Here is a 211,852-nt window from a genome sequence, read left to right on the forward strand (position 1 = left end):
TGTCGAGGGCCCCGGGTCATCATACTTCGCTCTCCGTTTTCTCCCCCTTGGTCTAGCCACAGCTGAGCTAGTGCACTCAGATAAAGGCTTCTCCCACGTGTGGTTGGGATGCTTTCAGCAGCAGAGCGACAGGGAGGTAGGTTGCAGACCATGGGAGGAGGGACCATGGCTGAGAGCAGGGTAGTGTTAGACGCATCTCTTCCCCAGGGAGAGCTACATCCACGTGTTTAAATATTTCAGGGCTACGCATCATGCGCTAAACCATGAAACAGACATGTTCTCTCCTTGTTCATTGGCAAGTACACCCTGCAGCATCCTGGAAGGCTAGGTCTGGGTTCACAGTCTTGGGCTCTCCTGAGTTCTTTGCATGAACAGTCAACATAGACGGAATGTTGGCCTGAGCCCCTGTTCTGAGACCTTCAGTGTCCCCAGTATGTACCCCCTCGAAGGGTTCATCAGCTCATGACCAAACTCTATCTAGGTATCCCTAGGGCCACACACACCAGCAGGACAATCTATCCTCGGTAGGACAGAGTTGGAGACAAATCCTGCCAGGGCCATCTGCCCAGGGAATTTCAGGTCCTGGCCCCCAAAGCGTGGTCTAGCAGCGGGGCACAGGCTCTTACAGCCATATGGACTTCTCATGTGTGGGGAGGACAGAGGCAGAGGAAGGCAGAGTAGGGTCCAGGGCAGGAGGGTCATCCCCATGGAGACCAGACATCAACAAGCTCACCCGAGGACCACACCACTTGCTAGCAACCCCCTTCTCCAAAGTCCTGGGGCCCATGAGTTCCCTCTCTCAATCTCCTTGGACACTGTCTTAGGAAGAGAAGCAGAGGACAGAGGCAGTGTGCCATAACGAAGTCTGAACAAACACCTCCTTTCAGGCCCATGGAAGCTTTTGGATGTAACCACACTTTAGACCAATAGGACTGAAGTCAAATTCTCCCCCTAACACACTGGGGCCTACACAAGAGAGAGCAGGTGGGTATCTCTACCTCTGTGATGAACTTGGTGATGAACAAGATTGTTGAGTGATACACAGAGGGGTTCTAGCCCAGCAGGGGCAGGCTGCATGCGCAGGGACAGTCAGGGGCTGGCTCAGCGATGATGAGACCCCTGAGCACCCACACAGGGCGAGGGTGGGATTCACACCATATTTCAGGTCCTGCCTGAGGCTCTGGTCCCCAGGCTGGCTGGCCCCTGGAAGCACTGGCCCACATTGCCCCCTTGTGGACACTCATGTGGCAGACCCTTTCCCAGGCCCTCAGAAGGCTGAGGGTACAGCCTGGGCATCCTGGGTCCCGGAGCGCCCTCTTGTGAAGGAGGGAGGAGGGCAGCCTAGGTTACCAGTCAGCCCAGCACCCAGGCAAGTCTCCTTGGCCCTGCTGGGGCCCTTTCCTTGGTGTCAGACGTCCCTGAGCTCTGGCCAGGAAACAAGCTGCCCTGAGGTACCCTGTGCCCACCAGGAACTAAATATGAATACCACCAAATTTGCATTTTGATCACTAAGTCAAGAAATTGTTGTAGGTGCTGGGTCAGGCGTTGTTCCCCCAGGTGAGCTAATGGTGGGCCATTGGTGAGTCATTTGGCACTGTGGCAGTGTGGCCAGAGGTCTCTTGGAGGGAGGGCCTTCCAGGAACCTGGACTCACCCTGAGGGTCCGGTGCAGCCTGCTCCTCAGGGGCTCTGGCTCTCCCCGATGCTGAGTCTCTACTACCAAGCGTCCCTGCACTCAGCCCCACGCCCACTGGGGGAGAGGGTGCAAGGCCAGAGAGGGCCACATGGATAGAAGGGGCCTTGGGGACCGAAGTGGTCATCAGGACAGAAGCAAAGGGCTGCCTCCAGCTCAAACCACCAGCAGTTTAGGCTGTGTGGGGTGGGCTGGGACTGCATTGGCTGAGCACAACCTCTCCCACTTTTGGCCTCAGGTCCTAGAATAGTCCAGAATTTTCTCTCCTTTGCCTGCCTCTCAGGAGCAAATATGACGGTGGCTACAAACTACTCAAATACACCATTTGGGCCATATTCATGTGTTCCCATACTGTCCTGGTTCCCAAGAGTCTACAGGGCATATGCTTTAGTTCCACTGGCAGGATAAGGAGAGGAGGGTCCTCTTAGATCCCACTGCATTAGAACTGGGGGCAGGCCAGCCAGGAGTTAGACTGAGCAGTGGCCCCTATGTGCACATGGCAGTCTGAGGGCTTTGGGGAAGACCCGTGCCCCTCAGGAGCCCAACTGAGTATCCACATTGGAAGCTCAATCTGTCCCAGACCCATTCATGCCCTCTCCTGCTTGCCCCACTCCTGTGGGTGCAGCCTCCTCGAGGTTCTTGACCAGGCCTAGCACTCAGCCCTGAGACTGTGCCCTTTCTGTTCCCTTCACCTAGAAGGTTTTTGCCCAGGCACCTGCATGGCTTTCTCCTCCCTTCTGGTGTCCAGTCACAGGTCACCTGTCTTTTTTGAGGACTCTGAATGAAAGCCAGGGGGAGTCGGGGTTGGAGCTGGGATCCCGTTGGGGTCAGAGAGGCACCTGGAGGACGGGACATGGAAGGGTGGGTAAGGTGGGGGCTCTCACTCCCCCTCTTGCCCCTGACTGAGCCTCCCACACTGAACTTGCCCCTGATGGCAGTCTCCCTGCTGAGCTGGACCTCAGAGAGCCTCATGTGGGGCTGAGGAGAGGTGGTCAGGGGCTGGAAGGAGGCATGGACACTGGGCCTGGGAGGCAATGTTGGGCAGCTCAAGACCTCTCTTCCGGGAGCTGAGCCAACACAGTCTGTTCTGTGACCTCCTCACTAGCGACCGCGAGCCCCGCTTCCTGGGTGCACCCAGGGGCACATCCTCTGTACGTGGCCCTGATCCCAGGGTGAAGCCCACCCCACAGTCTGCTACCACCTTCTGATGAGCAAAGCCTCACTCATTGGGGCAAAACAGTACAAAACAAATCAGCAGACAAAGCCAGGATCACTGATGCCCGAGGTCCCTCTAGTGTTGGATGAGAGACTGGAATGTGCACTTCACAGTTGAGAACCAGGCTCGAGGGCACTTGAGTAACCTGCCCCAAGCTGTACATATAAGAATAGAATAAGGACTCATCCCACCTCCAGCAGCTGTGGGGCCAGTGCTGTTTCTTTTTCTCCACCACTGCCTCAGCCAAACATAAGGTGTCATCCATAGCCATGGCCTCGGGGATTGTGGATTTACACTGTGTAGGACAAGTGCACCTCATCTTCTAGTCCCCACAACACCCCTAACTAGTAGGGAGGGCACTGGCTCTGATCTTCCCTCTACAGAGGAGGAAGTGTGAGCTGGCTTTGCTCATACACTTGTCTGATTTACAAGCCTGTGCGTGTTTTCCCTGGGGCCAGCCCAAGCTTGGCTATGGATTACTTAAAGGGGAAAACCAGACCGAGGCCTGGGCGGAAGGGGGGAGCACACACATGCAGGGCAGGGGTGCAGCCGCTGCGAGGGAGGGAACCTTTGAAAGATCACGGATGTGCCTGGGTGTCATTGTGGGGGAAAGATCAGACTGAAAAAGAAAATAGCGAGGAGTCAGAAAAACCCTTGGGGTTGGTCTGGGACGTTGGGGGAAGGAAAGGAATGGAGAAGCGAGGGTAGGACAGGGCAGCTCCCTCCTGTCTTAGAGAGGGGCATGCAGGGGCCACCGCCATGCAGTTGGGTGGGTAGGGCATCTCCCTGAGCTCAGGGAGACGTCGCCCCGTTCCTGTTGTTTTACGTGGCTAAGTTGGCTTGCAGCCCAGGGATTTTGACCCACGCACAGGTCCTGTACTTGAAGTCGCCAGTGACCCATTCTTTCCCTCCCATCAGTAGCTGCATGAGAGTTGTCTCACTCTCCCTCCTCCTCTCAGCTGACTCCCTTAAAACTCCCCTCACGCGGGGAGAGGGAGGCGGGGGGAGGGGGGGAGGGGGGGCGGGGCCGGGAGGGGGGAGGGAATTGGGCCGCTGGGACAAGCCGGCCACCCCGGGAGGCCAGGCCCCAAAGGCTGGGGCCGGGAGAGAGGGCGGGTACTTGCTCTCGGTGCGGGGCGGAACCGTTCTGTCGGTGGGGCGGGGCCAGCTCTGGCAGGGGGCGTGGCCCTGCTGGCTGTCGGCGGGGGGGCGGGGACGTTCAGTGGGCGGGGGAGAGGGGCTGTGCTGTCGGCGGGGGGCGGGGCCTGCTGTGGGCCGGGAGACTGGGACGTGCTGCGGGCCGCGGGCAGGGCGGGCTAGCGGCCGGTCGGGGCCGACCTTTCCGTGGGTCAGGGGCCACGCTGGCCGCCATGGGCGTGGCCGCGCCGATGGCGGGGCGGGGCCTGCTGTTGGCAGGGGGCGGGGCCGGGCTGTGGGCGGGTCTGGGCCGGCCTTTCCGTGGGTCAGGGGTCACGCCGGTCGCCGCGTGCGGGGCCAGGCTGTGGGCGGTCTGGGGCGGCTTCTCGGTGGGTCAGGGGCCAAGCGGGTCGCTGTGGGCGGGGCCGGGCCGTCGGTGGGGGGGGCGCGCGGCCTGGCTGTGGGCCGTGGGCGGGGCCGGGGTCACGGCGGTGGGCGGGACGCTCCGGGAAAAGTTCCGGGAAGGTGAGCCAGTCCAGACCCGGCGCGGAAGTTGGTGTCGTCCGCTCGCCCTCCGGTAGCGGCCCGCGGCCATGTCCTCGGGGGGCGCTGGGTCCGGCGGGCGGGAGGGGGCCCCGCGCGCGGCTGCGACGCTCTGTGGCCTGTACCACGAGGCCGGGCAGCGGCTGAGGCGCCTGCAGGACGAGCTGGCGGCGCGGGATGCCCTCATAGAGCGCCTCCGCGCCCGCCTGGCCGCGCTCGAGGGGGACGCGGCGCCGTCGCTCGTGGACGCGCTACTGGAGCAGGTGGCGCGCTTCCGGGAGCAGCTCCGGCAGCGGGAGGGCGGCGCCGCGGAGGCCGCGCTGCGCCAGGTGCGGCCCTGTGGGCGAGCCGCGCTTCCTCAGACCGCAGCGGGTGTGGGCGCGTGTGGGTTTCGAGGAGGGCGAGCCCGTGTCAGGGCTGCGGGCTTGCGTCCCGGTGGGTTGTGACACGTTTGAGAGCGTGCGCTCCAGGGTTGGGTGAGGGGAGTGGGTGGCGGCGGGCTCTGAGGAGTGTGTGCACGTGCACCGTTAACCTTAGAAACAAAACTGCCCGTTACTGTTCCAGAAAGGGTAGGCTTCTTTGGAACAGCAGAGAACTGCCACCCAGGACCAGCACGTTAAGGCAAAAGCCTTCGCTAGGGCACGGAACGCCGAGGACGCTGTCTTGGGGGGGGGGGGGGGGGGCGGGGGCTGTTGTAAACAGAAAGCCCATTGGAGGAAACTGGGAGCTGGAAGTGTGGTGGCTTCTCATTGGCTGGGCTGCTCCCGGAGCCGGAGGAAACCTTCCTCCCTCTTGGGATCGCGAAGCAGTTGGGCCTCGCCAGGCCCCTCTTCCGGTGGGATCTGCAGTGGAGGAGGCGTGGTTCTCACTAAAGTTTCCTTTTGTTGATTCTCACAGTTTGGGTCTGACAGGCGTGTGCCACGTTGCGTGTGAGGGTTGTGCGTGCTTGTTGGCTGTGGCCCGTGCTGGGTTCCGAGGGAGGAGCGTTCTGGTCAGTTCTGAGGTGTGTGTGCGTGAGTTGGCTTCCGGACGGTGTGCTCCCGTGTTGTGTGGGGAGGTGTGTGTCGGTTGGTTCTGAGGGGCGCGTGCGCCTGTTGGGTCTGAAGGTTGTTCTGTAGGAGGGGTGTTTTTTCCGCTTGGTTGTGAGGATTGTCCGTGTGTTGTGTTCTGAGGGGTGTGCTCCATGTGTGTCCATTTATATCTGAAGGTTGTGTTCGGTTTAAGGGTTGTGTGTGTGCAGCCGTGGTGGGCACGAGGGTTGTAGGTCTGTGTTGGTTCTGAGGTGTGTAAGCCCCATGTGGGTTTTGAGGAGGGCGCGTGCCTGTTTTGGTCTGAAGGTTGTGCGTTCGTGTCCACTCTGAGGGTTTGTGAGGGTGTTAGATTCTGGGGAGTGTATCCTGTGTTGGGTCAAAGGGTGTCTGCCTGTGTTGGGACCTGAGGGGTGTGTGCTCACGTTGAGGTTGCGGGGCCTTGTTGGTCTGAAGGTGTGTGTGTTCCGATGTCGGGTGTGCGGCCTGTGATGCTTGTATTCGGTTGTGCGGGGGGGGGGGGGGCGGGGGGAGTGGGCCTGGATTTTGCCGGCGCGGTGTTTGTGCGTGTGTGTGTGTTAGGTTCTGAGTTGTGTGCTCCTGTGCTGGGTACGGAGCGGCGTGTGCCCGTCTGAGTCTGAGGGTTGTGAGTCCATGTTGGTTTCGAGGGGTGTCTGTGCTCCTGTGTGGGGCCTGAGGGGGCACCTGTGTTGGTTCTGAGGGGTTCGTGCCTATCTTGGGCTCTTGGGGGGGGTGCTCCCATATTGGGTCTTGAGGGTATGTGCCGAGCTGCGTCTGGGGGTTGGGTGTCTGTTGTTCTGAGCGGTGGGTCCGTGTTGGGTCTGAGGGTTGAGTTCCACTTGGTTCTAAAGGGCTGGCTGTCCTCGTTGGTTCTGATAGCTGGGTCTCTCCGTGGTGGATCTGAGGGATATGGGTTTGTGTTGATTCTGAGAGGTATGAGGACGTGTTAGGTTCCGAGGGGGGTGCTCCCAAGTTGGGTGAGAATGTTGGTGCCCTGTGTTGGTCTGAGGTGTGTGCTCCCATGTCGGTTGTGAGGGGTGTGCCTCTGTTAGGTCTAAGGGTTGTGTGTCCTTGGCTCTACAAGTGTGTGTCTGTGTTAATTTGAGAGGTGATGTGCCTGTTTTAGGTTCTTAGAGGTGTGCCTTGGGATTGGGTTCTGAGGGGTCTGCTCTTGTGCGCCTATTATGGGTTGTGAGGGGTGTATGTGCCCATGTTGGTTCTGGGGTATGTGTGCCTGCGTAAGTCCTAAGGCATTGTGTTTATGTTGGGTTCTGAGGGGCTTGTGCACCTGAGTCGCTTCGCAGTGGTGTGTGTGTCTATTTTAGGTTTGAGGTGTTTACATTTGTGTCAGTTCCGAGGTGTGTGTGTGTACACATGTTGGCTTCAGAGTGTTGTGCTCCCGTGTTTGTTGTGAGGAGTGTGTGTGCTCATCTGGATTAGAGGGTTGTGTGTTCTGAGGAGCGTGTATTGCTGTGTTGTGCCCATATTGGGTCCACTGGTTGTATGTCCATGATGTTTCTGAGGGGTGTGTGCCAGTGTTGTGTTCTGAGGGTTGTGTGGCCATGTTGGTTTCTGAGAGGTGTTCTGTCTGTGTTGGGTTTGAGATGTGCATGTTCAGTGTTGGTTCTGAAGGGTGTGCTCCCATATTGGGTGAGGGTGTGTGTCCCTGTTGATTTTGAGGTGTGTTTTTGCTCCTGTGTTTGGTCTAAAGGGTGTGTGTCCCTGTTTTGGGTTCTGAGATGTTTGTCCATGTGGGGTTTGAGGTGTGTGTGAGCCCATGTAGTTTCTGGAGTATGTGTGCACTCATGTTGGGTTCTGAGGGATTTTTGTGCCAGGTCACATGTGTATCGAGGGGTGTGAGTAGGTGTTCATTTTGAAGGGGTTGTGTGTTCCTGTTTTGAGTTGAAGGTATGTGCTTATGTGCTCTGTGTTAAGTTCTGAGTGGTGTGTGTGCCTGCGTTGGGTCTGAGGGTTGTGTGTCCGTGTTGGTTCTGAGGGTGTTTTCTGTTTGTGTTGTGCTGAGGGGTGTGTGTTCTTGTTGGTTATGAAGTTTTGTGGGTGTATCAGATATTGAGGAAGGGCTCCCATGTTGTCTGAGGAAAGTTTGTGTGCATGTGGTGGATTCTGGGAGGTATGTGTGCCCGTTTGGGTTCTGAAGTGTCTGTGTGCTCTTGTTAGGTGGAAGGGGTGGATGTGTGTCCATGTTGGCTGGGAGGGGGTATGTGTCTGTGTTGGGCCTGAGGTTATCTGCCTATTTGGAGTTCCGATGGGTGTGTATTTGTGTTCATACCCCCTTGTTGGGTATGAGGGTTGTGTGAAACTGTACTGTGTTCTGACGGGTGTTTGCCTGTGTTGGGTCTGAGGGATGTGCACCCATGTTGTGTTCTGAGGGGTATGTTTGCCTGTGTTAAGCTTTAGGGTTGTGTGTGCATGTTGGTTTTAAGGGTGTGTGCCTGTGTTGAGTTTTGAGGGTTGTGCGTCCTACTGGTTCTGAGGGCTGTGTATCTTGTTGCTTTTAGGCATGTGTCCTTGTTGTGTTATGAGGAGTGTGTGCCCATGTTGAGTGTCATAGGTGTGTATCCATTTTGGATTCTGAGAGGTGTGTGTGTCCTTGTTGACTATGGATGTGTGTGCCCATATTGGGTCTAAGGTATCTGTGTGCCCCATGGAGAGTCGGTGTCTGCTCCCACGGTGGTTCTGTAGGGTATGCGTGCCTGTAGGTGGGTTCTGAGGATGTGTGCACAATTGGGTGTTTTGCCTGTTTTGGGTGTGAGGCTTGTATGCCTGTGTTGGGTTCTAAAGGGCATGTGGGCTTATCTGAGGGTTGTGTGTTTTTGTTTATTCTGAGGGCTTTGTCCTTGTTGACATCTGAGGGTTGTGTTCCCTCATTGGGTTCTCAGTGGTGTGGGTCCCTTTTGGATCTGACGGGTATTTGTCTGTTTTGGTTCTGAGAGTGTGAGTGCCTCCATGTTGGATCCTAGGGGCATGTGACTCCATGTTGGGTTGATGAGTGTATACCTTTGTCGTGTCTGAGGTTTGTGTGTGCATGTGGGGGTGAGGGGAATGTGCCCATGTTGTGTCTGTGGGTGTGTGCACCTGTTTTGGGTTCTGTGGGTTGTGTATGCCTGTGTTGGTGTGCGGGTTGTGTCTGAGTTCATTCTGAGGGGTGTGTGTTTGTTTTGGTTCTAAGGGTTGTCTGTGTGTGTTGAGTTCTGAGGGGTGTACTCCCATGGGCATGAGGTGTGTGTGGCTGAGCTGTTTTCTGAGGGGTATATGCATCAGTGTGGGATTCTGAGGGGGTTGTGTACCCATGTCAGGTCTGAGGGGGTGTGTGCACCACTATTGAGTTGTGAGAGGTGTGTGTGCGCATGTTGGTTCTGAAGAGTATGTGTGTTCTCATGTTGGGCCTAAGTGTTGTGTGCAGCCATCTTGGGTTCTGAGGGATGTGTGTGCCTGTGTTAGGTCTAAGGGTTGTGTGTTCACGTGTCTTTGTTGGGTCCGTGGGGTATGTGTGCATATGTTAGGCTAAAGGGTTGTGTTTCTGTGTTAGTTCTGTGGGTGTGTGTGTGTCCGTGTTGGGTTTGAAGGGTGTGTGCCCCTTTTGGGTTGTGAGCAGTGTGTGTTCGGGTTGGGTTCTGAGTGTCTCCTCCAGGAGTGGGTATGAGGGCTGTGTGTCGTGTTGGGTTCTGAGGGGTGTTGTGCCCATATTGAATATGAGGGTGTGTATTGGGGTTTGTTTGGAGACTTGTGTGCATGTGTTATGTTCTGAGGACTGTATTCCATACTGTGTTGAGAAGTGTGTGCCCATTTACATGTTAGGGTTGTGTTAGGTTTAAGGTTTGTGTGTCTGTGTTGGTTCTGAGGGGTGTGTGTTCCCATGTTGGGTTCTGAGGAGTGTGTGGCCTGTTTAGGTGAAAGGGTCGTATGTCCATATTGGTTCTGAGGGCTGTGTGTACCCATGTGTTTCATGTTCGTTCTGGGGGGTGTGAACATATCTTAAATTCTGAGGAGTGTGCGCCCATGTTGTGTTCTAAGGGGTGTGAGCCTAGGTTGGGCTCTGAGGAGTGTGTGTGACTATTTGGGTCTGAGGGTTGTGTATTCATGTTAGTGATAAGGGATGTTCCTGTGTTGTGTCTGAGGGTTGTGTGTTAGATTCTGAGGAATGTGCCCTATGTTGGGTCTGCGGGTTGTGTCCATGTTGGTTCAGAGGGCTGTGTGTGACCCTGTTGGTTCTGAGGAGTGCCTGCGCTCCCATGTTGGGTTCTGTGGAGTGCGGGGCCCGTGTTAGGCCTAAGCGTTTTATGTCTGTGTTGATTTTGAGGCTTGTGTGTCCATGTGGGTCTGAGGATTGCTTTCCATTTGGTTGTGAAGAGGTCTTTCCTTGTTGGTTCTGATTGCTGTGTGTGCCCATGTTGGGTCTGAGGCTGTGTGTTCCTGTTGCTTCTGAGAGATGGCAGCATCTGTTAGGTTCTGAGGGGTGTTCTCGTGCTGGGTGCTGAGGGGAGTGTGCCAGTGTTTGGTCTGAAGGATGTGTCTGTGGTGGTTTTGAAGGCTTTGTGTGCTTACGTTATGGATCTGAGGGTGTGAGCCTGTGTTGCTTCTGAGGTGTGTCTCTTACTGTCTGTTTTGAGTTGTGTGTGCTTGTTTTAGCATCTGAGGTGTGAGCTCCCATGTTAGGTGTGACGGGTGTGTGTGCCCCTTTTGGGTTTCTGGGGCCGTGTGCATTCATTTTGTGTTCAAGGGGGTGTGTTCTGTTTTGGGAGAGGGGTGTGTGCTCCGTTTGGGTTCTGAAAGGTTTGCCTGTTTGGGCTCTAAGGATGTGTTCCTGTTTTGGGTTCTGAGACGGGGTGTGTGTTGTGTTCTGAGGGGTCTGTACCTGTGTTAGGGCTGAGGGCTGTGTGTGCCAGTGTTGAATCTGATGAACGTGTTTGTTTTGGGTTCAGAGGAGTCTGCTCTCATGTTGAAAACCTGAGACGTGTGTGTGACCCTGTGGGTTATGGGGGGTTTGTGTGCGTGTTGGATTCTGCGGGACTTTGGGTTCTGATGTCTTTGTTAGGTTCTAAGGTGTGTGTGTGCCACTTTTAGGTTTGAGAAGTGTGCACCTATGTTGGGCTTCAGGGATATGTGTGTGTGCACATGGAAGGTTCTAATATGTCTATGTTTGCGTTTAATTGTGTGTGTAGACACTAGATTCTGGGTGTGTGTGTGTGTGTGTGTGTGTGTGTGTAGTACGTGGGTATAGACTCCTGGTGTGTATGTGTTCACATTGGGTTCTGGGCCATGTGAACCCCTGTTATGTTCTGGGGTGACTTAGCCCCGGTTGTAAATGAATCTTTCAGTAGCAATAGCTCCCTGACGCTGGGACCCATGACAATGGCAGTGCCTGCTAGAGTGTCAAGTAACGCACTTAAGTCTTACTTTCCCTCCTCCTCATCCTTGTCATTGATGTTATGTCTGTCGTTTTGAAATACCATAAGCACTCAGACCAGGAGCAAGAGTAACCGTATTTTTCTAGAACAGCTGTTTGGAAGTGCCTCCACACGTTTGGATGAACTCTAGTGTTCCATTTGGGCCATAGCTATCATCTGGGTTGTCCCAGGAAAGAAACTAGGTCTACAAAGGGATTACACTGCAGAAGACAATTTTCACTTCTTAGCTTTGTCCTGCAGCCAGATTGTAGACTGAAAAAGAGACTTTCCCTCACCGTCACCCCCCTTTTACTATAAAAGTAATTTTGAATATCTGAAAAATAGAGGAAAGGACAGAGAATAAACTAACAGCCACTGTAATCCCACAATGTGGGGGATAACCAGTGTTAATTTCTTGGCATGCCTCCTTCCTGTTTTTCCTTTACACACTGGGTGCGGTTGAGTTCCTGCTGTCTGTACATTTTACTTCATATCACATTGCCAGTATTTTCTCATCTGCTTTGTTTTAAATGCCTCTGGAAGCCAGATGTCTCCCTCACTCCAGCTCTCTCCCTCTTCTGGGGAGAGTGGTTCATAACTCATCAGGGCAGAAGAAAAATTTAGAAGTCACCTGGTCTGCACCGCTGATCTTAGTGTCATGGACACCAGGAGCCATAGATGAGTGCTGAGTGGGGACCCGAGCACATCATATCTGCCACCTACTCGCACACACCTGCGAGTAGCAGTACTCTCCCTGTAGTCTGGCGGCCACTGGTGTTCAGCCTACAGGTTCAGCACTGGCATGCTGTGGCCCCACAGCCTCTAAGCAGGTCCCAGACAGAACCAGATCTAAAGTCCTACATCTGTATGGTCCTTTACCCCAACATGTAGGTTTTGTTTTAGGATTTTTAACTATTTAAGGAGCATTTTAACAATCTGGTATCTTATGTGATTACATGTTTGTTGCTTACTCCTGTGTCTGTCTGGGTCTGTCACAGAACCTGTGGAGGAATAGAGAGATTTCCCACTGTGCAGAGTGAAAACAATGAGAAGACTTGATCAATAGGTTGGTCTCGTCAGTGGCCATGTCAGCCAGCCTGTTAGGAGCAGGGAGCCTGGGTTGGGAGACCGGGAGTTTCCAGAGAGGATGCTGAGGCTGTATCCTCAGCCGTGTAGGGACTGCCAGGTGACTGAGCTGTAGCTAGCATGTGATAGGGCCAGACCATTCTTGGGAATTGTGGTTCTTTTTGCCGCCACAGTAAGACTCAAGAACGTATCTCATTTGTAACACAAGGCCTGTACGGGTAACTTTACAAGCTCCTCTAGTTAAGACTTTCTGGGATAATGGTGCTAATTCACTATGTGGCCCATAACTGCTCAACCCCATCTTATCACCACCCAGGGTACTAGGTGGACCCTGCCTAGTCCTGACATACCAGCTTTCTCTCCCTTCCAGCTTTTCTTTCCCTGTTCTGCCATGCTTTCTATTGAGTGGAACGGCAAACATCCTTTACAATAAACTATATTAGGTGTGTGTGTGTGTGTGTGTGTGTGTGTGTGTGTGTGTGTGTGTGTGTGTTGTTTGTGTTTTTGTTTTTAACCATCCGTCTATCTTCATACCTTTTTTGATCTTGTAAAACTAAAACTCTTTAGCCATTAAGAAAAAATTTCCCATCTTCCTGCCCCCTAACCTCCAACCTTAGGAAGTATTCTACTCTCTGTCTTTATGATTTGATTAGGGACCTCATAGAAATGGAATCATACAGTATTTGTCCTTTTGTGATGGGCTTATTTCACTTAGTATAATGTCCTGTAGGTTTATTCATGTTGTATCATGTGCCAGAATTTCCTTCTTTTTAAGGCCGAAAAATATTCCATTGTATGTATATACCACATTTTGCTTATCCATTCATCTGTTGATAGACACTTTGGTTGCTTCCATATTTCAGCTATTATGAGTAACACTGCCTCTATGAATACATGTGTACAAATCTATCTTTGAGACCCTGCTTTTGATTCTTTGGGGTATGTACCCAGAAGTGGAATTACTGGATCATATGGTAATTGTGTGTAACTTTTTGAGGACCACAAAAAGTTTGGTCCTTTTTGAGACCAAAAAACTTTTTGAGAACCACCATACTGTTTTCCACAGTGCACAGAGTTGCAATTTCTCTACATCCTCACTAATATTAATTATTTTCTTTCTTTCTTTTTTTAACAGTAGCCATTCTAATGGGTATGTGGTGATTTAATACAAAATGATGACAGTTTTGATTTGCAATTTCCTAATGATTAGTGATGTTGAGCATCATTTCACATGCTTATTGGTCATTTGTATATCTTCTTTGAAGAAATGTCAAGTCGTTTGCCAAGTTTTGAATTGGTTACTTGGTTGTTGCGGAGTTTTAGGAATACTCTATTGGCATACCTCATTTTATTGAACTTCTCAGATACTGTTTTTTACAAATTGAAAGTTTGTGATGGGGTGCCTGGCTGGCTCAGTTGGTGGAGTGTGTGCCTCTTGATCTCAGGGTTGTGGGATCAGGCCCTGTGTTGGGTGTAGAGTTTTTGTTTTTTAATAAAATCTTTAAAAAAAAAAATGTTTGTGACAACCCTGCACCAAGTAACTCTTTTGGCACATTTTTCCAACAGCATTTGCTCACTTCATGTCTATGTGTCATAGTTTGGTAATTCTCACAATATTTCAAGTTTTTCATTGTTATCATGTTTGTTATGGTGATATGTGATCAATGATCTTTGATGTTACTATTGTAATTTTTCGGGGCACCAGGAACTATGCCCATATAAGACAGCAAACTTAATACATGTGTGTGTTCTGATTGCACCACTGACTATCCATTCCCCCCATCTATCTCCCTCTCCTCAGGCCTCCCCACTCCCTGAGATACAGCAGTACTGAAATTAGGCCAACTAACAACCAACCCTACAGTGGCCTCTGAGGGTTCAAGTGAAAGGAAAGGTCACGCATCTCTCACTTGAAATCAAAAGCTAGACATGATGAAGCTGAGTGAGGGAGGGATGTCTAAAGCCAAGATAGGCCGAAAGGTAGGCCTCTTGTTCCAAACAGCCAAGTTGCAAATGCCAAGGAAAAGTTCCTAAAGGAAATGAGTGCTACTGCAGTGAGCACATGAATGATAAGAAAGGGCCTAACTGCCGGTAGGGAGAAAATTCCAGTGGTCTGGAAGGAAGATCAAAACAGCTGCAATACTCTTAAACCAAAGCCTCTTCCAGAGCAAGGCCCTGACTCTCTTCAATTCCGTGAGGGCTGGGGGAGGAGAGGAAGCTGCAGAAGAAAAATCTGAAGCTTGCAGAGGTTGGTTCATGAGATTTAAGAAAGACGCCGTCTCCATAACACCAAAGTGCCAAGTGAGGCAGCAAGTGCTGATGGAGAAGCTGCAACAAGTTCTCCGGAAGGTCTAGCTAGGATAATTCATGAAGGAGGCCACACTAAACAATGGATTCTCAGTGTAGACGAAAACAGCCTCATTTGGGGAGAAGACTGGGACTGTCATCGCTAGAGAGGAGAAGTCAGTGCCTGACTTCAAAGTTTCAAGGGACAAGCAGATTCCCTTGTTAGGGGCTAATGTAGCTGGTGACTTGAAGTTGGAGCCAGTGCTCATTTACCTTTGGGAAAATCCTAGGGCCCTGAAGAACTGTGCTGAATCTACTCTGCCTGCGCTCTACAGATGGAACAACAAAGCCTGGATGACAGCATATCTGTTTACGACATGGTTTACCAAATATCTTAAGCCGACTGTTCAGACCTACAGTTCAGAAAAAAAGATTCCTCTCAAAGTAATACTGCTCATTGACATTGTACCCAGTCACCCAAGAGCTCTGGTGATGTATAGCAAGGTTAATGTTTTCATGCCTGCTAACAGACCATCCATTCTGCAGCCCGTGGTGCAAGGAATAATCTTGACTTTGAAGTCTTAATTTAAGAAATAAATTTCATAAGGTTGTAGATGTCATAAATAGTGATTCCTCTGATGGATCTGGGCAAATTGAAAACCTGGAAATGACTCATCATTCTAGATGCCATTAAGAATATTCATGGTTCATGGAAGAGGTCATGATATCAATATTAACAGGAGTTTTGAAAAAGTGGGTTCCAGCGCTCATGGAAGACTTTGAGGGGTTCAAGACTCAATGGACGAAGTCATTGCAAATGTGGTGGAAATGGCAAGAGAACTAAAATCAAGAGTGGAACCTCAAGATGGGACTGAATTGTTAAGATCTCATGATAAAACTTGAATAGATGAGGAGGTGCTTCTTTGGGGGAGCACAGAAAGTGGTTTCTTGAGATGGAATCTACTGGTGAAGATGCTATGAAGATTGTTGAAATGACAACAAGGATTTAGAATATTGCATAAACTTAGTTGACAGAGAGTGGCAGTGTTTGAGAGGACTGACTCCAATTTTGAAAGTTCTGTGGGTAGAATGCTATCAAACACCATCACGTGCTACAGAGAAATTCTTTTGTTTCCTGTGCTCTGGTGTCCTATCTAAGAAAACATTGCCAAATTCAATATTGTGAAGTTTTGGCCTATGTTTCTTACAAGAGTTTTATAGTTTTAGGTCTTAAGTCTGATCCATTTTGGATTAGTTTTTGTATATGGTGTGAGGTAGGGGTCCAATTTTATGCTGCATGTGGATGTCCTGTTTTCCCAGTACCATTTGTTGAAAAAATTATCCTTTCCCAGTCTTAGCACCCTTGTCAACAACCATTTGGCCATATATGCAAGGATTTATTTCTGGGCTCCCTATTCTGTTTCCTTTGTGTAAATGTCTGTTTTTTATGCCAGTACCACACTGTCTTGGTTACTGTAGCTTTGTAGTCAGTTTTGAATTCGGATAGTATGAGTCCTGCTTTGTTCCTTTTTTCTTCTTCTAAGATTGTGTTGAGTATTTGGAGTCCCTTGAGATTCTATATGAATTTTAGGATGAATTTTTCTATTTCTCCAAAAACAAAAATCATCTGGATTTTGATAGCAATTGCATTGAATCTATAGATCACTTTGGGTAATGTTAACCTTAAGAATAAAACTCAAGTTATTTACTAGCAAAACCATATTCGGGTTAGTAGAGAATTGCAATTCATGCAAGGTACAGCAAAACCATAAGCAAGTCCAGAGAACAAAGGAGAAGAGTGCTTTTTTATAGAGGAAAGGGGGAGCTGGGAGGGCTGTCATAAACAAACAGTCCATTGGAGTAAACGGAGTTTGAGGTGTAGTGACTTCTCATTGGTTGAGTTGTGACAGTCTTTCATGGGCTGGGCTGTTGCTGGTGGAGGAGAGAACCTTTTTTCCTTCTGCTGGGATAGTGAAATACAGTTGACACTTGAACAATATGGGGGTTATGGGTGCCGTCCTCCTGTGCAGTTGAAAATCCAAGTATAACTCCTGACTCCCCAGAAAGCCTAACTACTGATAGCCTACTGTTGACTGAAAGCCTTACCAATGACATAAACAGTTGATTAACACTTACTTTGTGTTGTATGTATTATATGCTGTATGCTTTTTCTTTAAATCTTTAAGGAGGCTCCATACCTAACATGGGGCTTGGATTTACAACCCCAAGATTGAGAGCTTCATGCTCTCCTGACTGAGTCAGCGGGTGTCCTTACATGCTGTATTCTTCAAGTAAACTAGCAAAAAGAAAATGTTAAGAAAATTAAGAACATTCCTGTCCAGATGCAAGATACATCTTTTCCTGTTGGTTCTGTAGTTGACAAGTGGCAGGGCATGAGGGCCCTGATTCCATTTTAGTGAGGTTTCCCTTAATACTTTTCACATTAGTATTGACATTTTAACACTATTAAGTCTTCCAGTGTGTGAACATGGGGTGTGTTTCCATTTATTTCTGTCCTAATTTCTTTTCTTTAAAAAAAATTTTTTTTTTATGTTTATTTTGGAGAGAGAGACAGAGTGTGAGTGGGGAGGGGTAGAGAGAGAGGGAGACACAGAATCTGAAGCAGGCTCCAGGCACTGAGCTGTCAGCACAGAGCCTGACGTGGGGCTCGAACTCACGAACTGTGGGATCATGACCTGAGCCGAAGTTGGCCACTTAACGGACAGAGCCACTCAGGCGCCCCTGTCCTAATTTCAGTAATGTTTTGTAGTTTTCACTGTACAAGTCTTCCATCTCCTTGAGTAAATGACTTCCTAAGTCTTTTATTCTTTTTGATGTTGTTGTAAATGGGATTGCTTTGGTAATTTCTCTTTCAAATTCTTCATTGTTAGTGTGTAGAAATACTCCTGTGTTTTATTTGTTGACTTTGTCTCCTGGTATTTGCTGAATTCATTTAGTCTAAGTTATTTTGCATGTGTGTGTAATATTTAGTTTTCTACATATAAGATTATATCATATGCAAGCATCATTTTACTTCCTATTTGGATGCCTTTTCTTTTTCTTTTTTTCCTACTTGTTCTGGCTAGAATGTCTAGTACTATTTTGCATAGTAGTGGTGAAAGTGGGCACTATTGACTTGTTCCTGATCTTAGAGGAAAAGCTTTCAGTCTTTCACTATTGAGTATGATACTTGCTGTGGGTGTTTCAAATAGGGCTTTTATTGCGTGGAGGTAGTTTTTGCCTCAGTTGATATGAGTATGTGTCTCCCCCCTTCACTGTTAGTATAGTCTATTACATTGATCAATTTTGTTTTCCTTATTTTCTTAATGAAATATGTTTGTGAACTTAAGCACAGTAGTATAATTGTGTAACAAATCCAGTGAAAAACTGTCTGATTGGAAAGGTTTAATAATAACATTTTGTTCACTCTAAGGGATTGATGTTGACTCATAGATAGAAAACAAACATCAAACACGTACATTGTGCTTCTTGCCACCTAAAAGGCTTAATTCTCAGGTCATTATTATTAGATATTTATCAACAATTGTCTAATTATCTTGAGGTATAGTATAAATGAGAATAAATGATAGGTATGTCAAGAACACGATCAATTTGCAACATGCAGAAAATAGAACTAAAGTGCAAACAGAAATAATTCAGAGCCTATCAATACATAACTAAAATGCTTAATAATTGCCCAGTTCGTCCACATTGGCCTCCGATCCTTCTACACTGCTGTCCAGAAGATAGATATGCTGCACCTCTTATTTCAAAAAGCCATGGGTAACCTTAGTCATGAGCATCACCTTTTCACTGTCTTTAAGAAAATGATGAAGCTTGCTAAAGTTGCCTTGTAGGGAGTTCACAAGGGATTTATAGAAGTACTCTGGGCTATAATTCTTTCTCATTATTGGGCACCAATGAGAAGCAAGTGTTAAACACTGAAAAACAGTACATTTTATTTTTATTTTTATTTTTTTTTTAAATTTTTTTTTTTTCAACGTTTTTTAATTTATTTTTGGGACAGAGAGAGACAGAGCATGAACGGGGGAGGGGCAGAGAGAGAGGGAGACACAGAATCGGAAACAGGCTCCAGGCTCCGAGCCATCGGCCCAGAGCCTGACGCGGGGCTCGAACTCACGGACCGCGAGATCGTGACCTGGCTGAAGTCGGACGCTTAACCGACTGCGCCACCCAGGCGCCCCGAAAAACAGTACATTTTAAATCTTGTTCTGCTGCTTCCTAGCTATGTTAGTTTGGGCAAGTCACTTAATGTTCTGGTTTTCTCATCAGTAAAACTAAAATAAAAATACCTAGCTCATAGGACAATTTATGTATTTATTCATTAGTCATTAGACAGTTGTTGAATGCCTACTGTATGCCAGATGTTTTGACTGGCCCTGGGAATGCAGAAAGGATCAAGAAAGGCAGATTCCTATTGTTATGAAACTTATATACTAGTTGAGAAAACAGATACCATAGAAATAATAGCCTTTGTGGAAAATACACAAAATGGGTGTATAGTACATTGTTTTATGTTATGAGGAGCACATGATCTAACATATATAAAGAGCATAGCATAATCTGCACACAGGTGGTACTCAGAAGATGTGAATGTCATCTACCATTGCCAGTTAGGTGTTTATTGAGCATCTTCTGCATAGGAGTGGAATGTGTATGAGCAGGCACTATGGGTTGTTTTTCCATTTTTCCCAGTATTGATTATATTTACATTCATTTTACAAGCATGTGTATGTGTCAGGGTTGTACAAGGCTCTGGATCAGTGTTAATCCAGTATAATTAGAGTGAAGAGTGTAGAGAATAATACAGGAAGTGGCTGTAAAGTTAAATTGGAGCAGACTGAGACTGCCTTTACTACCTTATAAAGGTGTTAATTAATTGCATTCTTTTACACACTAGGCTAGGGAAATGCAAAGATGATTGAGGTTGAAGCTTGCACTTCAAATTGTGGAATCACATAAATGTGATTCACATTATGTGCACATAAATGATCACTTTTTTTTCTTCCTTACTAATTTGGATGCTTTTTCTCTATTTTTCTTGCCTGATTGTTACTGCTAGGACTTCCAGTACTGTGTTGAATAAAAGTAGTGAGAGTGGGCATCTTTGTTTTGTTCCTGATCTCAGAGGAAAAACTCTGTTTTTCACCCATTGATATGATGTTAGCTGTGGGTTTTTCATATATGGTCTTTACTATGTTGAGGTGTGTTCTCTTTACACCTACTTTGTTGAGTTTTTAATGAATGGATGTTGTATTTTGTCAAATGCTTTTTCGGCATCTATCAATATGATCTTATGTTTTTTATCCTTTCTTTTGTTAATGTGATGTATCATGTTGATTGATTTGAGAATATTGAACCACCCTTGGATCCCTGGAGTAAATCCCATTTGATGATGGTGAAAGATTTTTTTAATGTATTGTTGCATTCAGTTTGGTAATATTTTGTTAAGTTTTGCATCTATGTTCATCAGAGATACTGGCCTGTAGTTTAAAAAAAATTTTTTTTTAATGTTTATTTTTGAGACAGAGAGAGACAGAGCATGAACGGGGGAGGGTCAGAGAGAGGGAGACACAGAATCCGAAGCAGGCTTCAGGCTCTGAGCTATCAGCACAGAGCCTGACGTGGGGCTTGAACCCACAGACCGTGAGATCATGACCTGAGCCAAGGTCGGATGCTCAACCCACTGAGCCACCCAGGCGCCCCCTGGCCTCTAGTTGTATTTTGTAGTGTCTTTATCTGGTTTTGGTATCTGGGTAATGCTGGACTCATAGAATGAATTTGGAAGCTTTCCTTCCTCTTCTATTTTTTGGAACAGTTTGAGAAGGATAGGTACTAACTCTTCTTTAAATGTTTGGTAGAATTCACCTATGAAGCCATCTGATCCTGGACTTTAGTTTGTTGGGAGTTTTTTGATTACTGATTCAATTTCATTGCTAGTAATTGGCCTGTTCAAATTTTCTATTTCTTCTTTATTTAGCTTTGGTATGTTATATATTCTTAGGAATATATCCATTCCTTCAAGTTTGTCCAATTTGTTGGCATATAATTTTTCAGAATACTTAATCCTTTGTATTTCTGTGGTGTCAGTTATTTCTCCCCTATCGTTTCTGATTTTATTTAAATTCTCTCTTTTCCTCTCTTTTTGAGGAGTCTGGCTAAAGATTTATCAATCTTGTTGATCTTTTCAAAGAACCAGCTTCTGGTTTCATTGATCTGTTTTATTGGTTTTAGTCTCTATTTCATTTATTTCTGCCCTAATCTTTATTATTTCTGGAAAGTTGAGATTTTTTTCCCCCCTGAACTTCAGGGTTCTTTCCCTGTGTTGTCCCCTGAGAGGCTTTTATTGATGGGGACAACCTGCCATCAGACCAGATATCTGCTCCCAGTCTGTTAGGGTTGCAGTGTCCCTGAACCACAGGGCTCTCTTTTTGTGCTGCCCTGCATGAAGTTTTTGTTTGTGGGTAGGGCCAGCAGTCAGATCAGATGTCTGCCCCAGCCTACTGTTCAGGGGCTGCAGTTGACCTGGTGTCTGTGGTTATCTTCCCTTCTCCCAGGGCAGGAGTCACTTTGGAGTAGTGTTGGCCACTGTCAGGGCTGCTTGCTCAATGAGACATCAGATGCCTTGGAGGGACTCTTGCTGAGCGAGGCAGTTAAGATGGGGTGGATCCACAGGAGAATGTGGGGGCAAGAGCATGGCCGTAGTGTTAGCAAGCTAGGTAGCAAGTGTTCATCCTGGCTCCCACAGGTGTCTGGGTATCTAGGTTGGCAGGGAGGGGAAGAGAAATGGTGGCCACTAGCTCTTTTCTTCTTGGACAAGTCTCCTAACGATCCCTGCTCGCCCTTCCAGTGCGTGCTCAGATTAGTAAATAAATCCTTCCCATATACCCCAGGCACTTTTCAAACCACTGCTTCTAGGTGGAATTGTTTGTTATGCTGTCTCTCTAAGGGCAGGGACTCAGTGTTCTTAGTGATAATCCCCACTGATTGCCCCTTCTGTTTTTGGTTAGTCCTGCAGGTTAGTTTGGTTACCAAATGGGTTCTGCCCTTCTATCATTTTTTTCTGGACAATTAATTGTGGAGAGTTTGGTTTGTTTCCTGCGTTAATTACCCTGATGTATAAATAATCACTTCCTGAAGCAAGTTGTGAAATGGATGGAGGAATGTGTAGTGGGAAAATACTGAACTCAGAGTTAAGTATAGAGGTAAGCCAACTTAAGTTTCCAATACAATGACTAATACCAATACACTGGTGTTATAGCGTCAACTGCGTTTTTTCCCCTTTAGATATAATTGACATATAACATTGTTAGTTTCATGTGTACAGCATAATGATTTGATATTTGTATATACTGAGAAGTGATCACTACAATAAAACTAGTTAACATCCATTCACCAGTATTTGTATGTTTAACCATCTTTACATTCCAGTAAAAATATTCCACTTGTGGTGTATAATGCTTTTAGTTTGCTGCCTACTTCAGTTTGCTAGTGTTTTGTTAAGGATTTTTGCATTTGTTCATTGTTCACAAGGGATATTGGTCTCTAGTGTTCCTGTAGTGTCTCTGTCTGGCTTTGGTATCTGGATAATGCTGGCCTCATAGGACGAATTGGGAAGTATTCCCTCATTTTTTTGAAAAAACTTAAGAAGAATTGGTATTCTTTAAATGTTTGGTGGAATTCACCTGTGAAGCTATCAGTTCCAGGGCTTTTCTTTGTTGGGAGGTTTTTTTTTTTTTTTTTTTTAATGTTTATTTATTTTTGAGAGGAAGAGAGGGAGAGAACAAGCTGGGGAGGGTCAGAGAGAGAGGGATACAGAGGATCCAAAGCAGGCTCCAAGCTGACAGCAAAGAGCCCAATGCAGGGCTTGAACTCACCAACCATGAGAGCATGACCTGAGCCAAAGTCTCGACCCTTAACCAACTGAGCCACACAGTTGCCCCGGGGAGATTTTTTTTATTATTGATTCAATCTCCTTACTACTTAGAAGTCTATTCAGTTTTTCTATTTCTCCATGATTTAGCCTTGGTAAGTTTTGTGTTTCTAGGAATTTGTTCCTTTCATCTAGGTTATCCAGTTTGTCAGTGACAGTTGTTTATACTACTCTGTTACAATGGTAACGTCTCCACTTTTCATTTCTGATTTTGTTAATTTGTCTTCTTTTTTCCTTAGTCTGCCTAGCAAGAGGTTTGTCAATTTTGTTGACCTTTAAAAAAAAATCAAGTACTGGCTTTATTGATTTTTCTCTGTTCTTTTCTGTTCTCTATTTCATTTTTATCTATTCTGTCTTTATGGTTTTTGTCCTTCTGCTAGCTTTGGGTGTAGTTTGTTCTTGTTTTTCTAGTTTCTTAAGTTATAAAATTAAAGGTTGTTGACAGGAAATCTTTCTTGTTTGTAAAGGCAAATGTTTATAGCTTGTTTTATAAGTTTATAGCTTGTTAAGATTTTCCCTTTAACACTGCTTTCACTGGATCCCGTAAGTTTTGGTGTATTTTGTTTTCATTTTAATTTTCTCTTAAGTATTTTCTAATTTTCTTGTGATTTCTTCTTTGATTAATTGGTTTAAGAATGTGTTGCTTAATTTCCACAGTTTGGTGTATTTTCCAGATTTACTTCTGTTGTTGATTTCTAATTTCATCCTTTAATGGTTGGAGAAGACACTTTATATGATATCTGTATTTTAAAATCTACTGAGACTTGGGGTGCCTGGGTGGCTCAGTCTGTTAAGTGTCTGACTCTTGATTTTGGCTCAGATCATGATCTCACACTTTGTGAGTTCGAGCCCCGCGTCAGGCTCCATGTGACCGTATGAGCCTGCTTAGGATTCTCTGTCTTCCTTGCTCTCTGCCCCTCCCCCGCTCACACTCTCTGTCGCGTGCTCTCTCTCTCCCCTGAAATAAATAAACTTAAAAAAATCTACTGAGACTTAATATGTGGTCTAACATATCCTGGAAAATGTCAAAAATCAGTTGTATGCAGTTGTTGCTGGGTGGGCGTTTACACATCTGTTACTGTGGTTTAAGGCCTTTTTCTTACTTATCTTTAGTCTGGTTGTTTAACCACTACTGAGAGTCGAATATTGATGTCTCTATTATTGTAGAACTATTTCTGTCTTCAGTTCTGTCAGTTTTTGCTTCATATAGCCTGTTGTTAGATGCACAAATGCTTATAATTGTTCTATCTTCTTGCTATATTAAACCTTTTGTTAATGTATAATGTTTTTCCTTGTCTTTTGTAACCTTTTTTGAATTAAAGTATTTTGTCTGATGGGCGCCTGGGTAGCTCCTTCGGTTAAGTGCTGACTTCGGCTCAGGTCATGATCTCACAGTTCATGAGTTCGAGCCCCGCGTGCTCTGTGCTATCAGCACAGAGCCTGAAGCCTGCTTTGGATTCTGTGTCTCCCTGTCTCTCTGCCCCTCCCCTGCTCATGCTCTGTCTCTCACAAATAAACAAACATAAAAGTATTTTGTTTGATACTGGTATAGGCACCCCTACCTCTCCTTTGGTTACTATTTCCATGAATATGTTTTTCCATCCTTTTTATTTTCAATCTATTTATGTCTTTGGATCTCAAGTGAGTCTTTTGTAGAAAACTAATAGTTGGATCTTGTGTTTTATCCATTAATATTTAAGCTAATTACTGATAAGGATGAACTAATAAGGATGAACAACTTCTGTTATTTTGCTACTTGTTTTCTAGATGGCTTAAAGCATTTTTCCCTCATTTTCTGCATTACTGTATTTTGTTTATTCAAATTTTTGTAGTGAAATTTTTTTTATTCAATATTTTTTTAATTCAAATTTTTGTAGTGAAACATTTAAACTCCTTTCCCATTTTCTCTTGTGTATATTCTACAGCTTTTGTGTGAGTGTGTGTGTGTGTGTGTGTGTGGTTACCATGGGAATTATGTTTAACATTCTAAAGTCATACTACTTTAAGTTGAATGTTAACTTCAGTAATACAAATTCTGCTCCTTTATGGTTCTGTCCCCACCCCTTTCAGTTGCTGATGTCACAAAATTACATCTTTTAAAAAAAAATTTTTTTTTAATGTTTATTCACTTTTGCGAGAGAGAGAGTGAACAGGGGAGGAGCAGAGAGAGAGGGATACAGAATCAGAAGTAGGCTCCAGGCTCTGAGTTGTCAGCACAGAGCCCGACGTGGGACTCAAACTCACAAGCCGCGAGATCATGACCTGAGCTGAAGTTGGATGCTTAACTGAGCCACCCAGGCGCCCCACAAAATTACATCCCCACAAAATTACATCCTTATACATCATGTGCCCCCAAACATAAACTACTCTTTTAAATTCATTAGTTTCTTGGGGCACCTGGGTGGCTCCGTCGGTTAAGCGGCCGACTTCAGCTCCGGTCATGATCTCGCGGTCCGTGAGTTCGAGTCCCGTGTTGGGCTCTGTGCTGACAGCTCAGAGCCTGGAGCCTGCTTCCGATTCTGTGTCTCCCTCTCGCTGACCCTCCCCTGTTCATGCTCTGTCTCTCTCTGTCTCAAAAACAAATAAAAAACGTTAATAAAAAAAAAATAAAAAAAAAATAAATTCATTAGTTTCTTAAATTATGTAGAAAACGTGTGGAGTTGTAAACTAAAGTTACAATAATACTTTTAGACTAGTAACTTTACTTATTTAAAAAAAATTTTTTTAATGTTTATTCATTTTTGAGACAGAGACAGAGCATGAATGGGGGAAGGTCAGAGAGAGAGGGAGACACAGAATCTGAAACAGACTCCAGGCTCTGAGCTGTCAGCACAGAGCCCGACACGGGGCTTGAACTCACGGACTGCGAGATCACGACCTGAGCCGAAGTTGGACGCCCAAACGACTGAGCCACCCAGGCACCCCTAGACTAGTAACTTTTAAAAAGGACATTAGTCTCTTAAATTGTGTAGAAAAGTGGAATTACAAACTATTACTGCAATAATACTAGATTTTGTAGTTGCCTATGTATCTACATTTTTATTTTTTCATACAGGTTTGAGTTACTGTCTAGCGTCCTTTAATTTCACCCTGAAGGACTCCCTTGAGCATTTTGCTGGGCAAGTCTAGTAACGAATGCCCTCAGCTTTTGTTTATCTGGGAATGTTGTAGTTTAACCCTCACTCGTTTTTAAGTGCGGTTTTGCTGGGTATAGGATTCTTGGTTGACAGTTTTTCTTTTTTTTAAAAAGGGAACTTTATTTTATATAGCTATTTAGAAAAAAAATTTTTTTAATGTTTATTTTTGAGAGAGAGCATGAGTGGGAGAGGGACAGAGAGAGAGAGAGGGAGACACAGAATTGGAAGGAGGCTCCAGGCTCTGACCTGTCACAGCTGAACTGTGAGATCATGACCTGAGCCAAGTTGGACACTTAACTGACTGAGCCACCCAGGTGCCCCAAATAGTTTTTCCCTTTTAGCATTTGAATATATAGGCTCACTGCTTTTTGGTCTTCAAAGTGACTGATGAATAATCTAATGATTTTCTTACTGAGTATGTGATGAGTTGCCTCTCTCTTGTGGCTTTCAAGATTCTTTATCTTTGGCTTCAGAAGTCTGATTATAATGTGTTTTGGTGTAAGTCTTTTTGAGTTCATCATACTTTGAGTTTACTGAGCTACATGGATGTTTATATTCATGTCTTTCATCAGATTTGGAAGTTTTCAGGCATTATTTCTTCAAATATTCTTTCTGTCTCTTTCTCTCTCTCCTCCTTTCAAGACGCCCACAGTGTATGTGCTGGTCTGCTTGATGGTGTCTCACAGGTCCCACAGGCTGTTCACTTCAATCTTTTTTTCTTTCTTTCTGTCAGCCTTGGTAATTTCCATTGTCTTATCTTCAGCTTTGCTGATACATCTGCCTGTTCAAATCTGCCTTTGAAACTCTCTAGCGAGTTTTTCATTTCAGTTATTGTACTTTTCAGCTTCAGAATTTCATTTTGGTTTCTTAAGGTTTTTAAAATCTAATCATATTTCCATTTTGTTCATACAGTGCTTTCTTGACTTTTTCCGTATCTTTTCTTTCTCTGACATTTTTAAGATGGTTGTTTTAAAGTCTTTGTTTAGAAGATCTGCCATCAGATCTTTAAAAGGGATGTCTGTTGATTTATTTTTTTTCAGATGGGCCATATTTTCTTTGTATGCCTTGTGATGTTTTTCTATGCCTTGTATTTTGTTAGGAACTGGGCATTTGGATCTAATAATGTTTTATGTCTGGAAATTAGATTCTCCCTCTTCCTCAAGGTTTTGTGTTTTTTTTTTCCTTTGATTCTTGTAGGTTGCCTCTGTGCCAGGGATCAGCCTGAGGGGTAACTTCAGGTTTGCTCGGGTCTCTTCTGAGCCTGTGCTGTTCCCTGGTCGAATGTGGGCACTTTCAGGGTGCCTGGATGGCTCAGTCGATTGAGTGTCCGACTTTGGCTCAGGTCATGCTCTCACGGTTTGTAGGTTCGAGCCCTGCATTGGCTATGTGCTGACAGCTGGGAGCCTGGAGTCTGCTTTGGATTCTGTGTCTCCCAATCTCCCCAGCCCTCCCTCACTCGCTGTCTCTCCCAAAAATAAACATTAAAAAAAATTTTAATGTAGGCACTTTCTAATTTTCTCTTTATATGTAGTTGCCTTTGAAAGTGTCTTTATTTTGTGTTTGTGCATGTGTGTATGTATTTTTATGTATGTATGTAAATAGGCAGCCATGAAAGTCCTTGTCTTTGGTGTCTGGTTCCCTAAGCGGGGGCGGGGGTGGGGGACAGAAAAATGCAGAGTGGGGGGAGAGCTGTATCCCTTTAAATCGCCCTCAAGTCACTTCAGATGGAGGGGAGGGTCTTTGCAACAGTGGGGGAGGTGCAGCAACCATGGCTGCCTTTCTGTGTTTGTACCTCTCTGATAGGAAGGAGCAAGCTATCAGAGCACACATTTCCAATGTTTACAGGACAGGGTGTTTTTGCCTACCCTGGCTCCTGCAAGACTACTGCAAGCCGCTCCAGAAACACTTGCAGGTGGCTGGGTGTAGGGGATGGGCTAAGAGCTGAAATTGGTTGAAATTAACCTCAGTTGACTGCCCAAGTCTTCCTCCAGAAGTTGGAATCCTTCAATAGACTCCAGGTTTCCAAAACAGTTACAGTCGATGGGTCCTGCCAGCACAGCCATTTTTTGGTGGGGAGGTAGGTTCCCGGTGCTTCCTGCTTCACCATCTTCTCAGAACCCTGCAGGTGACGTTAGGTTTTGTCCTTATCTTTTTGCCTTGCTCCCCCACTACACTCTTCCAGAGGGGAAGAACCCTGTTGCTCTCTTATCACTGCTTCTCAGGATACATGCTTGACACTTGTGGTAAAGCCTCAGTTAACTGGCCTTTCCTGAAATTCCTGTTTGCCTTTGCTCTCACTGAGGGATGCCCAGGAAAGAGAGGGAGGCAGAGACTGTACTGGGTTGGACAGTGTCCCCTCCCCAATTCATTTCTATCTGGAACCTGTGAATGGGGCCTTCTTTGGAAAAAGGGTCTTTGCAAGATGTCATAAATGAAAAAGGATGGCAAACTGGATTCCGGTGGATTGGTGATTGGTTGTCCGTGTAAGTTGGCCATGTGTAGATGGAGACAGAGATTGGAGTGATGCATCTACAAGCCCAGAACCACTGGCAGCCACCAGAAGCTGGAAGAGACAAGGAAGGATTCTTCTTGCCCTGGAAGGAGCATGGCCCTGCTGATACCTGGATTTTGGACTTTGAGCATCCAGGATTGTGAGAGAGTGAATTTCTGTTCTAGGTTGTCTAGTTTGTGGACTTTGTTAGGGGAGCCTGGGCAGACGAATACAGGGACGAGGGCCAGGAGGCCATGCCTCTTAAGGTTAACTCACAAGACTATGGAATTCTTCACACTTTTGTGTCCTGTGTATGGAGCCATGGAACTGTGGGTCCCAGCAAAAGGCTCTCTTGGGGGACATCAGCCCGCTTGCTGACTCATGTGCATCATGTGTGTGTGAAGCTGGGCTTCTGTGACAAGCCTGGCTTTCTGACAACTGTGGTCCATGAGAACAGTCATAGATTCAACAAAGGCACTTGGTCGGATCAGCCAGGACGTCTCTCTCCAATTTCAGAACGAGTGACATGTGCCGAAGTCCTGGGGTCCCTCCAGCATGTGAGGACACGTCAGGCCACTCTTTGGGGGGTTCCCGACATGTTTTGCACCCCCCCTCTGCCCAGTGGATTTGCTTTTGTTTCTCTAGCTCTGGAAGGTTCCCAGCTGTGAGGGAAGATGCCAGCCCCGAGTAGGGTACTGTTGTCACCCACAAGCCTCCATGTGAGCTAGGTAATGTCTTTTTAGTATATATTTTGTAATTATTTTTGAGAGACAGAGAGTAAGTGGGGGAAGGGCGGAGAGAGAGGGAGATACAGAATCCAAAAGCAGGTTCCAGGAGTGCCATCAGCACAGAGTCCGACGTGGGGCTTGAACTCATGGACCAGGATCACCACCTGAGCCGAAGTTGGACGCTCAACTGACTGAGCCACCCAGGCGCCCCAAGCTAGGTTATTTCTAAACTGATGTTTGAAAGCTGGTTTTTAAGACAGTAATAAGGCTGGTGCGTCCTTCAGAACTAACTGTAGTTGGCCCCGGGTCTGGTTGTTACATGGCTGTTTTGTGGCGGGTTGAGAACAGGGCCCAGGTCCTGATCCTTGTGTCGTCCAGTCTTGTTCCCAGACATTTACTGGCATCCACATGGGGCTGGGCCCGGAGCCTGGGGCTGGAGTGTGGAGCCAGAGCCCCCTGAGCTGGAGGACATGCTGCCGTGCTGTCTATAGACATGCACGTGTCCACGCTGTCTCCCGCTGACCAGTGAGGAAGGACCCTGGGAACGCAGGTCTTGCCTGAGGTGTTCCGGCCCCAAGAGGACGCAGGGAGGCTGTACTGCCTGGAGGCACCAAGGCTGCAGTGGCTTCTTCACCTGGTCACTCCAGTGGCTGCCAACCCTGTGAGCCTCGGTTTACCCATCTGTAGAATGGGAAAGATGGGAGAAGCTGTCTTGTAGGATGTACGGAGATTGCACAGTTGGCACCAAGGCTGTGGCGAGCAGTAGCAGCTCTTGCTGTCACTGTGGTTACTTGTTAAATTCATGACTCCCGGGCACTAGCCCTTATCGGTATGTTCACAGGATTCCTGTCTGTATTCATATTACACATATTCGTAGATATGTTGATCTCTGTATCATGCATAGATATGTATTTACCCTGAATAAACTTCAGTATTAGATACAGAGCAGGATAGAGACATTTATTTCTCTGTCATGCTGATTTGAATAACTTTGAAATTAAAAAAAAATTTTTTTTAATGTTTATTTTTGAGAGAGAGAGCAAGGTAGGGGGCAGAGAGAGAGGGAGACAGAGGACCCATGGCAGGCTCCTCGCTGAGAATAGAGACCCCGATGTGGGGCTTGAACTCACAAACCACGAGATTATGACCTGAGCTGAAGTCAGATGCTCAATCACCCAGGTGTCCCAGAATAACTGAAATTTCAGGGTAGACCTCTATAGGCACTGTGTACTCCATATACAAGTTTGAGCCACTGTTGAGGGTAACAAGGTCTAAGATCAGGGAGAATGGCAAAAAAAAAAAAAAAAGGTCACTGCGCCTGCAAAGCTCAGTCAGTTGAGCGGCCAACTCTTGATTTCCACTCAGGTCATGATCTCTCAGTTTGTGACTTTGACCCCATGTCAGGCTCTGCACAGACAGGGTGGAGCCTGCTTGGGATTCTCTCTCTCTCCCTTTCTGCCCCTCCCCGCTCTCCGCTCTCCGTCTCTCTGTCAAAAATAAACATTAAATAGAAAAGTCACTGCCCTCAGGCACTTCCCTTCCAACAGTAGCAACAAAGCAACACCGAAGCTGTGATGTAGGTAGAGGGAAACCAAAGCCGGGCAAGGGGTGAGCAGTGGCCGGCCAGGAGTCTGGACACTTCAGAGGGAGAGGTGGTCATGAGACGCTCTTGCTGTACCGTCTAAACAGTAAGAACATGGGACAAGGCCCCTGCTCAGCTTGAAATGCCTTTAAAAAGTGGTCAATTTTTAAAATAAATTCCAGGCTAATAAACAGGCCTAGTTTTGTGTTTTTAGGCTCAGTGTCACAGGAATGATCAGCACTGGGAACCTGAGCTCACGCTGGGATTTGGCCTTCTTTTCCCTGTTTATAGGATTTTATGTTAAGGAGGCCATATGGTTGGTTCTCAGCTGTGTAAATACCCATTGTGGTGTATCAGGTAGTGGCCACATCCAGGCCAAGCCACTTGGCACACAGCTGGCAGCCCCCAGCTCGTGGATACAGCCCCTCCAGGTCCCACTGCTCCAGCCTGGTGCTGAATGGTCGTGTGCTGGGAGGAGGTAGCAATGCCGACTGGCCAACTTTCAGGGAAAGGCCTCTTCCTCCTTCAGTCCAGAAAGGCCTGGACTCCACTCACGGGTGAGGTCATAAAGTGGAAAAATGAAAGGAATGGCCTCACCAGGCTGGATGCCATCCACGGAGGGGGAGGGAATGTGGGCACTGGACACCTGTGGTGACAATCCGTTTTGGGTTCATCACCAGTGTGGTTTCTTATACTCTGTCACACCCATTGTCCTCATCCTGTCACCTCTTCTGCACTGAGTATCGGACATGTCGCACTTGCTAGGGTCTGACCTCCTCACTTCATCTCTTCCAGCCTCTCTTTTCGGGCCTGTCTTGGATTATGGGTCTAGAACAGTCTCTTCCTCTAGGTCTTTGTTAAGAGAGCCGAATTGACCATCCTACCAGGAATTCTTCTTTCTTCTCTTGCTGTCAACTTCTAGAGTGAAGTTCAAAGAAAGTGGGAAAGCAAGGACCCTTAACTCCCTGAGAGGGCGAGAATTCCAGAATGTTTTCTGGGTCACCTGGTTAGAGTGATGGAGGCACATGCTGCACTTCTCCTGCGGAGGCCACCCCAGGTGCACAGGGTGTTGGGTGGAGGAGCCCTTGCCTCATGGGCTCAGGCATGGGCCCAGGAACAGGGTGGGGCCCTGTGTCGGGCTGTGTTCCCCAGTTTCACCAGGTACTTCTTAATCCAGTCTTGAAACGGTCCCAGCTGTATGACTTCTGGGCATGTTTCCTGTGCATGTATTTGCACCAGAGGGTAAGGAAGTGGCCCATGTCCATCAATTGGAAGTGTGTCCTGCAAATCTGGAATCTACTGTGGAATGAGGTGTTCCTTAGGAGGGAGACAGCGGTGAAAAGTGTGCTGGTGTAGGACCCATTTGTGTATGAAGACTGGTGTGGTAGATGCCTAAACACATTCTGGAAAGACCTGTGCCCACATGGTGGATAGGAGCTGCCTCTGGAAAGTGACGCTTGGGGTGGAGGGGTTGGTGGCAAAAGAGGAATTAGGTTTCGTGGAGTTTGTTACAACCATGCATATTTTTTGTTTTTGTTTCAAGCACGTAAGAGAATAATACTTCAGGGGTCCTTTAGTAATGTGGCCCAGCATTTTGTTCTGCTGTGCTGAGAAGGTTCCAGGGTCCCCGTGTGTCTCCCCCTCACACTCATGTTGGCGGGGGGGCGGTGAGGGTGAGGGATGGGTGGTGGGGGTGAGCTCGCTCCTCCGCGGGAGGCCAGTCCTTCCTGCCCACACCCTCCCGGGGAAGCCCAGACCTGACCTGCGTCTCCCAAGGCTGGTGCTCCATCTCTGGGTCACATTCGCACACCCAGTGTCACCTCAAAGATTTGCAGGCGCTGCAGTTCTTTGAGACAGGAAGGTACAAAATTAAGGCCAGGTATAGAGCAGACTGTAATTTTAAGGACTTTCTTTTAAAGAAGTAATCAGCGGTGGGTGGATTAGGTCCCATAGCTGGGAGCCTAGAACAAGAGGAATTTAATCATCTGCCCTTCTGCCCTGGAAGCCCGAGGAAGGTGTTGGCAGGGCCAAATTCCCTTGGAGGCTCCAGAGTGGGTGTGTCTTTGCCTCTTTCAGCTTCTGGTGGCTCCTGTAGCCCTTGGTGCCCCTTGGCCTGTAGACGCAGCTCTCCGGTCTCTCATCACACCACCTCCTTCCTTGTGTCTGTGTCCATATTTCCTTCTTTGTATAGGGACAGCAGTCACTGGATCGGGGTCTGTTCTAATCCTCTTAACCAGTCACATCTGTGAGGGCCCTGCTTCTAAGTCAAGTCGCATTCCAAGTACCAGGAGTGAGGACGTACCTTCTAGGCACTGACCCGCTGCAGCTTCTGTCCGTCCCATAAAGGAGTCTTTGCAGTTGCCACACTTCGTCATTTGCTGATGTACCATCTAAAATTACGAACTTGTTTGTGAAAATAAAAATAGAATTATTGGGGCGCCTGGGTGGCTCAGTCGGTTGAGCGTCCGACTTCGGCTCAGGTCATGATCTCGTGGCCCGTGGGTTCCAGCCCCACGTTGGGCTCTGTGCTGACAGCTCGGAGCCTGGAGCCTGTTTCGGATTCTGTGTCTCCCTCTTTCTCTCTCCTCCCCAGCTCATGCTGTCTCTCTTCTCAAAAAAAGTAAATAAACGTAAAAATAAATAAATAAAAATAGAATTATTAAAAGTAAACATTAAAATTTTTTTTCTATTTTTTTAATGTTTACTTTTAAGAGAGAGAGAGTGTGTGTGTGTGTGTGAGCAGGGGAGGGACAGAGAGAGGAGACACAGAATCTGAAGCAGGCTCCAGGCTCCAAGCTGTCAGCACAGAGCCCGACGCGGGGCTCAAACCCACGAGCTGTGAGATCATGACCTGAGCCAAAGTTGGGTGCTTAACTGACTGAGCCACCCAGGCGTCCCTGAAAACAGAATTGTAGATGAAGTTTCAGAAAGAACATTATAGGCCGAGAACTCCAGTTTAATTATAGTTCAAAAGCCGGCCTCTGAATGAGTTTGTTCATCATCTAGTGATGGGGTGTCTGTGCCGAACTTTTCTCTTGTTTTATGAACATTTGTTTTTTTACCTTCTTTTAATAAACTGTGCTTTTAAATCTTCCACTTAGGAAATTGAAAGACTTTCTGAGCAGTTAGAAGAAAAAGAGCAGGAGAAGCAGCAGCTGATGAGCCAGCCGGAGCATGAGCGAGAGAAGGAAGTTGCCCTGCTGCGGCAGAGCGTGGCAGAGAAGGAACGAGCCCGGGCTGCCAGCGACATTCTGTGCCGCTCCTTGGCCGATGAGACCCATCAGCTGCGGAGGACTCTGGCCGCCACTGCCCACATGTGCCAGCATCTGGCCAAGTGTCTGGATGAACGACAGCGCACACAGGGGGACTCGAGGGAGAAAAGTCCTGAGGTAAGCCATGCACGTGGGTAAGCAAATTACAGTGAAGACCACATCGGGGCAGGAGGCGTCGCGTAGAGACCGCAGGATCCCTCAGTAACCGCGGGGATTGGGGAGCCCAGAGCCCACCAGTAAGGAGACTCCTCTTGGTTGTGACAAAGCCTGTCTCTTCAGGGCTTTCTTCTAGAAAGATGGAACGTGCAAAATGTGATAGGAAAGCAGGGCAGCCTGCTTCACCAGCCCAGCCTCTTGGCCTCTGTAGCCGCGGTTAGCTGAGGACAAGAGGGTGGAGCCGCGGCTGGTAGGCGGATGAGGAAGCTCCCCCACAGGCCCCATGCGCAGGCCCGCAGGGCCGTGGGTGCTGGCCTTCCGTGTGCTCCATGCACCTGCACAGAGCGGCACCGACCCAGCCGTGGACCTCGGCACAGCTGGCTGTGGGCTTGCTGAGCGGGGTCCTTTCCGGGCAGTTCTCTTAGGCTGCGACCAGGTTCACTGAGGAATGCGCTGCGATGTTCTGAGGGGGATGGGCTGACCGGCCCCTTAGCGGCGGCTTTGCCACAGCTCGCATGGGGAACCACCTGTTCTCAGGTGGATTCCACTAAAAGGGAACCTCGGAAGGAACCACGCGTACTTGAGAAGCCAAAAGAAAGTGCTATTTGGGAGGAGGCGGGTGCTCTTCTCCAACGTTGAGTCACTGGGTCGTTTCCTTGCGGGGATTTGAAAGTAGCTACACACGATGGTGGCCGGGGGCTGGAGGCTCTTACAGTCACTAAATCAGCATCATTTCTCAGCCTGGGACTTGGCTGAGTCACCCGGGGCTTCCCAGTGGCTGCGCCGTGAGGATACATACTTCCTTTGTCTTTCAAGGGGAATTCTCAAAAATGATGTCACCAACATACAGCCCTCTGTTCTATTAAATGCACTGCATTTCTCGGATTCAGACTTCTCAAACGAGACTTTTCGGTTAGGGCTGCCTACCATTGTTAGGGGCGGTTTGGGATGTGGCTTCTAGGCATGAGCATGGTGTGGGTCAGACCCTGTGTACAAAGCCACCAAGGTTGACCCTGATGGTCTGCAGACATGATGGGTTCCCAGCCAGGCCTGCCCCCTGTGGCCCAGGGCCGGCGTGTCCTTTGCCACACAATGGGACTGAGCCCCCTGTTCCCCCGAGCCATGACAGAGCATGTCAGGCAGCGGGAGCCCCGGTGGGTGGTGGGCCCGGGTCAGGGCAGAGCACACCCTTCCCCCACCACCTCCGGGAAGCAGGGAGTCCTTTCGTGTCTCCACTTCGCGTCTCTACCTGATGAACGACCGCCAGCTGGTGCCTTGCTGGATGTGATGATGTCTGCGACCTTGGTCCGCGGGTCTAGCTTCCTCCCCTCTTGTTGCACTTTTTATGTTCAGCGACACAGTGCCCTCCCACTCTCCCTTTGTCATGCAGCCAGAGCGTACAGGCGGGGACACCTGTGTCCGGGATGTTATCGAGAAGTTACAGGAAGAAAATCGACTGTTGAGACAGAAGGTGACCCATGTGAGTATCTGTCATATTTCATTCAAGAAGAATTTGCCCTTGTGAACTGCAGGTGTAGGGGGGTCCTGTCCTCCATGGTGCTCAGGGGTTGTGTCCCACCTCAGGCCACTTTGGCTGACACCCACCATGCCGAGACCTGACCTTTTTGTCTGAAAGTGCACAGAATGTGCCCCGTCCTGCTCTGTCCCCTCAGGCTAACTGGTAGGTCGAGAAAGGAGGTGCAAGAATTACTATCGAGTATGGCTTTTAAGGAGGGAAAACCGCACCGAGTCCACTTGTGTTTAACAGTTGCTGGCGGACGTCACCGCCGTGCCTCAGACGTGTCTGCTGCTCTCCGTGTCCCCTCTGGATAGAAGAGCAAAGTGAGGTGACCTCCATTTAAGGGGAAGAACTCATTAGCTAACTGTTGCTAACAAAGCGCTTCATGGTCCGAGAAAGACAAATGCCAAGTGATTTCTGTCCTGTGTGGAATCTAAGACAGCAAGCAGAGGAACACAGAAGTGGGGGGAGGAAGAAGAGAGGACAAGAAACCATAGGGGACTCTGACGATAGAGAACGAACAGGGTTAATGGAGGGGGGCGGGACGGGCTAGATGGGGACGGCGACAAAGCACTGGGGGTGTCTGCAAGTGGCACTGAGTTCTGCTCCTGAAACCAGTATTACGCTGGATGTTAACTGGAATTTAATAAACATTTGAAGAAAAAGTTTAAACTTAAAAACACAAAGCGTGGCGTAGCGTGGGGCCGCCTTCACCGCGTGTCTCGGCCACATCCCCTCAGGTAGAAGACCTTAACGCCAAGTGGCAGCGCTACGATGCCAGCAGGGACGAGTATGTGAGGGGGCTCCACGCGCAGCTTCAGGGGCTACAGGCCCCCCGTGAGCCCGAGAGACCCTCCCCTCCTGAGCTGATGAGGAAGGAGATCTCCAGGCTCAACAGGCAGCTGGAGGAGAAGATAAATGACTGTGTGGAAGCGAAGGAGGAGCTGACGGCTGTGAGGAGGGCCCGCGATGCGGCACTGGAGCGGGTGCAGATGCTGGAGCAGCAGGTGTGGCCCTGGGTGGGGGAGGGTGGGGGAGGTGTGTGTGTGGCGGGGGAGCCAGGTGGGCACCTTCTCCGTCCGGAGCAGCAGAAATGGCGCCGCGTGCTGACCGCCGCGTGTCTTGCCTCCTTTCAGATTCTTGCTTACAAGGATGATTTCACCTCGGAAAGGGCCGATCGAGAGCGTGCTCAGGGGAGGATTCAAGAGCTGGAGGAGCAGGTGGCCGCCTTGCGGCACCAGGCGTCCCGGAGGCAGGTAGAGTACGAGGCCTCTTGAGGCCTGGCATTTCTCTCATTTTTCTTTCCGCGAATTTCAAGCATCGGCCTGAGACCCTGATTGCCCTGCTTAGGTCAGAGCTGCCTTGCCCAGCCCCTGGGGCATGGGGGTGGAAGAGCTCCTAGTCACACTGTGTGACAGTCCACAGGGCCTGTCCTGCCTTCCATGCTCGTGGTCATGCACCCGGTGAGCACGTCCTGGGCCCCAGGCTTCCTGCTAGGAGCTTCCTTCATACGTGTCCCCTCCTCGCGATGAGGCACAGGTACTTGGTTACTCCATTCCCAGGTGTCTAGTAACGTCCCTGGGCCCACGGCCCGTGTGCATGGAGATGGGCCTTGCAGGCCAGTAGGCCTCCACCCCAACTAGGGAGGCCTGGCGTGAGTCAGAATTGGTAAGTTTCTCGGTGCAGGACCCATGGCGCCCACATGCCTCTTCCCCTCTGCCCTGGACCCTCTCCGTGCTCTGCGGAGACCCTGGGAGAGTTTGGTTTCTTTAGCCCCTCAGCCAGTACCTACTGGGCCCCTCCAAGAACGTTTGGACTGGACGGTAGTGGCACCTCTGGGGATTGACGTACCAGGCTGAGCAGGGATGCTGAGCTGACCTCGGGGCTGCCCCATCTGGTTGGGTGTTGCCTGTACTATGCTGCTGGGGTTCGTCGGTGGCTTCTGCTCCCACCCTGCATGAGGTGCAGGGAGTCACGGGGGATACCCTCTCTTTCACCCTCTTGGACTCGGTCCAGAGCACCAGGCCTGGACAGAGGCAGCTGTTCCTACTGGCGGGTGAAGTGGGTGGGGACCGTGCCCGCGGCCTGTTTCCCCCCGAGGCCACAGGCTAACAAGGAGGTGCGGGAGGACCTCATCGTCCCCAGCGGCCTTAGCAGCTCCCATCACAGATTCTGGGTTCTCCTGAGGCCCTGGGACTCTAGGCTCTGGCTGAGGATGCTCCACCATGGGCCCAGGCAGGGGCGGTCTTCTGTGATCGGGTTTCACCTGTGGGTTTCTGGCTGCCTCGAACTTGAGGAAGCACGTGCTCTTGGATTGAAAGGTCATTAAAGGTGTGGTTCTAGGCAGCCTGTCAGTGACTCTGGGCCAACAGGGATGATCAGGACCCACTTCAAGTCTGTTGGGGGACAGGGCGTTTGCATTACGTGGCCTCTGCATCCTTTTCAGCTGCAGCCTGTGGCCCCTCGAATGTGGGGGAGCACTTGCCGTTGCTGAGGAGCCAGGGCAGGAGTGCAGAAGGGGCGGGCAATAAGCCCCAGGCCCACAGAGGAAAGCCCAAGTTCAGATGTGAAGTTTCAGAAGCACCAGGCTGAGGAGCATGCAGGCCACGGTGCTTCGTGACTGATGTCTGGAGGGCGTGCGCCGGGACGAGCTAGGAGGGACCCCCACCCTGGCTCCACCTCTGTCTCTCCACAGAGGGGTATGGGGCTGATGGGCAGGGAGCGGGCCCCATCTGAACTTGTGCAGGAGCGTCTGCGACTGGGCCCCACCGTGTTTGGGCTCTGGGCTACTCCAGGAGGTGGGGAGGGGCTGCAAGTCCCATTCAGGGACAGGAGAAATTTCTCGAGTGCTAGAACCCGACACCTGGCTTTGTGGCCTGCAGTGCGGCCCATGTGAACGGATACTTGCCTTCTTTCCAGGACTGCCGAGAGCGGGGCTCCTGCCGGACGCACACGGGGAGCAAAACCCCCAAGTACTTAGAGACCAGTGTCTTGGAGCTTGTGGCACCCAGTGGCCGGAGGGCCGGGACTGGATCTCAGGGGCCGGACTTCTCCGCAGAGGGCAGGTGTCCTGGAGCAACGACCCGGAGAGGGCAGGGGGAGCTTCAGTGCCCTCACTGCCTGCAGCACTTCGATGACGAGCAAGGCGAGGAGCTCTTCAGGCACGTGGCTGAGTGCTGCCAGTGAGGCCCTGAGGCTGGAGCTACCTGTGACCCTGTGGCTTCTGAGGGGGCTCGGCCCTGGGCGGGGGCGAGATCCCCTGAGACCCAGGACCCAGCACAGATTAAGGGGGTTTCTGATCCTTCACCTTGGTCATCCTTGGGTGGTGGAACACACCAAGTTGGAGGGAACTTCTCGTGGGGCGCCTGCCTCTGGGAGGGCCTGGCTTGGCTTCTGGTATGGAGTGCGCCCCTCCCTGCCCCCCGCCGGCCGGCTGTCCGGTCAAGACCAGGAGCAGGGGGCGCACGAACGCTCACAGGCAACATGACAGCCCCAGTCAGCCTGCGCCTGGGCCGCTGCAGCTCGCTGGGAAGAGGTGGCTGCCTGCAGGGACCACGTGTGTGGGCCCCCGGTTCTGTTGAGTCGGGACCAGGTTTGTAGACTGAGCCCTGTGGCAACACATTGCACACGAGGACTATTCTCGGCCACCGCAGAGACACGTGTCCTCACAGAAATGCACTGCAATAGCATTTGCCACCTATCTCAAAGTCAAAAGACATTTTACATTTACTTATTTTTATAATAAATACACTTGCTATGGTGACTGCTCTTGAGAATGTGTCCCGGGGGCTGCAGTATTTTCAGTCAGACTGGCTGAGGAGGCGGAGAAGCGCTCCTGTGTTTGCCACCTGCCTGTCAGGGACCACGTGACCTGGTGCCAGCCCCGCTTTGCCTTCGGTCTGTTTCCACCCCAGCCCAGGATGTGTAGCCAAGGGCTGGGAATGCGGTGAGAGGGTGCAGGTACCTGCTGAGAGCACATGAGAGCCACACAGAGCAAGGTGTGATCAGTGACCCCAAAGAGAAGGCGGGAGGGGAGGCTGAGGTGCCGTGCCAAGTGCTTGCCAGGGTTCATTCCCTGAACCCTCATAGCAATCCCAGGAGGTAAGTGTTATGATCATCCTCAACACAAACAAGGAAAAGGAGGCACAGAAGGGTTAAGTCACTTGCCCAAAGTCACACAGTGCCTGAGGGACAAAGCTGGCATCTGCACCCATGTTCTCAATAGCACAGTCTGTACTTCTTCCTGGAATTCATCCTTCCATCTGGCTAAGTCCTCAAGTCAGAGTTCAGGTGTCACTTCCTCTGGGGCCCCGCTGGAAGAGACCCAGCCTATGTGGCATGGGGTGGGTAGACTGTAGCAGAAAGCCTCAATCTCCCTGACCTCAGGAACTGGAAGAGCTCGTGGACACCTGAATACTGGAAACAGAGGATGGGGACACCCCAGAGAGAAGGGAGCCACACAAGGGGAAACCCTCAAATCCTTGGCTGACCCCCCCAATTTTCCATGCATTGAGCAAGAACCCAAGGATTCTGGGGTGAGAACAGCAGATGGAAAGCAGAAAGAGCTGAGCAGACATTCTAGTGGCTGAATATTACAGGGGGACAGTTTTGAATTTGGGTCCCTCAAGCTTCAAAGGTAAATACTTTGGGTTTTCCTCTGAAACCCTGTAAGGGCCCTGCATTAGGAGTAAAGTTGACATCCTAGGACAAAATGGAAATAGCCTTTGCTCTAAAAAGGCGTAAGAGTTTCAGGTAATCAACCAGTAAATCAGCTGTCACCTGGAATGAGATACAGGCAACAGAGTCTAGGACATTATACTGTATTAATCACAAGGACAATATGCAATAGAAAATACTAGACCGGGTGTCTAGCTGGCTCAGTTGGTAGAGCATACGACTGTTGATTTTGGAGCTGTTTGAGCCCCACATTAGGTGTAGAGATTACTTAAAATCTTAAGAAAGAAAATACTAGGCAAAGGAAAAATAAAGGCAGAATGAAGGTATTTTTCAGACAAATACAAGGTAACAAAATTTATATCCAATTGACTGCACCACAAGAAATCTGTACTACAGAAATTATTCCAGATAAAAATATAGAAAGGAATGAAGAACCTGGGCACGGACAGATAGGAATTACTTTTTTTTTTTTTTTTTTTCAACGTTTATTTATTTTTGGGACAGAGAGAGACAGAGCATGAACGGGGGAGGGGCAGAGAGGGAGGGAGACACAGAATCGGAAACAGGCTCCAGGCTCTGAGCCATCAGCCCAGAGCCTGACGCGGGGCTCGAACTCACGGACCGTGAGATCGTGACCTGGCTGAAGTCGGACGCTTAACCGACTGCGCCACCCAGGCGCCCCAGGAATTACTTTTTAAACAACGATGTTTGGAGGCCTTTAAAACATGCAAGCATATGACCAAAAGAGCTTCCTAGGTGGGGGAGAGTATTTAATGAACTTATTACACAGAAGTTTTTGCATTGATGTAAGGTGGACTGTAATGCAATAAGAAAGCATAATCTCTAGAGTAACCACTAACACAGTAATAAAAATATTTAAAAAGTGAACAGAGCAGAAAATGTTACTAATCCAAGACAAGCTAGGAGAACTAAAGGAATAAGGAAGAGATGAGACAACACAGATGGCAAGATGGCAGACTCAAACCCAACTGTATCAATAATTACATTATAAATGGATCACTGAAAGAATGATTGTCACACTGCATGAGAATGACAAGGTCTCACCTACATGCCCATTAGCAAAGATGTACTTCATTAAAAAAAAAAAATTATTGTTTATTTATTTCTGAGACAGAGCATGAGTGAGGGAGGGGCAGAGAGAGAGGGAGACACAGAATCCGAAGCAGGCTCCAGGCTCTGAGCTGTCCGCACAGAGCCCGACGTGGGGCTCGAACTCAAAAACCATGATATCATGACCTGAGCCAAAGTCAGTCTCTCAACCAACTGAGCCACCCGGGCGCCCCAGCAAAGACGTACTTTAAATATAAGAACACAGGGTGAAGATAGAAAATACACACCATGCCTACACTAACCAAGAAAATGAGAGTGGTTACATGATTATCAGATGGAATTTAAGACAAAAAGTGTTAGCAGAAGTAGAACACTGTATAATGACAAACGGCTAAATTTATCAGGAATATATAACATTCCTAAATTTGTATACAGTTAATAACATAGCTTCAACATATATAAACAAAAGGAGGGCTGGATAAATGCACAATCATAGCTGGAGATTTTAACACACCTCTAAATAACCTCTAAATATCAGCAAGGATACACAAGGTTTAACCAAAATAATTAACAAACTTGGTGTCATTTACTTATGTGGAACATTAGGCCCAACAAAAGCCAACTAGAATTCTTTTCAGGTGTACGTGGAACACTTACCAACAGAGACGAATTTGTGGGGCATAAATCAAGTCACAATATATTCCAAACAATTGAATCATTGAATTTATGTTCTCTGACCATGGTGAGGTTAAACTACAACTCAGTAACAGATAAATATCAAATTCCCAACACACTTCTAAGTGATCTGTGGACAAAGGAAAAGACACAATGGAAATTAGAAAATACTCTGAAATGAGTGAAAATGGGGTTAAAATTCAGCAATCTACGTGCCCCTCTCAAGAGCTAAGAGAAGAGCTGCAAATTAAACCCAAAGAAAAGGGAAGGAAAGAATATGAGAGCAGAGATCAATGAAACAGAAAACAGAAAAACCAACAAAATGAAGAGTTCTTTTAAATGCCAATAACATGGATAAACCACTAACATGACTAATGCAGAAAAAACAAATTGCTGATAATCAGGAATGAACAGAGGGACATCAGTATAGATCTCTAAAAGGAGTACTATGAACGCTCTATGCTAATAAATCCGACAACTTCGATGAGACAGATAAACTCCTTGAAAAACACAATTTAATGCAACTGATACAAGAAGAAACAAAACCTGAGTAGCTGTTCTGTAGGTATTAAGTAAATTGAATCTATAATTAAAAGCATTTTCACGCAAAAAAGGGGGGTGCGTGCCTGGGTGGCTCAGTTGGTTGAGCATCCAACTTTTGATTTTGGCTCAGGTCATGTTGCCAGGGTCGTGGGATGGAGCCCCATGTCAGGGCTGCTCAGCATGGAGCCTGCTTGAGATTCTCTCTCCCTCTGCCTCTCTCCCTAGCTTGCGTGAACCCAATCTCTCTCTCTCCAAAGAAAAAAATTTTTTAAATGAAAAAAGAAAAAAGAAGATATTTTCACAAAGAAAATTACAGGCCCAGATAACTTGACTGGTGAATTCTCCCAGACATCTGAGAAAGATATACCAATCTTACATACATTCAGCAAACAGAAGGAATGTTCTCCAACTCATTTTTATGACCCCCAAACCTAAGCAAAGCAAGAAATTACAAGACAAATCTCTCTCACGAACATAGAGGCAAAAGTCCTAAAAAAATTAATAAATTGAATTCAATATAAAAAGGATAATAAATCATAGCCAAGTAGAATTTTAATTACGGATACAAGATTGGTTATTCAAAAAAGCATTAAATGTTATTCACAGAATAACAGAAAAAAACACATGATCTCAATAGAAGCCGAAAAAGTATATGACAAAATTTAATACCCACTCATGATAAAAAAAAAAACACTCAGCAAACTAGAAAAAGAAGGCATTTCCTCAATCTGAAAAAGGTGTTATGTCCAAAAACTTACAGCTAACATTATATTTGATGATATAATATTAAATGCTGTCCCTGCTGAGGTTTGTATCAAGACAAGGTTGTTCACTCTTAACCACTGTAATTCAACATTGTACAGGAGGTTCTACCCAGCGCAGTAATAAAGAACAAAAAAGTTGGGGGAAGAGTAAATAAAACCGTCCCTATTTGCAGATGACAGATTGTATGTATATATGATATATATACATAAAGGAGTACATACACACACACACACACACACACACACACACACACACAAAATTCTAGGTGTTCTTAAAGTTTAGAATTTATGTCAATTATTTGACAACCTCAAGATATAAAGTTCGATATATGAAAAATCTACCATACTCCTGTATGTTTACAACAAGTAGAAAAGCAAACTTAATGTTTATTTTTGGGAGAGAACATGCAAGTGGGGAAGGGGCAGAGAGAGAGGGAGACACAGAATCTGAAGGAGGCTCCAGGCTCTGAGCTGTCGGCACAGAGCCCGGTGTGGGGCTCAAACCTACGAACTGTGACATCATGACCTGAGCCAAAGTCACACACTGAACCAACTGAGCCACCCAGGCACCCCAAGAAAGGCAAATTTAAAACTCCCCAAAAGATACAGTGACCAACAAGATGTTAAGTCCTAACTAACCCCCAGAACCTGTGAATGTGACCTCACTGGGAAATAGGGTCTTTGCACATGTAATATGAGATGATGTGCTGGATGAGGGTGGGCCCTAAACCCAATGACTCCTGTCTTTGTAGGGACAGAAGAGACGTGCGACACTGGCTGGCTCAGTTAGTGGAGTGTGTGGCTCTTGATCTTAGGGTTGTGAGTTTGAGTCCCATGTTGGGTGTAGAGATTATTTGAAAAAAAAATTTTAATGTTTATTCATTTTTGAGAGAGAGAACGAGAGAGAGAGAGAGACACCAAGTGCGAGTGGGGGAGGAGCAGAGAGAGAGGGGGACACAAAATCGGAAGCAGGTTCCAGGCTGTCAGCACAGAGCCCGACATGGGGCTCGAACTCACGAACCATGAGATCATGACCTGAGCCAAAGTCAGGCACTTAACCAACTGAGCAATCCAGGTGCCCTGAAATTGCTTAAAATCTTAAAGAGACGAACACAGAGATGCAGGGAGGAGGCCACGTGAAGACAGACAGAGACTGGGGGTGATGCCTCTGTAAGCCAAGGATTGCCAGTGACCACCAGGAGCTAGGAGGGAGGCATGGAACAGGCGGTTCTTCCAACCTCTGGAAGGAACCAATCCTGCCGATACCCACATTTTGGGTTTATATCCTCCAGGACTGTGAGAGGAGAAGTTTCTGTTATAAGCCACCCAGTTTGTGGCACTGCATTATGGGAGCCCCAGGAAACTAAAGCATAACTCCATTTGTGATGACATCAAAAACAAAGTGCTTAGGAAAAATTCATCAGAAGTGTGCAAAATCTCTACAATAAAAGCTACAAAATACCGCCGAACTCAAGAACACATAAACGCAGACTGGGAACTCCATGGTCTCAGGATGTCACTTCATCCCAAACTGACCTACAGACTCAACAGCCTCATCCGTAATTCCAGCAAACTTGTGACAGGTTCATTTTGAATTAGTATTTTGTCATGGTTGTTCCTCATTTTTCCAGGATTCCAGTTACATGTATGTTGGAATGCTTGACACTGTCCCACCGGCTACTGTTTTCCATTCTCTTTTGTGCTTCTTTCTGGTAGTTTGTGTTCCCTAGGCATCAAGTTCATGGGTATTTTTTCCGAAGTTTCTGATCTGTTAACTCTACCCAGAGTATTTTTCATTGCAGATATTTTATTTTTTCTTTAGAACTTCACTTAGACTTTCATTTAGTGTGGGATATTTTTGTATTCCTTTAGGTTGGACTTTGTTGCGGCTGGCAGTTAAGATACTTGGGATCAGTTTGAGCCTTCCGAGGCTTGCCTTTAGCTTTAGCTTTTACTCTAGGGCTAATTTAACCCCACTGCTAAGATCATAGCCTTCTGACCCTACACCGATGTCTATATCCGAGTATTTCAAGGTCTCTGCACCCTGGCTGGTAGAAACACTATTGCAGCCAAATGTACTGCTTTCTGGTGATTTTCCCTTGGGTTCCTGGAAGTTTAAGCCACACCTGCAAGATCAGTAGATTGCAGGGGACTCTGAAGCCGCCGCCCCCTCCCCCCGCCCCAGCCCAGAGCTCCTTAGATGCAGCCCCTCCTGTTCAGAACCCTGCCCCACAAATTCCAGCCGCCTGGGCCTCCCCACATGCCAGTCTTGGCTTACTCTACTCAGCAGGCCTGCTGGGGTGTGGCCATGGGCCTGCCCAGGGCTAGTCCTGGAAGCCGCCTCCAGGCAGGAAGCGGGCACTCAGGGGGCTTACCCTGTTTTGTCCCCTCGGCTCAGGAAACATTGCCATGTGCTTCTAGTCCAACATCCAAAACCGTGGTTTAAACTTCCTCGGTTTTATGATCGTGTGGCACGGGGACAGTTTCCATGGCATTTGTTCCTTCCTGGGTGTGCCACTGGCACACGTTTATGACTCTTCCTCTTGTCCTATGCTGTCTTCTCTGTGGCAGACAATCTGGAGGGCTCCCAGGGACACACAGTTTCAGGAGTAAGTTCATAACAGTCCAGAACCGCTTGAATTTTCTCTGTGCGGTTCGTTCCCATTCCTCCCCCCACTCCCCGCCCCGCCCCGCCCCGCCCCAGTTACTCTTCCGGTTTAGTAGTGGATCCAAGACAGACAGTGATTGGCTGTCATTGTGAAGACAAAGAACCAGGACTCGAGTTACTTCAATCGTCATTGCATGTGTGACCGAGAGGTTTTATTTGTGTTTAAAACCGCGACACAGTGTGACCTGTGAGGTAAGTTCTATCTTCTTTAAAAAAATATATTAGTGAAATGAAGAAATGTTAATCCTTTTTGGTACCATAATGCTCATTTTGATAATATTTTTTTTTAATGGCCTGACTATGTAGACAAAGTTCAACGAAAGGGCATTTTCACTGTTTCTTTTCTGGCTACTGTTATTTTATTTCATCTCGTGATCATTTATTGTGTAAAGGAGAGGACACTCCAATGCGATCTGACCCTCGGGCCGAGGCCCCTGTGAAGACAGTAGCACTGGGGCCAGATGTCTCGCAGGCACACCTTGGGCCTTGGTTTCCCCACCAGTAAATGCAATGCCTGGGCAGGACGACGCAGCCTTGCACTGGGGGGCACAGTATCCAGTGTCTTGGCCTGGGCCTGCCTCCACCTGTGTGGGAGGGGCTGAACTTAAGGAAGCCCTGCCAGCCTCGACCCTCCACCTTTTCCTACCCCTGGACTGTCCTGGGCCTCCCAGGCCCGAAATCCATCCTCAGTGTTCTGTTCCTGAGAACTGGGAATGGTAAAGAGACACCCCCCCCAACCCCCACTCAGGGAAAGACCCAAAGGAGCGAAAGGGTTGGGCCTTGTGTGGAACGTGGGAAGGGCAATCTCCCGATTTCAAGCAGAAAGGCCGGCTGGAATAAGGCCTAGGTGGCTGGCCCGTGTGTGGGGGGGGGCAGGGGTGTGGCAGGGGGGCAGGTGGGGCCAACTTAGGTGGAGACATGGGTGTGTGTGGACACTGTGTTGGGGTGCCCAGGGGTCCCCCTCACCACTCCTGGCCCTGACAAGGCCCTGCTCATGTCACAGGTAGGACCCTTTGGCCACTGTGGCCCCCAGGACAGGTGAAAGCTGTGGCCCACAGGTGGGACTGCTTCCAACTCATGAGAAGGATGGGGTGGGGCACGGGCAGGGTCTCAGGGATGGGCCTGGGCGGGCAGGTTCCCCAGATGGCAGGGTCCAGGTTTGCAGGCTCCCCGGGACCCTCCCCAGCATTTGCCCAGCCAGCCCGGCTACCCTCACGCTCACCGGGAAGGGACGAGGCCTGGGCCTGGAAGTCCTGGAGGCACATCAGGGCCTTTTGAGGACATGGCTCCTGTGGTCACCACCCAGCCTGCTCCTCGATCTGCTGGGTCATCCCAGGAGCAGAGATATGCTGTCCTTCCTCCCACCTAGAAAAACAAAAGCAGAACAAGCCAGCCAGCTTTTTGTCCCCCTGCTCGTCTTGCTGCCACCCCGTCTCCTAGTCCCAGGACCTGCTCTTCCCACCCTGTCTTCCCGCAAACCAGCTCCCACGGGGTTGTGGTGGGAGCCCAGGGCCAGTTCTTGGACCTCACCTCGGCCACAGCAGCCCTGCCGAGCCATGCTCCCGCCACCTGTGATACTGGATCTGCGGACAGCCCCCCGCCCGACCTGTCCACACTTGTTCCTGGGGGGGCCTTCTGCTCACGAGCAGCGATCCCCAGCGCCAGACATCTCACCTGGGCTTCTGATGAGCACCCCAGACTTGACCCCGTCCCGCCCAGGGCTCAGAGCAGAGCCTCAGGAGTCCCTCTTGCCTCTGCTCTGTCCCACCTGCAGGCCGTCAGTCCAGAAGTCCTGTGGATGGAGCCGTCAGAGTATCTCCAGAGGCTGCCTCCCCCTCCCCATCTCCACACAGAAATGGGGCCCTCATTGCCCCCCCTTCATTCAGGGACGGGCCACACACGCAGGTTTACCAAGAGTGGGGAGCAGTGGGGCTCCGGGGTGCTCCGGGAAGTGGGTGGGAACAGGATGGCGGTTCCACCGGAGACTCCCACAAACTGCCTGCAGAGATCTCAGGAGAAAGGAACCAAGGCAGAATTCCCCTTTCCATCCGAAATCCTGCTCATGTTGTTCCTTATGTATACCCAATTTAACGCTTGTGATGTTTCAGTTTACTCCCTGAAAGCCGGATGGGCACGTGCCCATTAGGCCGTGTGCAGTCCCAGCCCACCGGTCCCCCCCCACCAACCCTGCTGTGCCTCCCCTGCCCCGCAGACTAGAATGCGGTGTCCCCTCTTCAGCCTGCACCCCACTGCTGCTTCTTGGTGCCCCCACTGCTCTCACAGCAGACCCTCAGAGTTACCCGGCTGGGCTCTGTCCTGGGCACACGGAAGGGCCCAGATACACCACTGCAGGGAGGACGGGGGGGTGGGGAGGTCCACCCGCTTGCCCCACACCCTGCCCCCACCCCCGCCGCCCTCTGGGCCCCAGCAGAAAGCAACCAGACGAGGTCTTCTGCTGTACTAATGTATTCCATCTTTCAAAAAGAAAGACATGATTTTAATATTACTTAACAATATGTTAAAAAAGTAGCCAGGCAGGCCTCCGTGTTAATACAGTCGTACACTCTCTAACAGACTTGATGGTGTGAGTACTGGGTGGGGTTTTGTTTTTGAACTTTCTCATTCTGCAAGGGATCTTACACAAGCTGGCTACAAGTCAGGGGGATCAGACACAAACAGCGCAACGTGTACACTCTTAAACAGTAGATTGTGGAGGAGAACGGAAGAGCGCCTGCCCGCCCAGCCCGCCTCGGGTGGGATGCAGGGCACACGAGAGCTGAGTGACGGCAGCGCCCCGGCGGGGACAGATGACAGGACAGGGCGAGATGCAGAGGCAACGAGCCACGTGGATGACGGAACGCGTCTCTGGCCACGGCCCAGGCTCCGAGGCCGCGTGGTGGGAAACTGGCGGGAGCCACTGTTCCAATCCGACAGCACAGCGCTGCGCTCGAAGCCTCGCTCACAGACTACACGCACACGAGCTACCGACGCGGGCCGAGCAGCGAGTTCTCGGTCTGGGGGTGGTCTCGGGTGCGGTGGCCCACCCGGCACAGCCCTGGGCAAGCACAGCAGCTCCGAGGCCTGGCCCACCTCCTGCGCGTCCCTCTCCAGGCGGTCCTCATTCAGTGGGCGGCAAAAGTGGCCTTTTTCAAGCTAAAATTGGACCAGTTGATGGACAGTCTTTGTCGGGTCTGTCTAGCCGAATCCAAACAGAATCTGTGGGGACAAAGAGCCAAACGGTCACGGAAGGAAACGGCCCACGTTCTCGCTGTGGTTGGCAAAGCCTAGTGTCCTCCGGAGAAGGGGGAGTGTGGGGAGAAGGGTCAGAGTAGGGAAGGGCCCTCAGGAGGGAGTCGCCCACTTCAGGACACTGGCCAGCGCCCTCAGTGTCCTCCGGTTTCCCGTGTCCTTCTTCTCCAGCTTGTCCCCCAGGGAAGCTGCTGCCCAAGGAAAGTTTCTGATGAGCCTGAGTCAGTGAAGGTGGCTCTGCCAACGGCCACGACCCTGCCTCTGTCACCTGCTAAGTCACAGAGATCCCCCCCCCCGTCCTCACTTATCCACGAACACACGGGGAAGCGAGATGTGGGAGGAATGGGACTTTTCATGGCCAGACTCGGCCCCACTGCTGCCTGCACTGCCCACCCAGCACTCAGGGCCGCAGCGGGCGCAGAGGAGCGCCTGCGGCCTCAGGCGCCAGCCTCCGGCCCCGGGCTCCAGCTCTTGGTCACACGCTGCATGCCAAACAGGGCTTGGAAAAGACCACACTTTGCCACCTGCTTCCCAGGCGACAGTGGCCGATTCTGTATTAAATGAAGAACATTTTCTTTCAAAAGCCTTTACTTGGCATAATTTCTGAAGTTTTCACCTTTCCAGCTCTCATCTGGGTAGCAGAAATTTGAATTAAGCCTGAAAATGGTTACTGCTGTCTCACCACTGAAGTGGAAGTGTGTTGGTTTACACAGTGGTTAAACCGACCAACCTCAATTTCTTGTGCAGCTCGCCCGGCAGTCCGTGTCCAGGTAGAAGGGTCGTACCCCCCACCCCGCCCTGAACCTCACTTCTCTTTCCCCGGCCAAGCCGGTCAAACCCCGAGTCCAGCAATGTTACCTTCTGCACCTTCTGGAAGCTCTCCCTTCTGCTTCTACTATCTCCCTTCTCCCGCAGCCGCTCTCAGCGGCTCTCCCTGGCACATGTGTGCCCCACACGTCTCCATGAGCAGTGACTTGGACGCTTACAAGGGTCACGCACGGCCCCGCTGCAAGCCACTCCACAAAGAGCTCCAACCCAACGGAAGCAAGGCCTCTGACGGGCTCTCAGGGCACAGGACACACAGCCCAAGCTGCTCCTTGGGGCCCCCAGGCCCAGAGTCCCCTGGCTCTGCCAAGCCCTCTCCACACACCCGGCTCCCCTGCACCTTATGCTCTGGTACCACCTCCTCATCGGGCCTCCGTGCTGTCAGCAGTGGACTGTGTCACACGTACAGAACACGTGTGCACAGGTAACCATGACACGAAAGCCTGGGTGACCACACCCCCAGCCCAGGTGGAGAAGCCCAACACCACCAGCCCGACAGCACCTTGCTATCCTCTCCCAGGAGGCAGCCCTGCCACAGGTGAAAATCAGCCCCAGGTCTCATGGTTCCTCAGCAGTATTTCGTGTGCTGATTCATGGACTTCCAGAAACAGAACCATACTGTCTATTATTTTTTTCTTACTGCTTTCTTTCAACATTATGTTGTGCAATTCCTCCACGAAGCCACACTTTGTTATTTTCAAGGCCGTAAGAGCAGACCACGGGGAACAGACAAGTGGACGCCATGCTCACATGGTTCGGCCTGGGCTGAGCACATGCACACCCATGTGGGGCAGGCAGTGGGGCTCCGTGAAACGTACCACTTCCACTCTACCCGATTCCGCCAAACCCTTTCCCACAGTCGCTGGAGCCCCTCTGCGCTCCCAGAAGCGGTGGGCAGAGCTGCTGCTCCTCTGCGCCCAGCTCCCGCTCAGGCTAAAGACCTCGCCGGTTTACTGGTCACTTTTCTGTACCGCCGATCATTTTGTTTGCCCGTTTGTCAACATGTTTGTCTTTTTCTGTTTTATGATGTTTCTTTTTTATATTTTGATACTAATCCTTTGTGATGTGCTACAAATACTATTTCTTCACTTTCTTAAAAAAAAACTGTTGATTTTAATGTTGTTTAATTTATCAATATTTTGTCTTATGGTTCTTTTTTTTTTTTTTGAGGTTTTTTTTTTTTTTTTTTTTTTTTTTAAGCATTTATTTTTGAGAGACAGAGACAGAGCATGAGCAGGGACGGGGCAGAGAGAGAGGGAGACACAGAATCTGAAGCAGGCTCCAGGCTCCAAGTTGTCAGCACAGAGCCTGACGCAGGGCTCGAACTCACAGACCGCGAGATCATGACCTGAGCCGAAGTCGGACGCTCAACTGACCGAGTGCCACCCAGGCGCCCCTATGGTTGTTGTTTCTAAGAAATCTTTCCCTACTCTGAGGTCAAAAAGATATTCACCTATATTCCAAATTAAAAGGCTTGCTTTTGACATTTAGAATCTCAACTCATCTAAAGCTGACCTTTGAGTATGGTGTGAGCTAAGTATTCAAATTTAAATGTCACAGCCCCATTTATGAACACACCTTCATTTGTTATAAACCAAAGCTCTGTGTTTGTATAGCCTATTTCTGGGCTCCACGACATTCTACACGAATATCATGATGTTTTAATAATCATGACTTTCTAAGTCTTTAAAAAATGGGCAAGAAAATGAGCATCATTATCAATCCTTTATAAGTTTTTTTGTTTTGTTTTTGTTTCTTATAAATGTAATACACATAAGGAAGAATAAATGAAACAGACGTGCACTATAAAGAAAAATTATAAGGCAAACACTGTGAATCACGAGAATCAAGCCCTGGGACGCTGCCAGTACCCAGGCAACCCTACCCAGCACCTGCTTCAGCCACAGCTGAGCCCCGCCCTGCTCCAAGTAATCACTATTCTGGCTTTTTATGTCAATAATTTCCTTGCTTTTCTTTATAGTCTTAACATCTATGTGTAGTATTCCCGAACAATATACTCTCCCCTCAATTCAGACAGAACATCTCCAGGAAACCCCCAATGTTCCTGTGTCCCTTTGTTGTCTGTCATCTCCTTGGCTCCCTGGCCCTAGGCAAACGGCGATCTGTTGTCTGTCACTACAGATGAACCTTATTTTCTGGAATCTCATGTAGATGGAACTTCACAGGATGCACTCCTGTGCACTAAGTACACTGCTTCTCAGATCCATCTATGGTGTTTCATCAGGAGGATGCTTCTCATTGCTGAGTGGCGTCCACCAGATGGACAGAGCATGGTTTATTCTGTTCATCTGCTGTGGATATCTGGGTTGTCGCCCGTTTCTGGCTATTACAAATAAAACTTCTAGAAACATTCATGTGTACGTCTTTGTGTGGATACACTCTTGTTTCTCTTGGGCAGACAGCCAGGAGTGGAGCTGCTGGACTGACTGGTGGGTATATTAAAAAGATGTACTTCAGTTGTGTCTAAATTGAACTTTATATAAACAGGGTATTATATACATTCTCGTGTTGTGCCTTTTGTTGACTATTCAGTTTGTAAGATCCATGTTGCAGACTGCTCTAGTTCACTCCTTTTCGCTGCTGTATAGCATTTCATTGTGTGACTGCAAGCACAATATATCCATCCTAACATGTTTTAAAAACGCTAAATTTTGTAAAATTCTTCTTGGGTTTTAAAATCTACAGATAAATTTTGGGAAACACGACAGCTTTATGATACGGACTTTTCCTGTCAATGAATATAGGATCTGGGTCTTCAGTGTTCTTCAGTCACGTTTCAAAGTCTTCTATGCATAAGTCCTGTGCAACTTTTGTTAGGTTTATTCATGGACATTGCACAGATTCTGGTGCTATTATAGATGCTGTCTTTATTTAAATTACATTTTCAAATTATGGATGCTGTAGAGAAATGTAACTTCTGTACACTGATCCTTACTAAATTCTTCTGTAATCCCCTTTGTAGACCCTTAGATCATCTGTAAAATGGAATTTTATTTCCTCCTTTCCACTCCTTAAGCCTTTCTTTTCTTCTCTTATTCTGCTGTCTAGGAATTATAATTTAAGGTTGAACAGAAGTGGAAACAGAGCACCTCTGTTTTGCACGTGCTTCCATGTTTCCCATTTCAGAAAACGTTCCATGTGAATTTCTTTTCTCTCTCTTCTTTTGGTAAATCTTTTCAGGTTAAGGATATTTCCTTCTATTGCTAGTTTATCCTTCTTCTCCTTCTTCTTCTCCTTCTCCTTCTCCTTCTTCCTCTTCCTCCTCCTCCTCTTCTTCTTCTCCTCCTCCTCCTCCTCCTCCTCTTTAATTAACAGAGTGCTAAGATTTTATCAAGTGTTTTTTTCTGAACCTATGGAATGATCATATGGTTCTTCGTTAATATATCAGTTTAGCAAATCGCATTTGTGGATTTCCTAATATTAAATACTCCTTGAATTCATCCCTGGGGTACATCTGTTTGGTCATATATTGCTTCCTAAAACACTGTTGGATTTGAACTTTTTCTTGATGTGAACTTTTTCTTGATGATTTTACATCTAATATTCATGACTGAAAGAGATCTGTAATTTTTCATGTTTTCTGTATTGCTTTTTAGCAGATTTTGGTATAAAATTCTTCCTTCTCTCAGAAAATGAGGTGGGGAATCCTGTTCCATTCTCTGGTAGAATCAGTATAAGCTTGGATAATCTGTTTGAGGTTTTGGGAGAATTCTCTGCAAAACCGTCAGAATATAGTTTTCTCACTGGGAAGACTTATAACTGCTTTGATTTCTTTGATGGTTACTGGATCATTCAAGCTATTTATTGGGTTGATTTCGTACCTAAGTTTTAAAATTAATCATGTAGTTGTTCCCAGTGTCCTCTTGTATCTTAATTACCGCAGCACCTGTAGTTATTAATTATGCCATCCTTCCCATTTACATGTTCATGAAATTAAAGAAACCCTCTTTATTATGGAAGATTTAGACCCACACAAAATCGAGTGCAGTGAAATGGACACAGCCATGGTCCAACTTTGATAATCACTGACATCCTGGTTCCTTTCCATCTAATTACTATATTCTTTTGTGTCTTTTTTTGTTTTTCCCATTTTTCTTGACCAGTCTCTCAAAGGTTCATTTATGTAGTTAATATTTGTAGAGTCAAATTTTGGCTTTGTTGATCTTCTCTGTATTTGTTTTTTATTTCACTATTTTTCTTTTATGTATTGTCTCCTTTTACTTTCTTTGGATTTGGTTGTTCTTTCCCTAATTTCTCAAATGAAATCCCTAACTCATTATTTTCAGTTTTAAAAACTCACTTGGCAGCATTCAAGGCTTCACTGAAAGAGCAAACTTTTTCCACATCCTACAGGTTTTCATATGCGTTTTCCCTATCTCTTAGTTCCGTGTATTTAAAATGTCTTACTGTGGTTTCTTATTTATTAACCCATGAGTTATTTACATGTATATACTTTCAGATTTCCAAGTATTAAGGGACTTAAAATTTTACTTGTTGCACATTTCCTACTCAAACATGTTACGGGCAGAGAACACAAATTATGCATGTTCATTCTCTGAAACTTCTGAGCCCTGCTTCCCATGGCCCCGCAAGTGTTCTGCTTCTGTGAACGTTCCCTGTGTGCGTAAGAACACAGACCCCGGTTCCTGGACACAGTTTCATCTGTACTCATTAGACTCAGCTTGCTGGCCAAGCTCTGCTGATCCCCCACATCCATGTGGGTGCTTGCACTGCTCAAGCGAGCAGCCACAGAGAGAAAGAGTCTGAGATGTCCTACAAGAAGAGTGGATTTGATTCTCCGTGCAGCCCAAAACAATTTTCCTTTTTGTATCTTGAAACTATTTCATTAAGTACTTAGTTTAAAATTTCTATGTCTTCCTCACACACTGAACCTTTTATTACTGTACAGCAACCTTCATCTGTCCCTTACATTAAAACATTCTGTCTGATAATAACATAACTATACAGGGGCGCCTGGGTGGTTCAGTCAGTTAGGCATCTGACTTCAGCTCAGGTCATGATCTCATAGCTCGTGGGTTCGAGCCCCACGTCGGGCCCTGTGCTGACAGTCAGAGCCTGGAGCCTGCTTCGGATTCTGTGTCTCCCTCTCTCTCTCTGTCTCTCGAAACTGAATAAACATTAAATTTAAACATAAAATAAATAAATAAATAACATAACTGTACAGTAGCTTCCTTTTCCCTCTTTATTTCCACCTTTCTATTCATCGTTTTAGGTATGTTCAGTATGTTCTTGTAAATGGAACGTGTATGTGTGTGTGCGTGCACGTGTGTAAGTATGTATATATGTATTTAAAATTATTAACACAATCTGACAAACTTTTTATCTATAATGGTTGCTGGTAAAACTGAACTTGTGTCTCTCGTGTTTTTAAAATTTGTTTACTGTACCTTCTTTACATTTGTTTTTTCTGAGTTTTGATTTTTTTTCCCCTTCTATAGATTAGCAATTTATACAGCCTATTTCTAGTCTTTTAAGGACTGCTTGTGAAACTGTATCACCTTCACCTTAGAGTCTGAATATTAAATCCTTAGCTGTTGGGGCACCTGGGGGGCTCAGTTGGTGAGCGTCCGACTTTGGCTCAGGTCACGATCTCACGGTTCCTGAGTTCGAGCCCCGCCTTGGGTTCTGTGCCGACAGCTCAGAGCCTGGAGCCTGCTTCGGATTCTGTGTCTCCCTCTCTCTCTGCCCCTCCCCCACTCACACTCTGTCTCTCTCTCACAAATAAACATTAAAAAAAATTGAAATACTTAACTGCTAAATACCTGAATGATAAAAGAACCTGACGATACTCAGCTCTACTTCACACTAACTCACAAGCTACTGTTCAATACGGTGGTTCTTTCAGACGTAATGTCAACTGGCTATTAGTACTATCTTGTTACAAAGAAAGCATTTTATTTACCGACATTTATCAGGCTGTTTCTCTCTCCTTTCTGCAAATCAGACTTTCTAAGATCAATCTTTTTTCTTGAAGTGTAATCTTAGATTTTTTTTTTTTTAATGCTTTTATTTATTTTTGAAGCGGAGGGAGAGAGAGAGAGAGGGAGAGAGAGAGAGAGCGAGCGAGCGAGCATGAGCGGGGGAGGAGCAGAGAGAGAGGCAGGAACAGAATTCGAAGCAGGCTGCAGGCTCCAGGCTCTAAGCTGTCAGCACAGAGCTCGACGCGGGGCTCGAATCCACAAATTGTGAGATCATGACCTGAGCCGAAGCCGGATGCTCAACCGACTGAGCCAACCAGGCGCCCCAGATGTTTTTTTTATGCAGATGTTTTTGTAGCAAGTTCCTGTAGTTTTTCTTTTATGTTAAAGAATAGGTTTGTGGGAAACATAGTTATAGACTGACAATTTTCTCCCAGCACTGAAAATATCACTCCATGGTCTTTGGGTTTTACATTTGCTATGTTGAGGAATGGATTTTTATTTGTTTATCCTAATGGTATATGTTGTACTGTTGAATTTGTAGATTTGGATTTCTCATTAGCTCTTCAGAGTCTCCAGGCACCATTTCTCTTTATATAGTCCCCATCTTCTCCAAAGGCGGGGGGGAGGGGGGGGGGGTCCAGTTAAATATATATGTTAGACTCAGTCTCTCTCCTCCATGTCTCTTAACCTCTTTTCTATTTTCTATTTTCCTTGAATTGCGGTGCATTCAGGGGGTATGTCTGAGATATTTCTTCAAATTCACGAATTCCCTCTTCAGCAGTGTCTAAGCTGTTTATTGTATATCTATTAAGATCTTGATTTTAATAATTATATTTTTCATTTCTAGATGTTTGTTTTCCCCAGGTCTTGGGTGTTTGATAATCTCTGTTTATAAGCACATGCATGATTTCAAAAATATATGAGGCCTACAGACCTACCTTGGGAAAATTTCCCTCCAAAGTTCTGCTTTTATCCAAGAAAAGTCCCTATTCCATCCCTTGCTCCCCAGAATTTAGCTTCAGGGCAAACTCTCTTACTAATGCAAGTGATTTACCTATAGGTCATTTTGGACTTTGTACAAACACATCTGTACCACTTGAGAATGACAATCCCATTTCTTCCTTGATTCTTATCCTTTTTTTCCTTCTTACGTCTTCGCAAACAGAAGTTGTGATGATGGGCATCCTTCTCTTCTTTTTTCTTTTTTAATCTCAAGGGGCAGTTTTTAATGTTTCACTGTAAGTATGGCATTTGTTGTACTTTATGGATACCTTTTATTATGTTAAGGATGTGCCTGGGTAGTCCTACTTAAGAGTTTTTGTAATGAACACATGTCCAACTTTAGCAGATGCTTTATTCCGTCTGCTGAGATACATACACACACATACATAAATTACATAATAAATATAATTTCCAGAAATATTTAGACTTCTTTTCTATCCTATCCTATCCTGAACAATTAGCATTCAGAGCAAACACACTGCTCCGTGTGTGTGTGTGTGTGTGTGTGTGTGTGTGTGTGTGTGGTTACCTGAAACAAAGAAGTTAAAGTACTAACAAAGAAGGAACAAGGAGCTTTAAAATAAAATTTGCTTGCCAAAATTCACAAAGAAGATAAAATACTATCGAACACAGTACTAATAAAGTCTGATGCTCGTCAGGAAAACAGAAAATATCTAAAATGTTACTTTTCTCCTTAAAAGCAGGCCATACAGAATGTTTCAGTGTCAGCACACATGAGGGTCACCAGGGATGCTTGTGATCATACAGACGTCAGGTCCCTCCCCAGCGCCTGACCCTGCAGGTGTGGGGAGAGGCCTGCGTGCCCCACTGGTGCAGCTGGTCTAGAGCACGTCGAGAACCACTGTCCTAAACCAGTCTTCACACAGAAGGGAGGGGAGAAGCGCCTGGGTGCAAGCGGGAGTGAGGAGGCCAGTGTGTGTGCTGGGGCTATGGAGGGACATGTGTGGCAGGCCGTCACAGGGCTGCAATGCTACTGAGGAGCCAGGCTCCTTGGCCAGATGACAGAACTTGTGCCCCACACAACTGGCAACGCCATGGGAGGGTCGTGTATGGCAGCCGTAAACCCACATTACTTCAGACACAGGCCCCAACATTTACCTTTTGAAATACTCCACTTCCCTCTCTGTCTCGTCCATGTCCACGCTGTCTAGGTCGATATCTTTAGGCAGAAAGACATCATCTGTTAAACGAAAGAAACAAGGCAAGTCAGATTACAAGAGAAGAAACCACGTGGCTTTACTCTACTTAATTTTAACAGCTTCGCAAACTGAAAATGTTCTCCAAGATGAGATTTTACAAACAGCTAAAAGAGGGCAGCTGTGTCCCATGTGCTTGTGGACATCCAGGTCCAACCTGGACATCGGGGAACTCACGTGGTTGCTGAGCAAAGCAGCTGTCGCTTCAGGTCCCACCAGAAGAGGCCCATCTGCTGACACCCAATCCCCAAGGGACGGGTCTTTAATTGACACATCTCCATGATGGGAGAGCCCTTCGGAAGACTCTTGGAAACCCAAGTGCTTGTGAGCCCAGAGGCTGCCCTAAGTCCCTACTGGGGGCAGGAGTGCACTAGTGAATAGAGAAGCTGCCCAGAGGGCAGCATGAAGGGGAGGAAAACGCTGTCCCTCACAGTTAGAGGGCACAATTGTACCCCGGTCCCAGACATCAACCTCTACAGGAAGATGGCTCTCCCAGACACTTGGTTTACATATGCAACATCCCACAAACATCATCAAAAACTTTTCAGGCTGGGGGCGCCTGGGTGGCGCAGTCGGTTAAGCGTCCGACTTCAGCCAGGTCACGATCTCGCGGTCCGTGAGTCCGAGCCCCGCGTCAGGCTCTGGGCTGATGGCTCGGAGCCTGGAGCCTGTTTCCGATTCTGTGTCTCCCTCTCTCTCTGCCCCTCCCCCGTTCATGCTCTGTCTCTCTCTGTCCCAAAAATAAATAAAAAATGTTGAAAAAAAAAAAATTAAAAAAAAAAAAAAAACAAAACAAAACTTTTCAGGCTGTTCCAATAAAAAAGCAAGGCTGCTTTTTCACTTTGCAGTTAAATCACCCAATTTGAAAACAGGATAGCAGGGAGGCTAATGATTTGGGATTATTCCATCTCCTGGAATCTCAGCCAGTTTGAGGGTTTCAACTTCTCGCTTCTGCTCTGCCCACCCCATCTGGTACCTGTGGGATGCCGGGCACTTCCTGGGCCCTGTCTGGGCCTCGCGCGGGACCATCAGTGCAGGCACAACAGCCAGCCCCATCAAAGAAGGGTGCAGAGTGTCTGCTTCCCTGCAGACTTGGGCATGGGGCAACTTTTTTTTTTTTAATTTTTTTTTTTTTTTTTCAACATTTTTTATTTTTTATTTTTGGGACAGAGAGAGACAGAGCATGAACGGGGGAGGGGCAGAGAGAGAGGGAGACACAGAATCGGAAACAGGCTCCAGGCTCCGAGCCATCAGCCCAGAGCCCGACGCGGGGCTCGAACTCACGGACCGTGAGATCGTGACCTGGCTGAAGTCGGACGCTTAACCGACTGCGCCACCCAGGCGCCCCGACTTTTTATAATCTTTAACAGACAGACACACCCTTCCCCCCATCACTGGGGCACTTCTACGGTAGCACAAGACATGGTTCCCCTGCGTCAGCAGCTAGTGCCACTGACGACCTCTGCCACCAGGCAGAGCGCCCTCACATCCGTGAGCTCACAGAAACGGCAGGGAAGAGCTTCCCTGCCGGGACCTGCGTGACCACAGCCCCTCCTGCACAGACAGCCCCCTGGCCCTGCCGGACCCAGGCCCTCCTACTCTCAGCCTTCCTCCTCCGCAACTCCCCCAATCCCTCCTTCCACCGGGATACCGACACCACCAAACCTCCACCCCTGCCCCAGACGGCTTTCCTGAGTTCCACGCTTATAAAGCTACCTCCCGCAAACACACGCCTTCGGGCGTCTGACCCCCAATACAGGCAACAGTGGGTCCCCGTACTCTGCTGCAAGCCTGCTCCTTTCCTGACAGGGGGCCTCCCATCCCCCCTTGCCCATACGGCACACTCTCCAGGTGCTGGGCAAGCGCTCTGTGAAAAGTCAGGGACTCCCCCATCTCCATCCACTGCCACTGCTTCAGTGCTGGCCTTCAGTAGCCGGCACGGTCATCCTCACAACACGCCCAGTCACAGCTGCCTGGCTTCCACGGCCCAGTCCATCCCTCCCCCAGCCACAAAGACTACTCTGACCAGGGCTCCGTCTGGACATCGGGAAGACCTCGCTCGTCTGGCTGCCGACTCAACTCGCTGATGCCCTGTTCAAGGCAACACCGACGTATGAGGAAGAGCAAGATGGGGCAGGAGTGTTTTTTTGTTTGTTAGTTTGTTTGTTTTGTTAAAGTAGGCTTCATGCCCAGTGCAGAGCCCAATAGGGGCTTGAACTCAGGACCCCGGAGGTCAAGACCTGAGCTGAGACCAAGAGTAGGAAGCTCAATCAACTGGGCCACCCAGGAGCCCCAGGGGTGTTTACAGATACAATGAAAGTGAAGTCTAAGGTAGGAACAATCTCTAATCAGTAGTCATTCCATTAACAGTTCTAGAAGAGGAATGACCACAAAAGCAGACAGAGCAGGTACATCTGCTAGGAAAGCTGCCTTAATAAAGCAATTTCTTTTTTTCCTTTAAAAAAAAAATGTTTATTTCATTTGAGAAAAATGTTTATTTCATTTGAGTGCAGCGCTCTCGCAAGCAGGGGGAGGGGCAGAGAGAGAGGAGAGAGAGAGAGAGAGAGAGAGAGAGAGAGAGAGAGAGAGAGACAGACTCTCAAGCTCCGGTTAATAGCACAGAGCCCGATGAGGGGCTTGATCTCCCAAACCATGAGATGGTGACCTGAGTCGAAATCAAGAGCTGAATGGTTAACCAACTGTGCCACCCAGGTATCCCAATAAAGCAAATTCCTTATATTCTTTTTTTCTGATTAGAACTAATAATCAGTATTGCACATCTTGGTATAAGGGAAAAAAGAGAACCATGACCAGCTTCAGTACCACAAAGGCATTTTTTACAACAAAGCTATATAATCAGAGTGGAAAGTATGACCCAAGTATTTCATATCCAGCCAGGCTGTCTGTTCATCATTAAGAGTGCAGGAAATGTTCTGCTTTGCCAAAGCTCAGAGAATTCTGTGCCCCTGACCCTTACCTGGGGACACGCGCCCAAGAGCAAGCTCCACCCAACCAGAAGAGGGCTGGGAAAACCTCAGAGGAGGACCAGCACAAGCACAGGACGTAATCAGCTGTGGACCTATGAGTACTGTGTGTCTGACACAGCGGAAATAATGCGGCTGAAACACGGGAAGAGAAGGGACTGCAAAATGGAAAGAATGGGATCGGCTCACAGACTGTTGCCCCAGCAATAAGTGGGTGTCAGAGCACTTCCCGTGGAGCCAGCAGTGGAAGGAAAGCAAGGACGGGGCACTAGACGTGCAAGTGTGGAGGAATGCACTCAGACAAGACTGCCAAGTGTCGTGAAAACCAATGATTTTTTACAAATAAAAGCTAAGGAAACACATCACATAGAAAAAGAAACAGTAAGTATAAAATACACAGAGTAATTATAAACTGTAATCAGAGCTGACACAAAGCACACAGTAATAACACATGGGAATGGGCTCAAACTCACCTGTAGATAAGAGTTTCCATTTGGCTCACAAAGCAAGACTCAGATTTGTGCTACCTAAAATCAGAGAATGAGCTAACACTAAGTGACTCAGAAAGGGGTTACCACAGAGGGGCCCCGCCAGGCGAATGGAGACAAAAAAAGGGCAACGATCACCATCTTAAATAAAGTAGAATCCAAGCCGAAAGCACAAAAACACAACAGAAGGATATTTTTCAGTACTAAAAACCACAATTCACTAAGAAGACATTACAGTTAGCTGTTATGGTCACATAATTATATATATAGTTATATAACATATATAGTTATTTATAGTGCACCAAATAACACCAACACCACCTTTATAAGGCAAAACTGCAAGAAATACAACATAGAAACTCATTAATAATAAATAAGAAAAGACAGGTCAAGAGCACAAAAAACAAGTATGGGATGCAGAAGACCTAACCCTTACTATAACTCATCGATACATGATGGGAGATACATATTCAATTTTCCCCATGATAACAGAAAAAATACACTTTTATCTGAAGTATATATGGAACAGTCACAAAAAAATACCCGTAAATTCCACAAAACAAAAATATTACAAACAACAAACTCTGATCACAATGCAGAAAACCTAGAAATTATTAAACATACAAAAACAATTCACCCACCCAGAAACCTAAAAGTCACCTATTACACTACTAGTGAATGAGGGATAAAAACAAAGAAATTACTGAATTTCTTAAAAACAAAAAACCAAAATGGAAACATTATCAGACTATGAAATATATTTAAAGGAATGATCAGAGAAAAATCTGAAGCACTTAATACTTTGATCAAGAAAAATGGTGGAATGAAAACAAATGAACTCAATTCCCAAATCAAAAAGTTGGGAAATAATCAAGAAAATAAAGGAAAGCACAGGAAGAAAATAAAGATAAAAAGCAGAAATTCATGAGGTATTAGAACAACAGTAAACCTATTTAATAAATCAAGAGGCTGGTTAAAAAAAAAAAAAAAAAAAGATAACAAAATAGACAAACTATTTTTTTTTTTATAAATAGGCTCCACACCCAACATGGGACTTGAACTCAACGACCCTGACTGAGATCAAGAGTCACATGCTCTACCAACTGAGCCAGCCAGGCGTCCCCAAAATAGACAAACTATTAACTAATGAATGAAACAGAATGGGAGAAAACATAAATAATGATGAGGAAAATAGCCATTGAAAATAAATTTTTAAAAATAAGGTACTTTGCACACATCTACGTAAATAAGTTGGAAAACCTAGCTGGAAAAATAATTTACTATGTGAATACAGTTTACTAAAATTAACCTCATTAGAAACAGCAATGCCAAATAAACTAATTTCCATTTCTATCTTTCTCAGAAAAGAGACAAAATTATCAAGGACCTAGCCCATAAAAAAGCACCAGGCCCAAAGGGCTGCATAGGAGTTTTTCTCTCAGAACTTGAAAGCTTTGATAGTCTCAATGCAGGGTGAATTGTTCTAGAACACTGAAAATGAAAAACAAACAAGAAACCCTAATTTTTTACATTTCTTTATGAAATATGATACTAGTAGCCAAAGCTAATACAGGAAGCAGGGGAAAAAAAAAAAAAGTTACAGACCTGTATCTCTTATCAATATTGGTATGAAAATGCTAACTAAAATCATAGCAAACAGAACCCAAAACTAAAGAATACAATACACTACAAGCAAATGGGCTTCATTCCAGGAATCCAAGCCTGCTTCAACATTAGGAAACCTAATAATATAATAGGTATAAGAAGAAAAATCATATTTATGTCCACAGATTCCAGAAAATCTTTCACCAAATTCAACACCCATTCCTGATTAAAAAAACCACTCCATAAAAGTAGGACTCATTGCATTATTTTCTCAAAATGATAAGATATATAAACCTTACCCTAAAGCCAGAATCTGACTTAATGTGGAAACACCAGACATTTCTGTTAAGATTGAGAATGATACAATCAAACCCTGGGAGGGTAAGACTTGGGAAAGTTGGAATAAAGCTTTCTCTATTTGTATATATACGATAGAACAGTTGGAGAACCCTAGAGAATCAACAATAACACTCAAACAATAAAATGATTCAGTAAGACAGAAGATATAAAGTTAATATACAAAAATCAATAGCTTTTGTGTACACAAACAACCACTCAGAGCAGCACTATCCAACAGAAATATGATGTGAGCCACAAATAAAATCTAAGATTTTCTGGTAGCCACAATAACAAAATTTAAAATAGGTAAAATTAATTTTAGTAACATACATTTCGTTCAATTAAAATATAGCCAAAAGACGATCATTTCCACCTGTCATCAGTACAGAAATTACATTGTTGTATTTTGTATTTATATTCATTCTTTTCATACAAGGCTTTCAAGATCCACTGTATGTTTGCACTACAACACCCTCCACTTGGAACAGCCACATTCCCCGTGCTCAGTGGTGACATGTGACTAGTGGCTAATGCACATAAAGCGCACAGCGAGAAGACATCACGGTGAGGAGTCCCACAATGACATTGCAAACGAGGAAGATCGAATATGTAGTGAGCAAGAAACTCAATAAGAAATGTGGACAATCTACGAGAGAAATTTCAGAACATTCCTAAAAGCCACAAAAGTGGACTTGAACGAGTGGAGAAACACTCCTACATCTGGAAAGGGCAGTCAATTCAGAGAGGCATCAATTCTCCCCTAAACTAATGAATAAATTTAATGCAACTCCAATAAAGATACCAACGAAGCTTTTTTTATGGCCCCAGCACGCGGACACTGAAGTCCACATGGAAGCACAGAGAGGAATAAACAGCCAGGACAATGCTGGAAAACACCTGTGAGGAGAGGCCTCACTGAAACACACAGGGCTCCCCAAATAACTAACTCAGTGTGGCAACAGCACACGACAAAGCAAAGTGGAAAAGAACAGAAATTCCAGAGTAGAAATTTAGTGTGGAGCAAAGGAGATGTCCTGAATCACTGGGGCAGGATGAATTTTTTTTTTTTTTTTTTAACTTAAAAAAAAAAAAAAAATTTAATGTTTATTTTTGAGAGACAGAGAGTGAGAGGGGGAGGGGCAGAGAGAGAGGGAGACACAGAATCCGAAGCAGCCTCCAGGCTCCGAGCTGTCAGCACAGAGCCCGACGTGGGGCTCGAACCCACAAACCGTGAGATCATGACCTGAGCCAAAGTCGGATGTTTAACCGCCTGAGCCACCAGGCACCCCAGGACGAATTTTTAATGCCTGATGCTGGGCCAGCAGGCTAACCATTTAAAGAAAGAGCATATACTGGACCCAAGCCTCACAGGATACACAAGAACAAACTCCAATGTACCAGGCACTACATGAAAAAGGCGGAACCACACAAATGCTACAAGACACAGGCACACTCCTCTTCCACCTTTGTGCTAGAGGGACGCTTTCTGACTGTTATTTAAAATCCAGAGGCAACAGGAGATCAACGAACTGACTACATAAAAGTGACAGAGAACACTTCCGCAAGGCTGAAGACAACCTGTGAACTGGGAGCACGTACATATCTGCAGTATGTAACACGTTAAAAGGCTAGTATCTCTAATGTGAAAAACTCTTAAACGTGGAAACAAGAAGACGGAAAACCTAATTATAAAGTGAGAAAAAAATATAAGAATAGAAAATTCACAAAAAAGAGACAAACCGCTCTTAAAAACATGACCTCACCGTAATTAGAGAAAAATGGAAATGCAAACCACACTGAGGACCCTCTCAATGCTCCGTCTTCAGGAGTTAAGGCCTATATAATTAGGTCACGGTATTGTACTAGTGTTAATTTCTTAATTTTGATAACTGTGTTGTGGTTTTGTGAGAGAGTATCCTTGTTTCGAGGAAATACACAGTGAAGTATTTAAAGGTAAAAGGGCTTCATGTTTGAAATTTCTCTCCTTTGCTTCACAAAAACAGAAGAGGGAAAAAGACAGACAAAGCCAATGTGGTAACACACTGATTTTGGGGAATCAGAGTATAGGGGAATTCTGTCCGTCTATAATTATTTCAAACTAACAAAAGCAAACAATGGCCACTGTCTCTCACTGCAGTGACAAAGCCACAAGAAGCACAAGCCAGGAGGGACAAGGTAGCACCCTGGACAGGGGGCACCAGCCACACTCCCCCCCCCCCCCCCCCCCCCCGCCCCATATTTACCGATTGAGCTGCTGACTCTGTCTCCTTTCTTCTTCCGGTTCTTCTTGCTCTTGCCCTTGGGCTGAGGAGAGTCTGCGGGCACCAGCTTGCTGTCCTGAGGGTGCTCGCTGGGGGAGGCAGGCTCCTGGGGGGCCAGATTCAACCTTTCTTCCTTGACGTGGTTCAGCTGCTTTTTGTTATTGTTGTTACTGTTGACTTTCCTCTCCTCTCTTTTCTGCTCTGCCAGGGAAGCGAGGTCCAGGACTTTTGCCTTCGACTCAGTCTGGGGCCGGGGTCTGGGCTGGCTCTCGGAGGCCTTGGGGGGCTCGGCCGGCCTTCTCGCCGGCTCGCTGCTGGCCTTACTGGTCTGCTTGAGCTTTTGCTTGCCACTCCCCTCCTTGTGCTGATGCATGATGTCAAGGAGAAAAGACAGCGGCTCCTGCTGCTTCCCGCTGACCTCCTTCGGGAGGAGGAGCTTGGAGTCTCTGGCGTCCATGGGGTCGGCGGCATCGCCGTCGGCCCCCGGCCCCGGCCCCGGCTCTGAGTGGTCCCCGTGTCTGGAAGGGGAGTGGGGTGAGGTCTCTGGTTCTTCCATTTGCTCTAGTGAGCCATTGTGCATGTTTTCAGAGTTAGGTACAGACTCTGCTGCTGCCTGGAAGTTTCTAGCAAGGATGTCCAACTTGGGACAGTCTTTGCTTGGCCTCTCCTTCTTCTTCTTTTTCACAGCCCTCAGCTTCTGAAGCTCCTGAAGCCGCTGAAACTCCTCCTCCTCCTCCTGCCGCCGCTGCTCCTCCCGGAGGTGCAGGTGCTCCCGGGCCCGGGCCTCTGCTTCCAGGCGCGCCTTCTCTTCCAGCTGCCGTGGGGAAAGAGGCAACTTAAGACAACAGCAAGTGTTCTAAACATGAAGACGCACAGAAAACAATTAACTTTAAAACGAATTTATATAATAAGAACATAAACTCCGAAAGGGGATATATAATAAGCCCAAAGCTTAAAACACACTCACCCCAAATTACTTTACTCTCTGGAATCATGAGATTTAATCTTTCTACCCAGGTATATACACTCATTACTTTACTGGAGGCGGTGGTGGTGGCGGGGGCCACTTAGCAAACAATTCCTTACGGCCTCTGAGCTTGTGGCTGGGCACTTCTATGAAACAGGTCAAGGCAGCTGCGGTGCCCCTGCCCTGTGCCGGCCTCCCGCTGGAGCGTGACGTCTGGATGAGAACCAGCCGCGCACACCGATCACCTGGCGGTTTAACGGCCGTGCCCCTGCCACCACAGCTGGGCAAGTGCGCCTCTGCGGGCGAGGCCGGTGGATCCACATGTCAGAAGTGCGCGCTGCCCTGAAAAACCTGCGACTCCTTTTTCCCACCCTAGCAGATCAACAAAGGCCTCAACATATTTTCACCAGGGTCACAGAGCCAATGGCATGCTAATATATTCCACGTCACACGGCAAACAGACGTTGGCTATTTCTGCCCTCCAGCGTGGCGTCACGTTAATATTCATGCCTGGCGAAGACCGTGCTTCACTGGCGAGACACAGTCCAGGAGCCTCGCCACAAACTCTTCCTTCTGCTCTGACAACAAACAGAAGCCGTGAAGAGCGAGAGGCGGGGCTCTCTGCATCCCTGGGCTCCAGGAACAAACTTTGGCAAACACATCTGCATTTAGAAGTCCTTCCGGGTTTACATGATTTTTCACAACATCTCAGTAGGCAATATTTTTAAGAGACAATTTACTTGTAATTGTGAAAAACTTAAACATAAAATCATGTTAAAAATTTGATGACAGATTTTTAAAAAAAACTTAATTGGACAATTCAGGTAAAACTTATTTAAAATCCTGGTTCCACCTGTTAAAAGAGAAGCCTTGGAGATGGCAAGCAGCCACAGGCAGCTCCCCGAGTGGCCCCTGTGGGTGCTACTTTGGACAGGTATCCCAGCGTCTAGGAGCAGGGCGCCCCCCCCACAGCAGGTCGGGGGGTAAATCGGCCACAAGACAGAATCTATAGGGAACTCAAAACCAGGTACACGGTGCCTTCAACAACCAGCCCGTCAGCCAGACGCAAAGCAGATCTGCGAGCCGCTCTGGAAGACGGGGTGCTGGGTACAGAGCACACGGGATGAGTGGGCCCTGGTGGAACACTCCTGGTGGGGAATATGTCTCACTGCCCCGCCCTAGTGGGGCTCGGCAGACCCCGGGCTCCTCGGGTGCAGAGCAGGCTTCTCCTCAGAGCTTGCCCTCAACTCCACCTCGCCTGGGGCCGTGGAGCCCAACAGGGCTCCTGCTGGGTGGCCCACTTTGACACACTTGGGGAATGTTTCTACTCTGTCTCTGTGGGACCTCGCAGGTGCCTCGCCTCTTCCCGAAGCCGCCACCCCTCCTGCTGTCAGAGCCTGCGCCCTTCCAGGTTCCCTCTGCACAGCCCGGATCCATCTGCCACGGTCTGCCTCTGTAGGAGGCCGGAACCAGGATGGCCTTGGCATGGCCCTGGCCCCAGGGCGCTGAGGCACACAGAAGGGCAGACGCGGCCCGTGCCCTCACTTGCAGCACTAAGAGGAAGTGCTAGCGGACAGTCTCTGCACGTTGTGTCCTCCGCTGGCCCAACCCGTCTAGTCACGGCAGACACTTGCTTTCGCGACAGCCCATGCACACGCCCTGCAGTGAGGTGCCCAGGGCTGCCCGCGACGGCCCTTCATCCCACTCTTCCACCCGGGGCTCCGATGCCACGTGCCTGCCCTCTTCCGGGATGGCTCTGCCTGATCGTCCTCTGCCAGCTGGGGGACGAGGAGCGAGGGGACGGGAGGAGCCCTCGGACTAGGCCCCAAGGATGTCGCTGTGCCAAGAGCCCTGTCCCAGCCGCATGTCGAAGTAACTTCTTTCCCCGCAGTCCCCCAAAGCCCACCGCAAACTCCCTTTGACTCCCAGCCAGGGGCTCCTTCCTCAACCTCCCTGGGAAGGAAGGCTCTTCCACGGACAGAGGTCGTGGGTCTGCTGCGGCGCCCCCGCTGGGCATAGGGACCCAAAGGCCTGCTTTAGATCCACTGACAAACCTGTGACTTTAAAAAGGGGAAGCTGTGTCCTGAAAATACAACACAGGGCTTCTGCCCGGCTCCTGCCACAGACACAGAGACGGTCCGGGGCCCTCGTGGCAGCATGGTGGGCATGGGGCCCCGAGGCCCGCCCGCCGCCCCCGGCAGCACCTTGTGGCGCGCTCACCTTTCTCTGCTTGTGCCTGGCTCGCTTGGCGGCTCGGGTGCTGCTCACTGGCTTGGGCTCAGAGCTGTTTATGAACCGCAGAAGGTCCTCCACCCTGCGATGGTCAACCACACCCTCCCTCTCAGAGAGCTGGTCCGCTTTCTTAGGCTGTTCCTCTTTCCTCTTGGTCAGCCGCAAACGAAGCTTCTCCCTCATTTCTGCATAATTCCTACTTGTTGGTGCAGCCGGAGGCTAAGGCAATTAAATGAGAACATAACTCAATTAAGCTTCATGTTTTCATGACTCTGAATACTGCCAATTCCAGCACATATCCCTAAAAGTAAACTTTTCCTTATTTGTCAGGTAATGAGCGTTCATTGTGAAAAATAAGATAAACAAATGGTGGCAAAAAGGAAAACCTACCACAGTTACCCCAAGACCAGTTCTAGCACAGACCCTGTCAACCTTCACATGTTCATGAAAAATACGGTAATGGAGGACCAACTATGTACACAACCAGGTATTTTTAAACTGAAAAAGGAAAAAGAACCCACATGTACGGGTTAATGTGCTTCTTACAGAATACAGTGATTATCTTTTCAAGTCAATAGTGTTTATACAATCTCTTCATCCATTTGTAGTTTCTTGTGTAGCATCAAAAGGAAAAAAGAAAACTGCCCTCAATCCCACTGCCAAAATTTCTTCCTGACACTAAACACACGTGTGCCCACTGAGCAAATGCAGACAGAACAAAAGTGGAAAAAGAGCAAAATACCAGTCGCTGCTTTTCCTCCCAGCCCCCCCAAGGCACCACGGCTGACGTCTGCTTGTACAGACAGACCCTTCTGGAAGGAGGTGTACGTGTGTATGTGCATCAACATCCCCTGTATCCCGGCAACAGGAATCCCACGTGCACACTGCGCACAGCGAGCGCCCCCACCACACGGCTGTGCACAGCCCAGACCCAACGGTTCCACGGCCAGCTGCTCAGTAGGCCCCTAGCCCATCGGTTGTTTTAAAACTCACAAACAAATGCAAACATGCAGTAATCCTTAGAGCTACATCTCTGGGCAGGTATCCTCGTCACCTCCTTAGGGTGAGGACAACCTACAGGGTGAGCCACGACTCCGGACCATCCCTCGGTTCTCCTCACACTGCACCTGGGGCTCTACACACAGTGTGGCCGTGACGCGCCACTGCCCCAGGATGTGCCGGCCCCCCAGGAACTCGCCCCCGGGGACACTTACCCCGCCGTGCCCGAAGAACTCACAGTAGCAGCAGTCACAGTACTTGCCCTCCTTCTGGTTGGTGGAGGTCGAGGTGCTAGAGCTGTGCTCGGAGCAGCTGTCCTCGTCAGCACTCTCGTCCCCGTCGTCTTGCTGCGGGTCATACACGCCGTTCTCACAGCGGTGCCCCTCGCAGTCGGGGTCACTGTGAAACCACACATAGGCGGTTACCAGCCGCCAGCTGTATGGGGAGCAGGGTGCTGCCCCGACACCAGGGGCCACACAGGAAAGGTGGTGTGGGCAGGCACATAATCTTGGAGGGCACACTCAGTCTCTTTCTGCACTGTCCCTCCTGCCGCCGCGTCATGGGGCGGAGGGTGGAGGTTGTGTGGGGATGGCTTCACACAGGCAAATTCAAACACAACACAAATCATCTTTTTATTTTTTTTAAGTAGGCTCCCTGCCCAGCGCAGAGCCCAACTTGGGGCTTGAACTCACCACCCTGAGATCAAGACCCAAACTGAGATCAAGAGTCAGACGCTCAATTGACTGAGCCACCTAGGTGCTCCCCAAATCATCTTTTTTTTTTTTTTTTTTAAACTGTTGTTTGGGGCGCCTGGGTGGGTCAGTCGGTTGCGCATCTGACTTCGGCTCAGGTCATGATCTCGCAGTCTGTGAGTTCGAGCCCCACATCAGGCTCTGTGCTGACATCTCAGAGCCTGGAACCTGCTTCGGATTCTGTGTCTCCCTCTCCTTCTGCTCCCCCTCCCCCCGCCCCCTTCTCTCAAAAAATAAACATTAAAACTGGGGCGCCTGGGTGGCGCAGTCGGTTAAGTGGCCGACTTCAACCAGGTCACGATCTCGCGTCTGTGAGTTCGAGCCCCGCGTCGGGCTCTGTGCTGACAGCTCGGAGCCTGGAGCCTGTTTCCGATTCTGTGTCTCCCTCTCTCTCTGCCCCTCCCCCGTTCATGCTTTGTGTCTCTCTGTCCCAAAAATAAATAAAAAAAAACATTGAAAAAAAAAAATTTTGAAAAAAAAAAAATAAATAAACATTAAAACAAATTTTTTTTTTTTTTTTTAAAGCTGTTGTATCATTCTTCACTGAATGTATAACAACTTAAAAAGCACCCAGGTCCCCCCGACCCCTCTCCCCCGTGAAGCAGCTGGTGGCTGGATGGTGGTCTGCACACCGATCCCTGGTGGCCCCAGCTCTGAGGACTACAGATGCGACCAGTGTCCTCCCCTCGTCCCACGGCCTCTGCTGGGCACGCCCCTGTCCATCTTTCCCTGGCCATTCAGCCGCACGTGCCCAGGAACAGATCGCCGGGGCGGGCCCCAGGCTCACCTGCAGACGCTGGGGGGGGCGCTGAGGGAGCCGTCTGTGGTGGGGGGCGGGGGGGCTCCGGGGGCAGGACAGAAGCTCTTGCGCGTGTCCACAAACCCGGGGGACGTGGCCGCGGTGCTGGGGAAGGACGGGGCTGCGAGACTTGCGAGGTGAGGCGAGGAGGTGGGGGCGAGGGCGGCAGGGGCGAGGGCGGGGAGCGGCGCCAGGCCCGTGGGGCTGTTCCTCGGGGCGGCCGGCACCGCGTGTCTGTGGTCCTCCTTGCTGACGCCGTGGAACACCTCGCCTGCGTGTGGAGATGCAGAAGGGTCATGGAGGACGCTGCACTAGGTCAGTTTCTGTTCGCTAAACCTTTTCTCAACCTTTTCGTGTGGAGATATTCGAAGCTCTATAGAGACTGTGAAGGCACAGTTACGAAGACGACCCACATACCCCTCACCTGGATTCACCACACTGAACATGTTGTCACACGTGTGGGTGTTGAGCCACACACTTTTTTGGCTTGACACGTGGAGCCTGCGTGCACCCTAAACACGTCAGCACAAACCCTGGAGGACAGGACACTTCGCTGTGTGACCACATCAAAGATACGCCGTCCATGTGACATTCTCATCCCGTCCCCCATGTCCCCCACCCAGCCTTTGTAGCTTTCCCCCAACCCAGCCCCTTGTCAACTTTTCTCCTCCTGCAACACTGCATTTTCTGAGTTGAGGACAGCTGCCCACCAGCATGGGCTTACGGTGTCACGTCAGAGCTAGCAGACATGCTCCAGGCATGACGGATCCTTCCTGCGTGATCGCACAAGAGGCCCCTAGCATCAGTCCGTGCCCTGACGGGGAGGTCACCTCTGACCAGTGTGCAGGGGTGGTCTGCCGGATTCCTCCAGCGAGGGGCACTTGACATTCCCTTCGTGATCTGCCAGTCACCTGTGGCTGCTGCTCCCGGACGGTGGGGATACTGCATTCTCCAGGCGAATACCCGCTGTTTGTCATGACCACCGAGGGTGCTCACCTGGACTGACAGTCACCCTGAAGGCCGCACGGCGGCATTCTCTGTCATGTCTATCATGGAGCAGCGGTGAGTGTCTGTCAAAGAGCTGCCTCGCCCTCCTCCCTTCTCTGAACACCCGATGACTCCTGACTGTACGTGCTATAATCTATCCTATTATTCTTTCTGATGCCAGCGAGGGCCCTGGGAGCCAGCTCCTACGTGCCTCTGACCTCTGCTTCCAGCTCCCCTCTGCTTGTGCTCACACCACAGCGTGGAGCCATCTGAGCAGCACGGGGGCTGGGCCGCAGCCCGGCCCGCAGCCCCATCAACGCCCTCTCCACCAGGCTTCTGCTTTTAAAGGACAAATTCCTTCTCATGCTCAGAAAGCAGTGACCCCTTCCTCTCTCACAACTACAGGAACAGAAGAGAAAGGCAAGACAGCGTGGCAAGGCCCCGGAGGAAGTTGGTGGGGCAGCAACACGCGAATCAGACTCGCAGGGAAGTGCCCTCTGCTTGCCAGCACTTTCCAGGGCTACCACCACACCTGGGCCTCTGGCCATGCCAAGGAAAAGGCAATTACAGAGGCGCTGGGCAGGCCTTACCTAGGGAGGGAGGCCTCTTGGATGACACTTTGAACTGGCTGTTGCTTGACTGCACGGTGGTGGCCGTGCAGGATACGGAGGAGGTGGCGGACGACGTGGCCATCACGACTTTGTTCGCCTCCAGGAAGGCGTCTTGGAAATTGTATAAGCACTTCTGTTTGGCGGCACTTTTTTTCTCCTTGCTCTCCGACATGGTGGGCGCCTCGTCGCTGGGCGGAGGCGGGAGGGCTTCGGGTCTGGGTTCGGACAGCGCTGGCCCTAGCATGTCACCCCCTTCAGAGAAGAATGCGAGAATTAAGGCTCCTGAGGAACACATAACCAACACCTACGGGACGTCTGCCAACAGAACTCCTAGCACTGGGGCCGCTACAGAGGCTGGGGTCACACGGGGTGATGCTAGACAACGAGTTTTCATCTAGGAAAAAACGTATTGAGCACCTACTATGTGCCAATTCCTGTGCTAGGTGCTTTCCCAAAGCGGTTTTACTTAATGTCTTAAAGCTACGTTCTGAGCTTGGTGCTAGCATTCCCATCCTAAAGATAGAGAAACTGAGGCTCAGAGAGGCTAAGCAACTTGCCCAAGGTCACACAGCTAGAAATCCTTTCCAAGCACGGATGTCAAGTCTAGCGTGCTTTTCTGAGCACATGCGGGGGGCTGGGCGTGGGGCCACCAAGGGCTCTAACCACGTGAAGACAGAGCTAAGGGTGCAGCCAGCCCCTCTTCGGGTGCACCTTTCCCTACAACTGGAGTAACAGCTGCGGCTCAGCAGCTGAGCGCTGGGAGGAGGGAGCTGAGAGGGGACAGGCCCCATGTAGGGTCAATATCAATACAGAAACAGAGAAAAGGAACGTTAAGTCACGGCATTCAAGTCGACGGTGGTGCTGCTGCAAGACCCCTGCGTGCTGGGTTGAGGGCTAGTTGTGATCACTGCTCGAGAACCAGAGGCCAAACACTGAAGCCTGGAGACGAGACGCTGGGCAGCGCCGGGGTGGCAGAAACCCCGCTGGTGCGCAGGGCCCTGGCTGGCGGCAGATGTGGGCGGCTGCAGCGGGACGGGGCCGAGGGGCCTCCCACTAGCGACAAAGGCGGGGCCCGACTAGCCTAGGGCTTCTACTGGGGGACCGAGGCAACAGACGGCGATCCACCCAGCTCAGGTCATTTTAAACCTTTAAGAAAGTTTTAACAAGTTCCTTACCAGAAATTGTATCTGGCAAGAAAGTGCCAGGATTCCAGTTCTTATCATTCATCACTTCTGATCCCCAAAGACTTATAAATTTAGAACTATTCCACTCTGGAGTATTCCCAAAACAGCTTGGATAAATATGGTCTTGAAGAGATGCATTGAATACCTGATGCTTATTTGTGTGATTCTGAACAGGTGCTGGCGGTAAAGCCTACAAAAAAAAATGTTCTAATCACATATCAAAATTAATATTCTGTTTTTACCTACGTAGTTAAACTACAAGCAGACAAACCATGACTGAAAACCCTGTGGGGACGCGCTCGCTGTGGGCAGGCGTCCCGGGCTGAACGCTTCTCGTGGAGCGCTTACTTGGTTGGCTGTCACGCCGTGCACGATCGGTCACATGTGAACCAGGCGTAGGTTTTAAAAGCAACTGGTGTCTCCGGGAATCTACCAAATAGACCTGAGACCACTCAGCAACGTACAGCACTCCTCCCTCGGCACCGTCTCCGTGGGGCTCGCTTGCGTACGAGCTGCTCCTGGGGCTCAGCCTCATCTGGCATTTCCAGGATCACTGCTAAAAAGCCAACTTTGGAATCACTAATGAAAAACGGTGAAAGTCTTAAACTACTGGCTCACACCTGGGCGAAGTGCAGGCACGTCTGAGGAACTATGGATTTCACGTGAGCCCGGAAGCACGCCCAGGCCCTGCCGGGGCACAGAGGGCGGGTGGCTGGCTGCACACTCCCCTGGCTCCCCACCCCCACCCCCCTCCTCCTGCACAGAGGCAGCCCCTGCGTCTCCCACCCAGCCTCCTTCCAGTCCTTTCCCTCCCGGCAGCCACAGTGAGCTTTTGAGAGCGAGGCACTCCCTTGCTGGGGACATACCAATGTCTTCCCGCTGCTCTTAAGAGAAAATGGCAAGTCTGTAACATGGCCTGGCCTGGCCTGGCCCTCCTGTTTACCAAGCCCCTGACACACAGGCCTTCCCTTGGCCCTCAAATCCAATCTCCTCCTTGACCCTGAGCTTTGCCTGTGCTGCACCCAGGTTCTAGAACATCCTAACCTCAGCCCACAACCTCGCTGACTTCCATTCATCCTTTAGGCCTCAGCCTAAACATCCCTTCCTCCAAGAACTCATCACTACCTTTGCCCTCACCACCCAGCACCCAAGACCAAGGTGGGCCTTCCCAGGCAACACACCTAAAATCCAGTTTTCCCACTTAGAGCTTACTATGGCTAGGACTCAAGACTTCCTTGTGGTCTGCTGGTTTAACTTCTGCCCTCCTTCAGGCGGGTCCTGGCCCTGCTGCCCCCTCACCTTGCTGGTGCCAGCACACAGCTTTCCCTCCCCAGGAGGTTGGACAAAGCCCTCAGGGCCTGACTAGGGCAGAGCTTAGGAGGGAATGGGGACAGCACAGGGACAGTCCACATCCACAGACAACTGCCCCACAGCAAGACAGGCTGCAGGAGCCAAAGCAGACACGTGTCTGCATGGCCTCTGCCCGGAAGGGGAGAGGGCACCGCAGGAAGCAGTCAGTCAGGGTTCAAGAGATGAGGAGGCAGTGGCGGTAGAGACGGAGAGGAGGGGTTCTGGGGCCATCAGGACATTCGCTGCAGCTACCGGTTCCCAGGAGGTGTGGTCAGTGACACAGCTGGTCGGAAACACCAGTCCTGTTTTCAGTCCTTGGGCTGCACAGCCTGATGGGTCTGGACGCCAGCTCTCCCTTTCACTAGCTGTGTGACCTCAGGCAAATTACTCAATCTTTTTGTGCTTTAGTTTTCTCATCTGTAATTTGGAAATACCTACCTCCGAGGGTTGTGGTAAGAATTAAACTGGACAGTGGGTGTCGCTGTGCAGCACACAGATGGCTGAGGTGGACGGTCACCACTTTGTGAGACTGGTCCTTAGACACAGAGCAACCCCGCCCTGCCCCCGGCCAGGCCGCCCATCCTGGGTACCAAGAGGAAGTGGGCATCACGCTGCTCAGGTGGCTCAGCACACTCGTTGGCCTGGAACAGGCTCAGGGAGGTGGAGGTGCGGGGTGGGGAAGGAGTGGACCCTCGGGCTGTCGAACGGGAAGAAACAGGTCTGGATGCCCAGGACCAAGGCAGGAGCCTAATCTAGCTGTTCTGTCAGGGGAGCCCCATGGGCAAAGAGTGAGGAGACCAAGAAAGCCGTACTTCTACAGACCCCAGTTTTCACAAAGTCGTGATAAACTAAGAGCTGCTTTGCTGAGGAGGAATCGATGGGAAGGAAGTTTCTCAGTTTCGAAGACCTTCTGCTAAGGGGCAGAGAGCCCGACAGGTGGAAGCCAGCTGGCTCCGCAGGCGGCACGGCTGCTTTGAGAAGGCCTGGCGGGCAGCTCTGCACAGCCACAGCACGTCCGGGCCCCGAAGCTCCTCGCTACTTTCCGAGACCCTCCTGACCCACGGCTGAGAGCAGACAGACTTCCCCTCGAGGGAGCCTGGCTGAGAGCCTCGCTGCTGCCCGCCTGTGTCCAGAGAGCTCATGCTCACCCTTCCAAACCCTAGCCAGCCTCACCTCCTCTGCAAAACCACCCCACGGGCTCAGTCAGCAGCCCTCCCCTCTCCAGGGTGACCTTCCTACTCTGCATGTACAATCCCTGGTAAGGTGTGCCATGGCATTCCGAGGTTTGGATTTGATTCTGTCTTTGTCTTTAGCCTCGGAGATCCTGAAAAACAGGGGCCATGGCTCACCTGTTTCTGTTTTGCTAGCATGTAGCACAGGGCCTGGCACATACCGGATGTTCAATAAAGGCTGAACAGAGTTTAATTTAGAAGGAACGGGAACACAACTATAAAGCTGAAATAACTGAAAACTTCAATTCAATTCAATTCACACACTTCTTCAGAAGCCCATTTCCTCAGAGCAGGAAGTCCAGTTGTAGAGACCAAGGGAGCAGGTGGTCCCCACAAACAAGCTGCGTTTATGGGAATGCTCTCCCACAAGACAGCTAAGCCTCAACAGATGTGGGTTTCCTTTAGGACAAAAACCGGCTTCTGTCAACTAGACCGACTGTGGGGCCAAGTACAACTGCCCGCTCAAGTACACCAGTGATTTAAGCATAAAATTAGTCTCTCAACATGTGGATAATGCTGTTGAATTACAACACTGATTTATTTCGCTCTTTGTACAAATCCACACGGCTTCAATTAACAGAAGTTTTCAACTGTTCTCCACTTTGACACAAAAGTGATTTACAGGAAAGTAACATTTTTTCTTTTAATTGAGAGCTCTGACAAACACACATGACAGACGCCTTCTAAACACCTTCCGGGTTTCTGCGGGAGCCAGGAGACCCAGCCGTACTGCACACCAACCCACCTCCAACCCAGATTCCGTCAACATGGCTGCTGAGCACAACTAGCCAACAGCGCAAAAGACCGAGTCTGTGCACCCACGCGTGAGAGCAGCTGCCAACACTAAGCACTCAAGCAGAAAGGGATTCCAGTTACACCCCAGTGAGCGGGAAGCGGGATGAGTGACTATTGCTTCTTCTTACTATGGTTCTTCAACATTCCTGCCAGAGACAGTAAAGAGGCCAAATCACCACCTTTGTTTCGGTCTTGCTATTTCTCAGGCCAGAAGAATTGAATACAGCCTCTGAAACAAAATACAGATAAAAAATCACAGGGGCGCCTGGGTGGCTCAGTCGGTTGGGTGTCCGACTTCGGCTCGGGTCACGATCTCACTGTTTGTGGGTTCAGGCCCCGCGTCGGGCTCTGTGCTGACGGCTCAGAGCCTGGAGCCCGCTTCCGATTCTCTGTCTCCCTCTCTCTCTGCCCCTCCCCTGCTCATGCTCTGTCTCTCAATAATAAATAAATGTAAAAAAATTTTTTTTTAAGAATCACTGCAGGACCCCCAAGGGCAATCTGTTTCTGTCCCTGTGTGCCATATAGCTTTTTTCTTCCTCAAATTCCAACCTGACCTCAGACCTGCTCCATGTCTGGTTTCATCACTTTTGCAGTGGTTGTGCTCAAGTAACCCAGTGAGGGAGGGGACACATGTACAGGGCCCAGAGCCACATGGGAGCCACCTTGCCAGGCTCCACTCATACTGAACTCACTGAGGGCCAGGATATGGTGACCATTTCTGACCATTCCTCACACTCCCAGTGAGACTTCAAGACCTCGCTCTATCTCCATTGCTAGGCCCTTTCCTAGCACAATGTCTGTTTCAGAACTCCGTTTCCAGATGGAAACTATGCAACCTTTAGAGCCGGAAGCCTTGGGCTTCTTCTGAGCCCAGCTCTGCGGTCATGGCCCTCTGCTCCTGGGCCATGGAGGCCAGCAGGCCGGGCCTGCTCTGTGAAGGAGCAGGGGGCGCAGCCTGCCAGCTCACAGACATTCTTCTCTGAGAGGCTGTGTGGTCCCCCTCTGCTCGCACTGTGTCCAGTAAGGGGGACATGACACTCTAGCTCCCAGAAAAATGGCACCAAACACCTCTGTAACAAGGTGCTGAGCCACAGAGAAATCAAGGGGACTCTTTCACAGAGTGAAAACGTGTGGGGACGGGATGGCTTCCTTGAGGGCACATGCACCGTCGTCACGGTGACGGGAGACAGGTCTGTGGTCCCGCGGGAGGCAGGAGAGCTGGAGACTGCCAGGAGGAGTTCAAGGGTCCCAGGGGTCTTCCCCTACTTAGGGCCTTGCTGTTCTCACTGAGTAAGTTGAACAAAACGTGACCCCATAAAAAAAAAAATCACTATACATATAGGAAACAACACATCCACAGGAGCAACCAAACACCCAGATTTAGATCCTCAAGGTTTCATTCAAACACAGAACTATGTGTAAAATGCTTAAAGAAAGAAAAGATGAAAGAAAACATGATCAAGGAACAAGAGAACATAAAAAGTTGCTAACGTATTTTAAAAATAAATTAACGAGGGGCGCCTGGGTGGCTCAGTCGGTTGAGTGTCTGACTTCGGCTCAGGTCATGATCTCGCAGCTCGTGAGTTCGAGCCCCACATCGGGCTCTGTGCTGACAGCTTGGAGCCTGGAGCCTGCTTCAGATTCTGTGTCTCCCTCGCTCTCTGCCCCTTCCCCACTCACATTCTGTCTCTGTCTCTCTCAAAAATAAATAAACATTAAAAAAAATTTTTTTTAATAAATAAACTAATGAAAGCTTACAAATCAGAACCACAGATGGAATTAATACATCAAACTGAAGCGGCAGGTTAGACACACCAGAGAGTCACATAACTGGAAGGCGGATGCAAAAGGGGTTCTTGGGACAGACTGGGGCAGACGCACAAAGCAGGCGGCAGGCCAGGGGCAAGACGAGGGACATAGAAGATGAAAGGGTTGGGCATCATCAGACAGGGATTTAAAATGACTAATGTGGTGAAGGCTTGAGTGGAAAAAGCACACAACATGCGAGAACAAACAGGTAACGTGAGCAGTGAGAAGGAAACTGCAGAAGAATAGAACAAGCTAGGCACAAAGACAGTGCAAGAGAGACGAAGAACGCTTCTGATGAAGTGATCATCAGTGGACGGGACGCGGCCAAGTAAAGAGTCAGTGACCTTCCAGATCTGTCAATAGAAACTTCTCAAACTGAAATGCAAAAAGAAACAAGAATCAAAAAAAACCCAAACCAAAAAAACCACCTCCACCACTGACCAAAACCAGAGCAACACATCCAAGAAGTGTGTGACAATTTCAAAAGATGTAACCAACAGGAACTAGAATACCAGAAGACACAAGAAATGCCTGAAGGAATAATGGCTGAGAACATTCCAAGAGTAATAAGAGACAATGAACCACAGATCCCGGATGCTCAGAGAACACCGAACAGAAAAAACACCCCCCCAAATCTACACCTAGGCATTTTATATTATCAAACTGAAGGAAACCAAAGACAAAAAGAAAACCTTGAAAGCAGCCTGGGGAAAGGGGGGGGAGGAGTGGGGAAAGGAAGGCAAGAGGAGGGGAAGGGAGAAGAGAGGGGGGGGGGGATCCCTGCACCTCTAAGAATAAGGAAGAGAATTAAAGAGGACATCTCATCAGAAACCATGCAAGGTGAAAGTCGAGTGAAATCTGCTCAAAGTGTTGAAAGAAAAAACCCCGCCAACCTAGAATTCTGATTCCAACGAAATTATCCTTGAAAAGGGAAGGAGACATAAAGACCTCCTCAGACAAACAAAAACTGAGGGAACTCATCGCCAGCAGACCTGCCCTACAAGGAACTTATAAGGTTTTCTTCAGGCAGCAGGAAAATGATATAGGTCAGAAACCTGGATCTGCATAAAGAAAGGAAGGGAATGGGGAAGAAATAAATCTAAGTGAGATAAACTTATTTTGCATTATTCATTGATCTAAAAGATAACTTTGCTTAAGCAGTAGCAGTAACAATGCACTGGGTGATTAATAAACAGGTAAGTGAAAACAATACAGCACTGTCACAAGGGATGGGAGGGAAGGGCTGGGAACACTCTATGAAAAGGTACCTATATTAACACGAAGCAGAGCAGTTCTTTGAAGGAGGACTTAGATTAGGTAAAATGTATATTCTAATACAACTGCCAATTTTTTTAAAACAGTATCACCGGTATGCTAAAGAGAAGAGCTAAACTAGAATCAAAAAATTAAAAGTGGAGAAGGCAAAAAAGAAGCCTCTGGTAATGAACAGAGAATCGGAAAATGGTTACTCTTAACCCAAAACATCAAAAATCACTTTAAATGTGGCTAGTCTAAATATACCAATGAAATGACAGAAACTGTATTCAGAGTATATTAAAAAACAAGACCCATCTACGTGTGTCTGCAAGAAACCTACTGGAAGTATAAAGGCCGCTTTAAGTTAAACGTAAAGAAATGGAGAAAGAGACACCCTGCTGATGTAAATGAAACACTGGAGGAGCTGTGTTAATTTCAGACAGGTCAGCCCTCAGAGCAGGGAAGATTCTCAGGGATAAAGTAGGGCAGTACATAATGATACAGAAGGGCTAATCCCCTCAGAACACGTAACCATCCTGAACATGTGAGCACCTAACAACACAGCGCCCGGCTACGCAAGACAAAAACCGATAGGACTGCAGGAGGAAGGGGAGAACCCGCCCGCAGTCGGGAGGCTCTGACACCCACCCCTCTGTCAGGAGCGGGCAGATCCAGCAGCAGGTCAGGAAGGACATCGCTGGCCTCAACAGCACCATCAGTCAACGGCACCTAACCACCTAACGGATGTCTGTAGCCGACTTCATCCACCAACTGCAGAATATGCAAATTCTCAAGGCCACGCTCACCGAGACAGCCCACATTCTGGGCCACAAAGCACACTTCAACAAATTCGAGAGAGTAAAAGTCATACGATGTCTGCTCTCAGACCACAAGGGAATTAAAGCAGAAATCAGTAACAAAAAGAAGGCTGCAAAATCCGCAAATATTTGCAAATGAAACTCCCTGTCATATAGTTTTAATTTTTGTCTAGAATTTCATTACTGCCTTTTCCTCCTGCAACTACATTTAACTTTGAAATGACTTCGATCTCAGCATATAAGATACATGTATCACTGGTACAAAGACATTTGAAAACCAGAAACAATCATCAAGTTTTCCTAAGTTCAAACAAATAAACTTTCTACACTACTCATCCCAAGCGTTTTAGGTACTAAATATTTACCCACAATGGCCACAGTATGAATTAAAAGAATTACAACTATAATGACACGAAGGCTTAATGGTGACGGATGCCACTTTACCAGAGTAAAGATCCCTAAAGGCCCCACGAACACAAACAGGGAAGCAGAAGAGCTCCATGAGCACAGCCGCCCTCCTCCACGTTCAGTGCCCACCTCTGTCTCCCAATGACACGGGGACATCCTCTGAACACGCTTGCTCTGATGTAACTGAACAAGGGTGTGAATTCTCTAGAAGGGGCTTCTACCAACTCCTATGGGGTTGTGAACACGTTATGCATTAGCTACACGTGTATTCACAGTATTCGCTGAAGTCAAACTAACTCAAGTAATACAAACTAATTTTGGAAGACCTTGTAAGTGACAACGCTAGCTTGTTAGAGAAACAAACGTCTTTTTATCAGCTACAATTGAAGTATTTTGCCAAATGCATCTCATTTTTCTAAATAAAAATGGCATCCAGTTAATGTATTTTACATGCATCACTGAACAGTCTTGACATTCATAGCACAGTGACTGAAATGAAGCTTAACAGCTCGTCCTCTGTATTTGCCCTTCTACCTATGAATCCTTCATCACGTCTATCTACCAGAAGGCAATCTACTAGATTAAAACTGAAAAGGTATTAGATAAATAGATTTTATATACAGATGATGCTCCCCCAAAATATTTTTCTTCTCTTTTACCATTTCAGGGACTACTTATAATGCTCTGAGAAAAGGCCAAAAGTTAGGGGGAAAAATATCCGTTTTTAACTGGAGTGTCCCAGCAGCCTCTGGGGAATAATCAGCTTCACTGCACTCTATTTCTAGGGGTGGTTCCTAGGGACTAGACAGCAGTTCTATCCAGGGAAAAACAGAGTGGATAGCTTCCCCACCTCATATATTCAACCAGAGAGAAAGAGGCTATGTAGGCCAGGCGACTGTGAAAACTGGCTGGCTTTGAATATACACCTGAAAATGCTATTTCAAATCATTTTACTAATAAAGCCATCACTCAATGTCAAACTGAGGGATATCCAATCGAACAAAATTTAAGCATAAACCTGGGTAGTTACCAATTACTTATCACAACAAAACGTAACAAACTGATTCTACTTTACTCTGAATCAGTGGTTGTCACTCTCCTACCCGTGCCCCTCCCCAGAAAACAAAGCCCACTGGTGGGCTACACACACCCCACGTCACGGCAGACACCCTTGCAGGGAGAAAATGTGTGTGCGGTTTGAAAAAGCCCCTTCCATCCTGCGTTCTCCTCCCTTCTCCCAGTTAAGAATCACGGTTTTAAATCATAAGTCTGTAGTTTGGGGAAAATTTTATTTTTGATTAAAACTAATCTTGAACCAGAATAACTGATAGAAAAGGAAACCAAAAATCAGAATTTAGAAGAGTCAATAAAGCTAAGTTCAAAATAGCTAAGGAGGAAAAGCTATCTAAGGTACAAAGCATGAAACCAACCTAAGAATTTCTCTGCAAAGCCTAAGCTACTCAAATAGAAGCGTGGTGTTCTCTGAGAAGAAATACATGAAAATCGAACTTCTTCTAGATGCCCACTCTTTCTCTGAACAAGCTTGCAGCACAGCCAGTTTCTGGGATGCCCTTTCCCGTGTGCCCGCCAGCCACCCCTCAACAACCACCTGACGCTGGGACTTCTTCCTGTAGTGCGCTCAGGATTCCTCCTTAAGTGTGTGTATTTCGACAGTCCTTAATTTTTTGCATATAGAGAGCATAATCATTTCAGATACTGGAGAGCCCCGCTAGGGTCAGAAGACTCATGCATACTCAGTATTTTACCCATACAATGTTAGGAAAAAGAGCCAGGGCCCGGGGCGCCATAAGTAAAGAACCGAACTATGTCTTGGTGAGAAGAGCTATCTGTGCAGGCACCCAAGGATAACTCGTTATGCCAACATCACCTGGGAAACTCTTTACATTCTAGTTAATTCTGAAGGAATACATCACGACTTTTGTGATTGTTCCTACAACCGTGAACATTCAAAATTCTGAGAGCTTAAGAGATTACGATAAAAGGAGACATCTGCAGACCTCCCATCAGGAGTAGACATGGTCCTATACAAGTTGACAATTTATGACTTTTGTTTGTTAAACTATGCACTTCTTGCAAAGACCTTAGTGACAGGGGAGCTTCAGGCCCTCTCTGCCTTGACTTACCTTACTGTGTGTGAAGGGGGGCGCTGTATACAAGGTGGGGTGGATGAGAGGGCGGGGCAGGTGTGGGACTGCGTGCAAAGGCACGTGTCCGTGGATGTGGGGGTAAAGATGCAGAGCAGGGTGTGTGGGCTTCTCTGGGCTCATGAACTGATGGCCAGGAGGAAGGGCGCCAGCTGTCATTGCTGATGCTGTCAGTCCAGAGGCTTCTTGTTTACAAACATGACATTCACAAGTGTTTGGAGTTTGTTCAGCCTGGAAGGAAAGAAAAAAAAAAAAAAAGTACCCAGTTATTTAGCGAAACAAAGAAGGGACAAATTAAAAAGTCACATTCTGCTGAGCAGCTACACAGCCAAAACAAAGCTGGCAGGGCTCATCTGATACCTCAAGTCACCCAGGGCCCTCCTTGTAAAGTACAGAGGGGACCCCATGAGCCCAGGATGCAGGAAACCTGAGGAGAGAAGAGAGGCACACCTCACTCCCCAGCCGGGCGTCTGCTGAGGTGGCACCCGCACCGGTGTGCTCCCGTGCCTGTCCGCGAAGGGACAAGGGGACTGGCAAGGGTGGCAGAGTACAGATGGGGGCTGGGGCCGGGGACGACAGAGCACTGGTACTGGGCTCCACGGGGCTCGCACTGCTAAGGCGTGGTTACATGGAGATTCTGTGAAGGTACCAGAGACAGGACTCAGCTGAGGGAAGAGAGGCAGTCGGTGGCTTCTCTCCCTCGAAACAAGGTAAAACTGAACACAATTGTCAAAGCAACCATCTGAGGATCTGAAAGTCAACCAAAGGGAAAAAGCAAATTGAGAAGCATTTATTCATGCCAATCTACTAGAATGTCAGGTAAGAGCAGTGGGAGCCTAGCCCTCTTGCCTGGGGCACTTCCCGTTGCCAACAGCCCTTAAAAATAAACTAAAAAAAAACCCAAAAAACAAAAACAAAGAATCAACAGCAGAATTAAAATGGAATACTAAAATTTTTGTCTGATACAAAAGAGGAACAGAGGAACAAAACATATGAGACCTAGAGAAACAGACAGCAAATGGCAGCTGTTCACAGCACCAATCATGACATGAACCATAAACAAAGCACTCCAGACCAAAGGCAGGATCGATGGACAAGATGCAAATACAAGACCCAACTAAAAGATTCAAAGACAAATCCTACATTCTAAGACATGAAAAAATACATAATGTGCACACACAGTAATTCTAAGACAGCTGGAATGACTCTTCATGTCACATGAAATGGTCTTTAAGAGAAGAAATGCTAGTGGAGAATCATCTCATAATGACAAAAGAGTCAATATACCAGGAAGATGTAACAATAATACATGTATACACCTTCAACAACACTGTCCCAAATGCATGAATCAAAATCTGGCAGATTTGAGAAGGGAACAGACGATCCCGCAGTTATACTTGAAGACTTCGGTACATCTATCAGCAATTTTTAGAACAAGACAGAAAACCAGTAAGGATACAAAAGACTTGAATAATGGTATCAGTTTGACCAAACTTTCATTTGTAGGACACTCCACAAGAGCGGAACACAAATTATTTTCAAGTGTACATGGGGCACCATCTAGGAGAGACCACATGTTAAGCCATAAAACAGGTCTCAATAAGTTTTCAAGTTCTAAAATCAGTAATCTAAGCTTAGACTTCACAAGTTAGAAAGGGAAAAACAAACCGAACCCAAAGACTGCAGCAGAAGTAATGAAGATCAGAATACAAATAAATGAAATTAAGACAAAAACAGAGAAAATTAAAACCTAAAATTGGTTATTTACAAAAATTGATAGACCTCTAGCAAACAAAATTTGTAAGAAAACAAAATTACCAAAACCAGGGATTAACATCACTCCAGACCCTGTAGAATTAAAAGAATTTATAAGTGAATACCAGAAACAACCTTATGCCATCAAATTAGGTGAAATGGATGAATTCCTAAAAAGACACAAATTTTTTAAATTAACTCAAGAGGAAATAGAAAATCTGAGTAAACCTGTTAATAAACAAAACCCGAATGAGTAATTGTAAGTCTTCCCAGAAAAAAAAAAGTCCAGGCCCAGGGGATTTCACTGGTAAATTCTATCACATATTTAAGAAATCTGAATTTTAGACAAATTGCTTCAGAAACTGTAGGCAGAATAAACACTTCCCAACTAATTCCTTAAGGCTAATATTATCAAAGTCAGACAAAGATGTCACAAGGAGAGATGACCATAAAATAGTATCTTTCATTAACATGGATGTAAAAGATTAGGAAACCAATCCAGCAACAAACAAAAAAATTATATACCACACCAAGTGGGATTTATCCTAGGAATACAAGGTTGGTTTAATATCCAAAAATCACTTGATGCAATACACCACAGTAACAGAATGAAGGATGAAAACCACAGGAACATCTCAATAGATGCAGAAAAGGCATCTGGAAAACCAGATACATGTCCATGATAAAACTCTCAGGAAACTAGGAGTTGACAGGATTCATGTCCTCCACTTGGTAAGGTCATCCCTAGACACTGTGCAGGTAGCATCACACTAGTAACAGACTGAGTACTTCCCTCCAGGCCTGGGACCAAGGCAAAGACATACGCTTGCAACGCTTCCCCGCAGAGCTGGACTGGAGGTGCTAGCTAGCTCAGGAAGGCGAGAGTAAGACATTAAAAGCATCCAGATTGAGGAAAAAGTAAAACTGTCTTTATTCACAAACAACATAATCTTGCATGTAGAAAATCCAAAGGGATCTACCAAAAAAAAAAAAAAGGAAAAACAACAAAAGAATGAGTTTAAGCACAGAATATAAGATCAATATATAAAAATCAACTGTATTTCTACATATTGCCAACAATCAATTGAAAACTGAAATTAGAAAATACCATTTACTGCAGAATCAAAACCATCTAATACTTAAGAATAAATTTAGGAAGTTCAAGACCTACTTACTAGAAATTTTAACTGCTGAAAGAAATTAACAATGATTTAAACAAATGGAAAGGTATAGTGCATTCACAGACTGACAGATTCCAATTTTGTTAGGACTATATTTTCCCCAAATTGATCTGTATTATCCCACAGATAAAAGACTAGGCCCAGAGGATTCTGCCCAGGTGAATTCTACCAAATATTCAAGAATTCAACTCAATCTCTATCAAAATCCAGGCAAACTTTTTTGTAGAACAAGCTGATTCTAAAACTTACATGGAAACATAAAGGATTCTGAACAGCCTAAACAGTTTTCAATAAGGCCTCACCAAGCTGGAGAGCAGATCCTACCTTATTTCCAAACTTACTATAAAGCATAGGTCAAATACACTATGGGAAAGGACCCAGAGGTCAAATAAACACAGAATACAGAGTGCAGACAATAAACACTTGTATTTATAGTCAAATGATTTTCAGCAAATGGCCACTGCAATTCAACAGGAAAAGAGACGGTCTTTTCAACAAATGGTGCTGGGACAATCTGGATATCCACATGCGCAAAAAGATGAATTTAAACCCTACTCTCACACCATAAGTAAAAACTGGGTCAAATGAACCAGACCGGAGTAAGAGCTAAAATTACAAATGGTCTAGAGGAAAACAGAGTTTTGTATTAGGCAAAGTTTTCTTGGATGGGACATCAAAAGTATGATTCATAAAAGAAAGAGTTGATGAATTAGAATTCAGCAAAATTAAAAACTTTTGATTTTCAAAAAATACCATTAAAAACTAACAGACATGCCACAGACCAAGAGAAAATGTTTTCAGATCACGTAATTATAAAGGAGGGACAACACATAAAGAACTCTTCTAATTCCTATAACTCAATAAGCTGGAAAAGGAAACAAATGGCCCATCGATCTATATAAAAGAATGCTCAGCTTTACCCATAAACAATAAAATGGAGACTGAAACTTGAAGGGATTACCAATTCTTATCAAACTGGCAGCACCCCAAAACTGTATGATAGCAGCCTCTTCGGGGGGGCAGGGCAGCCATCACACTCTGACCCAGAAAAGCCACTGCTGGTGACCAATCCTGGGGACAGACCTACTTATGTATGAAAGATGCGTAAGGACGCTCCCTGAACAGTATATAGGGGAAAAAGAGGGAAGCAAACACAGGTGCCCAGCAGCAGGGGACTAAAAAGAAAAACAAAACCATGGTACATCCACCTGCTGGAACACAGAGGGCAGCAGAAGAGAACAAAGTGCACTCTGTACAGGGCGAGTTGGTCAGGGAACTGCCTGTGCACATAAGCCTTTGCATTTGAAAGGGGAAGAAGAAACATTAGTATTTGCATAAACAAACACTGGGAAGACACACGACAACGAGTAAGACTGGTTATCTACTGGGACTAAAACTGGGGGTGGGTAGGTGCTGGCCAGGGCAGATGGTGAAGGACAAGGGGGCAGGACTTCTCAATGTAACACCTTTTCACCATGTCACCGTCCTTGCCTGAACCATGGATCTACACTGCCTATTAAGTTAATTAACTAAGCATCTTGACTTTTACCTGGTCTTCCTTTCACTTAAAAACTACGTGATAACCTACTTATAAAACTGAGTCTCTAAGAAAAGACAGTTGTCTCATGAGGTATTACCTTCAGTTAAGAAACCAGATATCCACCAGAAAGAAAACCTCCCTTACAAAATCAACCATTTCTGAAATTTTAACATTCCACTATTTTACTTATTAAAAAAAGTCTCAGTGGGTGGTTCAGTCAGTTAAGCATCCAACTTTGGCACAGGTCATGATCTCACGGGCCATGGGTTCGTGAGTTCGAGCCCCATGTCAGGCTCTCTGCTGTTAACACTGAGCCCGCTTGGGATCTGCTGCCTCCCTGCCCCTCCCCCACTCACGTGCACGCGTGTGCACGCGTGCGCTCTCTCTCAACAATAAACATTTAAAAAACAAAAACACAAACTCTCCCCTTGCTTCTTTACAGAAAAAACCCTCTATGACACCCAAATATCTGGAGCTACTCTGGAGAGCTACAAAATCAAGACCGTCGATTAGACTCAAGCAAGAGGAACAAGATCAAAATGGGGCTCAGGAGTCATGTTTGTTTATTTTTAAAAGCATGCTCTGATCCTCTCCAGTGCTCATCTTCAGAAGTTATTCAAAACAACACAATTTTGCATTCAATAATTCTCATGTCTAGGATATACACACAGAGAAAGATACCCTTGGCAAAACACAAAGTTCAGAAAGATAAAATCGTACCTGCTGAGTTGGGTAAGATGGGGGTGGACTGTCCACTTTACTTTCCTCTTTCCTGGGGCTCCCGTTGCCTAGAGCTACGTCTTGCTTTGGGGCTCCTGGCGGCTCCCCACTGCTTTCGCCGTCTGCCTCTTCGTCGTCAGCCTCTGAAGAGCTACTACTGGTACTGCTTACCTGAGGGGACTTGAAAAACCACCTTTATCATTTATGCTTTTCAAAACGCAAGAATATAAAAAAATAAGATGCCAGATCACCATTTTATGCCACTTATTGTCACCAGGAAGAAGCTGTACCCATACCTCATCTTTCAGAGCCATGTTTTCCCCGCCACCATTCAATTCGCTGTGGATTCCATTCATGTTGGCCACCACCTCAGTATCGTCGTAGTTACTCAATGGATAAATATCAGCAAACTTAGCTGACAATGGTGCAACGTCTTCGTCATCACTACAACTGAGACAGGCAGAGATGGTCACCACGAGGCCATTTACCCGGAGGGACAGTGAGTGAACCACCCACAAGGCACAGACGTCTCCTTCACGGACACTATTCTTGTTCACAAGAGTGTTACACTGAGCGCCACACACTTCCTACTATCTCTCAGTCACCTGAACACAAGGAGAAAAATGCCTGAACAATTACCATTGGTACTATTTAGAAGAATGGAAAACAAAACTCCAAAAGTAGAAAAATGTTGGAAAAAGCATAAAAATGTGATCAGATTAATCACTGCATTCCCACTCAACTTGAAGTGCCTTGGTCTACAGCTGCTCTCTGCCATTTCCAAGCAGACACAATTTTTTACTAAAATTAAAGGACTACAAAGGACTGCCAAAATTTCAGACGTAGCCAGGTGAACAAAACTTTAAGGCACTTAGCTGACAAAATACTGAAAGTTTTTCACTATAAGGCCAGCTCTGGACAAGTCAGTCATGATCTTAAGTAAATATCAGCTTTAGCAAGACATCTACACAATGGGCAAATGAAATACTTACTAAAAATTATAAGCAAATTTCAAGACTGTAGCCAACGAAGGCCACTTCAAACATACGCTTTTCTGGTGTGTGGAAAGAGTGGGCACGGAGCTCCCACTGCAGTGCAAATTGTTCAAGGTGTGATGTGACCACACGTGGTCACCCCATAGTCTATGTGAGCATGCCTCTGAGTCCATCTTCTGCCTCAGCATACAACAACCTCCAGAAGGAAAAGTCCTAAGAACTAGCGACCTTTTAGCTTCAGAAGAGCGTCCAGAATTGCTCAACTCAAATGTCTTTCCCATTTTTAGAAAGAGAGTCAACATACTACAGCACACTCACCAAGGGAAGCACACAGCACCCACCGGGTGCGGGCTGTGCAGGCTTCCTGAGGGCCTGTGGTGCCTGAGGTGACGGGACATTTTGCCTTGGTCGACACTCAGCCGCTCCTGAGATGTTATAACCACCATGACCCACAGATGAGGAAACCGAGGTTCAGAGATGAAGTGATTAAATCGTCTGCTCGACGTAATGAAGGCGGGCTGCACTGGCCCTAGAGCCCACCAAAACTGGAGGGCACTGCTGAACAGAGACTAAAACTGCATGACTCTATTTAAGCGCCTTCGCGATGACACCAAGAAAGAGACAACACGTACCAAAGGCAACGCTGGAGGGCTTCAGGTCACGGTAAATCGTATTTGGCAGACATTAGCCCCAGGCTGCTGAAGGACCAGAGGCCCGGAGAGGCCACGGACCATCCCAGCCTGAGGAGAAAGGTGCCCACAGCCCACTTCCTCCACCACGCGACAAGGCACAGGAGCTCACACCTGACGCTGGCAGCTGTGACATGTGAGCAGGGATGGGCTCTTCTGACACACATTTTTATTAGGCTGTATGTGTTTCCTGCCGATACGTTTTTTAGAGGCTGGTAAACAGCTGGCTGGGAAACTCTCGACCCTCCTTCACAGACTCCCAGAGAGCACAGGGTGTCCAGGACTAGAAAGCAGTTTGAGCTCAACAGAGTCATGGCATTCAGACCAATCCCTTTAGCATTATTTTGTGTTTGAGACCAGATGCATATTGAGGACTGGAAGACTCCAAAGGAAAGCCTCGGGGTCATCGTGAGAAATCCACATGGAGGCAGTGAGAAATCTGAGAAGCGCTGAACAGCCCGCAGTTGGGGCAACAATCTCTACTACTGGGTACCGGGGCTGATGGCCGTCACCTGCACAGGGCTCCTGACACCCCTACGCTCTACGATAAGCGAAATACAAACCTAAGTGTACCTAAATAAAATAAAAACACGCATCCATGTGCAACCCGTCCAGAAGTCAGGGTGGAAAGCCTCAACACATGACAGGGTCACAACTCCGAACAAACGTGGGACCACTCACCTACAGTGTGAATTGGCGATAGTGGCACAGCCACCTCGCTCATACAAAATGTACTTCTAGATAATGTGGGAACACGGAAAACAGAACCTTTCAATCGCTTGCTAAAGTGATCATCTGGGTTTTTAGCAAGACATGGAATAAGCACGAATGCTGAACGGACAATGAGGCGGAATGAGCTTCGGGCTGATCACCCTCAAATAAAATGAGGAAACGTGAAGCCAGAACTGAAGAGACACTTCCCTGCATACCAACATGGTTTTTCTTTACTGGCATTTATTAATTTACCATATTTTTTTTTCAGGTAATGAAATAGTGTCAAAGTTTGGGTTTACTGATTTCATATTTTAAAAGTTGCTTAAAAAATGAAGGATCCTTTTTCTGGAAAAGCACTATAATGATATCCATACTTCTGCAGACAATACTGTCCATACTTCTCATTATTGGGTTACGTAAATTTCTGAAATCTTATTACAAAGTCACAACTTACAAAGTTGGTGCAGAGCCATTGTCTGTGAGGATGAGTCTGGGATGTTGCTGAATTGTAATGGGAGAGCTGGAACCTGACCCTGAGCTTGCTGAGGACACGCTAGGTGGGCGCATCTCAGAGAGATAGTCGGGAGCAGAATCCACTTGGAGGGGCAGCTGGTGACTGTGGATGTCGCCAGTGACGGGGGGGTCCATGACACCACAAGTGAGGATGTGTGAGAGGCTGCAGTCATCACAAGCACATCTGAGTGGGAATGAAGGACAGTTACCCAGAGAGCCAGGAGAGAAGGTCAGACCACACTCTGTCAGGGTCAGCGCCTCTGCTGAGGCCGTGGGTCCCACAGGCCCTCTGTGCCCACACGACAGCACAGGCTCACCTTCTCCTGTAGTTGCAGTTGGGGCAGTCGGGCATGCTCAGCCGGGAGGACAACATGTGCCTCATGGCGTCCGTGAAGTTGTTCTCACCAGCAACTGCTTTCTTGTTGGTTAGCTGGAGGGAATCATCAAATGAGAGGTTAACTCTGCAAGACATATTCCCCAATCAGGTGGTCTGAGTTTTCAGTAATCATGGTAATATGTACCACGCCCATCTAGAAGCCAGCGGCCACAGCTTCCCAGAATAGGAAAGGGCCACGAAGGGGTGGGGGGAAAGGGGCAGACCTGAAATGTGCAGCAGCCCTTGGCTAGAGCTGCACAAAGGTCAGGGAGCAGGAACACCCCCCGCTGGTGCCTCACCAGCAGACACCAGCCTTGACCCCAAATGGCTGTGTGCTCGGGACTCACTAGGGACCAGGAGCTCAGAACTAAACCGTGGCCCCCAAGGAGCTCAGACCCTGAAAGAGGAAACCATGAGGTGGGAGGTGCTCCAGCCCAGATCTGTGCAGGAGGCCACGGAAATGGAAACAGAAAAGCAGCTCAGCAGGGCCAGTGTGTGTGGGGCGGGGGGTGATTCACAGGGGAGGCGGTTCGCTAGTACCTTCATCAGAGGCCAAAAAAAAAAAAAAAAAAAAAAAAAAAAAAAGCCTCTGGGTCAGAGGCAGAGCACTGAACTAAGCATCCAATGAAACACCTCTAGAAGGCCTACTGACACTAGGCTGAGCAGGAAAGGGGTCTTGGCAGACTGGGAGGAGAGCACCGTGCCCAACAGTGTAGCCTGGAGGCACACAGGCCTGCACACACAGAGCTGTAGCACGAGTGGCACTTGTGACACGTGATGGCAGCTGGCAGGTGGGAGCAAGGCCAGTTGGGGAGGATGCCCACTGCAGGGACAAGGACCAGCAACTGAAGGGGGTGGAGCCAGGAGTTACGTGGAAAGTGGCACCCAAACTTCCAATCAACTAGGCAAGCATCTGGATTTCAGAGAAGCCTGTGGACCAGCTCTGGCAACGGAAGGGGTGAGGCTGGAAGGGCCATTTGATAGGACAGAATCCATACAGGAAGGGTAGGGGGGGCCAGGGGCAGGAGAGCACGCTGAGCATGGTGCCCTCTACCTGTGGGGCCCAGAGGAGACCACAGGGGTGAGGACAGGGGGCACCAATGTCTGGAGAGGGCCAAGGGAGAAAAGCTGGCTGGAGAAAAGCAGCAGACGCCAGCATGTGGACGAAAATCAAGGGGCGCAAGCTTCCAAAGTCGAGTGCCCTGAGGCCATCATGACAAGTCACCGCCCGCCCCCCCCCCCGCCCCCCCCGCAAGCCTCAGTGGGTGCAGAGGGGCAGGGAAGAGCCTGTGGGGAAGCAGGGAGGCAGGGAGCGAGCAGCACTGTCAGCAGCCACACTGAACGTATGGCCCAGGTGTGTGGGAGGCTGGGAAACAGCCTGAGGGGGGTGGGCCCAGTCCCACTCTGTGACCCCACCACCTGCCTAGAGAGCACAGGGCTAGAGGGGGTCACTTGATAAACGGGTTTTTCCTTGAGGAATACAGAGGATGCAGAAACAGATAAGGAAAATTAGTTTATCTAGGATTCACAACACTGTCTCAGGAGCAGGCAGGGCGGTGTGGCCTTGAAATGGTGGGGTTTCCCGAGCTGCATTCCTGCTCTGGCGTGCAGCCTCCCCACAGCCTTACCTGCTCCTCAATGAATCGCCTTTGTTTGAAAAGCTCCCAGTCCTCTGTCAGCATGCGCGGTTTGGTTTTCATGGTCATCTAGTAAGGAGATGCAAACAAAAAACCTCAGTACCAGCAAGAGTCACCCAGGCGTCTGCGAGGGGAGATCTCAGATCTGGTGCAAGTGACAAACCACCTACAGAGGCTCCACCTCTTTCACGTGCTCTTCTTACGTGGGAAACATGGAGGAACTCACGTTAAAAAAAGAAATTAAGATGTCAGAGCTGAATCTGTCACCGCAGTAGTGAACATTCATCCTTTACCGAAAGCCTCTTATGTGCCCTGCCTGAACCAGAGATCCAGGAATGGAGATGACCCAGCCTGCCCGTGACGAGCCCGCGGACAGGACACCGGTGTCACAAAGGGGCGAATTTGGTACAACTGCACTCACACGAGGCCCCTGGAGGAGTCAAGTCCATAGAACAGAAGGTAGACGGGGGCACCAGGGGCTGGGAGGGGTGGGGGGAAGGGAGGGCTGTTGTGCAGTGGGACAGGGTGTCCTTCAGGGAAGGTGGAGACGTTCTACAGGCAGAGGCTGGGGACGCTCACAACCATGGGGATGTACTTACTGCCACTGAACTGGACACTTCACAGTGGTTAAAACTGTAGATTTTATGTTACGTGTATTTTACCACAATTAGAAAAGAAGCCCAACTGAGGGGGACAGGGAATAAAGAATGGGCTCAAAGGTACAGTTTTAGTGGGCGGGGGGAGGCTATGAAACAATGAAGTCTTGATGTTTATCTAAATGTATTCTTCTAATTGTTAAAAACTTAAGAATAACCTCTAAAAACATAGATGTGGGATTTGTATCTTCCAAATTATCCGAAGAAAGAAAAGGAGGCGGGGGGGACATATTTAATCCCACAGACAAGAAAATACTACCAATAAACCCTCCAAAACAAAACAAAAGTAATTTCAAAAAATAAATTCATGCTTTTGGAAGAAACATTTTTAATCATTTAAACCATAAGAAAAGAAATCAAAGTTGAAAGTACAGTCCACAGAAATAACTGACAATGAAAGCCCCACAAATCTGATTATGTAAGATGTGCCCAACATGTAGAAGAAAATGTACCGGTTTAGATGCATTTCTGAGAGAACGAAACAGAACAAAAGACTGAAAAGTATGTGTTCAACCTAACAAGCCAAAGGAACAAAATAAAAATGAGAAACAAACCCATAAGGCAGGAAGAAATTAAAGGTAAAAGCACAAATTATCAGGAAAATGAAGAAGCAAATGTGATCAATAAACACGGGAACACTGTTCTCCAAATTCCCTCCCAGGCCGACCAAGGGAAGAAAAGGCCCCACAGGAGAAGTGGGCCTGAGAAAGGGCAGACACAGGCAGGGGGGGCAGAAGGTAGACATTCACATCCAAAGAAAAGCTGTGAGCAGGTGGCTCACAGGCTGTTCCGCTGTGCCTGCACAGTGCTTTTTAAAAAGCTGAGTCAACATTAGAAAGCTCTTGAGATTCCACCTAAGGGCCAGACTTCTCTGGACGTCTTCGCAGCTCTGAGGCACCTGCCCTTTGCCGCCCTCCTGGCCGAGGGTGTGGTGTTTCCTTTGGTGCAGATGGTGCTCTCCATGCCAAGTGTGCCAGGGAGGCAGGCCGGGGGGGGCGGGGGGGGGCGTGGGCAGCAGCTCTCCCACAGCCTCCCCTCTGAGCACAAGCTTGTAATCCCTTGTCTAAACGATGCAGACAACTTCCTAGGCGAACATCAATTTGTGGAGCTGACTCATGAAGCAAAACCCCCAGAACAGACAACAAAGTAAAATGTAAACTGAAAAGGCAGCATGAGGTCTAGAATCCTCGCTCCTCCTCCCTGCAAAACAAATCATGCCCCAGGTTTTAGGGTGCATTCCCTCAAATCCTTTATGGAAAAAAAAATTTTTTTAACTGGATGCTGCTAAAAACATCATGGAAAGTTTCTCAATTCATTCTACGAGACTAGCATAACCTTTATGCAAAACAGAGAAGGCCTCAAAGACAAAGAGTCAATGATACCTCAGAATACAGACACCAAAATCCTAGTATCAGCTACTTAAATCTAGCTATGGGTTAACAGAGAATACACCATAATCTAGTAAGACGTTAATTCCAGGGATGCAAACATGTCTCAAAATTAGGAAACCTAATCTCTCACTTCATATAGAAAAATACATAAAAGAAAAAACCATACAATCAAATTCAGTATCTATTTCTGCTTTTTACAAAAATCGTAACTTTAATAAGCTAGAAAAGGGAGCCTTCCTTAATTTGCCAAGAACTATCATCAGTAAGCGAGGCAAGCACGTGACCTAACGGGAAGCCAGAGCAGAGCACAGTGCCAACAGCAGTAGCCGACAGCAGTAGGCATTCGTGCTGTGCCGAAGGCTTTAACCGAAGCCAAACAAACCAGTTCAAGTGCCAGAGAGGGTAAGACAAAACATTATTGTAGGGGTCACGGTCTCCTAGAAAATTCGAGGCAGCCAACTCAGAAACTCCTGGAGAGTAAGGGCATTGGGTGGAGTGCCAACAGCGTGACAGTGCGGCCCCAACACCCGAAGCCCCCAGGTATAAACTTGGTAGGAAACGGTAAAATCATAACACAGAATACAAAAACAAACAAACAAACAAACAAACAAAAAAAAAAAACCTAAAAAGAGAATATATACCATCTTCTTGAATGGGAAGATTCAATATCGGTGCCAGTCCTCCCTTTACGTGACATACGTCTGCTGTTTTTAGGAAAAATCTTTTTCTCACAAGTAGCTATCACTATGGCACATTTAAAGACGATTTTAAAGGAGCTACACATTAGGAAAGGTAGTAATTTCTGTATTTTAGTACAGAACTCGGCACACACTCAATAGAACTACTCTTTTGACCCTCTCCTCACATCCTCTGTGATTAACTTTTCCGAACATTTGGGTACCTGCAGGCTTATGTATGTGTCAAATAACAAATAAAGGATAAGTTTTAAAAAGCAAGCAAAAACAAGTGATTTAAAGCTGTCAGCCGTCGGGGCGCCTGGGTGGCGCAGTCGGTTAAGCGTCCGACTTCAGCCAGGTCACGATCTCGCGGTCCGTGAGTTCGAGCCCCGCGTCAGGCTCTGGGCTGATGGCTCGGAGCCTGGAGCCTGTTTCTGATTCTGTGTCTCCCTCTCTCTCTGCCCCTCCCCCGTTCATGCTCTGTCTCTCTCTGTCCCAAAAATAAATAAAAAACGTTTAAAAAATAAATAAATAAATAAAAAATAAAGCTGTCAGCCGTCTCCCATGTCCATGCTTACTTGTGAATACTCAATTATTTTACAGATGTTTTGAAACCTTGAAATTACTACATAATTCCTAAACTACTACTCGATTAGAAGTGACTGATGTCCATTCCAAGGGTTCTAGAAAGACTGGTACCTTCCAGATGCTAAAATTACTCAGTTTCCCTAATTTGTATTAATGGCATCATGGTTTCTTGATAGGTCAGTGAAAATAAATTTTTGGTTGCTTTAGTAAAGAGGATGTCTTTTCTTTGTGGGGAAAAAAAGGGAAAATACCTTTTTTTCCTTTTTCTTATTGTGGTAAAATACACATAACATAAAATTTGCCATCTTAACCATTTTTAAGTGTACAGTTCAGTGGTATTAAGTACATTCACATCATCGTACAAACATCCCTACCATCCATTCCCAGAACTTTCTCATCCTCCTCAAATGACACTCTGTCCCCATTAGTAATAACTCCCCGTTCTCCCCTCCCCCCCCCCCACTTCCCCGGCTCTGGTCCCCATGAATTAACACTTTCTGTCTCTAAGAATCTGACTATGGTAGAGACCTCATATAAGTGGAGTTCTACTATATTTATTCTTTTGTGTCTGCTGTATTTCACTTGGAGTCCTATTTTCATTCATATTTTTGGTCTTCCATTTAGGTCCTTGATCTACCGAGTTAATTTTTGCATATGGTGTGAGGTAAGGTTCCAATGTCATTCTTCTGCGTATGGGTAAGTTTTGAAATCACAAAGTGTGAGTCCTCCAGTTTTGTTGTTCTTTTTCAAGATTGTTCTGGATACTCTGGGTCTCCTGAGATTGCATATGAATTTTAAGATGGGTTTTTCCTTTTTCTTAATGTTTATTTTTGTGAGGGAGGGATGCAGAGAGAGGGGGGGACAGAGAATCCCAACCAGGCTCTGTACTGACAGCTGCGAGCCCAATGTGGGGCTCAAACTCATGAACCGCAAGATCATGACCTGAGCTGAAAGACAGACACTCAACTGACTAAGCCACCTAGGTGCCACAAGATGTATTTTTCTATTTCTACAAAAACAACTTTACGATTTTGACAGGGATAGCATGGAGTGTGTAGACCACTTTAGCTAATACAGACATTTTAACATTATTAAGTCTTCCAATGAACATGGCATGTACTTCCCTTTATGTCTTTAATTTCTTTCAGAAAGTTTAACGGTTTTCACTGTATAAACCTTCCACCTTCTTGAGTGAATTAATTTATAAGTATTTTACTCATTTTGATAGTGTTGTAAATGGGATTTTTTATAATTTCCTTTGCAGATTATTTGTTGTTAACGTACAGAAATATAACTTTTTGTGCACTGACTTTGTTCTTGATGCTTTGCTGAATTCATTTATTAGTTCTAGTATTTTTTTTTTTTTACAGTCTTTAGGATTTTCTACACATAAGATCATATCATCCACAGAGATAATTTACCTTCTCCCATCCCAATTTGGATGCCTTTTATTTTTCTTGCCTAATTGCTCTGACCGGAACTTCTAGTATCATGTTGAATAGAAGCAGAGAAACCAAGCAACCTTGCCTTATTCCTCATCTTAGAGGAAATGCTTTCAGTCTTTCACCACTGAGTATGATGGTTCCCGTGGATTTTCACACATGGCTTTCTTATGTGGAGGTAGTTCCCTTCTGCTCCTAGTTTGTTGAGTGTTTTATCATGAAAGAGGGTTAAATACTGTCAAATGATTTTTGTGCATCAACTGAGACTATCATTTTTTTTTTTTTTTTTACCCCCTCCACTCTGTTGATGTAGTCTATTACACTGATTAATTTTCACATATTGACCCTCCTTCCATTCCAAGAATAAATTCCACTTGGTCATGGTGTAAAGTTCTTTCAATATATTTATGAATTCTGTTTGCTTCTGTTTTGTTGAGAATTTTGCTCCAATGTTCTTAAGGGATGCTGGCCTGTAGTTTTGTTGTTTTTACGGTGTCTGTGGGGCTTTAGTATCAGGGTAATGCTAGCCTCACAGGATGAGTTGGCGAGCTTCTCTCCTCTTCAATTTTTTGGAAGGACTGATGTTAATTCTTCTTTAAATATTTGACAGAATTCACCTGCGAAGCCGACAGGTCCTGGGCTTTGCTCTGCTGGGAGATTTTTGATTAGTGATTCAGTCTCCATACCAGCTGTAGCTCTATTCAGACTTCCTGTGTCCCTGTGACTTAGTCTCAGCAGGTTCTGTGTTTCCAGGAATTTGTCCGTTTCATCTAAAGGGATCTGATTTGTTGGTGTTCTGTTCTGATACTGTTCACAGTACTCTTTTACCATTCTTATTTCTGTAGAATCAGTAATAATGTTCCCACTTCGTTTCTGATTTTAGTAATTGAGTCTTCTCTCTTTTTTTCCTAGTCTATATAGCTAAAGATTTGACAACTTTGATGATCTTAAAGAACAAACGTCTGGTTTCACTGTTTCTTCTACTCTGTATTTTATCTGCTGTAATCTTTATTGTTTCTCTCCTTCTGCCAGCTTTGGGTTTAGTTTGTCTTTTTTCCCTAGATCCTTAAGTTGCCAAGTTAGGTTGCTGATTTGAGATCTTTCCCACTTTTTACTGTAAGCATTTAGAGCTGTAAGAACATGTACTTTTATTTATTTATTTTTTTAATGTTTATTTATTTTTGAGAGAGAGAGAGAGAGAGAGACAGAGAGAGAGAGAGAGAGACAGCGCAAGTGAGAGCAGGGGAGGGGCAGAGAGAGAGGAAGAGAGAATCCCAAGCACGCTCTGTGCTGTCAACATAGAACCTGACACGGGACTCGAACTTATGAACTGCAATACTTAACCAACTGAGTCACCCAGGTGCCCTAGAACATGACTTTTAAAGAAATAAATTTAATTTCAGGTTTACTTTTTAAAGTAAGACTGTACTCTCCTTCCTAGAGAAAATAACCATATTGCTGTTTTTACATATACTCCATTTTCATCAGAATAGCAGTGATAATACTATACATTACATTCCTAAATAGACATTTAATTTCAGGGACAGATCCATTAAGAAAATTCCTATTCCCAAAGGTTTTCTCCATTTCTGCAAAGTCTCAGTCTTTCCTTTTTTCTAAGAGTTGTCCTGAGGCATTTATGTGTTTAGTCACAGTTTAACTGGAGAAATGAAGGAAGAATTTCTAAAACCAGAACTGCATTTATATTCATCCTACCTATAACATGAAAAGAGAAAGCATCCACGGGGTCTGCAGTAGGGCAGATCCAAATCCCAGAGTCTCAAAAGTAAAACAGAGCTCTGTCAGTGCTCCCTTATCACTCCTTATACCCTGTTATCTTGGAAAGGGCGGTTTTGAATTCCTCCTCCTCTATCCACCCTCCTGCAGTTTTAGAAAGGCGGGCAGGCAGGCTGGGGTGCCCTCTGGAAGTCCCACACTCTGTCCTAAGAGGCTCCTGCTAACCAGTTGCACCTGCCCTCAGGCCCCATCTCCAAGAGGAGGGCCCTGCCTTCTTGGTCCTCCTCCGTCCCTGTCAGCACCTGCCAAGTACAATCAACTATGTTCTGTCTGCGCTCTTTTTCTAGATGGTGAGAGACCGAGAATGGGCTCTGAATGGCAGAGCTTTCAGGAAGTGGTTCCTGAAATTACAAGGCTCAGGAGCTCCCAAGGGCCTCACAGACTCTTGAGGGGACACTGAGCCAGGTGGCAGCCCATGCAGGTGACGGTGGGTGTAGCCAGGCCAACAGTGACCTGATTAACAGCTGCTGCCACCCTCAGGCACAACTGAATGAAGACCACTGTGGCACCGCAGTATCTCTGCTCCCTCTGGAAAGTCAGTGGCCAGAATCCCCCAACCTGCACCTACCTCCCCATTCCCTGTCACCGCACCTGCACCTCCCCGTCCCTGGTCACCCTGGCACACGTGCCTGGCCCACAACATCTCCTGGCAGCACACACTCACCTGCTCATCGACATAGGCGTCGATCCTCTGCTGGCACTCCAGCCACTCCTCAGCCACCCTGCGCAACTCCTCCTCGGAGCGCTGGTACCGTTGCAGCAGGGTGCTGTATGTGTCCTCGTTGCACGTGTCGTGTGTTGTGGTCCCCAGCCTAGGGAGAGAGGCATCTCAGCAAAGGAAAGGGGTCCAAAGGCTCCAGGCCAGAGACGGGAGTTTTGCTTCCGTCACCTCCTCTCCCGATGTGCCAAGTGGGACACCGCTAAGCACTGCACCAGGCTGCTGTGAGGCACCCAGAACAGAATCTGGAATCAAGGAGAAGCTCAAAGAAGAGCTCAAAAAAAACAAAAAAACAAAAAAACAAAAAAAAACAAACCACCAAACAACACTCTTCTAAAAGACCAAGATTCTGAGGCTGTTCTGGGCTCTGCACAGTGACTGGGTGGGCCCGGGGCCTGAGAACACAGCCCTCTGGCTGGCTGTTCATCAGTCCCAGAGCAGCCGCTTTCTCTCCCATTCCTGCTTCCACAGCCTTGCTCATCACAGACAGATTCCCATGCTTCACGCAAAGCCCATCTTCTATGTAATGTCATCCTGCCTCTCTTGTACCACTTGGAAAACGGGGATGTTAAGGGAGACCGGTATCTGCCCGGCACACATTTTTCTTCCCCCTTCTACAGAAGTGAGAACTGCTCTCCTCCTATACCATGATACAGGTTCCATTTTGAGCCAATGGAGAGCAAAGCAGTCAGGGGTCCCGGGACATCTTTGGTGGGGTAATCGGAGCACAATGTGTAGGCACAGGGCTTACATTCAAGCAGAGCTGGACTGGAATCCAGAGAGAAAACGAAGAATGTCCTCACGGCACATGGCATCAGTGGCTGAACACACGGGTCACTATCTAAATATTCACTTTGTAAATGCATAATAACACCATGGAAAGATACTCACGGTAACCTCGATTACAAATACCATGCATGTGAAAAAATAAGTGATAAGGAGAACGAAATGAAGTCACTTTTGGTAAGTTTATTCACAAACCTAATTAAACATTTCCCGAACAATTAATATTATATATTTAAAATAAAATCCAGTTGGGCGATCGCTGCTAATACCCATAACAACAAATAAGCAGACAGTGAGGCTCCTGGTCTTGCCACAGGGAAGGAAACAGGTCTGATGAAGCTTCTGGATCCAGCACCAGCTCTCCGGCAGCACAGACAGAAAGCCTGTGCGGTGCCCTGTGAGCACGCAGGCTGCAGGGTCCACACTCTGGGCATCTCTGAAGGGTCAAGGGCTCAGGTTCTTCAACAGATAAATTACAAGGGACAGGATGGGTGGGGTGGGGACCGGGAGGTTAAAGAATTACCAAAGACATGGGGAAAAGAAGGGGTGGGGAATTGTTAGTTAACCATGATGGAGTCTCCGGGGTGATGAAAAAGTTCTGGAAATAGATACTGGTGATGGTTGCCCAATACTGTGAATGTAATTAATCCAAATGAATTGTCCACTTAAATGTGGCTAAAATGGCAAGTCTTATGTTGTACATACTTTACCACAATTTTTAATAGCTGACGATGTAATATACCAACAGCCATTGAACTGTGTACTTTAAATGAGTGAATTGTATGGCATGTAAATTGTATCTCAGCAAAGCTGTTCAAAAAAAAAAAAAAAAGGAGAGAAATAACTTTCTTGAACTTAGTTGGTTCCTTTACATGAGGTCAGCCTCGCTTAAATAATTCGTGTTTGAAAAAAACCAAAATACAAAAGATACATCAAACAAAAAACTAGGCAAGACGATGGCAACACACACCTGAGTAATATGAGAAGAAAAAAAAGAAAGAGCAGGACTACCACGGCAGCCAGTTCAGCAGCAGCTCAGGGAGAGGACCCTGTGTCTGGACGGGCCACACAGAGGTACTGACTTCCTGGGGGCTGTGCTCACGGGTGGCCATGAGATGCTCACCTGCCAACAATTCATTTAGCTATACATTTGCTTTGTGTAATTTTCTCTATGTTTTACTTTATAATAAAGTGAAGCTCAAACCTGAATTATTCTTGGGTCTGAAAAGGGAGTCTGCCAGGGAGCACAGAAGAGCTTTGGGCATCACCAGTCCTCCTGGGGAATGCTCTCTTGCCTCCTCCCCAGCTCGGTCCCCATCTCTATTTCCCTGGCTCCCACCCTGCTCGCATGAGCAATACTTCAGCCTGACCCCAGAATTAACGTTCAAGACTAAAACACTGCCAGTCTCTGGAGTCTTACCATCATGTGCAATGAGTGAGTAAGAAATCTGGAACTAAGGCACAGTTTCGGAACACGTTTCAGGTACTGCTCACTCAGCCCCAGTTTGATGATAAGCCCATCAAACTGACTGGCTCACCAGAACAAGAAAGTACAAGGCCCTGGAATCTTGCTGTAAGAACCCTCCCCCTTCCCAAAACTCATGTCTTTTCATAAAAAGTGCTTTTGGTGGATCTCAATGTCGTGACTAGGGACAAAACCATGTTTTGCATTTCAAACTCACAATTTTGAATATTTTCCCCTCTTTCTTCTGTGTGGGGGGGGGGGTCAAAGTTAGGACACTCAGGGATCCATGTCCCCACCACGGAATGTGCCAGATGCTTGCAGAGTGGACACAGAGGGAAAGGGTGGGCGGAGAAGAGGCTGTGGGGAAAGGGAAGGGGATGTCGGCAGGGGTCAGGAGCCAAGCAGAGCATAGGCCACACCCACACAACACTTTGTTCTGATCTCTCTGCCTCCATTACCTTTATCCAACTGCTTTTAGAGTTCTTCTTTCTCTAGAGGTGACTGTTAAGTGAGAACAGTTATGATCCCTCAGATAGAATTTAGGAATATGGGAAATGAAAACTAGGTTGATACATGGGTTTCAAGAGAAGAAAAAAGTGCTATGTAAGTCAACTACGATAATTTATTTACTTAAAAAATAATTTCCCTTTGGGGCTCTTGGGAGGCTTAGTCGGTTAAGCCTCCGACTTTGGCTCAGGTCATGATCTCGTGAATCGTGGGTCCAAGCTGTGCTGACAACTCAGAGCCTGGAACCTGCTTTAGATTCTGTCTCCATCTCTCTCTGCCCCTTCCCCGCTCACACACTGTCTCTCTCTGTCTCTGTCTCTCTCAAATATAAACAAACATTAAAAAAAAAATTCCCTTCTTTGTCAATCTGGTCCAAATAAATTTCAGCATGGACATTTAAATAAAGGTGACCGTGGTCCATGCTGTTATTAAGCGTCTAGAGTGTAGGAGTCTGGTCACATGTGGTTAAGTCCATAGAACAAAATCACCACGCTGCAGAACCCAGGAAGCATGCACCTGGCTAGGCAGCACACAGGGAATGCAGACCCAAAGAGGCTCCTCCCAACTGAGCACAGCCACGTGGGAACACACACACACACCCCCAGCCGCATCAACCAGGGCAAATGCCCTGCATACTGCACTTGGCACACCCATCCTGGCACACATGAGGAAGCCCCACGGATACTCTACACCAGTAAGAAGAACCCAAGCCCTGAACAAAGGCACGGAGGGAGCATCTGAGAGACCCAAATCCCTGCCCTCAGCGCCCAGGAGCCCCTTGGCATTGTCGGGTCCATGCTGGAGCCCTCCTCTCCCCTCCCACACCCTCTCCCCATTCCCCCTGCACACCTGAGTGCCGCAGTACAGACTACGTCACAGCCACCGGGCCAAGCCTGAGTCTTGTCAAAGTAAAATCCTATGTCCTTGTCCTTATTTACAAGGAATTTGTGGTATTAAATCTTTTTTTGCCCCAAGTTTTTATTCAAATTCTAGTTAGTTAACATATACGGTAAAATTGGTTACAGTGTAGAATTTAGTGATCCATCACTTTGCGGTGCTAAATCTTAGAGGCATTGTTGCGGAGTTTGTTATTCTAAAGTTTAATTGTATTGCTCTCAGGGTTTTGAGTTTCTGTCCAAACTGTATTTTTCCCTAAACCCTGCGACTTTTTGGGCAAGAACCTGCACACTGCAGTGGTGTTCAGATGTACACATGCTACACCACAGGGAAAAGGCCCATGCTGTCACCTCACAGAGACACATGCAGATTAAGACCAGATACCTGATCTGTGACACCAGTGCCGGCAAGTTGCTCTGGAGAAGTGGCTCCGAAAAGACCAGGTTTTCAAACAGATGTTTATTATGCAGCTCCCACGTCACCTGGAACTTTTTCAAGTGTTCGTTTTCCTAGTTAAAATAAATAAATAAATAAACAAACGAAGATGTACTGTGCTGATGAAGACTAAAAACTTCCCAGAAGAATCCGCCCCCGCCATCCTCTACACAGGCCCGAACATCCTGTGGACGAGGGGTCGCTGCTCCCTGCGCACCCAGAGCACAACCTGATGCGGGTATCTGGCCACACGCACACGGGACCCCCATCTCTCCTCCCTTCTAAACCCTTCACACAGAGAAAGGGGGTAAGACACACACAGCTGAAGAAACAACAGAGGGAGAGAGAAACACATGCGTATATTTGATGGTCATTCCGTACAACTGTGCTTCCAAAACGCACTGCAAGTCCTACTCTTCACACAATTTAAATGCACACAAACCCTCTGATATGACAGGAGAATCCTTTTCTTGCCTGTCTTGAGAAATCTCCCATTCTGATATTGGCAATATCCCAAATAATTGCCCCACCAGTGATATGCCGTGAAAAGTCAGGTCTTTCCTTTCCCTAACAAACGCAGCCAAACTCATCAGTTACTTGAGACATCTTTTAAACATTCAGGAGTGTCCTGGCCATCACGGACGGTGACATCCGTTTGCCCTCAACGCAAGGTGACCAGGAGAGACAGCGGCACCTTCCCTAAACGCGGCATTCACTTCTACCGGATCTTGCTACAAGCAAACGCCTGTGTGGGAAGCGATGCTTCCACCAGGAAGCTACAGGTGCGCACTACCTGCGTCTCACGTCCACAGGGAGATGCTCCTTCCCTAAGCAACCGCCAACTCTGGGCACTGCTCAGCAAGATGCAGCCAACAGTCCATGAGACAAAGTACTCACAGTGAGCACCTTCAGTGGTCTGTTCCACAAGTTAGCCAAAGTGAATCAAAGTGATCACACCTGCAGATGTGAGTAAACGTCCACCCAAGAACACTCCATGTCTTGCCCCCTGATAACGGGCTGGCACGGGGGCTGAGAGACTGAATTAAAACCATCGTCTCCTGTTCCTGAGCACAAACACCAGTGAGACCGTGCTCAGCGCACAACAGTGGCACCACCACACTGCAGATGTGTGTCCGCTCCGCCACCTCCAGTGCTCTCCTCATACCCTACAGAGAGAGAGAGCTGGTTAAGGAACCCGTGATGCTTGCAGAGAACCTCAAACCCCCAGTGTCGTCCATGTTTCCAGAGCTTGCTCTCACTCCCGTAGGCGTGCTTTTTCAACACCTGTATTCAATACAGGAACACTGGCCCAGGAACCAATAAACTCAGCCCCATTTCTGGAATGAGAAACCATTACCCCAAAAATGTACTAAGGACGTGGCCACAGAGGACATGTCGAACATGCCACGTGTCACGGACCTCAGCAGAGACTACTCTGTGCAGGTGCTGTGCCAGGTACAGGAACACAAAGACCAGAACCGTAGGTCCCTGCTCCCCAGGAGTCACCAGGGGACAGAGTAGTAGGCAGTGATCCGATTCACAATTCGTCTCTACAACAGAGAACATGTAGGAGCTAAGGCAGCAGCCAGAGCAGTCCCTCGGCCAGCTGAGGGGGGCTCCGGGAAAGACGTGCACTCACAGCTACAGAGGGGGCGGGTGGAGGGGGGAGCAGCGCCTGTGTGTGAGTGTGGCCGGGACTCGGTGCTGCCTGAGCCAGAGGCGCCGAGAACAAGCTCGCCAATGACTCAGGCTTGGGCTTTTATATCCAGGCTAGTTTTACTTTTCACATTCAACTGCAAGAAGGTTTTGGGATTTGGAAGAAGAAAGAGAAGATATTTAGAATCAAGTTCTGTAACAGACCTTGAGAAATACCAGGATAGTCAAGATTCTTCTGTCCTTGTGGACAGAAATTCAGATTTCATGATTACTGCAGTCTAGCAAGGCATTTCTTAGACAGTGGCAAGCATAACTTTAGTCCTAATTTTATTTTAATATTTAAAATAAACTTTTTCCATCGGGCTCTGTGCTAACAGCTCAGAGCCTGGACCCTGCTTCAGATTCTGTCTCCCTCTCTCTCTCTGCTCCTCCCCCACTCATGCTCTCTCTCTCAAAAATAAACAAACATTTAAAAAAAATTTTTAGGGGCGCCTGGGTGGCGCAGTCGGTTAAGCGTCCGACTTCAGCCAGGTCACGATCTCGCGGTCCGTGAGTTCGAGCCCCGCGTCAGGCTCTGGGCTGATGGCTCGGAGCCTGGAGCCTGTTTCTGATTCTGTGTCTCCCTCTCTCTCTGCCCCTCCCCCGTTCATGCTCTGTCTCTCTCTGTCCCAAAAATAAATAAAAAACGTTGAAAAAAAAAAAAAAAATTAAAAAAAAAAAAAATTTTTAATAATAAATAAAATAAAAATAAAAGTAAAAATAAAATAAAATAAAATAAAATAAAATAAAATAAAATAAAATAAAATACATTTTGTTAAATGTGACCCTATCGGGATACCTGGGCGGCTCAGTCATTTGAGCATCTGACTCTTGATTTCAGCTCAGGTCACAATTCCAGAGTCATGAGATCAAGCCCCTTGTTGGGCTCTGCACTGAGTGTGTAACCTGCTTAGGATTCTCTCTCTCTGTTCCTCCCTCAGCCCCTCTGCCCCACTCATGCACTCTCTCTCTCTAAAAATAAAATAAAGTAAAATTTAATTTAATTTAATTAAAAAAAATAAACTATGACCCCATCATCCTGATTCTTCAGGGCAGTGTGGAATAAACCCACAAGTACATTTCCCATGAAAGTCATGTTTTTTAAAAATTCTTTCTTTTAAAAAAAAATTTTTTTTCAACGTTTTTTATTTATTTTTGGGACAGAGAGAGACAGAGCATGAACGGGGGAGGGGCAGAGAGAGAGGGAGACACAGAATCGGAAACAGGCTCCAGGCTCCGAGCCATCAGCCCAGAGCCCGACGCGGGGCTCGAACTCACGGACCGCGAGATCGTGACCTGGCTGAAGTCGGACGCTTAACCGACTGCGCCACCCAGGCACCCCAAAAATTCTTTCTATGTCTAGATGTATGCCATGGGTTCTGCAGAATCAGAAAAACAGGAGATGTTTCCAAGAGAAGCCAGCCGAGTTAGCAGAGAACTTAGCAGGCAGGGTTTGCGCAGCAAGCCAATTTGCTGCTTTAAGGAAAATAATTGACCGGATTTGTGACCAATCAAAAATCAGAACTTTGGAAAAAAATCAAGCTTTCAAGCAAAAATCAGAACTTTGGAAAATTGCCACTGGCCTTGAAGCTTCTCCATTCTGATAAGGATCAGTGGTGACAGTAACAAAGGTCACTTTTTATACTGAATATCATCAGGAAGATGTGCACTAAATTATTCAGTGAACCAGTATTTTCCAAATAACCAATGCATGATGCTAGAAACCCATGCATGGGCACATCCACTCAAAGTGTGGGCTACAATAATGGTTCTGATGTTAACAATACAGTCAGCTCAAGGGTTTCAGAGTCTACACTGCAACTAACCATTAACAGGCTCTGGGGGCATCTGCGTGGCTCAGTCAGTTAAACGTCTGACTTCGGCTCTGGTCACAATCTTGAGGTTTGTGAGTTTGAGCCCGAGGTGGGTTCACTGCTGGCAGTGTGGAGCCTGCTTCAGATCCTCTGTCCCCCTCTCTATCCCGCTCTCGCTTGTGCACGTGCTCTCGCTCTCTCTCTCTCTCTCTCTCTCCCAAAGATAAACATTTAAGAAGCACTAAGGCACTGTTGTACTCTCCAAGAAAAATGGCTGAAAAGGCTACTAAAATACTCCTCCGTTTTCCAAATACACATCTGCGTGAGGCAGGATTTTCATCAATAACGTCAGCCAAAGTAACCTATGACAACAGCATGAGCAGAGAAGCAACTAGAAGAATCCATGTGTCCTCTGTTTGAGCCATGAACTATGGAGATTTGCAAAAATGTAAATGACGCCCCTCTTCTTACTAAATATGCTTCAGAAAATAGTTCTTTTTGGGGCGCCTGGGTGGCTGAGTCAGTTAAGTGTCCGACTTCGGCTCAGGTAGTGATCTCGCGGTTCGTGAGTTCCAGCCCCACGTCAGGCTCTGTGTTGACAGCTTGGAGCCTGAAGCCTGCTTCGGATTCTGTGTCTCCCTTTCTCTCTGCCCCTCTTCCATTCATGCTCTGTCTCTCTCAAAAATAGACATTAAAAAGAAAGGAAGGAAGGAAGGAAGGAAGGAAGGAAGGAAGGAAGGAAGGAAGGAAGGAAATAGTTTTTATTTTAAAATATGTGCTATTTATGTTATGTAATGGGGCTCATCTCAAAAGTGATTTAATAGTTTTAAATTTGTTTTAATTTCAATACAGCAAATATTAACAGATAAAATATACAAAGACAGAAAAGCCCTTTGGAGTCCTCAGTTTTTAAGTTTAAAGGGCCCCAAGTCCAAAAATGTTGAGAACTGCTGCCTTCAGGCACTAACTTTAACTCAATCTTAACTCAGCTGTGTCAATTTCTTATCCTGCAAAGATCACCAGCTGGGCCTGGAAGGATATTGTTACAACTGTGTGACCCTTGTTGGATCCTGATTTGAGCGCTCCAACCATAAAAGAGGCTCTGGAGGTAATTGAGAATTTTTATATAGACTGGGTGTGAGTCAGTGATAAGAAGTCATAGTCAGCTTTTGTGACACGACAAGGTTACTGTGGTTACCTGGGATGACGCCAAGCCCTCTACGTGCACGTTGCTTGATTTACTGACATGACAGCCTCCATCACCGTCAAGTGACCTGTGGGCTTGGGAGTTGCGATACCCCACCGACAGCACTTGTTGAGACCACAAGCCGAGGAGGCAGTTGGTTCACAGTTACACACTTTTGGGGAGGCTGTACTTCACCTCTGCCCACCCCAAGATCACAACGGGCATACGCCCTTGCCATCCCTCCAGTCTGAGGGCCTCTCCTTCGCTCTCACAGGGAGGTGGTGGCCATTTGCAGGCCCAGCACTGCGCGCCGATGCCACCCGGGGTTGGACCTAGGCTGTACATCCTGTCTTCCAGGATTATAAATCCTTGGAGTGAATGGTGGCTTTGGGGCACACAAGTTACTCAGAATTCCAGCTGCCGGTGTGTTTTTCACCCCTAAGGCTTCTTGCCTCTCATGCCACCTCAGCAATGTGTTGTAAAAGCTCGTATCTTGTTTTAGTTTCTGTCATCCAGTAATTCAGTTGTTTCCCTTGAAGGAAGGAAGCGTTCAAGGTATCTCGTCTGCTGTACCACCGGAAACCAAAGAGAGTATCTCCATGTGCAACCAAAGTGACATAAATCACCGACCAAACTACATTTTGTTCTTTGCGCTTACGAATTTTTTTCCAAACCACAAGAAAATATTTCTACGTAAATTTCTAGGAATTTGCTCCAAGAAGCAGGGTCCAAATCAATCTGTTTGGTTCCAGAGCCATATTCCGCTCTAACTGCCTGAGGAGGGCCTGGACTTAAAGCACCAGCTGGGGCACTGCGGTAGCACTCTTCACTGCTATGCACGAAGTTCACACAGCCAGGAGACGCTCTTAACTTCGGCTGTCCCCTCTCACAGCAGACTCAGGAAGGTCTCAAGGTTGTGGTCACAGAGGAGACGGCACTAGATGTGAACTTCTGACTTACTTTCAGTAAGTCGAGGCAGAAGAGGAAGAGTTGCATGAGACACGCCAGGAAGGAGTGAGGTGTCAGAGGCGAGCCTGGCCCCGCTCGGGGCGCTGGCATCCAGTTGCAGAATCGCATCTTGAAGCAGAGACTCTGCCCCTCCCACTCAGCAGTCCTTTTCTCACAACACAAGCTCTCCTCGAAGATGCAGGGAGTCACTTACAGGAATGGCAAGGTCTACCACAGGAATGCTTGAGGAAGTCCGTGAACCCCCTGAAATTACTTGCGTGCCTGTAAATTTCTCTAGCAGGGAGCTCTATCAACTTTAGAGTCACGTAAAGACCATTACATTTAAAACTTTAGGGATTACTGATTACTGTATTTGTTTCAAAATGTAGTTTTACCCATGAGAAAGTACTCAAAACTAGCCCAATGAAGTATCATTTAAATTTTCTTCTTATGTTTATTATTTTGAGAGAGAGAGAGAGAGCGTGAGCAGGGGAGGGACAGAGAGAGAGGGAGACACAGAATCCGAGACAGGCTCCAGGCTCTGAGCTGTCAGCACAGAGCCTGACGCGGAGCTGGAACTCACGAACCCAGGCGCCCCTGAAGTATCATTTAATAATAAAATTTAGGTGATGAGCAACAGCTCCACAGACTACCAGCAAATTGCTATTTCTGTAACAGTCCAGAAAGCATGAATGGCTGGTCTCTTGGGTACCATGGTCTCCTTCCAACTGGCAGCTGCACTGACTGCCAGGGCTGACCGAAGGCACTCGTCTCCAGCTTAGCTGGTTTCCAGTAACTGTACTTCCACTCTGTGCCTCTTTCTACCCACCTGTGCTAACTTACCTTTGTGAAGTGGTCAGAAAGGACACTCCTTTGTTAGCACTACCAGACAGGTATGTGGGGTGGGCGGGGGGAGGTGTTCTCACTTGTTTCTGTGAACCCATCCTTAACCCAGGGTTGGACTGTGCAATCAATGACCGAAAGCCACAGGGCTGTCAGGAAGTGCCCTCTACAGGACTCATGCTCTGCGTGCGCACACTGACAGCAGAGCTAACAACTCAAGACAGAAGCCATCTCTCTTTCTTTTCCCTGTTAATGCACACACCCTGGTCCTAACCTCATATGGTCCCCATCACTCCCTCCCTAGGCCTCAAGGCCTCCAAAGAGCATTCCTATGATGTGTCGCCCGGATATCAATTCACACAACACTTTTATCCCACGGCAAAGTCCAGAGAGAAGAGAAAAGGGAGAGGAATCAGGTTCTCTCCTACATGCCTGAACACCGCCAAGCAGGAGCCCGTGACGGCGCGCGCGATCAACACACAAGCCTCACAGCTTCACACGACCACAGTCCTTCTCCACAGCTCTCCCCAGCAGAACCAGAGAAAGGCAGCTTTCCCTCTTACCAGCGTGCCAAGGAAGGTGCTGATTGTGCGTGCCGCCTGGCAGAGGGCACCGTACTCTTCGAGAAGGAGGGAGATGAACTGGTGTGCCTGTGGAGGGCCCTGCAGGGCAGACGGAGCTTTCACTTTGGATGCAGCCGACAGCTGCCGGAGGAGCCGGACCTTCATCTCCAGCACGTACTCTCTGGCCTGTTGTTCCAACCGCTGGTACAGCTGGTAAGGGTCCCTCTCACAGAGCCTGCGCAGAGAAGAGAGAGTCACCACTCACCCGTATCCCATCCACACAAGGCCCTCCTTGGAACTGTTCTACGAGCAACGTCCCGGAGCCTTTGCACAGGCACCCGCCCGACGACAGCAACAGCAGCCATCTTCTCAACCACCTGTGAGAGGGGCCATCACCCCACTCAACAGAGAGGAACCCAGGCACAGAAAGCATCGAGAACTCCAAAGTCACCAGCTGATGGACCAAAAAAACCCCAGTATTTACTCAGAGCTTACCCTGCACTAGCACTGGCTCGCACATGTACTGACTCAGCTGATCACTGAGTTCATCCCTCAGCCAAACACAGAAGTCCACACGGGCTGGGTAAAAGGCTGGAACTCACAGAACCAGCAGGTGGCAGTGCTTACACACGGGCACCGCAGCAGCTGTCTTGGGACGGATGTGCTTTCTCAACCGCAAGACTATCTAAAAACACAGGAGGCTGAAGACAATTAATTTTCAATGCCCGTATGTTAGGTGAAAAGCAACGATCCCAGCAGAAGTGATACCTGGCTTGGAGGACTAATGCAGACTATTCTGTCCTTTCTATGAATTCAGTATACAATCCAAATGGGCTTATTATTTTTATAATCAGAGGACACTGTCGAAACAATACATCCCTTTTTAAGTTATCCCACCAAAAAACCCAAAGAAGCGTATAAAATTAAGTCTCTAAAATGAGGAGCAGGGAAAAAATTAGTAAGGGCCTTTCCATTGGGCCACAATAGCAGTTAACATTTTTAAGAACTTCTTTCCTAACTTGTAGATAATCTACTTGGAAAGTGGCCGTTCCTCTTAAGTATGAGCTTCTGAGGAGCCTGCACACAGAAACCCAGGATCACTGGGGTGACGACAGTATCTGTCTGTGACCCGCCACCAGGAGGAAGCACTCTGAGGCCAGTGCTTCATTAGACACGAGTTATAAAACATATTAGGCCATAGTTCCTGGACTTTACAGAATGGATCCTTTCACCTTCTGGGCACCACGTTTGGTCAAAAGGGAAGAATGTAGTAAGTTGCCATCTATTTCAGTTTTAAATTAGCGCACCACCTGAGTTGCAAAGACAAGAACCAGGTGAAACCCAGCAATGAAACATGGGAAGCCTTATACACAATGTGGCTAGAGAAACAATAAAAACTGATGGGACTCCCACTGAGGCCAGTATGTTTCAGATAGACAGTTTCTTAATTTCCAGTACAACAACTGTCCTGTGAAACGGAATGCATCTCGTGTGTTACATGGACACTACAGAAGACTCAAATGACAGAGGAACAATCAAACTTATAGGGAGACTGGATGCCTCTTAGCATGGAGAACTGTACATCTGTTTTACTTTAGGTCTCTGTCCCTCTCTGTATTCTATAAATTTAATGGAATGGCCATGGGGTACTTCTGCAAGTAGATTTTTTAAAAACCGTATGACCAAGAGGCAGGAACACGCTGAAGATGCGGGCGGCTCATCCATACATACAGTCAACGAGCACTGGCGCGCCGGTGTGAAGGTTATTCTAACCGTCAAACCGCAGCAGTGAGGAAGCCAAGTAAAGAAACTCTCCGCCCACGTGGCGCTTATGGCACGTGCATATATATGATGGAATTCTAGGTAATGGCAGTAACGTAGTAAGAAAGAAGGCAAGGGGAGGAATAGTGATGGCAGGGAGGCGCCTCAGATGTCAGGGTGGCCTCTTTGAGGTTACTCTGAAAAGTAATGTGAACAACTGAAGGGAGGAAAAACAACCCCGAGGAAGCAAGAACAATGCAGACAGAAGAGCAAATGCAAAGGTCCTGGAGCAGGAGCGAGTGTGGCCAGCAGAGGAATGACGGGAGCCGGCACAGGCGGAATGCAGTGATTAACAGTACGAGAGTGGCGCAGAGCGGGACCACGCAGGACGCTGGGGGCCACGGAAAGGAGGAAAGGATCATCGTCACCAGCTGTACAGGCATCACACACATCCCTCTCCTGATGTGTGTCGGCACATGAACAACAAAAACAGCAGCGTTCCTGGATGCAAGGACTAGGGGAAATACGGTTATCCGACACATTCACTTCTAGACGGGGGCGTGAGATTTCCACATAACAGGGGGCGTGAGATTTCCACATAACAGGATTATTTCACTCTCAGAGCAACACTGTTTCCCAAACCTTCACAATTCACAGTATTACCTTTGTAATTTCCATGGTAACATCTCTCACCACACTGTACCTGCTGGGTATTCTCCTTCAACTGCCTCGTTTGACTTTAGCCACTTCCTAAGCATTCACAGCGTATGAAGTCATGGGCCTGAGGTGCACGTTACGTGCCTTCCTCATACTCACTTGGCACCCTAACTTCTAAAACAGGCACATACCACCCAGAACCGCCTCCTGGAACACAGGCCAAGCGCTAAACACACTGGCCGGATTCAACCACTAGTCAGTAGAACCCATGGCCAATCACTATTCCAGTCTCCACAGATAAACCGTACTCTACAGCAAACAAGGGTTTCTAAGACCCCCAAAGGTGTTGCATTCAAGATGTGAGAAAAAGAAAACAAAAGGAGAATCGATGCATGAAATCCAGCTCAAATTTATTCCTTTAATTCGGAACATGTCAAAAGAAGAGGAGAAAGATGCCACAAGCTGTAAGGAAGAATAAAAAGTATGGCCACCTCGAGTTCTGTAGTGTCAGCGGGCACAAAGTGCTGCTGAACAACAGACGCCATGTGGTGGGCCACTCTTGCCTGAGAATCACCCACACGTCCAGGCCTGGCTACAGCAGGCCCCCTACTCACGCTTACACGCGTTCTCAAGCTGCCTGGCCTCACGGAAGCTTCTTCTCACCTTGACAGTGGGGTAACTGCCTGTCCTGTCCCTCCTTGGGTTAACTACATGCAAGGGTGCCTCCTGAAGAAGTGCTTAGATCACCCCCGGCACAGAAAGTACTCAAAAAGCAGTGTTACGGTCTGTCTCAGCGCTAAGAAATGAAAGAAACATGTCAACTCATTTTTTTTTTTTTTTTTATTACACAGACAAGAGGTATTTCATCAGAATTAGAATTGGAAACTTTACCCAGCAGGTGTGCTTTCTGGCAGTCTGTCTGCTGAAGACTGGCAGTGCCCCCGGGGCCAAGCACGCACCCCGAGCTCACTAGGTCCTGAAAGGAGACCCCCCCCGCACCCCCCCCCCCCCGCACCCCCAAGCAGAGAGGAGGCTTCCCCCCGCAACAGGTGACGGAGGGACATGACACAGGGGGCAACGTGTACCTATCCACGAGCTCCTTCACCCCCTCCTTGTCCGGCACGAGACTCTGGTCTTGGTCGTCGGCCAGCGGAGTCCCTGCCTGGCGGTAAATGCAGCGGACCATGTAGCGCACTTCTGACCAGTAGTTCTGCAGCTGCTGGGGCTCCCGGTCTGTGTCTGCCGAAATCTCTCTGTTAGAGGGCACAAGAGCAAGGAGGTCAGGGTTAGCGCAGGGTCGGTGTCGCCCTTCACCCTCCAGACAGCCCAAGGGGGCGGGGGGGCACCCCGACTGCCGTGGCCCCAGGTGCCCACAGCTGCCGGTCCCCGGACCCCGGACCGCTGTCCCGGGGCCCCTCCTCGCACGACGCAAGCTAACGCACCTGGCATCCCACACAGGGAACGCAGAGGCTCCCCGGGCAGCTCTCGCTGTCACTCGCCAGGAAGCCCCCGCTACCCACCCACCCCCGTCCCGCCCTCCGCGCGGGGCGGGCCGCTGTGGCTGCGGTCCCGAGCCCCCCAAGTCCCCGGCTTCTCTTCCCCTCCGCCCCGCAGCAGCCGCAGTGCCGGCCTGCCCAGCATCCTGGGGCAGGGGGGCGGCTCTCGCGCTCCTCGCCTCGCCCCCCTCCCACCCCACCCCCCCACCCCGGGGGGGGGGGGGGCACCCGTACCTGCGCTCGCTGCAGGCCTCGCAAGCACACGCGGCGTCCGAGGGGGCGGCGCCCAGCCCGGCCGAGGGCAGCGTCTGTGCGCCGAGGGCCAGCCTCCCGCCGCCCGCCTCCGGCTGCGAGCCGCTGAGAGGGGAGTGAAGAAGAAAGTCTTGGCCCTGCTTGAAAAAGAGAACAGAACACACTACGTTCAAACGTTCACGGCACAAATTTGTGATCAACGCGTCAGAAAAAGGCCTTGTAGAAACAGATTTAAACCTAGACGCTGACGAGATCCCCAACGGCCTCGCCCGGGCAACTTTTCCTGACCCCCAAGACCTTTGCAACCGACTGTTTCGCCTTCCGACAGCGCCACCTGATGCCGGGAAGGCCGTCCGAAAACGTCGCTCAGTCTCCAGAGAAGCGCAGCTCCGGCCCCGCACGCGCGCCGGGCCGGCCCCCACCCGTGGGACGGCGCTCAGGGCGCAGCCGGGGGCCCCAGCTGGGAGCCCGCCGGAAGTAGCCGGAAGTGGCTGCGCCGCGTGTTCTGAGGGACGGGGGGCTGGACAAGCGCACGTTCTGGGCAGAGGCGGCGGGACGAAGCGGGCTCCGGCCTCCGTGACTGGACGCCCAACAGCCACTCCAGGGGGCAGAAATGCGACCTTTCCCCCCTCCCCGGGCCCTCTCCGGTCTCGGGACGTGACCCCAACACCCACCCAGCTGGCACCCCGTCCCTCGATGACGGGACCTGAGAAGGACTCTGGTACGATGTGGGAAGTGGGCTCCTGTCTGAGAGCGGATGACCCCTGCCCCCCCCCACCCCCCCCCCCCCCGCCCCAGGAAGAAAGGGCACCAACAGGGCAGCCGGCCCCACGGCCATCGCCCGCACGGCTGAGGAGAAGGGCAGAGCCGCGGGAGGGGCGCTGAAGGGAGTGCGCACGCGCGAACACCGGGCCGCAAGCCCTCCCTCGCGGGCTGTGGCGTCTGCGGGCAGACCCGTGGGGAGGAGCGCAGAACGCCGGGCCTATCGTGCGGCCCCTGGAGTCCGGGCACCCGGCGGGGCGGGCGCAGCGGGAGCCAGGGGCGGGCCAGCACTGAGGGCGGGGGCAAGCGGGACTGCGGGGTGTCTCACAGAGTCCGCGGCACGCAGTCCCGTGCCAAGTCCCAACCGTGGCCTAGGGGGGCGGCTGTCACCAAGGAGGACCACGGACAGCCCGGCAAAGGGCAGAGGACCCGAAAATGAGGCCATTCTAATACCACAGCGACGGGAAAGGCCTGAAAAGGCTCCACAGGTCCGCAGGCGGTGCTGGCGGAAGCAGGCTGCCCCCCAAGGACAGCAGGTCCGTGCCCCTCGCGGAGGAGGTCTCCTCGCTCCTCCACCCCCCATCGAACCCAACAGCAAGGCTGCCCGCCGTGCGACTCCAAGCCTCGGCGGATGCACGACCCGGGCCCAACCAGGCCACGCCCCGTCACCTGTGCCCGCCGACCGTGGCGGCTCCGCCCGTGCCCGCGGCTCCTCTGCAAGTAGCAGCCAGGGTGGTGGCTGCAGCAAGAGAGACCCTGTCACCTCCCTGCACAGAACTTCCATAGCAGCTACGAACAGACTCTAACTATCTCAACACAGTCCTCGAGCCTTCCCAGGGCACACTGTTGCCCTCCTGCCACCGTACTTGTTCTCGGCCTGGAGCGCTAACCCCCTAGCCCTGTGAATGGCCTGGCAGACGGACAGAGTTCTAGCAGGCACACCTCAGCAGAGAAACGGGGGAGCCAGGGGTCAACCTTTGGCCTCTGGGCCCCAAATGCACCCTTGCCTCCGGGGTCTGTGTGGGAGCAGCCCCGGCAAACACGCCTCCCCGGCTGCTGGCGCCGAGCGGAGCCTTGCCGGCAGGGGGCGTCGGAGGGACACTGCGGAGGCAGGGGCTCTTCCCGCCGGCCCCTCGGAGAAGCGAGGTGGACTGAGCCCACCTGACGCGCCCTGCAGCTCCTCAGCAGCTGCTCCGCTACCCGGAGAGCCTCTTCCCAGGGGGTCCTGCCTGGCGTCGTCTCCCTAAGCTGCGTGGTAGTGGCTGCCCCCTAGATGTGCCACTGCTGGATTCTTTTGCGTTCCCTTCCCAGATGTGGCTAGTTGATCTGTTACACTTGGCTCTCCACGCAAAAGTGCCCCTGTTCAAACTACTGGTGTGGGTGCCCATCTCCTGACCTTGATCACCCTGTTAATCTCTTATATCACAAACTGCTCTTTGAAATCCTGGTGTCTCCCTTGTTTTCCTGTTGTTGTCGCTGTGTTGTTTTTCACCTGTCTTCATCACTGGAAGCTCAGTTCCACAAGAGTGGGACCCTTTCCGTCCTGCTCACTGCTGTGCACTAGCACCTGACACACAGGACAGACTCCGAACAGCAGCCAAGAACCTGAAAAGTAACATTTCCTGGTGACAAGGGATGAAATGAGGCCTTTTAAGATAGCACATGCCCCTACAGTAAATCCTTAAATGTGCCACCTTGTAGTGCTCATCTTACACAGATTTAACTTCTGTCCAAATCCAACACAGTTTAAGAGAATACAACAAAATCCAGCACTCAACAAGGTAAAATGCACAATGCCCAGCATCCAGTAACAAAACCAAGAAGAAAGAAAATATGACTCACAACCATGAGGGAAACCAATCAAGAGAAACAGAACCCAAAATAACAAAAATGATGCAACCAAGAGACAAGAATCTCAAACTGGTGATTATAAACTCTGTAAGTTGCAGAAAGTAGAGGAAAACAGAAAACACAAGAGCAGCAAGTGAAAATGTAAAACATAAGCAAATGGAACTTCTAGAAATGAAAACATAAGCTGTCTTGCAGCAGAGTATCAATAAATCTGAAGTAATAATCCAAAATGAGGTACAGCAACAAGACTGAAAAAAAACAAACAAACGAAGCATTTCTAAAACAAAAGTCAAGATGTCTAACATGCAGGTAATGGCATCCCAGAATAAAAGGCTGTATGAAGAAATAGCTGAAAATTTCCCACATTTGAGGAGACCATAAACTGGCATATCTTAAAAGCTCATCTAATCCCAAGCACAATTAACAGAAAGCAAACCACACCAAGGCACATCAGAGTGAAACTGCCAAAAAGCAACAATGGGGTGCAAATCGGAGAAGCAGGCAGAGGAAAACATCCCTTCTGCACACAGGAGCAAAGACAAGAATGGCAACATGCTTCCGACAGAAATAGGGAAGCCAGCAAAGAAATGACCGACAACCTAGAATTCTTAGCAAAAACAACTTTTTAAAATGAAGGCGAAGGAAAAGTTTTCAAACAAACAGCAGTTCCCCGGCACTACAGGAAATGTTAAAGGCAGAAGAGCGCAGGTGAATGGTGTGAAGAACACCAAGCTTATAAAGGGGAGTAGAGGGAAAGGACAAGGACTTTTCTCGTTTATTAAGTCTTTTAAAAAGATAATTAACTATTTAAAGCTAAAGTAATAAAAATGTACGGTAAACGCTAGATTTGTATGAGAAAAGCAGATGACTATACAAACACTGGTGGAGCTCAGAGTACAACTTTTTAAGGCTCTTAACACTACATGTTAAGCATATAATATTCTTTGAAAGTAGAGGTTGAAAAGTTGAAGATACATATTGTGAATTCTGGAACCACTAAAAGTAATGAAACATAGCAAAACCAAAAGGCAACCAACACAACAGGAGAAGATATTTGCAAACAAAGTATCAGATAACAGGGTTAGTGTCGAAAATCTATAAAGAACTTATCAAACTCAACACCCAAAACCAAATAATCCAGTGAAGAAATGGGCAGATGACATGAATAGACACTTCTCCAAAGAAGACATCCAGAGAGCCAACCGACACATGAAAAAATGCTCAACATCACTCATCATCAGGGAAATACAAATCAAAACCACGATGAGAAACCACCTCACACCTGTCAGAATGGCTAACATTAACAACTCAGGCAACAACAGATGTTGGCGAGGATGCAGAGAAAGAAGTTCTCTTTTGCACTGTTGGCGGGAATGCAAGCTGGTGCAGCCACTCTGGAAAACAGTATGGAGGTTCCTCAAAAAACTAAAACTAGAACTACCCTACGACCCAGCAATTGCTCTACTAGGCATTTATCCAAAGGACACAGGTGTGCTGTTTCAAAGGGGCACATGCACCCCAATGTTTATAGCAGCACCATCAACAATAGCCAAAGTATGGAAAGAGCCCAAATGTCCATCGATGGATGAATGGATAAAGAAGATGTGGTATGTATGTGCGTGTGTGTGCGCGCGCACGCACACACACACACACACACACACACACACACACTGGAGTATTACTCAGCAATCAAAAAGAATGAAATCTTGCCATATGCAACTATGTGGATGGAACTGGAGGGTATTATGCTAAGCGAAATTAGTGAGAGAAAAAAAAATATGACTTCCCTCATATGAGGGAGGATTTTAACATACAAAACAGATGAACATAAAAGAAGGGAAGCAAAAATAATATAAAAACAGGGAGGGGGACAAACCATAAGAGACTCTTAAATATGGAGAACAAACAGAGGGTTACTGGAGGGGTTCTGGGAAGGGGGATGGGCTATACGGGGTAAGGGACATTAAGCAATCTACTCCTGAAATCAATGTTGCACTATATGCTAACTAACTTGAATGTGAACTAAAACAATAAACTAAATTAAAAAATTTTTAAGAAGAAAAAAAATGAAACAAAGTAATAGGTAATAAGCCAAGAGGAGGTAAAATAGAATCATAAAAAGTATTCAACTAATCGAAAAGAAAAGAAGGAACAGGAAGGAAAGAGTAGCAAACAACAGACAGGAAAAAATAGAAAAAAAAAAAAATGGTAGAGTTATATCCAAACATATCAATAATGACATGAAATAGAAATAGGTAAATTTTCCAACTGTTAGAAGATAGATTGGATTAAAAAACAAGATCCACTACGCTTTCTACAGCAGATTATAAAGACAAATTGGTTAAAAACTAAGGTTGGGAAACATACTGAATGCAAATACTAACCAAAAAAGGCTGGGTGGCTCCATGAGCCACCATACTAAAGCTGGCTTTAGTATGAGGAATGTTAGCAGCAATGAATGAAGGGTATGATGATGATGAAGACAAAATTAATAATAATAATAACAACATGACTGATTTAACAAGAAGCAGTAACAGTGGTAAATAAGCATGCCAATAACAGAGCTCAAAATACATGGAGCAGGAATTAAAAGGAGAAATGCGTAGGGACACCTGGGTGGCTCTGTTGGTTAAGTTCCAGACTTCAGCTCAGGTCATGATTTCACAGCTCGTGGGTTCGAGCCCCATGTCGGGCTCTGTGCTGACAGCTCAGACAGAGCCTGGAACCTGCTTCAGATTCTGTGTCTGTCTCTCTCTCTGCCCCTCCCCAGCTCATGCTCTGTCTCTCTCTGCCTCAAAAATAAATAAAAACATTTTTAAAAATTAAAAAAAAAGAACAAAGAACAAAGCCAGAGAACCTCTACATAATTTCATGACTTACTCTAAAAAGCTTAAGGAACCAAGACTTTTAAGGTACTAACAAAAGGATGAGTAATATATGTAAAGTGGAAGACAGAGTCCAGAAGTAGACCCATACATTCAGTACCAACTGATTTTTTACAATGATGCCAAGCTAATTTAACAAGTTAAAATAGTATTTTCAGCAAATAGTTCTGGAACAAATGGATATCGACATGAAAAAAGGATGAACCTCAACCTTACTTTACAAAAGATACAAAATTTCACTCAAAATAGATCACAGATCAGGGCGCCTGGGTGGCTCAGTCGGTTAAGCGTCCAACTTTCGCTCAGGTCATAATCTCACGATGTTGGGTTTGAGCCCCACATCGGGCTCTGTGCTGACAGCTCAAAGCGTGGAGCCTGTTTCAGATTCTGTGTCTCCCTCTCTCTCTCTGCCCCTCCCCCCACTCATGCACATGCTAGCTCGCGTTCTCTCGCTCTCTGTCAAAAATAAATAAACATTAAAAAAAATAAACATTGTAAAAAATTTACAAAAGATACAAAATTTCACTCAAAATGGATCACAGATCGGGGCGCCGGGGTGGCTCAGTAGGTCAAGCGTCTGACTTCGGCTCAGGTCATGATCTCACGGTTCTTGGGTTCAAGCCCCACATCGGGCTCTGGGCTGACAGCCTGAAGCCTGCTTCAGATTCTGTGTCTCCCTCTCTCTCTGCCCCTCCCCTGCTCATGCTCGCTCTCTCTCTCTCTCTCTCTCTCTCTCTCAAAAATAAGTAAACATTTAAAATAAAAAAAAGGAGGGGAGGGTGGGTGATGGGTATCGAGGAGGGCACCTTTTGGGATGAGCACTGGGTATTGTATGGAAACCAATATGACAACAAACTTCATATATTGAAAAAAAATTTTTTTTAAAATTAAATTAAATTAAATTAAATTAAATTAAATTAAATTAAATTAAAAAAAGGATCACAGATCAAATATATGGGCTCAAAACAGAAGTCATTTAGAAAAAACCACAGGGCAAAAAAATCTTTATAACCATAGGTAGCAAAGATTACTTACATAGAACACAAAAAACCCAAATCACTTAAAAACTGATAAACTGGGGGCTCCTGGCTCAGTCAGTTAAGCATCCAACTCTTGATTTCAGCTCAGGTCATGATCTCAAGGTCGTGGGATGAAGCCCCATGTTGGGCTCCATGCTGAGTGTATAGCCTACTTGGGATTCTCTCTCTGCCCCTCCCTCGCTTGGATGTGCGCACGCCCATGTGTGTTCTCTCTCTCTCTCTCTCTCTCTCTCTCTCTCAAAATAAATTATTTTTAAAACATTGATAAACTGGACTTAATAGAAATTTAAAATTTTGCTTTTCAAAGAATAGTGTTATACAATGAGAAGGCAAGCCACACACTGGGAGGAAATATTTGAAAAATGTACCTGACGAGAAAGGCTTGTATTCAGAATATACTATAGAGATCTGTGACAGTTCAATAATAATAAGAAATAACCTAATTAAAAACAGGCAAAAGATTTGAAGAGCCACATCACCAAAGGGATACAGATGGAAAATAAGTACAAGAAAAGATGTTCATCAGGTCATTAAGAAAATACCAGTTAAAACCCTGAGATGCACTATAAAAGCCACTAGAATGGCCACAATTAAGGACTGTGAATGTATCCAGCCTTGGTGAGGACACAGATTAACAGGAACTCTCATACGTGGCTGGAAAACAGTACAAGCACTTTGAAAAATTCCAAGACAGATCCTTAAAATGTTAACTACACCTAGCAATTTCACTCCTAGGTATTTAACAAGGAGAAATGAACTATGTCCACACAAAGACTTGTACTCAAATGTTACCAGTGGCTGTACCGTTAATAGCAAACCCAAAAAACATAAATGTCCTTTTACTGGTGAATGGATAAGGAATACTACTCAGAAATAAAAAAGAATTAACTATGGATACATAAAACAACGGAGAGGAGTTTCAAAATCATTACATTAAGCAAGAAAAGCCAACGACCACCACCTGGACGATGTATCTGTGAGGCTCAGTTCTGTCGGCCCAATCTGACAGCTCTGAGTGGTAGTGACAACCTGTATCGGCAACCACTCTCATGATGTTCACCATGAAGGAACTTGATATGTCTGTATTAGGAACCAAGACCCAACAGGGCAAACATTCAAGATACAAACAAATATTAGCAAACTCTTGAATGGCCGGTTTAAATTGAGACTATATGCCTTGGTAAGACCCGCAGGCACATAACTGCAAGAGAATCAGGCTCCTTAGTATAAAATGCAAGACTTATGTTTTAATGACATATTTGAGAACACGGACACAATTGCTAATGTCCAGAATCAAAAGGAAGGCTTTAAAATAATCAACCTTCGGGGTACCTGGGTGACTCAGTCAGTTGAGTATCCAGCTCTTGATTTCGGTTCACATCATAATCTCACAGTTCACAGGTTCAAGGCATGTATCAGGCTCCCATGCTGACAGTGTAGAGCCTGCTTCGGATATTCTCTTCCTCCCTCCCTCTCTCTCTCTCCCCCTCCCCTGCTCGCTCATGCACTCTCTCCCAATAAACAAAAATAAAATAAAATAAACTTGTAAACAAAAAAACCAATATTAATCTGCCAGGTAGTCTTCCTTGTGGCAGGATGCCTGAGCGTGACACAGACCTCTTCAAAGAAAACAATTTTGGGGGCACCTGGGTGGCTCAGTCCACTGAGTGTCCAACTTCAGCTCAAATCATGATCTCATGGTTTGTGGGTTTGAGCACCGCATCAGGCTCTGTGCTGACAGTTCAGAGCCTGGAACCTGCTTCAGATTCTCTGTCTCCCTCGCTCTCTGCCCCTACCCCACTCATGCACGCGCGTACGCTCTCTCTCTCTCTCTCTCAAAAATAAACAGTAAAAAAATTTTAATAAAAAATTTTTAAAAATAAAGAGACAGATGAATGATTAACTGAAACCAAATTGCTAAATTCAACACAGGCCTGGTTCTGACTACTAAGGAGCAGACTGTTTTGAGTTAGGCCTATATCCTCGCAGGTCTCTTTCTACAAAACACCTTGACCACCCCACCTCTCTGCCTGTCTGAATTTCTCCTGCACAGAGCAGGCCATACATTCCTGGGTCTCTGCTTGGCCTCAGCGAAGAATGTTAAACATTAAGATAACCTCTGTTCCTTCCTCAGTAGCCTTGACAAGCAGTGCACCCAGGCCCACCAGGCCACAGAAGTCAGGAACAAGGCCCTCCCATACACAGCAGGCCCTCCAAAGATCTGAACATGTCCTCCCCCATTATCAGAATACAAACAAAATACTGTGAACTCTACTGTGCAGGAAGAGTATTTATAAATGTTCTGAGGTCCTAAAACATTACCTTTGGATATAAATTAAAGATAAGCTTGTTCCTTTCATTCAAAAACTATCCCTAGGGTCTATTATTCTGTGCTCAGCTTGTGCAGACACCCTGACTTTGGGGGGGGGGGGGGGCGGGCGCAGGCAGGGAGACAGGAGCCAGGACAAAGTGGCTGGGGTGGATGCATGCACGTGTCCAGTGGAAGGAACAGTGCATCTCAGGGCGGGGGGGGGGGGGGGGGGGGGGGGCAGTGTTGAGCCAAGTGGACACCCCGAAGGCCCAGCTTCTGCTGAGCCTATGCAGCCACCCTGACCCTTCCCAAGCAGCCCTGCCACCCTGTTCTCCTTGTCCAACACAGGGGGTGCTGCTGAGGGGGGCAATGTCTGCGCCTTCAACAGGGACTCAGGCCACAACCTGGACACCCTGACAGTTCACTGTTCTCATTTCTCAGGAAGACCATGTAAAAACCTTACCCACTCCCCAGTTTCTTCCCATCCTATGAAATCCAGTCTCCCTCTCAAAAAAAATGTTATAAAAAAGATTTCTGACAGTAATTTTCTCAACTTCCACGTTCCCCACCCCACCTTACTTGCACCCCTATGCAGCCTTGCCTGAGAATCCCACCTCAACAGAAAGATGAGTCTTCTAGAAAGAGATCCCAGGTCTCCCATCCTAGTGGGACCTCAGGGGTACCACCATTTCTCGGCCTTACTCTTTCCCACCCCCAAACAATTTCAAAGTCTGCCTATCCAATGCTAAGTGTGGGCAAGAATATGGTAACTGGAACTCAAAACACTACTGGCAGGGATAGAAACTGGAATGATCACTTGGGAAACTGCTATTATCTTATAAATGTAATAAACATTTGAATTACCTACAACCCAGCAATGCTACTGCATAAACAAACACCATGATAAGTAATTTTACGTGTCAACTCGACTAGGCTAAGAGGTAACAGACAGCTAGTAAAACATTATTTTCGGGTATGTTTGTGAGGGTGTCTCTGGAAGAGATGAGCATTTGAATTGGTAGGCTGAATAAAAACGATCCCCTCACCAGTGAGGGTGGGTATCATCTGTTCTACTGAGGGTCACAGGACAAAAGGGGAAGGGCCAACTGACTCCCCGCTTCAGCTGAGACACCCCCGCCTCCTGCCCTCGGATGTCAGCAGTCCTGGTTCTCTGGCTTTCCAACTCAGACCAAGACTCACACCACTGTCCCCTGGTTCTCAGGCCTTTGGACTCAGACTGAATGACACCAGCAGCTTTCCTGGGTCTCCAGCCTGCAGGTAACAGATTGTGGGACTTATGGGCCCCCATAACCACATGAGCCAATCCCTATAATAAATCTCCTTCTCTCTCCTTCCTTTCTTCCTTACCCTCTCTTCCTCCTTCCTTTTCTCTTTCCCTATCTCTCTCTCTCTCTCTCCCCCTCTCTCAATCCCTCTCTTTCCTGTTGGTTCTCTTTCTCTGGAGAATCCTAACCAACACACACTCTTAACAAAACCCTTACAAATGAGTAACTGGAGACAGGTATACAAATGCCCTGGCAGCATTTTTAACAATCACTGATAATTGTGTAAAAAAAAAAAAAAAAAAAAAAAAAAAAAAAAAAAAGCAAAACTGTGTATCTTTCAACAAATTATTGATGAATAATTATACACAGTAACATATTGAATTGTATGTGAATCACAGATGAATTACATTTGTGAATAAGTGCAGCTACCCAGACAGCATGAGGAATCTTATAAACAAAGACACAGAGGCAACATAAACATACACCATTTTCATAAAGATCAGAAATAAGCAAAATTAAATTATTAGAGATACACGTATAGGCAATATAACTGTTAAAGGAATTTTTAAATAAGGGAATGATAAATATAAAATTCAAGGATGGTGGCTACCTCAGAAGGGGAGGAGGGAAGATGGGGAAGGCAAAACCCAGAAAGGTGCTTAAGTATCTGGAACGGCCTGGTTCAATGCTGACTGGTGCTCATTTTACTACCCTTCATAACATGCTTATTATACGCATATTCATACATAGCTGTCTCAACTATTATAACAAAAAATGAAATTTAATTGGGGGGGGGGGTGCCTCTCCCTGACTACCAGCTCTTTCCTTCCAGATTTAAATGCTCTCAGCCCCTCCTCCAGCTCCCCTTTCTCTCTGGATCTGCTCTCCCTGCCTTCACAGTCAAGCATCTTCAAAATCAGCACCTGAAGTTGACTTTCTCAGCTTCCTCACCAATACTTTTATTCTTCACACAGCTCAGTCTGGCTTCTACTCCCACACTTCCACTGACATGAATCTAGCAAAGGTCAGATACAATCTCTTTGTTGTCACATTCAACACTTGAGATCTTTTCTTGGTTAACTTTTTAAAATGTCTGTTAGGAGGGCAGTTGCAGACAGTCCTCCATGGGTCTCTCCTGGTCTTGATGGATCTACCAGGGCTGTAAACCTCTGCCTATTCTCTCCTGTCCCTCCCCGCTGGGCCATTTCTCAGCATTTATGAAGCAGATAACCTTGAGACAAAGTGCAGGAGTGCTTACTGCCCACTATAAAAATGACAGATCCGGGGGCGCCCGCGCTGGGCTCTGTGCTGACGGCTCAGAGCCTGGAGCCTGCTTCAGATTCTGTGTCTCCCTCTCTCTCTGCCCCTTCTCTGCTCATGCTCTGTCTTTCTCTGTCTCAAAAATAAATGAAAACATTTAAAAAAAAAAAAAAAATGACAGATCCCCAAACTCAGTGCTCCTTCACCCTGACCAACATAAACTCACTGTACCCACAACATGTACGTAGGCCTCTCCACTTCACAGACATGGGATTTGGGGAAGGGAAGAGAACAAGGGGGGTGGACATGGTCATGCTCGTGATGGCTGCTGCACTGTGAGCAATAAAGTCTGCAGTCTCTGACCCAGGAGTCTCGTGTCCCCTCTAACAGCCATGAAAGACTAAAAAAGTAGCTTATCACCTTCAAGTAGGGCAAAAAATCAAATCTCAGGCCCAACCACCACTGACCACACACATCATCCTTCAAATGACTACCTTCACTGGGCGCCTGGGTGGCTCAGCGGATGAAGCATCAACTTTTTAAAATTTTTTTTTTCAACGTTTTTTATTTATTTTTGGGACAGAGAGAGACAGAGCATGAACGGGGGAGGGACAGAGAGAGAGGGAGACACAGAATCGGAAACAGGCTCCAGGCTCCAGGCTCCGAGCCATCAGCCCAGAGCCTGACGCGGGGCTCGAACTCACGGACCGCGAGATCGTGACCTGGCTGAAGTCGGACGCTTAACCGACTGCGCCACCCAGGCGCCCCAAGCATCAACTTTTTATTTTAGCTCAGGTCATGATCTCGTGGTTCCTGAAGCTCCACTTCCTGAGATCGAGCCCTGTGCTGACAGTAGAGAGCCTGCTTGGGATTCTCTCTCTCCCTCTCTGCCTCTCCCCTGCTCATGCACACTGTGCTCTGTCTCTCAAAATAAATAAATAAATAAATAAATAAATAAATAAATAAATAAATAAACAAACAAACAAACAAACATTAAAACGACTGTCTTCACTCAGTTCTGCTTATCACACTTGCTTGTTTTTCTTTTTCTCTGATGTCTACTTTACATCTCTGTCTCAAATATCAGGTGTTCTCTAGAAGTGCCTCCTTGGGGCGCCTGGGTGGCGCAGTCGGTTAAGCGTCCGACTTCAGCCAGGTCACGATCTCGCGGTCCGTGAGTTCGAGCCCCGCGTCAGGCTCTGGGCTGATGGCTCGGAGCCTGGAGCCTGTTTCCGATTCTGTGTCTCCCTCTCTCTCTGCCCCTCCCCCGTTCATGCTCTGTCTCTCTCTGTCCCAAAAATAAATAAAAAACGTTGAAAAAAAAAAAATTAAAATGATATTAGTTAAAAAAAAAAAAAAAAAAAAAAAGAAGTGCCTCCTTAATATTCCACTTCTCACTCGGCCCACGATCCTGGGTGTTGTGCCAGTAACCAAGGTTGAGAAGGTGAGTAAAAGGCATCTGTGTGGAGTCTTTTAATGAGTGTTGCAGGACTACCCGGCAATACAGAAAACATCTGAGACAAACAGACTGTAATTTGAAATTGCAACTCTCGGGAACAACAACAACAACAACAACAACAACACAACAAAAGATTGGGATTCCAGTTGAAAAAAGTAAGATCAAAGACCTGAGTCATAAAATAGGGGTCTTGCAATGTCCATTCAATTAGCAACTTAAAAAGTCAATTACATCTCTACTGACAAAGTTAGATGAGGAAGAACGTAGAAGGCCTCATTTAAAACAGAACAAGCAGGGGTGCCTTGGTGGCTCAATCAGTTAAGCATCTGCCTTCGACTCAGGTCATGATCTCACGGTTCATGGGTTCCAGCCCTGCATAGAGCTCTCTGCTCTCTCAACTCACTTCAGATCCTCTGTCCCCCTCTCTCTCTGCCCCTCTCCCACTTGCGTGCACGTGCTCTCTCTCAAAAATAAATAAATAAAAACTTAAAAACAATAAAATAGAATAGAATAAGCCAAAGTCAAATACCTAGGGGTAAACCTTTTTTTTTTTTTTTAAGGAACAATGGTATAACACAGAAAAATATAAAACACTTAGGAAAAATAAATAGGAAAAATAATCAATGGGATTATTAGATTATTGAGAATATTAGAAAGAAGTTAATTTTCCTACTACTGACTTTTATAAACACAGTGCAATCCCAGTCAAATCCTAAGAGAGTTTTTTTTGTGTGTGTGGAAGTTGACAAGATAATTTTCAATTATACAGAAATGCAAGTAACAAAGAATAAGACATTTTTGAAGAATACAAGGTAAGAGGACTTTCTGAAAATGAGATTTATTACAAAACTACAGTAATTAAGACAGCATGCTATTGGCACAAGGACAAACAAAGCAATGGAACAACACAGAGCCCAGAAATACATCCACACATACATGGACGCTTCAGTTACAACAAAGTGGGGGCAGGGAGCAGGAGGGGGCAACAGTTGTTTCAATAAATGCTGCTAGTAAACTGAATTTCCACACAGAAGTAAACCTAACTCGACCTTTACCTCACACCGTTTAAAAATTTAATTTCAATCCCAGGAGGGTTGCAGGTCTGAACGTGAGAGGTGAAACAGTAACAGCACAGGACTGTGCTGTTCACTGCAGCAGCCCCTAGTCATGCGTGCCCACTGAGCCCATGACATGTGAGCATCCTAAGTGATGTGGGCTGTACATGTAAGATACACAAAGGATTATGAGTATTCAGGAGGCAACAAATTGAAAATATCTCATTTATATTTTTTATATTGAGTAAAGGATGAAATGAAAGTTTGGATCCACTGAGAAAAAAAATGTGACATGTGGCTACTAAAATATTAAAATTACTCACATGGTGGCTTGCACTGTCATTCACACATTTCTTTGGACAGTACTAATAGAAAATACATACTAAAAATATGTTTATGATCTCGTGATAGGAAAAACCATTAATAAACAGGACTAAACAAAGCAGTAACTACTAAGGAAAAATTTGAGAAATCTGACTAGATTAAAAATGCTCATCAAAAGACACTATAGGGGCACCTGGGTGGCTCAGTCAGTTAAGCATCCAACCTCAGCCCAGGTCATGATCTCACCGTTCATGAGCTCAAGCCCTGTGTCCGGCTCTGTGCTGACAGCTCAGACCCTGGAGCCTGCTTCAGATTCTGTGTCTCCCTCTCTCTCTCCGCCCCTCCCCCACTCGTGCAAGGTCTCTGTCTCTCAAAAATAAATAAACATTAAAAAAAAGTTTTTAAATATATTAAAAAAATACGCTATTAATCTTAACTTGAGTTAATTTTATAAACTCTCCTGGACTCCGTAATTTCTTTCACACACGTACATTCAACATAATGTGTGAAAGTGTGCTCCAAGAGCATCAGTCATAGCAGGAAAATTTGGAAATAACTAACATATAGTATATTCAAAAACGGGAATGGTAGATAGTAATGAAAATGAAGAAACTATGTTTACGAATCTCAAACATAATGGTGAACAAAGTAAACCAGGCACAAAATAATGTGTGCAGTAAGGCATTTGTATACAGTTCAAAACACCAGGAAAGCTGACAGCAGTGTGCAGGTGCAGAGGCACACGGGCACCAGGACTAACACACACAGAAGAGCAGGAGGGGAGGGTGCAAACCCCATGGACATGGGGAGGACCGCGTGCGGCACAAGAGGTGAGCTAAGGGTGATGCTTGAGTCGTGACCTGCGTGGCGGTAGAAACAAACCCAAACAGGTCAGCAACCACAGAAGTGGCAGAGTCATCTCAGCACTGAGACCAAATTAAATCTACCTTTATGCTGACTACACAAGACCACCTCACACACGCCACCACCAGGAGCACAGGAAAGGAGAGGAAGAGGAGGAGGGAGCTCACACAGCTCTGCGAACAGCAAACGAAACAGGCCTTCGGGAGAAGCCACACAGCTTCTGTGCAATAAGGGAACAACACACCAAGATTTAGTCATTTTAACATGTATTCACCTGTGCAGCTTTAAAATGCAGAGCAAAAAATGAAACTACTTAGGAAAAGAGGACAAATACACATGCACGGTAGGAGTTTAACCAGCCTTACTCAGAATCCCACAGATTAATAAGCACACAATATCAGGAAAAGCAAAAGCACAGAAGGAATGAAGAGCACAATTAACAAGGGGTTGATCTAAGGGGTGAACACAGAGCCCTCCAAACCATGAGAACACAGTTCCAAGGACACACGGGACATTCAGGAAAACTTAACAATGCATTAGTGCAACTGACTGGAAAGGAATCATGACAATGGAGACAGGATATCCAATGACATTACATTAAAAGTCAATGATTAAAAATCATCCAAAAGACTATGTTCAGGTATTTACAAATACTTCTGAACAATTCATGGTTTAAAAGAGAAATAATGAAAACTGGGTAATACTTAAAATTGAGCCAATACAACTAACATTTCAGAATCCGGTACAGTAATGAGAGGTTTCCAGCACTTATCAGAGCAGAATAAGAAAAAACGACGGGTGAGCTCAGGAAGGCCAAAGAGCAACCACAGAGAAAGAAGAAAAAACCAGATTTGTGGTCACAAGCAGCAGGAGCTAAGGGACGGCCCAGCGGCTCCTCCCCTGGAAGCCAGAAAGCGGGACAGGGCTGTCTCCCGGCCTGCCCCCAAGCAGGCTGGCCAAGCAGGCTCAGGTTCCCACAAGGCCCCCCCAGGTGAGACCAGCGAGGATGGCAGCTCCCCGAAGCAGCTGGCGCCCAAGCTCCAGACACCTGCCAACAGCCCTCAGAAGAGGCTTAGAAACAGACAGCACCCCGCCTCGCCATGGCCTCCGTACTCCTCTACCAAGGACAAGAAAGTGAGAGAAGCCTGTGTCTCCACTTCCTGACACATGTCTACAGTGCAGGACGCCATGGTGTCTGCCATCACCACCTTCTGATACACGGAACAGAATATCTCTAGAGGAACAGACACGAATCTGCGAGCGGTGGGAGGGAGCCTGAAGACCGAGGACGAGGGGGAGAAAAGTCAGGGGGGCCGACCAGCACTGCTTTTGGCTATGCCACGACACTGACTGATCATGTCTACAACGCACACAGCAGCAGCAATTAATCAAACAGAAAGGGGAGAGGTTTTTTTTTCACCTAACAAGTTCTTTGAAAAGACAAAACTGACAGAGTTCTAGCAAGACTGTTAAACACAGCACAAACAAGGAATAAAAATTTGTATGTGCAGATATGGTAAGAAGGAAAGAGTATTCCTCCACAAACTTTCATACCATTAACGCAACAGCTTCTCAGAATATAATTCACCAAAACCACCTGGAAAAGAAATGGAAAGCCTGTTATCCACTGAAGATCCTGCCCCAGAAGTTTACCACTTCCCCAGAGGTGCACACACATGGCTGCGGAGAGGCGGGGACAGCTGGGAGGAATGGCGAGCTCAGAGGCGGGTTATGTGAAAGACAGACAATTCTAGAGCATCTGCACAGTCCTGGCCATGAGCTGGGACAGAAGAAAAGATGTGTGGTGTGCAAGAAGAGAAGACCAACCGAAGCAACAGAGCCTTGGAGAGGACGAAAACGGACGGGCACCCGAATTCCGCGACCATGGGGGTGGGAGGTGAGCCATCCCCGCCCTGAGGTGTGAGCTGAGCTGAGCAGGGCAGAGGGTGTGGTGGGCTTGGGAAGACAGGAGAAGGACAGAGGTTCACCCCTTTTCGTGGTAAGACAATGAAGCCAGAGCAACACGCCAGAGGCTCATCCACAGCCCTGAAGGGGTCAAGGGGCGGCAGGGAGCCGAGGCCCCCATTTTCTTCAGCAAGTCCCTACCAGGTGGAGGGAGGGGCAGCGTGGAGCCAGGTCCCAGCCAAAGTGCTCAGGGGTTTCTGCAGGTGAGTGATGGTGATGCTGAGTCACAGAACTCTGGCTGTTCTAGGAGAACAGTGTGGTCAGAAGGACCTGCACCCAAAGCCCCCTAAAAAACAAACACACACACACACACACACACACACACACACACACACACACACACACCCAAAAACCAAGCAGGACCAGAACGTGCCAGTGTGAAGGGGACGTCTAAAGGGAAGACTTCTGGGGGGTCTGGACACAACAAGGTCTAGAAAGGGTGGAAGTCTACAGTGGGGACCGTAAGGCAGGGTGTCAGAGCAAATTTTTACCATGGCTTGTGGCAGTGAACGCTCACCTAGAAAAGAACAATTTAGTTCCGCTGCCACTTAGTGACTCAGAGCTCCCACAATGACAGTGAGAACTCGTAACGCTGAGCTACCAGAGGGCTGAAGTGACCACACGAACTGGGCACATGCACTGAGCCCCTCTGAGGACAAGGGGACACATGCACTATTTCACCTTCGGCAGAGGAAGGAGTGCAGCCTTTAATGTGGGTTAGAAGAAAATGAGACTTGTAATGAGTTCTTAAAGGCCGAATGTGGCCAGTGTGGCTTGCCAGACCCACCCCTTCTCTTGGAGGAAGAAGCCTTTGCTGTGGGGGTGGCCGTGCCCTCTACCCAGGGCCCAGGCCTTATCCATGAGAGGAGAGAACCGAGCTCTCCACTGTAGGAGAAAGGCCCAAAACCCACACGGACACAGGGACAGGTCAGCCACCTGGGGAGGCACAGGGGTTTGTCCTACCCCAGACCCCTACAGATATAGGCAGAGTCTGGCTTATATCACAGGGCAGCAGCAGGATCAGGGGGAGAGCTGCCCCCAATGCCCCAGGCACAGGGCTGCCTGAGGTTTCCAGATGAATGGGGGGGGGAGAGGATGGACAGACAAGATGCCACGGTGGGAGGCTTGTGCTGCAGGGGAAGCGAGGGCAGCCCAGCACCACATGAGGGGGCCGGAATGCGAAGGGAGGCCCCTCCCTGGCCCACACAAGCGTAAGGGCGCAGTCCACGCTGCTCCAGAAATGACTGTGTGGGGCAACCAGAGCAAAGCCAGGCCAGCTCCAGGGCTGACCGGACTGATCCGATCCCCCAAGGGCACGAGAGTCAGTGCACCCCTCAGCCCCACGGGCTCTTACACGCACTGCATGGCGTTGCACCAAACAGTCGGAGAGAAACAAAAAACAAGAAGCAACAACACTCAGGGAAGAAAGAATACCAATTCTACACCAACTCTTTCAGAAAAGAGAAGAAGCAGGAGCACACCTCAACTCATCTTAGGAGGCCCCGAAAGACATTAAAGACAAGACGACTTCGGGCAGACATCCTTCATGAGCAGAGTTGAAAGGAAAGTCCTAAACCGAACAGTGGCAAGTCACTCCAGCCACGTGCAGAAAGAATGTCCACAGAAAGACCTGTACGAGCTTCACACAGCTTTATGCAACAGTCCAATTCGGGAAACCACCCAAGCGTTCATCAATGGCGACCGGATAAACAGTGTGGTATAGCTCTACAATCCATCCACCAATCGGAAGGAACAAGCTACTGAGGGAGGACTCTCAAAAGCACTATGCCAAGTTGAAGGAGGCTATGTGACACTCTAGAAAAAGCAAAACCATGGGGACAACAATCAGGTCAATGGTTACAACGGAACTTCTGGGCCAATGGAAACGTTCCACATCTTAACTGCAGTAGTGGTGGTTACGCACTGTATAAATCTGTCAAAACCCACTGAACTATATATATACTTTCGAAGGGTGAATTTTACTAGATGTAACTTGTATCTCATTTTTAGTGTTTTATTTTAAAATTTTTTTAGTATTTACTTTTGGGGGGGCGGGGAGGGAGACACAGAATCCAAAGCAGGGTCCAGCCTCTGAGCTGTCAGCACAGAGCCCACGTGGGGTTGGAACTCATGAACTGTGAGATCATCACTTGAGCAGAAGTTGGACGCTTAAGCAACTGAGCCACCCTGGCACCCCTATATCTCCGTTTTTAAAAAAGGCCAGCAATTTTACCCAGCTTGAACAAAGAGGCCAACTTTAAAAAAGCAACAAAAGGTCTAAGCCTACAAACATAAGCCAACATTTCCTCTTTGGTGCCCACTGTCACTTGTGTGATGAGAGAGCCTCATTTGATAGCACTATCCAGGACAAAGTGGGGTTAGGAAATGAGACTGTCACCACGGCAAGACAACTTCTGGGAAATCAGCTATTTCTACTTGTCTCCAAACCCTCCTTCCAAAGGCACGGCCAGGCTGCGGCAGGAGAGCAGGCCTGCAGACAGAGGGCCGGGAGCACAGGGAGCATGGGGAGCACACGGAGTGCTCTGGGCGGGCAAGCAGAAGCCGGCGGGGATGGAGTGGGGGCGCCAACATCGGCACCACACAGTTGCTTCCCATGAAAGAAACGGGGAAACGGTCATACACTTTAAGAGGACACACAAAGGACACAAAGTCAAATAATAAAATGATCAAAAGCAAGATGATCTGAGGGTAAATCCTAAAGACAGACTATGCCACCTTTTGAATCCTACTGATTCATTGGTTTATTCATTTCCGTGTGCAATCACTTATTTATTAACTCAAATATTTGGGTTTCCTAAATGCGCCAGGCCAGGCACCGTTCCTGGTCAGAAAATCCACAAAAATAGCTGCCATTGTGGAGCGTATATTCCAGTGAAGAAGCCGAGCAGAATGAGGACGTCGAATGCACACTACGTCAGAAAGAGGTGCTGAGGAGGGGCGTCAGGGCACATCAGTTTGTTGAGCACTGGACTCCTGATTTCGGGTCAGGTCATGATATCACGGTTTGGGAGTTCGAGCCTCATGCTAGGCTCTGTGCTAACAGCACAGAGCCTGCTTGGGATTCCTTCTTTGCTTCTCTCTCTCTGCCCCTCTCCTGTTCTCACTCTCTGTCTCTCCCTCAAAATAAATAAACTTAAAAATAAGAAAGAAAGAAAGAAAGAAAGAAAGAAAGAAAGAAAGAAAGAAAGAGAAAGAAAGAAAGAAAGAAAGAAAAGAAAAGAAAAAGAAAAGAAAAGAAAAGAAAGAAGGAAGGAAGGAAGGAAGGAAGGAAGGAAGGAAGGAAGGAAGGAAGGAAGGAAGGAAAGGGGTGCTGAAGAGAATGCACAGGAAAAGGAGCAGAAAGAAAGAAAGAAAGAAAGAAAGAAAGAAAGAAAGAAAGAAAGAAAGAAAGAAAAGAAAGAAAAGAAAGAAAAGAAAGAAAAGAAAGAAAAGAAAGAAAAGAAAGAAAAGAAAGAAAAGAAAAGAAAGAAAGAAGGAAGGAAGGAAGGAAGGAAGGAAGGAAGGAAGGAAGGAAGGAAGGAAGGAAGGAAAGGGGTGCTGAAGAGAATGCACAGGAAAAGGAGCAGAAAGAAAGAAAGAAAGAAAGAAAGAAAGAAAGAAAGAAAGAAAGAAAGAAAGAAAGAAAGAAAGAAAAGAAAGAAAAGAAAAGAAAGAAGGAAGGAAGGAAGGAAGGAAGGAAGGAAGGAAGGAAGGAAGGAAGGAAGGAAGGAAAGGGGTGCTGAAGAGAATGCACAGGAAAAGGAGCACGTGAGGCGAGGTGGCGAGAGATTATCAATTTTTATTCTGATAAACAGTGAGACCTTGAGGCTTAGCTGTTCAAACGCCTGCGCAGAAAGTAGCGCATGAGCTGGGGCACTGCCCTCAATGAACCGAACCCCTAGAACAGAAGTCACTGGCCTAGCAGCAGGCAGGAAGGAGGCCACAGAACCGGAAAGGAAGATTCACACTGTGCGGCAGCAAAACGTTTATTCACCGACCCAGCACACGTGACCTGGAAAGCAGTCTCCGGTCAGAACACGCGGTGGTGGATGCTGGTGTTGGCGGCTGCCGGTAGTGAGGCATCAGGGGACAACAGCTTAGAAAACAGGCAGCGGCTTACAGACAGAAATAAAAGGAACAGAAAAGTCCTAGAATGTGGGGCCTCATATGGCTGTAAGAGCCAAGTCGTTCCAGAACCCAAAGAGCAGACTAGCAAGACCTTTCGGGACCAGGGCCACTAACACACAACTGGGCCGAAGAGCAGACTAAGAGTGTGGCCTTCCTATGTAAGCCCGAAGTGCTCAAGAATGCCTCCATTCAGCTGAAAAAAGAAATCAAGGAAAAACTGGGGGGGCGGGGGCAGAGTTAAGAACTGCCTCTGGGAAAAAAATTTTAGGTGAGTTACCAGCTCATGAAACCGGCTAGAACCAAAGACTTTTTGAGCTTTTCAGCAAACTGTCTTGCCAAAGAAATCCTGAGACCAGCCCAAACACATCCTCTGGTCTCCTGAGCTTGCTGACTGAGTTGTGCCACCAAGGAGAGTAGGTCTCCCCCACTACCTGCTGCAGGTATGGACAGAAGACCAGGAGGATGGCCCCCGAGGGTGGAGCAAGGGACCAGAAGGTGGCGTAAGAGGGGTTTCCTTCCAGAGAGTTGACCCAAATTAACAATCTCACTGCCCAATTAGCCCACCGGGTGAGAAAGCTGAGGAGCCCATGCTGTCCGTGGTGGACACTCACCGATGGCTGGTCGAGGCCACTATGCCTCTCCTCCTTCTCCACAGTCCGCCGGCAGTCTGGGCACACCCACAGTGGCAGGTGCAGCACGCTGTTGCCCTTGGGGGCCATAGAAAGGGCCAATTTGCTCGCAGTCTTAATTCCGCTCTCTAAGAATGAAGAGTCTTTCCGCTCACTTCTGCACAGAAGACAATAATCCCCAGCGGGGTAGGGTGGTGTTCTATGATTCATGCCAAAATTAAAAGGAGTCTGAAACAGAAAAAAATATTTCTATTTTCAAAACATGATTCACAAAGCCAAGATCACTTAAAAATACTATATAGTTTTAAAATTACAATGTATGTGCATGTTTATATAAACATCTAATAAGTAATTTGTTGAATAAAACTGTACCTAGGGTTCTAGAAATACACCGTACTTCAAATAAACAGTAGCACCATAAAGAACATCTTAGAAGGAGTTAGAAAATTGTCCACTTAGCCTCTTCACCCAGACATGTTATTACTCTCCCCACGTGCTGAAAAGTGTGCATCTCAATTTCCACACGGGGGACACCAGGACTCTTGACCGTCAGCAGAGTTTAAAGCCACTATTCCAGAGGTGCGTGCGTGCACACGAGGGCTCAGACCCAAGGGAGTAATTCTGGCCTGTGTGTATGTGTGCAGATCCCAACCACCTGGGAGGTGGTATTCCCATTCCAGAGGCGAGATAAACAGCAGGAGCCGGATGGCACCACACATCCCAGACCCAGCCTCCCTTCCAGCTCAGCAGCGGTTATGCTCAATGCATCTCCAGCCACCTGATTTCAACGTCTGCTTTTTCAAAGAGTTAAAGATGCAAGATCATGACCCTAGATTCTCTTCAAAACATCAACCATCCTATCAGAAAAGAAAAGTTAGCCCTAAAAATACACAAACAAGCTCCAGAGATGTAAAACAGGCCTAAAGTCACAAGGTCAGCAAGCAGGGGCCAAGATTTTAACCCAAATGAATGTGAGCCCAAGACTGGTCATCTGCACCATAGAGAAACCATCCCAGGAATCCTGCAAATCCTGAGAGGTTCAAGAGAGGCGGACCTGGGAACAGGTCAGCAGGGAAACCAGGCATGGCCTTCCAGAGGCAGGACAGGTGTGCCAAGGGTTCCAAGCCAGAGCACGTGTGGGATCAAGGTGACAGAAACCCCCCAGGCCTCTGTTGCCATCTTCTGCCATGGGCCTCATCGGTTGGAGAGGTGGACAGGGACCCAGGCCAAGGTTATTCAGGCTGGAACTTTGGGGTATTTTACAAAAGTCTCCGGTTTCGGCCAGAGGCTCCTCCCGATACCCTACCCAGCCCTGCCCAGCCAGCAGTCTAGCTCCTCCCTCAGTCCATGGCTCTCCCCCTGCTCTCCTGCACCAAGGCTCACATACGTCTTTGGCTGTGCTTGTTAGCTGGACTGTAAGTGTGCATTTAAACGACTGGCTCCACGGCCACCTGAGTACTCTCAAAAGGCCGCAGTCTCCTTCCCTAAAGCCCCGGCGGGCCAGCAGGTCAGGTGCTTCAACAGGGGGGCTGAATGAATGAATGAATGAATGAATAAGAGAGTGAAAGACAGCACCACTAACACACAAAAGACTTGCACATTTACTCTTACCTGCCTTTATAACCCAGTGACCAAAACTGTTTCCATCACATACGCAGGTTCCATGGATTTAACCAAACCCAGCTCAGCAGCCGTGTGAATGTCTGGGCTGCGAGGGGAAGGAAGTGAGTACTGTATCCCAACAAGTGGCGTTCTAGGAAGCTCCAGACTACTCAAACCACAGAACACCATGGGAGCAGACGTCTTTCTCTGTCCCGACAGATCCAAGATGCAGAAAGTATGACAATTTCAAAAATCTCACTGATTTAAAACCACCTCTCGTCCCCAGCCTATGGAAAAAAACCCATCACTAACTGAACAGCCACAGCCTTCAGATTGTTCCGGGCCACCTTTTTACCCAGAGAAGGAGGTGCGAGGTTCCAAGGTTACAAAGTCTCCAAGCCAGAGATAATAACGTGAGAGCCAGAACTGACTTGAGGGTAACCACTTCAGTTCCAGATCATCTGTCTGTGCACCCACTGGTCAGCCTGTTCGTCCAGTATTTACTGGAAGCCACCATGTGCCAAGGCACTCGTCCAGGTACTGAGGGTGCAGCGGTAACTAAAACAGAGTTCCCTGCCCACGGTGAGCGAATGTATCTGCCAAAGGCAAAGACCACAAATAAGACAGAGAAGGAAAAAATACAGAACGTTAGACAGTGATCACTGAGAAGGAGAAAAACAGAGAGCAGACAGGAGTGACAGGGGTTGGGGACAATGCCTTCCCATCATTAAGAACCTCCTCGAGGAGACACCCCTGATGTCGCTGGCTGGTAGCAGCCACACAGATACCTGGGAGAGGGCCACTCCTGAGAGCAAGCACAAAGGCACTGGGGCAGGAGGCCACAGCGGGAGACAGAGAGGGAAGCGGGGGAGGTTCCAACAGGGCGGTGAGGCTGTATGGGGGGGAAGAGAGGAGATGGGAACAGGGGATCAATCAGGGAGAAGCTGCGTGTTCCCCAGGAGTGAGGCAGCAGTGAAGTCTGCTATGAAGGAAGAGCTGACAAGACTGCTAAGGAGTCAGATGTTGAGGATGAACAGAGGTGGGAAAGGCAAAAACAAGTCTTCCTTGACTGAGTGCAGGGAAGGCTCTGGGATGAGGAAGGCCTCTTCCAGAAAACATCTGAAACACACAATGTGCCAACATCCTGACAGGCTAGATCACAGATGCACCTGCGAGTAGCCCAGAGGTCCTGCTGGTTCCAGAGAGACACCGGACTGGCGCACTCAGACTTGAGCACCGGCCACCCAACGGCAGGAATCACTCCTCCACGAAGAAAAGAATCAGCAAGGGTGCAGGGCTACAAGGAGGATGTCATTCTAACAAGGGTGAAGTGAGCTAGGGCCCAAATGCTAAGGCAACACAGAAACACACACAGCTCCACATCTGGGAGACAAGCACTGCAGGCGTGGGCAGCACATGCGGGCGTCGGGCGGGGGGGGGGGGGGGGGCAAGGGGCGGGGGGCGGGGGGGGGAGGTGCAGGACAAAGGCCAGGGGCACCACCAGAGACGGGGGCAGGCAGGGTTGCCCATGCGGGCAGTGGGAAGAGGCTGAAGGTTTCTCAGAAGGACATGGTAAGACCCAGTGTGCATGAACACTGTTCCAGGCAGTTCCAGGAGCAGGCAGGAGCCATGGAAAAGCAGAGGTGTCTGATTTAGGAGCACTGAAGGCAGAGCCACACAACTTGCTGATGAACCCAAGGATGTGACGAGAACAGGTCGGACCACCCGGGCAGCAGTCATGCCAACAACAGGGCTGCCACACACAGCTGGAGGGCTAGGGCCGTGGCAAGAACCAAAAGTTTGCTATAGATGTTGTTACACATGAATTTCGTGTTAAACATCCAGATAATGTGGCGAGTTTGTTTTGCACAAGTAAGATACTTGGGAAATGGGTTGCGACTGAATATGTAATTCTGGGTCACCAGCGCGTGTGGTATGTAAAGCCATGAAGGCAGGCCAGATGATCCACGGAGAGAGGGAACCAAAGTCAAAACTTCTCAACATTTGGCCAACTAGTATAAAGCTAGTCCTCGAAAGATGCCAGCCTCTCCTCTCCACACCGTTTTCAGACAAAGCGAATAACAGAGACTATAAGATACACACGTGTGTATGCTACGACACGTGACTAAAATTCAAATTAACCAAACACTAGTGCCTTGCCCCATGGTCATGCTCCTAACTATCTGTGATCAAATGTAAGGCACACATATAAACTCCACTGATTCCCTGAAAGGCATTTACAGCTGCACTGAAGTATAGCCGAGGTGGGAGAAGCTGAAGATATGTGAGGCGTGCAACCTGAATACTTCTGACAGACGCACACACCCATGAAACCACGGAGATCAAGACAATGAACATTTACCGTCGCCCCCAGGTTTCCTTGTGCCCCCTGAACTCCCTCCCTCCTGTACTCACTCTCCTCCTACCCCCATTCACAGGCAACCACTGGACTGGGCTCTGTCTCTACCAATTACTATGCAAGTCCAGAAGTTCTATCACACAACATAATGTCTTTCGTCTGGCTTCTTCTGTCAAGTACCGTTATTTGGAGAGGATTCCCAGGTATGTATCAGGACTTCGTTTCTTTTAATTACTGAGTAGTACTCCATTACGTGGGTAAGCCACACCTTGTTTTTATCCATCCTCCCATTCAGAGACATTTGGGCTATTTCCAGTTTCTGGCTATTTACAAACAGTAGTCGCTAGGAACACTCATGTACATTGGTATGGACACATGCTTTTGTTTTTCTTGGCTAAATACCAAGGAATAGAATAGCTGGGTCATATGGTGGGTGCATGTCTAACTTTTAAGAAATTGCCAAATTATTCCCAAAAAGCAATGTTGTAGATTTCCAGTAACCCACATCCTCATCGATGTGGTGAGCTGTTTTCATGGTAGCCATTGTAATGACTGTGTAGCACTGTCTCACGGTGGTTTTCCTTAAGCGTTAATTATGTTAAATATTTGTTCACAGGCTTATGCAGTATTTATTCAAATCTTTGGCCTGGCACAAGGTTTATCAATTTTATTACTTTTAAAAGAATCAGCTTTTGGTTTGGTGGGCTTTCCATATTTAAAAATTTTTTGTTTTGTTGATTTTTGCCTTTATGTTATTATTTCCTTGTCTTGGGTTACTTTGGGTGTAACTAGCTCTTTGATCTGCTTTCTTGTGGTGAGAGAACAAGTCACTGAGCCCTTTCTCTGCACAAAGAGGTGATTAGTGTTCTAAATGTCCCTATAAGCAGCACTTTGACAATGATTTATAAATTTTGATGTGTGGTGTTTCCATTCTCATTAGGTCCAAAATACTTTATAATTACCCTCTTGACTTCTTCTTTGGCTCATGGGCTATTTAACATGTGACATGATTTCCTTGCATGTGTAGCTAAGTGTCTTTCATCTGTGATTTCTAATATAATTCCACGTAGTCAGAGAAGCTGCTTTGTACAATTTGAATTCTTCCAAATTTATCAAGACTTTTTTGGGGCACCTGGGTGGCTCAGTCAGTTAAGTGTCTGATGCCTGATTTTGGCTCAAGCCATGATCTCATGGTTTGTTGGGTTCGAGCCTTGCATCGGACTCTGTGCTGAAAGCACGGAGCCTGCTTGGGATTTTCTCTCTCTCCCTCTCTCTCTCTCTCTCTCTCTCTCTCTCTCTCTCTGCCCCTCCCTGGCTCATGCACACTCTCTCAAAATAAATAAACATTAAAAAAATGACTTTTCATGGGCCAGAATATAGTCTATTTGGTAAATGTTTGACATTTACTTAAAAGAATGTGTAAGTGTGCTGCTATCGTTGGGTAGAGTTTTCTGTAAACATCTGTCAGGTCAGGTCGGCTAACAATGTCATTCAAGTCTTCTATAACTTTAGTTATTTTCTGTTTACTTGTTCAATCAATTACTGAGAGGTGTTAAAAACTCCAACCATAATTTTGTATGTATCTATTTTTCCTTGAAATTCTTTTTAATCTAAATTTTAGTCAGTTAACATATGATACAATATTAGTTTCAGGAGTAGAATTCAGTGACTCATCACTTACATACAACACCCAGTGCTCATTACAAGTACCCTCCTTAGTACGCATCCCCCAACTTCCCTCCATCAACCCTCAGTTTGTTCTCTATGCTTAAGAGTCTCTTGTGGTTTCCCTCTTTTCTCTTTTTCTCCCCACTTCCCATGTGTTCATCTGTTTTGTTTCTTAAATTCCACATATGAGTGAAATCATATGGTATTTGTCTTTTCCTGACTGACTTATTTCTTGTAACATTTTTCAGCATTTTTCACACAACTAGAACAACCTTAACATTTGTATGGAACCACAAAAGACCCCCAAAGAACCAAAGTAATCCTGAAAAAGAAAGCTGGAGGCATCATAAGTCTAGATTTCAAGCTATATTATAAAGCTGTATCATAAAGATAGTATGGTAGTGGCACAAAAAAAAAAAACCAGACACATAGATCAATGGAACAGAACAGAAAACCCATAAATGGACACACAACTATACGGTCAACATCTTCGACAAATCAGGAAAGAACATCCAATGGAAAAAAGACAGTCTCTTCAGTAAGTGGTGCTGGGAAAACTGGAGGGTGGCATGCAGAAGAATGAACCTGGACCACTTTCTTACACCACACCCAAAAATAAACTCAAAATGGATGAAAGACCTACATGTGAGACAGGAAACCATCAAAATTCTAGAGGAGAACAAAAGCAGCCATCTCTTTGACCTCAACAGAGCAACTTCTTACTAGACGTGTTGCAGAAGGCAAGGAAAACCAAAGCAAACATGAACTATTGGGACCTCATCAAGATAAAAAGCTTCTGCACAGCAAAGGAAACAATCAACAAAACTAAAAGGCAGCCTACGGAATAGGAGAAGGTATCTGCAAATGACATATCTGACAAAGAGTTAGTATCTAAAATCTACAAAGAACTTATCAAACTCCACACCCAAAAACACACAATGCAGTTAAGAAATGAGCAGAAGACATGAATAGACACTCTTCCAAAGAAGACATCCAGATGGCCAACAGACACATGAGAAGATGCTCAACATCACTCATCATCAGGGAAATACAAATCAAAACCACCATGAGGTACCACCTCAGACCTATCAGAATGGCTAAAAGGATGCAGAGAAAGGGGGAACCCTCTTGCACTGTTGATGGGAATGCAAACTCCAGCCATTCTGGAGACCAGTATGGAGGTTCCTCAAGAAACTAAACATAGAACTACCCTATGATCCAGCAATGTTTTCCCTTGAAGTTCTATCAATTTTTCATCCACATACTTTGAAGCTTTGTTACTAGGTGCAAAGACATTTAGGACTGTTACGTCCTCTTAATACACTGACCCCTATATCAGTATGAAACTACTCTCTTTGCTCTGGTATCTATTTTTCTGATACTTAAAGAGCCACTCCAGCTTTTTACTTACATAAGGCAAGGCATGTCTTTCCCTATGACTTTACTGTGTACATCTCTATGTTTACAGCACATTACAGCAGAAAGCATATAGCTGGGACGTGATACTTTTCCTATCTCACAATCTTTTAAAATTGGCATGTTTGGGGCGCCCGGGTGGTTCAGTGGGTTAAGCATCCAACTTCGGCTCAGGTCATGATCTCACTGCTCGTGGGTTCGAGCCCCACATTGGGCTCTGTGCTGACAGCTCAGAGCCTAGAGCCTGCTTCCGGTTCTGTGTGTGTGTCTCTCTCTGCCCCTCCCCTGCTCAAGCTCTGTCTGTCTCTCAAAAATAAATAAACATTACAATTTTTAAAAATTTTTTAATTTAAAATTGGCATGTTTAGATCACTTATATTAAATACAATTGTGGATATTAAATGGATATTTAAGTTTATAAAATTTATCACCTAATTATTTTTCTAATGACCCATGTGTTGTTTCCTTTTCCTCTTTTTCAGCTTTTTAAAAATTGAGTATTTTTTATGACTCTATTCTATCTCTTTTGTTGAACTGTGAGCTACACTTTTCTGTTTGAAGTGGTCACTTTAGTGTCATGGTGTACATTTTTACTTACCACAGTCATCAAGTAAGACTTGACCACTAAACATACAAGAATCCTACATTCCCCTCTGCTGGCCTTCATGTTACTGTTGTCAGACATTTTCCTTCTATACGTAAGTCTCATGGTTTGTTGCTGCTTTTGCTTTATTATTAGTTTTTAAGATTTTATTTTTAAGTAATCTCTACCCCCAGCATGGGGCCTGGGGCCTGAACTCGTGACCGAGAAAAAAGAGGTGCCTGCTCCACTGACTGAGCCAGCCAGGCACACCACTGCTCTTCTTTTAAACAGACAATTGTAGGGGTGCCTGGGTGGCTCAGTCAGCTGAGCGTCTGACTTTGGCTCAGGTCAGGATCTCACAGTTCGTGAGTTCAAGCCCCCCGCTGGGCTCTCTGCTGTCAGCACCGAGCCTACTTGGGATTCTCTGTAGCCCGCTCTCTCTGCCCCTACCCCATTTGCTCTCTCTCAAAAATACACATCAAAAAACTGGACAACTGTATTTTAAAGTAATTTAAAACGTATTTTCTGCATACATTTACAATTTGCAGTGTATTTCTTTCTTTCCGCAGACTCACATATCCACCTGGTGACATCTGTTCTCTACCTCAGAACTTCCTTTACCATATTTGTGATGGAGATCCACTGGCCATGCATTCTTTTGGCTTTTTACGTCTGAAAAAATGTTGATCTCATCTTCACTTTTAAGCGACATTTTGCTGGTTTGCAATTCCAGGTTATGCTCTTGCCCTTCTGCACTTCAAAGCTGTTCTCTCTCCATCTCCTGGCTTGCGCCGTGCCGTCTTTATCTTTGTCCAATACATAATACATCTTTTTTCTAAAATTTTTTCTTAGCGTGGATTTACTTTTTTTTTTCAACGTTTTTTTTTTTTTTTTTTTTTTTATTTTTGGGACAGAGAGAGACAGAGCATGAACGGGGGAGGGTCAGAGAGAGAGGGAGACACAGAATCGGAAACAGGCTCCAGGCTCCGAGCCATCAGCCCAGAGCCTGACGCGGGGCTCGAACTCACGGACCGCGAGATCGTGACCTGGCTGAAGTCGGACGCTTAACCGACTGCGCCACCCAGGCGCCCCAGCGTGGATTTACTTTTGAGAGAGGCCGAGCGTGAGTGGGGGAGGGGCAGAGAGCGAGAGAGACACAGAATGTGACGCAGGCTCCAGGCTCCGAGCCGTCAGCACAGAGCCCAATGTGGGACTCGAACCCACGAACTGTGAGATCACGACCTGACTGAAGTTGCACACTTCACTGAGCCACCCAGGCACCCCTAATGCATCGCTTTTCCTGACTGCATTTTTCTTTTAACCGCTGTTCTCCCTGACACAATGATGATGTGTCTTGGTGTAATTTTCTTCATCTTTCTTATGCTTGAAGCTTACTGAGCTTCTGGGATTTGTGGGTTTATAGTTTTCAACAAACTGGACATTTTTCAGCCATTATTCCTTCAAATTTTTTTCGTATTCCTCATTCCCATTCTTTCTCTCAGGGACTCCAATTACGCATACACAGTGGGCCCCGGGAAGCGGTTTCAAAGCTCACTGATGCTCTGTTCACCCCCGCCCTGCCCTGCAGGCTTCTCCTTCACGGTTCTTTTTGGATACTTTCTATTGCTATCTCCTCAAGTTCCGTCACCTCTTCGGCTGCAGCATCCAACGCGTTCAAGTCTAGAAGTTCACCTGGGTTTTCTTTTATTCTGTGTTTCCTTTTAACATGCTCATGCTTTCCTCTATCTGGCTGAACATACAGAATATAGTGACAACTGCGTTAACATCTACTAATAATTCTATCACATGTGTCATTTCTGAGTCTGTTTCTATTTTTCATTTTGTACCTCATTATGGATCGTACCTGCCTGCGTCGGTCTCTGCATGCCTCATGATTTCTGACCAGATAGTCTGGACACTGTAGGCTTTACCGTGTTAGGTCATGGGTATTGTTTTACGCCTTCAAATATTTCTGAGCTTTGTTCTGGGTCATAGTTGGGTTATTTGGGAAGAGTCTGGTCTTCCCAAGGCTTGCTTGTAAAACTTGGGAGGTGGGATCAGAACACCTTTTTGTTTGTTTGTTTTTTAAAGATCTAACTGGCTTTATTAGGTGATTCGTGCATCAGGCAGCATCCCATTGGGAAGGTAGAGATGCTCCCAGGATGAGAGCACCTTCAATCTGCCCCACTACTGAGGCAATACCCTGGGAGTGCACTATCTGTGTGTCACAAGATTCCCCCACTCTGGCTGTGGGCACACAAATTGTTTGGGGCCCTGCATGAGCTCCAAGGACTGTTGCACGACTCCCTTCCTGGGTTCTTTCCTTGGCACGCAGTTTCCACACATGCCCGTGCTCATCCGGACACAGCTGAGTATTCAAGGAGAATCCCACGTGGTTCTCCAAAACTCTCTTTTTCTCTTTGCAGCCCTCTCTTCTCTGGTACTCTGCCCTGTAAATTTACTTTGGCCTCCCCACCCCAAGGAAACCACCAGGTTCTCTTTGGACTACTCCCTCCTTTCTTCCTGAGCCACAGCCTGCAAATGCTCTCAAGGCAGTAAGCTTGGCCAGTCCTTAGCTCGTTTAGTTTCTCTGTCTCTCAGAGATCACTGTCCTGTACCGCCTGCTGTCCAATGTTGGAACAATGCTGTTCGAGATAGTCTGTCCTTCATTTAAGTGGTTTAAGACAGGAGGATAAACCCAGTCTGGTTACGTCAATATTCTTTAAAAATAAATGTACAAGAATAAACACTAAATAAGTGTCGTCCCCCTAATCCTACACACATACAGATAAAATGTATTTATATAAAGGCATTTTATTGATTTACTTACTTACTTCAGATCCTATGTTGTAACCCAGACATTTTTCCATAAGAGAATATATTTATTCCTAAATTGGCACTCCTGCTGAAAACACTTGCAAGTGCCACGGACACCTGAGATCTGCACCTGTGACTTAAGACACTTCATCCTTTCTCAGTAAACTGGTTTTCTACTCTGTGGTACAAGCCGTCGTTTGTGGCCAATGTGTATATATGTAAGAAAGATACCAAATTCATTTTCCTGCTAGGCTTACACTCTAGTTTTAAAAGTAATCTCCAGGGGCGCCTGGGTGGCTTGGTCGGTTAAGCGTCCGACTTCGGCTCAGGTCATGATCTCACAGTTCGGGAGTTCGAGCCCCGCATCAGGCTCTGTGCTGACAGCCCAGAGCCTGGAGCCTGCTTCAGCTTCTGTGTCTCCCTCTCTGTCTGCTCCTCCCCCACTCATGCTCGCTCGCTCTCTCTCTCTCTCTCCTTCAAAAAATAAATAAAAACATTAAAAATATATATAAAAAAATAAAAATAAAAGCAATCTCCAAAAAAGCAATATGAAAAACTCAGACTTACTACTTAAAGACTTTACATGTAGGGGCATCTGGGTGGCTCAGTTGGTTAAGCGTCTGACTCGATTTCAGCTCAGGTCACGATCTCTGCGTCATGAGTTCAAGCCCCACATCAGGGTCCACGCTGACAGTGTGGAGCCTGCTTGGGATTCTCTCCTTCTCTGTCTCTGTCCCTCCCCTGCATGTGCTTGCTCTCTCTCTCTCTCTCAGAATAAATAAACTTTTTAAAATAAAGACTTTACAGCTAAACTTATTATAGACCCAAAGAAAATACGGCATCTTGGGGCATAATAGCACTAAAGGTGGTCAGGTAATAATGGCACATCTCAGGTCATACATACAGCCCAGGGAAGGCTAAAGCCAGGATTCTCATGGACACAAAACGCAAAGCAAACATGCCTGTTTTTGTCCCATTAACATCTCCTGCCTCAGACAATATACAGCGGTCTCTTCCTGACTGGTCCCCAACCCACACATCTGTCTGCTTTCCACATATCCTCTACTTCTGTCGGGATGGCTTCTCACACTGCACATGTGACCAGAATATTCCCCTGTTTTGAACCCTTCAATAGGTCCCCTGCCTAAAAGGATTAAGCACGACATACGAGGCCCTTGTCACTTAGTCGCCGCAGAATTACCCAGCTGAAATTCCTTAAAATTCCAAACCTCTGCCCCATTCAACTGTGGGGCCTCAGTACATGCCATTTCCAATCCTGAAACACCAATCTCCCGTCCGTTACCAGGCAGCTGTTAGGCACCCTTACAAACCTCACTGGGCTATCATTCTTTTTCTGCGAACTGTGCTTTCTTCCAACTTACTCCCCACCCCTCAAGCAATACAGCCCCACAGAGTTAATTACCCCGATTCCTGTACCCCCTCTATACTTGACACGACTCCCTTATGCTTTCAAATGTCCATCTTCTCGTGACACTCAAGAATTTTTAAGTCCCACAAAGCACCCAGCATCCAGCAGGCACCCAGTAAATGCTCAATGACAGAAATGAAGCCGCTACTCCACATCATCAATTCACCTTTGGTCTCCCCTACTCCCACCGCCATTTTCCTTGCTTAGTTCACACACAATCTTTTGTGAGCTACCTGTGTCCAGGGATGACTGCATGTGTGGTCACTAAAATATCTATAGTCTTTTCTGCTTCCTTTCTGAACTCAGCTTTCCCAAAGCACATGCAAGTTCTGTAAGCAAGTGGTACTACTTGGGAAATAATTACTAACATTAAGATTTAAGTTCTCTTCCAATTAGTTACCATAAAATTGCTAACAGAACCATGAGTTAGGTGCAAAATTATTTAAATATTTTAATGTTTTGGAACATGTAATTTATATAATCGCAGACAGTAAAATATTTTTAGCAATTTCAAGACTTCAAAGGTGCTTCCTAAAAATTCAATAAACATTAATTACTGATTCCCTATTATTACATTATGAGAGCATTCTTTTTACAGCTAATGTGGAAGTGAGGTTTTTTGTGTTTTGTTGTTTGTTTTAGGATTTACTTCAATTTCAGTTTATATTTTTTAAAAAGTAGAGAAAGCCTAAAAAAATCTGCAACCATTGGTTTCTTATAGCTGCTGGTCAACCTTCCGATGGGGCCTACCTATGAATGCCCAGTGGTTCTACAGAAGTCAACAGGGTGGCTTTGCGCACTAATGAAGGCACAGTGGTACCTGCTCTCTGCCAGAAACTATAGTTATATAAAATGGTTTTAAGCATGTAACTGTTATTAATATGGTCTTTGTATATACGGGAAGTCCTCTTTGAAGTCTAGTAAGCAATGCAATGACTGTTTTGATTCTGCTTAGCTGGAAGAAGATAAATGTCTAAGCAGCCTCGGAACAAGTCAGGATGCCGGGGCGAGTTTAGCGCCACTGCTCCGTCATCTGGCACATGGCAATTCACACATTCAAATGTTTACAGAATACCTCAGGTCTCTGCATTTAAGCTCCATATGGCAAAAGAGAAAAAGAACTTGAATTTATTAGTAGCAGCAAATCAGACAGTTAAGAAAGACTTACGGCCCTGGAAATATGTCTTTCTTACATTCTTTTTCACCTATCTTGAAACCACAAATCACCTACTGTGATCAAATGACATGCTGATATCAAAGTATACTAACTTCTCTGGCTATAGTTTGCACCCCGTTTAAAATCTGAAAATTCCAGTAACCAGTCATTTAGTACAGGGTGCTAACAGTCTTTACAGCAATACCCAGATATCACCAGAGGGGAAGAAAAAACCCATAAATAGAACAGAAGCCGGAAAGGCTTTGAGTCAGACACTGTAAGTGGGATAGGCAACACTTGAAAACTGAGTGACTGAGGTAATTCCAAAGGTAGCCAGTCAACACACTCCGCAAGCTCGTCACCAACATGGCCCTGCTGACCTGGGCACCCAGGCCAGGGGCAGCCCCCTCCGTCCACCCCACACCCGGCCACAGGGAGGCACCTGGTGCCAGGACAGCCACACCAGTGACTAGCCAGTGACCTAAAATAATAACCACAAAAAGTACTTGCCTTTTGCAGAATCCCCAACTTCCCATAACACAGAATGTGGTGATAACACTGAGTTGGCCTCCAGGATTGTTACTAAAACTGTTATGGTCCAAGAAATTCACAAGGCAGGGAGAGGAGGCACAGAAACTTTCACTGGAGGGCTAAGAGTCCGAAGGAAGAGGGAGGGGTGCCTCCCGGCAGGAGCTGCAGAAGAAAGGGAGCAGAGGTGTGGAGAGCAAGCTGAGGGGAGGCAGAGCAGAGACTTCCATGTGAAGCAGGTGCACAGGCGGGCAGCAGCAGGAGGCGGGGACCCACCGGATACGTAGCCTTAACAGGGCACCCTGGCCAGGTGAGCGGGTGCCTGTCAAAGCATCTGGTTCCCGTGGGTCTCACAACGAGGGGAAGGGCACAGACCTCTTGCTGAAACTGCAAACATTTAAAGGCTACGACAACACTCAGCGCTGCAAACAGCACTGCAGAATGATGATGGTGTGAAGTCCTGACGACCTGTTTGAAAACCCACTGGCAGTTTGTTTCCAGAGGCTCCAAGCCGTCTACCTGGAGCTGTGCCCCTCGGCATGCTTACCCAGCACACGCCTCCTCGCCTAGGTGAGACCTCTGCTCACGCACCAGGCCCCGCCATCTGCTTGAGGACTCTGTTCTGTGGATTCTCCCCTCCATTCTTCGGATCATCAATCTTTCCTTCTTTCCTGCATCGTTTCCATGAGGATACAAGCACACTGTTACCACTAGGCTGAAGACACAAAACACCCTCCTCGGGACCACACTTCCACCTCCAGCTGCTAGGAACCTCTTTTCCTTCCTTTTCAACTCCGTTGGAGCTGTGCACCCCAGCCCTTTCTAAGAGAAATTAAATGCAAGCCACAAATGTGAGCTATGCAGTAAATTGAAACACACACACCCACACACACACACACACACACACACACACACACTAACAACAATGGTGAAAACAAGGCAGCACTTCACACCCATCAGAAAGGCCAAAGTCCAAGGCACGTGGGTGAGCAAGTGGGGCAACAGGAACTCTCGTTCACGGCGGTGGGAGCGCAAATGGTGCGGTCACTTTGGAAGACAGTTTGGCAGCTTCTTACAAAACGAAACATGCTCTTACCATACGATCCAGCAATTATGCTCCTTGGTATATACCCAAAGGAGCTGAAAACTTTGATCCACACAAAAAAAACTTGCATATGAATGTTTATAGCACTTTTATTCAAAATTTCAAAACTTAGAAGCCACCAAGATGTCCTTCAGAACGTGAATGGATAAACTACGATCCATCCAGACAGTGGAATATTACTCACACTCAAAAGAAATGAGCACCAAGCCAGGAAAAGACATGGAGGAACTTTAAATGCACATTACTAAGGGAAAGAAGCCAATTTGAAAAGGCTACATACTGTCTGATTTCATGTACAGGACATTCTGGAAAAGGCAAAGCCACAGAGACAGTAAAAAAAAAAAAAAAAGAAAAAAGAAAAAAAGTGGTTGCCAGGGGTTGGCGGAGGAAGGGAGGTACAGGAGGAGCACAGAAGATGTTTTAGGGCAGTGAAACCACTCTGCGTGATACCGTAATAGGGATACCTAGCATTAGACACTTGTCCAAACCCAAAGAATGTACACCACCAAATGACCCAATGGGAACTATGGACTCTGAGCTAATGATGATGTATCAGTATAGGCTTACCAACTGTCACAAACGCCCCTCTGGTGGGGGATGCTGACCGTGTGGGGGCGTGCGTGCGTGTGTGTGTGTGTGTGTGAAGACGGAGGAGGGGTACGTGGGAACTCCCTGTACTCCTTGCTCAATTTTTCTGTGAATCTAAAATTGCTCCAAAAAATGAAGTCTATTAAACCCCCACTCCAAAAAAAAAAACCCCACAGGTGAATTCTACTCACATCATATTTCACTCAGCAACACCCACAATGTTCTATCAAAGGTAATCCACATAAACTATTAATGAGATGTTTCGTACTCTTTTCGCATACCAAGCCTTCAACATTCAGTGTGCACTCGCACACTTAGAGCACATCTCAGGTGTTCCACGGCCACACACAGCCAGGCACCTCGGGCTCAAAGGTGCAGGGCCACGCTCACTCTCCAACGTGCCAGTAAGGCTCTTGCTCACCACCAACCCTCCAGCATCACACTGGACTCCACCGACATAAGGCACAGGGGTTCACTCTCTCCTACTGGATGGTCTTTCTTCCACTGGCCTGCTGGTCATCACACCCTCCTGATGCTTCTGAGAACCCACTCCGACCCCAGATGTCGTGACTCTACGCAAAGATGGCTCCACACATTCCTCCAGACCAGGACTCCTAACCTTAGGGTCAATTCCCAGCCACCTTCTCTGCTCTGTGTTCAGTTTGTGCCTCAGGCTTCTAGCAGGTTCCTCTTTTCAGAGAAGAGATCTTATTTCTTTCCTGGTAGCTTTCAGGGAAGAGGTGTAGAATCAAATGCCTTGACCTCAAGTCCTGGATGGCCCTATAAATGGGGACAGGGACTGAGAAGTGGGGAAGCCAGGCTTCAGTGACAGAGGCGGAAGTGCAGAAAGACTGGGCAGAATAACTCCCACTTCCAGTTAGCTCCTAACTGCGTCTCAAGAAGCATGTGTCACTTGTATCATGAGAAGAGCAAACTTTCCTAGAAAGACTTCTGGAAGCTGAAAGGGTAGGCCAGCTGGTGGTGAGAAGGGGCCCTCACGTTCAGTGCTCGCAAGGCATTCGGGTCTGGCCATCTCTGTCCTTGCTCAGTCAGGATCACAGACGCCATCTCCTCTGTTGCCTAGGTGGCCTGCCAAACTGCTGACTACACCACTGGGCACTGGTGCACTGGAGGGGCCAGCAGAGAGAGCCCGGTGCCCAGATGACGGCATTCCACCCACATGTGACAGACCCCGACCTGAGGCTAAGGCCCCTCCCTCCTGCCAGCACAACCCCAGCCCATGTGGATTCCAAACTGGCACAGGAACAGCATCCTCCATTGCTGATAGGGACACCCAGACTATGTATCTGCTGCTCCAAGGCTCTGGTAACAAACTTTAACAATTTTACCAAGAGACAAAAACTGGTAACAGAAATCAGTTAAGGAATGGGAAACTGACATACCCAGAAGCAAGAAGATTCAGGTACCTTCCTTTGATGTCTCAAGTACAGAAAATTTTGCATTTATAGTGAAAGGCATTTAACCACATTATCAGAAATTCTAAAAATATTCTCTATTTCATTTTCAGTAATTTAATAACTAGAATCTCATATTCTGATGAAAAACAAAGACTGTATATTCTTTTTTTTTTTTAATGTTTATTTATTTTTGAGAGAGAGAGAGAGAGAGTGACCGAGCACGCACACAAGCCAGGGAGGGGCAGCGAGAGGGAGACACAGAATCTGAAGCAGATTCCAGGCTTTGCACTGTCAGAACAGAGCCTTACACGGGGTTCGAACCCACAAATTGGGAGATCATGATCTGAGCTGAACTCAGATGCTTAACCCACTGAGCCACCCAGGCACCTCTGTATAGTCTTTAAATATATGTATAAGCATTTTTTCTGGCATTAAATAGGCGATACATGTGATTATGTATAAAATCACATCTGTGAGATACAATGGTCAACACCATATATAAAATAAATGGCTGAACAAAAACAGACTCCAAAGAGCTTTTGAAATCTGTATTTTTAACGCTGACAATCACACCTCAATTACAAATAGCAGCTTAATTCAAAAACAGCACAGTCTTCACCTCACACACGCTACAATGGCTTTGCTCGAAAAGACAACAAACAACAGGTGTTGGCGAGGTGTGGAACCCCCTGCACTGTTGGTGGGAATTGTAAACAGGTGCAGCTGCTGTGGAAAACAGGACGGGGGTCCCTCACAAAATCAGAAACAGAACTACCATGTGACCTAGCAATTCCACTTCCGGGCATGTATCCAAAGAAAACGGAAACACGAGCTCAAAACCATGTCTGCACCTCCACGTTCACTACAGTAGCAGCTACAAAAGCCAAGGCATGGAAGCAGCCCAAGGGTCCGTTAATGGAAGAACGGAGAAAACACAATGGAGCACTACTCAGCCATAAAAAAGAACAAAATCTCAACACCAACGGATCTCGAGGGCATTATGCTAAGGTGAAGTAAGTCAGAAAAGGACAAATCCCATATTGTTTCACTTACATGCTGAATCTAAAAAACGACAATAAAAAGAACAAATACTGAGCTCAGACAAAACAGACTGGCAATGCCAGCGGCAGGGCTGGAGGAGGAGAGAAATGGGTGAAGGGGGTCAAAAGGTGCAAGCTCCCAGTTATAAGATAAGTCAGTCCCAGGGACATCATTGTGTACGTCATGACAACTACAGTTAACAATACTGTATTGCATATCTGAAAGTTGCTAAGAGAACAGATCTGAACAATTCTCATCGTAAGAAAAAAGTCTGCAACATGTGTGTGGTGACAGATAGCAGACTTACTGTGGTGATCATGTGTGTACAAACACTGCCTTATTATGTTGTACACCTGCAACTAATATAATGTTGTATATCATACCTCAATAAAAAAAAAATTTTTAAGAGCAAAGTCAAAAGCAATTTTAGACAGCTTTGAGCTGATCCCGAAACTAACACAAGATCCAGCTTGGTAGGCACTGTCAAAATGTGGCTACAGAGCACTTGAAATGTGGTTAGTCAAACTGAGACGTGGCAAAGTATAAAATCCACACCAGATTTCAAAGACTTGTATAAAAAAAGGAATGCAAATATTTCAGTAATAATTTTTGTATCGAGTCCACGCTGAAATAATATTGTCGCTGGTTACTTAAGGTTAAGTAAAATATACTAGGTAAAATTGATTATATTTGTTTCTTTTTACCTTTATAAGATGGTTACTAAAAAAAAAATATTTTTAAGTAGGCTGCACGCCCAGCATGGAGCCCAACGCAGGGCTCGAATTCGCAACCCTGCGATCAAGACCTAAGCTGAGATCAAGAGTCAGATGCTTAACTGACCAAACCACCTAGGTACCCAGTTTTATTTTAAGTAATTTCTACACCCTACACGGGGCTCAAACTGAGATGATGGGTCACAAGCTCTGGCCAGGTACCCCCTCAGTACACTTTCAAGGCATTATTATGGAAATATCCCAACACATACAAAAGACGAAAGAATAGTATAATGAACTCTTCATGTACCCATCACTCAGCTTCAACAATTATGTTTCATCTACTCTTTCCACCTCCCCACTTTTTTTTTTTTTTTTGAGAGAGTGAGCGGGGGAGGGGCAGAAGGAGAGTGAAGGAGTAAGAGGGAGGGAGGGAGGGAGACAGAGACAGACAGAGACAGAGAGAATATCTCAAGCAGGCTCCAAACTCAGTGCTGAGACTGACACGGGGCAGAATCCCACAACCCTGGGATCATGACCTGAGCTGAGGAGTCAGACGCTTAACCGACTGAGGCCCCCCACCCCCCCGCCCCTGGTTACTAACAATTTTACAATTACATGTGGCTTACATTCCATTTCTCTTGAGCAGTACTGGGCTGGAAAGTCACTACTTCTCCCTTTTCCCATCTTCTATGAACTAATAATAAAGAATAAATATCCAGCCCTAAGCAGAAGGAAATGAAGTCACAGGGAATAATTTACAAATAGGAAAAAGAACAGCTAGAAAATGAGAATTTGACTACAGCTGACAATAGCTCGAAATACTTTAATCCTTTTAAACTCCCAAGTTTTATAACACAGAAATTTAAAACTTCTGTAAAGCATAAAGCTGTGTTGTTTTTTTTAATACCAACTTAGACAAAATATCTGTAATACAGAGGCAATAGGCTCATCTCCTCAATATGTACAGGAGCTTCTAATCATCCCAACAGCCTTATATGGTGAGTCCAATTACCATCCTCACTTTACTGAAGAGAAAATTAAAGTGCTGAGTTTGAGAAACTTGTTCACGCTGGCTAGTAAGTCTCAGAACGAGGATTCGACGTAGGTGAGCTGGCTCCAGACACTGGAAGATGTGCTGGAGTCCCTTCCTGGGCAAGGCAGCTTCTCAGATGAAGGCACCCTTCCCAAAATACAGCTGTATGAGTCCTAGGGCTCGCATCGCTGGGGCATGGGCACACCAGCCAGCTAAGGGAGGTGGAGTATAGGTGGGGCATCAAAATCAAAATACATGTGCATTAGCAGAGACCAACAAAGCCAAAAACTGCTTCTCAGACAAGCAAAAAAATGGACAGATAATGGCGAGACTCAAGAGGAAGGAGAAAGTACAAAACACCAAGGTCAAAATGAAAACATCGTTACATCAAACTCACTTAAAATACCAATAACGATAAATAAGTATCAACATATTTAGGTCAAACTTTTGGTGAAAGTTTGATGAAATGTTCAAAGAATTCCTAGAAAGTACAATTTACCAAAACAGATAGATAAAAACTGGAGCAGTACTTTAATTAGTAAATAAACTCGACCAGATGTAAATCCAAGCTGAGATGGCTTCTAGCAAAATTTAATAAGAAATAAGTGTAGGGGACTGGGGGGCTCAGGCAGTTAAGCCTCCTACTTCAGCTCAGGTCATGAGCTCGTGGTCCGTGAGTTTGAGCCCCGCGTCGGGCTCTGTGCTGACAGCTCGAAGCCTGAAGCCTGCTTCGGATTCTGTGTGTGTCTCTCTCTGCCCCTCCCCCACTCACACTCTGTCTCTTTCTCCTTCAAAAATAAACAAACATCCCAAAAACAAAATGTTTAAGAAATAAGTCTAATTTTATTTTATTTTTTTAAATTTTTTTTAATGTTTATTATTTTTGAGAGAGACAGAGAGCAAGCAGGGAAGGGGCAGAGAGAGAGGGAGACACAGAATCTGAAGCAGGCTCCAGGCTCTGAGCTGTCAGCACAGAGCCCAACGCGGGGCTGGAACTCAGAGACCAGAGATCATGACCTGAGCCGAAGTCGGCCGCCAACCGACTGAGCCACCCAGGCACCCCGTAATAAGTCTAATTTTAGACAAACTCTTCCAGATAACAGAAAAAGGTACACACCAAAAATTAACCATAATCTACATCCTGAAATCCAACAGATGAAAGAAAATTCCAAGTTACTCTCATTCATGAAAATAAATTCAAAAAAATTCTAAATAATTGTATGAGCAAACTGAATCTGGCAATAGACAGAAAAGGATACTACTATGGCAAAGTGGGTTTTTACCCACGAATTCATAGTTGAACACTGAGCTGATTTTCTAATTACTTTATCACATTGCAGAACAAGACACAAGTACCATGTAATTAAACAGATGCCAGAAAAGGCTTTTGATAAAACTGAACATCCATTCATTAAGAAAAACATTCCTAATTAACCAGGAATACAAGGTAACTTTCTTAAAATGATAAATAAAGGCTATCTTTAAAAAAAAAATCTATTAACAAAAAACGTAAAAACAAAACAGTGCATCAGGAATGAGATTGAAGGTACCTGCAACCATCATTTCTATTCAACTTTATCCTAGAGATCCCAGCCACAACAGTCAGGAAAGAAAAATAAAAGGACTGATGATTAGAAAAGAGAACAAGAAGTGTCACTATTTGCAGATGATATAATTGTACACACAGAAAACCCAAAAGGATGTAAAAATAAATAAGAATATCTTACAAATGTTGATAAATAACAAAATATTTTAAATTATATTCCCATATACCAACAACAAATACTTTTTTTAAAAATTTAAGTTAGCAAAAAATAAATAAATAAATAAAATAAAAATAAATAAATAAATAAATAAATAAATAAATAAAGTTAGCACTTATAACATCTACCAAAAAAACAAAAAAGCCACCAGGTACTACACTCATGGAAACTGGCCATTATGGCTGGTGTGAACCAGTGTTGCTGGTACAGAGGGACATAATAAGCAAGGGCAGCACGAGTCAGTGGAGCCAGGGCTGCGAAACGTGGCTGGCAGTTGGAGACTAGCTACAAACACAAGGACTGAGGAAATGAGGAAATATACTGAAGATAATGCAGCGAGGTTTCTCACTGTAGGATTAGAGGGGCACAAATATACAATGGAAGAAGGCCATAATAAACTCCAAATGCTGGACCAGAACTGAAAAGAGCTGGTGCAAACTCCTGGTTTTTTTTTTGTTTTTTTTTTTCAACGTTTTTTTTTTTTTTTTTTTTTTTTTTAATTTATTTTTGGGACAGAGAGAGACAGAGCATGAACGGGGGAGGGGCAGAGAGAGAGGGAGACACAGAATCGGAAACAGGCTCCAGGCTCCGAGCCATCAGCCCAGAGCCCGACGCGGGGCTCGAACTCACGGACCGCGAGATCGGGACCTGGCTGAAGTCGGACGCTTAACCGACTGCGCCACCCAGGCGCCCCAAACTCCTGGTTTTAATAGATCACAAAAGCCGATACAGGTGGATGAGTGTACACACACATACATTTATTTCCTATCTCTGTTGGCTGTGAGAACATCTAGCACCCAAATTTTGATTTGTAAATACCATGGTCTATTAAAAGAAACCAAGGCTTCTTAGAATAATGGCTGATTTCAGGGTTGTGGCAGAAAAAAACTCAACATAAGAACGGAACTTCTGGTATTATAACGAAAGACTCAAAGAACAATGAAGATACGTCTAAAGGATTCAGCAGCCAGCACATAACCTATTAAAACCAGAAGTTTCCACCAAATCTGGCTATATTTGATACAATGCATAAAACAGAAACCCGTAAGTTCATATTTATATAGGGGGTACACAGATATCAAGAAAGGAGAGCCCTAGCTTACTGCAGAGCGTCAATAAACGCTAAAGGAATGACAACATTAAAAGGTCACCATTTGGCTACCACAGATTTACTGGACTCAACTAAGAATCACCAACAGATGCTAAAACCAGAGGGAGAAGGTCTGATGAGAAACAGGACATTTACAACAACTTCAAAGTATTTCCCTACAAAAGATATTACCTAATCATTACTAGTAAATACAAGATTCTTATTAACTTTATAGTGAACAAACCAATCAGATAACAGCTTAACCATTAGGTGAGAGTTATCGCCACCCATAATGGAACAAATCAACACCACAAACTCCTGAGATGATGTGCTACAAAGAACACAGCATCACTTGTATGAAATTCCTGCTCAAATGCAAAATCTGAGTCTAATCAGGGGGAAACCTCAGATACGCCCAAGTTAAGGATCATTCTACCAAGTGTGCAGTCTCTCATAAAAATGTCAAGGTCAGAGTGCCTGGCTGGCTCAGTTGGTGGAGCATGTGACTCTTGATCTTGGGGCTGTTAAGTTTGAGCCCCACATTGGATATAGAGATTACTCAAAGATAAAATCTTTTTGTTGTTGTTGTTATTCATCTTTGAGTGAGAGACAAAGCATGAACAGGGGAGGGGCAGAGAGGGAGGGAGACACAGAATCTGAGTTCTGTGCTGAGCTGTCAGCACAGAGCCGGACACGGGGCTCGAACCCATGAACCATGAGATCATGACCTGAGCTGAAGTCGGACACTCAACCGACTGAGCCATCCAGGTGCCCCAAAAAATAAAATCTGGAAAAGAAAAAAAAAAGTCAAGGTCATGAAAGACAAAAGACTGAGAAATTCCAAATATGGCAACCAAATGCAGTGAGTGATCTTGAAACTTATTCTGGACCATAAAGGAACAGGGAGGAAAGTTCTTTCATTTGTTTTTGCTATTAGGAACACTCTGGAGTGGGGGGAGGCAGAGTGCCTGAGTGGCTCAGTTGATTAAGCATCCAAACTCTTGCTTTCAGCTCAGCTCATGATCTCACAGTTCCTGAGATCAAGCCCTGTGTCGGGCTCTCTACTGACAGCATGGAGCCTCCTTGGGACTCTTTCTCTCCCTTTCTTTCTTCCTTTCTTTCTTTCTTTCTTTCTTTCTTTCTTTCTTTCTTTCTTTCTTTCTTTCTTTCTTTCTTTCTTTCTTTCTTTCTCTTTCTCTCTTTCTCTCTCTCTCTCTCTCTCTCTCTCTCTCTCTCCCTCCCTCCCTCCCTCTCTCTGCATCCCCCACCCCAAATAAATAAACATTAAATTTTTTTTTTTTTAAAAAAAGAACATTTGGGGGGCGCCTGGGTGGCGCAGTCGGTTAAGCGTCCGACTTCAGCCAGGTCACGATCTTGCGGTCCGTGAGTTCGAGCCCCGCGTCAGGCTCTGGGCTGACGGCTCGGAGCCTGGAGCCTGTTTCGGATTCTGTGTCTCCCTCTCTCTCTGCCCCTCCCCCGTTCATGCTCTGTCTCTCTCTGTCCCGAAAATAAATAAAAAAACGTTGAAAAAAAAAAAATTTAAAAAAAAAAAAAAAAAAAAAAGAACATTTGGGGGACAAATGGTGAAATTTGAAAGAACCTGTGGGTGAGATGTTAATACTATAACAATGCTAATTTTCTGATTTGACAGGTATACAATTTATATGGAGAAGAATGTTCCTGTTTTTAGAAAAATACACATTCATACTAGAGGTAATGGACACTATGTTTATAATTTTTCTTCAAGGGAGCCCAGAGAAAAATCGTAAAACATATACATGTGTGTATAGAGAGAAGAAGGGGAAGAGAAAGGAAGGGAGAGATGTAATGATAAGGCAAATGTAATGCCAAAAGTTGGGGAATCTGGGCCAAGAGGATATAGAAATTTGGTAATATTTTTGTACTTTTCTATAAATTTGAAATTGTTTCTAAGTTAAGTGATTTTAAAACTTATTAAATGCCAAAGAATAAATCGAAAGCTAGAGGGAAACCATGAAGAGAAAACTATACCTAAAAGAGAAGACTATACATCTTCATTGACAAAAGCAAAGACACCCAAAGTAAACGGAAATCACACACTTACAGATGAAAACTCAAAGTTAGAGAAAACTATACATTTTTATTGAGAAAAGTACAGATACTCAAATAAATGGAGAAAAGTATCAGCTTCAAAGATGCAAAACTCGAGGTGACAATGTCATCATTCCTCAGACTGATCTATATATATTCAATGGAATTTGAACCAAAATTCAAACAAATCTGTATATGGAAACCGAGAGTCTAGAATTTACATAAAAGGACAAGGGAGCCAAGAATAACCAAAACAAGGAGGACTACCAGGACTTATTAAAACGCTGTACTGGGCGCCGGGGGGGGGGGGGGGGGGGGGTGCAGTCAGTTAAATGTCCAGGTCTTGAATTCAGCTCAGGTCATGATCTCATGGTTCATGGAATCGAGCCTATGTTGGGCTCTTTGCTGACAGTATGGATGGAGCCTGCTTGGGATTCTCTCTCCCTCCCTCCCTCCTCTCTCTCTCTCTCTCTCTCTCTCTCTCTCTCTGCCCCACCCCTGCTCATGCTGTCTCTCTCAAAAATAAATATTAAAAAAAAAATAGCTGCACTAACTGAGGGAGAATGGTATTGATCCAAGGATAGACAAACAGACAAAGAACACAGAACCAAGATATTTATAGACTCTATAACAGAGATGGCATTCCACAGCACTGTGGAAAGAACATTCTTTTTAACTAATAGTATTAGGACAACTATGTATCCAAATGAAGGAAAAATAAAATATAATCCGTACATCACATGATATACAAAAATCAATTTCAAATTATAGACCTAAATGTGAAAAATAACATTGGTATCTTCATGATCTCCAGTGAAGGAAAACATTTTAAAGCAAGACATCAAAAGAACTACAGCATAAAGGAGTGAACAGATCTAACTATTTAAAAATAAACTTCCAGGAGTGCCTGGGTGGCTCAGTCGGTTGAGCCTCTGAATTCGGCTCAGGTCATGATCTCGCGGTTCATGAGTTTGAGCCCTGCGTTGGGTGCTGTGCTGAGCCTGCTCGGAGCCTAGAGCCTGCTCCGGGTTCTATGTCTCCCTCTCTCTCTACCCCCTTGCCCACTCACACTCTTGTCTCTCTCTCTCTCTCAAAAATAAACATTAAAAAAAATTTTTTAAATAAACTTCTAGACAAAAGACAGCATTAAGAAAGAAAAAAAACTAAGAAAAAGATCTAAAACTCAATAGAAAATAAATGAGCAAAAGACTTGAACAGGCTTTCACAAAAAAAGGATATCCAAATGGTCAATTAACATATAGTCAAAGAATGTAAATTAAAATCACAGTAAAATACCAAGCAGAGTAGCTAAAATAAAAAAAAAAAACTGTGTTGGGGCACCTGCGTGGCTCAGTAGGTTGAGCGTCCAACTTCGGCTCAGTTCATGATCTCACTGTCCATGGGTTCAGGCCCCGCGTCGGGCTCTGTGCTGACAGCTCAGAGCCTGGAGCCTGCTTCAGATTGTGTGTCTCCCTCTCTCTCTAACCCTCCCCCATTCATGCTCTGTCTCAAAAATAAATAAACGTTAAAAAAATTAAAAGAAAAAAACAACTGTGACCATTTAGGCAAAAAAACAAAACCACGGGAACTCTGGTGCACTGCTGGTAGAGTGGAAACAGGTATAACCATGTTGGGGAACACACACTATATTTTAAGACTTCAAAAACACAATATATTATGACAAAGTAGTTTCTCTTCTAAATACATACCTTTCCTGATACCTTGTTTTGTAGGCACCAAGATACCTGTACAAGATTATTCATACCAGCTCCAAACTGGAAATAGCCCAGATACCCATCAACTATAGAATGGATAAATGTATTGTAGTCTGTTCGTATAGTGAAACACTACTCAGCAATAAAATGATCAAATTGTAGCTCAGTTCAAAACAAATATTATTGCATGAAAAAAGCCATATACCAAAGACTGTAGGTAGTTTGCTTCCATTTATGTAATATTCAAAAACAGGCAAAACTATACTGTTTAGGTATGTATGCTTAGTGGTTACCTACAAAGGGAAAGAAAGGGAACTGTAACCAACCTTTAGTGGGCTTTTAGAGTCACCAGAATGTTCTATTTATCTGACTGGTACTCATACTAGGGGTCAAATTCAAATAATTTACAGAGCTATACATTCATTTTATGCTCTTTTACAGCATTTAACAATAAAAAAAGTTTTGAAAAAAGAAATAAATGTTTGACAAAAGAACAAGGTAATTCAGTTGGTGAGGAAGAGGCTTCTCAGTAAATGATACACAACTGGAAATCCATAGGAAAACACCTCCAACCTTACCTAACATCACTGTAAAAATTAATGTGAAATGGGTAACAGACCTATACATAAAAGCTAAATTATAGGGGCACTGGCTGGCTCAGCCAGTGGAGCGTGCGACTCTTGATCTCAGGGTCATGAGTTCAAGCCTCTCCTTGGGTACAGAGATTACTTAAAAATAAAATCTTTAGGGGCGCCTGGGTGGTGCAGTCGGTTAAGCGTCCGACTTCAGCCAGGTCACGATCTCGCGGTCCGTGAGTTCGAGCCCCGCGTCAGACTCTGGGCTGATGGCTCGGAGCCTGGAGCCTGTTTCCGATTCTGTGTCTCCATCTCTCTCTCTCTCTGCCCCTCCCCCTCCCCCGCTCACCTTCACTCCCTCTCTCTCTCTCTCTCTCTCTCTCAAAAATAAAAACGTTAAAAAATTTAGAAAAAAAATAAATAAAATAAAATAAAATAAAATCTTTAAAAACATAAAAAGCTAAAATTATAAAACTTTAATATGAAAACAAAGTAAAAAAATCTTCCCAACCTTAGAGTAGACAAAAGATTTCAACCTTGGGGTAGACAGATTTCTTAGGATCCTGAAAAGCACTAACGATAAAAGAAAAAAAAATGATGAACTGGACTTCATCAAGCTTTATAAAACTTCTTTCTGTTCCTCAAGACAGAGGAAGGTTGCTTCTGGCTTCTGCCCCAGCATGGACTGCTCCCACACTTAACAATGAAAACCAACTAATTTCAAGTCCAAGACTTTTTTTGAAGCTACCAGGGAACTGAGGTCACAGAGCAAATTGGCCCAAACTCCGAGTGCCTTCAAGGAAAGAGCATACACACTCACCTGAGGTGGATGCAATGTGGCACTGGTAAGAAGACTGTTATGACCAGATGACAAATTGTGAAGACTGCAAACTGTCAGGACAACTCCTGGGGTCACAGAAATTGGGGAAGTCCGTATCCCTTTGCAACCTGTCTACGAAACCCACAGGATGGTCACTGAAAAGACGTGAAAGAGCCCTAAGAAGCACTGATGGCAGCACAGAACTGGGCAGGGGAGCAGCAGCCAAGTGGGAGGGGCAAGAAATTTCAGCCAGGTCCTTCCCTTCCATCTCCACTAAGGAACAAAAGCCTTAATCTGTACAGGGAGGGCTGTGGTGAACACTCATTACAACTTGGGGAAGGGAATGGGGGGGGGGGGGGTGGCATTTACTCCTGGAGAAGGGGCAGGATTACACAATGAGCCCATAACCTGAGCCAAGGAAGAAGGGACAGAAGAACCAAGAGGGCCACTCCCCAAGACTCAGGGTTGCCATACATGCCTAACACGGAGTCTTACTCAGAATAATGAAGACAGCACCACACTACCACCAAACATGATTAAATAAAAAAGCTTCAAATAACAGCCAACTGAAGACTACTACCAGGAAGGACGGAGAGGAATAAGGGTGTGCAAAGATACACTTTGTGAAGTACTACAAATAAGGAAGGCTTAAAACTCAGAATTACAGAGTTCTGGTAACCCACCTTCACACTAAACATAAGCCATTGCTACAGAACTTTGACAGCTGTGGTGCACTGACAATAACCAAAGCAACAATAAATCAACAGTAAACCTAGGTCTACTTTTAACGAGAGTAATACAAACTACAGCACTAAAGACCAAATAGAAAGAAAGCTGTGTCCATTTCCAGGCATAAAAATGATTTACTTCAGTTTCTACTGTCCTATACAGTATGTCTGGCTTTGAAAAACAATTATAAAGCATATAAAAGGCATGGGGGGGAAAAAACCCACACTCCCAAGAGACAGAGCAATCATCAAAACAAGATTCAGACATGAAGCAGGTGTTGGAACTATCTAACAGGGAATTTGAAATAACTATATATAATTAATATATTAAAGACTATTAACAGAAAAAGTGGACAACATGCTACATCAGAAAGGTAGTTTCAGCAGGGAAATGAACACTACAGAATCAGTGAGCTTGAAGACAGATCAACTCACCCAAACTAAAACACAAAAAGAAAAGGTGGGCGGTGGGGGGAACAAACAAGAAGTGTGACACAATAGGAAACATTCTCATTTATAGGTAATCAGAACCCTAGCAAGAGGTGAACAGAGCAGAAGAAATTACGGTTGAGAACTTTCCAAAACTAATGACACACCAAACCAAAGATCCAAGAAGCACAGAGAATATCAATTAGGCTAAAAAAAAAAAAAAAAAACAAAAAAAACCCTGCCTCATTATATCACTTCCAAAATGCTACAAACGAAAAAGAGAAAAATCTTGAAGGCAGCCAGAGATAAGAGACATTAGACACAGAAGAACAAAAACAAGGATTACAGCAGGGTTCCTAGTGGGGGGGGAGGGGGAAGGATGGGGACATGAAACCCAAAAGACGGTGATTTTTTTTTTCTTTTTTAGAGTACTGAAAGGGAAAAGCAACAACCACCACCTATTAAGTCAAAATTCTATACCCAGCAAAGATATCTTTCTAAAAATAATGGAGAAAGATTTTCTCAGAAACAAATACTGAAGAAAATTCATTGCCAGGAGACTTAACCTACAAGAAATGTAAGATATTTCAGGCAGAAAGAATCTGAGTAATACTGAAACTTGGATCTACAAAAAGAAATGAAGAGCCCTAAAAACATAAAGCAAGTAAAATAAAATCAGTCTTTTTCTGTTTTTTCAAGAATTGCACTAAAAGATAACTTTCAAAAGCAAAAATAGTGAGTACTGTGTGTTAATAGCACATATAAATGCAAAATAAATAACATCAGAGAATTGGAAATACACTATGTAAAGGCCCTTTGGCAGGCAGACCTTAGAGAGACTGTGGGTTCAACTCCAGACCACTGCAAAGAGCCACTCAAATGAATTTCTTTTTCCCAGTACACTAGTATACTGTAGCCTATTAGTGTGCAATAGCAGAAAAATTATGTACATACTTGAACTTTGTATCTTATTTTAAAATTACTATAAATACAATGTCTATTAAAAATGCTAACCATCATCCGAGCTTTCAGCGAGCTGCAACCTTTCTGCTGGTGGAGGGTCTTGCCTTGACGCAGACTGCTGCTGACTGATCAGGGTCCTGGCTGCTGAAGGCTGGGGTGTCTGTGGCAGTTCCTCAAAACAAGAGAATGAATTTGCCGCCTCTTCCTTTCCCAAACGATCTCTCTGTGGCACGTGATGCTGTCTGACAGCATTCTACCCACAGTACAACGTCTTTCAAAATTGGAGTCAGTCCCTTCAAACCCTGCCGCTCTTTATGAACTAAGTTTATGCCATATTCTAAATCCTTGTTGTCGTTCCAACCGTCTTCACGGCATCTTCACCAGGAGCAGAATCCACCTCAAGAAACCACTTTCTTTGCTCCTCCGTAGGAAGCGCTCCTCATCTGTTCAAGTTTTATCCTGAGATCGCAGCCATTCAGCCCCTGATCGTAGTTCTCTTGCTGTTTCCACCCCATCTGCAGCGACTTCGCCACGGAGTCTTGAACCCCTCAAAGTCCTGCATGAGGGCTGGAACCCGCTTCTCCCAAACTCCTGTTAATATTGATATTTTGACCTCTTCCCATGAGCCACGGCAAGAAACATTTTCGTAAGGACATCCAGAATGGTGAATCGTTTCCAGAAGGTTTTCAATTTACGCTGCATCAGAAGAGTCACCATTTACGGCGTCTACAGCCTTATATTTTTTAAGATATGTGTTTCTTAAGTAGTAAGACTAAAAAGTCAAAGTCAAGATTATTCCTTGCACCACGGGCTGCAGAATGGATAGTCTGTTAGCAGGCATGAAAACATTAACCTTGCTATACATCACCAGAGCTCTTGGGTGACTGGGTACAATGTCAATGAGCAGTATTACTTTGAGAGGAATCTTTTTTTCTGAACTGTAGGTCTGAACAGTCGGCTTAAGATATTTGGTAAACCATGTCGTAAACAGATATGCTGTCATCCAGGCTTTGTTGTTCCATCTGTAGAGCGCAGGCAGAGTAGATTCAGCACAGTTCTTCAGGGCCCTAGGATTTTCCCAAAGGTAAATGAGCACTGGCTCCAACTTCAAGTCACCAGCTACATTAGCCCCTAACAAGGGAATCTGCTTGTCCCTTGAAACTTTGAAGTCAGGCACTGACTTCTCCTCTCTAGCGATGACAGTCCCAGTCTTCTCCCCAAATGAGGCTGTTTTCGTCTACACTGAGAATCCATTGTTTAGTGTGGCCTCCTTCATGAATTATCCTAGCTAGACCTTCCGGAGAACTTGTTGCAGCTTCTCCATCGGCACTTGCTGCCTCACTTGGCACTTTGGTGTTATGGAGACGGCGTCTTTCTTTTTTTTTTTTTTTTTTTTTTTTTTTAATTTTTTTTTTCAACGTTTTTTATTTATTTTTGGGACAGAGAGAGACAGAGCATGAGCGGGGGAGGGTCAGAGAGAGAGGGAGACACAGAATCAGAAACAGGCTCCGAGCCATCAGCCCAGAGCCCGACGCGGGGCTCGAACTCACAGACCGCAAGATCGTGACCTGGCTGAAGTCGGACGCTTAACCGACTGCGCCACCCAGGCGCCCCAAGACGGCGTCTTTCTTAAATCTCATGAACCAACCTCTGCAAGCTTCAGATTTTTCTTCTGCAGCTTCCTCTCCTCCCCCAGCCCTCACGGAATTGAAGAGAGTCAGGGCCTTGCTCTGGAAGAGGCTTTAAGAGAGTATTGCAGCTGTTTTGATCTTCCTTCCAGACCACTGGAATTTTCTCCCTACCGGCAGTTAGGCCATTTCCCTTTCTTATCATTCATGTGCTCACTGGAGTAGCACTCATTTCCTTTAGGAACTTTTCCTTGGCATTTGCAACTTGGCTGTTTGGAACAAGAGGCCTACCTTTCGGCCTATCTTGGCTTTAGACATCCCTCCCTCACTCAGCTTCATCATGTCTAGCTTTTGATTTCAAGTGAGAGATGCGTGACCTTTCCTTTCACTTGAACCCTCAGAGGCCACTGTAGGGTTGGTTGTTAGTTGGCCTAATTTCAGTACTGCTGTGTCTCAGGGAGTGGAGAGGCCTGAGGAAAGCGAGAGTTGTGGGATGGTGACTGACATTCTACAGAGCAGCTAGAAAACACACATTTATCAATTAAGTCCACAGTCTTAATGGACACAGTTCATAGTGCCCCCAAAACAAGTACAATAGTAACATCAAAGATCACTGATCACACATCACCATAACAAACATAATAATGAGGAAAAACTCTGAAATATTGCGAGAATTACTAACCTAAGACAGAGACACAAAGGGAGTAAAGGCTTTTGGAAAAACGGCACCAATAAAAAAACCTTCAATTTGTAAAAAACACAGTATCTGCGGAGCACAATATGAAACCAGTATGCCTGTACTACGCTGTGAAGCAATATAATATCATTTGAAGGTACACTTTGCACGAATTTAAAACGTACACTGTAGGGGCGCCTGGGGGGCTCAGGCGGTTAAGCGTCCCATTCAGCTCAGGTCATGATCTCACAGTTCGTGGGTTCGAGCCCCGCGTTGGGCCTGTGCTGACAGCTCAGAGGCTGGAGCCTGCTTCGGATTCCCTCTCGCTCTGCTCCTCCCCCACTCATGCTATGTCCCTCTTTCTCAAAAATAAACTTAAAACATTTTTTTTTCCTTAAATGTACACTGTAAAGCCAGGACCGGACCTGGTGGGGGCTGGCAACATGGAGTTGCTACACCAGCAAACACACAAGCAGGTCCCTAAGGCCCAGTCTCACATGGGACTGAGATGACAGACAAATAGTCTCTGTATTTAGCAGAAAACAAAATCTAAGCAAACACAGACCAGATTATTCAGCCGTCTAGAACTTCTAGGGATTATGTCCAGCAAAGAGCCCCCTAACCAAAGAAAGAACGCCACACTTCACACTGACAGGTTAAAGTAGCACACCCAGTACCTGTAGACTGCTCTCAGAAACTTCCAGCATCAGTGGTACACAAGGGCGCAGCAGAAGACACAAGACAGCAAGAGGAGCTTCTGGGTGCCACCTCCACCACTAATGACTCTGACACCACCACCCTAATGCATGACTCACTGTGGTCTGACTCTTCCCTCCAGAAAATTCACCATGGCATGGATGGCCTCAGTGGAGTCGGACACAGTATTCTGGAAGGACTGAGGGCCCAGAGACTGACCTTGAAGGGGACTCAGAAGATCTCGGACACTGCCAACATGCTGGGCTTATCCAACAGTGATGTGGCTTTCCAGGACAGGGCTGTATGATCCGTGGGGCGTCGCTCACCCGAGTGGTCATGTTCCTCGGGGGGCAGTACTGGAGTGAGCCAGCCACGCCCACTGGCTGAAGGACCTGCCCACTGTGTGAGTGTGGGTGCGTGAAAGAGAAAGGGGAGCCCAAAGGAGGCCTACCGAAACACATGGCCGTCTTAACTGTGACGATCACTTGGAAGTAACTGTGATCTGTAACCTAGTGGGAATTTCAAATCTGCTTTCTGTGACACCTTGGTAGAGAAGCTAGTGTCACCAAGATGCATGGTGCTTTGGAAATGAAAGAAGTACATGTTCTCTCTGAAAATAAACAAATTCAAAAAATTAAAATGTACACCGTAAGCCCAAAGGCAACAAGCATAAAATATTTTAAGAGGTATGAATAGTAAGTCAACAGAAGAGATGAAACGGAATCATAAAACATGCTAAATAAAACCGAGAAGAGGCAGAAAAAAGGGGGAAAAGAAAACAAAAGATAAATGAACAGAAAATATAGCCAGCAAGATGCAAGGTTTTAGTCAAATCCTATCAAGAATCATCAATGGCTGCCTGGGGCCAGAGGAGAGGGGGTGGACTGGCAAAGGGCTTGAGGGAACTGGGTGGGGTGATGGACATTTCCTAGGGGTTTTTTGTTCTTGTTTTTTTAAGTTTGTCCATTTTGAGAGAGAGAAAGAGTACAAGCAGAGGAGGGGCAGAGAGAGAGAGAGAGGGAGAGAAAGAGAATCCCAAGCAGGCTCTGCTCTGTCAGCCTGGAGCCCAACGCAGGGCTAGAACTCATGAACCGTGAGATCATGACCTGAGCCAAAACCAAGAGTTGGAGACTTAACCGACTGAGCCACCCAGGTACCCCAGAAATTTCCTAAGTATGGTAAACATTCATCCATACTCAGAAAACTGTATGTTTAAAATGGGTGTATCCTAGGGTGGCTCAGTCGGTCAAGTTTCCTACTCTTGGTTTCAGCTTAGGTCACGGTCTTGCAGCTCGTGGGTTCAAGCCCTACATCAAGCTCTGCGCTGACAGTGCAGAGCCTGCTTGGGATTTTCTCCCTGCTCCGCACTCCCCCCCCCCCCCCGCCCCCGTACCTTCTCTCTCTGAAAATAAATAAACTTGAAAAAAAATGGGTACATCCTACTGTGTGCAAATTATAACTCAATAAAGTTTATTTTTCAAAATAAAGAATAAAAAGTTAAAGGAAAAACAACTCTACTGAAATAACTAAGAATGCCGAGTCGTGGCCGGACTGCCCAGTCTCACTTACTAGCATGTTGACACGGGCGTCACTCACCCTCTCTCTGTCCTCAAGCACCAGCCGCACGGGCCTGCCATGAGGAGGTAAGAAGTGCTTCAAGCCCCAGCTTGGCACACAGTTAGAGACCGTCCAGTGCTGGCTAGCATTATGATTAATAAAGAATGACCCACACTTTTGCCTAGGACCACATATGGTGGCACCTTGAGGGAGAAGACACCGTCTCTGTTCTAGTCGAATGAATGTCATCTGACTAAAGACTCAAAGACTGAGGGGAACCTGGGTGGCTCGCTTGGTTAGGCATCTGACTCTTGGTTTCGGCTCAAGTCATGATCTCACGGTTTGTGGGATCGAGCCCCATATTGGGCTCAGCACCGCTGGTATAAAGCCTGTTTGGGATTTTTCTCTCTCTCCCCCTCCCACGTACTCTCTTTCAAAATAAATAAATAAACTTAGGGGGAAAAACATATTACCAGAAATAAATTGACAGAAACAAACCTCATAGTTAGAAAATAATCCATTTCTCCTACATGCCTACCTCTGTATGGTTCAGTCAGTATTTACGGAAGACCTACAAGATGCTGGAGAAAGATCCAAAGACCACATATACTCTCTGGCTCTTGAGAAAATGCCACAGGAGTGAGCTGTTCCAACATAATGAAAGAAAGAGCATTAATACAAAAAGATGTGCATGTTACTACAAAAGCCCCAAGGAGAGGAAATGACTCACACCAGGCTACAAAGCCAAGAGCCAAGTGCCAGGCATTATGCGAAATGCCATACATGTACTTCTTCCTATGACTCTTACAATGACTCCAAAGTAGGCACTATTGTCTCATTTTAAAGCTGTGACACCTAAGGAACAGAACCATCAGGGAACCTCATCTAACATCACAGAGCTAGGATTCAAATCCAGGCAGTCTGAATCCCACACCTGCACTCCCAAGACAACAGTGGACGGCTTCTCTGCCAGCATCTGCCTGGGAGGGGTCAGGGAAAGCTCCTCCTCCCATCAGCCACCTGGAAAGCGCCTCTCGGAGCGAGCGCTGGGACTCCTGCATCATCTTCCCTTTCAAAGCTGACTCATCCCCTCCCCCTCCCCTTCTCTTCCAGGCTGGGTGGCTAGTCCCGCCTTCCTGCTCCCGCAGCACTTCTCAACCACATGCACCCGCCTCTCTCCCGAGAAACTGACCATGGGCTCAGTGAGACCACAGACTTTGTCCCAATCACATTCTTTCCACTAACACCTTCCATAGCATCACTCCTAGGGCAGGCAGCGTTCACTGAATGAACAAGCAGAAGCCTCTCCAGTGGTTTTCAGAGTGACAGACAGGAAAGGCTGACTGCCTGACACGGGAGCTGAGCTGCCCGTCGGGGTAACTTGTGCCAGAAGATCCTGGAATCACATGCACAATATGCAGAATCAAGTTCCTTCACCGCCACTTTAGGAACTACACCTACAGCCTCTCAGGGACTCCCCTAAGACCAACGGTCAGGGAAGAAAATGCTGAGTCTGTTTACAGTTGGTTTAAGTGATGTGTTGGCACCAGCCAGCGGATGGCTGCAACATGACACTACACTCAGACTCGGTCCTGAAGGCCCAGTGGCAGGAAAATCCAGACCAGCGGGCACAGGTCTGAGAAGTATGGTCGGATGGACCCTTTGCCAGGAAGGAAGAATGGCCAGAGATGCAGATCCACACCAATTCACTGATGGAAGCTACTGTCTGGCAGGACGGTCAGGAATTTGGAAAGAACAAGAAGCGATAACTGGTGGCAAAGGGCTCTAGAGAAGGGGTGTGAGGACGGACTCGGCACGCAAGGGCCTCTGTGTCCTGTGTGAATATGCTCAGCGAGGACACGCCCTGCAAACGCAGCTCTCAAAGCTCAGTGGACAAGATGAACAGAGCCACACGTGTCTCTGAGCTTCCTTCCCTGACACTTACTCTAATACACTCATGACAGCAAGGGTGGGAGTGATGAATCTGCTCAGTGACCTACACTTCCGCCAAGAACGATCTGGGTTCTCCAATGCCAGGTATCCGCAGGGCACAGCTCGTCTGGTATTCGGCATTTCGTGCTTTCTCTAGCACTGGACTCACTCAGCAAGCAACAACATAGCTGGGAGACCCAGAGAGGCCGGACTTGTGCCCCAGCCTCAGTTACTGGCTTCCTCCAACCTCTCCTCAGCCCCCATGCCTCTGCACAGGTGAGGGGTCCTGCAGGGCTGGCTATCTAGTGAGCCTACTACCCAACCTTGTCCCACATAGTGGCCTGGAGCCGCCCTGGCCCACGTGATACACAGAAATGTCTGACCACCTGAATAAGGGGGCTACCGCTCCAGCAATCGGCTCTGGCCGTGCTTCCCAGACTCCTGCACACTTGCCCATCGACGCTGGCTCGCCTGAACCCTAGAGGTCTGTTTCCCATGGCCCTCCCAACACAGACATGACGCATCCCAGGCAGCCTGCCTGCAGGGGTGCCCTGACTGCCATGCATGCCCACCCACTAGCCTCAGCTTGCGTGCACCCCAGACAGATCCTGCCTGCCCAGTGACTGTGGACTAGCTCTGGCCCAGGCAAGCCAGCTGCAACCACATGTGCTCCAACAAGGTATGAACCCCAGCTTTGCGGTGTGGCCCCCTTCGAAATGTGTCCTTCCATGGGGGTACTATCCCTCAGCCCTCAAGTATACTTTAGAGTTTCCTTTCCAGTTTACAGTTACTCTAGCGGAGCTTACTAATTTCTTAATATATTAAATTTCCCTTGTTTAAATTACTATATGGTTTAAAAAAATAAAAAATAAAATAAAATAAAAAAATAAATTAACTATATGGTTTGTTTCCTGATTGGACCTAGACTGATACACCCAGTTCTCCCATGTCACCATTATAGACTTACTGTACAACATTTCACTGTTATGACCCATGGTCATGGGATTCACTCATCTTGTCACATACCCCATCACCCAAAACAGCTGGCTGGGGAGAATGATGAAATGGCCTACTGGGGACTCACCACATTAAATGGGAGACCTTTGGGGTTAGAGAGCCATCCCGTAAGACGCAGCTGTACATATTCTGCACAGATGCCCAAGACAGACATGGTGCTGCCTCTCCAGGAAAGAAGGGCCTAAGTGCAAGCAGCATCTTTCACTGGCACCTAACAACCAATCCGGAAGATTCTTCCTTCCCACCCCTGCAACTTTAGGTTAGAACTCTTAGTAGCCAAGAGTTGAAAACCTGTACCAGGTGATAATAGTTTCGGTATATAAGAAGTTAGCCTGGCCATCTGGACTCATACCTCTGAACCAACAAGTTCAACACAAATGTTGACTAGATATTGTGATGGTCAAAGATAAAGAGACACATGAGACAGGTGCAGAATCCCAAAAAGAATGTCTTCAAAAAATATGTACCTCTCCATTAAACTTCCTTCTAAAACTTCCTTCTGACACATCCTGCAAGAACAGCAACACTACGGGCATCTGGGGGGCTCAGTCAGTCGACCATCCGACTTCTGATTTTGGCTCATGTCACGATCTTGTGGTTCATGAATTACAGCCCTGCGTCGGGCTCTGCACTGACAGCACAGAGCCTGCTTTGGATCCTCTGTCCCCCTCTCTCTGCCCCTCCCCAGCTCTCTCTCTCTTGCTCTCTCTCAAAAAAAAAAAAAAAAAATGTTAAGTTTATTTTTTAAAGCAACACTGAATCCTGTGGATGCTTAGAAAACATACACTTAAAATACTGTACAACTGTGGTTGAAAATACTCACTGTTTATCCTTAGGCAAGTCATTAATCCTCCAAGCCTCAGTTTCCTTATTTGCAAAGGGAAGATTAAAAAAATCCACTCAGAGGGCTGCTACAGAATCAAGTGAGATATGACAAGTGAAGTGCTTAACAGAGTCTAGGACTCTGGGTTAAGTAACCCAGAGTAACCATTAATGGTTAATGGTAACAGTAACCATTAAGTCAAAATCGGCAGCTATTTATTACCATAAAAATGACAGACTGTTTTAAATGGGCAGAATAAAGCAGGCAAATGCAAATAAAATAAATGCATGGGTAGCAATTTAAAGTCAGAAAAACATAAGTGGGGCGCCTGGCTGGCTCAGTCAGTGGAGCATGTGACTCCTGATCTTGGGGTTACGAGTTCAAGCTGCACATTAGGTGAAGAGATTACTTAAAAATAAAATTTTAAAGAAAAGATAAACATTATAAGTAACAAGGTACTCTGTTAATAGGAAATATACTTTTAATAAAGACGTGAAACTCACAACTCAACATAAAAATAAACATGTTAATATATATAAAATGCAAAGCCAGTAAAGCCTCCAGGTAAAAATTAACAGATGTCACCAATAGTCAAACAGGCCACCTATCAATCTGTAACAAACCAAGCAGACAAAAACATAAATGACAAATTTAAATAAGGCATAATTGTTGGATTTATGTCAAGATTTAAACTCCACTGAATACTTCTTGCATTAAACTCCATGAAACACTTGCACAGTTGATCAAATAGGCTACCAAAAAGCAAACAGAAACCTACACTCCAACAGACACAAGTTATACAGGCCATATTCACTTAAAAACAAAAAACAGGAGTGCCTGGGTGGCTCAGTCGGTTGAGCGTCCGACTTCGGCTCAGGTCATGATCTCGCGGTCCGTGAGTTCGAGCCCCGCTTCGGGCTCTGTGCTGACGGCTCAGAGCCTGGAGCCTGCTTCCGATTCTGTGTCTCCCTCTCTCTCTGCCCCTCCCCCGTTCATGCTCTGTCTCTCTCTGTCTCAAAAATAAATAAACGTTAAAAAAATTTAAAAAAAAATTTAAAAACAAAAAACAAATGGAATGTAAGATTTATAAAAGCTGAAACCACATATTTCAAAGTCCAATTCACTTCAATATTCAAAGCTCTCTCTCAAGTACTTTAATGAAGACATAAATTTGTAATTACAGTCCCACCAATATTTAATACTAGAGGACAGGGATTACCAGTAAATTCCCAGTACTTACCATAGTAACTTGAACATAATATGCACTAACTGAATGTCTGCTGAGTAAAGACTGAGAAAAACACGAAACTGAGAACACTATATATCAAAACTTTAGGTGTCTGGCCAAAACTGTACTTAAAGTTAAGTTCATAGCTGTAACGACTAGTATTATTTCAAAGGAAGAGAAAAGTAAATATTTGGCTATTAGAAATCAATTCAGAAAGCCACCTTCCCCAAAATAGCAACAATCATTATTACGAAAAGTTAATGACTTAGAAAATTGTTAACAATAGGAACTAGTTAAAACGTGGTAAATGTCTCTGAATTGTATGCTTACAAATGGTTTAAATGGCACATTTTATGATATACCTGTTTTAGCACAATTTTGAAAAAACAGATTTTTTTTTTTTTTTTTTTGAAAAGGGCAAATTTAAGTGGGATGGATACTGGGAAAAAAACATACAAACAAAAACAGATTAAAAAAGAACTGACCTACAAAGTTTAATGGGTGATTACCCTTTAAGAAACAGAATATTCCCGGGGCGCCCGGGTGGCGCAGTCGGTTAAGCGTCCGACTTCAGCCAGGTCACGATCTCGCGGTCCGTGAGTTCGAGCCCCGCGTCGGGCTCTGGGCTGATGGCTCGGAGCCTGGAGCCTGTTTCCGATTCTGTGTCTCCCTCTCTCTCTGCCCCTCCCCCGTTCATGCTCTGTCTCTCTCTGTCCCAAAAATAAATAAAAAACGTTGAAAAAAAAAAAAAAAGAAACAGAATATTCCCTAACACTAACAATGTGCATAGTTTACAGGACTAAGATTCAATCCTCTAATACCAGAAACATCTTAGAATCATGAAAAGCACATGGTAACAATTAGCATTCACGGGGTCCTACTAAAATTCTCACTCTCTCATCTACCTCAAACCACTCACACATTCCCCAAAGCCATGCTTTTAAATTAATTCCTACCACCATTCCACTATATATGGATGTCCTCAAGTCACTTTATTTTCTACAAAAGACTCCTGACGTTCTCAAGGACATGAGGTCACATGAGGACTTTCCAGGATACCAGCTATCACAAATCACTAAGACATTTAAGTGACCTCATCAGACCTTTAAGAAACATGTAAAATTAAAATAAATTCTGCCTGTAAGTATACATTGCATTGTGGACTTTAGTGTATTGACCTCAGAAGGCAGTCAGGAAAACCACAACACAGAGAAATGAAATGATGGGGGAGGGGACACAGCCAGCAGCTAAGTGATTTCCACACAAAACTAGGAGCTTCAAAATTCCCCCTTTTCAAATTCATGCTTTCACAAAATTGACATTAGAATGGTAACAATTATGGGAATGCAAACTGATGCAGCCACTCTGGAAAACAGTATGGAGGTTCCTCAAAAAATCTAAAAATAGAACTACCCGACGACCCAGCAATTGCACTACTAGGCATTTATCCAAGGGATACAGGTGTGCTGTTTCGAAGGGACACACGCACCCCCACGTTTATAGCAGCACTATTAACAATGGCCAAAGTATGGAAAGAGCCCAAATATCCATCGATGGATGAATGGATAAAGAAAATGTGGTGTATATATATACAATGGAGTATTACTGGGCAATCAAAAAGAATGAAATCTTGCCATTTGCAACTACGTGGATGGAACGGGAGGGTATTATGCTAAGTGAAATCAGTCAGTCAGAGAAAGATAAAAATCATTATGACTTCACTCATATGAGGACTTTAAGAGACAAAACAGATGAACATAAGGGAAGGGAAACAAAAATAATATAAAAACAGGGAAGGGGACAAAACAGAAGAGATCCATAAATATGGAGAACTGAGGGTTACTGGAGGGGTTGTGGGAGGGGGGATGGGCTAAATGGGTAAGGGGCACTAAGGAATCTACTCCTGAAATCATTGTTTCACTATATACTAATTTGGATGTAAATTTAAAAAAAATAAATAAAACAAACAAAAACTTAGTAAAATATCCTCAAATACAAATCTGTAATTCAACCTGTGTAATAGTATTGATTTCAAATACTGAAATAAAATATTAAAAAGTAAAAAAAAAAATTAAAAATATAATTGATAGTCAGGGAAAAGAGAATATTTATTAACTATTATAATAACCCCTACAAAACACATTTCTTGAATATAGGATTTTAACCTTTTGATCTCGATTTTATTTTCAGAATTTTGTGTTTCTACATGAACACAATAAATTGGTTGTTTTCACTGAAAAAAAATTAATAAAGGTTGTATCATCTTACTCTACCATGAACACAGTACAGTTGACCCTTGAACAAGAGCTTGAACTGTGCAGGTCCACTTATACAGAGATTTTCTCTAATAAATACAGTACAGTAATGTAAAAAAAAAAAAAAAAAAAGAATGGTAACAGATACATTAAAAAATAACGAATATGTGAAATAAATATTGCATAGACTCCAAAATACTCTCAAAATTCTGAGGATTTTAGTCCTCATGTCAATTAAAAACCTGAGGTAATATAACTTTGAGATCAACACCTGCACAAAGTCCAATAAAACCCACGAGACCACATTAAATCCTCAAAAATGCTGTATGGAAATTACTGTCTAAACCACAAAGACTGGTCAGAGAATCAGCACATCCCATCCTAGGTGGCCTTACACCTGTCACAGTACCTCCCCAGCCCCTTATATCCAAAAGGGCAGGTGCTGCTTGGCCCTGGCCCCTTGCTCCTCCTAGCTGTGCAGCTGGCCCTGAGCAAGTCCTTAGCCTTTCTGTGCCTGTTTCCTCAACATGGACTGGGGACCAGGGCACCTGTGCTTCAAGCCACTGTAAAGACAGAAAGGAGACACACACAGGGACGGCACAACAGTGCCTGACACGGAAAGTGCCGTGTAAGTGCCAGCCGACGCGGACACATGTAATTATCAGCTTGTGGCAGGACCACTCAGTGATCACTGCTTGCGCGGCAAAGTAACGCCGCAAGGACCATACGAACTCCTTCCTGATCTCTCTTCTACTACAGTTTTGCCCTGCTGTTCGTATCTCACTGCTGCCCAGCTCACCTAAAACATAAGCCTCCTAAGAACAGAAACCACTCCACGGGACACTTCCCGGCAACCTGACCGTGCCAGACAACACACGGCAAGACTTGTGGATGTTCTTCCAGTGTCACACCCCAGTATCAAGTACGTATTCAAAGACCTCAATAAATGTTTGCTCAATGAATGAATCCGCGTTCTCTCAACGATCTCGACTTCAAGTCCAAGGCCCTGACACCCCTTGCAGAGTCTGGCCCTAGTCACCACACCTTGCTTGGGACACACTGCCACTGACCAGATTCTGCTCACTCGCTGGGCATCAACCCTGAGTCCTTTCACTTGGGGAAACACTCCGAGCCCCCCACACAGACGAGGCGCTGTCCCTGATCCCTCCCTCTCCCCTGGATGGGGGGGGGGGGGGGGGGCGGTCAGCACTCTCCCTAAACCAGGGCCTGGGCCAGGAGCAAGTCCAGTATTTGGAAGGGAGTCAGTCAGAGGAGTGTGAACCAGCAGACAGAGGGGGAGAACGTTAGGCCTCCTTTCCCAGAGGAGGGTCATGAACCCAAAAGGGTGGGAACCTTTTATTCTAAGTAAGTTTTTATTTCATTCAGCTTTTCAATACTTCCAACAGGACAGAGACCTACTACCTGTACCCAAATAATTCTTTGGTAACCAGAATTAACTGATAAATAAATGTTGCTTCTGATTTTCATTTTCATTTTTTAATTAACGCCAAATGATTAATTCATGTAATAAAAAAAGCTAAGCATGTAATATTTATTGAAAATTCCTCTGTTCGAAGTCTATTTCAGGCAGTTAGATGTAAGCATTAATAATGCAAGAGGGGTCACAGCTTCTGAGTGTTACAGAACCTCGAGGGCCCATTCCTGACCTCTCCTCACCAATGCCTTCCCTCCACCAGCCACACCCACACCATCAAGACACACTCAACCCTCAGGAGTTGGCCTGGGGCTCAGATGTCTACGGTGGAGAGGGCTGCGAAGACAGTGGAGCAGAGGACCCTACGCTCACCTTGTTCCACAGATACAACTAGATAACACTCACATCAGCGTAAATAACCCAGAACACTACCCGAAGCCTGGCAGAACAAACCCCACAACTAGAGGTAGAGAAGAGGCCACACCAGAGAAGGTAGGAAGGGCAAAGACCCAGCTTGGGAGCAAAACAGACCATCGTTCGCGGCGGGAAGGGAGCCACGGGCACAGAGAAGGGCAAAAATCAGATGCTGATGGTACAACTGCCTAATCCACATCTGCCTTGGTCGTCTCAAGGCCAGGGGGCTCAACATGTCCAAAACCAAATGTGCACGGTGGCAGCAGTGAACCAGAAACCCCGGGAGTCATCCAACGCAAAAAAAACCAGAAGGAGAGCAGACCCAGCAAGTTTAGTGTGGGGGACAGCCTGCCTGGGCGCAGAAGACACCTGCGCCCATCCCACACGCAGAAATCAAGGGGGTGCACCCCGGCCCCCCGCCAAATGCCCACCCCACGCCTGACACCAGGCCTCTAACTGGTCTTCCTGCTTCAGTCTTTGCCCCTTACACCCACCTAAGTCACAGTACATCACCCTTCTGCTCAAGACCCTCCCATGTTCCCACAGATTACAACCAGTGTCAGAGTGTCAGACAAGGCCCTCCAGGTCTGTCCAGAGCCTGACAATCCAGCACTCGGCAGACACTTGTGGGGACAGATGGACAAACGTGACACACGCACCAACAGATGATCTGACACGGAGCTGCGTGAAGAAGCAAGAACAAGACCTGTGCCTCACACCACCTGGAAATAAGCAAATACACGCAATCTCTGAAAAGAGAGATTCAAGAGATTCATGCCTGTCCACATAAGCAAACCTATCAGACTAGAGCAGATTAAGAAGTGGGGGTGGGGGGAGTAAGGAGCATAAAATGAAGGAGGCAAATAGGGGAGAAGGCAAAAGGACACTGACACCTATTTGATGCTGGGCATGTGCTGTGAATCAAGGAGTAGGAGGTCCTACACAGCGTGTAGGAGGAGGAGGAGGAGGAGGCAACTAACACAGCGTGAGACCTCCCCCCAGGCCAAGCCCTTCCGGGGTATTTCCTATTCCAGGGGGAAATCGTGCCTGAAGTCAGACTCCTAAGAATCTGCTTTGACCTTCCCACATTCAACCCACCTCCCTCTCCCAGGTGTCTCAGATGTGGGCCAAACCATGGCCCTCACTGCAGCGGGGGATGTCTGCTCTGCTTTTCAAAGCCCTTACCTGTCTCTATCTGCCCTTAATCAAAAGACCCAAACTCTGGCCCCAGCGCTCAAGGTCGCACCAGGGCACTTCCCACTGCTCCTCCTCCAGGCCCCTGACCCCAGTTCCCCAGCAGGGCAGGGCGTGGCACAGGCTTCCCTACTACCTGGCCTACTGACAGCTCCCACCCTCAAGTTAGCAGCCAGGCCTACTAGCCTACAACCTTTAATCTTACCTAAATCTCTCATTTTACAAATCAGAGGAGGACAAGAGACTCTCCGGGTCACACAGTGAATTCCTGCAGGGCAAGGCTGGAAAAATGCCCAGGTCCCCAGTCCAGCCTTTGCTGTGAGGCCACATTCTTGGACAATCTGGTTTCCTTTAGGCACCGTGAAGGACTTCATTTAGGGGGAAAGGGGATTAAAAAGAAAGCTTGAAATGTTACTTTGAGCTTACCTTTTAGTTGAAATTCAGTCTTTATAATCGGTTTTGACATCCTGAGCAAAATTTAGAAAGTGATAAATAAAAAGTTCTGGTCTAGGATTTCACTGTGTACATCTATCTATCGGTCAAAACTCTCCTCTCCCAAGACATCGTTAAATAAAATTAACTTTCTATCTCAGGGAGGGAAGCCCCTCCCTTCCAAACTCCTAGTTTTTTACACAGAACGAAACAGAAGTGCACTGTTCTAACAGGTGTGTGTGTCCCCAAGCTTGTCTGCAAGGTGGCTCTCATCAGGGAGTGTCCTCACAGTCTCCCCCTGCTTAGCAGCCCAGGCCCTGCCCTCTCCTTCATGCCTACAGAGGGCTGGGAGGTAAGGAGGGGAGGCAGCCCACCCCAGCGTGCCCAGGGACCCAAGATGACACCTAGCATGAAAACATGCCCTAGTCCACTTCTGAGAAATGGGAATCAAAATACAAAGCGACATCAGCCAGAAATCACTAGAGGCTGCGAAAAGGAAGGACTCAGGCCACACTGCAGGCAGAATCACCAAAGAGCAGGACCCAGAGACAAGGTGGGCCCCCGCCAGAAGGCAGGCTCGGCAAAGCCAGCTCACATCCAGAAGCAGCGATGGCACAGGCAGGGTGCCGCAGCTGCCCACGTACGGCAGTGCTCGAAGTTAAACTGAGTGGCCTTCTGTTTCCTGCCATCTGAAAAACCCTGAATACAACAGAGAGCAGGACGGGGCGGGGAGGGGCAGGAGGGAGGGGACGAGGCACTGGTGTGGTCCCTTGGAAAGCTCCACTCGGATCTAGGAGACTGATCAGATGCAGCCCAGCTGAGTGGGAGATTTGGCTGGAACAAAAGCTCCCAGCCCAGGGAAGGAGGACTAAAATCAAGCCAGGGCCCCTCTGGCCAAGCTCTGCTCCAGGAAGGAGCCCTCCAAGTCCCGTGCCCATGGCGTGCTTCGCATACCTTCCTCCAAACTGCACGCTGCCTTACATTCAAACCTGGGAAGGCTTATTTCCTGTGTCATCAGGGGACTTCAATAATGAAGGGGAGAAAAGATTTCAAGTATTCCAGTCAAGAGAGGTGTCACACACCAGAGACTGTGCCATGACCCCTGCAAGGAGGAGTAAACAGATGAGACCGACAGCCGTACTATTCTTAACGCAGTTCAGGGAATACTTAGGACATGTTTAAAGCATAGGGAATTAATTAAAATACATGGAGGAAAAACATGGAGGTTTGGCTTAGAGCACATCATCCAAACTCTTAAGTAGGATATTCAGAGTTGCCTCTTTGGCTCAGGATTACTCTCTGAACTTAAAATGACCAAGTCTGCAATGGCTGACGGAACGTACTGCTTTCTTACAAATGGAAGACCTGAACACAACGAATTCAACCCCGCATGTAGAAACCCAAGAAAGATGATGTGCCCAAGAAGCACAGATTCAAACTAGCCCCTAGAATGAGCACATGGCAACTGTAGACTCCACTCACTACTGCTGAAGTGAACGAGTGCTGGGCTATTTAGAAGTCAGTCACAATTTCAGAAGCCATGCTCGAAGTGTCTGTTATTTAATATGAGCTGTGAAAACCTCCAGATACAAGTGACTTATCCAGCATCTGCCCCTAAGAATACAGCTCCACTTTCAAGAGCATCTGAAGGAGATGAAATCAAATTCTGTTCACCATGACAATATGCCAGTCCTACAATTCTAAGGATGAACATGTGAACAGGACCATCCAGAAATCTGTGACTTTGTGACCAGATTCTAGATAAAGATTTCAGTCCAAATGATTATGAAAGCATCTTTTACTTTAGTAGAATTAGCTAAAATTATAAAGGAGAGTCACAGGACCTTGACACCTGCTGTTTCCTTTGTCTACAACACTCTTATCCATATGTCCACATAGCTCTGCTCCCTCATTGCCTTTTCGTGTCTCTGCTCAGTAGTAGGCCTTCCCGGATCCCCCCACTTAACCCTGGAAGCATCATGCCCACACACCTGCTTCATCGCTCACCATCCTACCACTTCATTAATTTACTGTCTCTTCCCACAAAAAGGGACAGGGAGATCTTTGTGAGCTCTGTTCACTGATGTGTCCTCAGTGCCAAGAACAACTCCCGACATAATAGATGCTCTAAATACATGATGAAGGAAGACACATCTCAGGTATGCCTGGAGTCTTCCTCACAGCTCTCAAGAGCATTTCAAGATGTGGAGCACCTGGGTGGCTCAGGTCGTGATCTCTCGGCTCCTGAGTTCGAGCCCCGCCCGCGTCAGGCTCTGTGCTGACAGCTGGGGGCCCGGAGCCTGCTTCGGATTCTGTGTCTCCCTCTCTCTGCCCCTCCCCCACTCATGCTCGCTCTCTCTCTCTCTCTCTCTCTCTCTCTCTCTCAAAAATAAATAAATATTTTTTAAAAAAGAGTATTTCAGGATATTAAACACCAGAACTCTTCACTATTAAAAGCGACAAAAAAAAAATAAACAAAAAATAAAAAAATAAAAATAAAAGCGACAAACGGGGTGTCTGGGTGGCTCAGTCGGTTAAGCGTCCAACTTTGGCTAGGGTCATGATCTCACGGTTGGTGAATTCCAGCCCTGTGTCAGGCTCTGTAATGACAGCCTAGAGCCTGAAGCCTGTTTTGGATTCTGTGTCTCCCTCTCTCTCTTGCTCTCTCTTGCTCTCTCTCTCTGCTTCTCCCCTGCTCATGCTGTCTCTCTGTCTCAGTCTCTCTCTCTCTCTCTCAAAAATACAATAAACTTTAAAAAAATGTTTTTTTTAAACTAAAAAAACTGACAAATAGCACTAAGCTCATTAAACAGTTTAAATATGACTGAGTAAACCCACTTTGAACTGCTTTCATATTACTGCTAAATAAAATTCAGTTTTTAGAAAGTTACAGTCCACCACTGTTAGCAACAAATTTTCTATTACAATTTCTCAGCCCCACACGAGTTTCTTTCTGATCAATTGGCTCTTTACAAGAGGCTGCATGAGTAAGCCCCCGAGTGTTTCAATAAGTAACTGGTCAATACAGAAACAAACTGTTCAAGCCCCAGAGTGATCTAAAGACTTAACCCTACAGGTTAAGGTTTCCTCGTGGAAATCATGAGTTTCCACGCCACAGGAAAGGAAAGACAATGTTATCTTCCACACTCCAGAATCAATTAAAATCTGGAATCGACTTTGTATACAAGAAAACGTATCCAGCCAGTCACCTCCTAAGACTTAAGTCCCAATTCCCCAAATAATCATCCCTCCTTTTGCATAGTAATGCCCCTCTTATTTTTCCTTACACTGTGGTAACTATACCCGGTAACAGCATTCACACCTTGCTGTGGGAAATATTGGCCTAGAATGTTTCACTAAGCCTTTTAATTTAGTATGTTTGAAAATCTGGACTAAGTTAGCTAGACTCTGTCTGAATTCACATGGTAGAAAATTTCTACATAACAAATGTTACAGTGAAGTTTTTAAACAACTTAAAAAAATTCTAATTCTACATCTCATTTGAGTCATTCAACAAACACTTATTAGCTTTGAACAAGGTAGTATGCTTTAAAATCTTTCTTCATGTTGGGGCGCCTGGGTGGCGCAGTCGGTTAAGCGTCCGACTTCAGCCAGGTCACGATCTCGCGGTCCGTGAGTTCGAGCCCCGCGTCAGGCTCTGGGCTGATGGCTCAGAGCCTGGAGCCTGTTTCCGATTCTGTGTCTCCCTCTCTCTCTGCCCCTCCCCCGTTCATGCTCTGTCTCTCTCTGTCCCAAAAATAAATAAAAAACGTTGAAAAAAAAAAAATTTTTTTAAAAAAAAAATCTTTCTTCATGCAATAAACTTCTAATCTAGTAAGAGGCCATAAATGCATAGGTGAATACAAGTGTGTTCAGTGTCATTCAAGGTAATTGCTTTAGTCGGGGAAGAATCAGGGCAAGCTGAATGGAGAAGGCAGAACCAAGCCTGGAATAACAAAGAGTAGGATTCTCAGGAGGCAGAACCAGAAGGAAGGAAAGGGGAGCAGGAAAAGAAAAAGGATGTGGGAGAAAAAGCCTTCCTGAAGAGCAGAGATAGGGAGCCAAGGTCCAGATGTAATGAATGAGAAAATACAAGGTGGAGAGGTGGAGAAAGGTGGAGAGGACCCCGCTGGAGAGAGGTCCTCCTTGCTCACCAGAAGGTGGACTCCTCCAGAAGGACTCTCGGTTAGGCAGACCGGAGTGCACACAACCCCCACCCACCTAACAGACTGTACATCCAGGCATGGCTCAAGGACATGGCTTGGAGATCGTCCTATATCTCTAACCAGTAACACAGAAGGCATTCAGATGCAGTTGATGAATATAACTGACATACAATAAAAAATACACAAAACGAAAAAACATACAATAAGATAAAAATGAAATCATTTTGGGGGCACCTGGGCGGCTCAGCTGGATTCAGCTCAGGTTACGATCTCAGGGTTCATGAGTTTGAACCCTGCAACAGGCTTCCTGCTGTCAGCACAGAGCCCGCTTCATATCCACTGGTCCCCACCTCCTCAAAAATAAACATTTTTTTTTAAATGAAATCCTTTTTGCATACTTATTAACAAACCTGAAGAACTTTTTTATATCACAAAGAATCGTGAGAAGAAAATTTAAGGAAGCCAGTGTGACTGAATGTACTTTATTATTTTTCAAAATCTTGGTATAATATTCTTTGTGTTAAAACCAGATCTTTGGAGCACGATAAATTCAATTACTTAGAAAGCTGGTTTTACCAGCAGTCTTTACTGAAAAAGGTCCCTCTCCCTTAAATACACAAGGATCTAAATGGAAGAAATACTATAGATCATTTGCACTTACTAAATCATGCTCATCAATTTTCAATCCCATCAATCAATTACACAAAGATTTTTGCTGAAATTCAGCTAGTCAAATTTTTTTTTTTTTTTTTTCAACATTTTTTATTTATTTTTGGGACAGAGAGAGACAGAGCATGAACGGGGGAGGGGCAGAGAGAGAGGGAGACACAGAATCGGAAACAGGCTCCAGGCTCTGAGCCATCAGCCCAGAGTCCGACGCGGGGCTCGAACTCACGGAGCGCGAGATCGTGACCTGGCTGAAGTCGGACGCTTAACCGACTGCGCCACCCAGGCGCCCCTCAGCTAGTCAAATTTTTTAAATGCTTGTTTATTTTTGAGAGAGTGAGCGCAGGTGGGGGAGGGGCAGAGAGAGAGAGGGGGACAGAGGATCCGAAGCGGGCTCCACGGGCTCTGCACTGACAACAGAGAACCTGATCTGAGGTTCAAACTCCCAAACCACGAGATCATGACCTGAGCCAAAGTCAGACACTTAACTGACTTGAGTGAGCCACCCAGGCCCCCCTCAGCTACTCAATGTTTATCTTCCTCACAGTTCTTTGTTTTTACAGTAATCAGGAGGCATATCACGTTTTTGTATTTTTAATAAGCTCAGAAGTGAACTTTCCAAAAAGCTTCCATAGACAGTATAACAATTTCATCCCCCAGTTTAAGTGTGCAGTAAGATGACTATTTATATTCTTAGCAACAAAACAAAACATAGTGGCGGCAACTCTAAACGCCCATCTTCAAGATGCTCTCCACAGCAAGAGTTTCTTTCAAAAAGCAATTTTCCACTCATTGATAAAATGTCACCTTTACCTTGAGGGGGCAGATTAACGGTTTATTTTGTCAAAAACACTGAATTTGTTAGGTAGCTTCCTACTGAAAGCCACTTATTATTACAGAAAAGATCAGCAAATTTAGAACACTTGTCTTTGCGTAAAAGAAAAACACTCGATTCACCTTCAGAATCAGCAGTGCTTTTAATTTTGCCACAAGACGACCAGCAAAGCTCATACTTATTCTCCATCTCATTGCAAAACACTGTAAAGATTCACTCCTTTTGTAAAGGGCTCAGGCTGATCCCTTATAGGATTCTGGCTTCAATTTGTCGCTATAAGAACTTATTTATGCATCACGCGGTGAATAAAACTTACGCGTGCTGTTCTTTCTGCCATCCTACCCTACCCAAAAATCTTTACTTTTTTTTTTTTTTTTTTTAAATAAATACAGTGGCTGCTCCATCGCCGGTTATACCTTATTTTTCCACAAACCCCTGTTAATGAAAGAAATCATTTTGGGGTTCCCGGCTGGCTCAGTGGACAGAGCATACGACTCTCGATCTCAGGGTTGTGAGTTCAAGCCCGACATTGCCTGTAGAGATTACTTAAACGAAACTTTTTACAAAATCACTTCAGGATACGTATGCTCTAGGATACTCAGCGTCACACACACACCACAACAGTCCTCAACCCGTATCTACTTGAAACTGCAGCAGGATTCTCGCAGACGACACACCGAGGCTCTTTAATCTCCAGGAAACAACTTTACTGGTGCCAGCACCACTCAGCTGGGTTCGTACCCAAAGAACTGACACCGAACGTCACGTGGCATAGTTTTTAAAAATATACTTTCTATTTCTTTGTCTCCCACATATGGTAACACACATATACCTGCAGTCTGATTAAGTAGTCTCAGTTTACAAGGTCGTGAGGGATGTTGTCTCATAGGCACACAGCCAGATTGATTACCTTGAGATTTTTCTTTCTTTTCTTTTCTTTTTTCTTTTCTTTTCTTTTCTTTTCTTTTCTCTTTCTTTCTTTCTTTCCTTTCTTTCTTTCTTTCCTTTCTTCCTTCCTTCCTTTCTTTCTTTTCTTTCTTTCCTTCCTTCCTTTCTTTTCTTTCCTTCCTTCCTTCCTTCCTTCCTTCCTTCCTTCCTTTTCTCTCTCCTTAGGGAGGGGACCCTATCACAAAACCTGTTTAGAAGCAGGTTTCAGCGCAGGTCTTGATCTCACAGTTCGTGAAATCGAACCCTGTATTTGGGCTCCACACTGACAACACACAGCCTGCTTGGGATTCTCTCTCTCTCTGCCCCTCCCCTGTTTGCACACTCTCTCTCTCTCTTAAAATAAACTTAAAAAAAAAAAAAAAAAAGCAAAAAAGCATGTGTTTCCATCATCCCAGAACAAACCCCCCATTATGTGTTCATCATAATGTATTCTAACAATTTAATTTTTCAAACCTTCTGCAATACTTTCTATGAATACCCTGAAAAGTATTCGCTGACAAAGTAATGTATTTATTTTGGTGCCATCTTGTTTCCTCTGTACTATTTCAGCCTTCTTGCCTCCCCGCTCCCCGCTGCTGGAGAACAAACTTCCCCCAATGCTAGGTGGCTACTCTGGCTCTGAGTGCTAGGTGAGCACAGCACATGCCAAAGACTGGCCCGACCAACCCCACAGCTGAACGCTGTACTTTTTGTTCTGGAAGTCACTCTCGGGAGCCCAGCCCAGAGACCTGTTCCGTCTGTCGTTTCCGTAATGTTGTGTCCTCCTAATTCCCCGTATTGCATGTCTGTCTGTGCAATTAGCTAGAGCTGCTGCTGCATCTGAACCTTTCAGAAATACAAACCCTCAGGAGCTCATCCTTAAGCTTAATGAAATTTTATAAAGTACCGGATCGAGTAATGTACAACTTTAAACACTGCTACAAAATTTACAGCTGTTTCTCGCTTAGTTTGCAAACACTTTGCGGACTATAAAGGCTCGCTGCTTTCCTTCCCTAACATTTCAAGGCAAGATAACCACTCTGGGTATGGCTCATCGTTAATAAAATTGCATGTAACTCCACACTTCAAATCATCTTTGAGAGTCGGTTCTCAGCTCTGCTTAGATCATTTTCCTGACTTCATCACGTGGCTAATAAAGAGCCTATGCAGGAAGCAGTGGAGGTGCCATCAATTTCCTGATTGTTCCATATGCTTTCATTATTGGCACTGTCTTCTATCCAGGGTTTCTTTGAAGACTACCTGTTTTGTGGAGACCTCTTTAATTAAAATTAGACAGCGGAATTCACGAACATACTTAATGAGCACTCTCTAACTGCCACAGGCTTCACACTGTCAGGGAACAAACTTCCTCTCCTGCCTCGGGACACCTCAGCAACGATGCAAGACTCGTGCCTCAAATACAGGGCAAGTGAGGGCAGCAATCTCAATTCCCGCAACAAGTGTTTGTCAGGCATGATGTCTTACTGGGAGATGGAAGGACTAAAGCATTCTTCCCGCAGCAGCAGGGAGCACCTGCTCCACTCCCAGTGCACCTCTCAAGCACCCCTCCCTTAAGAGACCTCCGCAGTAGGTGACCAAAGGACTGACCATCAGAAAATAACGAAGTTGGAAAAGATCCTTAAGATTACCTGGCACAGTCTTACCTGCGTCCAAAGCACAACCACATAGATCTTTAGGCAAAACTGATTTTGAAGGGTGCCTGGCTGGCTTACTCAATGGCGCATTTGACTCTTAAACCCGGGATTGTGAGTTTGAGCCTCACGTTGGGCTCCGTGCTGACAGCTCAGAGCCTGGAGGCTGCTTCGGATTCTGTCTCCCTCTCTCTCTCTGCCCCTCTTCCACTCATGATATCTCTCCTCCCTCTCTCTCTCTCTCTCTCTCTCTCAAAAATAAACATTTAAAAAATACATACATACATACATACATACATACATACATACATAAAAATAGAAAAAAATCTTTAAAAGAAACTTATTTTGATGGGGCACCTGTGTGGCTCAGTCAGTTGAGCATCTGACTTCAGCTCAGGTCATGATCTCTCAGTTCACGAGTTTGAGCCCCACATTGGGCTCACTTCTGTGAGCCTGTCAGCACAGGGTCTGCCTTGAATCCTCTGTCCCCCTCTCCCAGTCCCTCCCCCACTTGCACTCTCCCCAAAATAAATATATATTTAAAAAATAAACTTTAAATTTTTTTTAATGTTTATTTATTTTTGAGACAGAGAGAGACAGAGCATGAACGGGGGAGGGTCAGAGAGAGGGAGACACAGAATCTGAAACAGGCTCCAGGCTCCGAGCTGTCAGCACCGAGCCCGACGTGGGGCTCGAACTCACGGACCGCGAGATCGTGACCTGAGCCGAAGTCGGCCGCTTCACCGACTGAGCCACCCAGGCGCCCCTAAAAAATAAATTTTAAATTAATTAGAAAAAAAAAAAAAACTATTGTGATAAATTATGTAGTAAACAAACCTCACTACTCATTCTGTAATGTGAAGGGAAGAATTTAGTCTAAACATGGACAGGCTGGGAACTCGAGTTGGAAGAGGCAAGTCCGGCCTCAAAATGGAGGTCCATGATCCAAAGGAACCAGAGCAGGTGAGAAAACTGTTTATTGGTGGTCTGAGCTTTGAAACTACAGATGATAGTTTAAGAGAACATTTTGAAAAATGGGGCACACTTACAGATTGTGTGGTGATGAGAGACCCCCAAACAAAACGTTCCAGGGGTTTTGGTTTTGTGACTTACTCTTGTGTGGAGGAGGTGGATGCAGCAATGTGTGCTCGACCACACAAGGTTGATGGGCGTGTAGTGGAACCAAAGAGAGCCGTTTCTACAGAGGATTCTGTAAAGCCTGGTGCCCATCTAACCGTGAAGAAAATTTTTGTCGGTGGTACTAAAGAAGATACAGAAGAATATAATTTTTTTTTTTTTAAATTTTTTTTTTCAACGTTTATTTTTTGGGACAGAGAGAGACAGAGCATGAACGGGGGAGGGACAGAGAGAGAGAGGGAGACACAGAATCGGAAACAGGCTCCAGGCTCTGAGCCATCAGCCCAGAGCCTGACGCGGGGCTCGAACTCACGGACCGCAAGATCGTGACCTGGCTGAAGTCGGACGCTTAACCGACTGCGCCACCCAGGCGCCCCCAGAAGAATATAATTTGAGAGATTACTTTGAAAAGTATGGCAAGATTGAAACCATAGAAGTTATGGAGGACAGGCAGAGTGGAAAAAAGAGAGGATTTGCTTTTGTAACTTTTGATGATCATGATACAGTTGATAAAATTGTTGTTCAGAAATACCACACTATTAATGGGCATAATTGTGAAGTGAAAAAGGCCCTTTCTAAACAAGAAATGCAGTCTGCTGGATCGCAAAGAGGTCGTGGAGGTGGATCTGGCAACTTTATGGGTCGTGGAGGAAACTCTGGCCGCGGTGGAAACTTTGGTGGAAGAGGAGGCTATGGTGGTGGAGGTGGTGGCAGCAGAGGTAGCTATGGAGGAGGTGACGGTGGATATAATGGATCTGGAGGTGATGGTGGCAACTGTGGCGGTGGGCCTGGTTCTAGAGGCAGAGGAGGCTATGGTGGAGGTGGACCAGGATATGGAAACCAAGGAGGTGGATATGGTGGTGGTGGAGGAGGATATGAAGGTCACCAGGAAGGAGGAAATTTTGGTGGTGGTGGGAACTGTAATGATTTTGGAAATTATAGTGGACAACAGCAATCAAATTATGGACCCAAGAAGGGGGGCAGTTTTGGTGGAAGCAGCTCGGGCAGTCCCTATGGTGGTGGTTATGGATCTGGTGGCGGAAGTGGTGGATATGGTAGCAGAAGGTTCTAAAAATTTTCAGAAGAAAAGGGCTACAGTTCTTAGCAGGGGAGAGAGCGAGGAGTTGTCAGGAAAGCTGCAGGTTACTTTGAGACAGTCGTCCCAAATGCATTAGCGGAACTGTAAAAATCTGCCACAGAAGGAACGACGCTCCATAGTCAGAAGAGTTCCTGCAGCTTCAACAGGAAACCCTTCTTGTTCAGGACGGTCATAGCCACAGTTGGCAAAAAGTGCAGCTGTTGATTAATGCAATGTAGTGTCAATTAGATGTACATTCCTGAGGTCTTTTATCTGTTGTAGCTTTGTCTTTTTCTTTTTCTTTTCATTACATCAGGTATATTGCCCTGTAAATTGTGGTAGTGGTACCAGAAATAAAAAATTAAGGAATTTTTAACTTTTCAAAAAAAAAATAAAATAAAATAAACAAACACGGACAGGCTGAGTTCACTTGCCAGAGATGAGGGGAAAGGCCTCAACCATCACTCAGGAAGCAAGTACATACAGCCCCAGCGTTACAGACAGGCTGATCAACCCGTTGCTGTTATCAGAAATCTCTAGCACACATTAAAATCATCAAGTGTAAGAATGAACCTGAGAGGAAGAATGGGACGTAGAATCACCTGCATCAAACTGAGTGTCTTAAGTGCAGGAACAGGTGAGCACAACCAAAGCCAAGAGCAAGGAGGAGAGCCAGGACGGTGCCATTTAAAGAAGGCAAAAGAGACTCCAGAAAGGTATATATAAGAAGATCAAATGCAACAAGCTCAGAGGACGTCAGGATTGAACAACAGGATTTGGTGACAATATTATCACTTAATGACCTCTGGGAAGGCTGATTAAGGCGATAGGCGGATAAAGGAATAAAACAGGACTGAGGATAAAGAAGGTAGAAGCAACCAATATTAACCAACATTATTCACCAGTATTTCAAGTTATTTGGTGGCAACAGGCAGAACAGGGTCAGACTGAAAGGTGTCTTAAGTGGTTAAGCAAGGTCAAGAGAAGGACTAAGGGGGAAGGGAAGATGGGCAATTCAAAATCTAGGGGCGCCTGGGTGGCTCAGTCGGCTAAGCGTCCGACTTCGGCTCAGGGCACGATCTCGCGGTCTGTGAGTTCGAGCCCCGCGTCGGGCTCTGTGCTGATGGCTCGGAGCCTAGAGCTGCTTCAGATTCTGTGTCTGCCCCTCTCCTGCTCACACTATCTCTCCCTGTCTCTCAAAAATAAATAAATGTAAAAAAAAAATTTTTTTTTATAAAAATTAAAAAGAAAAAAATCTGACTGCTGAGGAAAATAACCCAATAAAGGATGAAAGACTCCAGACCCAGGAGAGAAAGAACAGAGAGGTTTTGAACAGACTTCAAGACAATGTACTCACATAAATTCTGCAGTGAGTTTCTGTGGGTTAACCAGACTCACTAAAATCTATCAGGTAAGAACCCCTGGAATATAAGATTAACTTTGGAAAAAGAGTGCAACGCTTTCTTCCACATTAGACAAAGAATACAGCACATTTCAGAAAAACAGGGAAAGAGGCAGGGACTGCAGGAGCTGACGCCAACCAGACTGTCCGCAGAGCCACGCTTTCTGAGTGCGCGCTATGGGCACAGAGCAGGGTTTGGAAGAAAACATCCCAGCGAACTAGGGTTCCAATCCAGTCTGCGTGTGGTGGCTGAGCTAAGGACAGACACCAAGGGAACCCAGAAGGGCGGCAACAGCCTGGCCGAGGATGAAGGAGGCACACTTCCCACAGGGACAGCCCATGACCTCTTAGAAAGAAACAGCGGTTAACTGGGCAAAGAAGGGAAAGAAACACTGCAGCACCAGCACCAACAAAGGCACACAGACGAGAAGGACACAGCCACATCTTGCAAGCAGAACGGTGTGACGGCTACCGGGTCAGACACAGGTGGCGACGGCAGCAGGACAACAAAGTGGAAGGAAGCAGGAGCCAGGATGAGAGCCTCTCCACTCGGCCAGACAGTCGGTCAGGCAAGGCGTGGAAGAGCGAGTTCAGGTGTCATCCAAGGACAGCGGGGACCCCCAGATGCTCAGACAAGAGGCAGGGTTACCTGGAGGGGGGAGGATGGAGCGCAGAGCGCGCTCCCAGAGAAGAGTTTACAGAAAACGTATCGACAGAGATTAGAGCGAGGAAGGCAAGGATAACAGGTGGCTTTCTGCATCTCGGGTAGATCACTGGTAAGTGACCAGCGCCACCAGGAGTTGAAAGGTGCAAGAGGGGAAGCTGACTACGACAATGAGAGGGATTTTCCCAACTCAACTCTTGGGGCCTCAGCTTCCTCAGCGAGCAAATATCGGCTCAGCAAAAACACGTGCTGTGCTGTAGCCTGTCCAGGTCTACGGTCCTACGAGTCTATGGTCTGCCGATCCCAGCATTCCAACCACGATACCGGTGTGGGCACCTACAAAACGTGCAAACATAAAAAAACCAGTCCAACTCGCAGTTTGTGGAGAGGCACTGAACTGTAATGACTGCTTGACAGACCGGACTTTCCTAATAACCTTTTTTAAACTGAGATATAACTGACCTATTATTCTTTTAAAAGAAGGGAGAATGTTGACAGTAGCTGCAATTTAAGCCAGTTAATAAGGGATGCTGTTTTTTATTCTTCTAAAAACAGAAAGCAACAGCAATATTATAAGCACGGTCAAGAATTCATTTATGGGATTTCTTTATCCAAAGAAACCAAACAGCTTTGGCAAGGGGCTGGCGACTCTCTTCTCTAAGCTGTACTGACCGTCACCCAGGGATGCACCCGCAGGGGCAAGTCCTCACCTTCGTTCACTGGCCTCTAAAGAAGGGACTAACCTCTCAACGAGAACTTGGGGGGAATGTCTACATTGCTGGGCTACTTTCAACAGTGGAGTAATTACCAAGCATTAACAGAAGAATGAAGAGAATTAGAAAAAGAAAGAATCAGATTGCAGCAAACGACTACTTAACAATTTCACTGAATTTTGGCATTAATATAAAATTACTATCATACTTTAAGCATAAGTATTATTCAGCTTTTTGTAGGCCTTCCTTCATAAAAATAAAAATTAACCTTCCCATCCCATAGATGAGGCAGCTAAAAATAATCAAAATTAAAATTCTGGGCCACTAAATGCAAGATGATGTCCTGAACTGGGTCCTGGAATAGAAACAGAGTATATGTGGAAAAATTGGTGAAATGAAAATAAAGTCTGTGGTCAGTAATATTGTACCAACTTTATAGGGCGCCTGGGTGGCTCAGTCAATTGAGCATCCGACTTCGGCCCAGGTCATGATCTCACAGCTCATGAGTTCAAGGCTCACGTCGGGCTCTGTGCTGACAGCTCAGAGCCTGGAGCCTGCTTCAGATTTTGTCTCCATCTCTCTGCCCTTGCCCTGCTCGCGTACTGTCTCTGTCTCTTTCTTTCAAATGTAAATAAATGTTAAAAATTTTTTTAAAACGGGGCACCTGGGTGGCTCAGTCGGTTAAGGGTCCGACTTTGGCTCAGGTCATGATCTCCCAGTTTGTGAGTTCAAGCCCCGCATAGAGATCTGTGCTGACAGCTCCAAGCCTGGACCCTGCTTCAGATTCTGTGTCTCCCTCTCTCTCTCTGCCCCTCTCCTACCCATTTCTGTCTCTCAAAAATAAATAAATAAATAAATAAATAAATAGATAGATAGATAGATAACCAATTTCTTGGTTTTGACAAATACACCAAGGTTACATAAGATGTCAACATTAGAAAAAATTGACTGAAGGGAATATGGGAACTCTCTATACTAACTTGGCAACTTTTCTGTAAGTCTAAAATTATTCTAAAATAAAATTTTTAAAAAATGGGGTTTTTTTATGTTTATTTATTTATTTTGAGAGAGAGCGTGTGTGTGCATGCACACACGAGCAGTGGCAGGGCAGAGAGAAAGAGAGAGAGAATGTGAAGCAGACTCTGCCTTGTCAGCACAGAGCCCAATTCGGGGCTCAATCTCATGAACCATGAGGGCCACCCAGGTGCCCCTAAAATAAAAAGGTCATTAAAAACATCCTGGGCCAAAAGAAGTTAAATTCCCCAACTTCTCATTCGGTTTCAAGATGTAACTTATACTGTACTCAAAATATTTAAGAGAAAAATGTCAGGGTGCCTGGCTGGCTTAACTGGTACAGCACATGACTCTTGACCTTGGGGTTATAAGTTCAAGCCCCACATTGGCTGCAGAGATTATTTAAAAATCTTAAAAAGGAAAAATCAATTTCCACAGGAAATGGGATAAGCCAATGCCATATATATTATTGGAATTACTCTAAGACAGTTTACAAACTAAAGTTGATTTCTACGGTAAAAAAAAAATAAATACTTTGTAGGTCCATGAGATACAAATTATTTGATCGCAACTCATACTGATCACAGTCCCTCTAAAGACAGCTTGTGTCTCCATGCCAGTGTGTTCCAGCCAATGAGTTCAGAAAGCCTATAGGGTCAACAGGAGTCCAATAAAGGAGACCTGGGTGGCTCAGTCAGTTAAACATCTCACTTTGGCTCAGGCTGGGGCGCCTGGGTGGCTCGGTCAGTTGAGCATCTGACTTTGGCTCAGGTAATGATCTCACAGTTTGTGGGTTCAAGCCCTACATCAGGCTCTGTGCTGACAGCTTGCTCAGAGCCGGCAGCCTGCTTTAGATTCTGTGTCTCCTTCTCTCTCTCTCTCTCTCTCTCTCTCTCTCTCTGCCCCTCCCTGCTCATGCTCTCTCTCTCAAAAATAAATAAATTGTTTTAAAAAATTTAACTTCAGGGGCGCCTGGGTGGCGCAGTCGGTTAAGCGTCCGACTTCAGCCAGGTCACGATCTCGCGGTCTGTGAGTTCGAGCCCCGCGTCAGGCTCTGGGCTGATGGCTCGGAGCCTGGAGCCTGTTTCCGATTCTGTGTCTCCCTCTCTCTCTGCCCCTCCCCCGTTCATGCTCTGTCTCTCTCTGTCCCAAAAATAAATAAAAAACGTTGAAAAAAAATTAAAAAAAAAAAAAAAATTTAACTTCAGCTCAGGTCATAATCTCACAGCTCATGAGTTCGAGCTCCACGTTGGGCTCTGTGCTGACAGTTTGGAGCCTGGAGCCCTCTTTGGATTCTGTGTCTCCTTCTCTCTCTCTCTCTCTCTCTCTCTCTCTCTGCCCCTCCCTGCTCATGCTCTCTCTCTCAAAAATAAATAAAGATTAAAAAAAAAAAGAGTCCAATAAAGAAAGCTATACAATGACATAAGAAACCTATACTAGCACCAAATAGATATTCAACTAGCAATTAGGCCCAGCAATTAGGCCCAGGAACAAAGGCCTCAGGTTAATAAGAGTTAATAAGTATATTTCACATACATATTATGAAGTAAAAACATACATAATGAATGGAAATTAATCAAGTAACTGTCTATGAAGAAACACACTTCAAACATAATTATATGGGAGGTTGAAAGTAAAGAAATAGAAAAATATACCATGCAAATATCAATGAAAAGAAAGCTAGAGTGGCTATGTTAGCATCAAACAAAAAATGAGCAAGAATATAAAAGAATTCAAAAAATCATCACCACCTGGATCTAAATAACATTCAGAGAACACTCCACTCAATAATAGCAGAATATATGTTTTATACCCATAAGTAGTATTCACCAAGACAGACCATACAACCTTAAAATTTCTTAAGAATTAAAATCATACAGGGGTGCCTGGGTGGCTCAGCCGGTTGAGTGTCCAACTTCGGCTCAGGTTGTGATCTCACAGGTCATGGGTTCGAGACCCATGGCTACAGAGCCTCTCTCTCTCCCTCTCTCTGCCCCTTCCCCACATGTGGTCACGCTGTCTCTCTCTCAAAAGGAATAAACTTAAAAAAAAAAAAAATTACAATCATACAAAGCATGTTTTCTGACCATACTAGAATGAGACTAGAACTCAGTAACAGAACGATAACAGGAAATTAAACATACTTCTAAATAACCTGTGAGTCGAGGAGGTTACAGCAAAAGCATGGCTTACAGGGAAATTTACAGCACTAAATACATATATTAGAGAAAAGAAGAATGGCCTCAAATCAATAATCTAAGCTTGTAGCTTAAGGAATTAGAAAAAGTAAAATCGAAGTAAGCCCAAAAGCAGAGTCAAAAAAATTCAAAATCAAAAACAGAAAAACAGGGGGGAAAAATCAAAGAGCTGGTTCTTCAAAAAGATGAAACACTTGAAGAATCTCTAGCAAGACTGGCAGGAAAAAAAGGAAGGATACTCAATATCAAGAATGAAAAAGGGAACATCACTGCAGACCCTCACAGACATATTAAAAGGATAATAAAGGAATGCTATAGGAGCACCCGACTGTCAGTCGGTGCAGCGTGCAACTGTTGATCTTGGGATCATGAGCTCAACTCCCACACTGGTGTAGAGATCACTTACAAACTAAAATCAAGGAGTGCCTGGATGGCTCAGTAAGTGTCCAACTCTTGATTTCAGCTCTCTACTCTCTTCTGCTCCTCCCCACATCCATGCATGCAGCACAAGCTGTCTCTCAAGATAAATAAATAAACTTAAATAAAACCTTAAAAAACAAACATAAAGGAATACTACTGACAACTCTACACACATAAATTCAACCACTTAGATGAAATGAGCCCTTTCTTTGAAAAGCACACACTACAATAGAGAGAAAAGAACAAGTCCTAAGTTATTTTATCAGGTCAACATTATACTAACACCAAAACCAGGCAAGAACAATATATAAGAAAACTATTGACATAGATTTCATAACAACAAATGCAATGACACTCAACAAGATATTAAAGTGAATCCCACAACCAAAAAAGATTAATTTACCATGACCAAGAAGGGTTTATTCCAGGAATGCAAAGCTGAGTCAATATTTAAAAGTCAATAATGTCAAAAAAAAAAAAAAAGTCAATAATGTGATCTACCACATTAGCTGTCTAAAGAAGAGAAGTACATGATCATATCAATTTGATTCAAAAAAGCATTTGGCAAAATTCAACACCTATTAACAAAACTCCTCAACCTAATAATGGGCATCTACAAAAGTCTACAGCAGACATCATACTTTATGGTGAAATACTGAATGCTTTCACCCTAAAATCAGGAACAAGGAAATTGTACTAAAAGTCCTAGCCAGTGCAATGAAGAACGAAAAAGAAAGAAAAGGCATACATAACAGAAAACAAAGGAAAAAAAAAAAAAAAACAACACTACTCAGACACGATGACTTTCTACACAGAAAATACTAATGAATCCACCAAAAACTCCCAGAATATGATTTTAGCAAGATCAAAGGATAGAAGATAAACACACAAAATTTAATTACATTTCTATATACTAGCAATGAATAAATGAAACTGAAGTTTTTTTAAAAACACCATTTACAGACGTTGAAAAAAATTAAATATTTATGTATAAATCTAGGAAAACATGTACAGAATCCATCTGCTGAAAACTACAAAACACCAATGAAAGAAACCAAACATGAATTATAGGTCAATTATATCTCCATTAAAAAAAAAAAAAAAAAAAGAAATCAAAAATGATCAAATAGAGATGCATACTATGTTCATGGATTGGAAAACAACATAGTAAATGTGTCAATTTTCCACCAAATTGATCTATAGATTTAAGACTATTCTATTCAAATCCCAGAAGAATTATTCGTAAAGATAGGCAAGCTTATTCTAAAATATATGGAAAAGCAAAACAACTAAATAGCCAAAATATTTTTTTCTTTAAAGTTGGAGAAATCAGGGGCGCCTCGGTGGCTCAGGTCATGATCCCCCAGTTTGTGAGTTTGAGGCCCGCACTGGGCTCAGTGCTGACAGCTCAGAGCCTGGAGCCTGCTTCTGATTCTGTGTGTCCCTCTCTCTCTACCCCTCCCCAGCTTATGCTCTCTCTCTGTCTCAGAAATAAACATTAAAAGATTTTTTTTTTAAGCTGGAGAAATCACCTTGCTCAATTTTAAGACCTGCAGTAATTAAGACATGGTATAGGCAATGAAACAGATCCACAAATCAATGGAACAGAACGGAGAGTACAGAAATAACCCACACTCAAATAAGGTCAACTGATTTCTCACAAAGGTGAAAAGCCAATTCAGTGGAGAAAGGATATCCTTTCAACAAATGGGTTTGGAACAACCGAATATCCATATGAAAAAAAATATGAATATATATAGATAGATATGAATAGTTCATATGTACATATAGATATATATAGATATAGATATAGATAAACTAACTCAAAATGAATCACAGATCTAAATGTAAAGCTATGAAACTTTTAGGAGAAAGCATAGGGAAAAAAAAATCTTTATAACCTGAAGTTTCGTAAAACAAAGAGTTTACAGATATGACAGCAAAAAGTAGGATTCATAGGGGCGCCTGGGTGGCTCAGTCGGTTGAGCATCCGACTTCGGCTCAGGTCACGATCTCGCGGTCCGTGAGTTCAAGCCCCGCGTCGGGCTCTGGGCTGATGGCTCGGAACCTGGAGCCTGCTTCCGATTCTGTGTCTCCCTCTCTCTCTGCCCCTCCCCCGTTCATGCTCTGTCTCTCTCTGTCTCAAAAATAAATAAACATTAAAAAAAAAATTTTTTTTTTAAAGTAGGATTCATAAAAGAAAAATCTGGTAAGCTGAACTTCATCAAAATTAAATTTTTTTCTTTGCAAAAAAAGAAAAAAAAGCTATAGACTGTAAGAAAATGTTTGCAAATTGCATATTCGACAACACTCCTATCCAGAATTATAAACAACTCTCAAAACTCAAAAGCAAGAAAATAAACAACCCAATTAAAAATAGCCAAAGTCTTGAATAAACACTTCACCCAAGAGGATACAAGAATGGCAAACAAATACATGAAAAGTGTTCAATATCAGTAGTCATCAGGGAAATGCAAATTGAAACCACACCTATTACAATGGTTAAGATAAACACTAGGGACAAGCAGCGCTAGCAAGGATGCAGAGTCACTGGAACTCTCGACATTGCTGGTGAAGAGTCAAAAAGGTATGGCCGCTCTGAAAACTAGTCTGGCAGTTTCTTACAATGTTACCATATGACCCAGCTCCCACTTCTTAGTATCTACTATAGAAAAATGAAAATTTAATCCACACAAAAACCTGTACACAAATGTTTTTGTAGAAGCTATATTCATTTTCACCAAAACCTGGGAAGAACCTCGATGTCCACCATCGGGAAAATGAATAAACTGTGGTATATCCATACAATGGAATACTACTCAGCAGTAAAAAGGAACAATCTATTACTGGTATATGCAACTGGGATGAATCTCAAAGTGATTATGCTGAGTGAAATAAACTAGCCTCAAAAAGTTACATCCTATATGATTCCATTTATATGACTCCTCCAACAGATAAAATCATAGTAACAAAGTACTAGCTGCCAAGAGTTTAGGGGGTGGAAGAGAGTATGATCTCACAGGGATTGCACAAGAGAGCTTTTGTGGGCCAAGAAAGTGTTCTGTATCCTAACAGTGGTAGTGGTTATACTAATCTATATAGATGTGTCTATATAATCCAAAATCCTGTACATTTTAAAATATCAATTTTACTACATGTTAATTTTTCAATTAGCATACAATAAAACCACTTAGCAAAACTGCCTGGCAATATCTACTAAAGTCAAACCACATAAACTTAGCAACTCCACTCCGATATATATGGACAGATATTCGACTGAAATGAGTACTCACGTCCACCAAAAGACGTGTACAGGAATGTGCTTATCAGCTATAAAACAAAATAACTTTGGGATGCCTGGCTGGGTCAGCTGGTAGAGCACACGACTCTTAATCTCAGGGTCGTTAGTTCAAACCCCGCGTTATGTATGGAGCCTATTTAAAAAAAAAAAAAAAAGTAAATAAAATAAAATAACCTGAATATCCATCAATATTAGAATGGATAATCTGTGGTATAGTTACACAATGGAAAAAGATGTATGCCATGAAAAAGAATGATGATGGGGCACCTGGGTGGCTCAACTGATTAAGGATCCAACTCTTGATTTAGGCTCAGGTCATGATCTCACAGTCTTTGAGTTCAAGCCCCACATTAGGGCTCTGAGCTGACAGTGCAGAGCCTGCTTGGGATTCTCTCTCTCTCTCTCTCTCTCTCTCTCTCTCTCTCTCTGCACCACCCCCTGCTTGTGCTCTCCCTCTACCAAAATAAATAAACATTTAAAAATATATTTAAAAAAATTTAAAAAAATTGAGTTGCTATGTCAACAACACAGGTGCACCTCAACGTTGAGCCAAAGAGCACTGGCAGAGCGCTTTCACAAGAAATTCAAATACAGCCCAAATGCAGAACAGTGGTGGGATGACTGCAAAGGGGAACAAGGAAGCATTTTAGGGTACAGGGAATATTCTATATCTATATTCTATATCTTGGTATACTGGTTACATGGGTGTGCACATGCATAAAATACTCAATCACACAGGTGCTCCTTGCAGCTGCACCAAATTGTTAATCTTAGTTAAAGCACATAAGGTTCTAGATCTTTATTTGACATACTCCCTCAGGTCACTAAGGCAAATGTGAACTAGGGAGAAAGTTATGACTGAACTTCATTTCATCACGGCAGCAATGCCTGCAACACACCCCAATGTGCCTCGAGATTCATAATCATACCATCTAACTATGTATGAATGTGCTGTAGGATGGCCTTTAAACATTATTAATAGTATCTCCTTCTTGCCACTTTTCCTTGCTGAAAAGGATTTATGTTATTACAAATGCTCCCTATACTACAACAGGTTTCTCTGACTTTAAAACTTCATTCATTCATTCATTTAAACAGAGAGAGGGAGAGAAAGAGAGAGAACATGAGAGGAGCAAAGAGAGAGGGAGAGAGAGAATCCCAAGCAGGCTCCACACTCAGAGCAGAGTCCTATGGGGGGCTTAACCCCAGAGCTGTGAGATCATGAACCGAGCAGAAATCAAGAGTAGAACGCTTAACCGACTGAGCCACCCAGGTGCCCCCTGACTTTAAAACTTTAATATCACAGTTTGGAAATGTACTTTGATCCCTACCGCCAAATGGCTTCCTTTTACAAATCTCTAACAGCATTACAAAAACAGCTCTAAATTCCCTTTTGAGTCCTCCATGAGTGTAAACTATGTGTAAGTTGATATTCCAATAGCCAGTGACTGGGTCAATTTCCATAATAGAGGAATTCTGCGTTTTGCAAATAACATGGGCATGACTGAATTTTGCACACCCATTCAGAAAACAGAACTGTGATTGTGTAAATATTTTTATTTTGTATATAATACCTAAATGTTTAATTGTTAAAAGGTGAAAAAGCCAAGATCAGTTTTATTTCAAAAAGAAAAAATGCTGGTAATATCAGGTTGTAAAGTACTATTCATCTTTTTGCTCCGTAAGTAATACTCACTGTAGAAAAGTCTTAAAGTTTGAGGAATGTGCAAAAAGGAAAAAAGAAAGCCATCAGAATTTCCACCCCAAATTTTTTTTTTCAAGTAGGCTACATGTGGAACCCAAAACGGGGCTTGAACTCACAAAACGTGAGATCAAGACCTCAGCTGAGTTCAAGAGTCAGAAGCTTAACCAACTGAGCCACCCAGGCGCCCCAACCACAAAATATTTTGACGCATATCGTATCAGACTCTCCTATGCAACTATATACACACAGATATTTTACAAATATGGGTTCATGCTACAAATGTTTTCTATTGTGGGGAGCCTGGCTGGCTCAGTTAGTAGAGCATGAGCCTCTTGATCGCGGGGTTTTGAGTTCAAGCCCCACACTGTGTGTAGAGATTACTTAAAAATGGAATCTCTGGCGCACCTGGGTGGCTCAAGTCATGATCTCGCAGGTCCTTAGTTGGAGCCCAGCATCGGGCTGCTGTTGGATCTTCTGCCCTCTTCTCTCTGCCCCTGCCCCACTTGAGCTCTCTCTCTCTCTCTCTCAAAAATAAACAAACATTCAAGAAAAATAGAATCTTTAAAAATTATTGATGAGGGGCACCTGGGAGGCTCAGTCGGTTAAGCCTCTGACTTCAGCTCAGATCATGATCAATATCACGGTCTGTGAGTTTGAGCCCCTTGTTGGGCTCTGTGCTGACAGCTCAGAGCCTGGAGCCTGCTTCGGATTCTGTCTCTCTCTCTCTCTCTCCCTCTCTCTCTCTCTCTCTGCCCCTCCCCTGCTCACGCGCTCTCTCTCTCTCTCTCTCTCTCTCAAAAATAAATAAATATGTTTTTAAATTATTAATGAGCTACAAACGTTTTCTGTTTTATAAGCTTCCTTATTCACTCAATACACCATGAACATTATGAAAATTATATTTTAAAATAGAAATGCAAAACAATAAGATATATTCATGATACCCTTCACCACCAACTTTTCATTTCAGGGCCAACCCTTGATTGTTGCATCAGAGCAGACCACCAAATGAGGCTATTAGAACGGGGCTTATCCAAGACCCAGCCATGCCCACTGTTCTTGACAGCATACTGTGTTCCCATTCCACAAGCGGAAAAAGCTTGATCGATAGCATCCTGTGGCAAAGTCCTTAATAAAGTCCAGCCCAGCCTCCTGGAAAATAATGACTGTGTACATACGTAACAGTGCGTGCCACCAGGCACTGTTTATTTATTTAATTCGTACAATAACCCTAAAGTTAGGTGCCAGATCACTTAGAACACTGAAGCAGCCTGAGGTTTGACAGCTTGCTTGAGGGCACAGAGCCTATCAAGTTTGTATACTCAAGTTTTGCAGCCAAAGACTCTATAAGCTACACTGTATCTTCGTACTTACCCCTCAGCCCTTACTTCTGTGTAGAAGCCACCCACATGCACAAAGGCCCTCTGTGCCTGAGCAGCTACCCTGATGAAGGTGGTCCTCGGCTAATGCTCAGTGCTGTGCCCAGAACACAGGACGCCTCCTGGGAATCCAGACCGTCCTTCCACTCTTACTCCTCTCTCAGATACCTTCTGCCCTGGTGACCCTACATAGAATGGAAAGGATGCAACCCCGGAATCAATCAGAAGCTTCTTCTGGAAATGCAAGGCCAGTACCCACTCTCTGTTGTTTGTTGACAAACACTTCTTTGAATGCCTCTTCTGCACCAGACAAGGTTCCCCCAAAGAGTTCACCATCTATGGGGAGACAATCCAGAGGCTTCAGAATTACAGTAAAAATTTTTGTGATCAGTTATCAAGAACACTTTCAGCTTTGCCACCATGGGTATCTTTCATGCACTGTTATCAAAAATACTTGTGAAGAAATTTTAAAACTTAAGATACTTTATTTAATAACATTGTCAAGTTAGCTAACATATAGTGTATACAGTGTAGTCTTGGCTTTGGGAGTAGAGTCCCATGATTCATGGCTTACATACAACACCCAGTGCTCGTACCAACAAGTGCCCTCCTCAGTGCCCATCTCCCATTTTCCCTCTCCCCCACCTTCCCCATCCACCCTCAGTGCCCATCACCCATCTTCCCCTCCTGCCCCCCCATCCACCCTCAGTTTGTTCTCTGTATTTAAGAGTCTCTTATGTTTGCCTCCCTCTCTGTTTGTAACTTATTTTTCCTTCCCTTTCCCTATGGTCTCATGCTAAGTTTCTCAAATTCCACATATGAATGAAAAAACTAAAGATACAACTTTACAGAGAATGTTTCTCAGAGCACAAGTCACAAATCAATAGAACACAGTAAAGTAATTCTGTGTACTACAACCGTTTTATTAATGAAACGGAATGAAATAGAAAAGACAAAAAAATATCAGAATATCATTTTGTAGGGGCGTCTGGGTGGCTCAGTCGGTTGAGCACCCGACCTGGCTCAGGTCACGATCTCACGGTCTGTGAATTCGAGCCCCACATCAGGCTGTGTGCTGACAGCTCAGAGCCTGGAGCCTGGTTCGGATTCTGTGTCTCCCTCTGTCTCTGCCCCTCCCCTGCTCATGCTCATGCTCTCGCGCGCGCTCTCTCTCTCTCTCTCTCTCTCTCTCAAAAATAAAAACATTAAATATATATATATATACACAACACTTTGTAAAACTTCTGTTGTGTAAGAGGAAGCAGGCACTACAGGTCTTAATATATCTTATTTCTCACAGGGGATCGTGGTCAAAAACCTTGACTCATAAGTATAACAGTAAGGCAGTCTTGTCAAAAATCATACTAGATAGATGGTTATATATGAGTTTGAGTAATGTGATTGGAATAATAAACTAAAAGAAGACTGTTTTAGCTAAATATTGCAAAATAAATGGGATTTATTAAAACCTGAAACAATAGTATCACCAACTTGTTTTTACTGAATGGGTAGAAGTGGTATATTTTACACCAAGCTATAGCAAATATTATCAACATTTTTGTAAAGGATTTGCATAGGCAGACGGCCTACTCTTACCTCCCCAGCAGCAGCAAACACTACCCTTAATTTACAGCTCAAAGATCCAAATGCCCAAACTTCATCCTTGACCCCAACAACTACACCTGTGTTGCTCTCCAGGGTGTTCGAAAAGGGTAACCTCTGTAGAATGAAGTCCAGGCCTATGATCCAGGATCCCAAACAAACGTGACAACATCATCTAAAGAAAGCTCCCACAACCGCACGTTTTACACTACGGAGAACACTGAAAATACTTTAAACTGAAAGTACACATGCGATACTGTATGTTCACTTAATAGCAAAAGCATCAGAAAGCCATACCACGTGCAATCATGTATCTGCTCTCACTACAGACCATTCCTACACAATATTTAGAATCTTGCATAAAACACTTTGCCTCGTAATTTCGCACACAAATACTCCTGATGAGGCTTTTTTTTAATTGCAAATGTCTTTAAAAGAACTGAACTTAACAGTTCTAAAGACGCGACTTTCGCAAAGTCCGTTATCTTTCAGTAGCCAAGTGAACGACTGGAAATGACCGTGTCAGGTGCACACCCTCCTACTACCATCGTGTCTTCTGAAGTGTTGTGACCGATGTCAGAGGAACAAAGGTGCAGCAATCCACAACGGGTACATGCACTGTGTGCTTGCTGCTTTCATCAACAACACGGGAGAAAAAAACTCATTTTTCAAATTCCTTAAGTTCAGACGCTAAATATATGTCTGAGTAACCAGACCACCAATGACCCCTAAAACTTTTTTAAAAAGCTGGGCTCCGGAAGACTGTCAGGTGGCTCTCAAACGACCGTATCGGAGCCGAAAAAGAAAACTTCGAGGCAGGCACTACTCAGTCATCACTTGCAAGGGATGCAGAAGGCAGCCGCCGTGAAACAACATTTGAAAGCACTCCCAACTACGAAGGGAAGCCCCGCTCGTCACCTGACTCCTAATTCTCCTGGAATTGCACACCAGCAATTTCAAGGACGCGCTCCGCGCGGGGCGAGATGGCACCACCCCCGGGTCCGTGACAGCGGCGCGCAGGTGGGCAGAGGCACAGGCAGCGCCGCGCGCCGCACCCAGGAGATGCCGGCACCTGGCGCGGGCAGCCCGCGGGAAGGCTGTCACCGCGCTAGCCGCCGGCGGCCCCGGCCCCGGCCCGCCCGTTAACCCGCGCGGAGTCCGGCCCCCGGCGGGAGGGCCGCCCGCGTCCGCCCGCCCACCCCGCCCCCGCCCCCGCCGCCGCTTACCTCGAAGTAGCCTCCGGGGGCGGCGCCGCCCGCGCCCGCGCCCGCGCCGAGGGGCCCGTTGGCCGCCGCCGCGCCGCCCGGGGCCGCCAGGCCCGCGGCCTGGGAGCCGCGCAGCGCCGCCGCCGGGCCGGCCTTGCCGCCGCCCGCACCGCCGTTGCCCCCGCCCGAGCCGCCGCCGCCGCCCCGCTTGTTCTTCCGGCGCTTGGCCCCGCGCTTGGCGTCGGCCGGGCTCATGGCGGGCGGGCGGGGAGAGGGCGCGGAGCGGGCGCGGGGCCGCGGGCGGCGGCGGAGGGCGGGGAAGGCGGGGAGGCTGAGGCGGCGGCGGGGCGCTCCGGCCGGCCGAGGGCGGGGGGGGGCGCTACGCGGGGTCGCCTCCGGGCGGGGAGGGCCGGGCGGGCGGGAGCTGCGGGGAGGCCGCTGGGCGGGAGGAACAGCGAGTCCACCGGGCCCGGCGCCGCCGCTGACCAGAGTTAGAGTCCAATATGGCGGACACAAGGGGAAAGGGATCCCAGTTTACGTCGGGGGAGGGGGAAGGAGCGGCGGGGAGGGGGAGGGGTGTGGGCGCCCTCCCCCCCCCCCACGCCTTACTCCGCCCTCCCGAGCGCCGCTCCCCCTCTGCCTCGCCCGCCCCCTCCCGCCGTTAACGAGCGCCGGCGCGCAGGGCACGCCGGGAGTGGGAGTTCGCGCGCCCGCGTCGCCGCCGGGGACACACGGTGGGATGACCACGGTTCCCGTCAAGCCTCGCGCGGCCGAGCGCCCGGACGCCGAGAGGGGCTGAGCCGGGGGCTGGGGGGAGTCGCCTGCGCCGGTGACGTCACCGTCGCTGTACGCACAGCCCAGTCACGCCCGCGTCGCTTGGCCTTCTGGGAGTTGTAGTTGGACGGAAGGGCCGTGCCGGCGCGAGGCACCGTCGCCCGCGGTGGACGAACTACAGGGTTGGAGACGAGGAGTTCCGCCTCTTTGACAGGCACGCATACGCCCCGGCGTCCTGCGCCCCGCCCCCCGGGTGCCGCAGGCCGGCCCGGCCCCCGGGATGCACCAGGCCGGGAACCGGGCTCTGGCCCGCCGGGAGGGGCCCGGTGACCTTGGTCCGGCTCTGGGTGCGAGTCCGCCTCCCCCACTTTCTGGCTCTGTGACCTTGGGCCGGTCCCCTAGCCAGAACCCAGGTGACTCGCTGGGGATGAGAACGACCTGCCTCGTGGGCTTGGGTGGGGTTCCGGAGGGCGCCTGGCCCAGCGGTGCGCGGAGCTGCTGCCCCGAGAGCCCGGGCGCCTCGGGTCGGGGTCCGCCCTGGGAGATGGAGCAGCCTGTGCAGAGCAGCCGTGGCTGTACCAGGGCCCGGCCCGGCACACCTGTCGGTTAGCGTAGGACCCCAGGGCCTGCAGACGCCCTTCCCGAGCTCGCCCTCTCCCTGCTCCCGCGTCCGGGGCTCTGGTGCCTAGTGACCGGGCAAGGTCCCGGATGGTCCCGACGTTTCTCGCGACCTCGCGTTCACCCACCTCGCAGGGCGTGCCTCCGAACGTCCCAGGCCTTCCAGTGCTCTCTGCCCCGCGGGGCCTCAGACTCCCAGGTCAGAAATCTAAGCTCTCCGCCTGGACCCTCTTCCTCCCCGGGCCGCTTGCCCATCATCAGCAAGCCCCAGGTACAGTTCTGCCCTTAGGACAGGAGCGGTCCTTTGCCTAGGCCCTGCATTCCTGAGCGCCCCACTTATCACAGTCACCGAGACACCAAAAACATCCTTTCCCCCTCGGGTTCTGTGGGTGGTTACAGGGCCGAGATACCGTTAGCTCTGGGCCTGCCCACATCTCTTTGCCTAACCTCACCCTTGCGCCAGCTGCAGTCACCGTCTTCAAATCCTCTGACCCATTCTTCATGACACAACCAGAATGAGCTAAATCAACCCTCTGCTTAAAGCCCTTCAGGGACTCTACTTGTCAGCAAAATAAAGGCCCCTCCCCCCTCCCAGAGGGTTTTGGATGACCCTGCCCTGATGGTGGTGTTTGAGAGAGTGGGTGGGGGACGCCTGCTCAACCTCCTTTGACACTCCTCCAGGTAAACAAAGTCTTGGGCTGCTCCCCACCCCACGGGGGCTGGGTCAGACACTCCCTTCTCCCACAGCCCCTTTGCTTTCCTTTATCATAGCACATAGACACTAGATTGAGATTTTTGGTATTCACCAGTATCCCCGGAGAGGTCTTAGGGGGCTGGGAGGACATGGGAGTGCCTGACTCATGCACCTGTGAATCCCAGCTCCTGCCAAGCAAGGGCTGGGCACACACCAATCCAGTATTTGCTGGATGAATGAATGACATAATAATGACCATTTGTCAAATAGTTATGTACCAGCCACTCTGCCTGCTGCTGTATCCTCTCATCTAATCCACATAACCACTCTTGAGATAG

General features: G+C 46.5%; 3 protein-coding genes, 1 long non-coding RNA gene and 1 pseudogene across 18 annotated transcripts; 4 read left to right on the top strand and 1 right to left on the bottom strand.

The window, feature by feature from the left end:
• The first annotated feature begins 4,263 nt into the window (after positions 1–4,263).
• TNIP2 (TNFAIP3 interacting protein 2) lies at positions 4,264–39,019 on the top strand. 5 transcript variants are annotated; one of them, XM_058719674.1, is made up of 6 exons: positions 4,264–4,434; positions 33,411–33,698; positions 35,128–35,217; positions 35,997–36,263; positions 36,393–36,512; positions 38,176–39,019. In XM_058719674.1, the coding sequence occupies exons 1-6, from the start codon at positions 4,279–4,281 to the stop codon at positions 38,440–38,442; spliced, it is 1,188 nt and encodes a 395-aa protein (XP_058575657.1). In that variant the 5' UTR covers positions 4,264–4,278; the 3' UTR covers positions 38,443–39,019. The 5 variants fall into 5 exon arrangements, with proteins under 5 accessions (XP_058575657.1, XP_058575656.1, XP_058575658.1 ...); XM_058719673.1 differs by lacking the exon at positions 4,264–4,434 and adding an exon at positions 4,629–4,917; XM_058719675.1 differs by lacking the exon at positions 4,264–4,434 and adding an exon at positions 4,629–4,917 and having other exon boundaries at positions 36,393–36,508; positions 38,176–38,367.
• A 6,754-nt stretch (positions 39,020–45,773) lies between these two features.
• Positions 45,774–211,375, bottom strand: FAM193A (family with sequence similarity 193 member A). Of its 11 annotated transcripts, none has more exons than XR_009258691.1 (24): positions 209,450–209,608; positions 138,448–138,693; positions 116,629–116,786; positions 115,984–116,151; positions 112,481–112,715; positions 105,381–105,505; positions 101,288–101,435; positions 94,064–94,141; positions 92,377–92,489; positions 92,001–92,243; positions 89,445–89,598; positions 89,149–89,328; positions 83,932–84,183; positions 74,110–74,308; positions 72,914–73,186; positions 71,325–71,607; positions 70,001–70,184; positions 68,775–69,005; positions 65,570–66,401; positions 57,813–57,894; positions 48,745–48,870; positions 47,566–47,653; positions 47,329–47,446; positions 45,774–47,019 (listed from the first exon to the last, which is right to left on the bottom strand). XR_009258691.1 is itself a non-coding variant. In XM_058719610.1 (22 exons), the coding sequence occupies exons 2-21, from the start codon at positions 138,673–138,675 to the stop codon at positions 48,777–48,779; spliced, it is 4,260 nt and encodes a 1,419-aa protein (XP_058575593.1). In that variant the 5' UTR covers positions 138,676–138,693; positions 209,450–209,608; the 3' UTR covers positions 45,774–47,446; positions 48,745–48,776. The 11 variants fall into 11 exon arrangements, 6 of the variants coding, with proteins under 6 accessions (XP_058575593.1, XP_058575597.1, XP_058575594.1 ...); XR_009258694.1 differs by having other exon boundaries at positions 45,774–45,839; positions 46,877–47,446; XR_009258693.1 differs by having other exon boundaries at positions 45,774–46,238; positions 46,877–47,446.
• Positions 94,286–101,289, top strand: LOC131506045 (uncharacterized). The gene is made up of 3 exons (XR_009258703.1): positions 94,286–94,531; positions 98,009–98,048; positions 100,911–101,289. It is a non-coding gene; the product is annotated as an uncharacterized LOC131506045 (long non-coding RNA).
• Positions 170,825–171,464, top strand: LOC131508105 (Golgi SNAP receptor complex member 2-like; annotated as a pseudogene).
• Positions 192,491–194,201, top strand: LOC131506039 (heterogeneous nuclear ribonucleoprotein A3-like). Its single transcript, XM_058719685.1, has 2 exons — positions 192,491–192,883; positions 193,125–194,201. The coding sequence occupies exons 1-2, from the start codon at positions 192,493–192,495 to the stop codon at positions 193,817–193,819; spliced, it is 1,086 nt and encodes a 361-aa protein (XP_058575668.1). The 5' UTR covers positions 192,491–192,492; the 3' UTR covers positions 193,820–194,201.
• Positions 211,376–211,852: the final 477 nt, after the last annotated feature.

Source organism: Neofelis nebulosa, chromosome 3 (assembly GCF_028018385.1).
Source record: "Neofelis nebulosa isolate mNeoNeb1 chromosome 3, mNeoNeb1.pri, whole genome shotgun sequence".
Lineage (NCBI taxonomy): Eukaryota > Metazoa > Chordata > Mammalia > Carnivora > Felidae > Neofelis > Neofelis nebulosa.

Coding starts and splice junctions, on each gene's coding strand:
- TNIP2 (XM_058719673.1), top strand. CDS start 4,639: ATGTCCTCGGGGGGCGCTGGGTCCGGCGGGCGGGAGGGGGCCCCGCGC. Junction 35,218..35,996: donor TGAGACAGAAGGTGACCCAT/GTGAGTATCTGT, acceptor ACATCCCCTCAG/GTAGAAGACCTTAACGCCAA. Junction 36,513..38,175: donor ACCAGGCGTCCCGGAGGCAG/GTAGAGTACGAG, acceptor CCTTCTTTCCAG/GACTGCCGAGAGCGGGGCTC.
- FAM193A (XM_058719610.1), bottom strand. CDS start 138,675: ATGAATCATAGAACACCACCCTACCCCGCTGGGGATTATTGTCTTCTG. Junction 89,599..92,000: donor AATGGCTCTGCACCAACTTT/GTAAGTTGTGAC, acceptor TGCCTGTCTCAG/TTGTAGTGATGACGAAGACG. Junction 70,185..71,324: donor GCCCCCCCCAGCGTCTGCAG/GTGAGCCTGGGG, acceptor GTGGTTTCACAG/TGACCCCGACTGCGAGGGGC.
- LOC131506039 (XM_058719685.1), top strand. CDS start 192,493: ATGGACAGGCTGGGAACTCGAGTTGGAAGAGGCAAGTCCGGCCTCAAA. Junction 192,884..193,124: donor CGGTGGTACTAAAGAAGATA/CAGAAGAATATA, acceptor CCCAGGCGCCCC/CAGAAGAATATAATTTGAGA.